Below are 235,355 nucleotides of genomic sequence, written 5' to 3'. Positions count from 1 at the left end.
TAAGCCAGTAAGTTAATTTTTTTACATTTGAATGGCAACCCAGATGGGACTTACAGCCCAAATTACAATTTTTCTAAACTTACAATTTTTCATATAAGTCCAGTTATATAATTTTTCAGATTAGCTATAGTTAATTTTTTTTTTTTACACAGCTCATTGGCTCAGTAGAATTCCTTGATGATCAGACTTGGAGTCAGACTCCGAATAATAACAGTTAATAGTCCCATAACGTCTTTAAATATCAAGTTCCAATAATCAGTAGAGCAAGTGAATTCAGTTTTTTAGGATCACATATCTTAGATAGCAAGCATTAAATAGACTCGCACTTATGTTAAGCAGATGTTTTTCATCCCTAAATTAGTGTTACACAAATGAATTTTGCTTTAAGATGTTTAATAACAAACAACAAAAGAATTGGGATAAGTGTAAATAATCCCAAATTGAATAAATACAACAGATTAGAAAATATTTCACATAACAGTATATAGTTTCAGTATTAACTCAGAATTCCTTAAAACAAAGGGAACATCTGATATTCATAGCAGCTCTCTTTATCGTGGCAAAGAATTGGAAATTGAGGGCATGCCCATCAATTGGGGAATGGCTGAACAAGTTGTGGTATATGAATATAATGGAATACTATTGTGCTGTAAGAAATGAGAAGCAGGCATATTTCAGAAAAACCTGGAAGGATTTATATGAACTAATGCTGACTAAGAGAAGCAGAACCAGGAAATCATTATACACAGTAACAGCAACATTTTGTGATGATCAATTGTGATAGACTTAACTCATCTCAACAATACAATGATCTAAAACAACTCCAAAGGACTCATGATGGAAAATTTCTCCACATATAGAAAAAAAGAACTGTGGATTCTGAATGCAGATTGAACCATACTGTTTCTACCTTTTTTTTTTTGAGGTTTTTCCCTTTTGTTCTGATTCTTCTTTTACAACATGACTAATGCAGAAATATGTTTAATGTGTTGTACATATATAACCTATATCAGATTGCTTTCTGTCTTGGGGAGGCAGGAGGAAAGGAAGGGAGGGAGAAAAATTTGGAACTAAAAATCTTATTAAAACAAATGTTGAGGGCATCTAGGTAGTACAGTGGATAAAGCACTAGTCCTGGATTCAGGAGGACCTGAATTCAAATCTGGCCTCAGACACTTGACACTTACTAGCTGTGTGACCCTGGGCAAGTCACTTAATTCTTATTGCCCAACAACAACAAAAAAAAACAAACAAAAAACAAATGTCAAAAACTAAAAAAACAAAAAACAAGACTGCTTGCACTCCAAAAGCAAACAAACAAAAAACCCAAAGGGAACATCTTTAAGGTGACTCAACTAGTTTGCATGCAGTTCCACACATGTTCTAATTCCAGATTAAATAACAAGCATAGGTAAACTCAGATTTCCCACTTTAACAGGAAATTTCTTTAAAACTTGAAACAAAACCTAATCAGTTGTTATTAATCAGGTGTTCTTAATTCAGTTGCATGTGCTTTTGCTGTATACTTTATACAGAAAATCATTTATTTGACTTTTGCTCTATGCAAGTACCTTACAATCACATGGTCCCTGAAACTGTGGGGAGTAGGTTCTATCATTATGCCTTATGAAACAGTAAATGGAACATTTTAATTTCTAAGGCCTAATACTTTTAGCACTTTAAAAGAAAAAGGCCATTATCCATAAATTCATATAGTACATTTATTTGATAATGTGATGACAGTTTCCCAGCTATGTTAAAAAAAATTTTTTCCTCCTTTTGTCTAAGGAGCTAGGACCTTAGCCCTTAGAGTTGAAACTTATCAAATAATGAGTTGGAGCTAAGAAGTGGCTGCTTATGACAGTATTGTTCAATAGTTAGAGACTTGAAAAAAAACACAAAACTTTTTCTTTGCAACACATTACAAAAAATTCCTGATTTTAAACTATTCCACTACAAAAGATTTTTAAGTGGCAGTATATAACAGTTTTCAACCATCCTAAATCCTTTAGGCACTAGTTGCTATCAGATTGATCCCCTCCCTCATAGCAGAAGAAACTGCCAGGAGGAAAGAGAGGGGTTCATCTCTATAACAGAAACTGCTATGTGAAAAGACAGGGGCTTTAGGACACGTGGTGTCCTCCATTTTGATTCTAGTCCCCTGTAACCATTTTGGAAATTAAAAAAAAAAATCCATCATACCCTTCTCATCATCTTGCAGCAATTAACCTTGTAGGATTGGAAGGGTCAATTTACAGATTAACAGAGTCTTCATCAACATTAATTACTTTTAAAAAACAGCTTCTGCAAAGTTCATATAAGGCCACAAATGCCTAGCAGAGAATTTGCATTCCAGTGACAGATTCAGATTCTGAGTAGTTCACAATGTAAAGACATCCTGCAGTCTGCCCTTCACCCTTCCTCCCAGATTGGGCGATCTGGGGAAGGCAGAAAATTTTAGATTTAGCTTTATCAAGTACAAGGAAAAAACCTTTCTGTCCAGACACACAAGTACAGAACTTGATAGACACATAAGTGTACATAAGACATATAAGACATACAAGCAAACTAACAACTGGGAGATATCAAACTAGAACCCACTCCAGGTGTGGTAGGAGCTGATCTGACTTAAGGCAATGAGGGCTTTCCCTAGTGTCTGCAGAACTGAGTCCAAATGCGTTTCCAGTTAGTAAGGTCAATTTTAGCCCAATTGTTCCAAATCACCCAAAGGGGAATCCCTCAGAATATCCCTCTGTTCCATGGGTGTAAGGTTGTTTAAACCTTTATCCAGATATCATCCTGTCCAAGGAGATATTGAATCCAAGGGGCTGAACATGGTTTGGATGTTAGCTTGATCTTTTCCTGAAGGAGATGCTGCTGTCCGTCTCATGGAAAAGCTGACCCCACCTCTACCACTCTGAGAGAGCTGGCAAGGGATAGAGTCAGGTGCGAGAGAGAATAATTGAAAAGGACTTCTTACCTTAGGGTTCTGTGGTGAGAAAAAAAGAAGACAATCCCTTGCCCCACATTGGGCACCCAAAATATGTCATGGGGGAAAAGGTGGGGATCCTTAGATATTCCTCTGTAAAGAATCACACTGAGGGGCAGCTAGATGGCGCAGTGGATAGATAGAGCACTGGCCCTGGACTCAGGAGTACCTGAGTTAAATCCGACCTCAGACACTTAACATTTACTAGCTGTGTGACCCTGGGCAAGTCACTTAACCCCAATTGCCTCACTTAAAAAAAAAATCACACTGAACAGGAAAAAAATAAAATACTTTATAAAAAAGAAAAAGAAAATGGGGAATTAATCCTGTTAAAATGTGTGTCAACCAACCTCCCAATGAAATATTAGGTCCCATTGATAAATAGTCTGGTGTAAGCTTAAAAAAAAAAAAAAAGAATCACACTGTCCAATTAGAATTAAAATGGTCTTTTATTTGGTGCTAGAGAAAGTGACCAAGGGGTAAGTCAAAGACTTCACCTCTGGGGAGGAGGGCTCAAACATTCTCCTCCCAGAACAGAAGAAAGGCAAAAGATTTTATACAGGATGGATGGGGTGACCACCTGAAAATGGAAAGTTCCTTTTTGGGGTGGGGTGGGGAAAGTTTGGATGCTTGTCATATTCCTGAGAGTCAGGGGGATTAAAAAAAAATCCTTTTTGGAATGATGGTCCTGACCTCTGGGGTTATCTCTGACTTCTAGCTCCAGTCAGGTAGTAGCCACACCGAAGTGACTTTCCTGCTATAGAATTTTATTTCCCCTTACTTCATAGATGTGTCTGTCCTGATATCTAGTTGGCCAATCTAAACTTTAATAGTCCCTTGATTCCTCAGTATGTCTTTCCTGTTATCTGGTCATCTTTGGTTTTGCTTCTCACAGGAGAAACTTCTTCTGAGTTATCCTAAGCCCCATGTCAAAATGGAGATTCATAGTTTCACATACAATCTCCTTTTGTGTTCTGCTGTATAGATGAAAATTCTCCCTTTTGTTGGTATTTAAGTTTTGAATTAAAAAATAAAAATTGTTTAAAAACTAATTTACTCAGATGGAGATTAAGGGAAGGGCAGGAGGGAATTCAGACCAGGGAAATATTTCATAGATGGAGAAATTAATGATGGGAATTATGTAGGAAAAGTTACCTAACAACTGACTTTAAGATAACAAAATAACAAGAATAGTAATTAGGATGATGATAGCATTTCTGTAGCACTTTAAGGTTTGCAAATTGCTTTACACATGTCTCATCTGATCTTCAAAACGATCCTGTTAGGTAAGTGCTGTTATTAGCTCCATTTTACAGATGAGGAAACTGAGACTGAGGTCAGACAGTTGGTAAGTGTCTGAGGCAAGATCTGAACTCAGTTCTTTCTGACTCCAGGTCCAGTGCTCTATCCACTTGCTATCATAATAATAAAGTGATAATGATGATAATAATAACAACAACCATAGCTCACATTTCTATATGATTTTTTTTTTTAGTGAGGCAATTGGGGTTAAGTGACTTGCCCAGGGTCACACAGCTAGTAAGTGTTAAGTGTCTGAGGCCAGACTTGAACTCAGGTACTCCTGACTCCAGGGCCGGTGCTTTATCCACTGCGCCACCTAGCTGCCTCCTCTATATGATTTTAATGTACAAAGTTTCCTTTCTATAACTTTGTAAGGTAGGTAGTACATTTGTCCTCATTTTAGAGGAAGAAACAGATTCAGAATGATTGTGATTTGCTCAAGATCATAGTTGTTTTGTTCAGTCATTTCAGTTATGTCTGATTCTTTGTGACCCTATTTGGGGTTTTCTTGGCAAAGGTGCTGGAGTGATTTGGTATTTCCTTCTTCAGCTCGTTTTATGGATGAGGAAACTGAGGCAAACAGGGTTAAGTGACTTGCCTGGCATCACACAACTAGTAAGTTTCTGAGGTCGAATTTGAACTCAGGAAGGTGAGTCTTCCTGATTCCAATCCCAGTGCTCTATCTACTGTGCTACCTAGCTGCCCCCCTAAAGTTATTTACTACCACAAAAAATGCTGGCATGAGTACTTTACTATACATTCTTTATTTTTCACCTTTTTCAGTTATATGTTTAGTGGGACCTGAATCAAACAACTTAGTAAATTTTTTCAAATCCCAAGATGTTTCTGAAAAATTTCATGCTGTAGTCTTCCCATAGCCCTTACAATCTTTTGCTGATAATTTTCTCCTGTCCCTCTAGTATTTCTAGTACTTTCTTATACCTATTAGTTTAGGCAAGTCTCCTTCTAAAAGAGCTGTGATATATCCCTAAAGAATTGGTCATAGAAGCATCAGGAAACAGCATGCAGTAGAGTTTCCCTTGAGGCAAGAAAGTGGGTGATGCTAAGTTGTATGATATAATACATGGCAGGAGACCCTAATGCAGGGGTTCTTAATCAAGTACCATGGAACCCCTTGGTCCATGGAGAGATTTCAGGGAGTCCGTGAGCTTGGATGACAAAAAAAAATTACATCTTTATTTTCACTAATCTCTAACTGAAATTTAGCATTTCCTTAAATTATTAATATAGGCAACAAAGCACAGTAGTGTTAGGCTTCACCTGTCGAAAAAGTAAATAGGGGCAGCTAGGTGGCGCAGTGGATAAAGCACCGGCCCTGGAGTCAGGAGTACCTGAGTTCAAATCTGGCCTCAGACACTTAACACTTCCTAGCTGTGTGACCCTGGGCAAGTCACTTAACCCCAATTGCCTCACTAAAAAAAAAAAAAAGAAAAGAAAAGAAAAAAAAAGTAAATAGGGTTAATCTGGCATGACTCATTCTTTTTTTTTTTCCTTGGTAGGGCAATGGGGGTTAAGTGACTTGCTCAGGGTCACACAGCTATGTTAAGTGTCTGAGATTGGATTTGAACTCAGGTCCTCCTGAATCCAGGGCCAGTGCTTTATCCACTGTACCACCTAGCTGCCCTGGCATGACTCATTCTTTTTTTTTTTTTTTTTGGTGAGGAAATTGGGGTTAAGTGACTTGCCCAAGGTCACAGCTAGTAAGTGTTAAGTGTCTGAGGCCGGATTTGAACTCAGGTCCTCCTCACTCCAGGGCTGGTGCTTTATCCACTGCGCCATCTAGCTGCCCCTATGACTCATTCTTTTTTCTTTTTTCTTTTTTCTTTTTTTTTGTGAGGCAATTGGGGTTAAGTGACTTGCCCAGGGTCACACAGCTAGTGTTAAGTGTCTGAGGCTGGATTTGAACTCAGGTACTCCTGACTCCAGGGCCAGTGCTCTATCCACAGCGCCACCTAGGTGCTCCCCTATGACTCATTCTTGATGAAGACATTCTAGCTCTTTAGGAGCAATATTTCATTTCCTATCCATCTCCTTAATAATATGTACTAGACAGAATAAAAACCATTCATAGAAACAGCAAACATAGGTAAGTGGCACAATTATTTTTCTTTAGACAATATCTGTAACTTTATGCTTTAGTGAAATGTTAAGTTCAACTGTACTTACATATTTTTTAACATTTTGTAATTCAAGACTTTTTGTTCTGACATTGTTTATGAAGAGAAACTTCATACACTTGCTATTTAATATGCTCTTTTATCTAATTTTAAAATTCTAAAAATGGTGTATTATATGGTCTAAATAAAGAACATGTGAGTTTTTAAAAAATATGTACTAGAATTTTGTAGGGAATTGAATTGCCCTTCTCCAATTTCTCAGTACCATTCCTATAAGCTTTTTTTTTTTTAAGTCAGGGGTCCTGAATTCAAATTCTGCTCAGCTCCTTGCAACCTATCTGACTTTAGGTAATCGTTTAACCTGAGTCTCAGTTTCCTGCAAAATGCCAAGATTTGACTAAGTTTCTAAGATTCCAACTCTGAAACTAGGAAACTTTGGCAAAGCAATCCAAAAAAATTCCAGTGGCTCCAGATCATTAAGCAATTTCTAGGAGCAACCAACCACAGCTCTGTCCCTTTTCTATTAGAAAAATGTAAGGAATCCACAATACCCCAAAGCCTCAGGAACAAATGTTATTAGCAATATAGCCTGGAGCCATTCCTAATGACACTGATAAACTGGAAAACATCCAGAGAATGGCAATCCACTCTATTATGCCTTAATGGAATAAATTGTCCTAACATGTGAGGAGGGCTTAGCTGATGCTTTCAAAGAGAGGAAGCATCCCCCTCCCCCACTTTTTTTTTTTTTTAATATGGAGTCTTCATTCAGTCTCCATAGTTCTTTCTCTGCATGTATAGAGCATTTTCCATCATGAATCCTTTGGAATTGTCTTGGATCATTCTGTTGCTGAGAAGAGCTAAGTCTATCAAAGTTGATCATTGTACAATGCTGCTGTTACTGGGTATAATGCTCTCCTGGTTCTGCTCACTTTATATCAGTTCATGTAAATCTTTCCAGGTTTTTCTGAAATCCACCTGCTCGTAATTTCTTTCTTTTTTTTTTGAGGGGGGGGGAGGCAGGGCAATGAGGGTTAAGTGACTTGCCCAGGGTCACACAGCTAGTAAGTGTCAAGTGTCTGAGGCTAGATTTGAATTCAGGTCCTCCTGAATCCAGGGCTAGTGCTTTATCCACTGTGCCACCTACCTGCCCTGCCCATCATTTCTTATTGAACAATAGTATTCCATTACATTCATATACCACAATGTGTTCAGCCATTCTCCATTTGATAGGCATCCCCTCAATTTCCAATTCTTTGTCGCCGCAAAACAACTTCTATATTTTTGTACATGTGAGTCCTTTTCCCCTTTTTTGTGATCTCTTTGGGATACAGACCTAGTAGTGGTATTGCTGGGTCAAAGGGTATGCACAGTTTTATAGCCCTTTGGGCATAGTTTCAAATTATTCTCCAGAATGGTTGGATCAGTTCACAACTCCACCAATACTGTATTAGTGTTTCAATTTTCCCACATCTTCTCCAACACTTATCATTTTCCTTTCTCATCATATTAGCCAATCTGATAGGTATGAGGTAGTACCTCAAAATAGTTTTAATTTGCATTTCTCTAATCAGTAGTGATTGAAAACATTTTTTTTATATGGCTGTAGATAGCTTTAATTTATTCATCTGAAATCTGCCTGTTCATATCCTTTGATCATTTCTCAATTGGGGAATGACTTGTATTCTTATAAATTTGATTCATTTCTCTATATATTTGGGAAATGAGGCCTTTGTCAGAAACACTGGCTGTAAAAATTGGTTCCCAGTTTTCTGCTTTCCTTCTAATCTTGGTTGCATTGGTTTTGCTTGTGCAAAACCTTTTTAATTTAATGTAATCAAAATCATCCATTTGGTACTTATAATGTTCTGTATCTCATTTGTTCATAAATTCTTCCCCCCTCTATAGACCTGACAATTAAGTTCTTTCTTCCTCTTCTAATTTGCCTGTGGTATCACACTTTATGTCTAACTCATGTATCATTTTGACCTTATTTTGGTATCTGATGTGAGATGTTGCCTATGCCTAGTTTCTGCCACAGTATTATCCAGTTTTCCAGCAGTTTTTGTCAAACAATGAGTTTTTACCCCAGAAGCTGGCGTCTCTGGGTTTATCAAATAATAGATTACTATTGTCATTTACTACAGTCTTGTATACATAACCTAATCCACTGATACACCACTCTAATTCTTAGCCAGTGCCAAATAGTTTTAATGATTTCTACTTTATAATATAGTTTTTTTTTGTTTCTTTTTTTTGCAGGGCAATGAGGGTTAAGTGACTTGTGCAGGGTCACACAGCTAGTAAATGTCAAGTGTCTGAGGCCAGATTTGAACTCAGGTCCTCCTGAGTCCAAGGCCAGTGCTTTATCCACTGTGCCACCTAGCTGCCCCCTATAACATAGTTTTAAATCTGGTGTGGCTAGGCCACCTTCCTTTGCATTTAAAAAAAATTCCCATGATATTCTTGACTTTTTGTTCTTTCTGATGAATTTTGAGCTTCTCCTTTTGTTGATGCAGAAGCTGCTGTCCCTCTCTTTTCTCCAAAGTTCCCATTTAGCTTGGGAATTTTAGCTTTAGGGATTTTAAAATGGAAAATCACATCTAATATTTTTTAAATGTATCATAATTTTTGCTCATACCCCACACTTAACAGGAAACTATTTTAATTTAAATATTTTTTGGGTGGGGCAATGAGGGTTAAGTGACTTGCCCAGGGTCACACAGCTAGTAAGTGTCAAGTGTTTGAGGCCGGATTTGAACTCAGGTCCTAATGAATCCAGGGCCGGTGCTTTATCCACTGCGCCACCTAGCTGCCCCCCCAACTATTTTAATTAAAAAAAAAATTTAACAGGAAACTATTTTTAAACCGTTAAAACAAAGCACCAGAAAAAAATATAAAAATATAAAAAATATAAAAAACCAAAAAACACCCTAAAAATCTTCAAGTGACCCAAAAGGAAAGCATACTCACAGGAGAGTTTAGGTGTATAGCAAGAAATAGAAACCAAACCAAATGCAGTATTGGTACTCAAAGGGCTGCTGGGGTAAGAGGGTCTGCCATTTTCTTTTCTTTTCTTTTTTGGTGAGGCAATAGGGGTTAAGTGACTTGCCCAGGGTCACACAGCTAGTAAGTGTCAAGTGCCTGAGGCTGGATTTGAACTCAGATCCTCCTGACTTTAGGGCCGGTGCTCTATCCACTGTGCCACCTAGTTTCCCCTTTTCTTTTCTTTTCTTTTCTTTTTGGTCATCTGCCATTTTCTGGACAACTATTTGAGTCACTATTTCACATTCCATTCCCCAAAGTCAATGTCAGAAGTAGGGGTTAGTTGGGGGTGTGTGTGTGTGAAGAGGATGGAAAGGAATAAGATGAAAAAGGATGAAAGCATCTCACCAACATCTATTCTGACACCAAGGGTCCCATTAACTCTGTTTATATATATATACACATATATATAAAAATATAATAAGTTTATTATATATATCAGGACCATTAGATGTCTGAGGCAATAGGCATTAAGTGACTTGCCCAGGGTCACACAGCTAGTAAGTGTCTGAGGTGAAATTTGAACTCAGGTCCTCCTAACTTCAAGGCCAGTGCTCTATCCACTACTTGACCTAGATGAACTCTTACTGTAGGCATAACGTCCTACCTGTGGTTCCAGTGGAGTTTTCCTGTCCAAAGGGCAGCTGAGTCATTCTTGCCAACCAGTCACAGGCATCTAGCTCTGACTCACCATGATCAGGCAAGTGGGAAAGAAGTGTTCAAAGATCTCCTGGCAAGTGAAATTATTTCCCTCTGGCTCAATTCCATGTCCACTTAATCCCTAACATATCTCTCTCCTGTCATGCCACATGGTCTCACCAGGAAGCCCTTGGATCGGAATTGTCCATGTTAGTCCCAGAACCGAAATGTGAACTTCTTCCCATCCTTTACTGCTCCTTGGGGTGCTCTGTTCCCATTAGGAAAGGGGAATATCAAGGGAAAATCCACCTATCAAGGATGCATTACAGAAATACAAATTGTCCAGTTTTGTCTTCTCTCTTTGGCTAGCTACCACCGTACCCATCCTGGCTAGTCCTGGACCGATCTGAGATGTATCATAACTGACATTTTCTTATAGCACAGTTCTGTTTTTGTATCTCCGAATTCCTCTTTTGTTATCTGACCTTGCTTCCCTTTTAAATGTTTATTTTTTAAACAAAATTTTTGCAGGGCAATGAGGGTTAAATGACTTTCTCAGGATCATACACCTAGTGTCAAATGTTTGAGGCCAGATTTGAACTCAGGTACTCCTGAATCCAGGGCCAGTGCTTTATCCACTGCATCACCTAGCTGCCCCCTTGCTTCCCTTTTCTAAAAGCTAAGTTGATTGGTGAGTTCCCCGTACATCCACATGAGTCTCTTCAGCCCATTCCCAGATCCAGGATAGAATTTCCTCATTTCCTCTGCCTTTTGAAGGACAAAATTACATTAAAACAAGTCATTATTAAATGCTCTGCTTTTGGCATAAAGATAATTGAAGGAGATGGCAGATTAACTGGAGATAATTGAAGGAGATGGCAGATTAACTGCTGTCATAGCTATCATCTGGGGAAGCCAGCTATCCCCTCTGGCCAACCAAGTGCCACCCACAGGACAGGCAAGCCAGCCTGAATGGAGCAGCAAGTCACTCTAAGGAAGAGCTGGGGGTTACATATGCTAGGTAAGTCAAACCACCAGCAGCAGATTGACCATCATCTCCCTTAAACCCTCATGCAGAAGGTCCAGGACTCCTAATTTTTTTTTTTTTAAAGTGAGGCAATTGGGGTTAAGTGACTTGCCCAGGGTCACACAGCTAGTAAGTGTTAAGTGTCTGAGGTCAGATTTGAACTCAGGTCCTCCTGAATCCAGGGCCAGTGCTCTATCCACTGTGCCACCTAGCTGCCCCCAGGACTCCTAATTAAAGAGCCTTGGGAACAGTAATGCTTCCAGGCCAGTACCCACTGTCATCATCCTGAGAAGAAGTGGAAATGCAGCCTGGTAAATACCCCTGTAGGTGCTGCAACCACAGCTACTGAAGGGCCAGAAAAGATAGTTCTTGCCACCAAAGTCCTTAAGGTTATCAAATGGTTCAACTGATAGGATTTTATCGGTAGAAATAGCATTAAAGGCATCAGAATCTGTTTTTGCCACTGTACCGTTAGGACCAGGGCACCTTTTTATCTGACTTGGAACTGAAATCTTCCATTTGTGTTGATTTCTTCATCCTTGAGAGCAGGGATTATCTTGCTTTCTTTAGCACTTTTTGTTGTTGTTGTTGTTCTTTGTAACCAGAGTGTCCATGGGGTTTTCTTGGCAAAGTTACTGAAGTGGCTTGCCATTTCTTTCTCCAGAAGATTAAGGCAAACAGGATTAACTGACCTGCCCAGGGTCACACAGCTAGTTTCTCATCTTCCTGACTCCAGGCCCAGGGCTCTATCTCTAGTACTTAGCACAGCACTTTTCATGTAGTAAGTGCTTAATAAATGCTTCATTCATTCATTCATTCATTCATTCATTCATTCATTCTCTAGATAACTGAAGTACCTCCCCCCCATTATCACTACTACAATCATGTTTCTGTGTCAGGTTTATGATCTAGTTCCTCATTTCCTCAGTTATTTCTTTCTTTCTTTCTTTTTTTGTCTTGTTCTGTTGTACTCTAATGACTATTGCTTCTGTTTCTGATCTATTCTTTCTCTTGCTCTACCACTCTGATTCCCGGATTTCCTCACAGGAGGGAATCCCCTTTGTCTTCTTAATATGCTGGGCTCCTGCCCCCTTCCACCAATTCCATTTTTTAAAAATAGCTCAGTATTTTAATGATGGGTTTCATCCCATTAAGTTTCAGGAATAACTATGATGGCAAATTAACTTTGTCTCGCTTGTTAAAGACAGTTTTGAAAGAAAAAGGAAAAGGAACATGTACAAAGCTATTTATAGCAATTCTTTGTGGTGGCAAAGAATTGGAAACTGAGGGGAAGGCTATCAACTGGGGAATGAAGGTAAACAACTTAGACTGTAAGAAATGACAAAGGGAATGGTTTCAGAAACTCCCTGAAACACATATAAACTGCTGCAAAGTTGCGGGAGTAGAACCAGGAGAATAATTTACACAGTAATAGCAATATTGTAAAGATAATCAACTGGGAAAGACTTAGTAATTCTGATCAACACAGTGACTCATCACAGTTCCAAAAGGTTCATGATAAAACATGCTATCCACCTCCAGATAGAGAACTGGTAGACTCAGAGTCCATATTGAGGCATAATTTTCCACTTTGTCGTTGTTGTTGTTTTTTCCTGGAACATGACTAATACAGAAATTTGTAATGAGTTTTGTATTTCTTGCCTGCTTAATGGGTGGAGGGAGAGAATCTAGAACTGAAAATAAAATTTAATTAAAAAAAATAAAAACAGCTTTGAAGAGTTCTCAAAGAAGAGCACTGGACCAATTGGCTAATTACAGTTGGATTACCGGGGACCTCAGGGTGATGTGAGTTCCCTCCATTTAGGCTGAATGGTGAATTCTATGAGAAATAAAGTCAACTGAGACCCAGAATATCAAGCTAGTTAGTGGCAGAGATAAGATTCCTGTCTCCCAATAGAGGAATGTGAACGCGGGGTACTGTGCACTCGGGGTACTGTGCACGCGGGATACTGCCCATACTAAACACTTCAAACAATGCTTTTCGGTTTTGTTTACTCGTGAAAGGGTTTGGGGGCAAGTATTCAGAGGACTTTGGAGAAGGGAATGGCAAACCACTCCAGTATCTTTGCCAGGAAAACCCTAAATGGGGTCACGAAAACTGGGGCGGGGAGGCAGCGGCGACTGAAACGATTTTACATTGATGGGATTTAAGTGTGGCAATGGGGCTCTAATCCAACTCTCTCATTCTACTACAGATGGGTAAACCAAGACCGCGAGAAATTAAATTATTTGCTCCAAATCACAAGGTGGCAAGTAGGAGGGGGCAGAATTCGAATGCAGCTCCTTTGACTCAGAATCCATGGCTACTTCTATTGCACACTGAGGGCCACCAAACATCACTCATTCCTTCATTTGGGCCGACCGAAATCATGCAATCCCTCAATCCGACCATTAGGAGGCAGCGTCACCCCAGGCACCCCCAACTAACCCCAGAAGAGGTTTAGCCGGGAGTAAAACTAAGGGCAAAGGCGAGGTCAAATCCAGTCAGGCACCGATTGGAAACTTCTCAACCAATCATCAACGGATTCCGAGCTCGTTAGCCAATCGGCTCCAGCATTCCGTAGGCTATCACGCGCCAGGCTGTGACAGTTGGTGCTCCGTTCCAGCCGGCACCGGGGGAGGTGCGCGCGACAAGGAGGATGGCTAGGATTGGCTGACGGGCGACGGGGTGGGGCGCGCGGTAGCCTCGCGCCCAATGAGGCCGTTGGGGGCGGGGCAGATCCAAGCTTAACCGGGGCCGGGGCCGGGGCCGGGGCTGGCGGGCTAGGTGGCCGTGCGGGGCCGGGCAGCGTTGGCGATGGCTGAGGCGGGCGGCGACGATGGCCGCTGCATCCGGCTCAGTGCCGACAGGGCGCAGGCACTGCTGGCCGACGTGGACACGCTGCTCTTCGACTGCGACGGCGTGCTGTGGCGAGGGGAGACGGCTGTGCCCGGCGCGCCCGAGGCTCTGACCGCGCTGCGGGCCCAGGGCAAGCGGCTGGGCTTCGTGACCAACAACAGCAGCAAGACCCGCGAGGCCTACGCCGAGAAGTTGCAGCGCCTGGGCTTTGGCGGCCCCAAGGGGCCCGGCGCCGGCCTCGAGGTTTTCGGCACGGCCTACTGCGCCGCCCTCTACCTCCGGCAGCGCCTGGAGGGCGGCGGGGTCCCGGCCAAGGCCTACGTGCTGGGCAGCCCGGCCCTGGCCGCCGAGCTGGAGGCGGTGGGCATCTCGAGCGTGGGCGTGGGGCCCGAGCCCCTGCAGGGCGCCGGTCCCGGAGACTGGCTGGCCGAGCCCCTGGAGCCCGGCGTGGGCGCCGTGGTGGTGGGCTTCGACCCCCACTTCAGCTACGCGAAGCTCACCAAGGCCGTGCGCTACCTCCAACAACCGGGCTGCCTCCTCGTGGGCACCAACATGGACAACCGACTCCCGCTGGAGGGCGGAAGCTACATTGCCGGTCAGTGCGCGGGAAGCGAGCCGGGGGAAGGGCCCCGGGGTCCAGGGGAGGACGTTGTTTCGGCTCAGATTTCTGGGGAAATGGACCCCTTCTCCCCCCACCCCGGACGGCTGGGGGCAAAGGTCCTCCAAAGGGCCTGCCAGCCCGTGGCTTGCCCTGCGGACTGAGAGCGCCCGGACGACCTCGGGGGGGAGAAAAGGTCACCAGCCCTGGGCGGGGAGGGAAGGGGCCCTGCCACCCCGGGGCTCGGGCTGACGGCCACCGTCTCCTTGCCCCTCAGGTACTGGCTGTCTAGTCCGAGCGGTGGAGATGGCTGCCCAGCGGCAGGCAGAGATCATAGGTAAGCCCAGCCGGTTCATCTTCGATTGTGTGGCCAAGGAGTTCGGCCTCAATCCAGACCGCACCGTCATGGTGGGAGATCGTCTGGACACAGACATCCTCCTGGGGGTTACCTGTGGCCTCAAGACCATCTTGACTCTTACTGGGGTCTCCAGCCTGGAGGATGTGAAAGGCAACCAGCGAAGTGACTGTTCTTCCAGGAACAAAATGGTTCCTGATTTCTATGTCGACAGCATAGCTGACCTTATACCAGCTCTTGAAGATTAAAGAGTTACGGTGTCTTTAATCTCCAAAATAAAAAATAAAAAATCAGTTACCTTAATTAATGGGCGGGCTTGAGCATGTACTCATCTAGATGAGTACAAAGAATGTATTGGAATTTAAGAAATCTTAGTTTGTAAACCTTGTAATTGAGCTTGGGTGGGAGGGGAGCAGAGGGGATGATTTTGTTTACAAATTTCCTCTATTTTAAGATGCACTTTGAAAAGGAGGGGGAACATTGTAGTGGCTCCTGACTATGTATTTTGTTGGGACGGAGGGCCCACCACAATGCCTGCCTTCCAGGGATTCAGCTAACTTAAGAGGTGTAACTGAAGCGGCAGGGTTAGGGAAGGGAGAACGTTTCAGACTTTTGTTCAAATTTATCCTTCAGAAAAATCTGAAATTCAAAGTTTATTCAGGGATAAGCCTTTTTTCTTCAGGCAGGGAGGTGGGGCTATTTTGTGACTTCTGAGAACTGGTACAAACCAAACCAGGCCCAACCTCAACATCTTTTTGTCCTAGGCAGAGCCACATCTTAAGTGACCTTTGCCTTAGGGTTACCCAGACTTGGGGAAGGAGAAGGGAACGTTCCCATTTGGAGACCTTCCATTGAAGCTAAGGGTCTGTCCCCATCTCTTTTCCTCTTACCCTTCCCCTTTCAAGACAATTGCACTCTTGATGTCACAAATGGGCATTTGTTGCATTTCAAACTCAGGGCCCTTGGGCCTTGCTTTGCCTCCATCCAGATGGATCTTTAAAATCTCAGGACAACTCAGAAGGCCTGAGGAAGTCTCAATCCATCTCCAATATTTATTTAAAATATTAAGTGAAGTATATTATATAGAACAGTTTATTAAGTGCGTACTAGAGAGAATGTAAATGGTGTCCACCTTACCCAGTCTCCTTGTTTAGTACTGCTGTTTAGTGAACTGAAAGTGGGTGTTGGTACCAAAAACTATTTTTTTACTTTTGAACAACTTTGTAAAGTGGTGGAATTAAATCTTAAGTGTTCTAGTTGCTGTTCTCATGTCCTAGGAAAAATATTTAAAAGGATTTCAAGTACCTGCTTAGGACATGTGCTGGCAAAGCTTCTGTGGGTGGTGAGAGAGCTTCAGGGTCTCGTTTAGACATGCCAGACTACTGACTCCCACTGTGGAAAGAGGCTTAGACCCATGACAGGTGCCTCATCTTAAGGAACAACCTGTATGACTGCAGCCATGTCTGACAGTGGGAACAAGCCAATGAGAGTGGGGTCCTTTTTAAAAAGCAGAAGGCCAAAGTAGTGCAAAACTGTCTATAGCTTTGCAGCCTTTTCCTGTCACTCACACACACACACACACACACACACACACGTATTTATACACACACCCCTTTCTGCTGGGGGTTTAGATGCCAGCAATGTAAACTTGCCACCTGCCCTGAACTGTGGTATGGGGAGACATTTGTGCATACCCTTTTGGATGCCGGGCTTTGAACAGGAGGTCCATGATCCATAAAAGCTGGAAGTGCACACCACCATTTGGAACCTCCTGTGGAGGCCGAAGGGACATCCTGTGGCTTCTGATCCTTCCCTGGGCCATAGGGTATCTCTTCAGTGTGGAAATGTGGTTTTTTTTACTAGAAAAAGCAGAATTCTGATAGACAAACTCTCCAAACAGTGTTAACTGGGTTGCACAGAACTTGCAGGACTTCACAAGAAAATTCACACTTGAACTATGCCCACAGATGTTTGTTCCCATAGCAATAAACACAACAGGACTTAACCTGTCTCTTCAGCTGCTTCCTTAGTCTCAGCTACAGGCAGTAAGTAGGTACTGTTCCTTGGCACTATCAGCTGTGTATGCCATGCATCAACCCCAGCCTCCCTCTTCATATGTGATTTATAGAAAGTAAATCTTTGTGGTTCAAAAGCTTGGCTCTGCCAGGTCAGGTCAAGAAGGGTTCTTAACAGGCCTATTATAGGGTTACAGCCAAGTCTATAGAGTAGAGGGAGTAGGTATATCACATATTCTATTTGGGGTAGTTTCCTAGGTCAGAAGTCTCAGGCCCTTGGTTATCTTACCTGTCATGGAACTGTACTGGTAAAGTGTTTGTGAACCTTCCATGCCCTCTGGGGCTCATCCCACTGTATTTACCTGAATTCGTATTAAACTTGCAAACCTGCTCTGACTCTTTTTCTTAGGGTGGTTTCTTTTTCTGAAGCTGTTGTTAGCTTTAATCCAGCTTTAGAGAGGAGAACTATATAGCAAATGCCAACAAAATCTGCAGGAGGTGGTTCTGTGGACAGAGTGCTACCTCCAGAGATCCGGTAACTCCCGAAGGAAGGAAGCAGTGGCTAGATTAAAGATTGTTAAAGTTGACGGAGACTTTAGAGAGTATCTAGTCCATGCCCTCATTTTACAAATAAGGAAACTAAGGCCTAACAAGCCTTTGAGTTGTCGAAGCTAATGGCAGAGCTGGGACCATCTTTTAGACCCTAGCCACTGTCCTCAGGGGCCTTCTGTGCAAGCTCAGGTAGTAGTGATGACAAGTTTGCCTTCAGTTCTTGAACATAAATGCTGTACAACTATGATCGGTGCCCTAGCTGCCCAACAAAAGAACAAAATGTTAGCTCCCACTTCTACCTATGAAGCGCTTTCCTCAGGAGAACCCTGTGAGGGAGTCAGGGCAATTGTTATCCTCACTTCATAAACTGGGGTGAGGGGTGGGGATGGGGACTGGGGCTCTGGTTAAATCATGCCCAGACCTACATGGCGAATAAATGGAATTGAGTTGGATTCATCAGCAGGATAACTGTTACAGGCTAATGTTCTTACAGAACCAGACACAGGACTGTTAGTACAGTGCAATATGGGCTCCGCTCCTGAGAATATACTTGCTTGTATGTGCATGTATACGCTTATACAAAGTGGGAGTCTGGAGAAAGCCTGACATTCAGAGGCTTGCAGCTAGGCCCTGTGACCCTCCTCTGATAAACTGGGTGGCTGCTCCGGGAGGAAGTGTGACAGAAGCTCTCTCCACCTGTGAGTGTATCTGGGCCATGAGAAGGGGGGGTATCCTGGCCGGTCTTGCCTTGGGATGTCAGTGTCAGGTGACAGGTGGGGGGTGGGGGAAAGATCTGAGGGTCCTCCGGGAAGATTCTGATTGTTTGGCTTTGATGGACACATCCTTGGGTTTCTGTGGCTGGCTCTAAGGAGCCAGGTTGGGCAGGGCCAAGCACAATCCAGACATTGTGAGTGGGAGCAGAGGCTGGGCTGCAGCATGGAGAGACAGAGCAGCGGACCTGGGGTTCAGGGGCGAGGGTCTTCCAAGGTGAGTGTCTCCTACTCCTTGACCCACTCCCTAAGGGGAACAAGCAATATGCCCCTTATCTGGGGAGCAGCTTCCTTCTTAGGCCAGGGCAATCTGGGCTGTGTACATTATATATTTGTGTAAGTATATGTTTGCATGTTCTTGGATGTATCTCTACTGTTCTAGGCTTGTAATTATTTAAGAGTTTTCTTTCCTAGCTGTTTACATCCCAGGCCTGCTTTTTGCAGGGGGGTAGGGAGAAGGAAAGAAAGTGCTAGCTTTGACATTCCCCTGCATGGCCTTCCCCAGGTGAGCTCCAAGCTGCCTGTAAGGTTACACTGGCCAGTCCTAGGCCTGGCACTGCTGCTACTGTTGCTGGCTTTGGCTGGAGCTGTGGTCGGTGGGCTCCTTGGCTTGGCACACAGTTCTGCTGAGGTAAGTCCCTGACCCCTACACTAAGTGTAAGAGGGCATGAGGGGAGCCTTCTGAGGTACCTTGTCCTGGGAAAGTTGGTGGCTTAGGCTCTTAAATTCTACCCCTGGTGGTCTGGATCTTACTCTTCTCCAGTTCAACCCACACCCAAGGCTGTGTGTTCAGAGATGGGAACTAGAACTATTAGGTTGTGAATCTCTTGCCTGCTTCTAGTTTGCCTGAAATCAGCTTTCCCTATTCATGCTTGGATAAGATGGATAGACACTAGATCTAGGGGAGGGACTGTCTCCAGAGGGCACTGGAACTTGGGGGCTCCTGCTGTACTTATACCATCCCTTCTGAACTCACCCACTGTCCACAGCCTATGCTGCAGGCTGTTCGATGGACATTCTTGAGTCCTTCCACCTGGCCCAACCAGACAGCCACGGTGGACCTGGCCCAGGACACAGTGACCTATGTGGTGACCCCACCTCAGAGCAACCATAGCTGGGTTGTGCTATTCGACAGCCACAACGTGAGTCAACCTCCCCTACCTAGACTAGGTATGGCTTAGGAACAGGCTTCAAGCCAGTCACTGACCTGCTGTGTTGCCCACTTGCCAAATTTATAAAATGGGATGTCTCTCTACTCCCAGGGCTTGGGGTGGGGAGGTGCTGAGCCCCCCCAGAGATTTGGGGGATTGTCTTTCCCCAAACACCCCTACCACTGCCCCCAGGGTTACGTGTGTTATCGCCCTGGGGAACAAAGGTCCTGCTTTCTACGGAGGATGGAGACCTGGGACCGAGAAACCCTGGAGCTGGTCCTCAACACCTCTCAGGTGAGGGACCTTGTGTGTCCCGTCATTCCCCCCCCCCCCATGGTGTTCTGGCAGGGTGCAAACACCAAAGTTCAGTTGGCTGCCCCCCTTACCCCTGTGATTCAGTAACAGTAAAGGGCTGGGGGGAAGGAGACAAAGGGCCCCTGTTTCCTGCCCCTAGTGACTGATGACTTTCCCTCTGTCATGTTGGGAGGGCAGAGGGACTAGGGCTCTAGTTTCAGGGGAACAGAGGACTCTTATCTTCCCTTAACTGTACCTGATGATAGATACCCTGGGTTTTCTTACAGGGACAATGGGTAGGGTCAGGCTAGGGTGGACTGAGAGACTTCCTGCCCCCTCCTTTTCTCAATAATGAGGAGGCAATGACAGTACACAGCACCCAGATGGATGAAGGGGGTTGGGAGGTGGGGACATTCCTGGCTTTGGGAAATCCCTGAATTCAGCTCCCCTTTGCAGCATCATCAACACAAGATTAACTCGTATGTGGGGGTCTTCCCTTTAGCTTGAGATGGGGTTAGAGAGGCCATGAAAGAATGTTGTGGGCTCTGGTAGGGGGAATCCCCCAGCTCTGCCCCCCCCCCCAATCTTCCCACCTTTAGTGCTGTTCAGAACCATCTGCCCACAATGCTAACTTCTCCTTCAGGCTGATTGGCCACTGGGTCCCAACAAAGACACCAGATATACTCAAGAGTTTTTAGGGGTACTAGGAGGACATGAAGTAAACCCTGCTCTAGTAGGCGGACCAGTCCAGAACCTCTGTGACCAACTCCCCATCTACTGGGTGCAAAGGGCAGAAGGTGAGTAAATTCCCAAAGGCATCCAGAAGGTGGAACACTAAGGAGAAAGAGGATGAAAGGAGATAGATACATCAATAGAATGGTCCCAGCCCTCTGCCCTCTCTTTTTTTCCTCATTAGCATGGCCCAAAGAAGGGGAATGGAGCGAGAGCAATGAAGGATGAAACTATGGCTGGGGGTGGGGTAGAAGCAGAAATGTCCAGGTCAGAGGTGGGATCTTAGATTTTCATGTCTCGATTTGTGGGATATTTAATTTTAGACATTTTCTTTACAGGTTCACTGAAACAGAGATTAATTTATCTCTGCATTGACATCTGTTTCCCAAGCAACATTTGTGTGTCTGTCTGCTTTTATTATCTTCCGGATTAGGGATAGCCTCAGGACTAGGCACCTTGGGTGATTCTCTTTGCCCTCCCTGCCCCAGCCTGTCCCTGGTCACTGCAGGAAGCAGGGACCTAATCCCCCACAGGTCCAAGGGTGGGCAGCTTGGTCCTTAGTGCCGAGCCAGTGAGCTGTATGTAGGCCAGGTTTGGAAGTGTCTACTGGAAAGCAGGTTTTCTCTGTTAATACATACAGGAGGTGCCCGGGAGAGCTGGTTTTAGTCCTGAATAAAATGATCACAAATGTCCTGATCCTGTGCTGACTTGATGGCTTGGACGTGTCCTATCCCAAACTTTGGGAGTTTGCAGTCTCTTTCCTGGATCAGGAGCCAATCCCATGCCCTTCTACAGAAGCAGAAGCCTCCATCCCAGTTTTAGGGGCTACCAGAGTTTCTAACCCTGCCACCTCTAAGCAGCCAAGTCTCTAAGGAAGGCCCAGTCCCACCCCCTTTCTGTTTTCCAATAGCTTAGCTGGACTGGGCACCATCTGGGTTTACTCCTTCCACACCAAACTCACTGTGTGGGCAGGCCAAGAGTTAGGTTAGGTTCAAAGAGGATGAGGTTGAGGGGTGGGGCGGGAAGAGAACTACTCTCACCCTTGAAGCTGATGAAGCTGTATGCACAGGCACCAGATACAACTGGCTTTTTAATGTCCAACTTTTCTCCGTCTAATTATATATACATTTGTATATATGTACATATACATATAAAGGGAATGTCCTGGCCGTGCTGGAAGCCCCCTGCTAGAAGCTGATAGCCCTAAATTGCTCTAGAATTAGCCAGTGGGAGGCTCAGTCCCAAGGTCCCTTTTCTCTTCCCCAGGTCCATTCATTCCTATGAATTGTTCTCCAGTGCCCTTAGCCCAAGAAGACAGTATTCTCTGAACTGAAGCTGAGGCTTTCCATGGTTAGAAAAGCCCAATTTCTTTGACTAGCACCGCAGTCTGGAGCAGCTCTGGTTCCCTGAAGGCCCAAGGGTACAGAGGAGGCTTTCAGGCTAGCCCAGGACACTGTCATTGAATGCCAGGCAGACTACAGCCTTCTGGTGTCCACCATATTCTCTCTTGATCTCTCCTGTATCCACACACCACAGCCGTGCTAAATTGTCAGAGGAGGCTAGAGATAAAAGGAAAAGAGGTGCCATTACTGGGGGGCTTATGCCAAGAGAAGGGAGCTAGGATATTGCTGTCACTTCCCTCCCCATCTTCCCCACAGTGACGGGTGCTGTCCTCGGGACTGAGGTCTCTCTAATAGATCTGCCAGGAAAGGCTTTAGGACATTAACCTTAAGTCTGAAACCCACACTCCCCTCTCCGAGGCTGGCATGACAACACAGCCCCCAAGCCAAACTTTACTGACCACTGCCAACACTTATCTCAGAGTATCCCCATGACAGAGACCTATGGCTGGCTTGGAAGGCTGGGCTCTCTGCTGTTTGGTCACTCAGTCTAGAGGGCATGGGACCAAGACCCCAAGGAGCACCTGTGATGCAGAGGCTCACCTGTTACAATGTACTGGGAGTCTCCAGAGAAGGCACAGTCCCACATCCAGCCTCTCGAAGTCTCACCAGGATTACTGCTCTTGATGCTCAGCTCAGTCATCAATGAGAAATTTGAGGTCCTCCAGATTTTGCACGTTTGGTCTGCTGAGCAGGTGGCCAAGAGCCTTGGGAAAGTGAGAGCTCCTAAGTGCTCGGTAGAGCAGACCCATGCAAAACCACCAGGCTTTCCATCCCTATGGCTGCTTGGACACCCTGGCTCAAACCTCACTGGACTCACCCCAATGGTGTCAAATAGAAGCAGGGGCCATTAAACCCTAAGTAAGGATCCTGTGGGCCACAGACTGACTTAGAAAATGACATTGCCATTACCCATGTCCCAATGTGTATTTTGTTCAATATTTCCCAATGACATTTTAACGGCTTTGCACTTGGGAGTGTGGGACCTTCAGGCTGCTTGTTTAACATCTCTGTCCTAAATGACAAAGAGGGTATCAAGTACTGGGGAAGGAGAAAATCTGATGAGGAAGAGGAGCAATGGCCGCCCTATTCCCTATGACAGGATATCAAGGCATCTCTTGAGACTCAGGAGCTCAGCCTTGAAGTACCACACTTCTGTGTAGACAGGGTCACCCACATAATGCATAAATCCATGTTCTTAAGAAATAACTGCTACTGGGGTAGCTAGGTGGCACAGCGAATAAAGCACCAGCCCTGGATTGAGGAGGACCTGAATTCAAATCTGGCCTCAGACACTTGACACTTACTAGCTGTGTGACCCTGGGCAAGTCACTTAACCCCAACTGCTTCGCCCCAAAACAAACAAAAAAAACCAAACCCTGCTATTGGGACAGCTAGGTGGTGCAGTGGATAAAGCACTGGCCCTGGACTCAGGAGCTGAGTTCAAATCTGGCCTCAGACACTTAACATTTACTAGCTGTGACTCTAGGCAAGTCACTTAACCCTCAATGCCCTGCAAAAAACAAAACAAAAACAAAAAATATCCTGTATGGTGTTTTATGGTTTCAAAGTGCTTTTTTCACAACCTTGTGAGGTAGGTTGTGCAGGCCCATTTTAGTGTGGCTCAGAGAATTTCAATGGCTCGTCCAAGGCTCAGGGGAGGCCAAGGCAGGCCATAGGAGAGAGTCTGCCTATACCCATGCTCCACCTCCTTTTCCTGAGAGACAGCTCTCCCAGGTGGTGGTCTGCAGAGGAAAGGGTAGGTGGCCATTCACAGAATTTCAGAGCGTTCCCTGCCCAAAGCACACATTTCCTCCAGAAAATCTCCGACAGATGATCATCTAGCTTCTGCTTCAATCTATTTAGTGATAAGAAACTCATATCTCAGTGCAGTCACAAGATACAGGCATTTTTCCCCTTCTGATTAGTTCAAATCTATCTCCCTCAAATTTCCAAGCAAAATTCCTGCCCCTGGAACCACACAAAATAAGTATAAAGCCCCTTCTCACAACAGCCCTTCACACAGTTGCAGAGGGCAATTCTATGTCCTCCCTTAACCGCTATCTTCTTCAGGCCACATGTTCCCAGTTCTTAAGGTATAATTCCGCCTTCATCCTCATCTTCCTCCAGACATGCTGCAGCTTATCCACATCACTCTTAAAATACGGCATCCCACCCTGAACACGATAGCCTGGACATGGACTTGTCAGAGCACTGTCACCTCCCTCATTCAGGAGACTCCATTTTTATCACTGCTGCCAAATCACACTACACCCTCATGCTGTGTTTATAGTGGCCATGAACTAGCTAGCCATGTCTTCCCAGCCTGTATCTGTGCAGCTGATTTTCTGAGTCTAATAAACAAGACTGCTTTTATCCTCATCACCTTCCAGCCATCTCTGATTCTGCCCATCGTGACCCTTGCATATCCTGATTCTGTTATCCAACCTGTTAGTTACCCTTCCCTGCACTATGCCACATGTAGATTTGATGAGCACGCAATCGATCCCTTCATCCAAGACACTGATGAAACTGACCAAAGGCATGCCTGACAGATGTCCCAGCAGGCTGACACCATTCACAGGGTTACAGGATTATGAGCTGGAAGGGATTAGCTCAAATTCATGAAATTCCATGTAGTCTGGAATGATGGGCTGGGCTGGAATATCTTTAGTAAATGCTATTTACAACTCTTAAAGATGCCATAAAAACGAGTTGAGCTGTGAGTTGTTTGTGGAGCGTGTCATATGTAAGTAAACTGACTGGAATCTGAAGAAAAGTGTCATTTGCTCAAGGTCACACAGCTAATCGGTACCTGCGCCAGAATCTTTTCCTGACTGCTGTTTCAATGTTCTTTCCTCTGTACCACAGGATTCTGCCACAGGACGTCTTCTCTGACTGCCCCCAGTAGAAGCTGTCTCTTCCTGCTAGCGCAGAGCAGAGTACTCTCCTTGGGCTACTTGGCCTATCCTGTTTTGCACTGTCCTTATTTACTAACATGCATATCTTACTTAGGCTCCAGGGAATGTAGAAGGTGCTTAATATGATAAAACAGCCCCTAGGTCTAGTCACTCAGTGAACCATGATGCCACCTTACTGCAGTGTCCTGTGAGTTATACTTCTGCATCTTGTCCCCCAGGAGACTGTGAAAGCATGCCAGATGCCTTGCTGAAAACCAGTGGCCCTGTTTATTGGGCTGCAGTCTGATTCCCTCAGCTGGTGGGCCTGCTGGGAACTCACGTGGAGTCAGGGCTGAAGCGACACTGCAGGGCATATCTTGTATGAGCTGGAATTTTGGTTTTGGGAATCAGCTGGGTCACTTCTTCCCCAATGCCTCCTGTCAAGTTCCAAACGTAACAGTTTCCCTACAAAGCCAGAGAAAGAGAAAGGTTGAGGGGGAATTCTCAAGTACCTTTCCCCCACTGGCTTAAATTTAGTCCTCTGTGGCCTGTCCTGGGTCAGTCGTCCCATGGTGGGGCTGAATGTCAACACGTGAACAGGAGGAAAGGCAAAGGCCAATACGGACTCAGCTCAAACTTCTGTGGTATTGCGGAGGGAGCCCTGAGCACCTGCAGCTGAGGCAGTTACCTCCAAAAGGTGTGCCCACAAGGAGGGCGTGAGCCTCTAGGCCAGGTGTGCTGGTTTGGACTAGGAAGGATGGGGAGCTATTCAGACCTGTGCAGGGGTTGGCCAGGCTAAGAGCATGCAAATTCACTGGCAGAGTCCTTCAGGGTGAAGTCTCTCCAAGGAGACCAGAGACCGAAGGGGTGGACTCTGGGGTGGTTGGCAGGGCTCTGGAAATGACTTCTGTCTCCTTTTCTTGCTCAAGGAGCTTATGCTCTGCCCCCAGTATAGCTGATCACAGGACGGGGCCCACAGAGAAGCTGAGTGGCTGAGTGAAGCAGCAGACAGGGCAGAGGGAAGGCCCCAACTGGTTCTTACTTACTGTACTGTTGACAGCTGCCATGTAGCTGGCATCAGGGTCAATGTGAACTGAATTCACAGAGACTTCAGGCTCAGGAATCAGCTGCTCATTGTGGTCTGTTTTCAGGTCCCAGATGTGGATAGCACCACTCTGGTCACCCACAATCAGTTCAGCCTGCATGGATGGAGGAGTCAGTCTCTGATGCCCCTCAAATGTTCTGAGGGTAGACCTCTGACCTCTCATGCCCATGCCCATGCTGCATGGAAGTTCACTTTTGAGAGCTAAAAGACTGACTCAATAGACTGGAACTGATCACTCTGCTCAGGGGACTGGCTTGAGTTTCAGCCCAATTTCTGGTGCTGATTTAACTGGTGCAAAGCTTTCTGACCACATCACGTTGTCATGGCTCATTCCAGAGAATACATGCTTTGGGATCTCACCCTGTGTCTCCCCTTTTACTCTCCTTCACATACTGATGTCCCCAAAAGGAAAATGTGACTCAAGAGGTGGAAGTCACTGAAATGGGAAAAGCAGCAGACCTGCTCAGCTGTGACTGTCACACTCTGTCCCAATGACTCCTGTTCAGCCATATAGTCTACCCCAAGAAGCAGGCACAGAAGAATCACCCACCCCACGGCCTCCTCAGAAAAGCTCTCTGCCACCTCCTCCTGCCTAGAAAAGACCCAGACTCACATATCCCCACAAAGTCCATTTCCAAGGGGAAACATCTCTGGAGAACAGCCCATTGCAGGCACGCATGGCAGGCTCAGAGAGAGCTCACTTGTGGTGGCTACCATGGACAGAGGAGGTTTCTGGCTGGGGTATGGGTGGGAAGCAGGCAGACAGGAAAGCGGGTTACCTGGTTAGGGTGCAGACACACACAGTTAATGGGTGCATTCACTTGGAAAATTCGCTGGCACTGGAGATTCCGTGACCTGGCATGAAGCACAAATTCACATTGGTGCTTGGTGCAGTGCCAATGCATCAGCTTACCTTAAAGCTGAGAGTCACCCTGACTCTTCCACCTGAGTTGCCAGCAAACCCAGGTCCCTGGGAGCCATCGCCAGCCCCAGAAGGCCTGTCACTGGGGAACTGAGTTGTGGGAGTGTGGCAGCCCCTGCTAAGCTGCAGTGCCAGGTCTGACACTCTATGGAGGAACAGGTGTTTCTCACCTCAGCTCAGAGGATCTAAGCAGGTGGGCCCTAAACAATAGTTTGAGACACAGGAAAAAGCTGCCTAACATGCTTCTCCGATTCCCAGAACAAGGACTGAGCTGCGCTCACCCCTCATCTCCGGTTTTCCCAGAGTGGGCTGAATCATTTTCATTTCCTCATTCCTCCTTTGGCCCCCATTCCCCAGGCCCAGACTGACATCCCTCTGGTCCCTGGGTTGGCACCTAAGGTCCCATATCCTGGCCATGCTGTCCTCTCCTCCTGTGTACATCCAGCGGCCATCCTCATGGAAACCCACAGAGGTGATGTTCTTGCTCACTCCATCATAGTTGATGACAGGGTTGGGGTTATTGGAATTGAGATCATACATCCGGATGTGCTGGTAACCTGAGGGACACAAGTGCAGTCTTACTAGTTACTGTCTTAGCCTGGCCTCCCAAGACTAGTGGTAAGAGTCCACGCTGAGACTGACAGACTTCCCTCAGGGAGTCATGGGTAGGCATAAGAGAAAGCCAGACTGATAGTAACGACTCCCTGAAGACAAATGACTGATGGCATGATCTTCCTGGGTGGAACAGAAGGCACACACCAACAGGTTTCTCCTATCCAAGTCCAGAACAGAGAGGAGAGACTGAGAGATATCCCTCTAAAAGCTTCAGGACTTTATGCTAGGTCACTGATCCCCTAGAGAAACTTCCCTCACTCTGTGCCAGAGCATTCACGCCTCGTCATCTTACCACATTAAGAGGAATCAGCATGAAAAATGGGTTTGCTCTACCTACTGCCTGACCGGCTGGGTGGCAAGGATAGGACTCGGGAGATGGTAGAGTTTCCTGTATGAGTTTCTTGGCACTGAGATCTCCCCTCCTGTCCATCTCAGTAGTGGAACCAGTGGCAAATCTTCAAAATACCCAGCTCTCTCAACCTCAGGAGGGGTTTCTTCATGTTACAACCCATAGCCCACCTCTACTGTGCCAATATTAAGACTGAAATGAGCCATTTTAGGCTGACTGTATTAGGGTTTGCAGACCCATCACTTTCCTGTGGGAAACCAAGAGGGCCCTGGCTGAGAGGGAAGAGATCTGCCCTGGGGCAAAAGATTTGCAATTGGTGCCAATGCTGGAAGTGCCCTCAGCCCCTCTGGTTCAGTGTGGGTACCTGCGGCGGCAATCATGCTTCTGTCTGGGGTGATCTCCAGGGCATTCACTTGCTGAGTGTTTAGGTTAAGGTGACTGAGGACAGAGCCGGGAGCAGAACAAAGGATGCTATCTTCACATTTCTCTGGCACTCAGGCTGCTCATTAAGCTGCTGTGCACAAAGCCAGGTGGCAACAAGACAAATAGCTGGAAGCCCTTGCCTCAGGCAGAAGCCTCAGGCCTGGGACAGGTGGGAGGCAGAGCATGAGGAGGCATCAACATATACAAAACACACCTGCAAGATAGGGCTCTCATGGCCCTAAGCCACAAAGCCCCTGCTGCTTTGCCTGGCATTCGAGGCCTCCTTAAGCCAACTTTGTCCTATCTCTCCCACTACTCTCCCTCCTTCTGCCCTGCCTTCCTCTACCCATGCTGCTTTCACCTTCTTCTCTCCTCAGTCTCTTCAAATCTTTCAAGGCCCAATTCAAATCCCACTTCCTACAGGAAGCCCTCCTCCTCCAATTACTTTATATCAGTTGTTCTTTTTTTTTTTTTTTATTACAATGATACTTTTGGGGGCAGCTAGGTGGCGCAGTGGATAAAGCACTGGCCTTGGATTCAGTAGGACCTGGGTTCAAATCCAGACTTGGACACTTGACACTTACTAGCTGTGTGATCCTGGGCAAGTCACTTAACCCTCACTGCCCCACAAAAACAAAAACAAAAATTCTACAGTGATACTTTCAAAAGATTTATTTATTTATTTCTTTTTGGGCCGGGCAATGAGGGTTAAGTGACTTGCCTGAGGTCACACAGCTAGTAAGTGTCAAGTGTCTGAGGCCAGATTTGAACCTAGGTCCTCCTGAATCCAAAGCCGGTGCTTTATCCACTGCACCACCTAGCTGCCCCCTCCTCCTCCAACTACTGTAGTCCTCATCCTCAAGAGGCAATGTAGAGGAGGAGAAAGAGCACTGGATAGAGTCAGTGCTTAGCAAAGCATCTGGCACACAGTGGTTGCTCAATAAATGTCTACTGACTGATTGAGACTAACTCAATCCTAGTATTGCCTCTGCCATTAACTTGATATATCTCCTTGGATAAGTTAATTCCCCTCACTGGGCCTCAGTTTCCTTCTCTGTAAAATGAGAGGGCCGGATTGCATGATTCCCTTAGACCACCACCAAAAGTTAGATTTAGAGCCAGAAGGCAGCTCACATGTCACTGAGTCCAACTGCCTCATTTTATAAAGGAAGAAATTGAGGCACAGAGAGGTTAAGTGGCTTGCCTAGAATCACACAGCTCACAAATGTCTAAGGCAAGCTTCGATCTCATGTCTTCCCGACTCTGAGTCAATGTGTAGCTGCCTCAATCACACACTGTCTTACAGCAAGCACTCCCTGAGGTGGGAATGGCGTTTAGCTCTCCTATGGCTCCTCCGGTACCCCCTATCCCACACTAGCTGATCTGGCTCCAGAGGCTCAAGCTCTGGAATAACAACGGCCCCTATTCCACAGCCCAGGCCTGAGTCCCCAAACCTGGAAGGGTGCCCCACTCTGAAGGATACCGAGTCTTGGTGCTGCACTGTGCGGGTACATATCCCACTGTGTGCCTGCCAGAAGCGTACAGTGTGGTCATAGCCGGCTGTGGCGAGGATTACGGGGTCGCTGCCCACAGTGCCCTGGGAAGTGTTCATGATTAGACCATTCAAGAGAGAGGCTTGCAGAAGGTGACCACCCACGGGAGAGAGCAGTGGATCTGACGGGAGATAGTTCTCTCTGCAGACTACTAAAGGTGCCTGAAGGTGAGTTATTCAACAGATTGGAGCCTTGGTTTCCTCATCTGTAAAATGGAGAAAAGAATGATCATAATCCCTACCTCGCAGGGAAGTTGTGAGAAAAGGACTTTGTAAACTCTGAAACCCTCTATCAGTGTTACCGTTGTTATTCATATCCACATCTACAAGCTCTCACACGTGTTCATAAGCTTGGTGATTAGCTTAATTTATTTTATTTATTTAGCATTTTTTCCCCAAGTTACATGCAAAAACAAATTTTAACACTGATTTTTAAGTCTTTGTGTTCCAAATTCTCTTCCTCCCTCCCCCCACCCCACTTAAGAACTCAAGCCATTCAATATTAGTTATACAGTTATTAGTTTCAACTCATTCTTTTCTTTCATCCTTCACATCTGAGCAGTTAAAAATATCACTTGTGCAATATCTCTGTGCCCCTCTCCTACTACCTGTTCTACTGTCCCAACTAGTACAAGCCTGGAATACTGCAACAGGCCTTCTTCATATCCATTCTCTCCCCTCTCTAATCCATCCGAAGCTGCCGGAATCATCTTTCTCACACAAATTATGTCATTCATCATATCGAAAATATCCAGTGGTTCCCTATTGCCTACCAAAGGTTTTAATTTTAATTTTTTACATTTTGAACTTAACAAATACAAGATAAAATGAACATTTCCATATACACATATATAGTAGAACACATGTCTATAGTGTATATATACTACAATATATAGTAGAAGATGAAACTGAATCTCTATTATATAGTTTTTCTTTTCTTTTCTTTTGGGGCAGTGAGGGTTAAGTGACTTGCCCAGGGTCACACAGCTAGTAAGTGTCAAGGGTCTGAGGCCAGATTTGAACTCAGGTCTTCCTGAATCCAGGGCCAGTGCTTTATCCACTGCGCCACTAAGCTGCCCCTTTGTTTTTCTTTTAAAGTATATGATAGGATTCAGGAGGACCTGAGTTCAAATCTGACCTCAGACCCTTGACACTAGCTGTGTGACCCTGGGCAAATCACTTAACCCTCATAGCCCGGTGCCCCCCCCCCAAAGCTAGCATTTTGGGGGGCAGCTAGGTAACTGATTTAATCAGAAATGAGCAAGTAACTCTTAAATATTTAAACTATAACTCTTATTTGGATCATTCCTTATTTAAATAATCCATTTTGGGGGGAAAAAAGCCTGCTGGTAACATTGCAAATATACTTCACAGTCAAATCTTCTGCTGTCCCCTCAGTTGTACAAAGGCTCTGACTCTAAGGTGAGCCCCAGCCTGTGGCCTTCAGCATTAACTGGTCTTTTTTTTTTTTTAACTATAGCAAACAGCGTAAGCTTCACACAAGGCCTCAGGTTCTGTCTGAGGGTAGCCAAGTTCAGTTAAACTAGAACTGGTGACTTGTGTAGAAATTGAAACAACAGGATCCATCTGACATCTGCAACGTCAAAACGAGTACAAGAGGGACGGGATGTCCAAGCTAGAGTTATAGAAGTATTAAGATCATGCCACACTTTCTGACAAATTTTTTTTGTTGGGTTGTTTCAGTTGTGTTCGACTCTTTGTGACCCCATTTGGGGTTTTCTTGGCAAAGACACTGGAGTAGTTTGCCATTTCCTTCTCCAGTTCATTTTACAGATGAGGAAACTGAGACAAACAGGGCTAAGTGACTTGCCCAGGGTCGCACAGCTAGTAACTGTTTGAGGCTGGATTTGTACTCCAAAAGATGTCTTCCGGACTCCAAGTTCAGCACTCTATCCCCTGTGCCACCTAGCCACCCACTTCTGAAGAGAACCTCCAAATTTTGTTCCATCGCTGACATTAGTGTGCAGCTGGAAGGATCTAGCCCTGTAATCTCCAAAGTTATTCCTAGTCAACTTTGACTTGGCACTTTTAAAGGTCATCTGGTGACCAGCAAGCCAGCTTAAATAATAAAAAACAGCTGACCTGGGATTTGCTGCTCTAGCCAAACCAAAGTTAGCATTGCGGCCAAGGTGTATATATTGCTGTTTGCAAGCAAACTCTATTTAACTGCTTTTATTTCTTTCCTGAGTTTGATGAGAAGGTAGTGTCAGATGCCAAGCTCAAACCTTGGTGAATCTGGTCTGCTATAGAGATTTCAGTTCTAAGTGTTTTATCAATGTTCCATTTTTCTGTGAAAATAAGACCAGATTCACACCATTTATATTTGTTTTACAAAGTCCTCTTAACTTTACAGTTAGATGAAGCAGATAATAAGAATTCCATCCACTCCACTTAAAGACTTTGTTTTTGGGGGCAGCTGGGTGGCGCAGTGGATAAAACACTGGCCCTGGATTCAGGAGGACTTGAGTTCAGATCCAGCCTCAGCCACTTGACACTAGCTATGTGACCCTGGGCAAGTCACTTAACCCTCACTGCCCTGCAAAAAAAGAAAAAAAAAAAGAAAGACTTTGTTTTCACATCCAGTTTCACCAATAGCAAACTAAATCCTTTGTTGAAAATATTTCCGGCAATCTTGACAAGTTCAGCATATAATGGAAGAACACTCTCTGCCAAGGACAACATGGAAAAGCCCTAGGAGGGGGTGATCTGCTGGTCGTGGAAGGGTCACTTGATACAGTGGGGCATCTTTCTCCTGTGCTTTTTTTTTTTTTAAGTTTCAATGATCTTTTTTTTTGCAACCCTATTACTAACGTTCCTCTTCCAGGCAGCCCCTCCTCCTCAATTTGGGGGGGGGGTGGAGAGAGAGAAAGAAAAAGAAAACTCCAGTTAACAAATAAACAAAACAAAGTCCTGCACTGGCCATGGTCAAAACTGTAGGTCTCGTTCTGCATTTTGAGAACATCAGCTCACTCTCAGGAAATGAATCACATGTTTCATCATTGATAACCTGGAATTGTTTTTCACTGATAAGCATGAAGTCTTTCAAAGTTATTTTCTTCATAACATTACTAATGTTTAACTTGTTCTTTTGGTTCTGCTCATTTTACTCTGTATCAGTTCATATAAGTCTTCCCAGGTTCCCTGTCTGAGGGTAGCCGACTTCAGTTAAACTAGAACTGGTGACTTGTGTAGAAACTGAAACAACGAGATCCATCTGACATTAGCTGCATTTTGTCATATTATATTCGTCTATCATAATTTGTACCGCTATTCCCCAACTGATGAGCAGCCCCTTAGTTTCCTGTTCTTTGCCACCAAAAAAAGAGCTGCTTCAAATATATTTGTGTATTTTCCTCTTTCTTTGATTTCTTTGGGATACAGGCCCATGTCAGTACGTATGTAGTTTAGTGACTTTCGGGGCCCAGTTCCAAATTGCTTTCCAGAACAGCTAGATCGATTCACAGCTCTACCAACAGTGCATTAATGTGCCTGTTTTCCCATCGCTCCTCCAAGAACTGCCATTTTCCTCATTTCTACCTTTGCCAATTTTTTAACACACTGTTGTTGATAGCTTAGATTTCTTCCTCTGAAAACTGCCCACTCATATTTGACAATTTATCTACAAGGGGAAGACTCCTGGTCTTATACATTCAAACGAGTTCTTTGTATATCTTGAGCATGAGACCATCCTCCTAATACAGCTCAAGACTCTTTAGCCTAGCATTCAAGGATCTCTCTAATACAGTGCCACCTAACCTCCTCAGATGTGTTTTACTCTTCTCCAAACATGCTACCATCTCATCAAAATGAACTCATCTTTACCCCTTGTGTCCTTCCTGAACCCCCTCACCCCTCTGCTTTTGTTCATATTGGCCCCTATGCTGGGATCCTCCTCCCCTTTTTTCTTCTTCTCCATCCCTTAAAGTACAAATCAAATAACATACCTCATATCCCCTGATCAGTAACAGCCTTCCTTCCCAGAACTCATCCTGCATTTTGTATGCCACCCTTGGCTTCTACTGTTGCTGTTACTGTTGCTGCAGTGAGGGGTGAGGGGTGAGAGAGGCTCCTCGTCTGACAGCTTCAAGTTTTCCTGCCATCATTAGGTGTAACCCAGGAGGGTACATAGATGACATGTGGGTCCGCCCCAGAAAGCAACAATCACTGGAACTCCTAGCTCTGTGCTGGGGCCCCCAGCATCCAACATGGTGCTTTATACATACTGGGTGATTTCCCAGAGTCGTGATTTCATGTGTGTGTGTTCTTCCTCTGAGGCAAACAACCATTTAATGCACTAGCAGGCAGCTAGTTGGGTTAAAGATATTCATCGGATTCTATCCAATAAACATTTATTAAACGCCTACCATGTGTAAATCCCTCAGGTAGGTACTAGAAATACAAAGACAACTACTAAAGCAGTCCCTGCCCTCAGGAAGCTTACATTCTACTGCAATGGTGTGTGTGTGTAGCTACAACATGTACATAGATAAGTAAATACTCAGCAATATGAGAGAGAGAGCACCTACAGCTGGGAGAATGAGAAAAGACTGTGCAGAGGAGGTAGCACCTAAGGTGAACCCTAAAGGGAGATAAGGATTCTGAAAGGCAGGGATAAGGAAAGATTCCATTCAACTAGTACAAAGACATGGAGAAATGAACACATGAGACATGAAGAGAAGAGCTCTGAGCTGTATTAGGACCCCCTCATAACCAAGACAGGAGTTCGCTTCGGCTGGGATGGAGAATGTATGAAGAGGAGTAACATGCAATCAGACTGGAAATGCTGGCTAGAGAGAGATCATGGAGAGCCTTCACCACCAGGAGTTTGTATCTTTTCCTCAAGGAAATAGAGGGCCCCTGAAGATTTCTGAGCAGGGGAGTGACACGGTCAGGCCTGTGCTTTAGCGGGATTATTCTGGCAGCTGTGTGGTAGATGGAGTGGTAAGGGCAGAGGCTAGCATCAGGAAAACCACTTAGGAGGCTATTACAAAGGCCCAGGCAGGAACAACCAAATGTATGCAGAGAAGTTGTTGGACACAAGAGAAGAAAGAACTGGAGGTAGAATTAAAAGGATGATAGGATCACAGCTTTAGAATGAGAGGGACTTCAAAAACCATCTTTACAGATGAGGTAACCAAGACTCTTGGTGGTTAAGTGACTGGCCCAAGGTTGCTGACACGTGAAGTAAGCATCATAGATGAGCTCTGAACACACACTGCCTGATTCTAGAACCAGTATGCTTTCCACTAAAAGAGTGCCACTGCTTATAAATGCAGTGTGAGGAAGAGGAGAAGTTGCAAACTCTGGTACCAGGAGTAGGAGAAACCTCACACAAGAAAAAGGGAAGTTCAATGTAACAAAGCATATAAGACTTATGTAAACACAATTACAAAACACTCTTAAAAGTTAAAAAAAAAGCAATTTAAATATTTGGGAGGGATACTCAATACTGATGGTTGGGCCACATCAATATGACATTGATGTACTACCTAAATGAACTTACATGATTAGGGTGACACCAAACTACCAAGGAGATACTCCATTGAGCTAGGCAAAATCATAACAAAGTTAATTTGGAGGAGTAAAAGGCCTAGAATCTCAAGGAAAAAAATGAAAACATTAGGAAAGAAGGGAGAATAGCAATTTTGTCACTCAAATTAGGTAACAATCATCAAAACCATTTGGAAGTGCTTATGAGACAGAAAAATTTATTAGTGTGATGGACTAGCTAAGGAAGAATCAGAAGCAATCCGACTCAATAACTTAGTGTTCAACAGACACAACAAGGTAAATTACTTTAGGTTACTAGGTGGTCTAGTAGCCCCACCACTATTGGAGTCAGGAAGCTCTGAGTTTAAATCTTGCTTTGGCCACAGCTGCATAACTGAGGAGGTAATTTAATAGTTATCTCATCTGTAAAATGGGGATAATAATAGCACCTTCCTCAAAGGATTATTATGAGGATCAAATGAGATACCGTATATGAAGTACTGTGCAAATTTTACATTACCATATAAATGTTAGTGATGATTATTATTACAACTTGGAGAAACAACTCTGTAATTGACAAAAACTGCTGACATGGGGCTTAGGATAAGTCAGAAGAAGTTTCTCCTGTGAGAAGCAAAACCAAAGATGACCAGATAACAGGACAAACATATCAAGGAATCAAGGGACTATTACCGTTTAGCCTGGCCAACCAGATATCAGGACAGATACATCTAAGAAGTAAGGGGAGGGGCAGCTAGATGGCGCAGTGGATAGAGCACTGGCCCTGGAGTCAGGAGTACCTGAGTTCAAATCCAGCCTCAGACACTTAACACTTACTGGCTGTGTGACCCTGGGCAAGTCACTTAACCCCAATTGCCTCACCAAAAAAAAAAAAAAAGAAGTAAGGGGAGATAAAATTCTATAGCAGGAAAGTGTAGCTACTACCTGACTAGAGCAGAGTTAGGAGACAGAGATAACCTCAGAGGTCAGGAGCATCAGTCCAAATCTAAAATTCCCCTGACTCTCAGGAATATGACAAGCATCCAAGCGTTCCCTACCCCACCCCAAAAAGGAACTTTCCATTTTCAGGTGGACATCCCATCTATTCTCTATAAAAGCTTTTGCCTTTCTTCTGTTCCGGGAAGAGAATGTTATCTGAGCCCTCCTCTCCAGGGGTGAAGTCTTTGACTTATCCCTGGGTCACTTTCTTTAGTGCCAAATAAAAGACCATTTTAATTCTAATTGGACAGTATGAGAGAGTGTAATTCTTTACATAGGGATACCTAAGGACCCCCATTCCCCTAGTGACACTGCTAAACATACACACACACACACACACACACACACACACACACACACCCACACACCCTAAAAGCCAGTTTGGCAGAAATGAGACTAACATCACAAACCACAATAATGCCCAAATGGATATGTAACTTGAATGTTAAAGGACATGTCATAATTTCTTTTTTTTTGGTGGAGCAATGGGGCTTAAGCGACTTGCCCAGGGTCACACAGCTAGTAACTGTCAAGTATCTGAGGCTGGATTTGAATTCAGGTCCTCCTAAATCCAGGGCTGGTGCTTTAGCCATTGCACCACCTAGATGCCCCCCATAATTTTTTTTTTAAAGAAATAGATAAGGTACCTTTCATAGCACTGTTTAGGGGAAGAGTTCTTAACCAAAAAAGGGTCAAAGATGATCACAAAAGATACATTTTTATCACACAAAATTGAAGAGCTTTTGGTCAAACAAAATAAATGGATCTAGGATAAGAAGGGAAGCTACTGATTGGGTAAAAAAAAGCTTTTCATCAAATGTTTCTCATTAGGGTCTGATATCTAAGATATATGAGGAACTAACACAAATGTGTTAGGGTCAAGAATTATTTTTTAATAGGTAAGTGGTTAAAGGACATAAACAGTTCTCAAAATAATTGCAAACTATTAATTTTTTTTTTTTTTAGTGAGGCAACTGGGGTTAAGCGACTTGCCCAGGGTCACACAGCTAGTAAGTATTAAGTGTCTGAGGCCAGATTTGAACTCAGGTACTCCTGAATCCAGGGCCGGTGCTCTATCCACTGCGCCATCTAGCTGCCCCGCAAACTATTGATAATCACATGAAAGATTACTCCAAATTACGACTAATAAGAGAAAATGCAAATTGAAACAACTCTTAAGTTTCATCTCAATGGCAAACTGGCAAAGATGACAAAAGATGGGAACACTCAATTCTGGAGGGGCTATGGAAAGCCAAGAACACTAATACATTGTTGAAAGAGTTATAAATTGGTCTAGTCATCCTGGAAAGGAATTTGGAATTGTCCTAAGAATGTGAATAAAATGTGCACACCTTTGAGCCAGAGCACCTACTGCTGAACATATATCCCAAGAAGGTCAGAGACAGAGAGGAAGGAACCGTATATACTAACATATTTAGAGCATCACATTTTGTGGTAGAAAAGAATTGGAAATAAAGTAGGTAGCCATCCATTGGAGAATGGCTAAACAAATGGTTACATGAATGTAATGGAATGTTATTGTACCCAAGGAACTATGGGAAGACATGTGAACTGATATAAAATGAACAAAGCAGAACCAGTAAAACAATACAGACAATAACTACAAGGCAAATGAAAAGAACAACAAAACAACTGAAACTGAATGCTGTGAAATTATAATAATCAGTTTGGCCCCAAAGAAGAGATATGATAAAGAACCTCTCTCCCTTCTTTGCAAAGGCAGCAAGTTATGGGTATAGAACACTACAAATAATGCCAGACTCTTTCAATGTGCCTGTTAATTCTGCTGAAGTTTTATCCCTTTCTTTTTATTCTTTGTTATATAGTATGTCTCTCTAGGACAGGTAGAGGGGAGTAATACATGAGGAAATACAGGTGATGTAAAAACAAAATGTATTCATTGTTACTTATTTAAATGAAAATTAATCCAATGAAACTGAATGCTGAGTAATCATAATGATCAAGTTTGGCCAAGTGAAAAAGAGGTGAGAAAAAGAATTTCTTTTTCTTCTTTGCATAGGAAGAGCAACATGAATATGGAACTTGATTCTACTGATGTGTTGGTTTCTTCCTTTTTTTTTTTTTCCCCCATTACAAAGGATTGCTTCCTGGGTAGGGTACTGGGGAAGGATGTATTCAGAAATAAAAGTCATATAGGAGGGGGCAGCTAGGTGGCGCAGTGGATAGAGCACCGGCCCTGGATTCAGAAGGACCTGAGTTCAAATCCGACCTCAGACACTTGACACTTACTAGCTGTGTGACCCTGGGCAAGTCACTTAACCCCCACTGCCCCACAAAAAACAAACAAACAAAAAACAGAACAAAAAGTCATATAGGAACAAAAGGTAGCAATGGGAAATTTTTTTTTACAGAAATAAGGAAGTTTAGAAGAAAAGTGCAATTAGGAAAAGGAAGATAACCAATTGTGCTTTGGGCATGTTGAATTTGAGATGCCAGTAGGGCATCCAGACTCAAATGGACAGCAGGCAGCCAGAACAGAGTTCAAAAGAGATATCAGAGCTAAATATCTAGACTGGAAAGTTATCTGTGAAGAGCTGATGACTGAATACTTTGAATAGAAGGGTAAGTACAGAGATAGAAGAGACTCAAGAACTAAATGATACCCACACTTAGGAGGTGGGACATGTACTACAAGAAGCTTAACAAATGTCTGCTAAATTGAGTGATCAAGGGGGCAGCTGGGTGGCGCAGTGGGTAAAGCACCGTCCCTGGATTCAGGAGGACCTGAGTTCAAATTTGGCCTCAGACACTTGACACTAGCTGTGTGACCCTGGGCAAGTCACTTAACCCTCAGTGCCCCACCCAAAAAAAAAAAGGAGTAATGGAGAAAAGGAAACTGATTAGTTTGGCAGGTGTGGGGAGACCTAGGAGAGAACTTTGTTATAGAAATGAAGGGAAGCACAAGTATTCCTAGCCTTGTCCCTCACTTCTCAAGGAATGAATGAATGAATGAGATCATCAACTCCTGTGTTATGGAAACCAAAGGAGGAGAAGGGAGTGGGTGAAGCTAACAATGTTTAAAAAAAAAAAAGCAGAAAAAGTCAAATAGGATGAACATTGAGAGAAACCTGTCAAATTTGACAGGTAAGAGATCACTGATAACCTTGGAAATTATAGTTTCTTTTTTTTTTGGGGGGGGGCACGGCAGTGAGGGTTAAGTGACTTGCCCAGGGTCACACAGCTAGTAAGTGTCAAGTGTCTGAGGCTGGATTTGAACTCAGGTCCTCCTGAATCCAGGGCCGTTGCTTTATCCACTGCCCCACTTAGCTGCCCCCAGAAATAATAGTTTCAGTAAAAGGTCGATTGTGAAGCCAGATGGCAACGGGCTGAAAAAGGAGCACAGTTGAGGAAATGAGTGTAGATGTCTTTTTCTAGGAGTTTATATTTAAAAGAAGATACAGAATGAAAGTTTGAGGGGGTGGCAGCATCTAGTGAAGTTTTTTATTTAGAAGAGACTGATGAGGGAGAAGGGGTGCAGAGGGGTAAATTCCCAGACGAAACAAGGAGAGATGTAAATAAATAGAAAAACTGGCCATTACAAAGTTAAGGGCCCCATCTTCCTAAGAGACTAGAGCAAGGAGAGAATGGGAGGAAACAAGGGGTTTGGTGATGTAACCCAGGGAAGAAGTTCATCTGGTTTTTCCTACTGCCTCTAGGATCAAAACCAAATTTCTCTTTGGGCACTTTGAAACCTTCACAAAAAGGCTCCAGGTCCCTTTCCAGATTTATTACATCCTCATCATGCACTCTGTTGCAAGTTGCCCCTTTCACACAAGACAGCCCACCTCTCCCATCTGTGCCTTTTCGTGGGCTATCCTTTCCACATCTGTACCTCTCTGAATCCCTAGCTTCCTTGTAACCTCGGTCAAACATCTCCTATGACATCAAGCTTTTCCCAGAGCCCTCTTGTGCCTCTTCTTGACTCCCAGGAAGTTACCTTGGATTGATTTTGTATATATTTTAAATCCACAGATATGTGTATATGGTGTTAGTTTCCATCAAATGTGAACTCCTTGAGTTCAAGGGCAAAAACTATTTCATTTGTACCCCTCTCCCCTAATCTGCTGCCTGGGATAAATTATAGATTTAATAAAAGCTGATTAAGTGATAAGGGAGACTGTGATGGACAATTATTTCTGTAAAACAGGAGCTGGGGTCCTCTCTTGAAAAGGACAGGGGAAAGGGCAGCATGAGTTTAAGGAGGAAAGAGAAAAGTTTGGGACAGCCTCAATGGGGAAAGCAATCCCAAATCAGTCAGGAAAGAATAAAAAGACTCCTATGTAGCAATGAGGACCAGTGGAGATTAGGTTATATATATATATATATATATATATATATATATATATACACACACATACACACACACACATATGTGTGTATATATATACATATATATACATATATATATATACATATACATACATACATACACACATACATATATATATATATATATATATACTGAGTGAGGCAATTGTGGTTAAGTGACTTGCCCAGGGTCACACAGCTAGTAAGTGTCAAGTGTCTGAGGCTGGATTTGAATTCAGGTTCTCCTGAATCCAGGGCCAGTGCTTTATCCACTGCATCACCTAGCTGCCTCAGGTAATATAAATTTGCTATAGACCCAGGTGGTGCTTGTACAATTTCCTCTACTGACATTTAGCAGTGAGTTAAGCAAAATACAGGATTGTGGGGATGACCCAAGGCTAAAGTTTGGCAAGTCACGAGTGGCAACAGGATAAGAGAGCAAAGCATCCAAATATATAAGATAGTGATAGTTCAACTGCCTAACTGTACAGATGAGATTTCAAAGGGGAAGAAGGAGGGAAAGCACTGTTATTGTCCTTTGATCTGTGCAAAGTCACCAGCCCCACTTTCGCCTCCAGAGCCATCTGCGTCCAGTGGCAAGATATATATCAGAACAACTTGAGATGGCCCCAGATGTCTGAGGCAATTGGGGTTAAGTGACTTGCCCAGGGTCACACAGCTAGTGAGTGCCTGAGGTGAGATTTGAACTTAGGTCCTCCCAACTTCAGGGCCAGTGCTCTATCTACTCTACCACCTAGCTGCCCAAGTCCATCAGTGATGGAAAGAACAGGGAGAGGTAAAGAGGCTCAGAGGTCACAGTGAAGGCAAAGATCAGATTTAGGAGGAATGATGCAAAAATAGAGATGACATAATGGGAAATTATTATTAGAAAAAGGAATATCCAAGTAGCAATTCATGGGTTAAGGTGAGATTGAGAGAATGTCTACTCCAGTGAATAGAAGAGGTGAAGATGCAAGTCAAGTCAGTTGAAGAGGTGGATGAAATAGAAGTTCAATGTGTTTCATGAGATATAAACACATTTACTGAAGTACCCAAGTATGAAGGAAAGAACTGGAAAGGAAAGGACAACCATGAGTAGTTACTGAATTCCTTGAGAAGGGAAGAATTAGCCGGAGAATAGTAAATACATGCAGCAAGGATCTGGACAAAATGATATAGATGGATTAAGTTAATCTTACAGGAGGAAAGTTTGCCAAGTAATGGCAGTGGAGGGAAGGTCAAGAAGTAATACTAAAAAGCAAGAAGTATACCTACACTTGTGTCCCATTCTGTTAGGATACATGAGAGAAGTATTCAGGAAAGAGAGGCTGCCAGAGATAATATCCTCTGGAAGGAGCCAGGATCCTATGAGTACAAGATGATGGAAAGTGTGTGGGAGGAAAGGTCTATGGGGAAGAGAACTTTGTTAGTGATAGCACAGGGGTTTTAGGAAGCACAGTAGAAATGGAGGGCAGGGGGGCAGCTGGGTGGCACAGTGGATAAAACACTGGCCCTGGATTCGGGAGGACCTGAGTTCAAATCCAGCCTCAGACACTTGACATTAGCTGTGTGACCCTGGGCAAGTCACTTAACCCTCATTGCCCCGCTAAATAAATAAATAAATGGAGAGCAGAGGTTAATGACCAGGAAAGGGGAAGACTAAGGTGAATGGGATAGAACTAGGGAAGAGAGTTTTTACTTTATCAGACAGTGGTTTTGATTTTGGAGAGGAAGAGATGAAAGTCTGTTCAACAAAGGATGTAAGAAGTAACAGCTAGATAGAATTTCCACTCTATAGCTTCTTGTGATGACAAAGGACGACATCTGACTCTTCTCTCTCTCTTTTTTTTTTTAACGGGGCAATGGGGTTAAGTGACTTGCCCAGGGTCACACAGCTAGTAAGTGTCAAGTGTCTGAGGCTGGATTTGAACTCAGGAACTCCTGAATCCAGAGCCAGTGCTTTATCCACTGCGCCACCTAGCCGCCCCGATCTGACTCTTCTCAGTCTTCAAACACCAGGAAAGAATGGAGTTGAGAAAGAAAAGAGATGAGGTTAGGCACCTGGGTCAGTAAATACCTGCTGCTTGAGTGCCCAGGTGAGCTTGGTGCCAGTTCCTTTGCCTCGCTCCAAGATAACAGATGATGAACATCCAGAAGATAATCTGCTTGTGGACAATGTACTTGCTTCTTGTCTCACCTGTTATCTGTGGCCCTGGGGGTGAGAGGTCAAGCTTTTTGGCGTGTGATGCTTCAGAGGTCTAAGGTGGTGTTGCTTTTCTCAGATGAAGCAGAAGGGAGGTTCCCTAGACAAGGATGAATCCAGATCCAAGTGACCTGTAATGAAAGTGTGGATGGCTCAATGCCATCACATCCTCCTTACTGGGAAAGCTGCTTGAAATACCCATCAGGTGGCTTTCTGTTCTATAAACCCATAATCCAAGACTGACCAGTACATCAAAGCACTTAATGAAAGGAAAGTACAAAATCTGGTTGGGAACTGAGCCCTGCCAATGACTGCCTGTCCACAGACAAGGAGAGTTACTAATATACAAATATCAGACATACTACCCACTGCCTTTGCTTAGTTTTGGCCACTTAAAAAACATACTCAACACCCACAGTCGGAAGGATGGAAAATGAGGGGAGGTGAGAAATCACAAACAAAATCTGCCATGGGGTATCCAACCTCACATATGTTTATTAAGTGCCTATTATGTACAAAGCACCGTGCTAGGTACTAGAGATGAAAAGGCAGGAGAAAACTGGACAGTCTCTCCCCCAAAAGGTTTATATTCTAGAGTAAAGCTTCTTAAACTCTGGGTTGCAACCCCATATGGGGTTGTGTAACCGAATGTGGGAGTCACAGAAAATTTGGCAACAGTAAAAGGTTATGCATATGTATTTTATATACCTATATACCCAGGGTTGTGTAAAAATTTCTCGGGTGAAAAGGGGTCACAAATGGAAAAAGTTTAAGAATTCTAGGGCATGATTAAAAATACAAATACAAAATTAAAAATAAAAATACAAAAATAAGTAAAAGCTAATTTGAGAAGAAGGGAGAGCACACTAACAGCTGGGAGAATGAGGGAAGGCTTCTCAGAGGGTGTGGTAAGTAAATTGAACCCAGAAGGTTCACGATAAGCAGAGTGGAGGAAAGAATGCATTCTAGGTACTGAGAAATGGGGATTTAAGAGATGGAATGCTATGTAGGAATGCTATAGAGCCCGGCTTGGCTCAAAATAGTCCAGTCTGGCTCAAATGCAGACTATGTGAATGGGAGTAATATATAATAAGTCTGTTTGGAGCTGGTCTGCAGAGGGCTTTAAAAGCCAGGCAGAGATGTTTCTATATTATCCTAAAGTCAACAGGGAACCAGTGAAGATACGTGAATCCAGAAGAGACAAATGGTCAGATCTCTGCCTTAGACAGCTCTGTGGAAGATGGACTGGGGAGAGGAGAAACTGTAGGTGGGGAGACCAATTAGGAGGCTGATACAATAATTCAGATGAGGGCTGATGAGAATCTGAACTAGGGTGGTAGCCATCTGAAGAGAGGGAAAGAGATGAATATGAAACATGAAATGATGTATAGGTTAAACTGATAAGATTTGGCAATTGATCAACTGTGGTGGTTGAGAAGAATCAAGGATGCCTCTAAAGTTATAAACCTAGATGAATGGAAAGCTGATGCCTTAACAAAATGATGGAAGGTGTGGTTAGGTGCTTAATGATTCAAACGGCAGAGGTGCTTTTCTCAGATGTTGAGGTGAAGTGTGTTGAGGTGTGTTGAATTCGAGATGCTAAACAGGACATCAAGATGGACACAGTAGACAGACAACTTTAATGTAAGCCTAGAGTTAAAAGGAGAGATTCGGGCTAGATATATACATCTGGGAATGATCTATTTTGAGACAATTGGCTAAGTAGGAACCAATGAAATCCCCAAAATAGAGAATATAGAGACAGATGGGAAGGGCATACAGCATTGAGGTGCTCTGCTTATATAGCATGAGAGATGTGGGATGATCCAGTGAAGAAAACTGAGAAGGGCAGATAAGAGGACAAAAAGTCAAGAACAGTCATGGGAACTGAGAGGAGAGTGTCCACAGGACTGGGGAGTGAAATGTATCAAAAGCTACAGAGAGGTCCAACAAGACAGGGATGCAGAAAATGCCATGACCATAACCATTTAGGAAATCAATTAATTCAAGAGAAATTTCAGCAGAGGGAGGATTCCTGAGCCAGACCACAAGTGGTTGACAAATGAGTGGGAGGTGAAGAAGTGGAGGAAAAATCTAAAGAAGGTTTTTTTAAGGATGGGGAAGACATAGGCCTATGGGCTTAGAGCACCTGGGGCCCATGCCATGCTTAGGTATCAGAGGAGGACTTAAGAAGAGGCTTTACACAATTCCTCATTTGTAAGATGAGGGTGTTCAGTAGTTTCCTAGCTTTAATTTTAGCAGTTGCCTCTAGGATAAAATAGAAAATGGCTTTTCAGGCTCTCCACAATCTAGCTTTGAACTACTTTTGTATTATCACTCCTTTTAGATGGAACTACATCTCAACCCTCGTACCTGGGCAAATTAGACCAGTTTTTCCTTAAAAAGGTATTGAGGTCATGTACAAAAATATTTATAGCTGCTCTTTACGTGGTAGCAAGGAATTGGAAGTTGAGGGGGTGCCCATCAATTGGGGAATGGCTGGACAAGTTGTGGTATATGAATACAATGGAATACTATTGTGCTGTAAGAAATGATGAGCAGGAAGAGTTCAGAGAAACCTGGAGGGTCTTACGTGAGCTGATGATGAGTGAGATGAGCAGAACCAGAAGAACATTGTACACAGTATCATCAACATTGAGTGTTGACCTACTGTGACGGACTATATTCTTCTCACCAATGCAATGGTACAGAAGAGTTCCAGGGAACTCATGATAGAAGAGGATCTCCAAATCCAAGGAAAAAAAAGAAAGAAAGAACTGTGGAGTATAGATGCTGATTGAACCATATTATTTCTTTTGTTTTGGGTGCTATTGTTTTTTTTCTATTTTGAGGTTTTGCATCACTGCTCTGATTCTTTCTCTTGTAACAGGATTAATGCAGAAATAGGATTAATGTTATTATGTGTATATATATATGTGTGTGTATATATATATATATATATGTATATGTATAGAGATATATAGATATAACCTATATCAGATTACCTGCTGTCTAGGGGAGGGGGGAGGGAGAAAAATCTGAAATTGTAAAGCATGTATAAACAAAAGTTGAGAACTATCTTTACATGTAACGGAAAAAATAAAATACCTCATACATTAAAAAAAAAAAAAGGTATTGAGGTCCAGGAGGGTTTCAGGGCCCAGGATGGGAGTGGGACCTGCCCATATTCAGTTGGTGGAGGTGGTGGTGGGCTGTGAACAGAAATTTGTGAGATACCTGTGAATTCTCTGAGTCCACTGCTCCTAAGTGTAAAGGAGCCTAAGGAGCAATACCAAGTTAGTCATGGATTACCCACTTCAGTTCCGTTACTATGGAGTCTGTTCATTCTCAGAAGAGCACTGTAAATACATATTGATTGCTAAATGTGGATGGTGGTTAGAGATACAGGAAAAGAGAAGAAAATAACAAAAGACAGGTGGAAGGGGTTAAATAAAACTAAAGCAAAGAGAGTATTTCAAAAGGTTAGGATAGTCGAATTCATAGAGTAAAGAAGAAAATACCTAACAAGGATATAGAGCACTGCAACTTCGGAAATTGACCACTTTAAGCACAAGGTTTTTTTTGCTCAGAAACTTTCCTGAGGTACCTCAGGAAATTATCATTTGGGAGGACTTTACCGATAACATTATTGATGAAATGCAAAAGTGGTCTAGATTATGGTGGACAGAGTCAGCATGAAGTATCTTAGAGAAGTAAAACTGAGTTTTACAATCTGTCTTGAGAGAAAGAAAGAGAAAAAACTTTTAAAATTAACTGTAAATAATATAAAATACTTGGGAGTCTACCTGCCAAGACAAACCCATGAACTATATGAACCCAATTATAAAACACTTCACACAAAAAAGTCATAGCTGAACAATTGGAAAAATATTAATTGCTCAAGGGGAGTCTTCCCCATCCTTAAAATGACAATTCTATCTAAATTAATTTACTTATTCAGTGCCATAACAAACTACAACAAACTATTTTATAGAGATAGAAAAAATCATAACAAAATTCATCTGGAAGAACAAAAGAACAAGACTATCAAGGGAATTCATGAAAACAAATGTGAAGGAAGGCGGCAGGGCCATACCAGATCTCAAACAGTATTATAAAGCGGCAATCATCAAAACTATTTGGTACCGGCTAAGAATTGGAGTGACGGATCAGTAGAATAGAGTAATTACACAAGACTTAGTAGTAAATGACCATAGTAATCTAGTGTTTGATAAACTCAAAGACCCCAGCTTTTGGGACAAGAATTCACTATTTGACAAAAACTGCTAGGAAAACTGGAAAACAATATGGCAGAAACTAGGTATAGACCAACATCTTATACCATATACCACGATAAAATCAAAATGGGTACGTAATGTAAATATAAACAATGAGACCATAAACAAATTAGGAGAGCAAGGAACAATTTACAGATCTATGGAAAAGGGAAGAATTTATGACCAAACACAAGATAGAATTACTAGATATAAAATGAACAATTTTGATTATATTAAATTAAAAAGGGTTTGCACAAACGAAACAAATGCAAACAAGATTAGAAAGCAGGAAGCTAGAAAATAATTAATAAAGGCCTCATTTCTCAACTATATAGAAAACTGAGTCAAATTTACAAGAATACATGTCATTCCCCAATTGATAAATCGTCAAAGGATAGGAACAAGCAGTTTTCAGACAAAACAAAGCTATTTATAGTTATATAAAAAATGCTCTAAATCACTATTGATTAGAGAAATGTCAACTAAAACAACTCTGAGGTGCCACCTCATACCTCTCAGAATGCCTAATATAACAAAAAAAAGGAAAATGATAAATGTTGGAGGGGAGGGGGGGAAAATTAGGATACTGATGCACTGTTGGTGGAGTTGTGAAATGATCCAATCATTCTGGAGACCAATTTAGAACTTACGCCCAATACCACTAGTATATCCATATCCCAAAGAGATTTAAAAAAAGGGGGGGAAGACCCAATTGTACAAAAATATTTATAGCAGCTTTTTGTAGTGGCAAAGAATTGAAAATTGAGGGGATGCTCATTAACTGGGGAGTGACTGAACAAGTTATGGTATATGATTGTAATGGGATACTACTGTGCTATAAGAAATGATTAGCAGGCTGATTTCAGAAAAACCTGGAAAGACTTATATGAAATGATATGAACTTATGAATTAATGCAAAATGAAGTGAGCAAAACAAGAACAATGATTCCTTTTTTCAGACTGTTGAAAAAAATGCTATAAATGCAAAAAGTCAATACTGTATTAAATATGTGCATTTGGAAGTGTGTGCTTTGCTTGTACAGTTGTAAATAATCAGAACATATAAAAAGGTAACCTAAAGAAAAATCTGATAAAAATTATTGATATATTACAGCTGTTGAGCTGGATGTAGATAAACTAAATGTGGTTTGAGTATTAAAACAAAACAAAACAGTGATTCAAGATAATTCTGAAGGACTCATGACAAAAAATGCTCCATCTCCAGACTTGATAGGCTAAAAGGAACAAAGGCTCAGGCTGCTAACTTGGCTTCCTCATTGCCTGAGGACAAAACAGCAGGAGAAACTTCAGGTGTTCTTTTACATCTGGCTGGTGGAAAAAATTATTGACAACTCTGATGAGAACTTTATTTAGTTGAATCAACAAAAGATGTCTTCCATGCCTAATTTTACTGAGTATCCTGCAGCTAGGGAAGGACAGGAACAGACACGTACTATGTGCCAGGTACTTGCTAAGTGCTTTTTACAAATACCATTTCAGTTGAACCTCACAACAAAACCTAGGAGGTAGGTGCTATTATTATCCTCATTTTATAATATCAAGTGACTTGCTTACCCAGGGTCACACAGCCAATAAGTGTCTGAGGCCATATTTGAACTATGATCTTCCTGACTCCAGATCCAGCTTCCTATCCACTCTTGTCAATTGCTAAATGATCTGAGTGTTTTTTCCTGCTCTTCACAGAACTTAGCTTATTACTTAGCACAAGGTGCTTAAAAAATGTTAACTGACTGACTGTCCAATTTTGTTTCAATACTGAACCTGAACTATAGTTCTGACCAGAGCAGAATACTCTTCACATACACTCTGTTTCAATCATACTGGAATAATAGCTATTTCTCCAAAATGACAGCCCATCTTCAGTGTCCAGGTTTATAAAAGCTGTTACCCATCCCTATATAACATGCTCCCTTCTCATCTCCACATCTCAGAATCTTTAATCCCCTAGTGGCCAAGACTCTGGTGAAGACTGCATTTAAACAGGTTAGACATGGGATGCCAAACAGTTCCCATACTTCGAGCCTTTCCACCACGTGCTCTATGCTCCCTAACTCTGTGAAGGCAGAAGGTCTTTGATGTCGGCATTGCAGAAAATAGGTACTGAACAACCCAATTCAGTATTAAGCACCTACTAAGTGCTGTGTATACAGATATCCATTCCAACAACCATACGTTAAGCTTCTACAATGTGCAAGGGACTGCCAGTACCTACAGAAAATGGCCCAGGTCCTGCCTTCAGAGGGCCTGAAACCTAGGTTTTTGTGGTTGTTTTTAGGGACACCAACCAGAACAAGTGTTTACATGCATAGATCTTTGTTGAATGAATGAAGCCGTTCCTGAAGCACCTCTTCTGGCTTCCAGAAGGTCGGACCCACTGTCAAAGGTTAAAGAGGATGTCCCCTTTTCACCCACCCGGCGCACAAGGGACGAAGTGGGGTAGGAGAACCTCAGCTGTCAGCCCTGCAGCCCACATTCGGACCGCACGGGGGCAGCCACCGCCTGCCAGGCCAGGGAGTGGCGCAGTTACGCGAGGCGCAGGCGCACGTCCTGAGACCCCGGGGGGAGGGGGGAGGGGGAGAGCGGTGGAGAAGAGACGGGCGGCGGGGATTAAGCCTCTGCCGCCACGGCCGCCATGGCGCATGCTCAGCTCGACATAGTCGAGCCGGCGGGGCGGGGGATTTTAGCATTGGGAGCCACCTTAGGTTCTGTCCCAATCCCGGGTCCGTGGAGTTTCGCCGGCTCCCCAAACCTTCCCCCCTACCCCATACCACCGCTCAGTCGGCCTCCCGAGCCCCCTGCCGCAAGGACCCTAGAACCGTACCTCACTCACACAAGGATCCCCACTCCACCAGGGCTCAGGACGGCCAGGAGAGTCGGAACGAATCGATGGGTAGCGAACCTGAGCATAGAGTCATCGATTGAATTCTTTTAGCTCTCGGACGAAACCAAGGGAAAGGAGGGGGAGAGAAGCTAGAAGAGACCATAGTTCGGCGTAGGGGGGGTAGGAACCACTTGTCTTTTTAGAAAAGAACCCCTGAGGGCTGTCTTTCTGCATCTCATTTGCATATTGAAGGAGCGGGCAGTCATCCAGCCCTTCTGGCCCTACCTAATTACCTTTTCTCATTTCTCTGCCTTCTCGACCATCTTCTCCTGGGTGGTCATACACCTCCCTGGGAGTTCGTGGAGCTGCTTGCCCTTGCTTTTCCTCCCACCTGAGGGGGATCCCCAGCAGCGTGCAGCGGAAAATGAGAGCATGTGACCTTGGACAGGCAATGGGCTTGACCACACGCACTACAAAACGATGTTATCTAATCTCAGCTGGGCTTTTCTTTAAGCCTTTGCTCCTTCCTAATGGATGCTTTCTAGCACTCCCGCACTGCATTGGATCCAGATCTCTTTTCTCCTCCCACTGCAGCCTTCCCCCCCCCCCCCCCCAGCCAAGGACCTGGCATCATACTTTAGTGGAGAAATTAAATTAAGGCAATATGTTATGAGCTCTCTCTTCTCCCCTCTCTACATCATTCAGCCTTTAACATACCACCCCCCCAACACACACATACCTCCCTCCCCCTTTATACCAATCTCAGATGAAGGTCAACCTCTGTACATGCACCCTTGATTCCTATCAGATTGCCCTCACTATGATCTCCTCTTTCTACAGATCTTTATTCTTTATTCAACAAACATTAAAATGCCACTAAGTATCAGGAGAGGTGCAGATTTCCAACAGTTTCTTATAGATACATACACACACACATATATTCATACACACATATCCTTCTTGACTTCTCTGCAGCTTTTGAAACTATTGACCACATCCTCAGCTTTCCTCAAATTTGAGATGTTTCTCTCTCCTGGTTCTCCTTCTGCCTGTCTAACTACTCAGTCTTCTTTACTGGTTCACCATCCGTCTTCTGCCAAATAACCAGGAGTGCTTCCCAAGACTCTGTCTTGGCCTTTCTCTTATCTCTCTCCATAACTTCTCTCTTGGTGATCTTATCAGCTCTCTCTGTTCTTTTCTGTCTCTGTCTCCATATATACACACATTTATATATAATACATACTATATATATAGTATGTATTTCCAGTCTCCTTCTTTAAAATGTGAGTTCCTTGAGAGTAGGGATCATTACTTTTTAGTTTTAAATTTTATTTTGGGCCTCAGTGCTTAGCACAGTGCCTCTTGCAGTTAAGTGCTAGTAATTGCTTGTTGACTATTGGCTAATACCTTTCCTGAGCTTCACACTGCATGACCAACTAATCGCCAAATTCACTCTGAAGTCTTGGGGTGCTACCCCTTTCCTCCAACTCAGATTCAACATGTCCAAAACTGAACTCTGTTTTCTTACTCCCTATCCCCAAATCTTTGTTGTTGTTCAATGGTATCTGATTCTTCATAACCTCATTTAGGGTTTTCTTGGCAAAGATACTGGAGTGGTTTGGTATTTTCTTCTCCAGCTCATTTGAAAGAGGAGGAAACTGTGGCAAACAGGGTGAAGTGACTTGCCCAGGCTCACACAGCTACTAAGTGTCTGAGGCTGGCACTCTATTCACTTTGCCACTTAGCTGCCTGGATCTAGCTTAATAAAAGCTTACTAAATTGGCATTTTAAGTTTAGCCCCACCCAATCTCTCCAGACTTAATTCACATTGCTCCTTTTTACATATTCTACATTCCAGCCAAACTTTCTGAATTTGGCATTCCATCTCCTAACTCCATGACCTCACAGATGTCATAGCTGGAATATAATCTCTTCTCACCTTTCCCTTCTAGAATCCATGACTCCTTTCACTGTTCAATTCAAGTGCTACCTCCTATAGAAAGCCTTTCTTCTCCTCCTTAATTAGTAGTGCTCTTTCCCTCTTTTTATTATCTTGTATTTTCTGAACTATATAATTAGTCAAATATTGACCATAAGCTCTTTTTTTGGGGGGGGGATGAGGCAATTGGGGTTAAGTGACTTGCCCAGGGTCACACAGCTAGTGTCAAGTGTCTGAGGCCGGATTTAAACTCAGGTCCTCCTGAATCCAGGGCCAGTGCTCTATCCGCTGTGCCACCTAGCTGCCTCGACCATAAGCTCTTTAAGAGCAGAAACTGTTTTTGTTTTTTATCCTCTGTACCTTAGACATAGGAGGCACTTTCCAATCCTCCATTAATCCCAGTGCTTTCTCTCTATTCATTATTTCCAGTTTATCATATACGTATTTATTGTGTATATAGTCATTTGCATGTTGTCTCTTTGAGAGCAGCATCTGTCTTTTACCTTAGCACAGTGCCTGGCACATAATAGGCACTTAAGAAATGTTCATTGACTTGATGAAAATAATACTCTTTTTTTGGGGTGGGTCAATGAGGGTTAAGCGACTTGCCCAGGGTCACACAGCTAGTAAGTGTCAAGTGGTTGAGGCCAGATTTGAACACATGTCCTCCTGACTGCAGGGCCAGTGTGCTGTTCACTGCACCACCTAGCAGCCCCCATTAGACTTTGAAATTGACATGAGAGGAGATGGACATCCAGATCTGGAGAGGACACATATTATATCCAGAGGCAGTGTGGCACAGTGAAAAAAGAATTAATGGAATAAATTTAAACCCTGAAGAGACAGACTGCCATCTAAGGTCTGAGGGGACACGTGGAAATCTAGAACCTGATAGGTACAAGCAGCCTTAGGAGGCAGATAAACCTGTAGCCCCTGAGCAGAAGACCTACATCGAGTCTTTGAGGAGATAAGAGACAGATATCTAGGCTCTGAGTGGATCTATAGACAGTGAGACTTAAAGAACAGCTAGGCTTCAATGGAATGGGGACAAAGGACATTCTGGAAAGAGGTAGTGAGGGTGGGGAGCAGGGTGATGTGGTGGAAAGTACAAATACACATATTGGATTAAAGGTGAGTAGACTTGCTGTTCTAGTCTGGCCTCTCTCGATTATTACCTGTGTGGTCTTGGGCAAAGTACTTCTCTGGGCTTCCATTTTTCAGTTCTAGATGAAAGATCCTATAATTGATAAGGTTTCTTTGAGTCTGAGGAGTTTATGAACTGGTGGGACATCCAGGTGTAATGGAAAGAAGGATTTCTTGAGTTTTACCTCATAAAGTAAAGAGGAGTCACTGGCCACTGGGGTGCTCTAATGTGAGGCATTAGAGGAGGTTAAGAGGACAGCAGGAGAAGAAACTATAGACGGAGGAAGAAACAGGAGAGTAACAAGAGAACAAAAGGAGGCACAAACAGGAAGCCGGGAACAGAAAACAGATGCTTCTAGCTCTATCCCTACCTTACCCTTAGGACCTGCACAGAGAGATTTGTGTTGTAGCAGTTTGCCATACTCCTCTCCTGGAACCCCAGACCTGATCAGGCAGGTTGAGTGACTGAGGCAGCCCAGAGTGAGGATTCATACCAAACACAGGCTACACTACATTTTCATCTTATGCCTCCAATTTCTTTGCCTATTCCTGTCTTCTTTAAAGGTACTTCTCTTCTAGGTACACTTAAAAAAAAAAAGATTCTTTCCCAAACTAGGACGCTCTCTCTCTCTCTCCCTCTCTCTCTCTCTCTCTCTCCCTCCCTCCCTCCGTCTATCTGTCTGTCTCTTGGTAACTATCTATATGGAGATCTCTATCTCTACTCATCTTTACTTTTATATTCATATTTATGTATATCTTTACATGTGTGCGTGGAGAGGGAGAGGGAGAGAGAGAGAGAGAGAGAGAGAGAGAGAGAGAGAGAGAGAGAGAGAGAGAGAGAGAAACAGACAGACAGACATATATCCCATCAGCTCATAAAACTCCTTCCTCAGCTTGCTCCTTAGATTAGGTTGCCTAAATTGCCAGCAGGCAGAGGCCATTGAGCATGCTCCCTGAATCAAGCCTTCATTGGCCAGTCCCCCATAATATGAGGAATAGGCGAAAGCAAAGGCAGGTTCCCTGAGGCTCAGTAGTTGTCATCGCCTACATTTATCTGCATCAGTGCCCAAGCACTCTTGCCTCATTCGTGTGGCATGTCCTACCTAGGACATCTTCTGATGGGGAGTGATACACCCTGAAAATGACTGGAATTTCTATATCAATGCCCCTATAACCGTTTAACTTGTTGACTAGCTGTCAGTCATACGGGACTAGATTTTGCAACTATTTGAACAGGGTCACTGGATGCTCAATAGCCTGCCGGTGGGTCTGCTGGCCTTATCTCTCCCCACTCCAATCCATATTTGAACCAGTTGTCAAACTGACCTTCTTAAAGTACATCTACTCACATCACACCTCCCTCTCCCCAATCAATCAACTCTGATGTCTCCCTATCATCTCTAGGATCCAATACAAAACCCTGTTTGTTTTTCAAAGCTCTCCATCACCTAGCTGCTTCCTACCTTCCAGTCTTCTTGCCACATATTGTGATCCAGCGACACTGACCTCCTGGCTATTCCATGAACAAGACACTCTGTCTCTTGGCTCTGGACATTTTCTCTGGCTGTTTCCCATGCCTGGAATACTCTTCCTCCTGATCTCAGGCTTCTCTGGCTTACTTTAAGTCCCAGCTAAAATCCCATCTTCTACAAGAAGCCTTTCCCAGCCTCTTTCAATTCTAGTTCTTTCCCTCTCTTAATTATTTCCCATTAATTCTGTATAGAGCTTGCAAGTACATATTTGTTCATTATCTCTACATTGGATTATGAACTCCTTCAGGGCAGGGGCTGTCTTTTGCCTCTTTTTGTATCTCCGGTCTTAGCACAATGCCTGGCACATAGTAGGCATTTAATAAATGTTTATTGACTTGAGGAGGATGCTATCCATGGGTCACTTGCTTCTGAGGAGGGTATCTCTCCCCAACTGGACCCATATCTCCTTCTCGGTCCATTCATTTGTCACCCTGAAGGCTTTTAAGTTGCTCACCAATTCCCAGTCACTGATGGCAAATTAAGTAACTGGTTTCCAAGTCCCTTCCTTTCTAGTTATCTCTTTGGGGATTCAGGCAGCTCATACAGCATAACAACTGCATTATCTTTCTTCTGTATGCCTTGTTCAGTACTTTATACCTCCTCAGGAGCTACAGCATGATGGGAAGTCTTTTTCAATGGTTTCCATATCATATACAGGATGTGGGCCTAAACCAATAGCCCCGAGTGAGGGTGTTCCTCCACCACTTAGTACCAATTCTTAAACTACTGAGTAATTGTAATGATTATTCACTCCCAAAACACAATCATAAAACTATTCCTTAGATTAGCTTGCCTTGCTTGCTACCAAGGTCTCTGCTGAATAAACTATTGCCAAATTAAAGCCTAGAACTTGAAAACATGCAGCCTATAGTGTAAGGCACCTGTTATATTATGCATGATTTTTATCTCTAACAGGATAGGAACAAGGGAGTCCCTGCTCAATTTGATGAATTCCCCAATCAGCTTCATGAGATTAAAGAGCATAAGCTTTAGTTTGGAGGTATCTAAGGAACACCTTCTCATCCAACCCTAAGGGCCTTACTTCAAAGTATTATTTCCTCATTTGGGCTCATTACCCACCTGGAGTTGCTCCAGGAAAATTTGCTAGTAAAATCATGATATAGCTTTTTTTGAAAGTAGACAAAGAATCCCTAGCTCCCATCCAAGCATTTGAGGTACAACATGGGTTTCAAAGTGTCAGGCGGCCTTTATTTCTCCTTAAAGAAAATCTAGGGGGCAGCTAGGTGGTGCAGTGGATAAAGCACCGGCCCTGGATTCAGAAAGACCTGAGTTCAAATCCGACCTCAGGCACTTAACACTAGCTGTGTGACCCTGGGCAAGTCACTTAACCCTCATTGCCCCCCCCCAATCTAAAAGAAGCAAAAAAGTCACAGGAGCCTATGAACAGATGCAGAAATAGTTTAAGAAGCCTGGTGTAGACAGTAATAAGCAAGTTTGACTGGGGAGGATTTGAGGGGAAAGTTAACAAGTTGTTTTGGACATGCTAAGTTTGAGATGCTTATAGGACATCCTATTTGAGATGTCCAAAAGTCAGGTGGTGACTTGGGGCTAGAGTTCATGTGAGAGATTAAGGATGGATACATTGATCTGAAAATGATCTGCATAAAGATGATAATTAAACCAATGGGAGCTGATTAATGCACCAGGTGAAAAAACATGGAGAAAAAAAGAGAAGGGCCCTGGACAGAGCCTTGGGGGACGTCCATAGCAAGTATGACCTGAATGAGGAAGCATCATAGGACGCAGAGGAGTGGTCAGACAGACACAAAGAGATCCATGAAAACTCAGAGAGGAGAAAGAATTCAGGAGCAGAGGGTGATCCATGGTATCAAATAAGGCAGAGAATGATCCAAGACAATTCTGAAGGACTTATGATGAAAGGTGCTATTCATCTCCAGAGAAAGAACTGGTAGAGGCTGAATGCAGATTGAAGCTACTTTTTCTCTACTTTCTTTATTTTTCTTGTTTTTTTTTTTGTTCTGTTTTCTTTCACAGCATGATTTATGTGGAAATGTGTTTTGCATGACTACACATGTATAACCTATGTCAAATTTCTTATCTTCACAATGGGAGGGGGAAAGGAGGGAGGGAGAGAATTTGGAACCCAAAATTTGAAAAAAAAAAACGTTAAAATTGTTTTTACATCTAATTGGGAAAAATAAAATATTAAAAAGAAAATAAAATGCTGTGGAGATATCAAGAAGGATAAGAATTAAGGAAAGGTTATTAGATTTGGTGATTAAGGCTCATTGGTAACTCTGGAGAGAGCAGTTTCAGTTGAATGATGAGGTTAATAGATTGTTTAGAAAAAAGTAAGAGAAGTTAAGGCATTACGTATAGAAGACTCTCTTTTAAAAATTATTGTGTTATTTAAAAGCAATGTTACTGTTGAATTGCTTTTGCACCAAGGTAATTTCCTCTAACACTTCCTCCTTTACAAATAAATATTCCCTTGTAACAAACAAAAAACATTTAAGCAAAAGCAACTGATACAGTGATAGTGTCTGATAGCTTATGCCACATTCTGTTTCTCTAATCATCTGTCTTGTTAATGAAAGGAAGAAGTGTTTTTATCCTTCATTTTCTTGGACAAAGATTCAATCCATCCATTTATTTAAATTTATTATCTAATTTATTGCTAATTATATCTTGTAATCACTTGTAATCATAATTATTACATTTATTCTTAATAATTTGATTTTTTCAATTAACAAGCATTATTTTCTCTACAACTAACTTTCCTGTCCCATTAACCCAGAAGGAGTAAGGGAACAAGGAGTTGGAAATAACTAGATTATAAGGGGATGGGAGTAAGCCAACCACTAGAGAATGAATTGAGGTACAATATCAGTAGTAGAGAGAAGCACATTTTCCTTGAGGTCCAACCTCATGGCAAGTGCTGCTATTATGTCCTGGGAGACCGGCCTCTCAATAGGAAAGATCAATAGTGTGTGTTTTTTTTTAATTAATTGCTACAGACACCAGTTCTGGGTAAGCATATTATTATTTTATCAATATTGTACTAGTAAAGGATTGATCACATATCTCCCTAGCTTCTCTTAGTCTCAGGCTGCATGGTAGAGAAAGCAGGGAAAGAGCTTCAGCATGCCAGTTAGCACGAGCCAGAGAAAAGCCCCCAAAGCCCCAGATAGCATGTAGTCTTTTTTCCCATATAAATATTTTATTATTTTCCAGTTACATTTAGAGATAGTTTTCAACATTTGTTTTTATAAGATTAGTAATTTCAAATTTTTCTCCCTCCCTCCCCTCTCTCTCCCCTCCCCAAGACAGCAAGTAATCTGATATAGGTTATATATGTACAGTCACATTAAACATATTTCTGCATTAGTCTTGATATGAGAGAAGAATCAGAGCAAAAAGGAAAAACTTCAAAAAAGAAAAACAACAACAACAAAAAACAATAAAAATAGTATGGTTTGATCTGCATCTAGATTCCACAGTTCTTTTTTTTTCTGGATTTGGAGAACATTTTCCATCGTGAGTCCTTTGGAACAAACTATCTTGGACCATTGTATTGCTGAGAAGAATCAAGTCTATCAAAGTTGATCAACGCACAATGTTGTTGATGCTGTATATAATGTTCTGGTTCTGCTCATATCACTCAGCATCAGTTCAAGTAAGTCCTTTCAGGTTTCTCTGAAATCTGCCTGCTCATTGTTTCTTACAGTACAATAGTATTCTATTACATTCATATACCACAATTTGTTCAGCCATTCCCCAATTGATGGGCAACCCCTCAAATTCCAATTCCTTGCCACCACAAAAAGAGCAGCTATAAATATTTTTGTACATGTGGGTCCTTTTCCCTTTTTCATGATCTCTTTGGGAAAAAGACCTAATAGTGGTATTACTGGGTCAAAGGGTATGCACAGCTTTATAGCCCTTTGGGCATAGTTCCAAACTGCTCTCCAGAATGGTTGGATCAGTTCACAGCTCCACCAACAATGATAGCATGTAGTCTTAAGGAAATTCAAGAGAGCTAATGAGAGAGACAGAGACCACGTAGTCCCAAAGAGCCAAGAGAAGCCCAGAAGATATCCCAGAAGCCCTTGCTTGGAGTTTTCCAATGGTTTTTATCTTCTTTTGATAGAGGTGGGTTATTATACATTGATCAAACCTAATTGGGTCATTATATATCAAACATCTAATTGGTTAGCATCATTCAACTCTATTAGTTAACATGACTTAAAGGTGGTCTACATTAAAATGAACTCTACAGATGACATCAGGGGAAAGAATGCAAAAGACCCCCTGAAGTTACTCATTATATATGTGTGGTTTGATCCCATCATTCCTTCACTGAGTTAGACAAAAGTATCTGTCTCTGTTCCTTTTTTTCCTCTTTGGGTTTGTCCCAGATGAGATTTGATGAAGTTTCTCAAGGAAAACTGAGCTTTCTGGAGTGGGGAAGGAGAAAGCGATCTTTGGGTCCCGCCCCCCAAATCTATTATTAACAATTATTTTTTCACAATAGGCAAGATCAGGAGACTGGTCAGGAGGCTGTAGGTGTGGGGTTTGCACTGGAAAAGGCACTGGGAGCTAGGAGGTGGAGAAGGTCTTAGCCCAATTGGGTAGGTGCTAGAGTAGGCTTTGTTGCTGTTTAGTTGTTCAGTTGTGTCTGCCTCTTCGTGAGCCCATGGACTATAGCAAACCAAAGCTATTCATGTTTTTTTTCTTTTTGGTGAGGCAATTGGGGTTAAGTGACTTGCCCAGGGTCACACAGCTAGTAAGTGTCAAGTGTCTGAGGCTGTATCCATGGGGTTTTACTGAAGTGCTTTGCCATTTCCTTCTCTATTTGCTATTTCCTTTTTCTAAGAGGAGGCTTTACAAGGCACTAAAGTGGGAGGCAGATGATTAGGTTATCAGTTAATGTCCTATAACAAGGCCAGTGGAAGCCAAGAAGCAGGTGACTGGGCACCATAGGCTTATATACTATTTTCTCCAGAGTCAGTGACATCCTGTGGTTTAAACTTCCCTGGAAGGGAAACATACTTTGGGGATTTATGAACAAGCTATATCCTTCCCATTAAGATCTAGCCTGAGGGTGGGCCTTAGAGGTGGTCAGAAGAGCAGCAGTAGCTTTGAGAGCTCTCAGATCAGAGATAGTAAGGGGTTCAGACAATTGGTCAGAAAGAGATGACAGGGGACCCTTTGATGGCACAGGGTGCAGCTGGAGCTGATTGACAATGCCATTGCTCATAAACAGTTCTGGTTTTCAGTTCCAGGGTAGAGAGGAGTACCTGCGATCATTTACAAGGGTGCAGAGACCCTGGTCACAGTTCCAGGGCCAAGAGGAGTGGTAGGATTTGTGGTTGCAGAAGAGCAGGGGCCCTTCCTAGGTAAAAATCAGAGCATAGACCAGATCAGTGACCACATATGTCCCAGCATAACACCACCTTGGAAGCAGCAAAAACTTGCAGACTCCCAGAAATAGCTCTGAAAACAGCAGCACTAAAAAACCTAAAGCTAGGCATAGTGCCTCCCCATCTTCAGGTAAGCAGAGCCCAACTTTAACATAAAGTTCAAAGTGGAGGAATAGACCAGAAAAATGAGCAAACAACAAAAAAAGAACTTTGCATGAAAAGTTACTACAGTGGCAGGGAAGACTAAGACATAAACTTAGAAGACAACAATGTGAAAATAGCTCCAAGCAAAGCGTCAAAGAAAATTTCTAATTGGACCCAAGGTCAAAAAGAATTCCTAGAAGCATTAAAGAAAGAAATAAAAGTGTTAGAGGAAAAAATGGAAAAAGAAATGAGAGTGATGCAAGGAAATTATGTTGTTGTTGGGTTTTTTTTGGGGGGGGGGACAATGAGGGTTAAGTGACTTGCCCAGGGTCACACAGCTAGTAAATGTCAAGTATCTGAGGCCAGATTTGAACTCAGGTTCTCCTGAATCCAGGGCCATGCTTTATCTACTGCACCACCTAACTTCCCCCTTTTTGTTTTGTTTTTAAATTAAATTTTGCTTTTCTAAATCAACAAAAATATGCTTTTCTCCCCTCCTCCCCCAATTGATAAAAGAAAGAAAAACAAAGCCCCATTATAAATCTATATAATCAACCAAACAAATTCTCACTTTGGCTGTGTCCAAAAAAAAGTTTGTCAATCTGTATGTCTGTATCAGAAGTTTGGTGGGGGCAGTTAGGTGGTGAAGTGGATAAAGCACTGGCCCTGGATTCAGTAGGACCTGAATTCAAATGTGGCTTCAGACACTTGACACTTACTAGCTGTGTGACCCTGGGAAAGTCACTTAACCCTTATTGCCCCACAAAACCAAAACCTCCCCCCAAAAACAAAAACAAAAATAGAAGTTTGAGAGCATGTTTTGTCATGGGTCTTCTGGAATCCTAGTTGGTCATTGCTTTGATCAGAGTTCCTAGGTTTTTCAAAGTTGCTTTACAATTTTGTTGTTATTGTATAAATTTTTCTCTTGGTTCTGCTTACTTCATACTGTATCAGTTCAGACAAGTCTTCCCAGTTTTCTCTGAAACTATCCCCTTAATAATTTCTTACATCACAATAGTACTCCTTCACATTTATATACTGTAACTTAATCAGCCATTCCCCAGTTGGCACTCCAGAAAGGGGAAAAGATTTGTAGCACATTGGGTGGACCCAGTATTGTAAACTTATGGGAGGACATGGACAAGAGTTTCACCAGATAGGCCGGTATGGATATATTGCAATATGCATTGTTGGAAGGAAGATCCAAATTTATGAGGTCATAGATTCATTTCAGCAGATCCTTCCAGACCAATATTCAGACTCAGATTCTCACCCTACTGCATCTCAATGACGTGTATGAAGTAAAATCTGCTTTCTTGGGTTAAGATCTCTAGTTCATCTTGAGAACATTGACACCAGAGGGAGTTATTGATAGAGAAAAGTCATGGAGGAGATGGAATGTGGTAGGATGGGATAAAGGCATAACATGCCACAATTAACCCTGGAAAAGAGAAAGATCACATACCACTACTAGGTCTATATCCCAAAGAGATCATTAAAAGGGGAAAAGGACTCACATGTACAAAAATATTTATAGTGGTGGCAAAGAATTGGAAATTGAGTGATGCTCATCAATTAGGGAATGGCTAAACAAGTTGTGGTATATGAATGTAATAGAATGCTATTGTGCTATAAGAAATGATAAGCAGATAGATTTCAGAAAAACCTGGAAAGACTTACATGAATTGATTCTGAGTGAAATGAGCAGAACCAAGAGAACATTGTACACAGTATCAACAACACTGTGTGATGATCAGCTGTGATAAATTTAACTTTTCTCAGCAATACAATGACCCAAGACAGTGCCAAAAGACTCATGATGGAAAATGCTCTCCACATTCAGAAAAAGAATTATGGAGTCTGAATGAAGATTGAAGCACACTATTTTCACTTTTGTTATTGCTTTTTTGTTGTTGTTTCTATCTTACCCTTTCCCTTTTCAAAAGTGTTTCGCTTCTGACTGCCCCTCCCCCAATCTGCCCTCTTTTCCTTCACCCCTCCTCCCTTACCCCCTTCTCCTCCCACTTTCCCACAGGTCAATATATATTACTATACCCATTTGCATGTGTATGTTATTTAATCTTTGAGGCAATTCTGATGAGAGTGATAATGTCCCCCATCCTCCCCCATCCTCCCCCATCTTCCTCTCCACTCCATAAGCTTTTTCTTGCTTCTTTTATGTGAGATACTTTACCCCCATTCCACCTCTCCCTTTCCCTTTCTCCTAGTGCAATCCTCTCACCCCTTAATTTTATTTTAAAGATGTCATCATGGGGTAGCTAAGTGACACAGTGGACAAAGCACCTGCCCTGGACCCAGGAGGACCCAAGCGCAAATCCAGCCTCAGACACAAGACGCTCTTAGTACATGTCTGAGTTTTTTTTTGTGGGGCAATGGGGGTTAAGTGACTTGCCCAGGGTCACACAGCTAGTAAGTGTCAAGTGTCTGAGGCTGGATTTGAACTCAGGTACTCCTGAATCCAGGGCCGGTGCTTTATCCACTGCAACACCGAGCTGCCCCACATGTCTGAGATTTTAACTCAGGAAAATGAGTCTTCCTGATTTCAAGCCCACTGTGCCACTTAGCTGCCCTAGTCAGTTAACTAGCAGTTATTAATTGCCTACTTATGTGCCAGGCACTGTACTAAGCTCTTGGAATACAAATAAAGGCAAAAAGAAAGAAGGAAGGAAGGAAAGAAAGGCCAGTCCCTGTTCTCAAGGAACTTATAGTCTAATGAAGGAGTCAACATGCAAATAACTATTTATAAACAAGATAGATAAATTGAGGGCAATTTAGAAGAAAGGCACTAAGATGAATGAGGAGTGGGAGAGACTTTTTTTTAATCATAAAAGTATTTTATTATTTTCCAGTTACATGTAAAGATAGTTTTGAACATTTGTTTTCATCAGATTTCTAGTTCCAAATTTTTCTCTTTCCCTCCCTTCCCTCCTCCCTCTCCAAGACAGAAAGCAATCTGATATAGGTTATATATGTACAATCACATCAACTATATCTCTGCATTAGTCTTATTGTGAAAGAAGAATCAGAACAAAAGGGAAAAACCTCAAAAAAAAAAAAAAACCCAACCCCAAAGTAGAAACATTATGGTTCAATCTGCATTCAGAATCCACAGTTTTTTTTCTGGATGAGAGAACATTTTTTCTGGATGGAGAACATTTTCCATCATGGGTTCTTTGGAATTGTCTTGGATCATTGCACTGCTGAGAAGAGCCAAGTCTATCCCAGTTGATCATCACACAACGTTGCTGTTACTATGTACAATGTTCTCCTGGTTCTGCTCACTTCATTCAGCATCAGTCCACTTAAGTCTTTCTGAAATCCTCCTGCTCATCATTTCTTACAGCACAATAGTATTCCATTACATTCTTATATCACAGGTTGTTCAGCCATTCCCCTGTTGATGGGCATTCCCTCAATTTCCAATTCTTTGCCACAACAAAGAGAGCTGCTATAAATATTTTTGTACATCTAGGTCCTTTTCCCTTTTTTATGATCCCTTCAGGATATAGACCTAGTAGTGGTATTACTAGGTCAAAGGATATGTGCAGTCCCATAGCCCTTTGGGCATAGTTCCAAATTGCTCTCCAGAATGGTTGGATCAGTTCACAACTCCACTAACAATGCATTAGTGTTCCGATTTTTCCACAGCTTCTCCAACATTTATTATTTTCCTTTAATAAATGCTTATTGACATTATCACTGACATCAGGGTTTTTTCTTCTTTTCTTTTTCCTTTTTCTTTTCTCTTTTCCTTTTTATTCATACCATAATCTCTATCAGGCAAGGGATTGGACTAGATGACCTTAGGCATCCCTGCCAATTTTAGGATTCTGTGAGTGTATGAATGAATGGGAAGATTAGACTTTAACCAACAGGTGTTCTTTATCTCCCCTGAGGGACAGAGGCAGGGAGAGCAGTCCCGGCAAGCCTGAGCTGCTCTGCCCAGTGGCTGGGGTACCAGGAGACTAGCCTGTTAAGCTCCAAGAAGTTCATACCACTCCAAGACAAAGGTGGAAGAAGGGCAATCAGTGTATTTTTAACAATCTCTCTTCTCAGAATAAAGAGGGAAGCAGAGGTTGGAAAGTGAGAATAGAGCCACAGAATGATATGCAGCCAGCCAGAAACCACAAGTATCCACGAAAGTGAATCTTAGCAAAGGAGAAAGATCCAGGACTCAGGCTCTGGGAGAAAGCATTGCTCTTGGTCTTCCTCCCTCAACTGTGGTATTACAGGGAAGTGGCAATTCTTTTCCTTCCCCTTCCTCTTCCTTTCAGGGAGAGGACAAGAGGAAGAAGGAGGGATATGGTCCTCTAACCACAGACCAGCCTCTCATTCTCTGCCTTAACAGCTGAGGCAGCTGGTGGCACAATGAATAGAGCACTAGACCTGGAGCCAGGATGACCTCAGATGGTTTCAAGCTGTGTGATCCTGGCCAAGTCAATTCACCTCTGCTTTCCTCAGTTTCTTCATCTATAAAATGGGTGCCACCTCCCTCACAGGAGGTGGGCTCAAATGAGATAATAGCATAATGCCTAGCATATAGTAGGTACTATATAAATGCTTATTCCTTTTCCCTCACCATCATAGAACAATAGACCCGGAAGGAACCTTAGAGTCCATTATCCCAACTTTTTGTTTTCTGGATGCTGAAACTGAGACCCCGAAGTGAGGTTATACATCCAAGGTCTTACTGGAGCAGAGCTAGAACCCTCATCTTCTGCTGCCCAAAAAGCAGTGAGTGCTCTCTCCATCCCAACGCTCTGGTCCTGACTCCATGGGAAGGCAATATCATAAGGTGGGAATGGTCATTGATCTGGATTCAGGAGGCCTGAGTTCAAATCCTGACTCTGCTGCTTGTGGCCTGTGTAACCTTAGACCCTGTCTTTATTTATCTTCTCCAGACCCCCATTCCTCATCTAAGGTCACTCAGTAAACAGCAGAGCTGGGATTCAAGACAATCCTGTCTCCAAATCCAGTGCCTCTTACATAGCTATCATGAGGAACTCCAAGACAGCTGGCTAGCGTCATGGAAGCTGGGTGGTGCAGTGAGTAGAGCACTAGGCCTGGAGGCAGGAAGATCTGAGTTCAAATCCAACCTCATGATACTAACTGGATAATCCCGGGGAAGTCACTATATCTCTGTTGGCCTCAGTTTCCTCATCCAAAGATCCTCTGAGTCTGTTCTGGAATGGGATCTCTCCACACCTTGGTTTCTCCTAGCTTTTACATTTTCCAGGAAAGTTTCCTTAATGGCACATAGCTCCAGACAGGAGAGATGGAATGAGGTCAGTGGAAGCAATCAGGGGCCCTTACTGGCTCACACAGGCTTCTATTTTTAGTAAGAGAAGAACCTTGGGGCAGGGGTATGGGCAGGAGCCACATTCTAGTCCCGGCTCTAACCCTTACTCAATTCATTCCCTTAAGTAAGTCTGGGGGGCAGCTAGATGGCACAGTGGTTAAAGCGCTGGCCCTGGATTCAGGAGTACCTGAGTTCAAATCCGGCCTCAGACACTTGACACTTACTAGCTGTGTGACCCTGGACAAGTCACTCAACCCCCATTGCCCCGCCCAAAACAAAACAAACAACCCCCCCCCAAAAAAAGTAAGTCCAGGAGAGACTTTTTGAAGAAGGTAGGACTTTAATTGAGACTACCTAGCTTTCATTCTTTTTCATTTTTTTTTTTAGTGAGGCAATTGGGGTTAAGTGACTTGCCCAGGGTCACACAGCTAGTAAGTATTTATCAAGTGTCTGAGGCCAGCTTTGAACTCAGGTCCTCCTGACTCCAGGGCCAGTGCTCTATCCACTGCACCACCTAGCTGCCCCCAGCTTTCATTCTTGACTTGCTATTAGACTGTATGCCTGTGTCCTGAAGACCTGTCTAGCCAAGTGTATAGGAGGTGATCACAAGAAGGCCAACCACCAGCTAAATAATGTTAGGGGCCACAGCAGCTCATGATGATGAGCTACTAAAGGGAGTGAGGGTTTGAAGTCTGGACCAGTGGAAGCAGTCCCCACATTGATGAAATCTTCAAAATAATGTGCAAATGTTTTTGTTTGGCGATGGTGGTATATGTAAGTTTGGACACATGTGGCATAGTTTTCAACTTGTAGGTCTGGCTAATGTGAAATTTTAAGACAGTAGATGTTAAGAATCTAATTTAGCATTAACTTAGGAAAGTGTTTATTTTTGTAAATAGGCATTTCCTATGTACTCTCTACGAGTGGATTGGTGTATTAGGGACAGATCTGTTTCTGGACAATTATGTATTTTTCTTAAGTAGCACAGTGTCAAAAAGGGAGGTAAAAATCATTCCAGACTGCTGACAACTTGTTTAGAGTAGCAACTGAGTTTAGGGGACTGGGATCATAGGGACAAAAGGTTTTAGAACAGGAAGGAAACTTTTTTTTTTTAAGGCAATTGAGGTTAAGTGACTTACTTGCCTGGGGTATACAGCTAGCAAGTGTCTGAGTAAGTAAATGTCTGAGGCTAGATTAAACTCAGGTCCTCTTGACTCCAAGGCTCTATCCACTGTGCCACCTAGCTGCCCCCAGAATAGGAAGAAATCTTAAAGATCATCTAGTATCATAGTTATAGTGCTAGAAGAAATGCCAGACATCATCTTATCTAACCTCGTTTTACAAGGAAGGAAACTGAGGCTAGAGATGTTCAGTGACTTTACTGAGGTCACACGTGGAGTAAGTAGCAGAGCCGAGATTTTAACTCTTCTTTTAGTACTCTTTTTAATTTGCCACACTGCTTGAAATAGATACTGCAACCAAAATTGGTCAGAAAAGAATAAATATATACTTTTTAGTTGGATAATTGATTGTGAATTGAGGCAGCTAGGTGGCGAAGCATGTAGAGTGCTGGACTTGGAGTCAGGAAGATGTGAGTTCAAATCCTGCCTCAGACACTTTAAGCAATGGGACCCTGGGCAAGTCTGTCTGCCCCAGATTCCTTTGTCTGAAAGAGGAATAATAATAGTATCTGCTTGCTGTGAACATCAAAAGAGATGACACATAAAGAGCATTTAGCAAACCTGAAAGTGCTATATAAATGCTAGCTATTGTTATTATTACTAATTATTGACGAACTATGTTTTGGATATGAATTTCAATCTGGTTTAGGTCTTTTACTTCCTGGTCAAAAGTATAAGCAATTGTGTCTGGCTTTCTAAATTACTCAGGATGAAAGACTGTGGATTTGGTGTAAATTTGGGAATTGGTATATACATTTATCTGGGGAAAGGATTTCCTTACAGTTGGTAGGACTGAGACTTACCTAAACATCCTGTGGTCTGGGAAAAAGAGGCTTCTTGGAGGCATCATGCCTCTTAACAACTTGTTTCCTTTCTATAGTTATTCTTTCTGGTTCATATCTTGGGTTTTATAGGATTAGATACATGCCTAATAGGAAATATTCTATTTATTATGTGGGAATACGTCGGTTACTGATATTATCTGGAGAAAAGCTGATTTCTCTGCATGCAGCCTATGTGATTGTTGCTGGGGAGTCATTGATAAAGGTGTCATGCTCATGCGGGAATGTTAGAGCATTGCAGAGATGCCTCACATTGATTTTATTAACCATGCTCAGTGGTGCTTTTTGAATTCAGTTGACATAGGAAGCCCTAATGGGAAACATGAGGATGGAGCGTCATGGAAGCTAGATCCATGTCGATAATATAAACATTTGCAATCACCTGAATCCAAAGGCTAAATGAAGTAATGGAGGCAAATTGCTTCATAAACCTTACACGTACTGTATATTATTGTTGTTGTTGTTGTTACTCTTTCATCAAAGTCTTCCTCCAGTGCTTGGAGGGCACCCTAGATTCTTAAAGACTATGGCAGTAGAATATAAATTCTGGCAGTATCTACCAAGGTTTCACACTTGGGACAAGCCAAAGACTATATTTGTATTCCTGTTGTCTGAGGACCAACCCAGCTAAATTTGGAGAGGTTCTCCATTAGGCTGGTCATGGGATGAGGAATTTTTTAGCCACAGTAACTCATGAAGCCCATCTACTTAATTATAGGGAAGTGGTTGGGGAGCAGCTAGGTGGCACAGTGGATAGAGTACTGGCTCTGGAATCAGGAGGACCTGGGTTCAAATCCAATCTCAGTTCCTTGACACTTAACTTACTGGCTGTGTGACCCTGGGCAAGTCACTTAACCCTGATTGCCTCACCCCCCCAAAAAAATTATAGGGGAGTGGTGATCTGATTTGGTGGAGAAAGAAGGAATCACAAAATCCTTAGAGTATTGAAGTATACTTAATTCAATTAAATCCATCGGTTCATGTTAAAGGATGATAGGTTTACAGGTGTAAGTTTTGTTTCCTATTTAAATCTGGGGGAAAAGATGTCTTCCTGATGACAAGGCAGGGAATGAATTTTGATAAACATTGATGATGATACTTAAAATGTGATGCACCTGTGGGGGGTAGGATCCTTTCTGAAGATTTTCCTCTCTTCTATTTGTCCATCTAAAACTAATAATGGACAATAAGACTGTTGGAAAAATTGCTATCTCCTGATAGGGTTGTAGCTGGGTGGCTCAGTGGATAGAGCATTGGACCTAGAGTCAGTAAGGCCTGAGTTCAAATCCTGCCTCAGACATTTACTAGCTGCGTGACCCTGGGCAACTCACTTAACTGTTCTCTGCCTCAGTTTCCTAAATTGTAAAATGGGACTAACAATAGCATCTATTTCCCAGAGTTGTTGTGAGGATCAGATGAGATATTATTTGTGAAGCACTTTGCAACCCTAAAAGCACTTTATAAATGCTAGCTATTATTGTTGTTGTAAATAGAGATTTGAACGTCATCTGTGGAGAGGTTATAGCTGAAGTAATGGGAACAGAAATGTTTGCCAAGAAAGAGAGTAGAGAAGATGGATAGGGATAGGACCTTGGGAGGATGTCTTACATTTGGGGAAGGGATAAGAAGAGCATATAGCAAAGAAGACAAAAGGAAGGCCAGAGAGATAGTAGAGATAGAAGAAAAAGCAACAGAATTCAATTTCACAAAGCCAGGGAAAGAGAAAAAAGGAAATTTCCACACTCTGGAAAGGGAATGTGGTCAGCAGCATCAGACACAGAAACTGAGGCCATCGAATTTGGTGATGAGGCCTTCCAGGACTGAAGAGAACGATGCCAATGGAAAGAAGGAGATAAAAGCAGCTTGAAGGGACAGAGAATATTAAGGAATGAATGATTGACAAGAAAGTACAATCAATGTGTTTAGAAATTTTTTTAGAAGTTTAACGATAAAAAGGAGAAGAGAACTGGGATAGGAACTCGAGGGGGCAGCAGGGTAAAGGGAAGGGCTTTTTTGTTAGGATTTGGGAGACCCCAGTATGTTTGGAGGAAGAGATGATTGAGCCAAACCCTAAGAAGGTGGGGGGCTGGGGTGGGGCACAGGATCAAGAGCATAGATTGAAGGATTAGAGGTGGCAAGGAGAAAGGTCCCCTCATTTTCTGAGTCCAGAAGGGAGGAGAGGATGACATAGTCCTTGAGGTTTATATATATATATACATATACTTTTTTTTTGTGGGGCAATGAGGGTTAAGTGACTTGCCCAGCGTCACACAGCTAGTAAGTGTCAAGTGTCTGAGGCCAGATTTGAACTCAGGTGTCCTTGAGAAAGAGAGATGAGAGGGTTCCTATAGGACAGTATCCATCTTCTCAGTAAAGTATGTGAGAAAGTTATCCAGAGAGAATGAGTAAGGCAGTGAGGGTTGGGGGTGAGATTGAATACTTGAAGACAGTGGAGGAAGCTTAGAACATTTGCCATGGGGAATGTGATAGAAAGTCAAAGAATCATAGATTTAGAGCTGGAAGTGACCTCAGAATTCATTGTCTGACTCCCTCATTTTACAGAGGAGAAAACTGAGGCACATAAATCAATTGATCACACAGTGAGTCATACATCTAATAAGTATCTGAGGTAGGATTTGAATCCACATCTTTCTGACTCCAAGTCCAGGTCTCTATCCAATATACCACACTATCTTATGTCCACTAATAAAAGAGATAAGTAAAAGAATTACCATACAGCAGTGGAAGTCCCAAAGTCTAGATAGAATGAACTGTATTGAACCCATGAAACCAAGAGTAGTAGTGGAGAAGACATATGAGAAAACCCAGACATTATACCACACTGATAATTTTCAGGACAAGAACAAAGGAAAGTCAAATGAGCAAAGGATTCAAAGGTAAAAATGGAGGTATTATGGTATTCCATTGTTTGTTATTTTCAGTCGTGTCTGACTTTTCATGATCCCATTTGGAGTTTTCTTGGCAAAGATCCTAGAGTGGTTTGCCATTTCCTTCTCCACCTCAATTTATTCATGAGGAAACTGAGACAAACACGGTTAAGAGACTTTCTCAGGGTCACACAGCTAGTAAGTTTCTGAGCCCTGTCTTGAACTCATGTCGTCCTGACTCCAGGCTCAGTGCTTTGTCCATTATGGCACTTATTTGTCCTCTGGTATTCCATTAGCAAATATTTATTAAGCATCCTGCTTAATATCCTGCTTCTAGCCCAGTCCTCACAGCCATCACATACACACACACACACACACACACACACACACACACACACACACATATATATGCCATTCTTAGGCTTATCAAGACATAGCAGAACCACTCCTAAGCCTTATATAATTGGACCCTATATGGACCCTGATAATGGTATGGTTGAGAAGGGGACACATGAATCATCTCCCTATATTTGAACTTAAAAGTTTCTCCATAACACCGGTCTTTTAATCAGGAATGTTTGGATTCTCTATTTCATTAAATGTCTACTCCCCACCCCCACCCCCACCATTATACTCAATGCTGTTGGGTATTCTTGATTGTAAGGCCATATCCTTTGCTTTCTGGAATATGATATTCCAAGCTCTTGGTTCCTTTTTGGTGATTGTTGCTAAATCATTTGTGATCCTGACTGTGACTCTTTAGTACTCAAATACTTTCTTTTTAAAAAAATTTTTTTTTTTTAGGCAATGGGGGTTAAGTGACTTGCCCAGGGTCACACAGCTAGTAAGTGTCAAGTGTCTGAGGCCGGATCTGAACTCAGGTACTCCTGAATCCAGGGCCGGTGCTTTAACCACTGAGCCATCTAGCTGCCCCCCCTCAAATACTTTCTTTCTGACTGCTTATGGCATTTTTTTTTCTTTGACCTGGATTTGGGCTATGATGTTCCTGGGAGTTTTCAATTTGGGGATTCTTTCAGGAGGTGATCAGTGGGTTTTATTTCTACTTTGCTATTTGGCTCTAAAATATCTGGGAAGTTTTCTTTCAAGATTTTGAAATAGGACATCTAGGTTCTTATTTTGATCTTGACTTTCATGTCCAATAATTTAAAATTTTTTTCTCCTTGATCTGTTTTCCAGGTCAGTTGCTTTTGCTTACATTTTCTTCCTTTTTCCCCCAGCCTTTTTTACTCATCATTAATTCCTTGCCTTACGGAATCATTGGCTTCCATGGTCCATTCTAATTTTCAGAAGATTTGTGGCTTGGGTTAGATTCAGTACTTCTTGTAAGGGAAGGCACAAGGATATGGGAGAATTAGAAAAGGCTTCATGTAAAAGGTGGGGCTTGAGCTGTATCTTGAAGGAAGAGAGGGATGCTATGGGTCAAGGGTAAAGAGGAGGGCACTCCAGGGAAGAGGGTTAGAGTTAGTGCCAGCATAAAGTCCAGGAAAGGGAGTCATAATGGACAAGGTTAAAAAGATGGGCTGGAGCCAGGTTTGACAGGCCTTAGAAGCTAAACATGGAAGTTTACATTTTTTTTTCTTAGAGACAACAGGATGCCATGGTTGGACCCTTGCCCTAGCCCTGGTTGGGCTAAGGGTGGGACCTGTGATTTCACTGGCCTAGGCAACTTTTAGTCTGAAATAGTTGCATAGAGTGAGGCAGCTAGGTGGCCCAGTGGATAGAGCACTGGCCCTGGATTCAGGAAGACCTGAGTTCAAATTTGACCTCAAACACTTGACACTTACTAGCTGTGTGACCCCGGGGAAGTCATTTAATTCTCACTGCCCCGCAAAATCAAATAAATAAATAAATAAAAATAGATGAATGAATGAATGAATAAATATATAGATAGATAAATAAGTTGCATAGAGCACTGAAAGGTTAAATAGTTTGCCTAGGGTCACATACTGAGAGGTGGGATTTGAACCCAGGTCTACCCTGGATTAAAAGTCATCTCTTTATCTACTCTAACATGTTACCCCTGGGTTAGGTAAACAGGTAGGAAAAGCCACAATGGATGATGGACTGGGAAAATAGGGAAAGGCCAAGGGGCTAAAGGTTATGATGAGGTCAAAAAGCAGCTGCAGGAGGAATGGGAAAGGTAGGAAGATCAAAAATTGTATGAAAAAGAACTGCTTTAGTTCAGAATCAGGGAGGTGTTAAGAGTTTCCTGTGACACTGTTGTCTAGAATGTGGGTGGATGAAGTGGAGGTCAAGAGAGCTGAGTATGTTGAAGAATTCTGGAGCCCTAGGCTTTATAAGGGCAATTAGTATAAATGTTGAAGTCACCGAGGGCGATTTAATGGAAAGAGAAACAGTGGGCTAGGTGCCAAAGCTCCTGAAGAAGAGAAAGCGAGGGTCCTGGAGGTGAGCAGACGATTGCTAAGATGGAGAGAGGGTGTTAGAAAAAGAACAGCGAAAATTTCAAGGAAGAAAAGGTTTTTGAATTTAGTGGCAGATTGAAGGTCTAGGAGAAATAAAGGGTGGCGAGCAAGAAGCCTGCTGACTCCTCCTTCTGGCCCTGCTTCACAGGGAGTGGGTGAAGAAGCAGTCTCCATTGGAGAGAATTGTCAGGGAGGGAATCGGTGTTGTCAGGGAAACAGCCAGGTTCTCGCTAAGGCGGGCAGCTGGAAGGAGTGCTTGTGAAAAGGTGGGGGATGGAGAGGAGTTTGCTCACAGTAGAACAGGGGTTCCACAGGGCACAGTAGAAGGGGCTAGAGCTGGTGCGGAGTGGGTGGAAAAAGCCTGGGGAGGCTTAGTACCCATCGATCGATCGCAGTCAGGAATGAGAAGATCGGAGGATATAGACGGAGAAAGTTCTGGGGAGAGTGATGGAGGAGATAGGATGGTGGAAGGTAAGCTTGAAGGACATATCAGATGTGGAGGGATGGGAATTCCTGGAGGTCCCAGATGTTCGGGGAAAGGGTGGGCGGTGGTCCAGATGTTCCCTTCGGGATGGAGGTTGGCCCTATAAGCCTGTACAGCTGTAGCCGGGTCTGGGGGGAAAGGGGAAAGGAAAGGGGTCCCGATAGGGGCTTTCAGAATTGACTATAGCGACTTGCTCCTCTTGGGGGGAGGTCTTCCGACCTCCCCCCCCCATCCCCATTCCCGCCCCCATCCCCGCATCCCTCTACACCCTCTCCTCCTCCCGAGCTGTCATCCTCGGGAGGCAGGCGGAGCTTGCCGCGGCTGTTCGCGTCCAATCGCAGCGTCGGGTGGGGCTTGAGGCTGTTTCGGCCTGCTTCCCGCAGCCTGGGGATCTCGGTGCGCTCCCCACCTGCCCGCCCGCACCGGGGAGCCGGTGTTGGTTCGGCGACCGCCCGGAGGGGTTGGGGGGGCAGCGGTGCGGGCGGGGTCTGGAGGCGTCGGAACCCGGCTGCGCCTAACGGGGCCGGGAGGAGAACAGCCCAGCCAGGTGCGGGGGGACCTGGGCGGGCCGGGCGCGGGCAGGGGCTGGGAGGAGGGAGCGGTACTCGCGGGGGCGCCCCGCCTCTGCGCCCCCATGCTCCGGGTCTAGACCATCAATCATCCCCTCTCTCTCCGCCGGCTTCCACCCAAGGCTCCCTCCCTTCTCCCGCCTTAGGCTGCTTGGGGGAGGGGAGGCTGCAAAGCCAAGCGATGCTCTCCCCTCCTCCCTCCTCCCTCCCACCCTATCGACTCTAAGGCTGACCCTCCTCCCTTCCATCCATTGAGACCTGACCTCCCCTCAATACCTCCACAGGGATGACAATTCCTCCCTTTTCTAGACCCGGGCTTGACCCACTGACCCTACCTCCCATTTTACCCCAGGAGTGACTACACCCCCCAGGATGTTGCAAAGGAACCAGAAATTGCTTCTGCAAGTGGCCTCCTTGCTCCTCTGTGCTTGTGCCGGCCTCAGACTGCTTCTGCCCCGGTGGTGAGGGGCTAGGGCCGCTGCATGACGGGTGGGGAGCTTGGGGATGGGGAGGAGAATCGTTCATATGCCTATAAAGGTACATGATATCTTTGGATGTACAAAAGATATATCGCTACCAAACCATTAGCTCGGAGCCCCTGGATCAGGGCAGGTGCTTTCCTAGGCATAGGGCAGGAAAAGGGAAGGATGTGTGCGCGTGCGCACGCGAAGGTGTTCATTGCACCTCACCTGCCCAACACCTTGCTCCCTGTTGTCTGATCAATGAGTTCTGATTTTTTATTTTTCACCTTCTCAGCCTGGAGCCAACATCAGGCAGGCCCTGGGGTGAAGCAGGGGGTGGTCGGCCATCTCCTGAACCCGTTGGGGAGAGCACTTTGGGGTCTTGGTCCCAGAGGTTGACTGGGGAGATTCCTCGAAGAGATCAAACAGGAGTGATGAAGGTTGTCCACCTGGACATGAAGGGAGCTGCTCCCAGGGTATCTTATTTGGAACAGGTGAGACAGCCGGCTAGGATGGCCAGGGCTCCTCCTCCTATGAGGGAAGGGATCTGGAAAGGGGTTGTGCTAAAGGGGGAGGGGCAGTGACTTTTCAGGGTCGGGGCATGATCCCAGGAGGGCAAAATCCAAGTTCCTCTGACCTGTTGCTTCTCATTCTGGTCTTCCCAAGCTGTTTCCACTTCTGGCCCGGCTTGGGGCAGATGCTGTGCTGATCGAATATGAGGATATGTTCCCTTTCCATGGGGAACTGGAGTTGTTACGTTCACCCCACTCCTACAGGTGGGAAGTGGCTTGGGTTTGTGGGAACTTGTGGAGGAGTGGAGCTATGGGTTAGGAGGCCCTGAAATCTGAGAGAGGAGCTTGAAAAGGGAATGGGATCAGTCTTTGGGTGATGAATGGGATGGGGGGGTATATTGCAACCATGAGATTCAACAAGGGAAGTTGCCCAGGGATTTGGGGATCCTCAGCATCTCATAGGGGAAGGAGGTCAGGGCTGTGGGGTCTGACAGAGGGAGGAGTTTGTAGGGCTGACCATGAGTTGGAGGGAGCCAGGGGGAAGAGTGACAATGCGTGGGGGCTATGACATTGGGTCTACTGGGGGCCTAATAAGGACCCTGGTATCCTCAGTAAGCATGACATAGAACGGATTCAGCAATTGGCAACACAGAACCACCTGGAGGTGATTCCCCTGGTGCAGACGTTTGGCCACTTTGAGGTACCTGACCTCTGACTCCAGCCCATAAATCCGTTAACCTGACCTCCAAATCCAGCAATTAATCCTGGCCCATAACCCTTGACCCTTGACTAGGATCCTCCAATCTTAATCCTAACCAGGGGCCCCCAGGGTCCATTGACTTTTCAGTGTGGGGAGATGATCCCGGGGGGGGGGGGGGGAAGACTCTAAGTCCCTCTGACCTGTTGCATCTCTCCCTGGTCCCCCTAAGCTGTTTCCACTTCTGTTCTGGCTCAGGGGAGATGCTATGCTGATCAAATACGAGGACATGTTCCTTTTCCATGGGGAACTGGTTATTGTTCCCTAAATTCTCAGCTTTTCCGATCCCCTCCTCCCCTTTCCCCCTCCCCCTTCATCTTGGTGTTTCTCATTCCAGTTTGTACTGAAGCATGAGAAGTTCTGGCCCCTGCGGGAGGTGGATCGTTATCCCAGCACCCTAAATCCCCATGCGGCTGGAACGATGCCGCTGCTCCGAGCTATCCTGGGTCAGGTCCTCGACCAGCATCCGCATGCCCGCTGGCTACATGTCGGAGCTGATGAGGTCAGAGCTGGGATGAGGGAAGGAGAGATGGGGGAGAGTACTCTGGGGAGCTGTAGGAGCAGACTTTGGGGGTCTTGCCTGAGCTGATCCTTCTCTCCTTGGGCTGCAGGTGTTCCACCTGGGTGAGGGTGCAGACTCCCGTGCCTGGCTACTCCGCCATGGGGAAGATGTTGGTCACATCTACTTGAATCATGTTCGAGAGGTCGTGACCTTCCTAAGCTGGCGCCACCCAGGGCTTCGATTGCTACTTTGGGATGATGTGCTTCGAAGACTCCCACCCCAAGCCGTCCGAGGCAGGGGGACCCCAACCCTGGGATCCCCTGATTTCTAGAAATCCTGACTTTCCCTCATTGGCATTCATCCCTCTACTCTGGGACTCTGGGGTCCCCCATCCCAGAGACCCTGACCTTTCCTCATTGGCATTTATCTTCCAACCTTCCAGGGTTGGAGGATGCTAAGAATGCTACCATCTCTGGGACCCTGGTATCCCCCCTCCCAACAAGGGCACACTGATCATTCCATCATTGGTATTCTTCCCACAGCCCTGGGACCCCTCCCTGCTCCCCAGTGTTAGGAATACTCCTAACCTCAGGATTCTGGGAACCCCCATTTTAGAGGCTTGGACTTTCCCTCCTTGGCATTTGTTCCCCAGTGCTAGTATCCTGGGATCCCCCCATCCTAAAGATCGTCTTCTTCCTTCATTCCCTCAACCCTGGAATCCTAGGATCCCCCCATCCTAGAGATTCCAACTTCACCTAGAGTTGGTATTTAGTCTCTGGCCCTTGGGTCTCTGGTATCCTGGGATATTCCCATCTACAGACCCTTGACATCCCTTTGTTAGCATTTGTTTCTCAGCTCTGGGACACTTTCCCCTCCCCATCCCCAGGACTCCTCTCATGCCTTTCCATGCCCAAGGACCGGCTATGGAAGGTCCTCTCAAACCCAAAGACACCTATGCCTTGGACTTGGGTGGGGGGAGGAAACTTTGTCATGCTTTGTCTTGGGGTTGGACTCCTCAGCACCCTCTTACTGGCCTTTTCTGTCCCCCTAGAATCAGGGATCCCTCAGCTTGCAGACCCCATGATGTGGTTCTATGACTCTGACTTGGACACTGACCAGATTGGTGAGCATATGGCCCATCAGAACTGGAATCACATCCCATGCTGGGTGGGACAGGGCTGACTTGTGACTAGCTATACTGCCCTCCCTCACCCTGTACAAGGACAATTTGACATAGTTAATGGGGTGGGGGTGGGGAGGCTGGATATTCCTTTATCCCTGGCCCCTGGATGAGTGGATCCTCCTCAGAGTCCCTGATAGCTGAATCCTCCTACTTCTCTATAGGTTCTTACACTCCTTGCATTCCCCCTCCTCACCTCCAGGACGGATCATTGCTAAATATGCAGAAGCTGGCTTCCGCAGTGTGTGGTTTGCCAGCTCCTTCAAGGGTTCCACAGGCCCAGCCCAGATGTGGACACCCCTTAGCCACCACCTGAGCAACCAACTGTCATGGCTCCGTGTGCTCCGAGCCCTGCAGGCTGCGTCTGCTGGCCCCCACATTCGGGATGCCCACCCTATCCGCTGCCAGGGCATTGTTCTGACTGGTTGGCAGAGGTGAAGGCTTAGGCCAGGGATGGGGGAAAGCAGGGGAAGTCCAAGTGGGATGGGGGAGAATGGGAATTAGGGTCAGTCAGTCAGTCACCTGCTCCAATGTGTCAGGCACTGTACTAAGTGCTGAGGTTACAAAGAAAAGTAAAAATCTTGAGAAACCCAGAGACTCCTAGATACATCTCTGGGTCTCTCTCTCTTTTTTCTTCCTCTTTTCAGGTATGACCACTATTCGGTGCTGTGTGAGCTGCTCCCCGTGGCTGTTCCTTCCTTGGCCATTTGTCTGCAGACCTTGGTTGATGGTATGGCTTTTGCCTTTGTCTTCACAAGATGTTGGGCTTGAGGGAAATTTAGAGATGCTCTCATCTATCTCCCTCCTGTGTGTTGCAGACGAGAGGTCTAGGACTGCTTGGGGAAGTTTGGGGAGAGAAGGCCTGGACATGAGCTGGAAATTTATGCCCCCCTTCCCTATCTTTTGCCCACTCCCTTCCACCCACCCCCAAACCCCACTGGCTAGTTTTCTCCCATTTCCTTAACTGGTATGAGAGGATACTAGGTAGCCCTGAGGATTTGGTCATAGCCATCATAACTCATGCATCTGTAGCACTATAAGGTTCATAGAACAGGTTATTCATAAAAACCCTGTGAGGTTGATAGTATGCATGTAATTATTCCCATTTTACAGGAAAGGAAACTGAGGCTAGTGTCAACCACTGGCTTGGCCAGACGGGGAGAGGGGAGATGATGCCCAAGAAGGTGTGGTTTCCCTCTTTCTGCAGGTCCTCTGGACTTTGGTTGCCATTTTTAGACTATCAGTTGCTATTCATAGTGATTTTCTTGGAGGGTAGAAGGAACTTGCTTAAAGTCATCTACTAAATTAGATTCTAACCCCTCTAGTTTGGACAAGATGGCTCACCTGAATCACCTGGGTTTTTCCCCTTTCTTTCCACTAGGAGAATTCACTGAAGTGACCAAGAAGACAGTCATGGAGCTGCTGGGATTTCAGACAATCAACCTGGAGTCCAGCACCTGGTGGGGAGGCTATGGATCAGACTGGGGGTGTGGGGTCTTTGGGAGGGCTTCAGGAGGGGCTCAGCATACCAGCCTGGAGACCATTGCCTGAAGGGAGCCTGGGACAGGGTTGCGGAGGCCAGGGCTCAGTGGGAAGAGCTTGGGGAGGAAGGAAATGGGAGGAGGATTTCAAAGTCCAGTTTAGCATGTCGGTCTGAAGTCTGTCTGAAGACTACCCCCATTCTAGTTTAAGCCCTGCTTGATCCTCTTCCCTTTCTATCCACAGTCAAGGAGACGGTATGTTTCCTGGGGCTGAGGTCTACCACCTGGTGGAACAAGTCAAGGAGCTGAAGGAGACTGGGCTGAGGGCTCTGGAGGAGGATAGGTACCCCCAACCCACCCTCCACTGTGACACTCCCCTCCCCCAATCAGCTCCTGATACCTCATTCCTGAGAACTCTTGTTGGGGAGGACTTTGAGAAGCCCCAGAGGGTCTGTCTCCCAACTCCCCATTCCCCTTAGTACATGCAAAATGAGAGGGCAGAGGATTATGATTGGTTGCTGAAGTACCCTTCCTCCCCACCCCTTGCAGCACAGTTCAAGGCTGGTTCAGCCCTTATCATCGTAAAAATCGGTTTGGGAATCCACAGAATCTGGAGGCCTTTGGCCGAAAACTGACCAAGTGAGTAGTGTGTGCAGGGAAGGGATGAGGGGGGCTCTAGGATGCTAAGGCTGACTCCTTGGGGTTTTCAGAGAGGAGCAGAGAGCCTAAAGCTGGTGTCGCTGGGAGAACTGACACCCAGAGGCTGGTGTGGGAGAGGGTGACCCGTAGACATCCTCCTTTCCTTCCCTCAGGGTGTCTGAGGCCTGGGAGAGCCTGCTGCCGACCCTACAGATGAATCTGGGCGTTGTGTTCTACTCAGATACTGTGGAAGAGTGGTTGGAGGAGTATGTGTTACCCCAGATCGAACCGTTGAGGGCTATGGTTCGGGATTACCAGGATCTCCTCCAGCTGAAGGGGAAACCAGGAGGGGCCCGGCCTGGGGAGGTTGTACTGAACCCCCCGGATGTCCCTACCCCAGGCCCTGGCGTCCGGGGCCCCCGCTCCTGGAGGGAGAGTCCAGGTGATGGCTCATTTGGGGGCTGAAGTCCATGGGGGTGGTGGGCTTCCTCTGAGGGAGGTGGGAGTATAACATTGACTTTGAGGATTAAAAACTATTTTCTTAAATGGGCTTCTGGAGAATTTTTCTTTTTTATTTTTTTGAGGGGAACTGGCAGCGAGTTAGAAGGGCTCTGATATGAGTCAACACATCTTTACCTGGCCCTCTGTGATCGGTCACTCTGGAGAGGATGGACAGATGGATGGATGGATGGAGTAGTAGCAGACTCATAGAATCACAGACTTTTTTAGAGCTGGAAGGAACCTTCCTAAATTATGGTGACCTAGAATTCAACATAATATTCTAGGTACAGTCTGACTGGGGCAGAATACACTCCATATTCCACAGGTAGGGAATAGGAAAATAGGAAATTGAGGAGGGGAGACACACATAAGAGAAGCCAATAGGTGGGACTGAAGGCCGGATGCTCCATCCCAAAGGAAGGCCAGAGGAGTTCCAAATCAAATGGATTTTACAGGGAAAGTTTCCTCAAGGAGAGGGCTCTAGAGCGTGACTTTGAAGGACAGGTAGGATATAGAAAGGCATCAAAGTAGGAAAGGACATTGCAGGTATGAAGAGAATCCGTAGAAAAGTCACAGAGGCAGACATGAGCCTGGAGGGCCCAGAAATCATGAAACAGGTTGGAGACAGGTCATGGGGGACCTTGAATGACAGTTTAAGCTTTGTCCTTATGGCAATGGAAAGTGATGAGGAGAGTGATAGGAAGACCAATCTGGCTGTATGTATAGGAGATGAGAGGCAGTATATCATAGGGGATGGGAGTTTGGCTTTGAATCCAGAAAGACTGCAGCCCAGTTCCACTTCTAGTGCCAACCTGCATGGATAGAGGGAACTGCCTCACCTAGGAGTTAGTGGAATCATAGATCCATTTACAGGCTCCTAGATTGGTCCTTTTTAAGAATGAAGGACAAACTGGGGGGCAGCTAGATGGCGCAGTGGTTAAAGCACTGGTCCTGGATTCAGGAGTACCTGAGTTCAAATCCAGCCTCAGACACTTGACACTTACTAGCTGTGTGACCCTGGGCAAGTCACTTAACCCCCATTGCCCTGCCAAAAAAAAAAAAATGAAGGACAAACAGCAAACAAACAACATGCAGAGCTGGAAGGGACCTCAAAGGTTCCTATCCCTATCCCTATCCCTATCCCTTTCCCTATTCCTATCCTTATCCCTAGGTGGAGAATGGATCTGAGGGAAGAGACTGAAGTCAGAAAGATGAGTCAGAAAGCTATTGTTTTGTTTTGTTTTGTTTTGTTTTGTTTTTAAAGCTATTGTAATAATTAAAAGGAGACATGAAATGGCCTTGAACTAGAGGAGAGAGAGTAAGGGGAGAACAGAGGGGAGAGATATAATGGAAGTAAAATCCATGGGCCTTAACAACTGATTGGTTGTAAAAGGTGAGGGAGAGGAAGGAATCATAAGTAATATCTAGGTTTCCAATGCGAATAAGTAAAAGGATGGTGATCCCATTGAAACAGGGAAATTGGGAGGAAAAAGAAGAGATTGGGGGAGGAAAGATTAGCTTGGTCCTGGATTTGTCGATAGGAATTTATTAAACATTTACTAAGTGTTAGGTACTGTGCTACATCCTGGGAACAAAAAAAACCAAACACAAGCATAAAGAGAGACAGCCCCTGCCCTCACAGAGATTACCTTCTTTTTTTGCTTTAAATAGTATTTTCTCCCAATTATAGGAAAAAACAATTTTTAATATTCAAAAAACAATTTGAGTTCCAAATTCTACCCCCCCTCTCTCCCCCTCCCTGAGATGATAAGTAATTTGATATAGGTTATACATGTAAAACATTTTCATATTAGTCATTTTGTACCAGAAAATTCAAACAAAAAAAGAAAGAGAAAGAGAAAAAAATTGTATTCTGCCTGTATTCAGACAACATCAGTTCTTTCTCTGGAGGCAGATAGCATTTTTCAACATGAGTCCTTTAGGATTATCTTGGATCACTGTATTGCTGAGAACTGCCAAGTCATTCACAGCTCTTCACCACACAATATTGCTATTACTATGTACAGTGTTCTCTTTGTTCTTTTCACTTCACTTTGTATCAGTTCATGTAAGTCTTTTCAGTTTTTTTTCTGAAATCACCCTGTTTGTCATGTCTTATAGCACAATAATATTCAATCATATACCACAACTTGTTCAGCCACTCCCCAATTGATGGGCATCTTCTCAATATCCCATTCTTAGCCACCACAAAAAGAGCTGCTATAAATATTTTTGTGCAAATAGATCCTTTTCCCTTTAGTAAATCTCTTTGGGATACAGACCTAGCATTGCTGAATCAAAGAGTATGCACAGCTTTATGGCCCTTTGGGCAGAGTTCCAAATTGAAGAGCTTACCTTCTAATAATATGTGGAATTTGAGGCTGGACTTTGAGAAGATGAAAGCCGGAACTGGAAACTCAGTTGAAGGCTAGGGGCTGGAGATTAGATTAGGGATCCATCTGCATAAAAATGGCCATGGGAATGCATGAGCTCACCAAGAAAGAGTGAAGATAGGGAAGGGGAGGAAATCAAGGACTAAGACTTGGAGAATGCTCATATTGAGGGGATAAATGGAAACAGAGAAAGAATGAATAGAGAACTAGGAGAATCAAGAGAGAGAAGTGTCTGGGAAGGCAAGGGAGGAAATCATACCTAGGAGAAAGAAGTTGGTCAGCTATGTGGAATGCTGCAGAAAGATCAAGAAGGACTAGAAAAGAGAAATTATAGCCGTGGAATTTAGCTCTAATGAAGTTATAAAGGACCCTGAAGGGAGCATTTTTGGTCAATGTGGTTGGTCTTGAAGCTAGTTTGAAATCTGAGAAACATGTGGGTGCTAAGGAAGTGGAGGAAACAAGTATAGTTGACTACAGTGGATGTGACCTTGAGAAGGCGGAGGATACAACAGTATTCCCCATCGAGAAAAATGAGGGGAATGAATACCATTAATCAATTGACAAATATTTATGAAGCTCCTACTGTGTGTCAGGCATAGTGCTAGGTGTTGGTGTAATGAGGGTCTACATGCAGTGGCACATTGTGTGTGGCTCAACAGGAGGCAGACTAGACCCCTCTCTCTAGTTCCTTCTCTTCCTTTTTTTTTTTTGAGGGGCAATGAGGGTTAAGTGACTTGCCCAGGGTCACATAGCTAGTAAGTGTCAAGTTTCCGAGGCCGGATTTGAACTCAGGTCCTCCTGAATCCAGGACCAGTGCTTTATCCACTGTGCTATCTAGCTGACCCCCTTCTCTTCCTACCATTCTCCAAAGAAGACTTTCATTCCTGCCAGGACAGGAAGGCAGGAATTTGGGGCTGAGACTGTTCTCTCCTCAGAGAGAGAGGTGGGGTACCAGGCTAGAATTCTATCAATCTGCTACCTTAAATATTTTTAGTCTAGGGTATATGATCAAGTTTGAGCTAACTTTTGTCTGTTTTGTCATTTTGAGGGAGGGGAAAGAGGGACCCCAAGCTTTATATCCAAGGCTTCACCCCTTCCCAACCTTGTACCAGTTCCACAATGAAGAAACATGGAGAATAGCAAAGAAGCTCATTTATCCAAATAGACAACAGAAATCAGAGAAAGATACATATACATATCATATACATACGATATATACATGTGTGTATACGTGTATACACACATGTATATACATACACACACACACACCAGACAATATAAAGTAAGAGAACTCTCCCATTGGGAGGGAGACAACTCAGCTCACCTGAGTCCTGTATCTCACCCAGGGGGAAATCCCCTGTAGTCTCCAGAGTGGTAAACTGGAGATAGGGATATGATAGAGACTGTCCAATCTTCTCATGTCTTATCTTCCCAAAGTCTTTTCCTTTAGCAGTCTGAAGTGAGATTGGCCTCTTTCATCTCTTTTGAAGCTGCAAGTTTGAGTTTTCTTGCCTCTCACTAACTCTGCCCTGCCCCTCATGCTTAGCATGACCTTTGTCTCTACCAATAAGGAGAAAATCCCATACCATTGGACTTTGGGACAGGGTTACATTCATACATATATAATTATATATATGTGATACATATAACATGCTAATATACAAACATAAATACATATAAACATAATTAATGAACTAGAAAATTAAATATGTAAACACACATGCATATACATGTGTGTATATATACATATACACACCTACAAAGACAAGGTAGTTTGGGAGGGAAGGCACTAGCAGTTGGAGAAAGGTTTTATGTAGAAGATGGTTCTTTTTTTTTTTTTTTGGTAGTGAGGCAATTGGGGTTAAGTGACTTGGCCAGGGTCACACAATTAGTAAGTGTCAAGTGTCTGAGGCTGGATTTGAACTCAGGTACTCCTGACTCCAGGGCCAGTGCTCTATCCACTGTGCCACCTAGCTGGCCCGAAGATGGTTCTTAAACTGAGTGTTAAAGGAAGAGAGGGACTCCCTGAGATGGAGGAAGTGCATTCTAGGCTTATGGGGTTGCTCTTGTGAAGGCATGGGAGATGGTGTATCTTATTTTTGTGAAGAGATGGCGTAACGTGTGTAGAACCTCAGTCCCTTACAAAGAAAAAGCCAGGGGGCAATTAGGTTGCACAGTGGATAAAGCACCTGCCCTGGATTCAGGAGGACCTGAATTCAAATCCGGCCTCAGACACTTGACACTTACTAGCTGTGTGACCCTGGGCAAGTCATTTAATCCTCATTGCTCCTCCCCCCCAAAAAGCCAGTTTGGCTGGATCACAAAGTTTTATGGGGTGGGAAAGGAGAGGGAATGATGTCAAATGAGGTTGGAAAGAAAGGGCTTTAAATGCTAAACAGAGGAGGTTATACTTTATTCTAGAATGGGGATTCTTGGCCCTTTTTGTGTCTGGGACCCCTTTTGGCAGTCTGGTGAAACCTATGGATCCATTCTCAGAATAATGTTTTTAAATGCATAAAACAAAACATATAGGATTATAAAGGAAATCAATTCTATTGAAATCAAGATGTATTTTTCCCACCTAAATTTTTGGACCCTCACATGAAATCTATCCAGGCAAGGAATTGGTTGAATAGGGAATCTTGATCAGATCTACACTGAGGAAAATTACTTTGGCAGCAGTATATAGAACAGATTGAAATGGGGAGAGACTCAAGGAAAGGAAATCAGTTAGAGGATTGCTGTAATAATCTAATGATCTCTAAGGTTTCTTCCAACTCTAAACCCTTTGTTGAGCACCTAGTCTGGTGGAGGGAAGAAGGCATTTGGGGATTTTTAGGATGACAATTTTAGGCAGAGGGAAAGAAGCCAGTAGAGAGGAAAAGATTGAAGATGCAGGAGAAGAGATGATTGATAGAGTGAGGCCACAGAGGAGCCTGGAGGGAATAGAGTCCTTTGTGGGAGGGGTCCAGTTTAGTATCTTTATATACACAGCTCCAAGATGACCAGGGGGAGGTGGTCAAAGCCTTTGAGGGACAGAGGCTTTGGCTGCCACTCCCTGTGCCCACCAGGGGGCGCCTGGGGGCAACTGAGAGTCTGCATTGGGTGGAGTCTGAAACCCAGTATCTGAGCATAGGCTACCACATCCATGAGAACTAAGGGGGTATCAGTACCTGTCTACATGCATTCAGCCTTCCGTCATGAGATACCCCTGTGGTTGAAACTGGGAAGGTGTGAGATCCAGTGACATTGGTGGCTAAGAGTTGGCAGGGAGGCTGTACCAAGAAGGAGAGAGTTTTGATGAGGCTATATAAAATCTATCCTGACAGAGGATCCATGGGGACACCCAGTTTCCCCAGGGATCAAGTGTCTATTCAGGTCTGCCTCAGAGAATGATGCCCCACTGACCTTGAAATCACTTTGTATTGCAAGCAAACTAACTATTCTCTAAATATTTGGCCCCAGGTACTGAGCCCTCCATCAGAGCCTCTGGTCACTGAACTAACAAATGCCACTAATACTTCTACTATCCCTTGAGTGTCAAGATCATGAGTTCACTTTCTAAAGCTTTTTCCCAAGGGAAAAGAGCAGAAACACTGGAAATCCATCATCAGTCAGTCAATAAACATTTGCTAAGCACCTATGGTACTATACTTAGTGCTAGGAATACAAAGAAAGGCAAACAACAATCTGTTTTCAAGAAGCTCACAGTCTAATGAGGGAAACAACCTGCAAACAACTATGGACAAACAAGCTATATATCAGATACATTGGAAATGGTTGTTGTTTGTTCTTTGTTCTCCCAGAGGACCGTGACATCGGGGCGATGTCATGACTTGCACTGAATTGGATCTAAGTGAGGGAGGGCTGTGCAAGGTCACCAACCTCACTCTCTCCTCTAGAGCCATCTGGGTCTAGTGGCAAAATATTCATCAGGATGACTGGTGATGGCTCCAGATGTTTAAGGCAATTGGGATTAAGTGACTTGCCCACGGTCACACAGCTAGTAAGTGTTTGAGGTGAGATAATCAACAGAGGGAGGGCACTAGAATTAAGTGGAATGAGAAAAGCTTCTTGGAGAAGGTAGGATTTTGGCTGCGATTAGAAGGAAACTAGGGAATCCATGAAGCAGAGATGAGAAGGAAGAGCATTCCAGGAATGGGAGACAGCCAGGGAAAATGCCTGGAGTTGGAATTGGGAGAGCTAGTGTTTTGTTCGAGGAACAGCAAGGAAGCCAGTGTCATTGGATGAAAGAGTACAAGGGGGGGGGCAGTTAAGTGGTGCAGTAGATAAGGCACCGGCTCTGGTTTCAGGAGGACCTGAGTTCAAATCTGGACCTCAGACACTTGACACTTACTAGCTGTGTGACCCTGGGCAAGTCACTTAACCCTCATTGCCCCACCCCACCCCCAAAAAAAGAGTACATGGGGAGGGGGTGGGGTGGAGTAAAGTGTAAAAAGACTGGAAAGGGGTTGGAGAACTAGATTATGAAGGGTTGGGTTTTTTTTTTAACTTTTTAAAATTAAAAAAAATTTTGTATTTAAAGGAAAGACTTTATTGTTGTTTTCAAACATTTGAAGGGTTGTCATAGGAAAGATTATTAAGTTTATTCAGGTGAATTTCTACAAATTATTCAGGTGAATTTCATATAAATTCTATGAAAGGTTTTAAAAGCTAAATGGAAGCAGCTAGAAGGAGGAATGGATAGAACACCAAGGCTGGAATCAGGAAGACCTGAGTTCAAATGAGGCCTCGGACACTTACTAGTTATGTGACCCTAGACAAGTCACTTAACCTCTGTTTGCCTCAGTTTCCTCATCTATAAAATGGGGGAAATAATAGCTCCTACCTCCTTGTGGTGAGAATAAAATGAGATCATTATAAAGTACTTAGCACAGTACCTGGCACATAGTAAGCACTATATGAATGTTAGTTGTTATTGTTTGTTGTTGTTGTCATATGCTTGATCCTGAAGGTGATTGGGAGACATTAGAGTTTTTTGAGTTGGGGGAGGTGTGTGTGTGTGTGTGTGACATGGTCAGATCTGTGCTTTAGGAAGATGACTTTTGTTATGGGGAAAAATGGGGTACGGGTTTGGGTTAGGTGTTTGGGGTTCTTAGGAATTCCTCTTTAAAGAATTACACCCATGGGGCTGCTAGGTATCATAGTGGATAGAGCACTGGCCCTGGAGTCAGGAGTACCTGAGTTCAAATCTGGCCTCAGACACTTGACACTTACTAGCTGTGTGACCCTGGGCAAGTCACTTAACTCCAATTGCCTCACTAAAAAAAAAAAAAAAAAAGAATTATACCCTCTTGCACACAAAAGCAGTTAAAATAAGATGGTAGTTTATTTAGGGGCAAGGGAAGGGAAGGGTGGGGGAAGGGAAACCATGAAAGAAAAAAATCCTTGGACTTCTCATGGGGAGATAGGCACAAAGCACGTGACTCTGAGGTACCAATCTCCTCGAGCAGGAGACTGGCAGGTATTTTTATAGAGGACTGATGGGGGGAGGGGGTGACCATTTGACTGTGGAAAGTTCCTCTAGTGAAGGAGGACCATCCCCCACTGGTGGTAGCTGGGGGAGTTGGGTGAGGGGTGGCTACAGATCTCTCTTCAGGACACAAAGGCCACAGCCACACCCAAAGTTATCTCCCCAGGGGTAAGGGAGACCAGAATGAAGGGTGGAGGTCCCAAAGCTAGCTCAGTCCAAACTGGTTCTGCTTATCTCTCTAGGCGTATCTGTCCTCTGGTCTAGTTTCTCAAGGAGAAGATTCCTCAATGTGCCCCAGAGAACTTCTGGGGAACTTTGGGCCCACAACACTTTGACAACTGAATGGAGGATTGACCAGTATAGGGGAGAGACTCTTTTTTTGTTTGTTTGTTTGTTTGTTTTGGGGGGGCAATGGGAGTTAAGTGACTTGCCCAGGGTCACACAGCTAGTAAGTGTCAAGTGTCTGAAGCCGGATTTGAACTCAGGTACTCCTGAATCCAGGGCTGGTGCTTTATCCACTGTGCCACCTAGCTGCCCTGGGGAGAGACTCTTGTAAGGGAAATCAATAAACCATCTATTGCAATAGTCTAGGCATGAGATGATGAAGACCTGCATCGGGGTGGTCACCATGCCACAGGAGAAATGGGAATATATTTAAGAGATGGCATGAAGGCAAAATTGACAGGTCTTGTCAACAGATTCAATATGGGGGGGGGTGAAAAAGAATGAGGAATCAAAGATGATACCTAGGTTTCCAGCATAGCTGACTGGGAGCATGATGGTGCCCTTAACAGTAATAGGTAATTTAGGAAGAAGGGAAAGTTTTTTGTTTTTGTTTTTTTGGGGGGGAGGCAGGAGAAATAATGAATTCCATTTTGGACATGTTGAGTTTGATATGTCTATGGGACATCCAGTTCACGGTGCTCAATGTGTAGTTGGAGATGAGCAACTGAAGGTCAAAAGAAAAGTTAGGGCTGGATAAAAAGATGTAATGAATTCCTGGTAGCTGATTAGATCACCAAGTGAAACAGTGTAAAGGTAAGAGAGAAGAGGGTCCAGGAGAGAGCATGTGGGACATCTACAGTTAACATCTATCTGTAACCTAGAAGAAGATCCCAAAAAGGAGACTGAGGAGAAACATTCAGCTAGGGAGAAGGAGGTAAGAAAAGGCCATCAGCTCTACCAATTACTTGATCACTAATACCTTTGGAGAACGGTTTGGGTTGGATGATGAGGTTGGAAGTCAGACTGTAGAGAATTAAGAAGAGAGAGGGAGGAAAGACCATCAAGGCACCTATTGTAGATTACCTTCTCAAGGGGTTTAGCTCTAAAAGGGAGCAGAGAGAGATAACGAATGATAGCTAGTGGAGTTGAGATGGATGGATCAAGTGAGGATTTGGGTTTTTTTGTTTGTTTGGGTTGGGTGGACATGAACATTTTTGTAGGAGGAAAGCAACTAGTAAACGGGGAGAAATTGAATATAAGTAGTAGAGTGGGAATGATGGGAGTGGAGGGGCAATCTGTTAGAGAAAACTGGATGGAATGGAATAATTTGTTCGTGAAGAGGGGTATCTCTTGGCAAGGAGAAGGACCACCTTTTCCTTATGTGAATCTGGGTAAAGGAAGAGATAGTGAAAAAAAAATCATCTGGATGATGTGAAATGAGAAAGAAGGGAGAAGAGGAAGCCCTTAGTGAACAGAATTTTTTCAGTAAAGTATGAATCAAGGTTCTCAAATGAGAGAGTAGGGGGCTGGGGAGCCATGGGAAGTTTGAGGAGGGATGAAAAGGTTTGGTAAGTAAGATAGTGGATTAATTAGGGAGATGTAAAAGGATTGCTTTGTATCAGTGAACACCTGGTTGAGGTTATGTAAAATAAATTTCTTTCTGACTCCTTGCAGTATTTTTTTCTTTGATCTAGAAGCTCTAGATTTTAGCTATAATGTTCCTGGGAATTTTCACTTTGGGGTTTCTTTTGGGAGGGGACCAGTATATTCTTTCTAGTTCTACTTTGCCCTCTGGTTCTAATAGATCTGGGAGGTTCTCTTTTGAGATTTCTTGAAATATGATGGTTTAGGCTCTCTTTTTGGTCATGGTTTTTATGCAATCTAATAATTTTTAAAAATGAAAATGACATTTTATTACAAATCATTATATATTTATATGATATATACACAAACACATAGATACACATCCCTAAATAAATTCCAAATGTTATCAAATAAAAATTTGTGGGTTTTTTGGGCGGGGAGAGGCAATGAGGGTTAAGTGACTTGTCCAGGGTCACACAGCTAGTAAGTGTCAAATGAATGAGGCTGCATTTGAACTCAGGTCTTACTGAATCTAGGACTGGTGCTTTATCCATTGCACCACCTAGCTGCCCTCTCAAATAAAAATTTGTCATAAAATATATTTTTTATAGGAAATGGTAATTATTTCAAAAAGTATACTGACTTTGGAGTCAAATTCTGTGTTCAAATACTGTTTCTGACACTTATTACCTCTGTGACCTTGTGTAAGTCACAAGTTCCATAGGCCTCAGTTTTCATTTGTATATTGGAATAGAGAGCCTCTGAAGACTCCCTTTAAGTTACATTTGGGTGATAGGTTCACATGCTGTGACTCTATCACCTGCATGTAATTTAGAAATTTCCTGAAATTATTTTATCTTTGCAATATCTACCGTGGTAAATTTCCAGTTAAATTTAAATTTTTTTATTCCTATCCTTTATCTGGTAAATATAAATGGGGTGACAGTGGATAGAGAACTAGCCTTGAAATCAGGACTACCTAGGTTCAGGTGACTAACATATACCAGCAGTGTGACCCTGCACAAGTTATCTGACCTCTCACATTCCCACCCAACCTTTTCATGTAACTTTTCTTTTTTGGGGGGCAGGGCAATGGGGGTTAAGTGACTTGCCCAGGGTCACACAGCTAGTAAGTGTCAAGTATCAGAGGCCAGATTTGAACTCAGGTTCTCCTGAATCCAGGGCCAGTGTTTTATCTACTGCGCCACCTAGATGCCCCCAACCTTTTCAGATTATAAATTGCCTAGAAAGTCCAGACCTCCTGAACTATGAGAAAAAGTTTCTCACAAGTCCAGTCCTTATTTCTATCCCTAAAAATGGCCAGTGCTGGGATCCAGGGTGATTATGATAATAGCATAATAAATTCTCCATTTAGTATTATATTTTATAGCTACTTGACCTTAGAGGTCAACTAGACAAACACCCTCTACTTATAGATGGAGAAAGTGAGGCCTGAAAGAGAAAATGACTTATCACAGGTTACACAGTTAATATAAATCCAAGGCTGAATTTGAATCCAGGTCTTAGATAACTAAGGTCATTTATTTTGGGATATCCTGACATTGTGTACTTCCTCTATTCTTGTTTTAAAATTCATTTTTATTTTATTTTTAGTTACAGATTCTCTCCCACCCGTTGAGAAAGCAAAAAAAAAATAAATAAAACCCATTACAAATATGAAGTCACACAAAACATATTTCTGTGTTAGCTGGGTTTTGGGCAGAAAAAAAGGAAGAAAAAGAAAGAAAGAGGAAAAAAAGTATGTTTTCATCTGCACTCTGAGTCCATCAGTTCTCTCTCTGGAGGTGGATATTTTTCATTATGAGTCCTTTGGAATTGTGGTAGGTAGGTCACTGTGTTAAGAGTTATTAAGTCTTTCATAGTTGATTATCTTTACCTTATTGGTTTTACTGTGTAAATTGTTTTCCTGATTCTGCTCACATCACTTTGTGTCCATTTATATAAATTTCCCCAGATTTTTCTTTTTAACATTTATTTATAAAATTTTTGAGTGCCAAATCCTCTTCCTCCCACCTACCCCTCCCCCACCCATCAAGAAAGCAAGCAATATGGTATCAATTATACATGTGAAGTCATTCAAAGCATATTGTAAAAAATATTTTTAAAGCAAGAAAAATAAAGAAAGTGAAAAAATATGCTTCAATTTACATTCAGAATTAATCAGTGTTTTTTCTCTGGAAGTGGATAGCTTTCTTCGTCATGGGTCCTTTGGAATTGTTTTGGATCATTGTATAGATCAGAGAAGCTAAGTCTTTCACAGTTGATTATTGTTACAAAATTGCTGTTACCATGTACAATGTTCTCCTGATTCTGCTCGCTTCACTTTGTATCTGTTCATATAAGTCTTCCTAAGTGTTTTTGAAACCATTCTGCTCCTCATTTCTTTTTTTTCCTTTTTTCTTTTTTCTTTTTTTTTTTGCTCCTCATTTCTTATAGCACCATAGTACTCTATCACAATCATATACTACAACTTATTCAGCCATCTCCCAATTGATGGGCAACCCTTCAATTTTCAATTCATTGCTACCACAAAAAGAGTTGCTATATTTTTGTACACATAGGTACCTTTTCCTTTTCCTTTTATCTCTTTGGAATATAGACCTACTAGTGATATTTCTGGGTCAAAGGGTATGCAGTTTTATATCCTTTTGGGCATATCTCCAAACTGTTCTCCAGAATGGTTGGACTAGTTCACAGCTCCATCAAAAGTGCATTAGTACAACTATTTTCCCACATCCCCTCCATCATTTGTCATTTCCCTTTTCTGTAATCTTAGTCAAATTGATAGGTGTGAGGTGGTATCTCATAGTTGTTTTAATGTGCATTTCTCTATTAGTGATTGCAAGCATTTTTTGGGATGATTATTGATAGCTTAGATTTTTTCATCTGAGAACTTCCTGTTCATACCCTTTAACTCTTTATTAATTGAGCACTAGCTTTTGTTCTTATAAATTTGGCTCAGTACTCTATATATTTTATTTTATTGTTATTTTTGTGGGGCAATGAGGGTTGTGACTTGCCCAGGGTCACACAGCTAATAAGTGTCAAGTGTCTGAAGCCAGATTTGAACTCAGGTCCTCCTGAATCCAGGGCCAGTGCTTTATCTACAGTGCCACCTAGCTGCCCCCAACTCTATACATTTTAGAAATGAAGCCTTTATCAGAGATGCTTGCTGCAAAGATTTTTCCCTTTAGTTTCTTGCATTTTTCCTAATTTTAACTACATTATTTTGTGTAAAACCTTTAAAATTTTATATAATCAAAATTATTATTATTATTACTGTTATTATTATTATTAAATCTCCTATGAATCTGTCTCTAGTTTGGCCATGAACTCTTTCCCTGTCCATAGATTTGACAGGTAATCCCTTCCATGGTTCATTAATTTACTTGTGATATCATACTTTATGTTTAAATCATGTACCTATTTGTACCTATTTGTACCTATGTACTTTATGTTTAAATCATGTACCTATTTGTACCTATGGTGTGAGATGCTGATCTTTGCTGAGTGTCAGATTACTTTTCAGTTTTCCCAATAGTTTCTGTCAAATACTGGGTTCTTGCTTTAATAGTGGTGATCTTTGGAGTTATCAAACTCTATATTATGTTACAGATTTGCTTCTGTATATTATGTACCTGATATGTTCCACTGATCAACCACTCTGTTTCTTATCCAGGACAAATTGGTTTGACAATTATAGCTTTGTATCATAGTTTAAGATCTGGTACAGCTAGTCCTCCTTCCTCTCCTCCCCCCTGCCCCTCCACCATTGATTCCCTTGATATTCTTGACCTTTTGTTTTCACATGAATTTTGTTATTATTTTTTAGCTCTGTAAAGTAATTCTTTGGTAGTTTGATTGATATGATACAGAATAAGTAAATTAACTTAAGTAGTATTGTCATTTTTATTATACTGACTTGGCTTACCCTTGAACAATTAATATTTCTCCAGGTTTTTATATTCATATTTTTGTGAAGAATGTTTTATTGTTATGTTTATATAATTCCCGTGTGTGTCTTGGCAGATAGATTCAAAGTATCTTGTACTTTCTGTAGTTGTTGTTTTGGCAGGGCAATGAGGGTTAAGTGACTTGTCCAGGGTCACACAGCTAGTAAGTGTCAAGTGTCTGAGGCTGGATTTGAACTCAGGTCCTCCTCAATCCAGGGCCGGTGCTTTATCCACTGTGCCACCTAACTGCCCCCTCTGTAGTTATTTTAAATGGAATTTTTCTTTCTTTCTTTCTTTCTTTTTTTTTTTTTTTTGAGGCAATTGGGGTTAAGTGACTTGCCCAGGGTCACACAGCTAGTAAGTGTCAAGTGTCTGAGGCCGGATTTGAATTTACGTCCTCCTGAATCCAGGGCTGGTGCTTTATCCACTGTGCCACCTAGCTGTCCCTGGAATTTTTCTTTCTATCTCTTTCTGCTGGATTTTGTAGGTAACATACAGAAATTCAGAAAATTTGTGTGGGTTTATCTTATATCTTGCAACTTTGCTGAAGTTGTTAATTGCTTCAATTGTTTTTTTACTTGACTCTCTAGGGGTCTCTAAGTAAACCATCATATCATCTAGAGAAAGAAATAGTTTTTTTTTCTCATTGCCTGTGCTTATTCATTCAATTTCTTTTTCTTGTCTTAGTGCTATATCTAGCATTTCTAGTACAATACTGAATAATAATGGTGATAATACACATCCTTGTTTCATCCCTGGTCTCAGTGGAAAGGCTTCTAGCTTACATACATTACAGATAATGCTTACTCTTGGTTTTAGATAGATACCACTTAACATTTTAAGGAAAGCTCCATTTATTCCTATGCTTGTGTGTGTGTGTGTGTGTGTGTGTGTGTGTGTGTGTTTTAAAAAAGAAATGGGAGGGGGCAGCTAGGTGGTATAGTGGATAAAGCACCGGCCCTGGATTCAGGAGTACCTGAGTTCAAATCCAGCCTCAGACACTTAACACTTACTAGCTGTGTGACCGTGGACAAGTCACTTAACCCCCATTGCCTTACAAAAAAAAAAAAAGAAATGGGTATTGTATTTTGTCAAGTGCTTTTTTTCCTCTTGAAATAATTTTTAAATTTTATGGTTTAGTTCTGTACTTGTTTCTTTTCTTTTTTCTCCTATTAATATTTTCTCTCTCATAGAAATTAATCATAAATTACTGACTCATCTAATTAACTAATTAATTCTTAAATTGTTTTTTTCTCCTTGATCTGTTATCTAGGTCAGATATTTTTGCTATGATAGATACATTTTCTCCTATTTTTTCAGTCTTTTGACTTTGTTTTAATATTTCTTCTTGCTTCTTGGAGTCATTGGCTTCTATTTGGTCCATTCTAATTTTTCAAGGAATTTGTTACTTGGGCAAGGTTTTATAACTCTTGTGCCACACTATTAATTCTCTTCCTAATTCTTTCTTCCATAGCTCTCATGTATTTTCTAATTGTTTCCTCTGTCACTCTCATTTCGTTTATAAAATCATATTTGACTCTTCTTTAGAACTCTTGCTTCATCTCTTCCAGGAATTTGTACCCAAGCTATGTGTCTCTTTGTGGTTTTGTTTGTAGATGTTTTGGGGTCTTTCTCTCCTTCTGGATTTGTATCTTGTCACCATAGTAGTTTTTTTATGGTGGGATTCTTTGGCTCATTCTTCTAGCCTACTTCCTGATTTCAGACTTAATATTAGGGCCAGGCTCTTTGTACTTCTGGAGGGAAGGTCTGGGCTAGTTCTGAAGTTACTTTCTCAGGGTATTGAGTGTTGTGCTATTCCAAGATTTCAGGGACAGCTCAGGATTGGGACCTACAAGCAGTGCTCCCCAAATGGTACAATCCAGTGAAAAGTATGTTTTTTGTCTTCCTCGTCTGTGCTCCGCAAGCTTCTGACCTGGGTTTACGTCTTTGCAACAGTAGACTGCTTCTGGACTCATTCTTTTTTTTTTTTTTGAGGGGCAATTGGGGTTAAGTGACTTGCCCAGGGTCACACAGCCAATAAGTGTCAAGTGTCTGAGGCCCAATTTGAACTCAGGTACTCCTGAATCCAGAGCCGGTGCTCTATCTACTACGCCATCTGGCTGCCCCTGGACTCATTTTTTATCAGTCAGCTAGGAAGTTCTTCTGGTTCAGAGTGACAGAACTGCAAGCTCCCCTTTGTTTTGGGATTCCTGCCCTGATTATTCTTCTGCAGACTTCAAACTGGGCCAGAAGCTGGAACTGAGACCCTGCTCTGCCTCTGGGACCAGAATCATACTACTGCTGCTGACTTTTTTTTTTTTTTTTTGGTGAGGCGATTGGGGTTAAGTGACTTGCCCAGGGGCACACAGCTAGTAAGTGTCAAGTGTCTGAGGCTGGATTTGGACTCAGGTGCTCTTGAATCCAGGGCTGGTGTTTTATCCACTGCGCCACCTAGCTGCCCCATGCTGCTGACTTCTGAACTATACTGCTACCCCTGCTTGCTGGTCCCTTCCTCATTCTGCCATGTATTTATGACCTGGATCTGGGTAGTGAGCATTGAGTGACAAAGATGCCAGATGGCACCTGTTCCTACACTCCACATGAGGTCATGGTGTCTGAGTGTGGGTCTGGCACCTCCTCTTGCTCTGGTGTCCAGCCTCTCCCTGTGCTGGAATGTTCTGCACATGACAGGCTCCTGGCCAGACCACATTCCCAGTGTCTACAGACCTCTTTGTCTGTCTCTGTGAATCTGGGTTGGAAAAATGACTTTTTCTTGGATTTCCCTGCCAGGATTCAGTCTGGTATACTTTTTTTTTGGGGGGGGGGGTGGAATGAGGGTTAAGTGACTTGCCCAGGGTCACACAGCTAGTAAGTGTCAAGTATCTGAGGCTGGATTTGAATTTAGGTCCTCCTGAATCCAGGGCGGGTGCTTTATCTACTGCGCCACCTACCTGCCACCTCTAACATACTTTCTAGGTCTGTTTGGAGGAGTTTAGGGATAGATCTCACTGTTACTTCTTCCTGCTTTTTCACCATCTTAGCTTCTGCACTCAGTCAGAACAATTTTCATGATTTTCTCCAGCATGCATGTAGGAGCTAAGGAAGCCAATGGTGGGGGTGATCCAAGGCTGTGGAGGACATTAAAGGGGATTTAGACCATACAAATTTGTTTTTTGTACTTTATTCTATAGATAATTGGGAGCAACTTAAAAAAGAAAATGGAATGTTATGTCTTTCCCAATTGGGTTTAGGAGATACTCATATTTTTGATTTTGCCATTGCCCACAAATGCACCACCTTCATGTTCATGAATTCCAAAATTCCCCATCTGATCATAATCTATTGGCTTTTCACATCTTTCCCTTACAAAATCCTACTTTTTATCTATATTATGGCCTCCAGTTTCTTGATCCCCCAGTTCTCTGCATGACAATCTCCCCTGCAATAGTCATTCTCTCCTTTCCCCCCCATTTTTTGAGGCAATGGAGGTTAAGTGATTTGCCCAAGATCACATAGCTAGTAAGTGTCTGAGGCTGGATTTGAACTCAGATCCTCCTTATTCCAGGACCAGTGAGCCTTCTCAATGCCCCCATCTTGAACTCTGTTAGCCAATTCAACTCTATACTGTACTTCTCCTTTGAATATCTCATCCTCTTAACATAGTGCTAGCTATGCCCTACCAAACCTCAGCCTTGGCTCACTCCCATCATTTTTGCCTTTGCTCCCTCAAATATGAGGGTGGAGAAAATCATGCAACTCAGCTGTTCTGACTGGGTCCACTACAAATTCATGTCACACCATCTCAACTGGTCCCTCACTGCTGTGAGGCAATCCTACTATACTTCCTTTATCAATTCACTATTCTACTTTCCACAGTGGCTCTTCCAAACCTTTTTATCCCTCTTCAAACCTCCCATGGCTCCCCCTTCCCCAACTCTCTCAGCTGAGATCCTCACTTCATATTTTACAGAAAAAATTGAGGCTATTTGCTATGAGCTCCCTCTTCTCCCCTCTTCCCTATCTCTTATTACTCAGATGCCTTCTGCCATACCCCTTCCTTCACCCCTCTTACTTGATGAAGTGGCCTTACTCCTTACCAAAGTTAATTCTTCTACCTGTTCAAATGATCCCATTCCATCCCATCTCTTCCAACAGATTGTTCCCTGTGTCACCTCTACACTTTCACTTATCTTCAATCTCTCCCTCTGTCATCCCTATACTTTATTTCATTTATTTTCTTTCTTCCTTTCTTTTTTTTTTGTGGGGCAATGAGGGTTAAGTGACTTGCCCAGGGTCACACAGCTAGTAAGTGTCAAGTGTCTGAGACCAGGATTTGAACTCAGGTTCTCCTGAATCCAGGGCTGCTGCTTTATCCACTGTACCACCTAGCTGCCCCACTTTCATTTATTTTCAAACTCTCCCTCTCTCCTGGCTCATTCTCTACTACCCACAAACATGCCCATGTCTCCCCCATCCTGAAAAAACTCTCACTTGACTTTTATCCTCTATCATCCTAGATCTCTTTATATCTTTGAAGTTAAAAAAGGCCATCTACACTAGGTGCCTCTACTTTCTCTCCTTTTTTTTTTTTTTTAGTGAGGCAATGAGGGTTAAGTGACTTGCCTAGGGTCACACAGCTAGTAAGTGTTGTGTCTGAGGCTGCATTTGAACTCAGGTACTCCTGACTCCAGGGCCAGTGCTCTATCCACTGTACCACCTAGCTGGCCCCTCTTACTCTCTTCTTAACCCCTTACAAACTGGCTTCTGACCTTGTCATTTCACAGAAATTGATCTTTTCAAAGTGACTGCCAAATCCAACAACCTTTTCTCAATCCCCATTCTTTTCTTTCATGTCTCGGCAGCTTTTGACACTGTTGATCACCTACTCATTGATATTCTTCTGTCTTCTAGGTTTTCAGGACATCACTCACTCCTGGTTCTTGTCCTATCTGACCATTACTCCTTAATCTCCTTTGCTGGATCCTCCTCCAGATCACACCTGTAACTGTAGATGTCCCTCAGAGTTCCATCCTCTTCTTTTCTCCCTCTAAAACTACTTCATCTGGTGATCTCATCAGCTCCCATGGATTTAATCACTATCTCTATGCTGATGATTTTCAAACCTACCTATCTTGCTTTAACCTCTTTGCTGCCTTCTAATCTCAAGTCTCCACCTGCTTTTCAGATTTCTGAAACTGAATGTCCAGTAGACATCTTAAGCTAACCATATCCAAATTAGAAATCATTATATTTTCCCTCAAATCCTTTCAACTTCTACCTTCCCTATTACTGTAGAGGGCAACATCTTTCCCCACAATCCTTCAGTCTCAAAACCTTAGAAGTTATCCTTAACTCCTCATTATCTTCCCCCCCACTCATCCACTTCTAAGCTGTTGCCAATGCCTGTTGATTTCACTTTTGCAACATTTTTCAAATATTCTGCTGTTTCTCTGACACGGCCCCCACTTTGGTGTAGCCCCTAATCACCTCATGCCTGGATCATTGCAGTAGCCTGCTGGTGGGTGTGTCTGCTTCAGATCTCTCCTCACTCCAATCCATCCTCCATTTGGCCACCAAAATGATTTCCCTAAAGCCTTGGTCTGACCATGTCAATCCCCACCCTACTTAATAAACTCCAGTGGCTCTCCATCATCTTCAGGATCAAATATAAAACCCTCTATTTGGCATTCAAAACCTTTCATAACCTCCTACCCTTCCAGTCTTCTTCTTTTTGTGGGGCAATGAGGTTAAGTGACTTGCCCAGGGTCACACAGCTAGTAATTGTCAAGTGTCTGAGGCCTCATTTGAACTCAGGTCCTTGTGAATCTAGGGCCAGAGCTTTAGCCACTGCTCCACCTAGCTGCCCCACTTCCCAGTCTTCTTGCTCCTCTATCCAGTGACATTGGCCTCCTGACTGTTTTACAAACAAGACACTCTATCTCTCAGGTATAGGCATCTTCTCTGGTTGTTCCTCATGCCTGGAACACTTTCCTTCCTCATCTCCACCTGCTGACTCCCAGGCATCTTTGAAGTCCCAATTAAAATCCTACCTTCTACAGTAAGCCTTTCCCAACCCCTCAATTCCTCTGAATGGTAGCTTGCTTTGTATATATTTGCTTATATGTTGTCTTGCCCATTAGCTTGTAAGCTCCTTAAGAACAGGGACTATCTTTTGCTTCTTTTTGTATCTCCAGCATTTAGCGTAGTGCCTGGCAAAGAGTAGTCACTCAATAAATGGTGATTGATTGATAAATTCATAAGCAGCCATGACATATTATAAAAAAGACTACACAGCAACATTCCCAACAAGAGTTAATCTCCACCTATACCCCTTAAGCAATAGGAAATGCAATCCTTTCTTCTAAGGCATCTCAATCTACTTTTGGACAATTCTGTTATAAAACTTCTTTTTCTATAAAGCCAGTTGTACCCCTCTGGACCCTCTTACCCATTGCCTCTAATTCTGCTGTCTGGAACCAAGCAAGAGAGACCTAATCTCTCTTCCACATGACAGTTCTTTGTGTATTAAGAGATTTCTCTCATGTCTCTCCTAACACTTCTTTATTTTTAGTTATTTATTTATTTTTGCGGGGCAATGAGGGTTAAGTGACTCGCCCAGGGTCATACAGCTAGTAAGTGTCAAGTGTCTGAGGCCAGATTTGAAATGAGGTCCTCCTGAATCCAGGGCCAGTGCTTTATCCACTGTGCCACCTGGCTGCCCCCATAGCAACTCATCAAAACCATCTACAAAGGCATTAAAGGAATTGCATTCTGCCTTGGTAGAGGGAGTTTACATACCCACTATGCAATAACATTCTTAAATAATGAAATTAATAAAATGGCATTTTTTCCTTTCTATGTCACACTTTTGACCACTGAGCTTCAGGTACATGAAAATCCCTCAGTCTTTCTTACATGAATTGTTATCTGGCCATAGAAACCTGTCCCTCTCTGCGGCCACTGTCCTTGGGAGCTCTGGCCCCAGCACCCTTCTTTTCTTTCTTTCTGGTGACCCTTACAAACACTCTTTGTTTTACATTATCTGTAGATTGGATGAGCATCCCCCGAGTGAGCATCTCACCACCTCAGGGGCTTCCTAACAACCAGTTCTCCCCCCATTTTGGGGGGAGGCAATCAGAGTTAAGTGACTTGCCCAGGGTCACACAGCTGGTAAGTGTTTGAGGCTGGATTTGAACTCAGGTACTCCTGAGTGCTTGATCTACTGTACAACCTAGCTGCCCCCCTCCCTCAATTAAAAAAAAAAAAGATTTCACTTTCTTCCCACTGCTCCTTATAACCAGTAGATGATTAAAGGCCAGCTTCTTTGCCTGCTAAATCCATTCTCTGGGGGCTTGATCTTTTAAAGAGAACAGAGCAGAGTGAGTCTTCATCTTTCAGGCAATTTCCCACTGTTATAGGATCTCCTGCTTAGCCTTTTTGTAAGACACAGGTTATGTTGGGACTGTAGGTATTTGTCACTTAGGAGAAGAAACAGTTGGGGAAGGTCAGTAGCATGGCAGTGGTATGCTGGATGCCAGCTCTTAAATTTTCATTGTGAGCATTTATACCTCCAAAATCCACAAACACAGCAAATCAGGGCTTGATTGATTGTTTTGTTGATTTTAGATTTAATAATGGGATGGGGAAGATGTTAATAACGCAAATTAAACATAAAAATGTATCATAATACTTTTTTTTGTAGAGCTGGTTGTTGAACATTAACCAGTAGACCCCTGAACGGACCTGTACAGGCTATGGTTCTTATCAGTCAGCTGGTCACCACCTAGGTCAACTTAGAACTGCAAGAAACATAGATCATTTACTCTAATCCTATCACTTTAGCAAGTAATTGAAGCCCATAGAGAGGAAGAGACTTGCCACGGATCATTCAGGTAGCAGAGGGATTTGAACCCGGGACCTCTGACATCAAATCTGGTGTATTTTTCACCACACCATGATTCTTGGTCCAAATGCATATACGTACTCTGTATGACTGAGCTCTTCTTTTAGGTTCAAAGGTACACATTGAGGAGGGGGCCAGGGGGTGGGGGAGAACACTTTGTCTTGTTGAACTTTCCACCTGAGGTCCTTCTCCTAGTACTGGTGAGAACTGTTAGTACAGTCCCTTGACCCCTAGAGAAACTTTTTCATTGGAGCAAGCCTTGAAAAGTATGGAAAGTGAGGTCAGGGCTACTGCTAGGGGTACAGAGTGGATTCAGGGAGGGGTGTGTCCAGAAGAGAGCCGCAGCCTCTCCCAGGGGTGCAGAGTCACAGCTGGGGCCCTGAGATTTCAGAATGGCCTTGGATGGAGAGGTGGGCTGGGGCACATGTGTCTCAGGTGTCTCAGAGTAGGGCTGGTATCTTGGGAGGGAAGATTGTAGAACAAAGCCAAGGCCTTCTCGGTGTACAGGTCTCAGTAGCATCCCTAGAGGACTGAGCTATTCTCCCCAGGGTGGGAGAATCCCAAGATGAGGGGGAGGGAGGGAAATGCCTCTGCAAATCATATTGCACATCATGTACTTCTTCTCTCAGAAATCTGGTTACAGCATGTGGGATGATGAAGGCATCCTTAGGCCTGGGAAATGATGGGATGAGGGTATATGTGAGCTGAGTGTGTGAGTCTCAGGGGCATTTAGACAGGGGATAACTAGCTTCTCTGCCTCTGACATCAGCAGGTAATGGGGCCCCAAGGCTGACCAGTTCTGCCTATGGAAGACCTGTGTGTAAGTGATGGTGGTGGTGGTGATGGGGTTATCCCTTTGCTATCTGCCCTTCCCGATGATCCTTGCGTCAAGGGCTAAATTTATATGTCCTCATCTGGGGATAAACATTCATTTCTGAAACCTGTGTGATCTTCTGGGGAAGGGGGAAGAGCTAGAGGTGGCAGGAGACAGAGATGAAGAAGACCCAGGTCTGCCCCCTGAGGGAACTAAACAATTTAATACCAGTGATGAAATGGGGACACTTTGGACCATTCTGGCCAGAAGAATGGGACACAAATACCATATGTGTTCTGAGGAGTGAGGGGGAGGTTCAGATGAGGGAGGGATCATTTTGGCTGGGGGGTAATGGGGAGAGTCTGTTATTAGAGTAGCCTTCCTGGAGGAAGTAACACCTGAAGTGGGCCTTGAAGGATGAGTAGGGTTTCAGCAGCTGAATATCGGGGTAGGGGAAAGGGGCAGTCCAGCAGCAGGAAATGATGTGAAGAAAGCCTTGAGAATGGAAAAGATGAGGATGAGAATGAGGAGAGCCAGCCCCAGTTTGGCGGGAGCATTCACTATGGGAAGGGGAGAAGAGTGGGGCGAAATTCTAAAGGTAGGGTGACAGCAGATTGTGGGGAGCTGTGAATGCTATGCTAATGTTTAAAGTGTTTTTAGCAGAGAGACTTAGCTGGGTGGGGATAGGAGAATTTGTGGGTGTATACATATGTCTGATCTGGGATTAACTGATGGTCTACACTCTGACCCCAGCATCCCAGGGCAGATAGATACATGGCTGGGGAGAACTCTTGAAATCTAGAGTCCTGCAGGACTGTTGTCGGCAACTGGATCTAGGCTCAAAGGAGACTAAGGGTTTAACTGACAGAACCCCAAAAGCATTTTAGGCCAAGACTGCTCATCCCCATTAGGGAGAAGGGACTGGAAGGAGGGGGGTGGGGGTGTTTTGTGTTTTCCAGGAAGTGTGAATGTGTAAAAGGCTTCAGGCTGTGGAGGTGCCACTGGGGGTGGGGGTGGGGGTAGGGAACGGAGGTTCTCAGCAGGTTCACTGACGCTGAATTCATTAGCAGGAGATTCCTCTTCAACACTATCTCTGACACCTTTTCTGACACGTCTCTGAGCCTCTGACACGTCTCTGAGTCTCTGACACGTCTCTGAGCCCCTGACACGTCTCTGAGCCCCTGACACGTCTCTGAGTCTCTGACACGTCTCTGAGTCTCTGACAATGTCTCTGAGTCTCTGACACGTCTCTGAGCCTCTGACACGTCTCTGAGTCTCTGACACGTCTCTGAGCCTCTGACACGACTCTGAGTCTCTGACAATGTCTCAGAGTCTCTGACAATGTCTCAGAGTCCCTTGACATCATCTCTGAGCTCCTGATACCCATCTCTGCATCTCTGACTCCTCTGAGGCCCCTATATTCTCTGAGACTCTGAGAAGGTGTTTGAGCCCTTCCCTGATCCCCCCCCCCCCGCCTCCCGTCAAAGTCCTCAGCACCGTCCCCTTCCCAATAGGCAGGTTAGGGTTTCTCTGAGCACCATGGGAATGTTTTCCCCTACCCCCGCCCCCCTCACGATGACTCGAGTGGGGGCCTGAGCCCTATCTCAAGATGGAAAAACCCCAGGAGATGCTGCAGGACTGGGTCAAAAAAAAGTCCTCCCCGGCACTCATCACCCTGCCCAGGGGTGGAGGTTATGCGTCTCCATCCATCTTCCCCAGCACAGCCCAGACACAGACACAGACACACAGATAGACTCATAGACACGCTGGGGAAGAGGGAACCCACCGTGACTAGGGAAGGGGGGAGGGGGGAAGAGGTGTAAGGAGATGCTTGGGATCCAGGCGTCCTGGAGGCGGCGCCAGGTAACCAGGCTCCCCCAACCCCACTAACCCCCCCACACACACCCCCTCCGCCCGGGGCCGCAGCAGCCCCTCCCCCCGGCCCCGCCCCCGCCCATCCCCGCCATCCCCCCGCCCCCGGGCCGCCCCCCGCCCGTGACGCGCTCCCCCCTCCCGCCCGCGAGCCGCGGCGAGGATGCTCCGGCGCCGCTGAGCCCGAGCCCGAGCGCGGAGCCGGGGCCGGGGCCGGGGCCGGGGCTGGGGCTGGGGCTGGGGTCGGGAGACTCGGGCCGGGAGCCGGGGTTGGAGCCTGGGCGGAGCGGGACCAGGGCCGGACAGGGCCGGGCAGGGCCGGGCGGGCTACCCCGTCATGGGCAAGGACCAGGAGCTGGTGCAGGCGGTAAAGACGGAGGACGTGGGCGCCGTGCAGAGGCTGCTGCAGAGGCCGCGGCCCGGGAAAGCCAGTGAGCGGGGGCGGGGGCGGGGGCGGGGGGGTGGTTTGCTTTGGGCTGGGGGCGGAGAAATCGGGGGGGGGCTGGGAAGAGGGTGGGGGGGCTTGGGGCAAGAGGGCCCCCGGGGCGGTGAGATGCTTGCCTAGGGGATGCGGGGTCCAGAGGCGATGGTGAGTCTGGGGGCACGCATTGGGAGAATTGGGGGCGTCGGGGAGGCCCTGGGGATCCGTGAGGGCGGCCAGATGCCAGGGGAGTGTGCAAGGTCTGGGAGGGGGTGCAGGTGGGGGATACACGGAACGAAGAGATGCTGGGGATTAGGAATGCAGGGTCTGAGGGGATCCCCAGGGGACCTAGGGGGTGGGGAGACACTGGGGGTTTGCAGTGTCTGGGGGTTCCGGGAGGTGGGGGGATACGGGCTGAGGGGGGCGGTGTCTGTGGCCCCGCCCCCGGTAGCCCGCCTCCTCCCCCCTCCCCCCCCCCCCTTTAGCCAGAGGCTGCAGAGAGGCTGGCCTGGGGCCGAGAGAAGGGGGGGGGGGGCAGGCGATGACTCGCCCTCACCAGGCTCCGGAGGCGCATTTTATCCAACAGCCCAAACCCGCACCTCCCCCTGCCCTTCCATGTCGTCCCTCCCAGCACCCCCCCACACCTCAGCACATATACTCAAGAGGTTTACAGAAAGATATATGGATACAGAGATGGATGGGCACAGAGAGGGCTAGGACAGTCAGATACAGGGTCACAGGGACTCTGAGACACACAGGTGGACGCATAAGCAACTGGGCCACCTAAACGGTCCCATGTGTGTTCTTTCTCATAGCTTCACATGCTGCCTCTCCCTAGGTGTGCGGATGGGGACAGTGAGGAACAGGGTCCTAGGTCTTTGATTCTCTTGCTCTCCAATTGGGGATGAGGGGCTGTCCATCCCTGTAGCTCCCCAGGGGGACGGGGATAGGTCTTTTACACTTTTGCATCATGCTTAATAACAAAGGTTGGAGAAAACTGGGCAGGGGCCACCCTGAGGGTGTGGCTGATGTGACCATGTGTATATGTGAATATGTATGGATGCATGTATATATGTGGGGGGAGGGGGCTAAGGGCAAGGGACAGAGGGCATGGGCTCTGTGGGGAGACATAATCCCATTCCATGGCCCCTGAGGAGAAGGTTTAGACAGTATTTTACTGATAGGGAAACTGAGGCACGAAGTGGCTGAGTGACCTGTCCAAGGTCGCCCAACTTGGGGCAGAATGAGGATAAGAACTCAGGTGTCTGAGCTACTGGTCTATTCTTGGAGCCTATTCCTCTAGCCTAGTGGGAGCTCTTATCAAACAGTCTAGAGAAGCTGGGGGGAAAGGATCTCAAAGCACCCAGTGCCCCTCAGTCTCCTTCTGCTGATATGGGAGTGAGGAAGCTAGCAGAGTAGTAAGGTTAGAACCCTTGGCTGCAGTAAGCTCCCCCTGGGAGGGCCCAGGAGCCTCTGCTCAGCCTTCTGATCCTAACGCTGATCCTGGCTCAGCCAGAGCCTCCCCCAGGAGCAGGAGATGGATGGAGGGGCTGGGGGAGGGCGGGGGAAGGACGGAAGGGGGAAGAGATGGAGGTAGAAGCCAATTCCTAGAGTGTTCGAGATTATGCCTCCCTCTGCATGTGACTGACTGTGTGTGTGTGGGGCTATGGCGTGTATATCAAAGTGCATCTGTGTGAGCAGTAGTTGGCAGTCTGTGTACAAGTGTGTCACTGAGTGTTAGTGAACAATTACAAGTTGTTTGTGTGAATCTGTCCCTTGCCCCACCTATTCCCAACACTTAGGACCAATGTGGGGGAAGGGGCTTCTTGGGAAATCAGAGGAGCTTCCCCCCCTCCCCAGGGAAAGTCAGGGGCTTGAAGTACTCTCAATTCTGGGGGGCATGGTGGGGGAAGGGAGGCAGTCATTAAACCTCTAAGGTAACCAGCCTCTAGTCTAACCCTTGCCTTGTCAGAGGGTGGGATAGGGACCCACTAGGGGAACAGTGATTCCAGGTCTGTTTTTCTTCAGGCTTCCTTAGAATCAGATGGGAGACCAGAATATAGTATGCACTACACACACACACACACACACACACACATATACAGGTATAGACCGACATACACGGAAAGATATATACAGTTCCCTCCAGACTAGCAGTTATATACATCGACATAGACACAGATAAACATACATAGACACAAGGAGGTGGGAGCTAGTTAGACTAGGGGACCACTCCCTTTCCCTCAACACTCATTTCTAATCTCTCTGATCCCCCTCCCCTCAAGGCAAAGATCATACCCATTAATCACACATAGGTTCTCTCGGAAGCTCACCTGGTTTAACGCCCCCCCCCCCCCCCCCCCGCAAGGGTCAGAAGTCAATAGTCCACCTGGAAAGTCCTGAACCAGGAACATTGAGGTTCAGAGTGAGAATAATCTGTTTCTGGGCTCTGGAAGAGCTCAAAGTTAGGTACATAGACAGGGAGATGGAGAGATAGGAACTGGGAGAGACAGAGATGATGCTAGGGATAAGGAGAGACAGTGACAGGGAAAGAGAGAGAAAGAGAGAGACACAGGGACATAGAGGGGCAGAAACCCCAACTGGGTGCTCTGACTCCAAGGGGGCGGGCTTCATAAATCAGAGAGGAGAAACCCCTTCATGAATTAGCACGGTTGCCATGGTGACACTGGCCTGCTTTGGAGTAAGATATATTTTGATTCAGCAAAGTGCAGCTGGAATTTGGGCCCAGGGAGTGAGAGGGTGGGGCCAGGGCAGGGAGTGATGTTCAGTGGGCAGCTCTGGTGCTCAGAGGAAATAGAAATTTTCCTCACTGTAATCAGAAGGCTGTCTTGTTCTCCATCATCCTTTTAACCAGCTTCCCATGCAGAGGTAGAAATCTGGGATGGGAGACCATCCTCCCATCATCTTCCTCATGCCCCTGTCTGCTTCCTCCATTATCATCCACCATTCATTTCATCATCCCTCCTGTTCCTATCATCCTCTTTCACAGTCCCTTCTTCTTTCTCTCATCACACTGTCCCAGCTTGGCTAGCCTGATTGAGCTGAGTGCCCCTTGTACCCACTTCTTGTTTGGTGTGTGGAGGTGGGGCTGGGGGAATAAACCCTGGCTTTAGGCCTTATCAGTTTGGCAGAAGAAAGAAGAGGACAGGAGTGGTATAATCAGGGGCTAGGCTGTTTGGGGGGCTCACCTGGAAGGTTGTAGAAACTCAGAGAGGAAGAAGTTCTAAGTGAACTGGACTGGTCAGACTGAACTTCCTCATCTTTGAGTTTCTACAGCCTTCCTGGAGGAAGTGAGGTTTAAACCGGACCTTGAAGTATGAGTTGGACTTAGATGAGAGGAGATGGAGGGGGAAGGAATTCTGGGCAGAGGGAACAAAAGTTCAGAGGTAATTTTTGTACGTATTAGTATTCCTGATGCCCTACACAGTTCCTGGCAGATAGCAGACATTCAACATAAATATTGGGGCAGGTAGGTAGAGCAGTGGATAGAGCATCAGTCTTGGAATCAGGAGGACCTGAGTTCAAATCTGGCCTCAGACACTTGACACTTACTAGCGTGTGACCCTGGGCAAGTCACTTAACCCTCATTGCCTACCCCACCCCAAATACATAAATTTTGAACTGTATTGAATTGAGGTAGGGAGTGCAAGTGTCTTTATATTTGCCCAAGGTTACATATATAGCAAGTAAGTATTCAGGCTGGGATTCATCTCATGTCCCTAGAGTTCAGAGACCAAGTCTCTTTATACTATACCATTTAAGTAACTGCAACAGAATGCAATAAAATAGCTGTATAGAGACCGGGGGTTCTTAGGTTAGATCCTAGACTCTTCTAAACTTCGATTTTCTCATCAGTAAAATGGGAGCAGTAATATTTGCACTATCTACTCCATAGAGAATCAGGATAGAATGGTGGCTATAGAGTTGGCCTCAGAGCTAGGAAGACCTGGGTTCAAGTCTCCCCTCTGGCACATGAAGGCTTTGTGATACTGGTCAAATCACTTAGCCTTTCAATGCTCCAGGCACAGGCAACATTGCTAAAACTGTAAATAGCATGTATCACATTGCATTTGTAGAGGAAGTTCCTCTATGTCAATGTTCCTCGATGTTCCTCCTGTGTCAATGGAATTACAGGTCCAGGATCCTTATCCCTATGATCTTGTTCAATTTAATTCAACAAAAAATTCTCTTTCTGTCCCTACTGTGTGCAAAGAAAACTTTTTGGATAAAAAGGCAAAACACAAATTTACCCCTGTCCTCAAGGAGATACTGTGCCACTGAGGGAGAGAACTCCCTAAAATGTAGAGAGCTATGGAAAAGGGAGTTATTATGTGGGTGTTTTTGTGATTGGGAAGTAGGCTGGGGCCATGTTGTAAAGGGCCTTGAATACCAAGTTAAGGAGTTTGGGCTTTATTTAGTAGGCAATAGGGAGCTACTGGACATTCTTTTGAGCTTAGGAGTGAGTGATGGGATCGGGGCAGCTAAGTGGTGCAGTGGATAGAGCACCGGCCCTGGATTCAGGAGGACCTGAGTTCAAATCCGGCCTCAGACACTTAACACTTACTAGCTGTGTGACCCTGGGCAAGTCATTTAACCCCAATTGCCTCACCAAAAAAAAAAAAAAGGGAGTGATGGAATCAGAGAGGTACCTTGGGAGGATTGGCTTGGCAGCTTGTGCATGATGAAGTGGGAAGGGGAGAAGCAAAGGTTGTTAGGAGGTTATTATGCTCATCCAGGAAAGTGGTAATGAAGACCTGTTCTAGGGTGATGGCACGGTGAGTCTCAGAGAAGTGGGAATGAATGCCAAAAACATTACTCAGGTTGGGGGCAGCTAGGTGGCTCAGTGGATAAAGCACTGGCCCTGGATTTAGGAGGGCCTGAGTTCAAATTTGGAGTCAGATACATGACACACAGCTCGGTGTGCTGTGTGACCCTGGGCAAGTCACTTAACCTTCATTGCCCCACCAAAACCAAATATATATATATATATATATATATATATATATATATATATATATATATATATATATATATATATATATATATTACTCAGGTAACTTGGCAAAACTTAGTTACTGGTGGATGTTGGGATTTGAAGAAGTGCATCGCCCAGATCCATAGTTGAGGAATAATCTCCTACAATCTATATCCATGTATCTCTGTCTTCCTCTGTGTGTGTGTGTTTTTGGATGTAAGCCAGGAGAACCATTTGCCAGTGACCTATAATCATTCTGCTACCATATAATGCAAGGATCCTGAGAAGCCAAGGGTACGGTTCAACTTAATGCCTTGCCCACCTTTTTGGGACCAGAGTGGGTGATGGGGCAACCAGGAGGATCCAGGCACTCCAACCTTCCACCAATCAACCCACAAGGAATCTGCCACAATATCACCACAATTATGGGTGTGTCTACTCTCCCCTTAGATTCTGGGCTGCCCAAGAGCAAGGGCTATGGCTGAGAGAATCCAGAAATATTATTTTTCCCCCACTCCCTTAAACTTACTACACTATATTTGGAGTTCTCCCTCTATTCCCCCACCCCACCCCAGCCTCTTCGAGTCATAAAACTATTGCCCCTATCCTATGCTAAAACCTTAACTTTGTCAGAGTTTGTCTGAGCTCTAGGGGTCAAGTGTGTGTGACTTCTGTCCTTGGGGAGTCTCTTAGTCTGTAGAGAGAAGCCCCACCCCTTATAGAGGGACACAGGACACACTTGTCAGTGTCCACAGGGTACCACGTGATATTAAGGGCTCAGAAAAATGATATCTTGGGATTAGGACAGTGAGTCAGGGTGGTATCATGGGGTTAGTGTAATATCTTGGAATTGCCATGGTGATACCCCAGGGTCAGTAGAGTGATATTATGGGATCAGTAAGATTATATCTCAGGGTGAAGGTGGCGAGATCACAGGGTTGGTGCTGATATTGTGAGGTCGCTATGGTGAGATCTCAGAGTCAGTGTGGTGGATACGGGCTCAGCATGCTGCTATCGTAGCATCGGGTGCTTCATATCTAGGGCTATTTTACTGAGGTGACGCTTGGAGGTCGGTAGAGTTGTATTAGGGTTATTCATTCAGTGACATTGGGATCAGGGTAGTGAAGAACTGGAGTCAGAGCTGATATGGTGATAATCCAGCGGGAAGCTCTTAAAGTCTCTGTGTGGTCATTTATTATGTCTGCTGAGGAAACTCCTGGGCTGAAGGACTAGCTGTTTTCCCTAAAGGAAGAGAGAAAGATCCGATGACCTCAAAAAAGCCTGGGAAGACCTGAGGCTATTTGTGACATTTTGTGTGGATTTTCTGAGGGAAAGAGGGGGATGGGAGAAATTGGAGTCTATATCTTTGCCCTCCCTTCACTAAATACTAGCAGATTTCTAACACAGAGCTGGACTAGAGCTAAAAGGAGGACAAGAGGGTAAGTGTCCTGCTTCTTGGATCAATTTCCTAATCTGTCTAATGGAGGAGACAGATTCTCCCCAGCCCTGGGTATCATCAGGACAGCTAGGCTATGCCTTTTCTCTCTTGGTGTTTTTGGGTCTGTGTGACTCCTGTGTGCGTGTGTGCGTGTGTGTGTGTGTGTGTGTGTGTGTGTGTGTGTGTCTGTCTGTCTGTCTGTCTCTGTCTGTCTGTCTGTCTGTCTGATGGGGGTAGGGGATTCCTTTCTTGGCAAGGCCCCTCCCATCCTCCTGGTGTTAGTTTCAATTCCGTCCCTGGAAATCAGCCTCCTTTGCTCTAAAATGTCACCCCCTGGCCAGGGAGGCAAGCGTGGGTGACTGTGTATGTGACAGCATGTGGATCTGTGACTGTGTGGATGTGTGACTTCATTCATTCAAAAAATATTTGTTGGGCACCTATTATGTGCTAATGAGGTAGATCTGCTATGCTCTGGTGTGACTGAGCAGATGTATGTGTGGGTCTCACTGGAGAGAATCACAAAACCATAGAAGGCTTGGGCTAGAAGAGAACTTAACAACCCAGAATATTTGTGCTTTAAGGCATTTAGTGCCCAGAATGTTAGGGCCGGAAGAGACTTTGATGCCCAGAATGTTAGCTGGGAGGGAGGAAGGGAAGGAGGAAGGGAGGAAGAAGGAAGAAAAGAAAGAGGGAAGGAGGGAAGGAGGGATAGGAAGTAAATAAACATTTTTTTTCTTTCTTTCTTCTTCTTTTTTTTTTTTTGGCAGGGCAATGAAGGTTAAGTGATTTGCCCAGGGTCACACAGCTAGTGTCAAGTGTTTGAGGCTGCATTTGAACTCAGGTCTTCCCCAATCCAGGGCCAGTGCTTTATCCTCTGAGCCACCTAGCTGCCCCCAGTAAATAAACATTTGTTAAAGCATCTACTATGTTCCAGGCACTGTGCTAAGAGGTTTTTGTTTGTTTGTTTGTTTTTACAAATATGATCTCATTTGAACCTCAAAACAACCTTGTAAAGTGGATGCTCATTTTAAACTTGAGGAAACTGAGGGGGTTAAGGGACTTGCTCAGGGTCACACAGCTAATAAATTTCAGAGGCAGTATTTGAATTCAGGTCTTCCTGCCCCCACACTCCTATCCACTATACTACCTAGCCTGCCTCCTTAGGTAAGGGAAGGGACCTTAAGACATAGAAAGTTAGAGCTGTAAGAGAAATCCTAGGAACAGGAGAACCTTACAGATGATTTAATCCAAACCCCTGATTTTACATATGGGAGAAACTAAGTCTCAGGAGGATGAAGTCACATAGTCCGTGACAGAATTAGGACTAGAACACAGAACTCAACTCCCAGCCCAGAAATCTTATCACACCCTTCTCCCCATTTTCCTTTGATCCTATCGAATTTCCACCAGACCACACCCCCTAGGCCTGGCCTTAAGTCCCCACCCCCCCTCATCCTAATCGTGGACAAAGGGGCTTCTGTCCAGTCTGGAGGTCCCCTCCCCCTTGGAGTTGATTGACCCACAAACAGGTTATGTAACCAATGTCCTGGCAGGCCCAGTGGTGGTGGGGGGCCACTAGAGTCTGGCCAGGACTGACTCAGATCCGGCGAAGGGCCTGAGCCCAGGGCAGGGGCCAAGAGAGCCAGCTCTGAGGGGATTGTCTTTCATCTGTCTGTCCGTGCCCATCCGATACCCATTCATCCCTCTGGCTGCCCATTTTCCTGTATGTTTTGTCCATCTACCCGGCTCTCTACCCGACTTCCTCTTCCTTCTCTAGCAAGAGTTTGGCCTTGGTGGCTTGGGTCCCGGTTCTGGGGGAGTAACCATAGAAAGGGACAGGAGGGGGCAGTCCCGCTGACAGCATGCACTGGCAGATCCTGGGGGCTTCAGGGATCAGAGCTGAAGGAGGGGATTCAAAGAGGATGATGTGAGTCGAGAGAATGGCTGGACATTTGGGTACAGAAAGCAGGTTCTATTCTGCGGAGGGCTGTCCAGGTTGTTCTGGGCCTGAATCCTGGGGGGCAGGGGTGTCAGTGGCAGGTACAGTTGGCAGAAGGGCAGAACGGGATTTTTGGCTCAGTCTGAGGTTCATTATCAATCAGGATCTCAGTCTTGTTAGGAATGCTTCAGATATCTAGGGAAAAGAGATGGAGAGACAGATAAATACACATGCATGTACATTGGCTTCAGCATTTAGCAGGGGTAGTTCTGCTTTATGCTGCTGGACCAGGACCTTAGAGTCAGGTCCCAGCTTCTCCCAATTTATGCTGGAGATGCTGAGGAACCAGGGGAAAGTAGGGGAGGGGGTGGGGTGGAGAAGGGAAAGCAACAGCCCTATTGCTGAGTGTACAGAAAAGTGGGTGAGGGCTTCACTGAGCCAGTAGTTTAATGTTAAGGCCTTGGGGGCCTCCATCTCTCCCCAAGAGACACCCCTGTCCTGGATCTACCAGCTTTCCCAAGCCAGCCCAACCTGCCCCACCCTGTCTGCAGACGTCAAAAAGATGGATCACTCACTGGGGGAGTTATTCAATTAGTTCCCATACAGAGTCCTCAGCCTGTCCTGGAAGTGTGTGTGTGTGTGTGTTTGTGTATGAGAGTCTGTTGTGTATTCTCCCTGTCTTCCCCACCCCCCCCATGCTATATTTAGTAGAAGAGAAGCAGTAGCAGCAGCAGAAGCTGGATCAGTGCCCTGGTGGGCCAGGAGCCCAGGGAAGGGTGGCAGTGTGTGTGGGGTGGGGGTGGGAAGAGGGTTAAGGGGGAGATGCATCTCAGGGTCCACAGCCCAGTTCTGTAGGCTACTGCATGGGGTTTCTTGTAGTAGTGAAAAAGGCTCTGGAGCCTGTGGCACCAGATCTTATGATAGTCTGGCATTAGGGAAGGGCCACTGGGGAAACTGAGGCACAGATGGCCAATATTATCTGTTCCCACTTCTGTGAAATCTAGTTATAGGGTGGCGCAGTGGATAGAGCACCAGCCCTGGATTCAGGAGGACCTGAGTTCAAATCCAGCTTCAGACACATGACACTTACTAGCTGTGTGACCCTGGGCAAATCACTTAACCCTCATTGCCCTGCAAAAAAAAGACAACAACAACAAAAACCCACAATGAAATCTAGTTATAGGCAGTCAAAGGAGGAGGAGGGTCCAGCCCCAGGCCTTGGTTTCTCTATGTGTAGGGAAGAAGGTCGAATTAATGGGTGGAATCTGTATATTTAAACCTAGGGAGTGTCTAGCTGCTTCTTCCCCATCTGTGCCCCCACCTCCCATCACTCTGACTCTCCAAGTCACTACCCAACTGCAGCCATCTTTTCTCCTGTCAGTGATTACAGGTGGCACCTACTTCTTCCGGCAGCGTGATTTTTGCTCCTCTGTTTGTTTTCTCATCTGTAAAATGGGAACAGGAATAACTATATTACCTACCTGGCAGCATGGTGGTTGTTGTAAGAATTAGAAGAGGTGGTGGACTTTGTAAATCACAAAACACCATGGAAATATCAGCTAGGCAGCTCAGGGATATATTGGAGGCTGGTCTTGGATTCAGGAAGACCTGAGAATTTGGCCTCAGATACTTACTAGCTGTGTGGCCTTGGGCAAGTCACTTCACCTCCATCTGCCTCAGTAAAATGGGGATTATTAAAAAAAAAAAAAAGCATCTATCCTCCCACAGTAGAATGAGCCTGGCACATAGTTATTATAATTAATTACTATTAACATGGTGAATTTCAGTGTTGGACTTGGATTTGGGCTCTGACTCCTCTAGAGCCAGGCTATTGACTTTAGGCCTCTGTGAATATACATGTTCTTGGGTTGTTTTTTTTGTTTTTTGGGGTTTTTTTGGAGAGGAAGAAGGGGGTCTTTGACCTCCTTAATATGGCCTGAGTCAGGGAGAGCAATACTTTCCCATTCATCCTCTTCACTCCTTCTCTCTTCCCTCCTAGAACTTCTGGGCTCGGCCAAGAAGGTCAATGTCAACTTCCAGGACCCTGATGGGTGAGTTGGGGAGTCATTGGGGGACTCTTCCTCTGGCCTGTGGATTGGAGGGGGTTTGAGACGAGGCTGGATATCACCCTAATGTGACCTTCCCATCCCATTCCCCTTAGCTTCTCAGCCCTTCACCACGCTGCCCTCAATGGCAACACCGAGCTCATTGCCTTGCTATTGGAGGCCCAGGCCGCTGTGGACATCAAAGACAATAAAGGCAAGTTCCCCCCATTTCTGCTGCTCACTCCTCCCCACTCTGGAGGGAGGCCCTAGGCCAAGACAGGGGTCAGGGTCTAGTTGACCGTCACCATCCTACCCCAGGGATGCGGCCTCTGCACTATGCAGCCTGGCAAGGCAGGAAGGAGCCTATGAAGTTGGTGCTGAAGGCAGGTTCCGCTGTGAACATCCCGTCAGATGAGGGCCACATCCCACTGCACCTGGCCGCCCAGCATGGGCACTACGATGTGGTGAGGCCTCCGGGCCGACGCAAAGGGAGGACCAGGGTGGAATGGGGTACCGGACCTGTACCGGCTCTCACTGATTTCCTTCTCCCCCTTTCCCTTCCCTGTGGGACCTGCAGTCCGAGATGCTCCTTCAGCATCAGTCCAACCCCTGCATCGTGGACAATTCGGGGAAGACGCCTTTGGACCTGGCCTGTGAGTTTGGACGCGTCGGGGTAAGTTTCCATGGGGCCCTTTGGTTGGGGACGGGGGGAGTCCAGGCGCTTCTGTCTCTGGAGCCTGGGGGCTGCACGTGGGGAGAGCAGATTGATAAAGCCTGATCCTGTCCCTCCCTCCCAGCTTCTCTGGCACAGCAGCAACACCCATGCTAGGAGCTGTCCTGATTCTCCTCCCTTTCCCCATTCCATCCCCCTAAAGGTGGTGCAGCTGCTCCTGAGTAGTAACATGTGTGCGGCCCTACTAGAGCCTCGGCCAGGAGATGCCACTGACCCAAATGGCACCAGCCCCTTGCACCTGGCAGCCAAGAATGGCCACATTGACATCATCAGGTGTGCTCTTGGTGAGGGATAGACTAGAGGGAGGGAGGGGAGGCCCTTGGATTTTTTTTTTCTTTTTCTCTATTGGTTAATTGACCTGTCTTTCCTGAATATTCCCTTGTCCCGGTTCCCGGTCTCATGCCTCTAGGTGGCTTGGTATATAGAGATCTGGAGGTGGAGTCAGAATGACCTGAGTTCAGATCCAGCCTCAGATAGTCACTAGCTGGGATAATAATAGCACCTACCACCAGGGTTGTGAGGATCATATGAGATAATACTGGTTGGTTTTCATTCAAATACCTGCCACGTAGTAGGGGCTTCATGAAGGTTTATTCCTTTGCCATCCCAAAGAGGAAGACAGAGAAGGAGCAGACCTTGGCCCTGCCCTTAGGAAGTTCAAGATCTGGGAGGGAAACAGAGAAGGAACAAACCAGGATATTGTCATTGGGGAAGATGCTCCCAGTCAGTGAAGAGGGCTAGATTTACACAGAAAAAAGGGGAGAAAGCTGGATAAGGCTATGTGGGAAGGAGTTCTGGATTCTGGGCTTCAGCGATGGGCACTCAGGGGAGAGATGGTAGTCTGAGCTGGAAAGATCAAATATAGTTTCACAGAGGTGGTGTCATTTGGATGGGGTAGGAGGTAGGGGTGGTGAATAGGATTCCTGGCGAGGAAGACAGTGTGAGTGGTGGGAATGAGCCTTGTATATTCAGGAGAGGAGGAGAGGACAGTAAGGAAACAGACGCTAGTGAGAGCAGAGAGAGAAATCTAATTGGGTAGGCTTAAGGTGCAGAGGGCATTGAATGCAATCAAAGAAATGTGGTTTTTATCTGGTGGGTAATGGGGAACTATTGAAGGTTTTTGAATGGGGAAGTAATGTCATCAGAGTAGGGCCTTATAAAGATTACTTTGGGGGGCAGCTAGGTGGCGCAGTGGATAAAGCACCAGCCCTGGATTCAGAAGGACCTGAGTTCAAATTTGGCCTCAGACACTTGACACTAGCTGTGTGACCCTGGGCAAGTCACTTAACCCTCTGCCCGGGGTGGGGGGGAAACCAAACCAAAAACCAGAAAGATTACTTTGGCAGTAAAGGATGAATTTGACAGGGGGAAAAATAGAGGCAAGGAGGCCAGTTTGGAGGCTGTAGTAATAATTCTATACCCATCCCAGATCGTGGGTATAGGAGTGGAAAAGAGAGGACCATAGATCCAAGAAGATATAGCTCCTGATAGGGTCATTTGAGAAGGGAGAAGGAGAGAACAGGAAGAGTCAGATTTTTCTGAGTCTTTGACCTGAGGGATGTGTGATGGGGGTGGGGGGAGGACTCATTGCCAGAGATAGGAGGTTGCAATGAGGCCTGGCCTTGGTGTCCTGGTTCACCTTTGGCCCTTTTGCCTTCCCCCATGCCCAGACTCCTCCTCCAAGCTGGCATTGACATTAACCGTCAGACCAAATCAGGCACTGCCCTGCATGAGGCCGCACTCTGTGGGAAGACGGATGTGGTTCGGCTCCTGCTGGATGTAAGCTCAGGGAGGGGGAGACAGGCTTGGTGGGGTCAGAGTCCGGGAGAGAAGGGCTGGGGGCACCAAGATCAGGAGTTAGACAGAGGTCAGAGACCTCCGGGGTCCTTGGTTACCCCCGCCCCCCACAGCTCCCTCACGGTTGCTCCGGATGAGGCAGTGGGTTTGGTGCCCATTTTCTGCTTTTGTCCCAAGCTCTTCCAGTCCCCCCCCGCCAGGGCCCCAAGGCTCCCCATCTAAATGTGCCTTCCCCTTCCAACCAGAGTGGAATCAATGCCCATGTAAGGAACACCTACAGCCAGACCGCGCTGGACATTGTCCACCAATTCACGACTTCCCAGGCCAGCAAGGAGATCAAGCAGCTGCTGAGAGGTGGGAAGATGTGGGGTAATGAGGGAAGGGGGGACCTGAGGAAGCTCGGGCCTAGGCAGCCTTGGATGGCATGATGGCCGGCTTCACTTCCAGGGACGGGGTGGGTTTGTTCTCTCGTGCCTCCAGAGGCTTCAGCGGCCCTGCAGGTGCGGGCAACGAAGGATTATTGCAACAACTATGACCTGACAAGCTTGAATGTGAAGGCAGGAGATGTGATCACTGTAAGTGGGAGAGCAAGGAGCTTTCCTGTGGGAGAATTGGTCCGGGGAGGAGGTGGTCAGTGGGTGGGGCAGACCAAGGTCAGAGACTTCCTGGGTCCTCGGTCTCTACCCCATCGCCATTGTGGTCATTCTGGATGAGGCGGTGGGGAAACGTGGCCACTTAGGGAAATGATCATGGGGAGCCACAGCCTGTGAGAAGACGTGGACGTGGCAGGGGAGTCCGGGCGGTGGGGGATTATTCAGCTTCCAAAGGAGGGTTGGCTCCAGGACAGGAGGCAGAGCTGTGCCTGTCCTCTAGTTAATGATTTAGGAGAATTCCTGGTAGGTTGGGAGTCACTAGTGACACCAAGAGGCCCTCGGTCACCCATGTTGAGGCAAAGCTTCATTTCCTGCTTAACTTGATGGCAAAGGGTGGGGGATGGGGCCTGCTGAACCCCTCCCCCTGCTGTCTCTGCTATTTTGCTCGTACAACCCCAGTGTGTTCATGTTGGGGGATGGATCTTCCCTGGATCATGCTGTCCTGGGCCCCAAGACCCCTCAGAGCCTCCCGTAGGTCCTCAACCCTGCCCCCTACTTGGTACAGGTCCTTGAACAGCATCCCGATGGCAGGTGGAAAGGCTGTATCCATGACAACCGGACTGGCAATGATCGTGTTGGCTATTTCCCGTCTAGCCTAGGCGAGGCCATCACCAAACGAGCAGGCAACTAGTCTACCTTGAGCCTCATCCGGGCTTCTACCCTCAGCTTTGCCCTTCACCCCCCACTTCTCATCTTCACTCCTAAACCTTGCTGTATCCCCAACCCTAAACCCTCTCACCCTGAGCCCTGATCAAACTCAAGTTTCCTAGCCCTGGACGGTTCCAGGGACAGTTACTGACTCTTGTCCCTGGGGCTTGAGAACAAGACAGGCCCTCTCTGGGAAGAGAGAACTGCATCCTTCTGCCTGGCAGTAGGGGGCAGGAGTGGCTCCCTTTCCTTCCCCTTCCTTCCCCTCCCTTCCCATCCCTTCCCTTCTAACATACAAGGTAGTGCTCCCTTCTTGATCCTCCCTCCCTCCCCACCATATCCGCGTGGCTCAACCTTGGCATGTGGTATCTTATGTTCATGCTGGGTATTCAGAGACCTGAACATGGATGCACATGTGCATGAGTGTGAGCACCCCTTGGCCGTGGAAATGAGAACGGGCTCCTCTGACACTCCCAGAGAACCCAGGTCCAGACAGGAACTAGGCAGAGGACAAGCACCCAGACCTAGCGGTCTAGGCTCCTGTAGAATCATAGCTATTCTGGGGGAGGTGACCCAGAGGTCGGCGTTTAGAATCTGGAGCCTAGGGCCTTCCTATCCCCTTAGCCCACTTCTTGCATCACCCCCTAAAAATACCCAGATGAACCCAGTCTCCCCTGGAGCTGAGGTTGGGGGGCAGGGTGGAGGGATGTTCGCTTGACTCCAATTCTGCTGTCAATGCTGCTATTTCCTCCCTCCATCTTCCTCCACCCCTTCTCCCCATCAACATCCCTCCTCCCTCCAGCTGTTCCCCAGAATGCCGTTGTTGGCAGCGGTCCAGCGGAGCCCCAGACAGGCTGACTGCAAACTGGTCTCCTTTGAATTTGAGTGTTTCCCTCCCTTGGTCAGTGGCAGCCAGTGACTCAGGCCCCTCACTTGCCACTTTGTCTGTCTCTGCATTTCTCTCCCATTTTCTGAGTCTCTCCTTGTCCCTGTCTCTGATCTCTGTGGGTATCTCTGTGTCTTTCTCTCTCCTGCCCTTCTGTAAGAGCTCAGAGAGGGAAGGACAGTTTGAGGAGCTCACCTTCGGGGAAATGGAGGTGATGTTGGAGGGAATGGGGAAGGGTTAGGAATTCTATCTGCCTGTTCAATTTCCTCTCCATTTGCTTTCTGTCCCTATCCCTTTTCTGTCTGTCCTCAGCCCACAAAAAGCTGAGCAGTCAAGATGCAAGGCCCCTGTTTGATCCCCCTGCTCTGAAGAACGTCGGGGTTTGGGGCTGTGGTACAAGGGGGAGGGGTGAAAGGGGGGAGAGGGAAGGGTTAACCGGCCTAACCCCTGGCTATGGCCGGCTTGGCTGCTTCTGTCAGAGGCCCTAGCCCACTAAGAGAGAGGAAGGGTATTTGGGCTTTCAGGGTCCTGGGATGCTCTGGAGGGGGGGGGGTTGCTGTTTGGCTGCTGTGCTCACCCTGGGGAGTCCAGAGGGGCCCAGCCAGGGCCCCACTCTCTAAAGTAGGGGCGTTAGTGTCTTTCTAGAGGTAAGGGGTCAAGACTCAGAGCATATCTGTGTTGTATTCGAAGGGTCCCGAGGAGCTGACATGAGCCCATCCCACCTGTCCCCTTCCCAGGGCAGTTCTGCGGCCCCTCCAGAGGAAATCTGGGTCCTGAGGAAGCCCTTCACTGGTAGGGAAACCAGGGCAGGGCAGGGCAGGGGCCCCTCTCCCTCATGGGCATCATCAACTATAGCCAGCAAGCAGCGCCTGGAGGAGGGGTCGAGGGAGTGGGCATCGCTCCTGAAGCTTCTCTGGTGTTGGAAGGTGCGGACCGCAGCGGCAGCCTGGGCGGAGTAGCCAGTGGGAGAAGCGGGGGCAGCGGGAGCCATGCTCTGCACGCCGGCTCTGAAGGGGTCAAGGTATGACTGGACAGATGGGAAAACGGGTGGGTGGGGGCCATCCTGATCAAAAGCCGGCTCTTTGGTGACCGTGGCCAGGTCTGTCCCTTTGCCTTCCCAGCTCTTAGCGACTGTGCTCTCCCAGAAATCTATCCAGGAGTCAGGTCCAGGGGACAGTCCAACTAAGCCCCTCGAGGGGCCTGCAGGTGAGACTCTGGTCACTGACCCGGCCCCCAAGAGGCCCAAATCTACCTCCTCTCTCTGGGTTTGCCTCCTTGGATCTGAGGCCCTCAGCCTCTGACGAACGTCTCCCCCTCTCCCTCTTATTGCCCAGGTCCCTCTCGTGCCCAGCCTGTGACACACACAGGCCAGGCCTATGGCGAGCAGCCACCCAAAAAAATGGAGCCGGCGTCTGAGGGAAAGGTGAGGGGACAACGTGGGGCTCTTCTCAGGTTGTGGAACCGCTTCTTTTACAGGGACCCTATTGACTTGGGGGAGGGAGGGTTAATGAAGGGCTTGAGGACAGGAGGCATCTCTGAGGGGTTCAACAAGAACCTGCCAATGTCTTTCTTGTCCCAACCAGACCCCCTAGATGGGGTAAGAGAGGGGGATTGTCCCCTGAGAGGTCACGGAGGAGGCCCAGGTCAAGCTTAACCCCTGTCTGTCTGCCCGTCTGTCTGCCTGTCTGTCTGTCGGACCAGGCTGTCACCAGTGTGGATATGTGTATGTTTCTGTCGTGATGGGGCGGTGTGGTGTGTATGCAGGGTGCGTGGGAAAGCACGTGGATGTGTAGAAGATGAGGTGTGTGAGTTTTAGTAGAGGAGTATCATGTGTAGAAGATGTTGAGTGTGTGTGAGGTGTAGGGGTGGGGCATGGGGGGATGTGGGGCTAAATTCTCTTGGGAGGCCAGCATGTCACTGGGCTCCTTGCTCCTGGGCTCTCGTCCCTAGGGCACTGGGGGACCAGGTGAGGGTGTGGGGGCAAGAGCCGCTCTGGGCAGAGATGATCAGGCCTAGTTCTGATCTTATGGACAAGTTTTCTCTTCCCTCTGTGCCCACGCACCATTATGAGGCTATAAACCTGCCCCAAGGAGCCTTTAGGGTTAGAAGAGACCAGGCACGTGGATCTTGGGCTAACACTAAGACACAAACACAACTATTACACACACACACACACACACACACACACACACAATTAGGCTTGCCAGAGGGCTGTTTGGACCCTGGGGGAGCGGTCCTGGAGCTATGGATACAAAGATGGAGGAGGGCTAAGGGAAGGAGGTGCCAGGCCCCTGGACAGTGGCTGGACTCTGCTGGAGGGGCCCGATGGAGGGCCAGAGGGCTGAGCAACGCTGGAGGAGCAAGGCCAGGGAGAGGAGGAGCAGAAGCCGGCACTGGGGAGGGGCCTGGATGACAGCTGCAGCCCTACAGATGACCGAGGCCAGGCTGGAGAAAGAAGCAGCAGAATTGGGCTGAGCGGTCCCAGGAGAAGCCGGAAGTGCCCTACCCCACCCCACCCTACTCCACCCCACCCCACGGGGCAGCGAAGGCTTGTCCACCAGCGGCCGGCCTGCAGCAGGTGCCTCCTTGTGTCTTCCAGAGTGCGGAGGCTGTGACCCAGTGGCTCGCCACCTTCCAGCTGCAGCATTATGCCTCCAACTTCATCACCTCTGGCTATGATCTCCCCACTATCAGTCGCATGACCCCCGAGGTGAGCTGGCCACTGGCTGGGCCCAGAAGATGGGCCCCGGGAACCCCGCCACCTCGGTAATGGGGCCTTTTCTCTGCCCTAGGATCTCACGGCCATTGGTGTCACCAAACCTGGCCACCGGAAGAAGATAACCACAGAGATCAACAGCCTGACCCTCCCCGACTGGCTACCTGAACACAAACCCGTAAGACCCTTCCCGCCTCGGCTGTGGCAGAGCCGTGGCGGGTATGGGGAGGGCAGAGGGTGCTGCCCCACTCTGGAGCCCCAGGACAGACAGACAGTCGCCCTCAGCACTGGAGCCCAGTGGCTGCCCAGCATGGGGCATATACCTGCAACTTCACGGGCCCCATCAGAGCCCGCTGGCCTGGACGGAGCCGCTTCCCCCAACCTGGCCCTGGGGAGACGAGTGAGGCGATGTTTCGGTCAGACACTGAGGATGGCACCTTGGGAGCGGCGTGGGCCCTGCCGGCAGTGAGCCACCTGTCCAGCCATCTGTCCATCATGGGCATCAGAGCTGGCCTCCCCAGCGGGGCAGGTCCTAGGGCAGTGGGGCATGGCTGGGGTCTGGGCTAAGAGAGAACAAAAAAGAGAAGAAGATGCTGAATAGCTTTTATTCTGTTAAGCAAGGGCCAGGGCTGAGAGCAGTTATTTATTAAGCATTTATTAATCACCCACGGTGTGAAGTCCACATAGCTCAGCATCGTATGCACACACATAGCTTACCTCTCACACACCACCGGCTCAGGCCCACACAATCATCACAAGCCCACTGAACCCATGCACACATACACCAGTGAAGAGCACCCTGGAAAACAAGTGGTTTGTCCCAGGTCGGTCACTCCCACTCATGGGGTGACCTCCAACGTGCCAATTAGCCCTTTGTTGGCCTTATTTTTTTCATCTACTAAACAGGGGTGGGGGAGAAAGATGGGCCAGGAAAAATGAAAGGCTCTGTCAGTTCTATTCCACGCCCAGGATTACTCTTTGTCCAAGGCCCACATAGTTCCTTCTCTTCTTGTGGGGATCGCCCAGGCACACGCATGACTAGTGGGGTCAGTAGGGGGAGGTCGCAACATCCCAACAAGCACATGCCTATACTGGGGCTCAACACAATCATGTCCCAGAGTTCTTTCTTCCTCTTTGCCTCTGCTTTGCTCAGGGAAGGAGAAAGTGAAGGTAGCCATGATTGTGGTGGGGAGAGGAGAGAGGATGGTGAGTGTGAAAGAGATGAAGCTGGTGTGTGTGTGTGTGTGTGTGTGTGTGTGTGTGTGTGTATGTCTGGGGAGGTACATGTATGTAGGATCTGGTTGGATGTGTGTCCATGTGTGTTTGTGTAATGTAGTGGGGGGGGTGGACAGATGGTTGGACCAACGGCTGGCTGGCTGGCTGGCTGGGGGAGGAGGTGGTGAAATAGTCACATAGCCCTCCCCGCTCCATATATCTGGGCAAGGCCACAGGTGTGTTACAGACACAAAAGGTTGGATGCTTTGATGTCTATGGTGGCGTGTGGTGAATGCCAGTGCCTGGGCAGGCCAGGCTGGGCTGGCTCAGACTAGGAGGCCTTCCCCCCAACCCCTCAGTACTGGCCTCTCCAAGGTCTTAGGCCTAGAGCAAGACTCAGGTCAATGTCTACTGTCTGATATTCTCAGGATCTGATTTCTGAGGCACCTGTTGACCGTCTGTCTGTCTGTCTGTCTATTCTTTCCCAGTCTTTCCTGACCCCAGGCACAAGTTAGAGACCCTGAGTGACTGGGAGGGGGGAGGTAGGGGGAGATAGGCCAGGGAGGGCCTCGGGGGAAGCCTGGACCTACCTGTTCAGGCTTGGCTTGTTCTGAGACCTAGATGGGCCTTTGCTGTCTTCTTCCTCAGGCTAACCTGGCTGTGTGGCTTTCCATGATTGGCCTTGCCCAGTACTACAAAGTGCTTGTGGAAAACGGCTATGAGAACATCGACTTTATCACTGACATCACCTGGGAGGACCTGCAGGAGATTGGCATCACCAAGCTAGGTAAGGTGCCTTTCTTCCTCTACCCTGCCCACCCTTGCCTTTTCCTCTGGGTGACCCAGGGAATACCTGTGTTAGGGCCTTTGTGATTGGGCAGTCCTTTAATTGTCTCCATGGCACGGTCAATCTAATCTGCCATGTGCCTCCTGTCCAGGGCACCAGAAGAAACTCATGTTGGCAGTCAGGAAGTTGGCAGAGCTGCAGAAAGCTGAGTATGGAAAGTATGAAGCAGGGGCCCTGCGCAGGAAGGCCCCGCAGTCACTGGAGGTGGTGGCCATTGAGTCTCCCCCACCCCCGGAGCCCACCCCTGCTGAATGCCAGTCACCCAAGATGATCACATTCCAAGACAGCGAGCTAAGTGATGAACTGCAGGCCGCCATGACGGGCCCACCCCCGGGTCCTGAGGGTGGGGCCGAGAAGCCCACCAACAGTCTGCCCCCCACACCTCGGGCCAGTGCCCTGCGTCATGAGCCCAGCCTGAGCGGGAGGGCACGACACATGAGCAGCTCCCAAGAGTTGCTAGGAGATGGGCCTCCCGGACCCAGTGGACCCATGTCCCGTAGCCAAGAGTACCTGGCTGACGAGGGCGCCTCCACTCCTAGCCCCAAGGAGGCCCGGCCCACTCGTCACGGTCATGGTGTCAAGAGAGCCAGCGTACCCCCAGTACCTGGCAAGCCCCGACAGTCCTTCCCCTCCGGTGCTGCGGGGGGCCACTTCACGCCCCCTCAGACACCCACCAAGCCTCGTCCTGCTTCACCACAGACCCTGGGTGCTCCACACAGCCCAGCCCCGGCCACTGCCAAGGTGAAGCCTACCCCGCAGCTGCTGCCTCCTGCCGAGAGGCCCATGTCTCCCCGTTCGCTGCCTCAGTCCCCCACCCACCGGGGCTTTGCTTATGTGCTACCCCAGCCTGTAGAAGGTGACAGTGGGCCACCCCCGCCGACAGCTCCTGCCCCTATGCCCGTACCTGTGTTGTGTCTGCCCCCCGGGGCTGTGGGGGAGGTGGAGGAGGAGCCAGGGCGGCCCAAGAAGCGGGCACACAGCCTGAATCGGTATGCAGCCTCTGATAGCGAGCCTGACCGAGATGAGTTGATGGTGCCCGCAGCCGGGCCCTATGCCACGGTGCAGAGGCGGGTGGGACGGAGCCACTCGGTAAGGACCCCTGCGGGCAGCGATAAGAATGTCAACCGCAGCCAGTCCTTTGCAGTGCGGCCCAAGAAGAAGGGGCCCCCTCCTCCCCCACCCAAGCGCTCCAGCTCTGCCATGTCCAGTGCCAATCTGGCAGACGAGCCGGTTCAGGATGGAGAGGGTGAGGACGTCAGGCCCGAGGAGGGCCCATCAGGTGGGCGGGCCCAGCGACGGAGGGCCAGCGACTTGGCTGGCAGCGTGGACACAGGAAGTGCAGGCAGTGTCAAGAGCATCGCAGCCATGCTGGAGCTGTCATCCATTGGGGGTGGGGCCCGGGCTGCCCGTAGGCCCCCGGAAGGCCATCCCATGCACCCGGGGCCGGCCGGGCATCCTGCTAGCCCCGAGCCTGGACGTGTGGCCACAGTACTGGCCTCAGTGAAGCACAAGGATGTTATTGGATTGGATGGGGAGGTCGTCAACCGTCGGCGCACCCTCAGTGGCCCTGTCACTGGGCTTCTGGCTGCTGCGCGCCGTGGGGAGCAGGCCCCCCCAGAGCACATCCCCTTCGCGGAGGAGGGCAGCCTCACTATTAGGCAGCGGCCACGGGGCCCAGCCAAGGGGGAGGGGAGCGAGGGCCCTCCGCTGGCCAAGGTGGAGGCCAGTGCCACGCTAAAGCGGCGCATCCGGGCCAAGCAGAGTCAGCAGGAGAACATCAAGTTCATCTTAACCGAGTCTGATACAGTGAAACGGAGACCCAAGACCAAGGAGCGGGGGGAGCCTGGGATGGAGCCACCCCCACTGTCTGTGTATCAGAACGGCACGGGCACTGTCCGCCGGCGGCCGGCCTCTGAGCAGAGCGGTGGGCCTGCAGAGGTGCCCCTGCTGCCTCCACCTGCTGCGCCCCCTCCTGCCGACCTCGCCCATCTGCCGCCTCCACCCCCACCTGACGGAGAGGCCAAAAAGCCTGCTAAGCCCCCGGTGTCCCCCAAACCCGTCCTGGCCCAACCGGTCCCCAAGATCCAGGGCTCACCTCCGACCACCTCCAAGAAGGCACCACTTCCCAGCCCTGGCAGCCCAGGTACGTATACCCCTCTTTCCCCTGAGCATCTGTTGGAGGGAGAAGAGGTAGGGCAGACACGGTATACAGGACCTCATGAGGAGAGAATCTACACTTTTCTTAGGATCATAAGATTTAGAGACCACCTAGTTCAATCTCTTCATTTTCTAGATGAGGACAGTGAGGCCCAGAGGGGCTAAGTCTAAGGTCACGCAGGGAGTAAAGGGCAGAAACCCAGACTTTGGACTCCAAATGCCTGAAATCTGCGTGCTGCACAAGGACCAACCCAGGCCTCCCGCCTCTTCCTAGTCCTCCCTTCTGTTCACCCGAGGTGGGATGAGGCAGTGTTTTCTGGGATGCTGATAGACATCATGCCATTCCCACGGGCTCCTGCTACACCAGGGCCCACACATGGGCAGCCACCTCTTTGTAGACACACACATACACAAATCGTGATGCCAGGGGCTGGCTCCTGCTTCCCAACTTCCCTTTTTAAACTCTGTGGCCACAGGGTCAGGAGCACCGCCCCGCCCCCCCCCCCCCCCACCGGCTGTCTTCCTCTGCATATAGTGTGTCCACCACTCGGAAGCTAGAGTCACTGAGCTAGACACTGCAGTGCTCCCCAGCACCCATCACGGGCCTAGAACACATTGCCTCGAACACATTGCCGCCTTAGCTCGCCCCAGGAGGTCATCACCGGGAGGGTTCAGCCTGCTTCTTTAGGTTAAGACACCCAGAATTCTTTTTGTTTAGTGGGACCCTGTTCCTCCAGGGTCCCTGACTCAGGGTGGGTCCCAGTGAGGAAACGGAGTTGTGTGTCCACCAAAGCAGGATCGAGAAGGTCTGAGGATTGGCGTGGCTGGTAAAACGCTCTCTCTCTCTCCCCCCAACAGAGGTGAAGCGGGCCCACGGAACGCCCCCTCCGGTGTCTCCCAAGCCACCACCCCCGCCCACAGCACCCAAACCAGTCAAGGCCCCTTTGGGACTGCAGTCTGTGAGTGCCAGCCCCACACCCACACCCTCCCCTGCCCGCCAGGCACCTGCTGCTGCCGCTACCAGTAAGCCAGCCAGCACGCCGCCCTCACTCTGTGCCAGCCCTGCCAAGCCCCCATCGCCGGGTGTGCCCCCCCAGCAGGTGCCCATCAAGCCGCCCCGAGCTGCTGTGGCCATGCCCCCCGGAGACGCCAGCGCCAGCGAGAGTGCTCACCAGAAGCTGGAGGAGACCAGCGCCTCCCTGGCCGCCGCCCTGCAGGCTGTGGAAGAGAAGATTAAGCAAGATAATGGGCAGGCAGCTGAGTATGTGTTGAACCCCCAAGGCCACTGTCTCCCTGTTTATCCTCCTTTGTTTTTTCCCCTGGTCACTATCGTCACCATCCCCTCGGTCACTGCCCCCTGCCCTTCTCCCCATCACCCCCTTAGGCTCACTATCCCCTTATGCGCCCCTAGCCAGTCACTGCCAGTGATTGGGCCTGAATTCTGATTCCAGCTCTGCTTTTTGCCCATGCGACCTTGTGTAAGTCATCAGCCTTTCTGGAACTCATCTTCATGGACTAGATGACCTCAGGGTCCCTTCTGGTTCTAAATCTGTGATCCGCCATCCATTCTCCCCGCTGGTCACTATCTCCCCCGTCACCACCCCCGATTTCTGTCTCTCCGTTTCAGTTCGGCCACTGAGTCCAAGAGCACGGTCAGCATCCTGGATGACATTGGCAGCATGTTTGACGACCTGGCTGACCAGCTGGATGCCATGTTGGAGTGAGCCCGTCAGGTGCCCAGCCAACCTCAGGACTCCCCCCCTTGCCCCACCCCGGGCTCCACACACAGAACTTTACCTCAGGATTGGGCTCCAAGCCGGCCATCCACTTGGCCGCCTTCTTTGTGCTGCAGGCTGGGGGGGGTGTGCTCTCTGGGGGGTTGGCCTCCTTCATGGAACCCCCTCCCCATCTGGCCCCTTGCTGCTGCTGTCTCCTTGCCCCATCCTTGACCTCTGCCTGGCACTGACCCAGCCTCCAGGCAGGGACTTGGGCTGGATGAGGGTGTGGAGCAGGTGGAGAGGTTGGGGGGGCAAGGACTCAGAGTCCTTGGGGGCTGGAGTATTCCTGGGGGTAGGTGGGAGGAGACTGAGGGGGTCACCCCCCCTGCCCTAGGGCCTGGCTGATCAGATGGTAGTTGGCGGTCAAGCCCTGGTAGTTGGTGGTTGGGATGTTGGGGTGGGGTGGGGGACTGGAACTGAGAGCAGTGCCCTTGAAAGGGGTCCCCACCCCTTGCCCTTCCATGCCCCCCCTGATCACAAGCACAACCTTTCGGGGGGCCATGAGCAGAGCAGGAAGCTGGGGTCAGAGGTTGGCCTACCTTGTCCAAGGGCTTTCTGGTCCCTGGTGATGCTGCCAGTGATCACCTCACAGCGGCCCTGGGCTGCATTCCTCTTGCTTCATGCTCCCCACCCCTACCCCCTGCCCCATGATGCAATAATAACAGCTGGGTTAGCTCTTCCTCCCTCCTCCTCCCCCTCCTTTAGTCCCCAGCAATCTATCTGGTATGCACCCTTCTCTATCCATCTCCACTACTACAGGGAGAAGGGGAGGGGTTCAGTTCCTGGGCACAAGCCCCCAGGCCTCATCTGGGGGCCCTTGGTCTTATGTCAGGCCCCTAAGGGTGACGAGGTGTCGAGGGTAGGGTCAAGGCCTGGCTTTCCAGGGTTCCCTGTGCCCAAAGGACAGCAAGTCTAAGTGGGGCTGGCTGGAGGTGGAGACAGTAGAAGACAAGAAGGCTTGTGGGCTGGGCTGGCCCTGGGCTCCCTGGACCACTGGAGGGTGGGGGAGTACCCCCCAGAGGCAGGCCCAGCCCCGCTACCTTCCCCTTCCTCCCAATCAGCCGCAGAGCACAGGCCTGACGACCAGAGGTACTGCACAGGAACTGATTTCGATTGGGGATTCTTGGTGGGGGGGGCGGCAACTGCCTCCCCTTGCTTAACTTCTGGGGCTGGGGGTGGTGGTGCCTCTGCCCCAGCCTCCCCCACCAACTGGCCCCATCACAGCACAGAGAGACTGGTCCTGGGGTGAGTCTGCGGGGACAGCTCCTCCCAAGGCTCCTGCCCTCAGACTGACCCAGGTCAGTGTGCTCCTAATGACCGCACCCTGCCCCTAGCCCCAGAGGGAGAGGCATAGACCAGATAATAAGCTATAGAAGAGTATTAATTTATTGGAAATGAGCTGAGGCAGATTTTCCCAGATATCCAAAAGGGTAAAAACTTTAACTTTAACAAATATATATTTAAAGAAAGAAATATTATTGATTCTATAGAAAACCATTTACCAACCAAGAGAAAACTGGATTTTCGTTTGAGACAAAAGCTGTCGGAGGCCCAGGCCACCTGTCTTGTCTGTCTGTCTGACTGTCTGACTGTCTGTCTGTCCCTCAGTGGTCAGACCACTTTCCCAGTAGCACAAACAGGAGGCTTCCCATCCTCCAGAGGTGGGACCAGTGTCCCTGGGGGCTCCGCCAAGTCTCCATCCCATCCCCGCTGCTCTTCTTTCTTCATCTCTTTCTCTGCGTTTGAAGAACTCGAAGGATGTGCCTTGTTTGCTGACGGGCTGCGTCCCCGGGCACCACACCACAGAGACCTTCGGGCACTAGGGGCTTCCCTTCTCCTCCTCCTCCTCTTGGGTGTGGCTGCGGCCCTGGGGAGTGTGAGTGAGTGAGTGTGTGTGGAGGAAACACACACCGAGTCAGAGTCAGGCTGTTTGTGTGGTGTCTGCCTGTCTGCTTTGAGGGTAGCTGTGGGTGTGGATGAGGGCACAGTGAGGTGTGGATATGTCACACAGAGTGGGGCCGTGTATGTGTGTTGGTGTATCCTTCTATGTTAGCACACGTGGGTGTGTCTGTGTAGGGCGAATGGAGTGTGTTGGTGTATAATTCCATGTGTTTTGGCACATCTATATGGTGTGTGTGTGTGTGTGTGTGTGTGTGTGTGTGCGCGCGCGCGTGCCTGTGAGGGCATGAGTGACCCTCTAGAATGCATCAGTGGCTATTATTCCTGCACCAAGTGGCCAGTGCAGACCCCACTCCAAGTTCCAATGAACACCTTTGCTCGTGGTCTGAAAAGTGTTGTGTGGTCATTCCTTTTCTCCTCCTTTCCCCTCCACCCTCCCTGAGACCCCCTTTCCTGCATCCTCAAAAAGTACTGGCTGGTCTCTATTGTTGTGTTTGCTGATCCAGATGTGTTGGGCACAACTTTTGACATTTCTTAAACACTAATTTTTTAAAAGCCTGAAACTAGCTGTTGTGAAGACGACTATGTGTGTGTATACCCCAAAGGCCTCTGGGCTGGGGAGACAGGTGGACGGACATAGTGTGCTCTGTGCTGGTCGTTTGGTCCAGATTCTGTATTGTGCTCCATTGTTCCGGCTGTCCATCTCCCTTGGTGCTCCCCACGCTGTATGTGTGTGTGTGTGTGCGTGTATGTGTGCGCGCTGCCATCTCCCTGATGACTGGTGATGCCCCCTTCCCATGGGGCTGAGGCTGGGCAGCAAACATCCAAAGCACCCGGACCAAGGTCCCCCGACACAGCCAAGAGGACATCACAGCCTTGTCATTGCCACAGTGGATGAGATTCACAGCACCCAGGCCATCCATCTGTGCATCTGATCAGTGTGTCTGAGGGATCCGGGCCCTGGACCGGACTGGACTTTCTAGGATCTGTGTGCCCGGCCCTGTGGGATGGTGAGTGGTCTATGCAGCCGTCTGCGCTTCCTGCCATCGGCTCTCAATAAATGTCAGAAAATGGAAGTGCCGGCCAGTTTTTTTGGGAAGGTGGGGAGCTTATGGTATCTGGTTATCAGAAACTGGGTCTACATGGGAAAGTGATGCTACCATCCCAGTGACGAGTCACGTTTGAGATACTGAGGCACACTCCACTTCACTTTCGTGGGAGAGGTCATTTGGGGTTCTCTACGCAGCCTCGGGCAAGGCCAGAGAATCTAATATGGCACCAGCTGCTGGGGGAGGGAGGGCAGAGGGGGAGCCTGACAGGAGGTGCTGGAGAGAACACAGGCCGGGGCTCTGGAGCCAGCAGATGGGTGGCTGGACTGGTGCAGTCAGGCCTCCTCTTGCACCCTGCTTTCAATGGACTTAGGGCCAGCTGTTCTCTGGGCATCTCTACACTCACATCATCTCACCCCCCACCCTCAGCCTTCCATAGGTCCAAAAAAAGACTTAGGAAGCTGATGTTTCATGTTCAAACATATGGACACATGTGCTTGTGTGAGTATAACATCTGCATACAGACCTCTCCTCCCCACACCCATGTCCCCGTAGAGACCCTGGTCCAGCCACGCCCAGGCTGCAAGAACTCAGACTCACCTCCACGCTCCATTTAGATTTTATTGTCAATGAGGAAATAATCAAATCTATATACAGTCTAAAAACCGTAAAAAATGTTGAGTAAAAATGTAGCCAAGGCCGGTCCCTTGCCTGGTGAAGGGTTTCCATGATGTGGGGAGTGTGAACAGAGGACTGGTGTGGGCTTGAGCATCGTACCTGGTGCCCCTGGGTAAACGTCCCCAACAGCCCACCATCTGATAGGAGCTTGAGTGTCTTGGCAGCACAACGAGCAGCGATGGGCAGGAGGAAAGGAGTGTGTGTGTGTGTGTGTGTGTGTGTGTGTGTGGCCCAACCAGCAGGCCCCAAGTGCCATGGGAGCATCGATTACCGTCTACCAAGGGAAGGGAGTGGGCCCCTCTCCTCCAGCAGTGATTGGGCCTCTGGGCGGGGGCTCTGAGGAGCTGGCTGGAGTGTGCGCATGTGTACGTTTGTGGAGGAGGCCATCCTGTGGCGAGGGTGGGGTGGGCAGAGCAGGAGGGCTGAGGTACCTGCACTGCCCTGGAGGATGCCCACTACCTGGGGCAGCAGCTTTGGGGCAAAAGTTCAGGAGCAGCTGCTTGGCTGACTTGTGTGGCAACCATTCCTGGGGATTCCCTCCAAGGCTCTGGCCATGGGATGGCACCTCACAGGACGAGGATCTGGTGATTCCCAGGGGGAGTGCTGGCCTGGATTCTCCCATTAACATGTCCAAACCTGTGAAAGAAAAGGTTTTAGAATGACCCAGACCAGCTCTTAGCCCCGGCCCCCACTGCAGACATCTTTGGTGGATGATCCAACCTTCCTACTGGTAGGGAAGCCTACCCACCAAGTATCACAGACTTCATAGTGAGAGAGGCTAGTAATATCCCAGTCAATGGGCAGGCATGAGATGTGTTGCCCTGACAAATGCTTATGGCCCTGAGTGGAGACTGCATCCCTCTCACTCTGCTCCAGGCCCTTCTGAGTCAGACTGGGGTTGGAGAGGCCCTCCTGACCAAAAGGGGAACCCATTTCTGCTCTTGCTGGACCAGCACTAAGGCTCAGGACCTTGTAGGGACCAACCAGGATGTGGTTCTGGTTACTCACCTTGACAGTGCTATCGACGGCTCCAGAGAAAAGTCGACCCCGGGAGACGGCCAGGGCAGTGACGCTGCCCTGGTGTCGGAGGAGAGTCTGTGTGCAGATCATGTTGTCCATGCTCCAGACCTGAGGAAGGATGGGAAGGAGAGTGAGGAGATGGAGAGGGAGAGGAATGGGTCCCAAGCCCCCACCAGGCACAGAGCCAAGCCTGGTGCCAGGGGTGTGGCTTAACCACCACAACCAAGGCCCCTCCCATGGGAGGCGCTCTTAGAGGCTCTGGGCTACCAAGCCCAGGACATGTACCCTGAGTGACCGATCGTAGGAGGCGCTGAAAACTTTGGTCTGGTCTGGGGTTGAGATGACTGCCAAGGCATAGACCGTCCCCACGTGACCTGTTAATGTCCGCACCTGCTCCTTAGATTCAATATCCCAGACCTGGGGAAGAAAATGAGGCATGAGGATGGTTAGAGTCAGAGCAAGGAGCATCCCCAAGGGGCTGCCAGACGGGATGAGAAGTAGACACAGCGTGTGACAGACAGGAAGACAAATGACGCGGGTGGGTGACCACAAGCAAGGACAGGCAAACACACAGAGGGGTGCAGGTAAAGAGGCAGAGCAGGCAGAAACAGCATTTTCTGCCCAGGCATTGCGCAGACTGACCCCAAGGTCAGAGAGGCAGACCAGGCCAGGGATGGCAGGGGGATCCCTCTCCCTTACATGAATGAGGTTCTCATAGGTTCCGCAGACAATGTGGTGATTCGTCACCGCGATGGAGTAGACACTGCCCCCCGACGTCTGTAGCACATGGATGCACTCGAGGTTTCGGATGTCCCAGATCTGTGGCCGAGTGAAAGAGGTCAGGCCACCATTTGGGGTGTGGGGGTGTGGTTCTTTCCCTGCTCGCTCTCTTTCCTTAGCTACTCACTAGACACTGAACCTGTCTGGGAAAAAGCCCTGTCCTGCTCATCAGGGAGGACTTGTAGTCTCTCTCCACACAGACAATCCTGGGCCATAGGGATGCCCAGTGAGGAGGGCCAGCCGGCTGTGGGGTAAGGAGGCTGCAGAGATCTTTTCAGCTCTGCCTCTGCCTCTTCTTCTCCAGGGGAAGGCAACCCTTTCTGGTGCAGTACAGGGCCAGACGTTGCTAGGAGTGTGATTAGGGCAGCAGCAGTTGCCTCGTAGTTCCCCTATGGGGGTTTCTAGGGGTGCCCTTGGGGGTAGGCTTCAGTCTGCCTGCTGGAGCTAGCAATATCCTCAGATGGGGACCATCCTAAGATATGGGGCACACACAGCCATTTGATTTCTGCCTCCAAACGCCCAATGTGCCTAGCACCGTGCCTTCTTCGGTTGCTGGGGTTTTCCCTCTAGGACAACGTCCTGTCCAGTGTCCCAGGGACTAGACAGATGCCCCAGCCCCCAGCCTGTCTGACCCCCTCTGCTGGGGGCTGAAAGCTGTGGTTGGGCACAGGAGGTGGTATCTGAGTGTTGCTATGGAGACGAGCCCTGCTCCCTCCCCCCAGTCTCACAAACGGCTGCCTCTGGAGCATCTCTCAGAGCTGGGGTGGGAGGGAAGGATGCTAGGCCCCCCCACCCCCACCCTAGCACTGGTACCTTGATTGTCTGGTAGGAGCCACTGTACAGGTAGTTCTGAGAGGCCACCAGGGCCCGTACCCAGTGATTGAGGCCGGTGAGCTCCTTCTTAAGCTTCAGCTCTGTGCCCACAATGTCCCAGACCTGCAAGTAAGCAGAGCAGCGGGTGACCTCTGAATGCGCCCTGATCCCCTCCCAGCCTGTCTTCTCCAGAGTTCCTCCTCTACCAACCCACCCTCTAGTCTCTGACCTTTCCCACCTTCCTGTTCCTTCCCTGCTGCCCGCAAACATATCCGCCTCCTTTCCCGCTGGCTCTGGTCCGCCACCTCTTTCCTTTTTCAGTCTAACTTGTTGAAAAGAACCCTATTTGTTGCTTCCACGCCTTCTCTTAGTCTCTTCTAGACCCCGTACAGTCCAGTCCCCAATCTCATCGCTCAACTCCAAGTGTCATCTCCAAAGGGCACTATCAGCTTGGACATGCCCAGTCTGATGGGCTCCCTCCCCTCCCCACCACCCCTTCTTGACCTCTGCTGCCCTGCCCACCTTCTCCTCCTCTCTAGTTTCGAGTGACTTGCTTAAGATCTCTTGCTTCTCCTTCTCCACGTCTGACCAGTTTTCCCTCGGTTTCTTTTGCTGAATCATCATCCTTCTATCCTCTAACTGGATCTACTCCCAAGGCTCTGTCCTGGGCCTTCTCTCTACACTCTCCCTTAATGAATTCATAAGTTTCCATGGGCTCAGTGTGCACGACTCCTACATCTAACTGTTCAGCCTCAGTCTCTCCCCTGAGTTCCAATACTGTGTCACCAACTGCCTTTTGGACATTTAAAAAAATTCTGTTAATTATTTCAAATGACATTCTGCATTCTTTCCTGGATACCTACCTGTGTCCCCCTCTCCCTGGACCCCCTCCCACACTCCCCCCAAGTGAAAATACAAGAAAAAGGGGCAGTTGGGTGGCGTAGTGGATAGGCTGCCGGCCCTGGATTCAGGAGGACCTGAGTTCAAATCCGGCCTCAGACGCATGACCCTGTGTGACCCTGGGCAAGTCACTTAACCCTCATTGCCCTGCCCCCCCCAAAAAAAAAGAAAGAAAGAAAATGCAAGAAAAATACAAGCTTTGTTATAAACTTGTCCCACTGGATATTTCGAACTGTATGTTCCAATGGGCACCTCAAACTCACCTCACACAGCCAATCCACTGCCAAATCTTGTTATTTCCCTCTCTTGTGGGTATCTCCTTCTCTTTACTTATGTAACTACCTCCTTGGTTTGGGTCCCTATTACCTTTCACCTGGCCTACTGTCAGAGCCTCCTTTTGGTCTTCCTGCCTCAAGAGTCTCCCCAAACCATCCTCCACATCACCATTAAGAGCAGGTCTGACCACGTCACCCCCTTCTATTCCTTATTACCCCAAGGATCAAATACAAGCCCCTCCGCTTGGCATTTAAAGCTCTTTATAACTCGATCCCTTTGTCTCTCTCTCCATTCTTCTCACACATCCCTTCCCCCCCCCTCATCTATGGGCCTTTTCCCTGGTCGCCCTTTGTTCTTTGCAATGTTTTTTCTCATCACCTCTCCCCCACCCCCCACCTATTAGTGTCCTCCCTTTCAAAACTCCCTGTATTGATTCAGTCTGAATTGATAAATGTACATGTTATCTCCCTGGTTAGAATATAACCTTCTTGGGGCAGCTGGATAGCACAGTGGATAGAGCACCGGCCCTGGATTCAGGAGTACCTGAGTTCAGATCCGGCCTCAGACACTTGACACTTACTGGCTGTGTGACCCTGGGCAAGTCACTTAACCCCCATTGCCCCGCAAAAAAAAAAAAAAAAAAAAAAAAAAAAAGAATATAACCTTCTTGAAGGCAGGGATTCTTTCACTTTCATCTTTCTATCCCTAGTGCTTAGCACCAACTGCCCAGCACACTGATGTACAGTGGTGTCCAACTCTTCATGATCTCATGTGGGGTTTTCTTGGCAGAGACACTGCAGCGCTTTGCCATTCCCTTCCTCCAGCTCATTTTACAGATGAGGAAACTGAGGCAAACCGGGTGAAGTGATTTGCCCAGGGTCACACAGCTAGTAAGTGTCTGGGGTCAGATTTGAACTCAGGAAGATGAGTTTTCCTGACTTCAGGCCTGATGCTCTATCCACTGCACCATCTAGCTGCCCCATGTACTTGGCATTTAGTAGGTACTTAATAAAGTCTTGTTAGAAGATGTATATCCACACATGCATATTTATATGTATTATAAATATAAGTGCCCCATCAGGAATGCTTCAGAGCATGTGGAGGTCCACAGGCTGGGTAAGGGGGAGAAAAGTGATCCAGTCTTTGCATTGGTAAGACTAGGCTGGGCAGCTAGGTGGCGCAGTGGATAAAGCACTGGCCCTGGATTCAGGAGGACCTGAGTTCAAATCCGGTCTCAGACACTTGACACTAGCTGTGTGACCCTGGGCAAGTCACTTAACCCCTATTGCTCCGCCCCGCTCCCCCCCCCAAAAAAAAGACTAGGCTGACCCAGAGCATCAAATTTAAAGACCCAGGCTTATAAGACCGTCCTCTCCAGGGGCCCCACAAGTGGCCAAAGCTTGAAGGGCAGTTACAAAGTTCTCTAAGGCAGAGCAAACAACTGGTCACCCTGCCTTGGCCTCCATAGGAGAGCCAAGTGGGCCGAGACTGAGGGAGAATGTATAGCTCTAGTGGACAAGGCATGTGTGCCCTAAGAGCCTGGGCATAATGGGCATTAACATACCGTGGGAGGTCATCTGGGAGGCCTAGACGTGCATATAATGGCTACTTGTGTCAGAGCCGCACAGTATGGAGTACACACCGGGTACCATGTGTGTACATACATGTGCACACACACATGTACATGCACACGCACACACTAGACCCAAAGCATGAAGATGACTGGCCAAACCCAATCCCAGCGAGGGTTCCCTTCCTTTCAGGAAGGAAACACAGCCCCTTCTGTATCTCTCCACCACTCTCAGTCCTTGTTTCCCCCTTCAGCTCACTTCCAACAGAAGCTGCTTTTTTTCCAAAGGACTTTCCTAGCACTTAAGGGACATACAATAAAATAAAATGAGTACGCAGAGCACAGAATTACTGAGCTATGGAGCACAGGGATACTTAGCCGAATGCAAGTCTAACTGAGCCATGGAGGCTGCGTGATTTCCTGGACTAACTGTGCTATTGTCTACCTAGCATTTTCCGCAGGCTCTCCCTCCATCTGTGGTCAGCTGCCCAAAGCCCTGCATATCCTCCTCCCAACACCCAGACTCCTCTCTCTGATTCTATTTGCACCTCCCCATACTGCTCCCTCCCACCACTCTCCAGAGGCCCCTTTGACTCTCTCTACCCCTGTCTTCTATGAGTTATGGTCAGCCTCTAATTCCCTTTCTTAGAGAAATATTCACCAGGTACTTCTACTTTATGACACTCTCCTTCCCCCAACCTCTTAAGTTATATACACCTAAAACCAAGGATAATCCGTGTGCGTGGGCGGGTGCTGTCTGTCTGGGGGTGGTGAAGGTTCATGTTCACATGGCTGGGCAGGCCCTAAGGGACACTCATTTCCACCTTACTCCGTACCTTGATGGCTTTGAGGGAACCACTGAAAAGCATGTTATGTGAGGAAACCAAAGTGCAAACAGGATTGTCATGAGCTCGGATGGTGTTGACCTTCTGCAGGTTCTGAATGTCCCAGACCTAGAGAAGGAAGAGACAGGAGCTAATTGGTTCAGTGCTCTGGAGGGGTGTCTCAGGACTGGGCTTCTAGCTTCCTGTATTCCCTGGGTGGCAAATGTGTGGGGAGTAAGGGTCAGCCAGGCCCTGGCCCCTTCAGCCTCAGTGAATCTGAGAGCTGGGGCCCAGAAAAAACCCCATCTCCAATCTCGGGTTCCCAAGGGCAAGAGCCCAGATGCAGGAGACCTGCTCCCTCATGTTCTTCTCTAGAGACTCTGGAGCCCTGTGGCTAGGGATGGAGGCTGAGGACAGGTTGTCCCACACCTAGCTTGTTTCCAGCACATCAGTGAGGCCCTGGTCTGCCCAGGGTGAACTGGTTCTCCATGCTAGGAAATGAGCAAGGACTTATGATGCTGGGTCTTGACTGAAGCTGCAATCAATGTTGGAAAAGAGGAGAAGGCAGCATGTGCTGCCGCTATCTCTCTTGGGGAGTGGAGTGAGCCCGGACCCTTAGGTTAATAAGACCAACAAAGGCAGGGAAAGATGACCTGATGCCTTACTTAACCAGCCCCCTGAGGTGAGTAGGCCTTGAAGAATACCCGTAGCGGCAGAGATGCAGATACCCTCCTTGAAGGTCCCTGCAGCTCAGGCTGTGGCAAGGGTTCTCAACTCTTTCTGGATCTAAGTCTCCCTCCTACATCTGCCCTGAAGCCTAGTGAGCTGGGAATGTGGGATAGCATCGCCATGTCTGGGAGCCCAGCCCTTTCCCCATGCTCCTCCAGCCTGCCCAAGACTTCTCTTCTGCCCCACTCACAATGATGGTACAATCTGCAGATCCACTGTACAGCTTGCACCTGGAGAATCAAAGGGAACAGTTGCAGTGACATGGGAGAGACCTCTGGCTGGTACACAGCCCTCAACTGCTGCTCTTGTCTGTGGCCGCAAAGGCTCATCTCTACACAGGACCCAAAGCAACTTCCCTGAGCGGAACAACGGGAGTGCCCCTGCCTGTCATCCCTGTCCTTGTCCCCGGTGCTGTGTACTGATGAATGTCTGGAAAGCGTTGTGCAAATATGAGCTGTGAAGTAATTACTGTGCACATTAGCACTGAATAAATCTGCAGTCTACGCACAGCAAAGCTGCTAGCTTGGCAGCATCTGGCCGTAAGTGGCTTGCTGAGCCCCTCAACAAAACACACCCAAGGCCCCTCACTCACCAGCCCACTTCCACCTGCCTGAAGGCTGTCCCTGTTCCAGTAGCCTTGCTGACCCAGGAACTTCCTGGGAGAGCTACCAAAGGCTTACTGTGCCTCCCTCCTCTGAACGCTCCTGCTGCCGCCTGCCGATCCCTCGCCCCTCACCCACTACACACGGGTCGCACATATGCAAGATCTGGGTGTGCACGCCCTCTGAGTAAAGAGATCCTGTGTGAGTGGCCCCCTCCTCCACACTCACCCTTGGATACAGAGCGCGAGCACGATGCCGTCGTGACCTTCCAGGGTCTTCTGGCATTTGTAGGTGGTGCAGGTGTCCCACACCTAACAGGAAAGACAGGGCTCAGACAACAGACCTGACCTCGGCTACCAGGGTGTAGAGTCAGCTGACACTGGCAAGTGGGAATCAAAGGAGGTCCTGTCCATTTGCAGCTGTTTCCTCTGACTCTTGACAACAAGCAATGAGGCCCTGGGGTCCTCCACCCAGCAAAGAAAGCAATTGCCCTTTGGAGATATGAGCATCATAGCGTGGAAAAGCTGACTGAATGTAAGAGCCAGGGGTTGTTGTTGTTGAGTCGTTTCAGTCGTGTCTGACTCTCTGTGACCCCATTTGGAGCTTTTTTGGCAAAGATACTGGAGTGGTTTGCCATTTCCTTCTCCAACTCAATTTACAGATGAGGAAACTGAGGCAACTAGGATGAAGTGACTTGCCCAGGGTCACACAACTAGTAAGGGTCTGAGGCCAGATTTGAACTTAGAAAGATGAATCTTCCTGACTCCAGGGCTGGTGCTCTATATCCACTGTGCCACCTAGCTGTCCCAAGAGTCAGGGGACCTGGGTTCAAATTCTAGCTGGGTAATTTACAGGTTACAAGACTTTAGCCAAGTCTCTGGATCTCTCTGTCTACAAAATGAAGGAGTTGGGCCAGCTGGTCTTGGAAGTCTCTTCCAAACCTGGATCTATGATCCCCAGAATCCAAGGGCTCCTGGAAGAGCACCTTATGACGTTTTCTAAGTCCAGAGTCTAGGCTGGCACTGACTGGAAATGCAGATGCCAGCTGATACTTCGGAGCTGGAGCAGAGTTTGAAGGCCTCTGCAATCAGGGGTGATGGAAAGGGGCATGGGCACAGTCCTTGAGGAGGCAGGGGCAGGGAGTATGGAGAATGCAACGTGCCCGGGTCCTGTCTAAGGCTTCTCAGTTCTACCCTCAGGGAGCAGGAAGGCTCTCCTGAGGGAAGGAGGGAGGAAGGCCTGACCTCTTGGTCCTGGAGTCTCAGATGAACAGGCCAGGAAATTCCAACTGCTTTCCCCTCATTTCAGATATACAGCTCTGGGCTCAGCCACAAGGGCTAACCAGTAGAGCAGGAGACGCTGGCGTGGGAGGCCCTCACTAGAGCAGAATGGTCCAGAGACGTTTCTATTTTCTTATCTGTTTCAGAGACAACAAGCTGTGGCTGATGAGCAGCTACTATCTCCTGCTTCCTCCAGGGGTCTGTGCCACCTGAAGGCTTCTAGCGGACCCTGGGAGTGCGGGTGTCCTCCCTCCTAAATCCTGGACAGGATATGCTCATGGTCTCCCAAACCAGTGGGGAAACACTAGACTGAGGCCAGCACGGGCATAGTTGAAGGAGGGGCTGCAAACAAAACCCTTTCACCGATGGCTTGGTCAGGTCCTGTTCCCAAAGCTCCCTGACCCCTGATGGGTCACCTTCAAGGCTGCCAGAGGCTGATCAACTTGTGCATGTGTGCAGACTCCGGAAAAGGCAGCGCTTGGAGGCCAGAGGAGGAAATAATGATACTCTGTTCCCCATCACCCCTGAGGCACAGGGAACAATGGGGAGTCTGCCTGCCAACATGACCAGAGCACAGAGTTGTTAAAGCCCAGAGTGGCAGGGGACAACAGACAATACAATCCTATAGGCCAGCCTGAATAAGTGCCCTGGGGCCACATGCTTATGTTCCTTGGGGACCCGCCCTACCTTAATGGTCTTGTCTGACGAACCACTGAAAAGCAGGTCCCCCATGGAGTAGACACAGAGACACCACACAGGGCCCTGGTGGCCCACAAAGGTCCCTTTGCACTTGAAGATCTGCTGGGGGTCATAGGCTGAGAAACAAACAAGAGATGTGAGGCTGAGGGGCAGTGGCTGGGCCCTGCCCCAGGGGCAGGTTCATGCCAGCGCTGAGCTCTGCTCAGCTCCCCCCTAACCCCACCCCAGGCCTCAACTGACAGGGACCCTTGGGAAGTAAGTAAAAGGAACATCAGAAAGCTCTGGACCCTTTTGTAGAAAAGACAGATGGAATGAAAGGGGTGAATTCACCACCAATGAAGTGGAAATTAAAGCAATAATTAGGAGCTATTTTGCCCAACTGTATGCCAATAAATTTGACAATCTAAATGAAATGAATATTTACAAAAATACAAATTGCCCAGGTTAACTGAAGAGGAAATAAAATCCTTAAATAAGTGCATTTTAGAAAAAGAAATTGAACAAGCCATCAATGAAGTCCCTAAGAAAAAAATCTCCAGGGCCAGATGGGTTTACAAGTGAATTCTACCAAACATTTAAAGAACAATTAATTCCAATACTATACAAACTATTTGGAAAAACGGGTGAAGAAGGAGTTCTACCAAATTCCTTTTATGACACAAATATGGTGTTGATACCAAAACCAGGCAGAGCCAAAACAGAGAAAGAAAATTATAGACCAATTTCCCTAATGACTATTGATGCAAAAATCTTAAATAGAAAAGACAGATGGAGGGTGAATGGAATACTTACATCCTAGGATTCCCATATTTAAGCGGGCATTGATATGAGACAGCTCATCCTGAAAAATATAGGCAGAGAGGGCCAGCGTCACAATTTCTGCTCCTCCCCCCTCCCTGGCATGATGCCAGAATCTGAAGGTTAGAGATTTAGATGATTTTTTTTTTTAAGTGAGGCAATTGGGGTTAAGTGACTTGCCCAGGGTCACACAGCTAGTAAGTGTTAAGTGTCTGAGGTTGGATTTGAACTCAGGTATTCCTGAATCCAGGGCCGGTGCTCTATCCACTGCGCCATCTAGCTGCCCCTGAAGGTTAGATTTAGACAAAGGCTGGGTTTAGGACTAACATCAATTTACTTCATGAAGGAGAGGTTCTGGCCAACCAATGTCCCGTATTACTTGGAACCTGCTAAGTATAGCCATTGCGTGCATGTGCCTGCATATGAATGTGTGTGTGTGTGTTTGCATTGGGGGGCAGTGGAGGTGCTGCAGCTGACCCCCTGCCCTATTTCTAGAGGTTCAGCCCCAAAGAAGGTGAAGTTCAAGCCCTGTGCCAAGTCCGAGTCCCCCTGGGATTTATGCCCAGGCTTCTAAGAGCGACATTCGAGACCAGAGGCTTACATTCAACATGGATGCGTCCCGTCGGAACTCCATGAGGTCTTCGCTGAGTTTGCTTTGATTCTCATCCAGCACATCTAGAAGGAAGGAGTCAGAAGGCAAGGCCGGGATTAGAGCAAAGGTGGTCACTGCTTAAGGCAGGAGGAAGCTGGTGCCCATCTCACAGGGAGGCCATTGCTTGGGCCAGGGGGCATAGTGTGAGTCAGAGCCACCTTGGGTGCACTGCTGGGGTTCTTTACTCATTCTATTTCACCACCAAGGACACTCTAAGCCTGAGTTTGGCCCTGGGGATGAGGAGACAAGAGGCCTCCATCATTCCCCAGAGCCTCTCTGCTGCCTCAGGAGGAGCATTTCTCAGGAAATACTCCATGGGGAACTGCCTTCTGCAGGAGAGAAGGCCCAGTTCTGGCCAGGATCCACTCCCCTTTCCTCTGTGGGGCCCTGGGAAGAAGGCAAAGGGAAGGGGTCTGGTAATGACCAGACTTCACTCCCATACCAAACTTGAGTTCCAGGTTCTTCTCCAGCTGGTCGATCTTCTCTGACAGTTTCCCTAGCATTGACCGCAGGAAGGCAATTTCTTGGTCTTTCTGTGCCAGGGCCACATGCATTTCATGGAAACGGTCATCTGTCTGTTGCAAGAACTCCTTCAGGCCTTCGAACTTACAGGTCTCCAGGTGAGTTTCATAGGTGTCCTGATTTCCTATGAACGTACAGCTGGGAACAGAAGAAGGAGCAGCTGGGCCCAGGCCCAATGTTGTCTGCAGATGAATATTAGCAAGATGCAGACAGTTCCCCACACCCCACCCCACCAAGGGCTCCAGTTGGTAGCCAGGGGTCTGTGTTAGCCTCTAACCCCCCCACCCCCATCTCCTATTAGCTCTAGGAATCCCCTCTTTAGCTTCCTTCCCTAAGGGCACAGAGGAGGCCTGTGTTGGCCCGCTAGACACTGGCAGTGCTAGGATCGAGAGTGAAGGACATCCTCTAAGTGGCTCCTGCCCTGTTTAGGCTTCCAGTGTTCCTCCTAAAAATAGCCTCATGCTTGCTCTCAGGCTGGGGGGCAAGCCCTGTAGCTGGGTATTGTAGTGGACAGAGGGCCAGACCCCACCAAAGTCCCTCACTAGCTATGTGAGCCTGGGCAAGTCACTTAACTCTCAGCCTGAGTTTCCTCATCTGTAAAATGGGGATAATAATGGTATACACTTTACAAGGGGTTGTTGTAAGGATCAAATGAGACAGCCTAGGTGAAGTGCTTTGTGAATATCACATCAGAATGAGAATGCCAGCCATTATGACCGTTACTATTTTTGGGGGGGTGGTGGTGAGGCAATTGGGGTTAAGTGACTTGCCCAGGGTCACACAGTTAGTGTCAAGTGTCTGAGGCCGGATCCGAACTCAGGTCCTCCTGACTCCAGGGCCAGTGCTCTATCCACTGCACCACCCAGCTGCCCCGACTGTTACTATTATTAAGACCCATGACTCTAGATGCCCCTGGAGGAACAGGCTTCTCTTCTTTGCACTTGCCAGAGAATGGGTTTTGGTATTTTTTAAGGTCATCTTAATAAGCAGCAGCCTCTTCCAGGCCCCTACCAGGCTCTCCAGGAAGCCCAGTCCCCCATCACTTACACAGGCCCCTGCTTGGTGGCACTCCCCCCACCTGTCCAGCAGGCCTGCTCAGACCCACTCTTCAGCCCAGCCCTGCTGGGGCCTGGCTGAAGCCACTCACCCATATTTGGAGTGAGGACACTTGATGTGCTCGCATTCCTTGAGATGTGCCTCCAGGTTCATCTTCAGCAGAGGGGGGCAGCTGGGGTTGTTGGGGCATCTCACAGGCCGGTAGTCACAGCTGCCTTCGTGGTCTCTGCTCGAGGACATGGCAGGAATTTGAGCCCAGGGACTTCACCCAGGGAAAGCCTCACTCCCCTCAGTCTCAGACCCAATACATGAATTAGAAACCCCTCCTAAAACTGGGTTGACAGCCGGAAGTAGAGAGAGGTGCAAGGATGGCATAAACAGGGGTATGCTGGCTGGGAAGTGCTTGAAGGCCTACCTAGGCCCCTCATGGGGAAGTGCCCCAAAAGGAGAGGCTGGAGCTGTCATGGGTCTCAGAGCATGCCCACAGGGAAGAGCGGCTCCAGGAATGTTCACTTACTTCCTGGAGCTGAGTTTGATGGTGAAGGGGCAGCCACGGGGGTCTACCTCGAAGGTGGCGGGCTTCCCGCTGCCCACAGTGCGGCAGCCATGCTTGCAGTGAATGAAGAGCTCGCCGATCTGCTCGGCCACGGCGATATTGTTCACCACCACAGTCAGTTTGGCATTGTCCACCGGGCACTTCTCTGAAGGAGATGGGGGATGTGACAGGTGAGGAGAGGGCTCTGTACACTGAGCAGGGCTACACAAAGGGGAGCCAGTGAGGATAGTATTAGTGTGGACTGCTGGCGTCCTCATCATTATTCCTCCCCCATCACTGTGAGGGCTTTGAGGTTTCCAGGAAGTGAAGACCTGTGCCTCCCTGGCAGGAGCTGGTAGGGAAGCTAGTCAGGGACTGGGGACTGGAGCGAGGGAAACAGTCTCCTTGCTGGGTTTGGGCCTTCCTTTCCTGGGGAGGCTCTGTTTGCCCACTTCTCTCCCTGCCCCCGACATTAATGTGCTTCAGAGAAGCAGGGGTGTAGTGGCTGCAGGGGAGACTCATCTGAGAACTTTCAGTCTCCTTATCTGAAGGAGAATATAGGTGAACAGGCTGGTGTTACAGTAAACAGAGTCCTGGACTTGGATTCAGGAAGACCTGAGTTCAAATCTTGCCCCAGATACTTACTAGCTCTGTGATCATGAGCAAGTCACTTAATTGCTTCCAGCCTCGTGTAACATGAGGACATTGGCACCTACCTTACAGGACTGCTATGATGATTAAATGAGATAATATATGTAAAGTGCTTGCCATACCTGAAAGTGCTATATAACTACTCCTCCTCCGTCGCCTCCTCTCCCCAGGTTATAAATGGGGAAACTGAGGCCCAGAAAAAGGGGCTTATATCAACTACTGTGTCAGTACAGAGCTGGGTCAGGGTGTTCCTGGGAAAGGATAGCACTAGCAGCCCCTGTCCGCCTAGCAGGGAGTGATACAAAGACCCCGAGAGGAAACTCTCCCTCTCCCCTTTCCAAGGGGCCTGGCTTGCCGTCCAAGAGAATGCTGTCACCAGACTGGTGCGTTAGGAACCTAGAACACCCATGCCAAGGTCTGACTTTCCAAAAGTCTGCCGTAAGCCTCACTCAGACACAGTAAGAGGAGGGAACGAGGAAGTGACTTGGAAATTGGCTGACGTCTCGGAGGACAGAAGGTGCTCCTTGTGCAGGTGGGATGGGGAGATGATGGGCAGCCCTCAAGGACAGGACCACGGACTGTCAGGCAGGCGGTAACCAAGGAGTTGGGGTTGGCAGGATCTTTGGCATCTGGGTCAAAGTTACTGAGCACTAAGCTGCATCCCAGACTGACCGTGTGCTGACATCCCTTCACCTGACCCAGATCATAACCGATCACTCCTAACAGGATGCCAGGTAGAGGGGACTTTCAGGTGAGCACTCAGGCTCACAGCTCTAGTCACTTTCAGCCAAATGGAATTAGAGCTTAGATGCTAGTGGCAGCACTTGGTCATTTTTCATTCTCTCATTCAAACATCCAGCTATTTTAACTGTGTCCCCTCAAGTGACTGTCTGAAAGAGGGCCATGGCGAGACAGACGACGGCCTCCTGCCCTGCCCCACACCCCCCAGAGGTGAACAGCCCAGCCAGAGAGGTTGCAGAGCATGTTCTAGACCATTCTTGACCCTCAGCGTCTCTCTTCCTCTCTAGCCCCCACCCCCATTTGGAAGCTCTCAGGCATCTCCAATTTGCTCTTTGGAATTTTAATCACAGCAAATCCCCAAAGCACTTCGCTGCTAATGGTGACAATTAGGCCGGAGCAGCAGCATCCGTCAATAATGCCAGGCAGCTTAGAGAGGCGGCACCCTGGGATGCCCTTAAAAAGCCCTTCTCCAGGCTGTGAAGTTGGCTGCATTTTTGTACAGAGGAAAGTTAACAAGCTGGCAGAGATACAAGGCCATCTTGCAGAGTGTGGCGCAGAGGAACGGGTACCTACCAGACTTTAAGGCACATCTTCTACAGAATGTGTGCTGTGGAGACAACGAGATATGAGACAATGAGAAAGCGGGCTCACAACAGGACTCTCATTTGGAGAGTCATCAAATGCTGTCCGTGGCTGAGTCTGTTTGTGCCTGGCCCCCACTCTGCTGCCCTGCACTGGGACCCACTACGTGGGGGAGCCCAGGCCAGGGGACTTGAGAATGAGCCTGGATCATACCCAGACTCATGCTCTGGGAACCAGAGCCCAAAGCCTCCTTGTGGGAAAGCACATTGGATTTGGAGTTGGAAGACCTGAGCCGGCATCCCAGGGTGTGACTGCTGGGTGGCTCTGGGCGAGTTACTTAATTTCTCTTGGTCTCACTTTCCTCTTCTGCAAACTACAGGAGTTGGATTAGGGAGATCTCATGCCCTAAGCCCTGGGATCCCATGGTTACTCCTCAAGGCCTACACGGGTCTGCCTCTGCCCACGTGGCCCCTGAATCACTAAGGACAAGGAACAAGAGGCCCTTGGGCAGTCTGGAGGCCAGGGCCTGGCCCATCACTGTTGCTCTCAGCTCAGTGGCCTGGCCTGACTCCCCTGCTCAAGAAGATCCTTCCTTTTAGCTCTTGGCTTTAGAGTGACAAGTGGTCCTTGTCTGCCTTTGCTACTAGAACAAGGCGCCTACCAGAGAACATTTAGGGATGACTTATAGAAAACCCAAACTCTGCCATGGGGGAAGCTATCCTAACAACAGAGGTGAAGCTGCCCCCAGACCCACTCCCCAGGTGTCAGCGCTGGATGGTGATTCTGGTCTGGGTCCAGAAGGTTGCATGTCATTACTACAGTGATGCTTCACTTTATTTTATTTTTTTTTGGTGAGGCAATTGGGGTTAAGTGACTTGCCCAGGGTCACACAGCTAGTAAGTGTCTGAGGCTGGATTTGAACTCAGGTACTCCTGAATCCAGGGCTGGTGCTTATCCACTGCGCCACCTAGCTGCCCTGATGCTTCATTTTAGACACAACAGTGAGGTACAGCAGAGATGGCTGAACTGGTTTGGGGAGACCTGGGATTTCATGCTGGCTCTGACCACTAACTTGCCGACTAACTGTGAGCAGGTCATATGCCCTCCCTAGGCCTCAGTTCCTCAGCTGGAAATGGAAAGCATGAGCCAAAATGGCTCAAAGGTCACTTCTAGCTCCAAATTCAATGATTGTGACCTACCCCCACCCCACCCCCGCCCCCGCCCCTGCCCCCGCCCCCACTGCAGCCTACAGCAGATGGGCTCTGGAGCCCTCAATGCAGCTAACAAAGCCAGTCCTTGGTGGGGAGCAGGCTTCCCAAATTATCGAGCAAATCTCAGTTCAGTGACTTGCCCAGAGGCACATAGCTCATAAGTGTCTGAGGTGGGATTTGAACCTAAATCTATGACACCACGCTGCCCCTGCCACTGAGGATTCGGGGGCTGCACACTGTGCAGAGAGAGCACAGCACAGACCCACAGGACCAGTGCTCTGAGGCAGAGGGGGAAGGCTCCTTACCCCACAGGTTGTGATCACTGGGTCCTTGAACACACTGCAGCAGAGCTGACAGCACAGCTTCACTGACGGCTGCTCCGCAAACACCAGAGGCTCCTGGAACCAAGAGAAAAAGGGAGACTGAGAGCACTGGAAGGAAAGCCAAAAAGCTACCTGTGGCCCAGGGTGAAGCTGTCGGGCTGGGGGTGGTGGGGGGAACCTCGTCCATAGGCTGGGATCAGCATCCAGGTCAGGCCAGCCCCCCGGCAGACATGCTAGAGGGGGATGGAAAGGTCCACTGTAGCCAAGCCAGCCTCCCTGCCTCCCTCTGAGGCTCTCATGGAGAATCCAGAATGAGGCGCTCATTCAAGGAAAGCCCCAAAGAGACCAGCCTGCTGGGCACCAAGGCTGGGGACAAAGGTGATACCTGTGCTCTTGCTAACTAAGCTAGTAGAGATCATCCAGGGAGACATTCCAGCCACACTGACAGGTTTTGAAGTCAGTGGGCCAAAGTGGGCAGCTCGCTCCACATGCCCCAAGCCAGGCCTGCTCAGCTAGATGCATCTGAAATCCTGTCGAACGACCATTTCCCTCAGAGGTCATGGGAAGGAAGGACAAGACGTGGCCAGGTGACCACCCCAAAGGGCAAGGACCTGATTGCATGGGCAGGCCTTGTGCCAAATGCCACCTTGGGACGCAGATCCAACCTGACGAACTGTTACCAAGTGTTTACTGTGTGTCAGGCACGGTGCTGGGCCACGTGGGCATACATATAGAGAGGATGCGCTTCCTGGCCTCGAGGAGTTTCCATCCTAGTACGGGTAGCCCCTTCACCACTGCCAGTCCAGTCACAACCATCCCCATCTCCAGTCACCAGCCTCCCTCTGGAAAGACCCCTGAAGCCCCCACATCGGGATGCATGCCACATGGAAAGAGGCGGCCCATAAGTCCAGGGGAAAGCATCTTGCTCTGGGGAGGGAGGCAGCTGCTTCCCCTCAAGATGGCAGGCCCTCTGCCCAGGCAACTTCCTCAAGGAATGAGCATGACTCAAAGGCAGTTTCTAGCTAGACAGTGAACACTGCCCCGAACCCAGACACAGCTCCTTTCTTCCTTCCCCCATCTCCTTTAAGGTGAAGGCCAGCCCTTCACAAACCTTCTCCTCATCCTCTTTCCTATTCCATTCCTCAGGGCATTCTGATTTTGCTTGGCTTTCTCCTCCATACTTCCCACTCTCCTGTGAGGAGATGTGGGCACTGAAATGCATTTTGTTTTGTTTTGGTTTTTTGCGGGGCAAAGAGGGTTAAGTGACTTGGCCAGGGTCACGCAGCTGGTAAATGTCAAATGTCTGAGGCCAGATTTGAACTCAAGTCCTCCTGAATCCAGGGCTGATGCTTTATCCACTGCGCCACCTAACTGTGCCCGAGTTGCGTTTTAAAGGAAACTCCTTAGAAGGTCACACCTAGCTCCAAATCCAATGATTGTGACCCATTCTTCCCCAGTCCAGCCTAGGGCCCTCTTTAAGTGGCTGGTAAGGCCTCTGAAACCATGGGGCTGGGTGCTTTCTACCTGTGTATCCCAGAGCTCAGTGATGCACCCTGCACCAAGTGGGAGTTTTAACAAATGTCTGCAGCCACCGGCTGACAACTGGGGATCAGCTAAACTAACTGTGGTCTCTGACTGTCCTGGAACATTGCCATGGCATTGGAAATGAAGACTATGGAAAATTGAGAGAAGCGTGGGAAGGCTGGATGAACTCTTGCAGAATAAAGTAAACAAAACAAGGAAAACAACGCGTACAAAGACAACAGCAAAGACCAAAAGGCCAAAACAGAATGCCGTGTGATTATAATGAACAAGCCTGGCCTTGCCGAACAGCCAAGAATATGCACCTCTGTTCCTTCCCTGCAGAGGGAAGACGTAATACAGTGCATCTGCTGTTGGCCTTGGTTGGTGTCTTGCTTGTTTTTGCTCAACTGCTTAATTTTTTTTTTCCTTTGTGTTACAAGGGATGGCTTACTGGAGAGAGAAGGACAGAATGACATATCCAGAAATTAAGGTGATGTGAAAACGAAAGATGACAATAAAAATTAAGAATTGAGAATGTTAAAGAACGTTTGTTGAATGAAAGTAAATCTGCATTAAGAACACAGGAGAGGGGGCAGCTAGGTGGCGCAGTGGATAAAGCACCAGCCCTGGATTCAGGAGTACCTGAGTTCAAATCCAGCCTCAGACACTTGACACTTACTAGCTGTGTGACCCCGGGCAAGTCACTTAACCCCAATTGCCCTGCAAAAAAAAAAAAAAAAAAAGAACACAGGAGAAACAGCCAAGGCACCAATTCCTTTCAGTACTGAGCAAAGGAGAGACCAGCACCAGGATCACTGGATAGGATCCTGAGCCCACAGCTCTTGGGCTGCAGGTGCTTGTCCATGCCCTCTTTCTCCACAGGAGAAAATGTCAGCCTAGTCTCTGTAAAAAGAAGTCCTCAGTCTTGCAAATGTGGCTCCAGAGCCACAGAGGGGTGAAGACTGCTGACTTATGATTAGAAGGGCTGAGGAAGGGGGATGGCACCCCATCTTCATTTTTTGTTTTTGCGGGGCAATGAAGGTTAAGTGACTTGCCCAGGGTCACACAGTAAGTGTCAAGTGTCTGAGGCAGGATTCGAACTCAGGTCTTCCTGAATCCAGGACCAGTGCTTTATCCACTACGCCACCTAGCTGCCCACTCCCCATCTGCATTTTATACAAATTCTGTAATCACTTTTCTGCAGTTTCTCATGCCTCTCCTGTCCTTGGCATGATGCAGCAGAAAGGGCGTTAGCCCCGAAGTCACAAGGACCTGTGTTTGAATCTTGTCTCTGCTACTTATTACCTGTATGACTCAGGACAAGTAATTTAAGTGCTCAGGGCCTCAGTTTCCCCATCTGACTTCTGAGGTGCCTTTTGGCCCTAAATCTATGATTATCTGAAGCTGCTCCTGCAGCCAGCCTCTCTGACACAGGCTCCAAGCAGTAGAAAGAACACCTGTCTCAAGCAAGTTCAGGGACAGAACTCCTCTATCTACAGTGAAGTAGGGGACAGACTGAGTCCGAAACTACTTTGAATTCTGGGAACCTCATGTATTCAGGGACATGAGCAAAGTTACCGCAAATCACAGACCCCCTGAGTCCACCCAGACGAGGATGGGAAAATGCCAAAGTTGAAGAGAAAGCACTCTGGTGCATGCAGGTCTCTGCAGTGTCATCTGCCAGAGATGTGGGAATGCTCAGAAAACAATGCTATTGATTTCTTTGCTTCATATCAGCTCATTCCCAAGGTTGGCTGGGATATTTCTTCAAAGGTCAGTGAAACAATTGACCAAGCTGAGCAGGGAGGGTGCTGTGTACATCCTCACCAGCACACAGGGGCCAGTGCTGTCTCGAGCCGACGTCTTGTGGCTGAGCACCTGCTCCATTACACTGATCAGGGTCATCCCTGGGGGGCAGAAAGGGCAGCACACGTGGCATCAGAGAAGCTGGCTTCCAATCTTAGGCTTGCTACTGATGCCTGTGTGACCCTGAGCAAGTCACTTTTTTTTTTTTTTAAGATTTTTAAATGTTTATTGAAATATAGAAAGAGAAAGATTGAGAACAGAATTCTTACACCCTCGCAATCCTATCTTTCCTCAGCTCCTCTCTGTCTTTTCCTGCCATCACCACCAAGTCAGGAACCAAAAAGACCGCAAGCCACTTCTCTGGGCTTCACTCTTCTATCTGTAAAATGGGGAAGCTGAACTACATGACCTCTAAGGAGCCTTCCAGCTCTAAAGTCTATGACCAGCTAGAAGACCGCTCACACCCTTGGGCCTCCACGCTGCTGCATGTGCTCTTCCTGACCCCCTCACCCAACCCAGATACATACTGGCTCTTCCTCCTCCTCGTGCAGGGAGAACGTGGACCGTAAAGACATGCTGGATTCAGAATGCAAGGAGCGGACAGATATGGCCGAATCAGAGCGTCGGGGAGTGTTGATCGGGGGCTGCGAATGGAAAAGAGACAGAAAGACAAGAATTAGCCTCAGGCCCTACCTCCAGAAACATCACCCGTGGCCTCTGAGGCCACTGCCCATCAGATCCGGCATTCTGGCTCACCGGGCAACTCGGCAGAGACCTCTGTACCCTCCAAGGCTGTGGTGGGGCTCCCTCAAGCCAGGCAATAGTAAGCCAGGGCTTAGCTCAGATTTGGCTCCTGAGCCCTGCTGCATTCCTGCCTGTGGTGAGCCCCATCGAGTAGGGGACATGAGGATGAAGTCAGACGCAGTCTCTCAAGCAAGGCCACCAGTCACACACTCATGTCAATGCACCAGGAGCCACTCCACCCATCCCACGAGGGCCTACTCGTGGAAGCACTGAACAAGCAGACTCCCTTAGAACAGAATCCTTCCCCGAAGAAAGAGAAAGCACTGGGGGCCTTCCCTGCAGTTTCCCGGGGCCGACTGGTCCAGAAGCCTCAGCCCAAGAACTTGTTGTTTTACTCCCTATCTAATATCTGCCAACTTTTTTTGTGTCAATGGAGTGACTTCCTCCTATTCAATTCAACGAGGACACTCTTGGGCTGTTTCCTGCTTCCTGTAGTTAGTGGGGCAGCCCAAAAGCCAATGCAGAATCCTGCTCCCGCCAGGCTGTGGGGCTGGGGAGGGCATGGCACGAGGCAATGGAGCCCTCGCTGTTCACTACCACCCAGCCAACCGTTAGATAGGGAGGGAGGTGCTAGCATGGTTCTCAGAGCTCCCTAGAAAGGGTTTTGCTGCAAACCTGAACCTGAGATCTCCATATTCTCCAGGAGGTCAGGCCAGGCCATGAAAATCAGACAGTTTGACCTAGTGGGCAGGCATTTAGGGAAGGAGCAAGACAGCTGAAACAGCAAGGGACTAAATCCACCAAGACAAAGCTGTTCTTTCTGGAAAGCAGAGTGATCCCTTTCTTCCCTGCAGCCCAGAAGGGCCCCTGTGCATGCAGGCCTCCTGCGGGGAAAGGGAGGGGCTGCTCAGGCTACAAACACCTCTCTGCTTCTTCTGGAAAGCTCCTGAGGCTGCCTTGGATTGTTCTGGTCAAGGAGTTTCTAAAGATCCCATCAAAGACAGGCTTTCTTCCAAGGCTGAAGGGACCTCTAGTGGCCGCCCCCTCTTCAGACCTGACCCGGGGGGAGCCTGGATGGCTAGTCAATGTCTCCAGAAACACAAACGCCTGAAGAAGAACCTCCCGTGTTCACAGGCGCCAATTTCTCTGACTCGGAGTATAAGAAAAAACTAAACCACTCAACAAAAACCCCAACCTCTCCTGTGCAGAGCTGAAATCCCCACCCCCTGGCCCCTGCTTCGGTACAGACCCATCCTTTCTCGTTTCTCCATGGAGGAGGTGGAAATTCTGCTCACCGTTCTCAGGATCACCACACACACGTCCTCCCCTTGGGTGAACGTGGTGGTTATTTTTCCTAACAGAGAGGGACACAGATTCCACTTCCAATTCCATCAGCTTCCCCACTGAGCCCAGAAAGGACCGTTAAGCATCAGGAGGGTTTGGGGACCTGGACATCACAGGGCTCAGGCCTTAGAATGCCAGCTTGCCCCAACCACGTCCCTTTCTCCCCTACTGGAAGAGCCCCTGGCGGGAGCTCAAAGCCCCAGAAGAAGAGAAGCTGAACTCACAATCCCCTCTGCCCGGGTTGGCGTCAGTGCACACTGCTCGGGCTTGGTGAGCTCCCTGCTGCCCTGCACGCTAATCATTAAAGAAAGCCCAACCAAACCAGTGAGAGGGCAGGAGAGGGAACTGGGTCTGGGCTGAAACGTGAGCCCTCTAACACTGCTTCAACAGTCCTGAGCAGGGCAGGGTGCCCCCAGCCTGGTCCTCACGGGGAGGGCAGTCACGTTCACTCTGTACCCCGTGTGCTCCACAGGGCCGCCAGATCCCGCCAAGACCCTCCCACCACTCAGAAATGCTCCAAATAGCTTTGCATGGAAACACCGCAACAGGAACAAGAGTGGAAAATTTAAGGAAATGAGTCAAAACATCCTAACAGGCAATGGAAAACCAGGAAAGACACAGAGAACAGATCCAGACCATAGCAAGAGGCCAAATACACACTTCCAAAAGGGGAGAGAGGGGCCTAGCTAGCTGGCCGAGAGCTCTGTCACCACTGCTTGTGTGCCTGAGCCATGGGAAACGGGGGTGTAAGGAGGTGGGGAGGGAGTGGCCTGGGAAATCTGTCTCTGCCTCTCAGGTGCCGAGCACAGCACTGAACACAGAGCAGGGGCTGACTAAAGTCTATCCATGGTGAAATGGGGTGCCTGGAGCTTCCTGAGTGAAGGAGACTGGGAGCAAAGCAGAGGCCTGGGAGCCAGGGTGGCCACATGAGGGAGGCAGTGGGATAAAGGCTCCTGCTTCATGCCTGGGGAGTCAGAAAGACAAATGGTAAGCTGCTAGTGGGGCCCTTGGCCCTTGCTGAATGAGCTATCCTAATGACACAGCTTGGGGAGCATGGACAAGATGCAAAACAGAAACCAGAAACGTTTGAGGAGGAGAGGTGCCAGCCCGATAGTTGGTCAGTCAGTCAACAAGCATGAAGTGCCTTCCGTGAGGCAGGCACTCTGCTACGCTACATGCTGAGGATACAAAACAAGACAAAGGCAAAACCAAAGACAGACTTGCAGCAAAACACAGAGGTAGCTACAAATATCCCCAAACAGAAAAACTTAGGATTCAGAAGGAGAGAGCCTGGGTTTGAAAGGAAAACTTTGCCTTGCCCTAAGAACAGAAGGTTAGACTCACGGGCCTCTGAGGCCCAGGAGGGGGAGATCCCCTCTGGTACATTCCCTGGATACTAGGGACACCTATCGTCAGGCTTTGGGGCTGTCCCCTTAGCCTGTTCCTGTGTTTTTTCTTCCTTTTAAAAAAACAATCCAAGCAAATATTTATTAAGCACCTACTGTGTGCAAGGCAATGCGATGGGTACTGGACATAAGAGGCAAAACCAAAACCAGCCACAATTCCTCAAAGAACTTACACGGCATGTGCCAGATTTCCTAATTTTGTTGTATTGGTTTAGCCCTCCCCCCTCCCTCCCTCTGTCTTCCATCTCTTCACATTTGCAGCCGTTTGGCTGGCTGAGGCATTTGTTCTAGCACTGCTGGGCTGGGAAAGAGTAACTGAGAACCTCACATCCCACTCAGCTTAACAGCAGGACCCCGGCACTCCCAGAGAGTTCAGAACAGGCAGAGGTGAGGAGAGCCTTCGATCTGCTAACTCTGTCCTCAAATGGAGAGAATGGAAACTAGGAACCAGAATGGAAAGTTCAAAACCAGCCCCAAAACCAACTCAGGATTAAGTGCCTGCAAGCAACCATGAGGGCTTTACAAAAGCTTCCTAGACATACTGTGCCTAGTGTGGATCCCTTTAGTATTTCATCTGCCCGTGCACATACATGGGGGATCGTGGATAAAGAGCTGGGAAGAAGCTTAGAAACCGTCTGGTGCAGTTCCCATTTTAATGATGAGGAAACCAAGGCTCCAGAAGCATGAAAGACTTTCCCTCAGTCACTCAGGTACAAAGTAATATGGGTGGGGCGGCTTGGTGGCGCAGTGGATAGAGCACCAGCCCTGGCTTCAGGAGTGCCTGAGTTCAAATCCGGCCTCAGATACTTAACACTCACTAGCTGTGTGACCCTGGGCAAGTCACTTAAGCACAATTGCCTCACAAGCAAAAAAACCCCAACAAAGTGATATGGATAGGATTTGAGCCAAGGCCCTCTGACTTGAGGGTCAGTGCTCTTGCCTCTCTACCTCTTGAACTCGACCACCCAAGAGAGCGGAGGCTGGAGCACTAACTGATCAGGGGCCTGCCCCTGTGATAATTACTGCCTTTCTCAAGGCTGAGCTCTTTCTTCCTTCCTTCCTTCCTTCCTTCCTTCCTTCCTTCCTTCCTTCCTTCCTTCCTTCCTTCCTTCCTTCCTTCCTTCCTTCCTTCCTTCCTTTCTTTCTTTCGGTGGGGCAATGAGGGTTAAGTGACTTACCCAGGGTCATATAGCTACTAAGTGTCAAACATCTGAGGGCAGCTTTGAACTCAGGTCCTCCTGAATCCAGGGCCGTGCTTTATCCACTGCACCACCTAACTTCCCCCAAGGCTGAGAACTTTCAAAGCCATCAGAAGTTTTTCCTTCAAATCCCCTGGCACTGGCTAAGGCCATGGGCCTCTCCTATTTCGCACCACACCCTGCCTGCTCCCCCTGTGTCCCAGAGCCCAGGCCAAAGAGAAGAGTAGAAGGTTCTACAGGCTTCTGTCTGGTTCAGGACACAGCTTTCAATCCCCACCCCCCCCCCCAAAAAAAGCCACAAATAAGTTCACCTTAATGAGCTCTTGAATTCAGTATACACATGTGCTGAGTTACCTCATCCACACATGGCCTCAACTTCCCACCTTTCTTGAAACAGAGTTCTTGCAGGAGAGTCCCCTTCCCATACCATTAGAAGTCAGGATAGGCCCCAGCTGCATCCTCTGGTCGTGCCTCCTGGGCTTACTGTCTGACTGTAGTAACTAGTCTGCTGGAAAGAAAACTCGACAGTAAACCTACCATGCCATCTTCTTCATCCCTCTGGGAGTAGGTGAGTGTGCTGGAGGAGGAGGGAGTCCTACGGTGCTGTTTGTACGTGCTGGTCCCATCAGCTACTGAAACAAAAAATGGTTTTTACAGATGGAAAAGGCTCAGAGTGTTTTATGGGTGACTTCTGAGTTTCAAAAAGGCAACTGTTCGTGGAGAGGAGCTTGAGACAAAAACAAGAGGGGGAAGAAACAAAATGTGGGTTCTTTTCCTAGTGCCTCAGAGTAGGCTCAGACCCATGGCTCTGCATGTGCTGTTGGAGATGAAATAAGCAATAGGTGCTACACACCATTTTCACCATGGCTTCAGTAAAACCGGAAGCATCCTTGTCAACTTAAGTAAGTGCCCTCAGGAGGGGGCAGGGAAAACAAAGAAATCATGCCCTTTGCCTTGGTAGGGAAAACCAATGGACAGAGTGTGAAGAGAAATGCCAACCATTCATAGGAAGCAGCTGGGGGAGTGGGAGGGGAAGCCTTTACCTTTGGGAGAAAATGAGACCACTGGGCCCAGAAATCCTATTAGGCAGAAGGTGCGGCTGAATCGCCGTCACCTTGTCTAACCTACCAATTGTCCTTCTTCACCACTCTCCCTATAGGCCAGTCTGGGGACAGAGAGCGTAGAGGGGAGGGGAGTATCTACACGGCTTCTGACTGCATCCCAAAGCCAGAGACATGAGAACTTGTCCCAGCCTAGTTCATCAGGACAGTGTAGACCAACTATGGACTGACTCAGAGCTTCCTGACTGGTAGCACCCGCCAGCAGCCAAGGCAGTGATGGGGCTCCTTGGAGTACAAAGGAAGGCACAGTACCCAGGAATACGGGGTGAAATCCTGGTCAGACTACAGCTGGAGTTCTGTGCTTACTTCTGGGTGGCTGTATTTTCGGAAGGACATTGATAAACTAGAAAACAGCCAGCAAAAGGCAACCAGGCACAGCTAGATGGTGCAGTGGATAGATAGAGCACCGGCCCTGGAGTCAGGAGTACCTGAGTTCAAATCTGGCCTCAGACACTCAACACTTACTAGCTGTGTGACCCTGGGCAAGTCACTTAACCCCAAGTGCCTCACTAAACAAACAAACAAACATACAACAAAAAAACAAACAAAGGCAACCAGGCAGGGGCAGCTAGGTGGCACTGTAGATAAAGCACCTGCCCTGGATTCAGGAGGACCTGAGTTCAAATCCGACCTCAGACACTTGACACTTACCGGTTGTGTGACCTTGGACAAGTCACCTAACCCCCACTGCCCCCCCCCCTCCAAAGGACAACCAGAATGCTGAAGGGCCTCAAGATAGTGCCATGTAAGGATCAGCTGAAGGAAGGAAGATCTGCAGAAGAGAAGACTGGGAGAAGGGTGGAAATCATAGTCAGGATTTGAGGGGCGGCCACATGAGAGAGGGGTCAGGCTTGTTGATTCTGGTCCCAGAGGGCAGAGCCAAGAGCAACAGGTGGAAATTACAATGGGACCACTTTAGGCTGGATAGAAGGAAAAACCAGCTAACAATGATGTCAATCCCCCAGATGCCCCAAAATGGAGTGGGCTGCTTCAGGAGGCAGCGGATGACTGACCCCTGACTGAAGGTGTTTGAGCAAAGGCAAGATGGCCGCATGTTGTGGAGAACCCCAGTCAGGAGGCCCAGAGATCTCTGAACTCTGAGATCCTGTGCAGCTATAAAGGACTCACAGTAAGAACCCTGCAGCTAAACCAGAGAATGGTAGAACCGGACGGGACCAGAGCTTGCTAGAAGCAGAGGCTGCCCAACCCCCTGCCATGCCACGGGGCTGGAGAGCAGCTGTGCTTTCGTCTGATGTGTTCCAGAGCCAGTCCTTTAGAGTGGAAAGTATGGCTTGTAGCATTCATTTTCTGCACAGTGCCAAGTAAATAAATTAGGGTTGGTTTTGGCTGGAGATTTGCAGAGTCCTATTGGAGCATGGATGCTTACTCTGCAGGTGGGCCAAAGGAAAAATATTTGCCTCTAGGAGCCCCATGGGCATAAGGGGCCGATGCCAAGATTCCCTGGGTCTAAAGGAGGCTCCAGCTGAGGAAGAAAGAGGAGGAGCTGGTCCAGGGAGCTAGCTGCTAGCATGACTGCTGGTTAAGCACAGTTCCCTCCAGATCTTAAGATGGTACATTTCAGCATTACCCGAATCTGCAGAGAGGGAAAGCAGTGTGTGCGTGTTTGGGTAGTTAGCAGGATGAGGACTGCCAGCCTTTAACTCTGCTCAGGAGTGCCTGCTACGGTTCCACAGAAAGCTCAGTGACACTTGTATGTGCTTGGGATGGGGGAGGGAAGCAGGTCCACCAAAGGAGCCAACTTGATGGCCCTCAATCATTTCTTTAAGGAGCGGGTCCTGAATACACAATGCTTACAAGAACCACCGAAGGGTGATCCATGTGCACAAAGGACTTTGTGTGAGCACGTGACCACCGTCGTCATGAAACTGAGATGATCCAAAGGATAATTAAGCCGAGCCGAGCCAAAATAAGTAAGTAGGGGCAGCCAGATAGTGCAATGGATAAAGCACCAGCCCTGGATTCAGGAAGACCTGAGTTCAAATCCGATCTCAGACACTTGACACTTACTAGCTGTGTCACCCTGGGCAAGTCACTTAACCCTCATTGCCCTGCCCCCCCCCAAAGTAAAGTAAGTAAGTAAAGGCGTATTTGCTTTTGGATCTTCAGACACCAACCAGAAAGGGAAGGGAGCGGGCTGACCCACTTGATCCACCCACTCACCCAGCAGTAGAAGGGAGGAAGTGTCCAACAGAGTCCATGGGGCAAGGCCATATACTGTGGACAAGGGAGAGGAGCCCATAAGCTTGCTGCGGCTTTCCAGCATCACCTTGGGTGAGTCACCACATCTCCCTGGGACTCAATTTCCTCTCCCCAAAATAAGGGGATGGAGAAGGTGGCCTCCAAGGCCTTTTCCAGCTTTTCTCCAGTGATGACGTCCTCCTGGCTTTGGTAAATGGGATTCCTCCTCCCTGATCTCTCTCTCACCCGTCTTCCCCGCAAAGGACCAAAGTCTGTGGGGCAGGTTCAGAGTAACACCTGGATCCTGGCAGGAACTCACCTTTAGTAATGGTGGTAACAGCTGAAAATGCAGGACCAAAGGTGGTTTCCATTCTGGTCTAAAGAGAGAACAGAGATGACATAATCACATTCCCTCCCTTGAGCAGATGCACTGCCAGTGGCTAAGGAGGGGGATTCCTAATGCCTAACAGAGGGCCTTTTAAAAAGGGGTCTAATAATAATAATAATAATAATAATAATAATAAAATTTATATGGTACTTTGCAAAGCACTTGACAAATATTACCTCATTTGATTCTCATAACAATCCTGGCAGGTGCTTTATTATCCCCATTCCACAGGTGAGGAAATTGAGGCAGGCAACAAGTGACTTGCCCAGGGTCACCCAGCTAGTAAGTGTCTGAGGCCTGATTTGAACTGAGATTTTCATGACTCCAGGCCCAGTGCTCTACCCATTATACAAACTTCTAAGTACTTCTTATGGGGCTAGGCACTGTGTATCCAGTACTTTAATGAACATTTCTTTGACCACTAAGTAGAGAAGGTACACCTAAATAGGATTCATTTGTAAAACTCAGAGACAACAAATCAATGACCTAATCAACAGAACCTCCCCACCCCCCACCCCCAGCCTTGGGTATAGTCAGCCCACTTCTTATTTTACAACACAGGGAAGGGCCAGAATCAGACATAAGACCCTTAGGGCACAGAGCAGGACCAGCCTCAGAAACCCCTCACCGTAAGGAACCTTTGTAAGAAATGGAGCCACACGGGAAGATCTAGTGTGGAGGGCCTTGGATTCCACACTTCTGCTACAGGGAAGCCCCCAAATGCTTGTGCAGCTGCCTTCTAAAAAAAGGCCCCAGGGGTCTTTTTTTTTTTAACCCCTTCTGCTGACCTTCTAACCTGTCTTTGGCTGAAAAATAATCTCAACCAGTCCTTTTGTGGGTTCTGCTGCTCCAGGTATTGTCTTATGGCATTATTGAAGGGATTTGGGGGAGAGCTCCCCCAAGGTGTCTTTCTGCTCAAGTCCCCTCTCTACTGTGTCCAAAGCTGTCTTTCTTTCCACACAATCCTGTAGAATAGGCAGGTGGTCATAGGCTGAGGACAGGCAGGGACCCTTGTTTTCTCAATACAGTAATGATCTCAGTAATGGGAGCCAGGCCATTGGCCCCAGCCAGGACTAAGCTGGCAGACAGACAGGTTCTGTCAAATTCTACAGAGATGAGGGTCCCTAAGCCAATGGGATGGTCAATAGCTCTTGAGCTGGGCCCCCATGGTGGGGGGTAGATGATGATGGGTTCAGTGGCTTCAGAATTAGAGGTCTGCTACCAGTACTCAGAACTCAGGACCAGGGAGAGGCTGGCCAGAGTGTGTAAAAACGAGTAGTTGTCCTCTGCATTAGTATCTTCTAAACAGGGTTTCATAAAAGCCTGGTTAGGTTACTTGTTCTACCAACACAAACTGGGGGATTCCATTAAAATTTCAGGCTAGTGTCATTTTATGCTCTAATAGATTATCAAATTGCAAATGTATCAAACAACTTAAGCATGTCAATTTTGGGGGTAGGAAAGTAGATTGAATGGCCTTTGTTTTGCTTCAAAATTCCCTGATCCCTATTCATCCCAACAGTATTGCATAACCCCAGGTCTCCCAAGAGGATTTATGGGTTCTGTGAATGTATCTCAAGCCGTAAAGTGCTCCATGGTCAGGTTAGTTTGGGAACACTGTGTTCTACGCTGTCTACACCTGTGTTCAGCAGCAGGGAACAACAGGAGCAGCCAGAAAGGGCAGCTATTCTCACCAAAGTGTCTGGAAAGCTCCCTGTAAATACTGAATGCTGCCCAGGCAGTTCTCTCCCTCACTGGCTTTTCCCTTCATATCTAGTCGGTCATCTGCGCTAGCTCAGGATCTTGGCTCCAGAACAGGCTGTTTGTTCCTCGAAAGGCCCCTTGCCTATGACAGGCCATGGTGGTAAGGTCTGGATGCATGTACAGGGACAAAGAAGTTGGCTCTTCAGTGACAGCGTTGAGAGTACAGTGGTCCTCCCTCCCGTCTGGAAGGGATGCTTCTCTCGGAGCCATTGACAGGCAAGACAGGATGGGATGGGGTCTTAGGCTAGTCCCTGATCAGGCTTTGGGAGCAGCTCAGAGGAGTGCCTGCTCTGCCCCTTACCCCGTTTGTGCTGTCCGAGGAAGGGAGGTTTGCTGGGCCGCCAGAGAAACGATTATAGCGTGCACTCTTGCTTGAGCTCATAATCTAGAGCAGCATTTAGTATCCACGGGCAGCTTTCTCTGTGGGGAGGGGAGAAAAAGCAGAGTTTCTTTAAAGAACACAAGTAGATTCCCAAGTTCCACTCAGCACGCCACCTCCCCACTGCTCCCCTTGAGTATGAGACTAAGAAGTTAGAGTGCTGAGTGCGTGTGAACACCTGAGTGAGGCCAGGTGGGATCAGTCTGGCTTAAGGCCTGCCTTTGCCATCCCCCACAGCCAGCCAATCTCATTCCAAAGGCCTCACGCTTCCTGCCTCTCGTTCGGGTGGCTGAGACGCAGGATTGAGCCACTTCCTTCCCTCTTCCCTGAACACAGCCTCTCAGCACAGCCGTGCAGAGGAAGCAATGGGGGTTGGGAGGAGGAGGAGGAGGGGAGAAGCATCAGCCTATGCTCAGGGTGGGCAGGGAGACTTCCCTCTTGATGCCCACAGCAGCAATTCCACATTCTGCGGATGGCACTTCTCTCCAAGCTAAGCCCAAGGACAATCCTCTGGTCACTGGCTTTAAAAGGTTGGAGGCCTCAGCCTCTAGAGGAAGCCTTGAAGAAAGGCGGATGCTCTGGAACCACACAGGAAGGATGGTGTAGCCCCCAAAGCCCCCTACATTTGGATTCCAGAGACATGGATTCCAGGCTCATGCTGAGGCTCAGAGAGGTTTGGATGACTTTCCTAAGGTCACACAAGTAGCTGTGTGATCTCAGATAGTGCCCTGAGTGTTTCTAGCTGGCATGTCCCTAGTTATTTACCTCATGGCTTCCCTATTAGAATGTGGGCTCCCAGAGGCCAGAGGCTGCTCTGGCTTCTCCTTGTATCCCAACACCCAGCACAAGGCCTGGTCCATGGCCATTAACCGGCGCTCCTTTGTGGACAGGCTTTCCGGGTCATGAACACTTCTCCAGTACACTGTCTCATCTGATCCTCATAACACCCCTGTGAAGTATGTAGGTCAGGGATTACTGCCCCCATTCCCCTGGGATGTGCCCAGGTTAGTAGAGAAATTGAACCTAGCTAAGGCAGAGACAAGACAAGAACCCAGGGCTCCTGATTTCCAAGCCGCTGCATCCTGGCCACTGTGCTTGTAAAACTATGAGAATATTATGATTATTAACACTGCTGCCTGCATGGAAAACAGAAACAGATGCTAATGGTCAAACAGCCTCGGGTCTGCAGGAGGCAGGGTGTGTGCAAGGAGGCTGAGGACATGTGAAAGAGAAACTAATGAGGAGGCAGAGCTAGCGCCACTCCCTCCATCTGCCCAGCTTTGGACTTTGCTTTGGGAACACACCTCCTCCTTCCCAAAGGGCAGACTGGGCTCATGTCTGCCCCAGAGGCCTGGTCCCCCTGAGTGTGAGAAGTCAGCCCAGAGGAGGGATATAAGGGGGCAGAAGAGAGACAATCTAGTTGTCCCCACAGATAGTGGGGTCTCAGGAAGAAGACAAAGAGGGAGAAAGCAGGGGAGGGCAGGGAGCCCTGCCTACCTCAGAGCAGAGAACCAAAAGAAAACAAGAGAAGTCCCAGATACAGGCAGAGGTAGAGACAGACTCGACTGTGCTGCCCAGTTTTCCCTCCTCTACCTTCACTGTCGCTGTGCCTTACCATACCTCAAATCTCCTTGTCCGTCTCTGCTCTGAGTAGTGATTCAAGTCTGATGGGGAGAGGCAGAACAGCTACATTAGCCCCTACCTCACCTGCTCTGTCAATCCTCATTTGTCCAGGTTGTTACAATGAGAAGCCAGCAGGGGCAGGAGTAGCCACTCACGAGCTGTGGACTGGAGGTGATTCAGTACCTGAATCCCTCCTAGTATAGAGAGAAGTCCCATTCAGGGCAAATGCTGGTTCTGGCGACCACTGAGGCAGCAAACTTCACCTTCTCCCCACCCAGCCTACCTAAGGCCTCCGTTGCCTGGATTGCTGGATGAAGTGACTATGTGGCTGGGTTTTTTAGGCTGGGAAAAAAATCAGATTTGGGACCACACAGATGAGAGGGTGAGATTCCACAGGAGTTTTGGTTTAGAAAGCCCTGGAGATGGAAAGGGGGCTGTGCTCTCCGGGCCTGGCTGAACTGTTTGGGCAAGGCACTGTTTTCTCTCTCTTTCTCTTTCTCTCTCTCTCTCTCTCTCTCTCTCTCTCTCTCTCTCTCTCTCTCTCTCTCTCTCTCTCTCTCTCTCTCTCTCTCTCTCTCTCTCTCTCTCCCTCTCTCTCGGGGCCATGTGTGAGGCCTAGGCTCAGAAGCCAAGGATGAATGTTGTTGCTCCTTTGTTTGGGACCTATCCAAGAACAGAGGCGGCAAAGAGAAGAGAAGAATATTGCCCAATGTGGACCAGTTCCTTAAAAAACAACACATTAAGGGTATTGTTGTTAATTCTAAAATAACAACTAAACATCTCTGGTGAAGGATGATGCCAATAGGTATAATCAACATTCGATGGGATCTCCCTCCTTTGATAATGACAATAATTAGCAATAATGGAACATTCCTGGGTGGAATGTTTACAGAGCATTTTCTTCACAGCCCTTCGGGGCAATTACAGGTAGCATTCATATCCTCATTTTTTAAATCATAAAAGTATTTTATTATTTTTCCAATTACATGTAAAGATTGTCTTCAACATTTGTTTTTATAAGATTTTTCGTTTCAAACTTCTCCCTACCCACTCCCCTCCCTTCTCCCCAAGACAGAAAACAATCTGTTATAGGTTATATATGTACAATCACATTAAACATATTTCTGCATTAGTCGTTGTGAAAGAAGAATCAGACCACAAGGGAAAAGTCTCAAAAAAGAAAAAAAAAACAACCAAAAAGCAGAAACTGTATGATTTAATCTGCATTCAGAATCCATAGTTCTTTTATTTTATTTTTTTGGATGTGGAGAACATTTTCCATCATGAGTTCTTTGGAATTTCTTGCATATCCCCATTTGATACATGAAGAAACAGATTCAGGGACATGAAATGATTTGCCCAAAGTCACAGAGCCAATTATCAGTGGCTGGGTGTGAACTGGAACTCAGGTCTTGGGAGTTCAAGATCCCGAAGGCTTTGTGCTCCATCGTTCTGTTCCCTAGTCCTGTTCTCTTGTGTCTTTTTGGATTCTCCCACACGGCTGTCACTCTAACACACAGTTGCTTACATCTGTTGATCATAGATCCTGACAAGTGGAAGGAACTTCCAAGGTCATCTAGTCCCATGCTTGACTACAATGTAATCAACATCATCTGGGCTTTGTTTGAAGACCTCTAGAAAAAGAGACCTGCTCCCTCCAGGGGCCAGTCCACTTTTTTTTTTTTTTAGTGAGACATTTGGGGTTAAGTGACTTGCCCAGGGTCACACAGCTAGTTAAGTGTTAAGTGTCTGAGGTCGAATTTGAACTCAGGTACTCCTGACTCCAGGGCTGGTGCTCTATCCACTGTGCCACCTAGCTGCCCCACCAGTCCACTTTTGCAGAGGTCTAATAGTTAGGAAATCTTTTCTGAAGCTAGTAGAAGCTCTGTGAGTGCAGGGACCATGTCTAATTAATCTCCCACCCTATCTCTTTTTTGTTTGTTTGTTTGTTTGTTTGTTTTAATTTTTGCAGGGCAATGGGGGTTAAGTGACTTGCCCAGGGTCACATAGCTAGTTAAGTGTCAAGTGTCTGAGGCTGGATTTGAACTCAGGTACTCCTGAATCCAAGGCCAGTGCTTTATCCACTGCGCCACCTAGCTGCCCCACCACCCTATCTCTTTTAAAAAATATTTGTATGGGGCAGCTAGGTGGCGCAGTGGATACAGCACTGACTCTGAATTCAGGAGAACCTGAGTTCAAATCTGGCCTCAGACACTTGACACTAACTACCTGGGCAAGTCACTTAACCCTCATGTTAAAAAAAAAAAAATGTATCCTCAACACCTGCCTAGCATATAGTAAATGTTTAATGAATGCTTTTTCAATTCATTCACCTTAAATCCCCCAAGAACCAGCACAGGGCCTGTATCTATAGTAGGTGCTTAATAAGGGTGTGTTGAATTAAACTGGACATTTATTTCATTAATTGCCTAGGGTTCTTGGTTCAAGATCAAATACCCAGGTTTGGTCCCACCCTGGCCAACAAATCTAGGTAGGGTCAGCAACTCATGCACCCCACACTGCAGGATGCTGCCCTTTCATTCTTCTGACTCTGCTAGGGAACTTGGCTTCTTTTCTGAAAGACCCTGCTGCTTCTTAGTTCAACATGTGTGAGCCATGTTTGGTGTAATAGGAAGAGCAGTGGACATGGAAATGACAGCTGCCCTGGGTTTGAATCCTGACTCTGTCTGATACTTAGGAGCTTCTGTGACCCTGGGCAAGCCACTTCCTCTCTCTGAGCCTCAGTTTTCTCATTTGTAAAATAGGGCTAATCATACCTACAGTATCTACTTCACAGGGCTGCTACTAGGATCAAATAGGACAGTGCGTCTAAACTACTTTGCAAACCTTTATAAATGTGAGCTCTCATTATTATATAACCAACCCAAGTCACCAGGACATAGGAGCCTGAGAAAAATTAATTTAGATTTAAAAAAAAGCCTGGCTGAGGGCTAGTAAAAGCTTTAAATAAACAACTTGACACAACCCAGGGCACTGCTGCTTCTGAGGACATGTGGGTCTTCTTGCCTTATTTCCATGCACAGTGGCTAAAACCCCCGACCTGGGCCAGAGGCATTTGTGTGTCCCAAGCCAGGGTTGAAAACTTCATCTTACACCTTCTGCACTTGAAAATTGTGCCCTCTACATTAACAGCCACTCAAACTTTCACTTTTAAATAGGTCATTTGATTACAAAATAAATCTCTATTCCAGAGAAATCTGAATTTTTTGGCACCCTGTGGTGACATGACTGTGTAGGCTGATGGTTCTGTAAAATGTCACGTAGTTCTGTATTACAATGACATGTAGCCTTCCGGATGCATAGGCCCACAGGAGAGTCTTATGCCTCTGAGATGAGGAAGGAGCTGGGTCTTGAGCTGGAAAAGGGAAAAATCTCTACTGGACTGTGGGTATGCCCATGAACTTAGTTTGGCCAATACTGAGGAATTGGGAATTTATTAGGTTTTTTTTTTAATTAGGAAATTATTTAGGAATTTATATAGGCTGAGAGCCAGAAAACAAGTTAATTTGGGATGAGCAGACACATAGTAAAGGCATAGATGATTAGGATTAGAGGAATCAGACATGGGCCTAGGCCAGAGGGCTAAAGCCACAGGGAATAGATGAAAGAGGTCATTTATGGTGTAGTGGCAAATTTTGGACTTAGTGTCTGAAGGCCTGGGTTCAGGTCCTGGCCCCACTACTTGCTAGCTTGGGTAAGAGATTCTACTTCTCTGGAAAATGAAGGTTTTGAACCAGATGATAAAGTCCCTTTAGAGCTCTGCATTCTCTTAAGTTTGTCAAAGGGAAGAACCAACAGACGATCCAGCTTAGAGAATCTTCTTCAGAAAGAATTGAGTTGAGGTAAGGGGAAGAGTAGTTTCTTTTTTTTTTTTTTTAGTGAGGCAATTGGGGTTAAGTGACTTGCCCAGGGTCACACAGCTAGTAAGTGTTAAGTGTCTGAGGCCGGATTTGAACTCAGGTACTCCTGAATCCAGGGCTGGTTCTCTATCCACTTCGCCACCTAGCCACCTCCAAGAGTAGTTTTTGATAGGGCCAGAGCATGGAGATGCCACCAGGGGAGGAAGAGGTGACACTTGACTGAGATCCATGGGGAATTCCCCCCCCCCCCGCCCCCCGACTGGGAGTACTGGATGAGCAGAATAGGCCTCCCCAGACCATGGCCAATGGGTTAAACTTCTTTTCCCCTTGCCTCAACTCTGTTCTCACTGGTGTTATTGTTGTTCAGTTGTTTGAGTTGTGTCTGACTCTTCAGTGATCCCATTTGGGGTTGTCTTGGCAAAGATACTGGGGTGTTTTACCATTTCTTTCTCCAGCTCAATTTACAGATGAGGAACTGAGGCAAATGGGGTTACAGGACTTGCCCAAGGTCACTCAGCTAATAAGTGCCTGGGGCCAGACTTGAATTCAGGAAAATGTCTTCCTGACTTCAGATCTGGCACTCTATCCACTAGGCCAGTTTTACAAACTGGATCTTTTGTATGGTTCTTCCCTGTCAAAATACTGACAGATCATAGCGTTGTAATGGACCTTATCATCTGATTCAAACCCCTTGTTTTGCAGATAAGCAACGGGTTGCACAATCTGAGAGCTAATGGTGAGAGGAAGTTGTAGAAGGGAAGTCTCTTCTAGGTCCTAGGTTCCCATGCCACAGTAAGGGTTGGAGAAGCAGAGTCCAGAGGGTTTCCCTTGCCCGGCCAAAGCCACAGGGTAGAACTAGAAATGAGTTACTATCCAGGCCCAGGCCAAGGAGAAAGGCAGGAAGGAGCTAAGGAGAATAGAACACATGTTCTGTAATTGGTGCTAAGGGTCAGAATTAACCGTGAGAAATTTTGTAAATTGTAAAAGGAGTGCCCTTTCCATCTGTTGTTGCGCCTCCCCCCACCACACACCCCATGTGGCATCTTATGGTAAATCTCCTTTAAATAGCACAGGCTATTTATTTGTGTTTTTACTGGGGAATACAAAGGCAGTGTGGTATAGCTAGCTAGCCTTGAAGCCAGGAAGATCTGAGTTCCAGTCCTACTTCTGACACAGACTTGCTGTGTGACTCTAGGCAAATCACTAAACCTCTCCGTGCTTGAGGTCCCAGTCAGATGAAAATGCAATGGGGGAATGTTTACTAAAATAAATAAAAATAGAAGACAGACCGTGTTGATTCTGTAGCCTGTAGGGAGCAGTTTCTATCCACCGTAGAGAATAAGGCAAGTCTCTAAGGCCATAAATAACAGAGAAGGTGCTGGCCTGCATCTGTAGAAGGGATTTCTTCCTATGGAAGTTCTCTGTACTTGAAATCACAGGACCACCGCTTATCCATCTTGGGGAATAAGGGAAAAAGCAGAGGCAGAGAAAATCATGTGGATTATGTGGCTTCCTCCCACCAGGTGAGCTGGGATTTGAGGAGCTCCAGTTAGTGAGGACTTGGATTTGCTAGTGGAAGTATTGAGAGAAGTTAAGGCTCCATGTCCTCGTGGCACCAGATGCATTAATGAAAAGTGCTGTTAAAAGGTGTCCGAGGGGCAGCTAGGTGGCATGGTAGATAAAGCACTGGCCCTGGATTCAGGAGGACTTAAGTTCAAATCAGGCCTCAGACACTTGACACTTACTAGCTGTGTGACCCTTGGCAAGTCACTTAACACTGCCCCACAAAAAATAAAAATAATAATAATAATAATAATAAAAGGTGTCCCTTGTGTCCCCATGCCCAGGCAGCTGGTGAACTCCAGTGGCAGCTCTACTGAGTCACACAGAAAGCGTGGGTAGGGCTCAGGTAGGCCAATCATGGCAGGTTTCTAACCAATTTTTTTGGTTGTTTTTGTTTTGTGTTGTTTTGGTGAGGCAATTGGAGTTAAGTGGTTTCTAACCAATTTTGCTTGTCCCATGGGCAGCATCAGGGACTCTGTGAGCCAGGGAGACATGGCTCCCCATGGCTCTGTCACCAAAGGACTGTTTGTGGGTTGTACTAGAATCTGAATCATTGAAATTCTGTTACAAAAAGCAACCCACCTTGTCATCTCTTGGTAAAGAAAATGGTACCGTGCTGTTATGCCCAGCCAGCTCCCCCAAGTCTAGTATCACAGGATTTCAGAGTGGCTTTCTCATTGCACAGATGAAGAAACTGAAACCTAAAGAGGTAAGGTCACACAAGTGGTAAGTGGCAGAATTGGGACTTGAATCTAGGTCTTGATTTCAAATCCAGTGATCTTTCCACGACACCATGCCAGATTTACTTTTGGATGGTCTACAACAGCACAAGAGGGCTAAGTGGGTTAGTCTTGTCACCGTCAATAGCTTTTCCTAAGAGTAAGAATTATACTTGAAAACAAGCATGAGACTCTTCAGTCCATGGTCCAGGCCCCACGGCTTCTCAGCTGACTTTCAACATGACTTCCCAGATTCTGCCAAAAAAGAGAAAAGGGAAGCAGTAGGGAGGGCAAGCCTGTATGGAGGGCCTCCCTAGAAGAGCTTTGAGGCATTCAGCCAAGCTGGGATGACCAAGGAGCTCTTAAGAACCAGGTATCGTGGAGAGAGAACCTGGGAGTCAGAAAACCTGGGTGACTTCAAATACCATCTCAGATACTTAATTATGTGTAGTTAGGTGACCCCTGGGCAAAGCACTTTAACTGCTTTTCAGCCTCAGTTTCCTCAGCTGTGAAATGGAGATAATAGTTCCCCCTTCAGAGAGCTGAGAAGACAAAATAATCTATGTAAAGCCTTATAGCATTCCACATATTCTTATTATTTTTTTGTTTTTGTTTTTTGTTTGTTTTGCTTGTTTTTGTGAGGCAATTGGGGTTAAGTGACTTGCCCAGGGTCACACAGCTAGTAAGTGTTAAGTGTTTGAGGCCGGATTTGAACTCAGGTCCTCCTGACTCCAGGGCTGATGCTCTATCCACTGTGCCACCTAGCTGTCCCTCAGCCTCATTATTATTAACAGGCTCCTCAGAGCACCCAATACGCTCATGCACTGAGCGCCACTGCCCAGTCTGTAGCCAGGGCCACCCACCTGGCTTAGAGACTTCTCTCGCCCACCTTCATATTTTGTCTGAGCAGCAGAGACCCGGAGGCCATCAGACTCAGGGAAGCTTTTTGATGCCAACATATATGACGACCATTAGTAGTTCAGCCCATCTTGTGTCTGGGCTAGGTTGCCTTGGTCCCTTCAGGAACAGAAGTGGCTTGGCTTCTAAGGCCATGGGAGAAAAGAAGCTAATGGGACAGGGGATGGAGGTGGGGGTGGGGGGTGTTATACTAGAACCAGAGAATTAAATCTAGAAGTGGAAGATCCCTGGGTGCTGGAATTTTTCTCAAGCTGGTGGGTGAGGGTCGGGGGTGGGGGCCATTAGCCTGGCAAGGAAAGCAGCAGGAATTCCTACCTGGGATTGGAGAGGGAAAAGCCTGGCGATCCCATAAACCAATAGGACTGAAAAGTATTGTTTCCTTTGGACATAAACTCTCAAGGGATAAGAATGCCTTTGTAGCAGATTCTGTCTGAGCCTTCAAACACTGCTTCCTTCTCAAATGGGACCCTTTCCAGGTGCAGAGCCCTTGTCCCAGAGCCCAGCCACAACCATCTGGCTCTTCCTGGGCACTGCAAAACCCAAGCTGATTGGTCACACCAACATGGAAAAGAAACATCTCGAAGGGAAACTTTAATATTTGTCTGTTTCTCAAGTGCCTCGTACATAGTTAACTGAGAAACATTTACTGATGAAGGAGTGCTGGGAGTCAGAGTGAGGCCTTCTGGTCATATAATATATAATATCTAATGGTCTTTTCACTAACTCATGGCATAAACCTGGGCAAGTCCCTGTATCCATCTGGGCTTCTGTTTCCTCATCAGTAAAAAGAGGGGGTCAGATCACAGGATCCCCAACTTACTTCCCATTTTGGTTCCTAGTGCTACATACTAGCAGAACGGGCTCTAATACATAACACAGTTTTGTGTCTTAAGTTGGATGTTACTGTTTTATTCAGCCAAGTCCTTTTGTGAATATGTGTGTGTGTGTGTGTGTGTGTGCGCGCGCGCGCGCGTGCGCTTTTCATGTGACAGGAGTTCCTCGAGGGCAGGGACTACAAATGGAGCTGACTAAGTCAGTGTGGGGAAGAGGGCTTATAACAGAGGCTGACAGGTGACCACATTACAACCCAAATCTTTCACTCAATAGGAAAAACAAAATGAGCCAGTTGACATTTGCCAAGATCATAAGGTAATTATCCAAAGTTCCTTAGGCTCTGGGCCTTGATTTGAAGGTATGAAGGTGAAGAAGACAACATTAGGTGCCTATGATCTTCATCATAAAGACCTATGTAAGAACTGCTCCCCCCCCCCCCGCCCCCCCCACTTTAACAGCTTAGAAGGTGCTTTCCTGTTATCTTATTTGATGTTCACAATACTTGTGCGAAGTAGGCAGGGCAGGGCAGGGCAGGGCAGCACTATAATTTTCATTTTATAGGGGAAGAAACAGAGCCTCTGAAAGTGACTGGTCCAAAGTAATATAATATAGTCAGAACTCAGACCCACATCTCTGAATCCTAGTCTAGAGATGAATGGGACCAAATAGATGGTGCTAGCATGAACATGGCTACAGAGAGAATTGGAAGCACACACCCATCTGCCTACATAAAACCTCGCTCCATTCAGGCTGGTCTCTTGACTGGTCCCTGCATACTCCTAGTGTATTCCTGTCCCTGCACCTGTGCTCACAGAACTCCCTTTGGAATGCTTTCTCTCCCTCCTCTTCCCAATCAATCCCCTTTTTCACTCAAGCCTCACCTCCTCCAGGAAGCCTCCTCTCCCTCCTTTGAACAACTGGTTTGGAGTCTCTTCTATTCATTTGGCACTTGCCATATCTAGCCAGATCATATGAGCTGGCCTTTCCCCAATTAATTTAGCAGCTCTGGGAAGGCAGGGTCCAAGCGTCTGCTTTTCCACATGGTCATAGATCACAGATAGAGAGTTGGAAGGGACCTCAAAGGTCATATAGTCCAGTCCCCTCCATTTATAGATAAGACCCTGGGCAGTTAAGTGACTCGCCAAGGTCGGAGAGTGTCAGAGCAAGAATTCAAACCTAGATCCTCTAACTCTAAAGCCAGAGTTCTTTCCACTGTACCAGAGATCACACAAGCAGACAGGTTAATACCCTGCATCCAGGAAATAATGACTGAGTGATTGGTTCAAACAGCCCCAAACAGGCCTATAAACACAAACCATCCATAGTCTCAAAGGGGACAGGGGAAGTGATGGTCCTATGGGATGAGCATTAAATGTTATAGGTCCTCACAGATAGCAGAAACAGTATAGCACCGTATGGGCAGAGGAGCTCGCAGGAGAGTGAGTGAGCGCCAGGGGGAAGCGATACCCAGAAGAGAAGCCCATGTGGCTTGCCTGCAGGCTTTTCAAATATTCTGGCATGAGAAGAAACCTGAGCCGGGGCTCCTATGTTACCCCTCCCCCGAAACACACACACACTGTTCATTCCTAGGGCTAGTAGGAAAGATGAGAACCTTCACTTCCAACTAGGATGGCTACATGCTTGTGACCCACTCCAGCCCAAAGCATTACTTCACCCCCAGGTTGGTGGAATAGAAGAAATGCAGTCCTGGGTCCCAGCTCTCTACATAACTGGGATCCAGGTCATTGACTCTCTGGATCTTAGTTTCTTTCCCTACAAAACAGAAAGGTTAGACTGGATGATTTTTAAGGGCCCCTTCCAGTTCTAGGAATTCTGATTCTACTCTTCAGGCTGAACCTAAAACTGTACCGCACTAGCTCAAGGGAAGATGGAGGCTCTTGGTAGCACTGCAAAATTCTACAGGGCTATTGGCCCTGGTAGATAAAGCATTAAGGGGTATGTGCCTGGCAGCCTGTGGAGTCTCCAGAAATCTATTAGGAGAAGGAAAAGGTGCTACAAAAGGTGAGATCCCAAGGTTCAAAAGGTCGGCCAGCTTCTACAACCTGGGACAATCACTAGCAGTCTCTGTTCAGGAAAACATGTGACTTCAATTCCTCGCCTGCGTGCTGTCTGGTTCACACACAAAACAAAACTAGGGCAGCCCTCAGGGTCTCCCTTCTGTTCTCCACTAGCTGTGCCTAGAAACCCTGGCCCGCATGGCTCTAACTAGGACACCTCAGCTGGCACAAACATGGAAACTACAGCTTTGCTTCTAGGGCACATAGAGAAGCTCTTTACGTGGGGAAGATTGCCAGTTTTAAGGTGCTGTCTTTTTTTTTTTCCCCAGGTAAGAAACAGGTATTTACCTCCTCCACACAAAAGAAAAACCAAACCCCAAAGGCTCTCACAAGCAAGCTTTTGACAAGAATTTCAAAGAGGACATGACAACTTGCAACTACTATTTTATATCCTGGGAAGTTAAGACAAAGAGCAGAACCTCGAGCAGGTTTGGGCTAAGGTACCATCTTGATAGCTGCTTGGCCAGGGGTCCAAAGTGCAGAGCAAAGAAACTGAGGCAATAGAGAGATGTCTAAAGCAAGATTTCGCTGGGAAAAACAAGTTAGCAGTAAATCAGCCAATGTTACTTGGCAAAACAGCCGTCACATTACAAAAACATGAAGTGTTCACTGAAAGATGCAGGGTTAGAGACTGGAAATTCATTTCAAAATCCCCCTCAGCCTGGGCGGAGGGCCACAGAACAGAAACCACTTAGGTTTCTGGGTCAGTATGAGTTTACTGATTATAAACCAACCTGAATTTTCATATCCATATGCTACCAGGAACCACAGGAAAAGCACAAAATGCCGGTTTCATGAGCAACAAATCCAACCCGTAGTGATGGGGAGGGTGGCGGCAGCATCAGCGACTGCTGAAATTTACCCAGCTGTTATCCCCAAGCCTAGAAGAACAGACGAACACTTTACCTCCTAGGAAATCCTTGCTGGTCCTGCACACTCATCCTCTTTCAAAATGTCTCTTGCTCAATCTGCGTGGGTGCCTCTATGTGTCTCTCTGAAGTGATGTAAACAGAAAGGCATGCAGAGAACTGGACAATATGCAAATCACCCTGGAAAACCCCAGGCCTCGGCCAATCACAACTCCTGCTGCAGCTGGGTTGAGTTTGTCCTAAACTGAGTGATTTTAAGAAGGCATACTGTCTCCCCCCCATCTTCATTAGCAGGAACAGATTCATCTTAAAGGCCCTGGGCTTTCTGGGGGAGGTGAGAGGATGGGGGAAAGGTGGGAAAAGGTTTCTATTCACATGTTCAGTTGCAGAGAAAGAATCCTAGATGGAAAGGTGCCGGCTAGATTCGAGTCACTTGGGAAATGAGAAGCAGCTTTCCTGACTGAGCAGGCTGGCTCTTTGAGGATTTTGAGTTACAATACTAAGATATTTCAAGCTTTTAGAAAGCTGAACCCAAATGGGATTTGATTTGGCAATCCGTGATTTCTCCTCTCCTCCTCCAGTTATCCAGATGTTCCCTCTTAACAGGGCCTCAAGTCTTGATCAGATTTAAAACTGGGAGGGACCCTAGAAGAAATCACCTTCTTCAGAGGGGTCAATCTCGTGAACTGGATTGCAAAGTTATTCCAGTAACTGTTTAACAAAAGAAACAAAAATACAGTACACCCTAGATAATGTTAACTTGTGGTTTCTAAGTCACTATGTCCTGGCAGGGATGTTTCTATTAGACACCTTGGATCTAATTCGATCTCTGTCACATTAAAGATGAGAAAGCTGAGACCCAGAGAGAAGCAGTAACTTGCCTAGGATCCCAGAACCAGTAAGTGGCAGAGTCTGTCTGGGCCTGGAAGCTTCCGATTCCAAAAGCTCTCCACTGGGTCTGATCAACAGGACACAGTCCAAAGGGTTTAGATCACAGCAATCCCAAGCTCTTATGGCCGAATGCAAATGTATTATGTGAAGAGACCATAGAGCACAGCGTGACACAGCTTAGGGCTACTCTGCACCAAGCATGGGGGAGATGAGGGGACAAGAGAAGGGGAGGGTGTAAGAGGCTCTTGGTGACTCTCAATAATAACAACCTTACTTCCTCATCCCCACAACGAAGTGGTTGTACTAGATCAGGGTTCTTCACTTTTCTGTGTCCTGGACCCCTTTGGCAGGGCTCAGAAGGGTTTTAAATGCATAAAACAAAATATATTGGATGACAAAGGGAACCAATTAAATTGAAATAAAGATGCATTTTTTTCCCCCTAGCCAAGTTGACAGACTCTCTAAAAATCTATCCACAGACCCTAAGAACCCCTACACTGCATGGTCTTGAATGCCCCTTGTAGCTCTAATCTAATGTAATCTGATCTAATGGAAGTAGCTAGACCGTAAATTAGATAAAGTCTAGAGTGGAGAAGGGGCCCAAAGTCAGGATGATCTGAGTTCAAATGTAGCCTCAGATACCGGTCTCGGGCAAGTCACTTAACCTCTGTTTGCCTCAGTTTCTTCAACTGTAAAAGAAGGATAATAATAGCACCTGCCATGCTGGGTTGTTGTGAAGATCAGGTGAGATAACATCTGTAAAGTGTTTAGCCCCGTGCTTGGCACTATAGAAATGCTAGCTGCTATTATTATTACTATTGATATGGTGGGAAAATGGGGTACGGGTTGGGGTTCTTAGGAATTCCTCTTTAAAGAATTACACCCTCTTGCACACAAAATGTAGTTAGAACAAGGTGATAGTTTATTTAGGAGCAAGGGAAGGGAAGGGTGGGGGGGAGGGAAACCATGAAAGAAATCCTTAGACTTTTCATGGGGAGATTTGGCATAAACCACATGGCTCAGAGGTACCAAATCTCCTCGAACAGGAGACTGGAAGGTACTTTTATAGGGGACTGATGGGGGTGGCCCATCTGCCCGTGAAAAGTTCCTTTAGTGAGAGAGGACCATCCCCCACTGGTGGTAGCTGGGGGAATTGGGTGAGGAGTGGAGGACCATCCCCCACTAGTAGTGACTAGAGGAATTGGGTGAGGGGTGAGGGAGACCAGAATGAAGGGGAGGAATCCCAAACTAGCTCAGTCCGATTTGGTTCCTCTAGGCATTATCTGTCCTCTGGTTTAGTTTCTCAAGGAGAAGATTCCTCGGTGTGCCCCAGAGAAATTCTGGGGTGCTCTGCACCCCATGACACTATCATTATTGATCTATAATTCCATGATTTGTGCAATACTCAAAAGTTGCAATTCGCTTTGACATATATTGTTTCATCTGATCCCCACAATAGCCCTCTGACGTAGAGAGGACTGGGATAATCCCCAATTTACAGATGAGACTCTCTAAGGCTCAGAGAACTGAAGGAATTTACCTAAGGTTACACAACTAGGCAGAGCCAGGACTAGAACCCAGGGCACCTTCACTTCCTCTTCTCTCATTTTCTTCTAAGCCCTCAGCAGTCTGGCCTCTGTTCTCACCAAAGTTATCAATTACTCTACATGTACAGGCCTTTTTCCAATCCTCATCCTTGCTGACCTCTTTGCTGCAGCATCTGCCACTGGCCCCCTCTAGTCTTTTTCTACTTAACCCCCCTCCCATACATAGACGCTGGCGTCCTTGCTGTTCCTTGCCCACAGCGCTCCCCCAGACTCCATGCCTTCTGTACTAACTGCCTGTCACCCATGACTAAAATACTTTCCCTCCTCCTTACCTCGGCCTCCCAGTTTCCGTAGCTTCCTCCAAGACTTAGCTCACAACCCACCCTCTGCAGGAGGCCTTTCCCAGTTCCCTACTATTGGTGCTTTCCATTCTAAGATTACCTTCCAATCTTCCCCACCGTCTTGTATGTTAGAATGTACATGAGAATGTGAGCTCCTGGAAGGCAGGGACAACTTGTGCCTTTCTTTGTGTCCCCAATGTGTGTTTGGCACAGTGTCTGGAACATAGGAAGTGTTTAATAAATGCCTGCCTGCCTGCTAACCTTCTGCTGCAAAATTATGCCTAAACAATGCTGCCTCTGATCAGACCCTGCCTGTGCTGGACAGTCTGTGCCCCAGAGCAGACTCTCTCCCCTCTCCGATCTGTCCTTGGCATGGCAGCTGTGAGCACAGGCCTCCCCAGTCACTTTCCTCCTCAAACTCTGGGGGCTCCCCAATATCTCTAGGATCAAATGTGAACTCCTCTCTTAGCCATATCAAGCCCTTCACAACCTTTCTGACTTGATATGATTATTACATGACCATTTCTAACTTTACATTACTTCCCTTCATGTACTCCCCTATTCACCTAACCTGCCTTTATTCCTTCATTCATTTATATCCATTTGTTCATTAATTATTTAATTCATTTATTTTTCATCCATCCATTTACTTATATATTTGTTTATTTATTCATTAATTTATTTGTTTGTTCTTTTTTTTTTTAAAACTGTCTTTCTTGCTGCTCCTCAGACATGACATTCTATCTCCCATCTGCATGCCTTTTTTTGCTGGGGGCCCCTGTGCCAGAAATGTCTTCTCTCCTCACCTCTAACTCTCAGCAGCCCTAACTTCCTTTAAAGCTCAGCTCAAGAACTATCTCCTATATGAAGTCTTTCCTGGTCTTCCCAGCCACTGGCCTCCCCCTCTCCCTCATTATCCTGTATATACATATACACATACATTCAGTATAAATTTTGTACATTAATATATGTGTATGTGATAGCCCGGACAGAATTCAAACCCCTAGAGAGTCAGGGCCTATTTGCTTTTGCCTTTCTCTCCCCAGGCTGAGCACTATGCCTAGCACATAGTAGGCACTTAATACTTGCTGCCTGAATGAACACAGTAAAAGGCTGGACAGAAGTTGCTAAGTCCTGAAAGAATCCGTCAGAGTCTCAGTCAACCTGATGATTATTGTGGGATCATATTGTTAGCTGTGCCTCTTTCACTTTAAGAAAGCCTTGTCCAAGGGGCCCAGGCCTGGGAACCACTTAGATAAATTCACAGAACCCAGGAAGAAGTCAAGTTTTCCATTAACAACAAAGTTTCCAGCCTGAAATGCAAAATCAGGAAACAGCAGCAGCAGGCAGGGCTCCCCAGTGCCACTCACCTCCAACTGCTCAGAGCTTACTCATCTGACCTTCAGGAAAAGGAAAGTGTCATCTAAAAGGGGTCTGTCTGGGCTCCTACCTCACTTGACTTGGACTATCCCCATCAGAAATCTTGTGTGCCTGGCTTGCAATGAAGGTCAAAATGACACTGACTAGCTCTCCATGAGGAAAAAAAAAGTCTCATATTCACACCAGAAAACCTGCCTGGCCATTCCGAAAATGTCCTATGGCACTATCTGGGCCAAACAGCCTCTAGAAGCAATTCTTCTCCAGACTAGGAAGTTGTCCAGTCATCCTAGAGGCTCCTCGAAGAACAGGAAACGGAGAGGAGGAGACTCCAAAACTTCTTTGTCTTGCTGTGTTTTCTTCCCCGGAATCAGCCCTGGCTTTTTGGCAGAGGGCACGCAGAACAACTTCACACCAACTAGTGCTGAGATGTCTCGGGAGATCAATGCTCACAAATCACTCTTTCAAAGCTTGGTTAAGGCAAAAGGGCAGACAGGGCATCTACTGTGAAACTCAGATATGGATGCCACATGGAGAGGGAGAAAGGGACAGGGAGGAAGAGGGAAAGGGAGAAGAATGGGGGAAAGAAGGAGGAGGAGGAGAGAGGGGAAAGGAAGGAGGGACGATGGAGAAGAGAAAGAAAGGAGGGGTGAGGGAGAGGGGGTGGGGGAGGGGGAGGGAGAGAGAGAAACCAAACATCAAAGGGAACATTTTAGTCCCAAAGAGAAACTCCACTTAAAACCCCAAGGTATCCTGAGTGAATGTGTGTATCATTGGAGGGATACAAGTAGGGAATATTGTATAAAATTACAAAGTGACTACTGCCCTAACCTGAATTGATTGTCCCTGTTCAAAAATTTATAAGTAACCCAAATCTGACAGTAATAATGTACTGGAAACATTTGGATCTGAATATTTTCCTTACCGGAAACTTTGTACCTCTGAAGAGGGTCCCTGTGGTCGGGGGGAGGGGGAAGGGGGGTGTCCTGTCCCCATCATCGAAATATCACTCACTGCATTTTGATTTGGAGCCCAGTTTTCTATGCTTTGTATATCTCTAATTTTGAAACCAAAGGTCAAACAATAAAAGATGATGCATTCCCAAGGGCTTCTTGGAGCGCAGAAGAGCTCCCTAGGCCACAGCATATGTTCTGGCCAGACGTCAGGAGGACGATGCAGCAACAACATTCTGAGGTTTTGATTCTGAGAGAACTGGAAGGAACCTCAGGGGCCATTTAGTTCAACCTCCACATTTTACAGACAAGAAAACTGAGGCCCAAGGAGGGGAAATGACTTGCCCTAGGTCACAAGGATAGTGTTGAGGGTGCAGAGCACCCCAGAAGTTCTCTGAGGCACACCAAGTAATCTTCTCTTTGAGAAACTAAACCAGAGGACAGATAGATAAGCAGAGAGATAAGCAGAACCAGATCCGACTGAGCTAGCTTCGGGACCTCCACCCTTCATTCTGATCACCCTCACCCCTGGGGAGATAACTTTGGGTGTGGCTGCAGCCTTTGTGTCCGGAAGAGAGAGATGAGAGATAGCTTGAGAGATCCGTAGCCACCCCTCACCCAACTCCTCTAGCCACCACCAGTGAGGGATGGTCCTCCCTCACTAAAGGAACTCTCCACAGGCAGATGGTCACACCCCCATCAGTCCCCTATAAAAGTACCTGCCGGGTCTCCTGCTGGAGGAGATTGGTACTTCAGAGCCATGTGCTTTGTTCCATACCTATCTCCTCATGAGAAGTCCAAGGATTTCTTTCATGGTTTCCCTCCCCGCCACCTTCCTTCCCTTGCCCCTAAATAAACTACCATCTTATTTTAACTGCTTTTATGTGCAAGAGGGTGTAATTCTTTAAAGAGGAATTCCTAAGAACCCCAAACCCCATACCCCATTTCCCCCATAACATTTGTCTGTGTATGAAGTGGGATTTGGTGCAGACGAAGGAAACTCAAGAGAATTCCTCTTCTGCCACATCCAAATCCAGCCTCCTTCCCCACAGTGGCCACAGTTCAGTCCCAAAGGCAAGAGGATGAAGATGTTGTTCTTCCTGGTTGGGAGGGACACTACTTTACCCTTATTTTCTTTTTACTGATATCTCTTCCACATCACCTTTAGTTACAACAAAACCTTTCCCTTCCCTCCCCATCTCCATCCCCATCCCTCTTCTGATGCAGGCAGGAGTCCCATCTTATTCATGCTACTTAAACTCCATTGACTTTCCCCAAGGCATCTCCTGAAAAGAATGTTTCATTTCTGACTCACTCATGCATGCCCAAGTGTCCTTCCAACCTGGCTTGTGTGTTGTTAGCTAAAAAAAGGTTTCTTGCCCTTCAAACAAGATTAAGAGCTACCCCTAGATAATGATGCTTACAGACAGTTGCTACGATCATTCCATAGCAGTCTGATTCTCTCAATTACCACTATTATTCCTCATCCCTCCATCACAGTTTCCCTCTCCTGACTTCTTTTTTCCTTCCTCTCCCAGAAAATACCTTTGATTCTCTGGAATTCCTTTCACATTGGCCCACCCATCTTTTGATTCAATTCAACCCCACATTTATTATGTGTCTGCTGTGTACAACGTGCCAAAGGGATGAAAGGTTCAAGGATAAAATGACTAAAGGGAAAATAAAATAGCACTTGCCTTCAAGAAGCTTACATTCTATTGAAGGGATACAACATGAACATAACAATAATACAAGAGAACTTGAGAAAGGAGAGCACTAGCAGTGTGTGTGAGTGTGTGTGTGTGTGTGAGAGAGAGAGAGAGAGACACACACACACACAGAGAGACAGAGAGTCAGAGACAAAGAGACAGACAATCAGAGGTACAGGGAATAGGAGTGCAGGGAGAGAGAGGGGAGAGGAGGAGGAGGGAGATCATGGAAGGTTTCACAAGAAGGCAGCATATAAACTGAGCCTTGAAGAAAGATAAAGATTATGACAGGCAAAGAGAAGGGAACAGGGGGGCGGCTAGGTGGCGCAGTGGATAAAGCACCAGCCCTGAATTCAGGAGGACCTGAGTTCAAATCCGGCCTCAGACACTTGACACTAGCTGTGTGACCCTGGGCAAGTCACTTAACCCCCATTGCCCCGGAAAAAAAAAAAAAAGAGAAGGGAACAGATTTCAGCCATGGGAGAGGCCTTTTTTAAAATTATTTTTTATTTTCTCTTTCTTTCTTTCTTTCTTTCTTTCTTTCTTTCTTTCTTTCTTTCTTTCTTTCTTTCTTTCTTTCTTTCTTTCTTTCTTTCCTTCCTTCCTTCCTTCCTTCCTTCCTTCCTTCCTTCCTTCCTTCCTTCCTTCTTTCTTTCTTTCTTTCTTTCTTTCTTTCTTTCTTTCTTTCTTTCTTTCTTTCTTTCTTTCTTTCTTTCTTTCTTTCTTTCTTTCCTGGAGAATTCCATTGTCTTGTTTAGGTCGTCCAAGAAAACCATTCTGATGACCTAGAAAGCTGGCCCTCCAACCTGCCCCCCTCCATCCTTTCATATTCAACCCATTCTCCAAGGCTCACACCTTCCATAAGGACTTTCATGGCCACTCTAACCCACCAATCAAATCCTGCTCTAAGTCATGGAATGTCAGAATTGGAGGCGGGGCTTAGAGACCAAGCATTTTACAGGGCAGGAAACTGAGAGTCAGAAAAGTCCAAGTATTTGCTTGTAAATTAGTAGCAGAGTGAGGATAGAACCCCAGGTTTACCACTTCATGCACTTCTTCTTTTGCATTTATTGTGTGTCTTACAAGGCAGTGGGATGTAAGGGATGGAGAGCAGGCCTGTGTGACCCTGGGCAAACCACTTACTCTCTCAGGACTCTAGGCTCAGAGATGACAGAAAAGGTGTTAGATAGGAGATTTGGTTTTTTTGTCTGTTTTTTGCGGGCAATGAGGGTTAAGTGACTTGCCCAGGGTCACACAGCTAGTGTCAAGTGTCTGAGGCCAGGATTTGAACTCAGGTCCTCCTGAATCCAGGGCTGGTGCTTTATCTACTACACTGCCTAGCTGCCCCCTGGGGAGTTTTCTTATCTGGCAATTTCCTATACCAATGAAGTCACGGATATAGTCCCTATCATTAGAATGTGAGCTCCTTAAGGGCTGATTGTCTTTTGCCTCTTTTTGTAACTCCAAGTGCTCAACACGGTGCCTGGCATATAGTAGGCATTTAATAAATGCTTGCTGGCTGACTGACTGACTGTCCTTACTAGAATCTGAGGATCTGGGTTTGCTTTGGGATATCTTTTAGTCCTGGATCATCAGAACCACGCGGGGCCTGAGATCGTTTGCCAGCTCTCAGAGGAGGCCAACAGTTCCTGGTCCACCTTGGCTGGAATTTGTACTTTCAGGCTTGGGCCTCGGGGATCAAGTGACTCATGAAGGGAAGACTCTCAACCATCTTTCTGAGGCTGGGTATTTGGAACAGAGCCGCCTGTTGTTAGGGCCTGCTCTGACAGAGTAAGAGAAAGAGAAGGGACTCTGTAACATGTGCTTCTTGGCCCCGAGCCTCCATGAGTCCGGCTTGCATGCAGGAGGGTCCTGGGGGTTTGACATTTCCAGAGAACAGCACACGCTGAGATCTGGAACCATCATTAAGCTGCACGTTCGGCAGCAATAAGCCTGAAGGGTGGAGAGCTGGACTGGTGAAAACATCAGCTCCCAGCTGGGTGGACTCCGGTCTGACTTCAGAGACAGTGAAACAGAGCTCCAGGTGGGAGGCTGGGCTTGCTGGCTTCCTTCCAGAGGCCCCAAGAGCTGCACGTGGGACTTGACCACGATCCCAGAGGGTCCTTTCCATGGGAATGAACAGTCTGACCTAGTATGCTGGCTAGGATGTTCCTCAGCCTCCGCGAGGCAGCATGCTGCCAGCTGCCACCCCGTGCCCCAGACGCAGCTGTATGTCAATGGGGCCTACAAGCAAAGGTTCCCACAGCAACGTAAACATGGGCTTCTCCCAGATGTGCCTATAGATTCCTCTTACACCGACATTCCTCCCTGGAACACACAGTGTGTGTCTGGGCAGCTGTATCTAAGCACTGCTCTGGCCACTGCCCAAGTACCCTGAAGGCAACTCAACTGAATGGCAACAGGAACCTCTGACTTCCATTCACAGTGCGGCTCTGGTCTCCAGTGAGTCATCTCTTCTTTACTGGAATAGCATGAGGCCCAGTTTACCCAGGAAAGGCCTGGAGGAGGCAGGTGCTTTAGGGCTATCTCCTCAACTCTAGATTTTGTCAGTGACACCATTTGTCACCCTCCTTTCAACCTCACCCTCCAACTGCTCCCTCTCCCTTTCCTGCATCAAATCCCATGGATTATTCCATGCACACAACTTCATACTAGTTCCTTCTCTATTCCTATCACCCCCAAACCTGGCCCCCTCCTCCCACTGGTGAGTTCCTCTGAGAACCTCCATTTTGGAGAATGTCCCAGGTGGGCCTTCCTTCATTCCCCTCCAAGGCAGCTGCTCACTCTTCAGACTGCACCACCTTACTACAGTCCCTTCCCTGCTCATCCCTTCTGCATTTCAATTCCTATTCATGTCAAGCCTCCCCTTCCCCCATTAGAATGAAAGCTCCTTGAGGACAGGAATTATCTTTCTTTCTGCTTGGATTTGTATCCCCAGGGCTTAACACAAAGCTTGGTGTATAGAGAGCTCATAGTAAGCCCTTCAAAAAAAGGCTACTTGGGGCAGCTAGGTGGCACAGTGGATAGAGTACTGGCCCTGGAGTCAGGAGTACCTGAGTTCAAATCCAACCTCAGATACTTAACACTTACTAGCTGTGTGACCCTGGACAAGTCACTTAACTCCAATTGCCTCACTAAAAAAAAAAAAAAGTCTACTGACTGAATCCAGCCTCCCCGCTTCAGTCTGCCCAATTTTAATCCTGTCATTCTCCAGGCAAAACCCTAACTACATAGACATAGCCAGACATTCAAGGTCCAGCCCAGTCTGGCCATTCCCTATCTATTCAACTTTATCCACCCTTTGTCCCATTTCTATACCATGAAGCTTCAAGTTTAGCCAGATGAACTTCATGGGACATGCTCTTTTCTCTTTTCCTTGCTCCCTTTGCTCACAAATGGGCAAAAGAACACGTTTTATCATTTCAAATACTCCCCATGGTTCAAGGTCCACTAAGTCCTTCCTTCTCTGGGCTAGTGGGATTTCTCCTCTCTCTACCCAGTCTCTGAATTTATGGTCTGTATTGTACCCCCTGGCCCTGGTTTATTAAATTCAGTTTATTGAAGTAGCATTTCACCTATTCATCCTCATTGGGGAAGGTGATCAAACAACAAATTCTCCAGATAAAGCTTACCACTTTAAATGCCAAAGCTTCCTTTAATTTTCACCTCTCTGAATGGAAATCTTTTTGGGAAATACATGCCACTGGGAAAGCTAGGTAGCACAGTAGATAAAGTGCTGAGTCAGGAAGACCCGTGTTCAAATCCAGCCTCAGACACTTGCTAGCTGTGTGACCCTGGGCAAGTCACTTAACCTCCATTTGCCTTAGTTTCCTCATCTGTAAAATGGGGATAACAATGGCACCTACTTCCCAAACTTTTTTTGAGGATCAAATAAACCCTATGTAAATGTTAGCTATTAACACACTATTATTCTTCTTTAAAAAAAAGAATGTTGAGCATAAGTTCCTCTTGCCTTGATGCAGGCTCATTGTTACTCCCGACCCCACAGGGTTGTTGTGAGCAGAGCACTTTCAATGACTACATAACTCTGAGCTGCTGTGTTATGTATTATTGTGCTGGGCTGCGATGCCCCCAGAGATGAGTGATGGGCTTGCTCCCTGGCTGTTTCTCCTGCCTCCAAATAAGCCCTTGTCACACTCAGCCCCCATCAGCTGAACCTTCGCTTTGTTCCTTCCAAATAAAGCACACTTTGCCCTCAAGAGCACAGGAGAACGGCTTGGCTTGGCTCGTCTGGCTCCCCTTGAGGGACAGCCATCCTTGGGAGGGATGGAATTCAGGGGGCGGGCCTGTTAGGATGAGGCCAAGCTGGCCAAAAGAGCCTGCTGGCCTCCTTCAGTGGCTTCTAAAGATTTTCTCTAGGGCAGGCGAAGGTACCACAAAGGCAGCGAAAGGCCCAGAGTCTCATTCAGCATCAAAATGGGACAGCCGTTTCTCATTCTTTAGCAGTTAATGTCACTTCAGGTTCTATTCATTGTTCAAGGAGAGTGGCATGTTAGCAACTACTACAAAGGGGTCCCCTGAGCCCCAAAGAAAGAAACCTAACAGCTTTCATTTACCTTCCCCACTTATCTGCAAGGCTTCAATCTCTGAGCCATGAGGCTGATATGTCAATCTACTGATTGATTTAATAAATATTGAGTGACTACTGTGTGCAGTGCTCTGTGCTTATGTCTGGTTATACCAAAGTGAAAAACAACATAACCCCCAAAGAATTCATTATGGAGTAAGGGTATAAGACCTGTGTGCGAATAATTGTGAGTTAGAAAGTACTAGTTGCTCAGACAAGGTCAAAAAGGGGAGATGGTTTGGAGGGAGGGAGGGAGGGAGGAAGGAATCATTAGTAGCTGAGGGAAAGAAGGAAGGCTTCATGGAGGAAGTGAAACATAATCTGGGTCCTGAAAGAAAAGAAGGATTTTAGCTATTCCAGGCATGGGGATGACATAGGATGACATACACAAATGCACAGAGTAAGGATAGGGCAGCATGAGGTCAAGGAAAAGCTAGGTAGTGAGGAAAATGATTATTAACAACCAATGATGTGGAGCGATCCAGAGTTCCCCCTTTTTCTAAAGTCCTCAGTCTCTGAAGGACATTGCTGATAAAGAGATTGAATGAACTCTCTCCCCAATCTTGTTCAGACCCCACCCAGCCTTACAGGGAATTTAAGTTTTTTTATTAAAAAAAATTTTTTTTTTGTGGGGCAATGAGGGTTAAGGGACTTGCCCAGGGTCGCACAACTAGTGTCAAGTGTCTCAGGCCAGATTTGAATTCAGGTCCTCCTGAATCCAGGGCTGGTGCTTTATCCACTGGGCCACCTAGCTGCACCCCCCCCCCCCGGGAATTTAATCTAAGGAGAGGAGATGATTGTCCACTCCGTTGGGTTGGCAATATGAATTCTTTGAATAGATTGACCAAGGCTGGGCCCTTACTGAAATGGGTCCACCTCTCATAGTAATATTTATATTCTCACTCTCTCTTTACTTGTTTATCAGAGTTGAACACCCACTCTCCAAAAGCATATATACAGGGAGCCCTCCACCATGAGGGGCCTGGCATTTGAGAGTGTCACTGACCCTTTTATTAATAAAATGCTAGTGGGGGCAACTGGGTTGCGCAATGCATAGACCACCACTCTTGGATTCAGGAGGACCTGAGTTCAAATCCGACCTCAGACACTTGATACTTACTAGCTGTGTGACCCTGGGAAAGTCACTTAACCCCCATTGCCTCACCAAAATAAATTAATTAAATTAAATGCTAGCATCACTCCTAAAATAATTAATTGCCCAGAAACTGTCTCTCAAGCTTTTTAAACATCACAGTAGTATAGTTTGTCTAATATAATCAGTGTAAAATAAGGCTAGTAAGGTAGGTGGGAGCCAGTTGGAGAAGGATTTTAAATACTGAAGTAACAGTCACAATAATTAACATCGATATAGATTTTAAAGTTTGCAAAGCACTTTCCGTGCGTTAACTCTAACAACACTGATTTAGATCATTGATTTAGATCTAGGAGGGGCCTATGGTCCTAGGAGATCTCGACTCAAAACTCTCCTACTCCATAAAATCTAGTGGCTCCCTGTTACCTTCAGGGTCCACTACAAAGTCCTCTGGCATTCAAAGCCCCTGCCACCTCTCCAGCCCCAGTGATGCTGGCCTCCTGGCTGCTCCATCTCCCCACTGGAGGCATTTTCTCTGGCTGTCTCCATGCCTGGAATGCTCTCCCTCCTCATCTCCCCCTACTAGCTCCCCTGGCTTCCTTCAAGTCCCATTGTCATTAAGGATGCCAGCAGATACAGAAGGAAGAGAAGGACTAAACTGGGTACAGGGATCATAAGAGGAAGGTGGGAAAGTCTCCCCAGAGATGAGGAGAAATGATGAGACATAGCTCAAAAGGACCTCTGAGATCATTTGACAGGAGAGCGTCTGAGGTACAGAGAGGAGAAGTAAAGGTCCCATAGGTGGTAAATAATAGAGTAAACACTTAAATCCAAGGGCACAGAAGGTATGAAGTTCAAAAAGGAAGAAACTGTTACATGACTGTCAAGAAAACAAAGGTCAAAGGTTTCAGCAGGAAACGAGGAGTATGCCAACTGTTCCCCATGGTTCTGAGTCTAAGACCATGAGATGCGACCAGCACTTGAGATGCAAGTGACATGACCTCAGGGGAAAACCAGGTTTCCTTTAATTTGAGGTGTCTGTGAGAGGATAAAATAGAGTTTGTTTACCAAAAAAGGATGTTCCAAAGATGTGGTAAAAGAGGCTAGTGGAGAAGCATGAAACTGAGGAGAATTATGGCTGAGTTATATAGGAATCAGAGGCATCATGGGGCAAGAGAAAGAATGCTAGACTTATAGACAGGTGAGGCCTGGGTCGGAATCACAGCTCTGACACTCATTAGCTGGGTGATCTGGGCAGGTCATCTTATATCTTCGAGTCTTAGTTTCTTCATCTGAAAAACTGGGGTAATAATACTTGGGGAAAGATAGAGATAATACTCAATATTTGTGCTACCTACCTCACCAGGCTGTTGGGAGGGAAGCATTTTGTAGATCTTAAAGCCCTATACAAACATGAGTTGTTATTATTACAAAAGCAAGGGGCAAAGTAGCTGGGGAAAAGGGTTTTAAGCAATAAAGCATATGGGGAACTGTATATGGGGAAAGCATCAGGAAGGACTTGCTAGCTACAAGGCAGGAGAAGACCAAATGGGGAGAAGCTTATAGACCAGCTCAGTTGTCAGCTTTTGTAACCCTGAGTCATAATGGTAATAGGAAGAGAAGATGTCAGTTGACAAACATTTATTAAGCATTTATTCTATGCCCAGCACTGTGGTAAGCACTAGGGATACAAAGAAAGGCAAAAACATGGCTCTTGTTCAAAAGGAACTCACATCCTAAGACATTACAGCCGGTGACTGGCGGTCACAGCCGCAGTTCCCAAACCCTCTGCATATTTGAGAAGGAAATTATTTAACTGATTCTATAAACATCTGGTTCTGAAATAAAGATAGTGAGGGAATCTGGGGAAAGGAGGAGATAAATTCATCCCTGACTACAGAAAAATCACTAACCTAAGGACAGCTCCAAATAGGGGGCTCTTTTTAAGTGAAGTAAGTCCCACTTAGTCACATCCTCAGCACTGGTCCTGCAAAATGTCTTGCAAAATGCAGCAAAAATAGGAGAGGGTTATCCTGGATAACTGTAACACTAAGGACTCCCTTCAAGTTTCCAGGCACTCTTCTGAGCTCTAATGCCTTCTTATTGGTGCTGGGAAGTAACTAATGTACTTCACCAGCCTTTTTTACATTGTAAGGTGAGCTGTCTCTTCTAGAAAAGTTACATTTGCATACTTATTTGATACAATTTTCAGCCACTAACTTCTAACTCCTTAGAAGTTGGAAGAAAGGTAGACTGGAATTTCAGGGGCAATGTTTAATTAAGAGTCAGTCCTTTTTGGCAGAAAGGTATTCAAAGGGAAGAGTAGGAAGTAGGAAGCCTTCTCCTTGATGGAAAAGAAGACTGTATTGGACAGATGCTCAGGAGCAGAAAGACAAATGGATGTCAGGACCAAATTACAGAGCATTTGAGAAGCTGAAATGTTCATTGAAGAGTCATCTTTTTTTTTTCTTTTTTTGGGGGGGTGGGGCAATGAGGGTTAAGTGACTTGCCCAGGGTCACACAGCTAGTGTCAAGTGTCTGAGGCTGGATTTGAACTCAGGTCCTCCTGAATCCAGGGCCAGTGCTTTATCCACTGTGCCACCTAGCTGCCTCCAGTAATTATTTTTGTTAACTAATAATTTCGGGGAGAGGGGGCAGGGCAATGAGGGTTAAGTGACTTGCCCAGGGTCACACAGCTAGTAGAAGAGTCATATTCTATCCAAGCTAGGAAGGAACAAGGACAGGCAACAGAGATTCCCTATGGAGGAGGATAGGAAGAAAGAAGTCAGAAGGATGAGTGCCACACAGCCAGAAAAAGGAAGGAAAAAGTCCGAGAAGGAACACTGACTGGCCTGGTACCCTAGAAACATTTGCTAAAAGGCTTGCAGGAAAGTATCATCACAGCCTACAGGATCTGTACAAATGAGAAAGGAAGTGACCATTCACAGAAGCTTCAGCATACCAATGGAGAAAGAGAATCACAGACCACTAATTCCCAACACAATTACTACAGTACACTGAAGTGAGGGTACAGAGTCCTGAATGCAAACTCAGAAATTGGAAATGGAGAAACATTCCCCAACGCACAGCAAAAAAGGCAGCACTCAAGTCTGAAAGTCAGAAGGCTGATTGATATCATCTACACCTTTGGAAACCAATCAAGGTCAGGTCTGGGGGGGGGGGGTAGCCCCAGCTTGTCACTTTATTCTTCCCACGGTGCCATGTGCCAGGCATGCTCCCCACAGCCACCAATTCACACGTACTTTGGCAATGGCTTGGACCACAGTCAGTTGAACAGCCCAGATACAGTCCATAGCTTAAGGGCTCTGAGTCTTCATGCAGAGACAGGCCAGATCATAACATTCCTCACAAACACCACATAACCTGAAGCTAGGATAGAAAAGATTTTTTTCTCCCCATTCCCAGGTAGGGGAGTGACTCTCCTAACTTCCATCTTGTCACTGCCCTGGCAGCTCAGCCTCTAGTCTGTTAGGACCTTTACCTATTTACCTTCTAATACAAGAATAGCTCTAACCATCAACCCTCCCAGCCAAATCTATGATGGCCAGCTTCCTCCTTACCCACCCACCCAGTAACAACGCTGAAGCATCTACCCTCCCCTTTCCAGTTCCAGCCCCATTCTTTTTTTTTTCTTTTTTCTTTTTTTTGGTGAGGCAATGGGGGTTAAGTGACTTGCCCAGGGTCACACAGCTAGTAAGTATCTATCAAGTGTCTGAGGCCGGATTTGAACTCAGGTCCTCCTGAATCCAGGAGTGGTGGTCTATCCATTGCGTCACCCAGTTGCCCCCACTAGCATTTTATTAATAAAAGGGTCAGTGACACTCTCAAATGCCAGGCCCCTCATGGTGGAGGGCTCCCTGTATATATGCTTTTGGAGAGTGGGTGTTCAACTCTAATAAACAAGTAAAGAGAGAGTGAGAATATAAATATTACTATGAGAGGTGGACCCATTTCAGTAAGGGCCCAGCCTTGGTCAATCTATTCAAAGAATTCATATTGCCAACCCAACGGAGTGGACAATCATCTCCTCTCCTTAGATTAAATTCCCGGGGTGGGGGGGGCACCTAGCTGCCCCCAAGCCCCATTCTTCCCAAAAAGTGAAGACAAGGACCACCCCCTTTCTTTATCCAGGAATATCCCCGCCCCCCGCCCCACCCCAGCTCGAAATGTCACCGAACCTCTCCCTTCCATCCTGTGACTACAACAGTATCCCATTCCCAGCCTTGAATGGTCTTGACCCCATTGCCTGACCCACCTCACCAAATATGAGACAACTCTAACCTACTCCTCAGCCTTCGAGGGTCCTGCCAGCCTTGGTCCTTCCCCAAGTCTGTGATGACCCTGACACCCCAGAGGCAGGGCTGACCCCCCAGATTCCAGCCCATACAGCTCAGTTCCCTCTTTTGAGTGAGTGATGGTCCAAGGGACCCTGACCACCCCATCTCCAGTCTCGATGGATGTGACAACTCCCACCTTCCCCCCAATCTGGGACGGCTGGGCCCTACCCACCAAGGTGAAGACTGCCAGACTCCCCCTTCCCCGTCCCGGGGCGACCCCGACCACCCCCAAGTCCCTTTCTCAAAATCTGACAGTTAAGGGCGGACGCCGGGTCCTCGGGGATCATGCAGCCCATTAAACGCCAAAGCTCCCCGGCCTTGCGTGTGCTGCCTCGCGGGGACTCACCCTTCAGCTGCTGCCCGAAAGCGGAGGCGGCGGAATAAGCCCCTTCCTCCGGGCACATAGTGACCCCCTTAGTCCTCCTCCTCCTCTTGCCGGGAAGGGGGCGGGGTGCGCGAAGCCGGAACCGCGCGGAAACCGTGTTGTCTGGACCTTGTAGTCCTTCCGCCTCATCGATCTCAGCAGCCACTGGAAGGGATTACTTGAAGAAAACTACAATTCCCGGCGGCTCGCGCGTAGCCAGTCCTGATTGGAGACAGCAAAATCACTCTATGTTACAATTTGGCTTGTTATTGGCTTTGGTTCACCAGCCATCCCGATCAGACCCAATAGTAAGGCGAAGTTTCGGTTCTCGTGGCTGGAAGTGGCCCCGCTGAGAAGGCACGCTAGCTATCGTCAGATTGGTGAACTAGAGTCGAAACGACAGCCCGTGCGACTGCGAGCTGCGGTAATCACGGGGCAGAGGGCCAAGGGGCATTGGTGGGCGGTTACTTCCGGCGGACATAGTCCAATCATGGAGCCAAAGAGCCAGTCCCCTATAAAAACCAGAAGAGGCGGGCTCCTCATTCTTTCCGTGTTCTTGCGCCTTTTTGGAGTGGAGATGGAGCTCGTGAAGTCCTGTTGCGAACCTCAGCTCAGTAGGGCCCCGCTGCTTCCGAGTTTGAGGCAGGGATTGGCGGTGCCTGCTGGCCTCACCCTTCCTCTCTCACCCTTTCGGCCCATCCTCCTGCAAGTGGAGCTCTCCTGCGGCGCCGCCGGACGGTCGAGGTGAGCGGGGCCTCTGGCTGGGCGGGCTTTCCCTTATTACCTATGCCCGCCACGTGGAGCGAAAACGAGATTGTCGTCCACTCTGCTCCTTTTATAGATGGGGAAGTTGAGGTCTGGAGAAGGGCACGACATCTGTCCGGGGTCAAAGTTAGGCAGCACCAGCTTTGCTGTCAGGCCGCTTATGAAATTGGGGGTGGGGGAAGAGGATTAAAATTTGCCCCTCCGCCACCACGTGCTCCTTGCCAAAGGCATTTTCATTTTTATTTGTCTGCTTTCCGGGAGGCCTGGTCTGGTAACTTGGTGATTAAGGTGGGCTACTGATTGGGGATTCAGGAGCAAGTTTCTCATCCTAGGGATCCTCTTTATAAGGGGGAGACGAGAGACCCTCTCTATCTCACCTCCGGCTATGGGCATGAATAAGCTCGGGCTGCTCGCGAGAAAGTTCATGGCCACGGGCCCCGAGGTAAAATCCCCTTGCTCTAGCCTAGGAGAACTGGATCCGCTGTGCACACTGACTTTGGCCCTTCTTTGTAGCCCTAGTGCTTTAGCACAGGCCCTGGCGCATAGTAGGGGCTTTAGTAAATGTGTGTTGACTGCCCTGACTCTTGGTGCCCAGGTGACTCCATGAGTCACGGAGTAATCAATCCAGGTAATGAGAGTTTGGTTGGGGAAAGTCTGGGGCAGTAAGCCTGAGCCTGGGACGCTTAGAAAGCAGTTCGAGTGCAGCTTATTTGCTGCCACCTAGTGGGAGAGCACAGGAGGATTTTTTTTTTTTTAAAGCTTAGGGAATATCATTTTTCCTGTTCAGAGTTATCAGCTAACCTGATCTCAGGTAGGTCCTGGTAATTCTACAGTTGCTTGTAAAAGTATTCTTCTTCTCTGAAATGAGCACCCGGCATATAGTAAACCTGACTTTGAATTAACATAGGTCATTTGCCACAACTTCTCTGTAGCCAGTGATGAAATACACATTTCTGACACCTCGTATGAGTATTGCCAATGTCAATACCTGATTATACTTAAGATCTGAGGCTGCAATTTTATCTGTCGTCTTCTACTCAGGAACTGCAATTTGTTCAGAGTTTTATTCAGGTGAATTGTAGAAAATAACTGGGGTTTGGTTTGGTTTGTCAATGAGGGTTAAGTGACTTGCCCAAGGTCACACAGCTAGTAAGGGTCAGGTGTCTGAAGCCAGCTTAAACTTGAATTTGAACTTGGGTCCTCCTGACTCTAGGGCTGATGCTTTATCCACTGCGCTACCTAGCTACCCCCAATAACTGTGTTGTTTAAACTTTTAGGTGTACCCTGTGCTGTGGATGAACTACCAAACAGGTGAGATTTGTACATGTTTTTGTTTTTAAGATAGTCTGAGCCTGTGATGAGACATTCCCATTTCTGACACCTCGTATGAAACCTGCATTATGCAGTTTGATTATATAGCAAGGCTGAGGCTCAATAAAGATTATAATTAATTGGACATGAATTGAAAAATGAGTGGCAGGAAGTCAACAGCCTCTTGAGAATTGTTCCTTCTAAATATATGTTGTTGTTTTTAATAGATTCTAGGATGATATCAAGCTACAATTTCTCCTACATGCATTTCTGTTTGTGTTGTGGGTTAAAGTTTTAGAGCTGGGGGTGGGACCAAAACCTTTGAAGATAAATCCAGTCTGCCCATGGTGAAAAGGGAATTTGGTGGTGGGTCTAACTAGTAGCTGACAACAGGTAAATAGCCATTCACTGTATAAAATTCTCAAACCTTTATATCTAAAATGAAAAGCCTGGCATAGCTCCATGCTGAAGCAACCTTCTACTTCCCAGAGTTTATGCTTCATCCCTCTCCTGGATATCCTCTAAATGAATTACACATAGCACATATCAGGCCAAAGCCCTGTTTGCCAGATTGGAGCCTCATCTAGATGCCTCACCTCAGGAATGCAGCCCAGAACCCAAGGACTTGCTAGCAGATATCTCAGGACCTGTACAACAAAAGCCACTGACGCCAAACCTAGGTTCCCCAGCCTGTTTTAAGATGCTGCCTCTGCCTCAGTTACAAACTGGAGATAGTAGCGCCTACCTCCCAGGGTTGTTGTGAGGAACAAATGAGAGAGTATTTGTATGGGACATAGTATGTGCTTAATAAATGCATCCTTTATATTATGTAATAGATTTATACATAATGCTTGTTTTCCTTCCCAATCTTAGGAGAGTATGAGTGCAGTATCACTCACACCTTTCCATTGACCACCTCCAGCTATTCTGTGCCCTAGTGCAGGTGTCTGGGCTTGCTTGAGTTTGCAGGGAGCTGGTGTCTGAGCTCAAGATTAGGCAAATGGCACCCTTAGTTTGCATTGGCATTGCTTGGTTGGTATCTTGTTATACAGGTTGAGCCAAAAATCAAGAAAAGGGGTCTGATGTTTTAATAACTTTGAAAATTGTTTTATTTATTTTTCTTTATAGATTTTAAAAAGAAGACCCTGGAGATTAGCCATGCAAAAATTCACAATCAAACAGTGAACACAAATTGTGAAATTTTACTATTAAAACCAAGGATCAGGGGCGGCTAGTTGGCACAGTGGATGAAGCACCGCCCCTGGATTCAGGAGGACCTGAGTTCAAATCTGGCCTCAGACACTTGACACTTAACTAGCTGTGTGACCTTGGGCAAGTCACTTAACCCCCACTGCAGGGGGCCCCCCCACCCCCAAAAGGGGAAAAAAACCAAAAACAAGGATCAATCTGACCCAACAAGCATATTGTAGCCATTGTGACATAAAAGATTCTCCAAGCATATTGATTATTTGAATCAACATTTGGTTGCTTTGAGGAACAGGGTTCAGTAAGTGACCTTTCATGAACAGGCAGACCCTGTTCAGTTAGTAATGAGGCCACAGTTGAGTGTGTAAGGAAGTGTTGCTGAAGACCCAAGTGCTGTGGATGAACTTAACCACCAAACAGGTGAGATTTGTACATGTTTTTGTTTTTAAGATAGTCTGAGCCTGTGATGAGACATTCCATTTCTGACACCTCGTATGAAACCTGCATTATGCAGTTTGATTATATAGCAAGACTGAGGCTCAATAAAGATTATAATTAATTGGACATGAATTGAAAAATAAGTGGCAGGAAGTCACCAGCCCCTTGAGAATTGTTCTTTCTAAATATGTGGGTGTTTTTTGTTTTTAATAGATTCTGGGATGATATCAAGCTACAACAATTTCTCCTGCATACATTTCTGTTTGTGTTGTGGGTAAGTTAAAGTTTTAGAGCAGTGGGGGGGAGGGACAGACATGGACACAGTGGACAAAAACCCTTGAAGATAAATCCAGTCTGCCCATGGTAAAAGGGCAGTTTGGTGGTGGATCTGAACAGTAGCTGACAACAGGTAAATAGCCATTTACTGTATAAAATTCTCAAACAGCTGAAGCCTCTAGGTTATGCCCACAGATTGCAATATGCAGTCAGATTTCAGGAATTAGCATGGGGAGATCCTGCATTTATCCACCAGCTGATAATGTCAAATGAAGTACATTTCCATTTGAATGGCTTCATTACCAAACAAAACTGCAGGATTTGGGTTTTGGAAAAATCCTAGGACAGTTCACCAATGGGAATTGCACCCACTTGAGTGTAGTCTGGTGTGGGTGACGTCAGAAGAAGTGAGCCCTTATTTTTTTGAAGACCATGTTGGGAACCCTGTCAGTGTTACAGGAGATGGTGATTGAAAATTTCTTAGTCCCAGCAATTCAAGATAAACATGACATGTGGTTCCAGTGGGATGGAGTGACAGCTCACACACCAGAGGGCTGAATAATTTCTCTGGTTGCAACATAACCTGGCCATTGCATTCTCCAGATCTTAGGGCTCCTGATTTCTTCCCGTGGGGCTATCTCAAAGAAAAAGTTTGTTAGCAAGACTCAGACACTCCAAGAGCTGAAGAATGGTATTCGGGCCAAAATCAGTCCTGGAACCTGAAACACTAAGAGGTGTCATGGAAGAGGTTTAGGAAGGCCACGTTTGTGTGGAGCAGAAAATGGACATTTATAAGATTTGATTTTTCACACATGATATAAATTCTGGTATTGCGAATTAAAAACAAAGGAGTTATTAAAAATTGAAACCCCTTTGACTTTTCGTTCGCCCTTTATATTATGTCATTAATTGTAATTGAAGTTCTTCTGAATAAACTGAAAATTGGTAAATTACCACTTAATTTTCTTAAATCTGTCACTGGGTGGGCCATTGGTACCAATGTTCTCAAAGGATTTAGAATTGGAAAGGACCCTTAGACCATCTAAGGGACCTCAGTGATTAAACTTGAATAAGAGTCCCCTCTGTAGTATAGCAGACAAGACTGAGAAATGGACATTGCCAACTTCAAAATATCTCTTCTCCCCCCCCCCCCTTTTTTTTTTTGGCGGGGCTATGAGGGTTAAATGACTTGTCCAGGGTCACACAGCTAGTGTCAAGTGTCTGAGGCCGGATTTGAACTCAGGTCCTCCTGAATTCAGGGCCAGTGCTCTATCCACTGCGCCATCTAGCTGCCCCTCCTATAATCACATTTTTAAAAAGGAATTGAAAGACTTTATATATCCACTCCTGGTTTGCTGAAGGTTATATCTAGTAGAACCAGTATCTGCTTTAAAACACAGTAATGCCATTCTTTTGATATCCTTGTTTCCTGACTAGGCCTGGAAAGAGATCGTCAATTTTTTTACAGCAGTCCCTTATGAGTTGGGCCCTACAGATCTTCCCAAGTTGAGTGCCAATTTGAAACAGCAAACAGAGCCAAATTTATGGTCATCCCCTTAACTGAATTGTTTTTGGAAAGAAGTGTGAGCTGGGCAATCTCTTTGGGAGTTTGCCAGTTAGATTGTTGTAGGAAGCAAAAGGGCAAAGCAGTGTACAAGTTAGGTTGGAAGAAGGTTTTGAGTGGACATGTTTTTCTACTGCATGCCCTTGGCTGAAAGTGTGATCTTGGTAGAGTCTCACGCTGGTACAAGTGATTATCTTGATTTGATATAGTTGGGTAATTAAAAAAATTTCTTCCCAGTGACTTTGAGTGGCCAAGCACAAAAAAACAACACTACTTTAAAAAACCAACAGACTTTATTGACAGCATTGTAGAACATAACAGCCACGAATAGAAGGGCCAACGAGAAAGATGTTTGTACAAGGTCAGAGTAACTTAGTCTTGTTTCAGCAGCACTTTGTGATATAAAAAGCTTATCAGACTTAATACAGTATAACCACTGAATTCAGGGCTATAGACACTGGACCTCCTTAAGTCTACTTTCCTGATTGGGATGCAGTATTTTATATACTGTGTACGCTCCATTGCAGAATTCAGTAGTTATACTGCTGCCATCAAGATGACTTGATTTAATGATTCAAGACCTTGTTACAATTACTGTTCTGGACCTTTTTTTGGTGAGCCCCTGAAACTTGTTGATCAGAGCCCACATTTTCAGCCAGTTTGTCAAATAAGACTTGGTAAATTTTGAGAAGTGTTTCATAATTCCCTGTAAAATATTTTACTTGGTCTCCACATGGGGAGTTTGCTGGTGTATAGGGGCCCTCTAGATGTGCTTTGATAGCATTCTCTATACCGCCCTGCCCCACTCCACTATCATTTATTTCCAAGCCCCACCAGTGGTTTGGTTTAAGACAATGGAAATGGGGTTTTGTTTTTCAGCTTATCTCAACTGGGATGCACGCTGAAGGACTATTTTTTAAGGGGGGAAAATAGCCTTGTGGCCGAGCCCAGTTAAAACAGGTTTCGTGTTAGAGGGGGTATTGGGAGGCTTGGTTTGAGGGCCAGCTGTGTAACCATTTGGGGTAATAGGAATGTTTTATCACCCATAAAATGGGGAACCCTGCCTACTTCAGGGTTATTGAAAGACTTGACAGATGACAGGAATGCACTTGGAAACTGTTAAAAGCTATATGTTTGTAAGGGATCGGTTTTATCCATGACTATCCTATATGAGAAGAACACAAAAAAGAGGCCATTTTCCAGTTTGTAATAGGAAAAGACCTTAAAGTACTACCATGTGGATTATCTTCATAATGTGTACCTGGGTTTTAAATTATTTTTAAGAGGTTATCACCCTCCCAAGGAGTAAAGAGGATAAAAGCAAATCTTGTGTGCACTTAATGCTCTTAGGAAGCAAGACTGGAGGTTGGCGTACTCAGACTGGACTTTGACCCTCTATTCCAGCTTTCAGCCAGACAGCAGCATCCAGGGCAGTACAGGTTATTGTCAGTCAAAAATTGTTAATTGCCCACGATGTGCCAGGCACTGTGCTAAGCACTGGATACAAAAAGGCAAAAGATGGTCCCTACCCTCAATGAGCTCACAATCTAATGGGTCCAAAGGATGCAGGTCCAGGAACACAATAGGCCCTCTAAATACAAAGCTAGAATCCCATTTGGTCGGCAGAGTAGGGCTCTAAAGTGACACCAGCTACAAGGAGGGAGGGAAATAACACTGAAATACTAGTGTTGCTAATTCCTCTTGGGACAGAATTATTAAACTGTTTATCTTGATGAGACTGAGAAACTATTAGCCTTCTTCCTCCCCACCCCCGGCAGGTTAAAAAACAGTCCTTGGAATAGTTTCTGTGGTCCCTATCTTTTGATTGGCTTTTGCCATCAAAATACTAAAGGCCTACCTTATGTGTAACCTGTCTTCTTGAAAGTTCCGCTTGAGTTTTAATCCTAGGTACCTTGGTAGTGCGGAAATATAACCTTGCCTTGTGAACTAGTTCAGCAGTAGATGAGTGTGAAACTCATCTTCGGCTTTTTGTTTTCTGATAACGAGAGCAACCCTTAAGACTCTTCCATGATTGCCCATTCCAACTGAAATTTGGGGAAACCACAACCTTTCTCTTTATACTCTAGCTTCAGGAATAGATGGCTTTATGTAAAGGAGGGATATCTAAAGAAACCTTGAGAAATCAAACGGACAGGATATCAACCATACACTTAAGGGCAATAAGGAAGAGAAGCAGCAAAAACGCGTGGAGGCGAGGCCCTGTTACTATGGAAATGGTCCTTCAAGTTGGTTTTCTGCATGCAGGTTGGGTGAAACTGAAGTTCACCTAAAGCCAGTGAGTTAGCATGTGGGAAAACCAACAGATTGGTTAAGATTACAATAAAATCCAGCATTTTCTTCCTGGAAAGGCAGGTCACCTACAGTGAGCAGCCAAACAAGGACAAAGGCATGTCCTTTTGAAGGGTCTGACCCTTCTCTTCTTCCTGTCTGTAAACAACTTTGGCAAAACTTGTTTAGTCAAGTGAGATGCTTTGTGAAGGGAACATGCCACATTGAACATCCAAGACTGACGAGGTTCAGTGCCCTTGTCATCATTACCTTACAGAGCCAGGGAATGAGTGTCCTGACCAGTCAAAAAGAGAAGTTACTGAACCTTGATTCCAGGAACTGAGTGTGGAGCTGGCTATCCCAGCTCCATGCTTCCAGAGAGGTCTAGAACCTTGCTGCTTCAAAGTAAATGCCCATCACCATTCACTTCCCCCTAGGAGAATTGTTTCTCCCACCCCATTTGCTGTCCTCTCTGCACCTCCCTTCTTTCACCTTTACAAAGAGTGACACACAACAGACATGCACATACTGTCCACAAGAAAAGTGGCTCACAAAATGCATTGGAGCACAGTCACCTGTCCCTAGGCAGGGCTAGCAGGCTCTGGGAACTCTAGGTCAGGGGCGGCAACAGCCTGAGCCTCGGACTTCTCTCTTCACATAGTCATGCAGCTTGAATTTGGGTTCACTCGGCAACTTCATGGACCTATGCTTCAGCTCCCTGCAAGGACAGAGATAGGGAAGCCAGCACCCGGTTATTCATCTTTGGACTCAAGGACAAGGTTGCTTGAGCACATACGGAGGTCAGGCTAGAAACTGTCACAAGATACTTGGCAGGTATGTGCTGACCTCTCTCCCAAAATGCAAATGATGTGTGTGTATGGAGAAAGCCCAGCTGGGCAGTGGGCCAGGGAGAGGAGGAGAGACAGCCCAAACTCCCTCAGCACCATGAAGGAAGCCAAAGCTTGGACGCCTATTTGAATGAATGAGCAATGGGTCCAGGCCACCAAGGACGGGGAGCCTCTGAGCTTTCAATGAGCAGGAAGGTCAACCATATAGAAATCCAGTGCATGCCCCCACAAACATTCCCATGCACATGTCCAAGCCCAAAATAGAAACCCAGCTACCCAATCCCAGAAGATCTTGAAAAACAGAGGGGGAAGAGGAAGAGGGGACTTACTTTGCAATGGCCTTAAAGGCCAAATCCACATTCAGGCCTGTCTTGGCGCTGGTCTCCATGAAGGGCACCCCATACTCCTGTAAAACATGCTTTCCAGCTGGAGGGGAGCTGAGCATCGAGCAGGCCCTCCTGCATAATCCTGGGGGCCTTTAGGGTAGGGGGAAGGTTCACCACCAAAAGCCCTGGGGTCTCCAAGATCAGTTCTCACCCCCAACAACTGCCTTCCTCTGGGGTGTTAAGAGTTTGTGGACTAGAGGTCTGTCCCAGGGACATCTGACAATGAATTCCCCTCAGCATAAGTTGGGAGAAGGGAATCTGCTGACCAGCTATCTCTCTACTCAGTTATTTGCTGTGGGGCAATAAGGGTTAAGTGACTTTCCATGGGTCACATAGCTAGTAAGTCCCTACCCAGTCCTCAAGTAAGTATTGGGATCTTGCAGCAAGGGTCTAAGGAGTGTGCTTCTGTCAGCTCATAATCCCCTCAGCCATAGGCTGAGGCAAGAGAAAAGGGGCCTTAGGGGGCTTGGCAACAAGCATTGAGATATTACAGCAGGCTTCAGATGTCCCATTTTAAAAATAGGTTTCGTTAGTGGCTTTTTCTTTTTTTACCACACTGTTATTTCCCTACATGCCCACCCCAACCCTGGATAGAGCTCACCTGTAACAAAGAAAGACAGTTAAGTAAAAACCTACCAACAAATTGAGCACATCATCAACATTCAATCCCCACAGTGCCCCACCTCTTTCACAAGAGGAGGGAAGTATGTTTCATCATCTGGGACCAAGACAGGTCACTGCAATTAGAGCCTGGCCGCCAGCCCACTTGGCGCTTGTGTATGTGCTTCTGATAGTGAGTCCCACTTCCTACAGAGGACCAAATCACAAGACTGGACATAAACCAGATCTTCCCTGCTGCTGCCCTTGAGCGCTTCTACTAACTGACCTATTCCCATCCCTTCATCCCTAATCAAACACATGCACTCTTCCTTCTTTCTTTTTTTTTTTTTAAGTGAGGCAATTGGGGTTAAGTGACTTGCCCAGGGTCACACAGCTAGTAAGTGTCAAGTGTCTGAGGCCGGATTTGAACTCAGATACTCCTGAATCCAGGGCCGGTGCTTAAACCACTGCGCCATCTAGCTGCCCCCCAACACATGCACTCTTAAGAGATGCACTCACCTTGGCCAGCTTCTCCCCATCTTCCCTTTTTACCATTCGCTCCTGGGTAGAGTCCACCTAAGATGGGGTGCAAGGAATGGGAGCACAGTGAGGCCTTCTGGGCTTCTTGAGGCCTTGTAGCCACCAAGAAGGTCTGGGGTCTGGCTTAAGCTGAGTCTGAATCGCAACCACCTGCTGATAGATACTCACTAAGGAGTGATGATCAGGGACATTAGTGCCCAGGGCTCTCCCCCAGCAGCCCAGCTTTGCTTCTGCCCTGGGTGAGGTCAGGCTGAGAGGCTGCTATGTATCACTACCTACCTTGTTTCCCAACAGCATGAGCACCACATCTTTTTGTGCATATTCATGGATCTCAGTCAGCCAGGCCTATGGGGAAAGAAGAAGGAAAACTACAGCCTGCTTATCCTAGAACCTTGACCAGAAAGGGCCTCTTCCCCTTATAGTCCAAGAGTCTGGACCCTGGACCCAGAGCCCGTCTCCTTGCCTCCCTGGTCAACTGTAACTACTTTCCCAGATTGTCTCATCTTTCATTCAACAAATGGTTAAGTGCCTACTATCACATATCCATACACCTCCCCCCAAAAAAACCCCAAATGTACCATGTGTCTAATCTCCCCCACACCTTGCAATAACAACCTCCCCTCAGACCTCAATGACTTTATTTTGTATTTCTCTAATACTACTAGCCAGAAAGCCCTACAAGAGCAGCTATTGTGTCTAAATTCGATCTCCATATGCAGTCCCAAACTCTAACAATTTTGGTTTTCCTACCTTCTCAGTGGGTGAGGGGTGAGAGAATTCAGAACAGAAAATAAAATTGAATTGAAAAATTAAAGACTAAAAAAATCCCCAATATCTCCTTCAGTGCTGAGTATAGTGCTCTATACAAAGTAGGTGCTTAGTTAAATTGTTTGCTAGCACACCCTCATATAGCACTTTTAGGATTTATAAAGCATTTTAGAGGTATCCCATTCAGTTCTCGAAATCCCTCAGTGGTGGTGCCTATTGGCAGTGCCACAATTATTGTTCCCATTTGACAGATGGGAGAACTGAGGCTCGGGGATAAATGGCTTTCCTAGCTAGTGACAGTGCTAGGACTCAAACCTACCCAGATACTCTGACTGAAGTCAGTTCCCCTTTTACTATACCTCAGGAGACAGGGTTCTGATCACACCCTTCTGCTCTACTGGGGCATTTGTGGGGGACCACAACATCCCCTTAAGTGCCTCCCTTTAGCCTTTTATGCCCTGAGAGAGTGAGAGAGTTACATATCCTGCTCAAATGATGAAAAGGTGGCCCCTGTGAAACTGAGGGCTAGGGAGTAGGTGGGAATTCTGAAATGGGTCAGGGGGAATCCGGGACTTAATAGGGAAGACTTGTAAGGGCAGCTAGGTGGTGTGGTGGCTAGAGCACTGGGCCTGGAATCAGGAAAACCTGAGTTCTACTCCAGCTTCAGACATTTAGCTGTGTGACCCTGGGCAAGTCATTTAACCCCTGTGTCAGGTTCCTTATCTATAAAAACAGGGATAATAATAGCACCTTTCCTCCCTTGACTGTTGTGAGGATCATGTGAGGTAATAATTGTAAAGCGCTTAAAACAGTCCCTGGCACACAGTAAGTGCTATACAAATGTTTGCTATTATGGTTATTGTTGATATTATTATTATTATTCCACCTCAACAACCTTTACTGTTGGTTACAAGCAAAAGCCTAGATTTGAAGTCACCACTAGATGGAGGTAAAGAGACATTGGCACAACGCTACCAATGGCCCCCACTCCTCAATGAAGGAGTTGGGGAAGAGAGAATTTATTTGTACACTTCCTGAGTTACTGTGTCCAGATGTCACTGCCATTCCCCCTCCTCCTCCTCCTCCTCTCCCCCCTCCCCGCCCTGCCCACTGTAGGTCTGGTCTGGCTTCCATCTCTTCAGATCAGTTCTGTGCTATAAGCTACAGGGAGGGCAGGAAGGAAGCCGAGTCCTACCCACCCTTCAGGCCTTGGGTTGGGCTCAGGCTGAGCTACCTTACCCCCAACCACCACCATGGGAGAAGGATAGAGAGCTCCTCCAAAGCTGAGCATGGAAAGCAGCAGACATCTGTCCGCACAGACTATGCTCGGGCTCAGCTCAACTGTTACAGAAGTTTATACTGTTATAGAAGATACCCTATAATTCTAGTAGGCTAGAATGTAGAATTTTAGAACTGGAAGGCACATTAAAGAGAACATCTAGCCAACCCTTGATTTTCCTTGAGAGGCAGAGGACAGTAGGCTGGAAAACCTGGATTCTTTTTTTTTTTTTTGGTGAGGCAATTGGGGTTAAGTGACTTGCCCAGGGTCACACAGCTAGTAAATGTCAAGTGTCTGAGGCTGGATTTGAACTCAGGTCCTCTTGAATCCAGGGCCAGTGCTTTATCCACTGCGCCACCTAGCTGCCCTGAAAACCTGGATTCAAACGTTGCCTTGGTACCTACTAGATGTGTGACCCTGGGCAAATCGAGGTAACTTCTCAATGCCCCGGAAAACTCTCTAAGTTATACATTCCCCAGAGACCACTCATCTTATGTAGGAGAAGTTCCTCACTGGAGGTCCAAAACCCACCATAGCATATTTAGCTACATTATAGCTAGCTGCATAGGATTGTAGGGAACCTTATAAGGCACTTTAGAGATTGTCTAGTAACCTGGGATCTGTCCACTTGACTTATCTACATAGAATTGATTTCCCTTGTAAATCTATATTTTATTTTATGCATTTTTTTGTCTTTTTTCCCCTGGGGCAACGAGGGTTAAGTGATTTGCCCAGGGTCACATAGCTAGCTAGTGTCAAGTGTCTGAGGCCTGATTTGAACTCAGGTGCTCCTGAATCCAGGGCTGGTGCTTTATCCACTGCGCCACCTAGCTGCTCCTATTTTGTGCATTTAAAAACATCCTGAGAAGGGGTCCATAGGCTTTACCAGACTGCCAAAGGGGTCTAGGACACAAAAAATGTTAAGAACCGTTGAAGGGGAAGCTAGGTGGCACAGTGGATAGAGCACCGGCCCTGGATTCAGGAGGACTTGAGTTCAAATTCGGCCTCAGACACTTGACACTTACTAGCTGTGTGACCCTGGGCAAGTTACTTAACCCCAATTGCCTCACCAAAAAAAAATAATAATAATTAAAAAAAAATTAAAAAAATATATATATACAATAAGAACCCTTGATCAAATCGAAGCCCTTTATCTTACAGTTAAGGTAACTGAGGCTTAGAGTGCTTTGCCCAAGGTCACACACAGGAAGAAAGTCCTTGAGTTGGAACAGAGGTCCTCTGACTCCAAATCAATTGCTCTGTGTGTCTCTTTATTCCCTTCCTAGGATGAAAATAAGATCTATGTCTTATCTAGAGTTTCTATCATCTCCCCCAGTCTCTAGGGCCATGCTCAAGGCATACACTGAGACCTTGATCAATGTTGAAATGAATTTGTTCCCCACTAAGCATTAGAAGAAGAGAGATGGACAGATGCTGGGGTGGCCTCTTTCCCCACAGATAGGGCCACTTAAAGGAACCTCAGAGGTCATTTAGCCCAACCTCTGTGAACAGGAATCTCCTCAACAACATCCCTGATGAGTTGCCCACCAGTCTCTCCTTGAAGACCTCCAGGGACGAAGAACTCATTACTCCCTGAGCCAGCCAGCCAGCGTCACTTCTAACAGATCTGATGGTTAGGAAACTTATAGAACCAAAATCTGCCTGCCTCTGTGCATCTTCCACCCATTATTCCTGGTTCTGCCCTGTACGGTCAAGTAAAAATAAGTCTAATCAGTCTCTCTTTCACCCAACTGCCTCTCAGGAGCTTGCAATCATGGATCCCTTCCTCCTTTCTTCCCCTCTCCCACTTTTCCCACAATTGAAACATCCCTAGTTCCTCCAAGGATTTCATATCTGGCATGGTTTCGAGTATGCTGGCCATCCTGGTAAACCTCATTGAGACACTCTCTAGCCTTCCCAAAAATGGGAAGTCAGGAGCTAACTATTCCAGACTAGCCAATCAGATCCAGCACATCCCCACCTTCTTGTCAGACTCACTGCAGCAGCTTGTCCTCAGATCCTCGATGTCCCCATCCAACCCCATCTATCAGATCATGTCCCTAGACAAGCAAGGCATGGATCAGGAACACTGTCCCATGAGCCAAAAGGAAGCCTTCAGACTCCATCTCCTCCCACTCACAACTCTAACTGAGCCCAGGTACCTAGTCCTCAGTGTTGAACCTGTCCAGTTCCTCTCCCCTATTCGATAATGAGGGGAGAGATGTCTGAGCTGGGTAATTGGAGGCTTAACAATCTTCCCTCTCTGTGAGAGCCAAAGTTGGGTGAGGACCTCAAGTTATCTGGAGAGGGGTTGGAAGAAGGTCATGGGGCCTAGGGTGAGGTTTGAGAGACAGAGGACCTGGTGTGAGGGTTAGGGGGACACAGAATATGAGGGAAGAGGAAGGCATGGGGATTGGGGGACACGGCATTAATGGGAAGGGAAGGTCACCACAGTTGGGGTCAGGGCGGGGACACAGAACTTAGAATGAGGAGTCTGTGGGGCACAGGGATTGAGGAAGAGGTTTGATTCCCAACCTGTCCTGAGGGCTTCAGAAACCCTGGTGCTGGGCCTCCGTGAGAGGAGTCAAGGGCTGACCCCATCAGCCCTCCTCCATCTGCTGCCTAGGAGCTTTGTTTCCTATTGCCAACATCCCTGTTTCCGAGACTCCGCTCTCCATATGTTCATATGCTTTCCTGGCAAACATTGGCGTACTATTTGCTCGACTGGCCCTTGGTGGGATGCCTGGGTGTGGCAAGGAAGGGGGCAGAGTCCAAGCCCATTACAGCTTCTGCTCAGAGCTGTGTGCAGGCCACGTCTGGGTGGGAAGGGAAGGGAAGGGGAGATTCATTTCACTGCAAACACAGTGGCCCAAGCCACGCCACTATCAGTTAGGATGAGGGCACCGAGAGGTCATATTGTCCCTCCCCCTGCCTTAGGCTGAGAGCTTCTGGCACACAACACAGTCCCATATCACTTACTTGGATGTTGTCAAAGGATGCTCTGTTGGTGACATCATAAAGCAACAGGAGAGCTGTGGGCAGAAAGAGAAGAAGGGAGATGTGAAGGATTCTCACAGTCAGTCAGTCATCCATCACACTTCTCTCACATGACACCTACCTCATCGAAGCCATTCACACACCTCAGCAGCAGCAGCAGTGACCTGACTGTCAAGACTCAGGTGGGAGTCCAGTATGAACCCTTCCCCTTTCCCCAAGTGCCTGAAGACCCCCACCCACCTCTAGGGGCTCTAAGGCTCCCTCCATCCTTTCTCTGTCAGAATAAGAGCTGCTGTATACAACTGTATATGGGTATCCAAACCAGCCCTCTCGCTCTGCTCTCCTGCTTGGACACATCTATCCTCTGAGAATGGGGGCAGCTAGGTGGCGCAGTGGATAAAGCATCGGCCCTGGATTCAGGAGTACCTGAGTTCAAATCTGGCCTCGGACGCTTGACACTTACTAGCTGTGTGACCCTGGGCAAGTCACTTAACCCCCATTGCCCCGCCAAAAAAAAAAAAAAAAAAAAAAGTTTTGAGAATGGACTCAGAGGTTCCCTGGGCCCAGAGCTCACCGTGTGCATCCCGGTAATAGGCGTGGGTCACACTTCTGAACCGCTCCTGTCCAGCGGTGTCCCAGATCTGAAACCCAGAGAGGCCATCAAGTCATAGACACTATCCCACCTCCCCATCCACTCGCAGAGCCCTAGGGATACCCATCCACCCCACCCCCTCCCAGCCCCAGCTCCTCGGCTCACTCACCTGCAGCTTTACTTTCACACCATCCACGTTCAAGACTTTATTCTGAAAGATTAGAAAAAAGGGAAGAAGCCCTGTCACTGTGCCCCAAGGGGAGATACTGGGCCCAGGCCTAGAGGTAAAGCCAACACAATCTGAAGAGGTTCTAGCCTGCCCCCTGCCCACCCCCACCCCCAATAAAAGGAGTCTGCAGTCCTGCTTGTCCACTTGCCTCCAGGAGGAGAATTCCCTCAACCCAACTCAGCCTAGGAACATGGGCCAATCTCAGATGTCTTCACTCTCAGCTACAAGTCTCTCTATGGTCCCACAGGGATGGAGGAGGCTCCCTCTGAGCAAGAAGGAGGATCCCCTCAGGGTATTGGGCAAGAGAAAGCGCCTCCTAAAGAAAACCATCAGGCTCAGAGTTCTGAAGAGCTCTTCTCCCTTTTCTCTTCCTGTGGAAGGCAGCGGGGGCGGGGAGATATAGGGATATACAGATAGGCTTTCTGTTCACACCCACGCAAGTTCACACTCACCCTTGTTTCCCAGAGGTGTCTAAACTGAGACCTCACACAGGAAAGGTGCTGGGAGAGAAGCCAAATTAAATTCTTGCTTCTCCTCTCCTTCCCTTCTTCCTTCCTCCTCCTCTCTTCCCTCTATTCTATCCATCCTTCAAGGCCTGGCTAAAATCTCACCTTATTTTGGGGGGGGAGGTGGGCAATGAGGGTTAAGTGACTTGCCCAGGGTCACACAGCTAGTAAGTGTCAAGTGTCTGAGGCCGGATTTGAACTCAGGTACTCCTGAATCCAGGGCCAGTGCTTTATCTACTGCGATACCTAGCTGCCCCCATTGAGCTGAGGCTTTAATCTCTTTTTTTCCCTTTTCTTTCTTTCTTTTTTTTTTTTTTGACGGGACAATGGGGGGTTAAGTGACTTGCCCAAGGTCACACAACTAGTAAGTGTTAAGTGTCTGAGGCCAGATTTGAACTCAGGTCCTTCTGAATCCAGGGCCAGTGCTTTATCCACTGTGCTGCTTAGCTGCTCCCTTTTAATCTCATTTTGAGTGGAAGAACTCATTTACTTTTGTGTATTCCATTCTCTGCTCTAATTTGTATGACTTCCCTGATTTCTGCTCACTATTTGCTTCGATAAATGTGTTTGCTTGCTATCAAAAACTATCTTTGGTGTGACTAGTGTTGGGTAGGAGGGAGTTAAGCTGGCAAAAAGTAAGCTATTACCTTCCTCTTAGGAACAACCAGGGAAGGCATTTTGTTTTGTTTTAAATTTTGAACTCTTGAAAGCACCCCATACTTCTCTACAACAAACACCTGAAGTATAATCAGTAGGTATGATTCTAAGCCAATTTGGCTCTTGTAGCATACGCGTGAATCACTGCCTAAAGGTCTGACCTCCCCAGCCCTCTCCCCTTCGGCCCAGGTCACTGTCAGTGTAGCCACAGATAGACAGTCCTACTCTCCACAAATGATGGAAATCCCAGTCTCTCTGAAGCCAGAATGGTCCAGATCCCAGATATCTGAGGTCAGATGTTCTGTGTGAGATGGTTACGTATATTACAGGGAAAAAACAACCCAATAGGAGTGTGGTGATATCGAAGAACTCCAGACTTAATGATCAAATGAGATATTTGTAAAGCCCTTAGCACAGTGCCTGACAAATAATGGGTATATAAAAATACTTATTCCCTTCCCTTCCCCCTACAAGTCAAGAAACCTGAGTGATAATCCCTGTTCTACTCCTCAACTCACACTGTGACCTTGAGCTAGTCACTTACCACCATGGGCCTGTATATGCAATGAAATTTCTGAGGTCCCTTCTCCTTTTTAACATTTTGCTGCTCTTAAGATATGGTAGCTATTCTAGTCTTCTTCAATGGATCTGCAATCTCATAGTCATTCAGATTGCAACCAGACCACATCCCCTCCCCCATAAGTCTTCCACAAGAGGTCTGCCCAGCATGCTCGGGAGTGGAGGTATTTTATTAGGAGGTCACCAGTAATGGGTTGCCCATCTCTCACTTTAGCAACACGATCAGCCCAACTTGAGTCTGGCCCCAAACCAGATAGAAATGTAATTGAGAAAGGTTTAACAATTAGATAATGTTAATCTGTGATTTTCTAAATCAATATGTGCAGGCATATGTCTCTATTTGAGTTTGAACCAATGTTTGGTGAGTGATACTTCTCACCCCTAAATTGGTCTAAATACTCTAAACGGTCTCTAACACTATTTCTGCCCACAGCCTAGCTCTCTATTGCTTCGGTTAATGGACAATTTTGATTGCTTGGAGATCGTGGCATTTCATGATTTGAAGCCATACATAATCAACGGAAGAACACTGTTGTTAATCCATTCGAGTTAATTAAAAATTGAACCGAATCAACATTAATTGAGAGGTAATTGTGTTCAGGGGGTGACCTCCTACCTGAATGGCCTCATTGCAGGACAATGGGTGTCCAGGGCATAGGAAACTGGAGGTATGTTATATGAGGGTTGGGGGTGGGCGGGAATCTGCTAGGCGGCACCAACAGATCTTGCCTATTAAAGGTCCTGGGGCACTGAAGTCCCTGTGGATATTGAAGACACCATTGTCACTGTGGACTCTCTCACCATGGACATGGCCGAAGGGCCTGGAAAGCCCTGTGTCTGGAATTGGGGTTTGGGAGGGTGGAAGGGCATTGTCACTGACCAGTTCTGAATCCCACCCCTCCTCTAGAAGGGGTGGTCAAGGTTATCTTGTTCTTCTCCTGCATCAAAAATCTATCCTCAGAAGTCATGGAATCAGAGGCAGGAAAGAGAATTACAAACCCAGAGATAACCTAATTGATTTGACTTCATTATGGGTAATTAGTGGGTGAAGAACTGATTGAAACTTCAGGCACTAACATTTTCCAATTTTCCCAAAGGATAGAACCTAAGGCTAGAGAAAAAAAGCCAGTGGCTCTTTTTTTTTTTTTTTTTTTTTTTTTTGGTGAGGCAACTGGGCTTAAGTGACTTGCCCAGGGTCACACAGCTAGTAAGTGTTAAGTGTCTGAGGCCGGATTTGAACTCAGGTACTCCTGACTCCAGGGCCGGTGCTCTATCCATTGCACCACCTAGCTGCCCCCAAGCTTAGAGATTTTAAGGGAACTTTACTTGCTAATTACAAAACCCACTGAGAGACACAGACACGGTTCCCTGCCTCAGCCTAGGCTACCCATGGTATTGGGGTGGGGGGGCACATTTTGGGGCTTTGGAAATGATACTGCATGCCCATCACTTCTGCCTGCGTCTGAGCTGGGGGCTCCCTAAACATTCCACCTAGCTTCCCTGGTTCTAACCCTTCCCCTCCACAGACCTGTTATAATGCATCTCAATCTCTAACAAAGGAGCCCCATCCTCCCACAAAACCTAGCAGCTGACACGTGGTCAGACAGGGCTCTCTATATATAGAGCCACCCTTCCCACTCCCACTCCCACCTCCAGCAACACACAAGGACGCTGGGCCTTGGGCCCTCTCTGCTGCCAAGCTAACATGCCAGAGTAAGGCATAGGAGGAGCAAATACTGGACTGAACAATCCCGTAATCCATCATTGGTCCCAGGATAACTGAGGGTCAATTAACAGAAATGAAACACCTTTTAAAAGAACTCCTGACTGTGGCTTCCTCCCTTTCAGGGAAGCTGCTGAGCCCCGTCCTCGCCTTCTGATTTGTCCCTCCTCTCCTCTAGATTTCCCTAGGGCTGCCCACAATTCTGGGGCATTCTCCTTCCATCAAATGAGCATCCAATGAGATATTATATCTGTAAAGTGCTTAGCACTGGTGCTCAATAAATGTTTGTTTAAGAGAGCAGGGGATTTGTAGAATCAGAGAACTCCTACCAGCTCGGTTCTCTCCTCAGGGCAGGGAAGAAGAGTATCCTGCACAAGGCCTGAGGATGACACACACCTTCCTCCCTTCCTTGGGCTTTAGTTTTCCCAGTGGAAATACCCCAGAAGGCTGTCATCACCTTTAGCCTGGACTATTTTGCAATAAACTCATAACTGGTCTCTCTGCCACTGTTATTAACCTCTCTCTCACCCATCCCCCACACAGCTGCCAAATACATCCCTAAAAATATCTGATCACGGTCACTCCCCTACTCAAAAATCATCAATGGATCCCTACTGCCTCCTGAATAAAATCCACATTCCTCAGCCTGTCATTTAATGCTCTCCACAGTCCAGCTCTCACCTTCCTTTCCCCCCCCCCCATATGTCACATTGTTCTTTGTTTCAGACAAACCAGCCTAATAGCTCCTGTTCGCACATGCTATTTCATCTCCAGCTTCCACGTCTGTCCGAGCAGCTCCCCACATCAGTAACACATTCCCCTCCTCTTCTCTGCCTTACACTGAATGTTTCCTTAACTTTCTTCAAAGCACAGCTTGAGTGTTATGCCCTACACAAGGCCTCTCCCCACTCTCCTAGTTATTGGCCTTCTCTCCCTCTTGAAATCACTTTATATTGACTTAATTGTATATGTATCATATTCCTCAGAAAAATGTTAAGTTCCTCAACGGCAGGGTCTGTTTAGGTTTGGTCTTTGTAACACAGCGCTTAATTCATTAATTGCTTAATTAATGTTGATTAAGAATAGATTCTGAGAAATTACTAATATGGAAATAGGTTTTACACGATTGCACACGTATAACCTCTATCAGGTTGCTTACCACCTTAGAGGAGGAAGGGGAGGGAGGAAAGGAGGGAATTTGAAACTCAAAATTGTTTTTAAAAATTAATGTTGAGGGGCAGCTAGGTGGTGCAGTGGATAAAGCACTGACCCTGGATTCAGGAAGAACTGAGTTCAAATCCAGCCTCAGACATTTGACACTTACTAGCTGTGTGACCCTGGGCAAGTCACTTAACCCTCATTGCCCCACCAAAAAAACCAAAAGTGAATGTTGAAAATTGTTTTTATGTGTAATTGGGGAGAAATAAAATATTATTTTAAAAAAATAATTATTTAAAAGTTTTATTGTGAGCTCCTTGAGGACAGGGGCTGTTTTTTGTCTTTCTTTTTATCCCCAATGCTTAGTACAGTGCCTGACACATAACAGGCACTTAATAAATGTTTTATTGACTGACTATTGAGTATAGAGGGAATTGATGAGGTGGGTTGAGACACATGAAAGAGGAGGCTGTGGTGGGCTTGGGACATGAGAGAAGTTTATCCCAATGGGGTTAGGAGTTCATGCTTGGTGAGCTCACTAGTTAGAACATATGACAGAACCAACTAATGAGAGGGCAAGACCATGAGTTCCATCCTGGTACAGCCTTTTTTTGTTTGGTATCCTAGCCCTAGGATGAACTCTGACCCATATCTAAGCTACCTTAGCAACCTGATCAATATTGATCAAAAGGCCAGTTGGGAGGAGATTGAGTGGACACAGATGGTTCAGTGTAGCCCCTTAACTCAAAAGACATTGATTGGACACCTTCTGTCTGCAAGCCAAGGCAGCTAGGTGGCTCAGTGGATAGAGTGCTGAGATTAGAGTCATGAGTTTGAATCTGACCTCAGATGCTTACTAGCTACTGACCCTGGGCAAGTCCCTTAACCCTATTTGCTTCAGTTTCCTCATTTGTAAAATGAGCTGGAGAAGGAAATGGCAAACCACTCCAGTATCTTTGCCAACAAAACCTAAATGGAGTCAGAAAGAGTCAGGCATAAGTGAAACAACTGAATCACAACAGTCTGCAAGCCCTTGCCCACTCCTGAAGAAGGAGACGCACCAAAATGAACACAGAATATAGACCTTCGTAACTAAATTGGTGAAAACCAATCCATCCTGGAGACCCCTGCCAGCTTCTGAGACCTGGACAACCTTGTTCTGCCCTGGGCCCTGACCGCTGTTTGCTCGATCTCAGCACCCAGTCTCAAAGTTTTTAGTACCATCCTTCAAAGCTCAGCCCAAGGAGCTTTACCTGTCTGCTCCAGCTCCCTTGGAGCTTCTCCTTCTTCTCTGAAGTCTCGGGACACTTGGAATCTGGCCTTTAATTCTTCTCTAATTGCTTCCTGTGGGTGAGTCTCATCCTCCAGCCACACTGGAGCCCCTCCAAGGCCCAGGACTGGGTTTCCCCCTCTCCTGAAACTTGGCTAGACCCAGGGATGTACACACCCTGCTACTTGGTTAAGAGTCGCCAGTTAAGACCTACAGGAGTCCCCAGGTGGGGGAAGGGTCTTGAGTCTCTATCACATCAGAAGCTGTTAAAGGATGAATGGAGAAGAGAAGACATGGGGTGGGGGAACTGCTAGCCGTCTTCAAGTATTTGAAGGACTGTCACCTGCACAAGGGACTAGACTTGTTCAAAGGACAGAACTAGGAAGGGAGGAAGCTGCAAAGAGGCATATGATGAACTTCCTGGCAACTGGAGCAAAGAAGGGTGGTGAGCTCCTCACTGGAGGTTTTCAGGCAAGATCTACAAGTGGATAACCACTTGTGCAGTGTTCTGGCGAGGGAATGCTGGGACTAGATGGCTTGCGGAACCTCTTCCACTTCAGAAATTCCTGTTATTCTGGGAACAGGCTTCATTCCTGACACTTCACTCTACCATGCCATAGAAACCCCTTCACCCAGGAAGCTCCCTCCAAGGCTAGACTACCTCTCACTCTGGAAGCACCCTCTGTCCCTGTAGCCTGAGTCTGTCTCTGTGTCTCTGTCTGTCTCTGTCACTGTGTTTCCCTCCCTGTCTCTCTCCATCTGTCTGTCTCTTTTTTTTCTCAATCTTAATAATATTTTTTAATTTTTTAATTTTTTTTTGTGGGGCAATGAGGGTTAAGTGACTTGCCCAGGGTCACACAGCTAGTAAGTGTCAAGTGTCTGAGGCTGGATTTGAACTCAGGTCCTCCTGAATCCAGGGCCCATGCTTCATCTACTATGCTACCTAGCTGCTCCCTTAATAGTATTTTTTTCCAGTTACATGTAAAGATAGTTTTCAACATTCATGTCTCTGTCTCGGTGTCTCTCCCCATCCCTCTCTGTGTTTCCATCTCTCTGTCTCTCTCTGTCTCTCACTGGCTGGCTCCCAGGGCCTTTGTTTTAAGGACACTCTGGCCAACTATGTCTTAATTCCTTTAAAAGCTGCACTCCTGGGGCAGCTAGGTGGCGCAGGGGCAGCTAGGTGGCACAGTGGATAAAGCACCAGCCCTGGATTCAGGAGTACCTGAGTTCAAATCCGGCCTCGGACACTTGACACTTAACTAGCTGTGTGACCCTGGGCAAGTCACTTAACCCCCATTGCCCTGCAAAACAAACAAACAAACAAAAGCTGCACTTCTGGGGGCAGCTAGATGGTGCAGTGGATAGAGCACCAGCCCTGGATTCAGGAGGACCTGAGTTCGAATGTGGCCTCAGACACTTGACACTTACTAGCTGTATGACCCTGGGCAAGTTACTTAACCCTCATTGCCTCCCCTCCCCCCCCCCAAAAAAAAGTTGCACTTCTGACTCTCTGGTCTAACACCCCACCCCCACTCCCACCCACCAGGTACCTTCATCTCTCTCTTTTCCTCTTCCATTATCCCAGTTTTTAGCTTTCTTTCATGCCACAATGTAAGCTCCTTGAAGTCAGGAATTATCTCCCCCCCTCCCACTTGTATTTCTAGTACATAGCACAGTAACATGCATCCAGTAAACACTCAATAAATGCTTGTTGATGTCACTTGATCAGGCTGTGCCTTTCCTGGGTAGAACTCAAAAAGAATTCCTCAAACATCCTTGAAACGACGTTCCACTCTACCTTCCTCCCCACCCCTACTCCACCCCCAAGGTTGGCATAAATCTAAAACTTCACTGTTGGGTCCCCTTCCCCGGTCCACCTCCACCTCTCTGTTCTTGCTGTTTGTCTTCCCTGTTCCAAGAGCCGATTCAAAGCTTACCTCTTCTAGGGAGCCTTATCTGATTAACTCCCTCAAGACTGATCACCTGTTTTTAAATCTGCCACTGAAGTCAGCTAAGTCCTCTCCCCCTTTCTGGGCCTCCAGTTAATTTCTAAATCTCTAAAAGTGTGAGATTATAACTCTACAGCCCCTCTCCTCCTTTCCTGGGCCACAGATAATTAAGAGTGGCCTGCTTGGGGGGCGGCTGGGTGGCTAAAGCACTGGCCCTGGATTCAGGAGTACCTGAGTTCAAGTCCGGCCTCAGACACTTGACACTTACTAGCTGTGTGACCCTGGGCAAGTCACTTAATCCCCACTGTCCCGCAAAAAAAAAAAAAAAAAAAAAAAGAGTGGCCTACTGACTCGTGTCATTCTATGCTCCCACACATACACAGGACAGCACTCTGGCCACAATGACAGATCTCTAGAAAGCAAACCACCAACCTCACCCCATGCTAAGGGCTTGGGTGACAACCCATCTGCCGATTCTGCAGGCTGTGCCAAGGACTGATTGGTGGAGAGCAGCCAGAACATGGTGTGTGTGGAGGGGGAGGGGGAGGGTAGCGGGATGGAGCTCAGAACTACCCATGGGCTAAGGGGCCACCTGGTATCTATCCATCATCTGTCGCCTTGGTTGCCACAGACTTCCAATCTCTCTCTAAATATCACCACAGCATGCTCCCGATAGCAGCAAAGGCTGAGCATCAATAATTCAGGTGCTGCAACATCTGTGAGAGCTTAGTGATCCAAGTTATGGAGAGTTTTAGCTTCAAGTGAGGGCACTGCTCTCCCTTATGGGATACCCACCGTTTGGTGAAAGATGGGGGTGACATCCCTTCTGTCCCTTCCTCAGGCTAGTCCTGGGGCTGAGGTAAACAAGGAGCCCTGTTTCTGATGCTCTCCACCACCTGATCCTACAGGTTGTAGCCAAAAAACAGACTTGGCACATTTATGTCACTGGGATTCTGACGGCCGCTGCCAGGCAAGGCTGAGAAAGAGCTTAGAATGGAAGCAGGCCCGCTCTGGCCAGCAGCAGGAAGAGTTCTTTGCATTCAGAGTCAGAGAGGATGTGGTGTCTCAGATCTGGCTTCCCAGCAAAAGCTTCATGCTGCACCAAAGCACCTCCTGGCAGTGCCTCAGAAAAGGCAGAAAACCTGACTGCCGATCAAGGGGATCTTGCCCTGGGAAAAGCTATCAAGCCAGGCACAGTCCTCCACAAAGACTCAGAGCAAGCCCAGAACGACAGTCCAGGAAATAACTACCAGCCAAGTAAATAATAACTGATATTGATAGAATGCTTTAAAAATTGCAACGTGCTTTACATGAGAGACAGGGTGGTACAGTGGAAAGAGAAAGTGGAGGAGGAGAAATCACATATATATTTGTGTATATACTGGCCACTCCAAGCATAAATAAACAACTGAACAAATATACAAACAAGCAAACAAACAATGGGTGTATGTATATATATATAGTCAGTCAGTCAGGAAGACACTTCAAGGTAGGTGGCTGTTATCAAACTCCAATTTACTGATGGGGAAACTGAAGCTTAGATAAGTTAAATGACTTGGCCAAGGTCACACAACTTGTACACATCTGAAGCAGGATTTGAACTCAGGTCTTCCTGACTCCAAGTTCAATGATCTACCCACTACATCACCCTGCTGCTTCAGGAAGATCTGGGTTCAAGTTCCATCTCTGACACATACTAGCTGTGTGACTGTAGACAAGTCACTTAACCCCTCAGTGCTCTAGGTCACACCCTAAGCTGCAGATCAGCTGCCCACTTGCACTGGTAGAGGGAGTTTCCTTTATCTAGGAGTTTCTTATGCCAATGAAATCATAGGTCTGCTTCCTTTTCCTTTCATGTGTAGTATCTCACTTGGTCTCATAACAACTCTGTGAAGCAGGTTCTGTTATTATCTACATTTCGCAAATTAGGAAGTGTCTGAGGTAGGATTCAAACCCAAGGCTTCTTAATGTCAAGTCTAGCCCTCTATCCATTGGACTCTCCTACCTCTTTATTTAGAAGGGTGACACAATAACTGACAAAGCTCTAGGACTTTCCAGGTATCAGAAGCTAAGTCCTCTTGAATGCCTGGGGAGCATCAACCCAAACACGAATTCCTAGAACTCCCAGGAAAATAAAAGATTGTAGGATCACAGTTTAGAGGAGGGAGGGATTTTAGAGACCATCCAGTCCAACATCTTTAATTTACAGAGGAAGAAATGGCATGGTACAATGCAAATCCTGGTTCCTGAGCTGAACAGACACAGGTTCAAATCCTACCCCTAGGGGCAGCTAGGTGGCACAGTGGATAGAGCACCGGCCCTGGAGTCAGGAGTACCTGAGTTCAAATCCGGCCTCAGACATTTAACACTTACTAGCTGTGTGACCCTGGGCAAGTCATTTAACCCCAATTGCCTTACTAAAAAAAAAAAAAAACCAAATCCTACCCCTAACCTTTAAATAATCTATATGACAAATCACTTAAGTGCCCTGAGCCTCCATTTGCTAATTTGTAAAATAAGAGGATTGGACTAGATGGCTTCTGAGGTCCTTCCAGCTCCAGATTTATGAACCTATGAAATACACTCAGTCAGAGAAGTGAATTTCTGTGCCCAAAGTTGCACAGGCAATGAATCTGAGAGCCAGAATTCGAACCCACGTCTTCTGACTCTAAATCGAGTACTCTTCTCACTGTTTCCATCCTGCAGATGGAAACATAGGACAAGTGGCCATGCCCTACTCTGCTCTGTTGACAAATTGGATCTTGTTTTGTTTATTACAAATAACACTATTTATTTAGTCCGTTAATACTCTTCATTTGAGAAGCGCCTGGGTTCATCCCAGGCTATTATGGTCGATCACGTCAGCACCTTATGGGACTAAGGACGAGCCAAGTGAGATTAATGCCATTATGGTTTGAATATTAATGTGCGCAGCGGAGGGAACAGAGTGTTCAGGGAGCAGGCGGTAGTGGCAGCACCACGCCCAGCCCCCTGCTGCCACCGTAAGGCTGCCCAGTCACAGATGCCCAATCAGGGTGCCACGGAGCACCCTGCTGAAATGGCTCACGAGGCCCAGCCAAGTGACCTTGAGAGCACTGAACACATCCGTCAGGTGTGCGCCTTGGCACCTTCCATCTCCCAATCAGCGGGCGAAGGAAGGAAGGTGTGGACTTTGGGGGAGGGCGTACACGGCACCTGTGCTTCCAGTGAGTCATTTTTTTCACAAGAGGCCCAGACCTGGGAGAGGAGGTGGGACTGGGTGGGGGGGTGGGGAGGGGTGTTGCCAGAGCAACAGCTTGTACTCTGCTGGTTAGAGTCACATGAGTGCACACACAGACTGATATCCCAGGCCAGTTGATCCCCCACTCAAGAACCAGCCCCACTTAAAGTCCATATACATAGAGGTGCAGAGTTGGCAGAGCCCAGGAAGAGCTTGGATTTTATTGGACAAGGAATCTGATTTGGTGGCCAAGAGAGGGCATGACCTCTGCCCTTACATAGCCTCAGGCAACCATGCAGTCCTTGCCCTTGGTTGGTCCCTCTTCAGGTGTATGTCTCAAGCTGGGGAAGGAGCATCATAGACTGGGAGAGGGGGTGATCAAGCTTGGCTCTCATCTGCCTTGGAGGGGAAGGGAAGCAGAGGAAGAGAAGCCCTTGAAATGGCAGCCAATTCACACCAACCCAAGCCCCTGTTGTGCTGCTCCTCCAGTCTAGCACCATCCTGATACCCCAGGGGACCCTGCCAAGGCCAGCCATCTGTAGAGGATAGAATGGGGAGGATTCAAGTAGCACCTGCTGTGAGTCTGGACCAAAGAGCAGATGTTCTGCCTTTAGCTCTCCTGATCCCCAGGGGACATTTGGGGCACCCCACGGTAACCTACAGTCTCTGCCTCCCCCCCCCCAGTATGGCTCTGTCTCAGAGAGAATGGGCCTGGAGTTCCATTCAACTGCCCACTCATTCCCTCTTGGGCTCACAGACTGGCTTGGGGATATAGCCAAGTGATACATGATTCTAGGGAGATTTTCTCTTTTCTCCTTCCTTTTGTACCCCTCTCCTTTTTCTTCTCCCTTTCCATTACTCTTCCAGATCCGCTACCCTTTCTAGTATCCGAGTCTGAATTATCCCCAACTCCTTCAACACTACCCTATCTATCCTATGAGAAATAGGCAGGAGGGGGCACGAAGAGCAATGAAAGGGAGCAGGGTCCATGTCTAGGAGTCTATACAATTTCCCTATACTGGTAGAGGGGTTTGCCAAGTGGCTTTATGCCCCTGAGTCCCCAGAGAGCCTTTTAGTCTTCCCACAGGTCTCCCTCCCTCTAATTAGAGGCCCTGAAGATACAACTTTTGAATTAACAGTAAATAATTAAGTTGAATTGAATTTAGCTACTTTGGCCCAGACATCAGGAAGTCAAGTATCTTCCTCTAATTGTAGGGGCTCATGCTTCTCTGAGCAAGGGTGGAATCCAATGATACTCAGGCCGGTCTCTGGGAATCTGTCTGGTCTTAGGGGCAAGGAGTGTCAGGGGCCCTGGGTAGGGTCAGACAAATCCCATCTCCCCCAGGGTAAAAGAAGCTCAAGTCTGCCTACATGGAACACATGGCGACAGCTTGTGATAAGACATGTCAGTAATTAGGTTGTAGAAAGCCAGTCCACATGTCATTTAATCTTCACCAGGAAATTAGAACCAAATTCGGGATCCTGGAATTTCAGAGCAAGCAAGTTGAGGGGATTTGGGACTAGAGGAAAGGAGTTTTTTCACTTCGCATTGGGACCTAATACTTCAGAACCCAAGCCTTCCCCAGGAATATGGAGACAAGCTCCTTGTTCTCAGTAAGCAGAGAAACAGATGTAGACAGTGACACACACATTCTATGAGACTGAGAGGTGGAAAAAGAGATGTGAGATATAGAGACAGACACACACACAAGTCACATCTAGAGACATACACCATGCACACAGTTAAGGACTAAACTCAGGCTTCTCTAAAGAAAAGAGCAGACACATGCATAGACACATAGACAACATACACAAACGGACACATGGTGAAAAGCAAACACAGAGAGGGGGGGGCGGCATGCAGGGTACTAGAGATCCACTCACATGGTGATAGGAGGAGACAGATTCCCACCCCACCCCCATACAGAAAGACACATACACCCACATACATAAAAACCGGGAGAGATGACACACACACACACACACACAGAGACAGAGACAAAGAGACAGAGAGAGAAACAGAGAGAGAGACGGAGACAAAGACAGAGACACAGGAGGGTTTTCACCCACGACATTTCCCATACAACACCATTCCCTACTCTTTGAGCCTGTCAGCCTCCTTCCCTTCAATTTCTAACCCTGGCAATCTCTTTCCTTACCAGCAGGACATTGACGAAAGGGTTAGAAAGGTGCTCGGAGCTCTTACCCTGAAGTCTATGCCCACGGTGGAAATGAAAGTCCCAGCCAGGAAGGCACCATCCTTGAATCGAACCAGCAGACAGGTTTTCCCCACGCCTGAGTCTCCTACCAGCATCACCTGAGGAGAGAGAGGGTAGGGCAGGTAGTCAGGCCTCAGAAGGCAAGAATTTCCCTAGCTTTGGAGGCCTGGGGGCTCATGAGGAAAGAGGAGCCCTCTAGGAAAAAGGACCTTAAAGCAGCACTGGGTAAGCCCTGGAGGGGCTGTCTATGGCAGCTGTAGACCCAGGCTTGGAATGCCTGGTCCACAGCCTGGATGAGCAAAGGTTCTTCATCCTTAGCAGGTTACAGTGGGTATAATGAGGCTCACCCACCTTTCCTGAGCTGCCACATACTTTCAGGCTCCTCAGTTTCTCCTCCCATCTCCCCTATAACATCCCCAAACACTGAGCAGGGAGCAGGAAAAGAGAAAGGGCTAATAAAGAGCATAGTGATGATTCTTGTCCTTGATTGTCCCACAGTCCTCTACCCCCCAGGATCCCAGGTGAGGGAGTATCCTGGCATGATGGAGGCATAGAAAGTCTCAAGGCTCGTCTTGTTATGAACTGTCCCTGAATGGCTATCCTCTGTCCTTCCCTAGGAAGTCCTATAACCTGTCCCCACTTCCCATGGGATATAACACTATATGAGGGAAGGGGGAGGCTAGGGGTGGGTCATTAGCATAGGAAAACTCCCAGTGTGGGAATGCCGTTCACTAATGCAGACTGTTGACTTATCTATGAGTCAGCACGGTGACTGCCGCAAACCAAGTGCTTAATATGTTGATGTAGAGTTGCCTGTACAGATTAAGTGACTTGACCAAGGTCACATAGGTCAGTGGTTGTCCATTTCCAGATCTGAAACTAGGTCTTCCTGACTCCAAAGCTACCTCTCAATATAAAACATACCTTGCTATCTCTCAAAAATAACAGCAGTAATAATAAAATTCACATTCCTATAGTGACTTAAGGTTTACAAAACACTTTCTTCCCAAGAGTCCCATGATGTAGGCAACACAAATATTTCTATTTCCATTTTATAGAAGAAGAAACTGAGGCTCAAGGAAGGTAAGCGACCTGCCTGGGTTGACATGCCTTTTGTCAGAGCCATGAAGAAAAAATGCAAGTCAACTACCTGACTCCCTATTCAGGCCTCCCTCCAAGGTGTGATGATAATAATTGCTAATATATGTTGTGCTTTATAGATCACAAAGGCTTTACGTCCTTTAAAAAAAAAAACTTCATCCTCACAACCACCCTATGGTAGGAAACGTGTTCTCCCTTTTACAAAAGGGAAAACCAAAGCCCAAAGAAGTCAAACGCTTACCCAAGGTTACCCAGCGAAATAAGTGGCAGAGCTAGAATTGGAACCCAGGTCTTTTGAGCCCCAATCTAGGAGTCTTTCCTATATATCATAGGTTCTTCTAGGTGTTTATATAAGCAGAATCCCCTCTCCCCAAACTGACACTCCCAACCTTCAAGAGGTGTTAGTTTATTTCCTATCTTCAGGAGGATACCCCCCAACCCCAACCTAACACCTTTGCCATCAGGAGGCATGATCTGATTGCCCTCTGCCAACCTAACACCTCCACTTTAAGGAGGTGAGATTTGAGTGGCACCCCCTACTCCTATTAGGTGTGAATTGAACCCAACCCCACCCCACCCTCACCAGCTATAATCTGATTCCCCAACAAAGAAGCAAGATCTGAGAATACCCTTCTCCCCTCCACTGACACTCTCGGATGTAAACTGATGCCCCACTATGAGCCTTGAGGAGCTAATGAAAATATTGAATGTGGAATATGGCTAGAGAGAATCTCTCTCTTGGGTTTATCTTTTCCCCCTGGGAGGTTGAAGAATTGAAGAGAGGGAATGACTACATATGTTCCTATATATGATGGGGCTAACTCCATGTAGGACAAGTCAGGGCTTTTGCCCTGGGTTCAGCTGATGTCTTTGCCAGTGCCAAGCGGTCCCCTGAACTAAAGAATCCTCTTCCTTGGCCCTAGACTGTGGAGATCTCCACAGCAATGCTGACCAAGTGTCCGTTCAGAAGCCCCCATTTCCCCTCCACTTTCCCTGGCCTTTAGCCAGTAAGGGCAGAAGGACTTGGTAGGGTGCTGATCTCTCCTTACTCAAATTAATGCCAGCTTCTTAGATTCTAGATGGACTGGCGGGCCCCAGGGTCATGATTACTAGCTCAGTTCTGCTATCACCACCCACTCTCCAACTCATTGACAGGTCTACCTGGGGGGGCTTCATGGAGAGGCTGCAGCAGCCTGAACTCCTTGGGAAGCTTCAGGACTAAGAGCCCCAACTTGTACCCATGAATTCTTGACTACTTGCAGATGGGCAAGGGCCTTTAATTGCTGGCAAAGGTCTCTATCTCTAGCGCTCAGTAACTGGGACCAACACTTTGCCCAGAGGCTGCTCCAGACTTCCCAGAGAAATGGGCAAGTCCCTAGGAATAGGTGATATAGGGAAACTAAGAACATACTAGAGGAGTTATAACACAACTCCCCAATTTCAACTCAATGTAGCAACTCAGCAAGCATTTATTGCTTACTATGTGCAAGGTGTCACTGTAGGCAACAAGGGGAATACAACATTCATACCAATAAGTAACTAACTACAGGATAATTGGAGGAGGGAGAGAGTAGTAATAACCTAGGCTAATAATCAAGACAAGAGTACTAATAATCAGGAAGGGCTTCTTGTAGGAGATGGCATCTGAGTTGAGTTACAAAGGAAGTTAAGGATTCTAAGAGGCAGAAAGGTGAGGAAGAAGTACATGCCTGACATGGCAGACAGACAGCCTGTGCTTTCCCAAATGCAGGCAGGAGATGGGACTTGGAGTTAGGGGAACAGCTAGTAGGTCAGTCTGGCTGAACTACAATGAAAGAAGGGGATTGTGTGAAATAAATTGGAGAGGTAGGCTGGAGTCAGACTTTAAACACCAAGCTCAGGAGTTTATAGATTATATTAAAGATAGAAAGCTACTGAAAAATGTCCTTTAAGGAAATGTCAAAAGAGGGGACCCCAGACCCTGGATCCCAGCAAAGCTTGAAAGAGGTAACTTTGAGAACAGTAAAATCTTTTGGAGCTAACTTCCAGGAGAGGTCACTGCCAGACTTGCTGGAAAGGAAATGGAGAGAGCCTTGGGCGACTTGTCTACCAGCCCTATGAGGAGAGTCTACTGGGTTCATCTCCAGAGCCATCAAAGAGAATCTGAAGAGTTAGGGAACACACAGGGTGTCTTTTGTCTGCACCCAGCCCCAGTGGTCAAAACCGGAGGGTGATATCAGTAGAAAGAGAGCAGGGCACCTGGCTACAAGTCCCTTTCTAGTCTTCTAGATCTCTTACTCCAAACTGAAGGGCTTGAAGCAAAGCTTGAGCTTAGGAAGGAGCTGCATTGTTTGCTTAGGAAAGGTCACACCAGGCCAGCCCAGCTTCCAGGTCCCACACTACCCAGGGCCCCCACCAGCAGAGTCATGCCCTAGGCCACCTGCTGCTGTACCCTTTGTCCATGTTCCCGGCTCCTCACCCGTCCTCGAGCTCTTTATGGTCTCTGCCTCTGGGCCAACTGCCCTCAGTCCTTTAGGGTTTGTGTCCCTGTGCCAACCACCACCAGCCCACGATCTGCGCTTCTGTGCCAACCCTCCAGTCCAAGGTCTGCACCTCTCTGCCAACCACTCCTAGCCTATGATCTGTGCCTACCACCATCAGTCACGGTCTGTCCACCACCCCTCAGGATCTGTTCTTAACCCCCTCCCCCTCCCCCGCTGTTTCCCTTACCATCCCAGCTCTTACCTTGAAGGCAACGTCGTAGAAATCACCGCTGCTGCTAAGGGACGGGCGGCCTGGCAGCAGAAGCCCGTTCCTTGGTGCCTCGGGGGCAGGGCCAGGGCCCGGGCTAGGGCCGCCCCCTCCAGAGCCCACCGGCCCGTTCTCCTTGGCTGTGGGCAGAGAAGAGGCGGGCGTACTCCCCGCCTTACTCTTAGGGGTCTTTTTCCTGGACATCGTGGGTCAGGGGGCCTGGGGTCCTAGGGGTCCCGAGGCACGATGTTCACTGCGCTCGGACTTGGGCTCGGGCTGCTCTGTTCCCCAGACGGCGGCGAGCGCTCCGCGGCAGCGCCAGCATCCTCAGCCCGGCGGCGGCGCAGTGCCCAGCGCAGCACAGCGCATCCCCAGCCCGGCCCCGCCCAGAGCCCAGCCGAGCCTAGCCCAGCCCGGCCCAACCCAGCCAAAGCCCCTCTCCCGGCACGCCCCCTGGCCCACCCTGCCTCTGATCGACAGATCTGGCAGCTACTCAACCTCTAGTTTTCGCCACCTCTACCAGTGGCAGTAGATAGAGGGCTGAGCCCATGCAAATAACAACGGGCCGGTCCCTGGGAGATGCCCAGGCGGGGAAGGATCGGGGAGTTGGGGGAGTTGGAGGAAGGTTGGGGAAAGGGGAGTCCCTCACGCTCTCCACTCAGCGTCTAGACCTGCCTCCCCCTCCATCCCGGCCTGACCTTTTGGGGGGAGAGGGAGGGAGCGCACACATATGGAGATACACATAGACCAAGAAAAGGGAGCACACAGCTTTGCCCACAGACACACGTACAGACAGGCACACATAAACACATTTGATTCGGTAGAACAAATATTAAACACCCCCAATGTGGAAGCCATTTTGCTAGGTGAGAAATTTGAAACAATTCAATTCAGCCAGCATCTATTAAGCACCTACTATATGCAAGGCACCCATCACCTAGGTGCTGGGGATACCAAGACAAAGGAGTTTATATTCCATTGTGAGGAACTTAGTTCCTGACCGTATGGAGCTTCTGGTTTAGTAGAAGACGTAAGACATTATAACGCAAATGATAGTTTATAGGAAAAGCCTAAACAGGATATTATGAGAGATTAGAAAAGAGACAATTCACTTATGACTTCAGGGGAAGCTTGACTAAGGAAATAGCACCTGAGATGGGTCTTAAATTAATAGAAAAATTTCAACAGGTGGAAGGCAGGAACCATTGCAGGTAGAGGACTGAGAAAGGTTTAGAACAAGAGAGGGATAGGGCAAATAATGGAGTTTTGCTGGAAAGTAGAATTTGTGTAAGAAAATTGCGTGAATACTGCTTGGAAAGGGAAGCTGGAGTTAAACTGTGGAAGGCCCTGTATGTCAGGATGAGTCTGTATTCCTCCGGCAATGGAGACCACTTGAGAAGGGGAATGGCATGATCAACATCGGGCATTGGGAAGATTAATCTGGCCACTCTGTGAAGGATGGATGGATTGGAGGAAACTGGATGCAGGGAGGTCAATCAGGAGGCTATTACAAGAGTCAAGAGATGATACGGGCCAGAACTAGTGTGGTGGCTATTTGAATGGAAAGGAGATGAAAGACTCACTAGGTACTGTACAGGTAGAATTTACAGGACTCAGAAACTGGTTGAAACATTTGAGGGAAGGAGAAAAAGGAGGAGTCAAGCTTGACAAAGATTTTGAGACTTGGCTGTTGACTGGATGGAGGGTGGTACCTACTATAAAAAAATAAAAGTTGGGCAAGGGGGCAGGTTTTAGGGGAAAATGACAAGTTTGGTTTTGTATGTCAATGCAAAGGGATATACAGGTGGAGATGTACAGTGAGCAATTGGAAAAAGCAGTCCTGGAGCTCTGGGGTGAAGACTGGAAATACAGATTTTCACATTTATATAGAGGTGTTAATTGAAATGGGAGCTGGTGACTTCAATAAGAGAACTGCTGTAGAGGGAAGGCAGAAGAATGATGAAAAAGCACTAAGGAGAGTAAGCAGGAACAAGAGAGTATTTAAAAGAGAACAGTGTCATAGATGCCAAGGAAGAGGAAAGAATGAGAGCACCATAGATTCAGGGACTTCAAACAGTTTTACATTTTAGGTCCAGGAAGATTAAGTACCCAGGATCATACAAGTTGAGGTTGGATTTGAATCCAGGTGGTCCGATTTCAGATCTGCTACTAGGAGTTAGAATGTCAATGCTATAGAAGGAGCAAGCAATATCAAAGAATTTGAGAGTATGAAGGAACCATAAAAAATAATATGGTCCAAAGTTCTCATTTCACAGATGAGGAAATTGAACACACGAGTCCAGATCCAGTATTCTTTCTGCTACACAGTAAAATTAGAAGAAAGGCCATTGAATTGGCAATTAGGTAGTCATTAGTGACCTAATAACAGAGCTATTAGAGTGATTGGGACCAAGGCTAGACTACAAGGGGTTGAGGAGTGAGGGGGTAATGAGAAAGTGGAGGCAGGTGCAGACTACTCCTTCAAGAAATCTGATAGCAAGGGAAAGGAGAGAAATAGGATACCATCCTGTCATCAAAGGGGCATCAGGGTCAAGGGGAGATCTCAGGGTTATTGGACTAATGGAAATCAAAAAGGTTTCTGGAGAAGAAGGCAATAGAGGGGGAAAGATTGAACGTACTTTCATGGTTATTGGAGAAGAGGCACCAAGGGAGAAGAAGGCTGGGGACTCCATGGCAAAGACCTACCAGTCACTACTCAAAGTGACCAAATTCTGCCCTTGTTGTAGAGTTCATTGTCTCTAGGCCCTAATGTTTTCTACTTATCCTTTTTCCTATTTTAGACTAAGCCAGGGAAACTAGCCCCTTCCTACCTCTACCCCTAAGCTCAGTCTCTTGCTTAGGAAACGGATCTCTCCACTAGTATCTCTGAGCATAGCAGGGGCAACTAACTCAATGGCCAGAGACACGTGGAGGGAAGGAACGGATAGAGAGTGGAGCTGATTGGACAGAGCCCTCATCCATGCTCATTTGGGGGAGGGACAAGCCCTCAAAGTTGGATTGTGAGTCCTGACATGAAGGAAGGGGATGTTTGCATGGGCATTAGCTTTCCTTGTTCCCCACCCCCAGCTAGGGCAAGCTTTATCCATGAAAAAAGGCTTTCCTCCTCCTCATTATCATTCCTTCAGTTCCCTTCTATTCTCTATATACAAGATATCCAAAAAGTCTTAATAGAGTTTTAAGCTTTAAGGCTTAAGACTTTCGGAATAGCATATATATATGTGTGTGTATGTATGTATGTATATGTATAGGTGTATATGTGTGTGTATGTATATGTATATGTGTGTATGTGCATGTAGACATATAATGTATACATACACAATGCATCCATATGTATTGTGTGTCTATATTATATGCACATAACTACACACATATGTTGTACATACATATATGTGTGCATATCACATACTTGGAATTTTAATTTTTATTAATATTTCTAGCTTTATAAATCCTAGATTTATGGAATCACATAGCTGGAAACAATCTTAGATATCATCTATTCTAACTTCCTTATTTTATTTATTTTTAACTTAAAATTTTTATTGATGCTTTTAATTGTTATATCAATAGTCATTTCCCCTTAAACTTCACCCCCCAAGAAACTGAACCCTTGCTTATAAAAAAAGAGAAACATTTGAACAGAACCAGCAGACATAATGACCTAGTTTCACTGGTTATACCATATGTCACATCTGTAGACCCCCACTTCTTTACTAAGAGGAGGAACTCCTGCAGTTGGTCATATCCCCAGCTATCTCTATTTCTCTGTGTTTCCTGCAGTCCCACTCTACAAGGGCTCTTCAATGAGGATCCTTCAGGGAGTCTGTGGCTAGTAAAAATGTAAAAAGGAGGACTTTGAAAATGAGGGAAGGGGCAGCTAGATGGCACAGTGGATAGAGCACCGGCCCTGGAGTCAGGAGTACCTGAGTTCAAATCCGGCCTCAGACATTTAACACTTGCTAGCTGTGTGACCCTGGGCAAGTCACTTAACCCCAATTGCCTCACACACACAAAAAAAAAAAAATGAGGGGAAAGATTTCTCTTTACGCCTCTGGGCCTGGCTTATATGCTGGTCTATCTGTGTTATAGTTTTATTGAGATCATCACTCTCATTATTTTCAGGGGGGAAGTGATGGAGGGAGGCATGACTATGGGGCAGGAAGAGTCCTATAGTCTTTGAGCTCCTCCTATAGGAAAAGGCTGCCCCCTGGAGTTAGACTGTTAGTCTGTGCTCCTCCATCCCTGACTGGCTTCTCCTTCACCACTGGGGTCCTTTCCATCTCTAACCCTAAGATCCCATTAGCCTATGTAGTCACATACATATACACATGGTCAAATATTTACACACATGTGCCATACATGCACATGATCATATGCCTATGTATACGTATAGTAACACACATCAACATGGATGTGTAGTTTCATAAAGCATGCATGTTAGAGTCTGAATTCATAGCTGTCCAGCTTAACAACGGACCCCCTCCCATTTCTTCATCTGACATGATGTTCATCTTCTGGTTCTTACTAAGAGACTACTCCGAGGTGTGGCCATGGTCTTCCGTCATCAAAATACACAATTGTGTGGCTGAGAATTGTAAATCAAAGGATTGTCCATCAATTGGGGAATGGCTAAACATAGGATGGTGATGGAATATTATTGTGCTATAAGAAATGACAAGCAGGATGACTTCAGAAAGGCCTGAAAAGATATGTATGAAATGATGTATAGTGAAGTGAGCAGAAGCAAGAGAACATTGTGCAGAGACAGCAATATTGTTTGATGAACTGTGAATGACTTGACTTTTCTCAACAATATAATGATCCAAGCCAATCCCAAAGGACTATTGATGAAACATACTGTCCACTTCCAAAGAAAGAACTGATATTGATAGAACACAGACCGAAACATGCTATTTTTCACTTTCTTTCATTTTTTTCTTTTAATCAAGTTTTCTTATACGAAATGACAAATTTGTTAATACTTCGCATAATCATACATGCATAACCCATATCTGATTGCTTACTGCCTCAAGGAGGGGAGGGGAGGGAGGGAAGGAAGGATAAAAATTGGAACCCAAAAATAGAAGTAAAAATGTTTATTACATTAAAAAAAATAATTCAACTCAAAAATCTATTTCTTGGGGCAACTAGGTGGGGCAATGGATAAAGCATCAGCCTTGGATTCAGGAGTACCTGAGTTCAAATCTAGCCTCAAATCTAGCTGTGTGACCCTGGGCAAGTCACTTAACCCCCATTGGCCCCCCCACAAAAAAATCTCTTCTAGGTATAATCTTATAATAAATTCATAGTTATTTCCTAAAAATACACACTTGTGTGCTGTTACAAACACTAGCATATGTCCTCATACAACATGGAAACACACACACACAACCATATACGGTCTCACAAACACACACACTCATAGACATACAGTCACCACACAGGCCAACAGAGAGTGGAACTGGCAACAGATACTGAGGTGCAGGGCAGACATTTTTGCCTAGGCAGCTTCCTGCAGGATGTATGCAGAGAAAGAGATGTTTGCCACTCTCATAGAAGAAATCTGGCCTTCTTGGAGCAGGAGGTGCCCCAGGTAAGCATGAGGCAGGAACCCCTACCAGATATGCTCTGTTTCCAGGGCCGGCCTTGGAGAAGCCAGGTAGTAGAGAAAGAAAAAAGTATCTACTCTGATGGATATTCCAGAATGGGCATTTTTCTGGAATGCCTATGGCATTCCATTCTGAAGACTGTACCTCATCCAGCCTTCCCTCTGAGAGGTGAAGGCAAGAATCTCTGGGAGGCCAGAATCTAGCTCTCAGGGATGAGATGGCTCTAAATGAGACCAATGGTTCACTCCATAATGGCTCAGCCACTTGAGAAAAGTTCTTGCTGATGCCCTAAGTCCTACCCATCCCTTTTCTTTTGCTCTGGGATAGGAACAACTGATTGTATTTTGCAGCTCTCCCTCACTATCCTCCACTGGGTGTAACCAGTCTCTCTGACATCTCCATGGAAGGAGAGATGCCAGTCAGGCTGGGCCGTTTGACTTCCCCAAACTCTTTGGGAGCCTGGGGCACACTGAAGCCCACAGCCACACGGTGGCACCAAGTAGCTAATATGTCACAGGCTCCAGATCTCACCACAGGATCCCTGATCACAGTCAGAATTCTTATCTATCTGGCTTAACGGTGGACCCCCTCATATTTCCTCATCTCACATGATTCCTATCTTCTGGTTCTTGAGGAGAAACTACCCCCAGGTGTGGCCATAGTTTTCCCTCATCAAAACCAGTGAGAACTCTTTAGGTGTGGCCAGGGACAGCTCTCCCACCTCTTCACCCTCCCCCTCAGTAGCTCGTTTCCACACTCTTCTCTCATCCGCTGGCTCATTCTATACTGCCTACAAACGAGTCCAGCTCTCCCTGTCCTTAGAGCACATCCAACAGACCCTGCCAACCCTGAAGCCATCATCCCACATCTCCTCTCCCTTGCACAGCAAAATTCCTAGAAGGAGCCCATGCTCTGTCTGCCCTTGTTGCCTCCATTTCCTCACTTCCTACTCACTTTTCAATCTCTTGCAATCTGGCTTCCAACCCTGCCACTTTACTGAGACTGCTCTTTCCAGTGTTACCAATGAGTGAAAGCCAGTGGGTCTTTTCTCAGTCTTTTTGACCTCTCTGCAACAGTTTCCACTGTTTAAACACCCCTTCCTCTAATTACCCCCTCCCCCTTCCCTTCTAGATCTCTCTCTCTCTCTCTCCTCTCTCTCTCTCTCATCTCTCTCCCTCTCTCTCTCTCCCTCTCTCCCTCTCTCCTCTCTCCCTCTCTCCCTCTCTCCCTCTCTCCCTTCTCTCCCTCTCTCCCTCTCTCCCTCTCCCTCTCCCTCCCTCCCTCCACACTCATCCCCTCTTTCTCCTTCCCCCCCTCTACCCCTCCCTCCCTTTCTCCTTCTCTCCCTCCTCTCCCTCTTTCTCCTTCCCCTCCCTCTCCCCCCTCCCTCCCTTTCTCCTTCTCTCCCTCCCCTCCCTCTCGCTCCCTCCCCTTCCCCTCCCTCCCTTTCTCTTTCTCTCCCCTTGACTTCTGTCACAGTGATCTCTCTTGGTTCTCTCTTTCCTTGTCTGACTGCTCCTTCTCAGTCTATTTTGCTGGATGATCTCTGGCCACTAAGCATGGTGGTTTTCCAAGGCTTTGTCCTGGACCCTGTACCCTTTTTAGACTCTCAGTGATTTCATCAACTCCTAGGATTTCGATTAACATCTCCATTCATTAGACACCCTCCATACACGCACACACACACACACACACACACACACACATATATCCAGCCCTAATCAAACTCCTAAATTGCAATACCACATATCTAAACCAACATATCTAAAATGGAATTTATTATCTTCTCCCTTAACCCACCCTTCTTCTAAATTTCCCTATTTCTGTTCAGGGCACCATCAGCTATCTAATCATCTGGTCATAACCTCAAAGCCATCCTTAACTCTTCCTTTTCCCTCACATAGTAGTGTACTGGTAAATGTTTAACAACCAGCTCTCCTCTGAAAAAAGTACACAGGATACATTTTTAAGCTCAATCTTAGTTATTGTTTTTTCCTTCATTTTTCAACAACAAAACAATAAATCAAGTCCTGATTTATAACATTTTACAATTTCCAAGATATAAATGCTCACACTGAAAATTTAACAATCAGCTCTTACAAATTGGAGTTAGCTGTAGCATACCCCTGTCCTTTTCCCGTCTTGACACATTCAACCATCTGAAAAGTAATTTCATTTCTACCTCTACAACAGCTGTTGGATCTGTCCCCCTTTCTCTATTTCTGTCTTTCATCACATCTTAGCTAGGCTACTGTAATAACTGCCTCATTGTTTGCTCTGATTCCAGTATCTCCTCTCCAATTCATCTCCCACACTGCTATCAAATTAATATTTCTGAAACACAGTTCTGACCATGTCAGCCTCCAACTGAAAAATATTCAGTGGCTCCCTATTGCTTCTAGAATAAAAGACAAATACTTTGACCTGGCATTTAAAGCCTTCCACAGTGTGGCTACCCCCTCCCTTTCCAGTCACTTTTTATTACTCCCCTTTATGTATTCTATGTTCCTGCCAAACTGACCTATTGGCTGTTCCCTGGATTCAACATTCCATCTACCGCTTTCATACTTTTGCACAGGCCAAGCCCCACATGCCCTTCTCATCTTCATCTTATTTATTTTTCTTATTCCCCCCTAGGTGTTAGTGCTGGTTTTCTCTTCAAATTACTATTTATTTACTTACTCTCTGTATAGACTTCATCCCTTAGACACACCTAGGGAGTTCTGGGCCTAGAGTCAGGAAGACCTGAGTTCAAATCCAGCCTCAAACACTTATTAGCTGTGTGACCCTGGGCAAATCATTTAACTTCTGCCTCTCTCAATTTTCTCAACTACAAAATGGGGATAATAATAGTACCTACCTCACAGGGTTTCTGTGAAGACCAAATGAATTCATATTTGCAAAGCACTTAGTGCAGTGCTATGTACATTTAGTATATAGTAGGTGCTTAATAAATGCTTGTTTTCTTTCTTTTTCCCCCATTGAGCTCCTTGAGGGAACAGACAATTTCTTGGTTTTTTGTTTTGTTTCGTTTTACCTTTGTATCCTTGGGCCATAGCACTGTGCTTCATAAATAGTATACTCTCGATAAATGTTAATTTAAATTATTAAATCGATGCCTATGAGATCATGGAGCACATTTGGAATTCACTTGTTCTCAATGTAGGACTGACAGTCCCTAACCCTATGGTAATACTGATAGGGCAGTGGGTGGTAGAAGAGCTAAGCAATCCCTTCCCTTAGACCTCAGCTAACACTAACTACTTCTCCACCTTTATTTCTTCCAAAAGTGAAGAAAGGCCATATAGAGTGATTAGCACAGAAGGACTAGACAATGACCACTGAAGAGGGTTCAGATAAAGGGTCATACAGAGTGCTAGTGGGTTCTGGGAAACCTGAAGTCACTGAATTTTGCTTCTCCTGGCCAGGGCAGGGGGGCAGAATGGGGCCTCTGAATCTCCCTCAGGCCTCTCCTTACTCCCTTGCCTGGGAACCTCTGAGGTTATTGGATTTCAGTCTGGCTCCCCAGCCCCCACTTCCAGAAGATGCTTCCCACACCTGTCACTTTTCTTACTTCCCCACTTGAGAATGAATCTCATCGAGGGCTCAGGAGATTACTATCTCCCTAGTCCCATAGGTTCAGTCTTCCTGTCCTGAGCAAATTGGAGGGAGAAGAAAGGACAAGGGAGTGATGATGGATATCTGATAGGGGCCTCAGGGCTCAGAACTTACCCCCACCCCAGTGCCCCTGCCTGGCATCCACCTACCTTTAGAGTGTCCATCGTGGAATCTGGACTATGCTCCCCACTGGACAGTCTCCGGCCACCTTGGCCCCGGCTCTCTGGGCTTCCCATTAGCTCCTGACACTCTTAGCTCCAGAGCTCCCTGTGGGAGCAGCCACAGTCACGTCTGGGCAGGCACTGAGGGCAGCAGCACAAGGGTTGCTCCAGGCTGCTGCTGGGGAGGAGGGGGAGGGCTGAGGGGGCGGTGCAGGAAAGAGAGCCAAGTGAAAAGAGAAGAGAAACTGGGAGGTTTGGCTGGGGAGGAGGGAGGGAAGCTGGACCGAGGGAAGGCAAGGAGAGAAGAGGTAGAGGAAGGAAGCAAGTCAAGCAGAGGTGCTGGTTGGGGGTTCTTGGGGGAGGGGTGTTGCTGTCTCATGTACATGACACATGAGTAAGCCCCATATGGGATGGGTGCTTGGGAAGTTCCAGATCTGGGAAACAGGGCCCAGGTGCCCAGGTATTGCTGTTGGTCCTGCTAAGCCTACCCCTGACCCACTAAGGTTCCTTGGTGCCCTCTCCCTTCCCCCACCATGGGCTGCATCCTGGACCCCTTCCCTCCCCTCCAGTGTTTCCAGATGGCATGTGTTG

General features: G+C 46.9%; 7 protein-coding genes, 1 long non-coding RNA gene, 3 other non-coding genes and 1 pseudogene across 33 annotated transcripts; 8 read left to right on the top strand and 4 right to left on the bottom strand.

Annotated features, from left to right (window-relative positions):
- The first annotated feature begins 13,894 nt into the window (after positions 1-13,894).
- Positions 13,895-17,364, top strand: LOC122729221 (phosphoglycolate phosphatase). Its single transcript, XM_043967956.1, has 2 exons — positions 13,895-14,595; positions 14,876-17,364. The coding sequence occupies exons 1-2, from the start codon at positions 13,959-13,961 to the stop codon at positions 15,199-15,201; spliced, it is 963 nt and encodes a 320-aa protein (XP_043823891.1). The 5' UTR covers positions 13,895-13,958; the 3' UTR covers positions 15,202-17,364.
- An 889-nt stretch (positions 17,365-18,253) lies between these two features.
- Positions 18,254-20,900, top strand: BRICD5 (BRICHOS domain containing 5). The gene is made up of 6 exons (XM_043975934.1): positions 18,254-18,507; positions 18,796-18,921; positions 19,280-19,432; positions 19,634-19,735; positions 20,379-20,532; positions 20,806-20,900. Exons 1-6 carry the CDS (start codon positions 18,457-18,459, stop codon positions 20,898-20,900), a joined length of 681 nt encoding a protein of 226 aa, XP_043831869.1. The 5' UTR covers positions 18,254-18,456.
- On the bottom strand, positions 20,813-50,453 carry MLST8 (MTOR associated protein, LST8 homolog). 5 transcript variants are annotated; one of them, XM_043975931.1, is made up of 11 exons: positions 50,209-50,453; positions 49,916-49,993; positions 42,671-42,927; positions 29,665-29,939; positions 28,123-28,174; positions 27,189-27,351; positions 26,652-26,727; positions 25,814-25,966; positions 25,108-25,232; positions 22,411-22,574; positions 20,813-22,026 (listed from the first exon to the last, which is right to left on the bottom strand). In XM_043975931.1, exons 4-11 carry the CDS (start codon positions 29,791-29,793, stop codon positions 21,908-21,910), a joined length of 981 nt encoding a protein of 326 aa, XP_043831866.1. In that variant the 5' UTR covers positions 29,794-29,939; positions 42,671-42,927; positions 49,916-49,993; positions 50,209-50,453; the 3' UTR covers positions 20,813-21,907. The 5 variants fall into 5 exon arrangements, with proteins under 5 accessions (XP_043831866.1, XP_043831867.1, XP_043831864.1 ...); XM_043975932.1 differs by having other exon boundaries at positions 42,791-42,927; XM_043975929.1 differs by lacking the exon at positions 42,671-42,927.
- On the bottom strand, positions 31,128-32,073 carry LOC122753070 (annotated as a pseudogene).
- A 22,287-nt stretch (positions 50,454-72,740) lies between the features above and the next one.
- Positions 72,741-79,884, top strand: LOC122736599 (hexosaminidase D-like). Of its 4 annotated transcripts, none has more exons than XM_043978933.1 (14): positions 72,741-73,224; positions 74,159-74,267; positions 74,563-74,761; positions 74,934-75,043; positions 75,392-75,479; positions 75,874-76,038; positions 76,148-76,331; positions 77,090-77,161; positions 77,421-77,652; positions 77,866-77,948; positions 78,600-78,678; positions 78,944-79,042; positions 79,249-79,338; positions 79,512-79,884. In XM_043978933.1, exons 1-14 carry the CDS (start codon positions 73,155-73,157, stop codon positions 79,801-79,803), a joined length of 1,872 nt encoding a protein of 623 aa, XP_043834868.1. In that variant the 5' UTR covers positions 72,741-73,154; the 3' UTR covers positions 79,804-79,884. The 4 variants fall into 4 exon arrangements, with proteins under 4 accessions (XP_043834868.1, XP_043834870.1, XP_043834869.1 ...); XM_043978934.1 differs by lacking the exon at positions 72,741-73,224 and adding an exon at positions 73,562-73,784; XM_043978935.1 differs by lacking the exon at positions 74,159-74,267 and having other exon boundaries at positions 72,742-73,224.
- A 24,105-nt stretch (positions 79,885-103,989) lies between these two features.
- Positions 103,990-131,342, top strand: CASKIN1 (CASK interacting protein 1). 7 transcript variants are annotated; one of them, XM_043976082.1, is made up of 21 exons: positions 104,350-104,529; positions 114,892-114,943; positions 115,054-115,151; positions 115,256-115,401; positions 115,515-115,610; positions 115,813-115,943; positions 117,341-117,449; positions 117,713-117,821; positions 117,948-118,042; positions 118,626-118,743; positions 120,345-120,446; positions 120,581-120,675; positions 120,776-120,860; positions 120,989-121,077; positions 122,254-122,364; positions 122,447-122,548; positions 124,234-124,372; positions 124,524-126,575; positions 127,448-127,548; positions 127,690-127,850; positions 128,217-131,342. In XM_043976082.1, the coding sequence occupies exons 1-21, from the start codon at positions 104,436-104,438 to the stop codon at positions 128,311-128,313; spliced, it is 4,182 nt and encodes a 1,393-aa protein (XP_043832017.1). In that variant the 5' UTR covers positions 104,350-104,435; the 3' UTR covers positions 128,314-131,342. The 7 variants fall into 7 exon arrangements, with proteins under 7 accessions (XP_043832031.1, XP_043832017.1, XP_043832009.1 ...); XM_043976074.1 differs by having other exon boundaries at positions 127,687-127,850; XM_043976096.1 differs by lacking the exon at positions 104,350-104,529 and adding an exon at positions 103,990-104,089 and having other exon boundaries at positions 127,448-127,850.
- A 581-nt stretch (positions 131,343-131,923) lies between these two features.
- On the bottom strand, positions 131,924-192,291 carry TRAF7 (TNF receptor associated factor 7). Of its 8 annotated transcripts, XM_043977539.1 has the most exons (22): positions 192,141-192,291; positions 170,081-170,199; positions 162,354-162,472; positions 160,220-160,277; positions 157,118-157,212; positions 152,415-152,531; positions 148,540-148,632; positions 147,015-147,048; positions 145,032-145,215; positions 144,606-144,740; positions 143,379-143,596; positions 142,886-142,959; positions 142,279-142,327; positions 141,475-141,602; positions 139,736-139,818; positions 139,096-139,135; positions 138,189-138,305; positions 134,607-134,729; positions 133,713-133,832; positions 133,299-133,430; positions 133,002-133,121; positions 131,924-132,629 (listed from the first exon to the last, which is right to left on the bottom strand). In XM_043977539.1, exons 3-22 carry the CDS (start codon positions 162,432-162,434, stop codon positions 132,615-132,617), a joined length of 2,016 nt encoding a protein of 671 aa, XP_043833474.1. In that variant the 5' UTR covers positions 162,435-162,472; positions 170,081-170,199; positions 192,141-192,291; the 3' UTR covers positions 131,924-132,614. The 8 variants fall into 8 exon arrangements, with proteins under 8 accessions (XP_043833474.1, XP_043833473.1, XP_043833477.1 ...); XM_043977538.1 differs by lacking the exon at positions 170,081-170,199; XM_043977542.1 differs by lacking the exon at positions 170,081-170,199 and having other exon boundaries at positions 157,118-157,209.
- Positions 192,292-192,567: 276 nt separating this feature from the next.
- LOC122735795 lies at positions 192,568-197,094 on the top strand. The gene is made up of 5 exons (XR_006354148.1): positions 192,568-192,902; positions 194,201-194,234; positions 195,363-195,860; positions 196,092-196,152; positions 196,758-197,094. It is a non-coding gene; the product is annotated as an uncharacterized LOC122735795 (long non-coding RNA).
- LOC122737770 lies at positions 193,854-193,937 on the top strand. Its single transcript, XR_006354547.1, has one exon. It is a non-coding gene; the product is annotated as a small nucleolar RNA SNORD60 (small nucleolar RNA).
- LOC122737768 lies at positions 194,273-194,356 on the top strand. The gene has a single exon (XR_006354545.1). It is a non-coding gene; the product is annotated as a small nucleolar RNA SNORD60 (small nucleolar RNA).
- On the top strand, positions 195,899-195,981 carry LOC122737769. Its single transcript, XR_006354546.1, has one exon. It is a non-coding gene; the product is annotated as a small nucleolar RNA SNORD60 (small nucleolar RNA).
- Positions 197,095-197,980: 886 nt separating the features above from the next.
- RAB26 (RAB26, member RAS oncogene family) lies at positions 197,981-235,083 on the bottom strand. Of its 3 annotated transcripts, none has more exons than XM_043970136.1 (9): positions 225,353-225,771; positions 221,515-221,625; positions 208,187-208,228; positions 208,000-208,066; positions 207,408-207,460; positions 202,661-202,726; positions 202,361-202,417; positions 201,185-201,331; positions 197,981-200,725 (listed from the first exon to the last, which is right to left on the bottom strand). In XM_043970136.1, exons 1-8 carry the CDS (start codon positions 225,560-225,562, stop codon positions 201,197-201,199), a joined length of 741 nt encoding a protein of 246 aa, XP_043826071.1. In that variant the 5' UTR covers positions 225,563-225,771; the 3' UTR covers positions 197,981-200,725; positions 201,185-201,196. The 3 variants fall into 3 exon arrangements, with proteins under 3 accessions (XP_043826071.1, XP_043826079.1, XP_043826063.1); XM_043970144.1 differs by lacking the exon at positions 225,353-225,771 and adding an exon at positions 234,753-235,083 and having other exon boundaries at positions 197,982-200,725; positions 201,185-201,261; XM_043970128.1 differs by having other exon boundaries at positions 197,982-200,725; positions 201,185-201,261; positions 225,353-225,766.
- Between the last annotated feature and the right edge of the window lie 272 nt (positions 235,084-235,355).

Source organism: Dromiciops gliroides, chromosome 1 (genome assembly GCF_019393635.1).
Source record: "Dromiciops gliroides isolate mDroGli1 chromosome 1, mDroGli1.pri, whole genome shotgun sequence".
Lineage (NCBI taxonomy): Eukaryota > Metazoa > Chordata > Mammalia > Microbiotheria > Microbiotheriidae > Dromiciops > Dromiciops gliroides.
The sequence above is the reverse complement of the archived record's forward strand: the minus strand, read 5'-3'. Positions and strand labels throughout refer to the sequence as shown.

Bases quoted from the DNA above. Each gene is read 5' to 3' on its own strand.
- LOC122729221 (XM_043967956.1), top strand. From the start codon at position 13,959: ATGGCTGAGGCGGGCGGCGACGATGGCCGCTGCATCCGGCTCAGTGCC. The intron at 14,596-14,875 runs GTCAGTGCGCGG...CTTGCCCCTCAG, and splicing joins GGGCGGAAGCTACATTGCCG to GTACTGGCTGTCTAGTCCGA.
- CASKIN1 (XM_043976067.1), top strand. From the start codon at position 104,436: ATGGGCAAGGACCAGGAGCTGGTGCAGGCGGTAAAGACGGAGGACGTG. The intron at 115,152-115,255 runs GCAAGTTCCCCC...ATCCTACCCCAG, and splicing joins GGACATCAAAGACAATAAAG to GGATGCGGCCTCTGCACTAT. The intron at 115,402-115,514 runs GTGAGGCCTCCG...TGGGACCTGCAG, and splicing joins AGCATGGGCACTACGATGTG to TCCGAGATGCTCCTTCAGCA.
- MLST8 (XM_043975931.1), bottom strand. From the start codon at position 29,793: ATGAACACTTCCCAGGGCACTGTGGGCAGCGACCCCGTAATCCTCGCC. The intron at 25,967-26,651 runs GTAACCCGCTTT...CCATCCATGCAG, and splicing joins TGTGTCTGCACCCTAACCAG to GCTGAACTGATTGTGGGTGA. The intron at 22,027-22,410 runs GTGAGCCTCTGC...TTTTATCTCTAG, and splicing joins CTCCCAGTACATTGTAACAG to CCTCCTCTGACAATTTAGCA.
- TRAF7 (XM_043977539.1), bottom strand. From the start codon at position 162,434: ATGAGCTCAAGCAAGAGTGCACGCTATAATCGTTTCTCTGGCGGCCCA. The intron at 160,278-162,353 runs GTAAGGGGCAGA...TTCTCTCTTTAG, and splicing joins CCTCGGACAGCACAAACGGG to ACCAGAATGGAAACCACCTT. The intron at 157,213-160,219 runs GTGAGTTCCTGC...TTTTTGTTTCAG, and splicing joins TGTTACCACCATTACTAAAG to TAGCTGATGGGACCAGCACG.
- RAB26 (XM_043970128.1), bottom strand. From the start codon at position 225,562: ATGTCCAGGAAAAAGACCCCTAAGAGTAAGGCGGGGAGTACGCCCGCC. The intron at 208,067-208,186 runs GTGAGTGAGCCG...TCTGGGTTTCAG, and splicing joins GTGTGAAAGTAAAGCTGCAG to ATCTGGGACACCGCTGGACA. The intron at 200,726-201,184 runs GTAAGTCCCCTC...CTGTCCTTGCAG, and splicing joins GCCTTTAAGGCCATTGCAAA to GGAGCTGAAGCATAGGTCCA.
- LOC122736599 (XM_043978933.1), top strand. From the start codon at position 73,155: ATGAGAAGATCGGAGGATATAGACGGAGAAAGTTCTGGGGAGAGTGAT. The intron at 74,762-74,933 runs GTGAGACAGCCG...GGTCTTCCCAAG, and splicing joins GGGTATCTTATTTGGAACAG to CTGTTTCCACTTCTGGCCCG. The intron at 76,332-77,089 runs GCAGGGGGACCC...CTGTCCCCCTAG, and splicing joins CCCACCCCAAGCCGTCCGAG to AATCAGGGATCCCTCAGCTT.
- BRICD5 (XM_043975934.1), top strand. From the start codon at position 18,457: ATGGAGAGACAGAGCAGCGGACCTGGGGTTCAGGGGCGAGGGTCTTCC. The intron at 18,508-18,795 runs GTGAGTGTCTCC...GGCCTTCCCCAG, and splicing joins AGGGGCGAGGGTCTTCCAAG to GTGAGCTCCAAGCTGCCTGT. The intron at 19,736-20,378 runs GTGAGGGACCTT...CTTCTCCTTCAG, and splicing joins TGGTCCTCAACACCTCTCAG to GCTGATTGGCCACTGGGTCC.